Below are 288,358 nucleotides of genomic sequence, written 5' to 3'. Positions count from 1 at the left end.
TGCTTTTCAAGCAACAATTCAGATTTCAAATCGGGTCTACCAATCTGTAACTAGAGCTATTTTTGTAAACCTTCGCCTGTTTTTCTGGCTTCGGTAAAAAATGTCAGAAGTTAGCAGATTCATTAAATTCAAAACAACTTTCACAAACAACTGCCGTTTTGACCTCTTTCCCAACATTTTACAGAAAACAATGTTTTCAATATAAAATCTACCCCTACTCTTCTGCTTTTCAAGCAACAAGTCGGATTTCAAATCGGGTCTACCAATCTGTAACTAGAGCTATTTTTGTAACCCTTCGCCTGTTTTTCTGGCTTCGGTAAAAAATGTCAGAAGTTAGCAGATTCATTAAATTCAAAACAACTATCATTTTGACCACTAAACCAAAGAGTTTGACAAAAATATATTGGATTAAAACTTCACTCTACTTCTCTGCTTTTCAAATGCGGAGAAGGTTTATTCAGTATGGAACTTACGTTACAGCAGTTTTACTAAATGCACTACCATGTGTTTTTTAAACTTTCACAAACAACTGCCGTTTTGACCCCTTTCCCAACATTTTACAGAAAACAATGTTTTCTATATAAAATCTACCCCTACTCTTCTGCTTTTCAAGCAACAAGTCAGATTTCAAATCGGGTCTACCAATCTGTAACTAGAGCTATTTTTGTAAACCTTCGCCTGTTTTTCTGGCTTCGGTAAAAAATGTCAGAAGTTAGCAGATTCATTAAATTCAAAACAACTTTCACAAACAACTGCCGTTTTGACCTCTTTCCCAACATTTTACAGAAAACAATGTTTTCAATATAAAATCTACCCCTACTCTTCTGCTTTCAAGCAACAAGTCGGATTTCAAATCGGGTCTACCAATCTGTAACTAGAGCTATTTTTGTAACCCTTCGCCTGTTTTTCTGGCTTTGGTAAGAAAATGTCAGAAGTTAGCAGATTCATTAAATTCAAAACAACTATCATTTTGACCACAAAAACAAAGAGTTTGACAAAAATATATTGGATTAAAACTTCCCTCTACTTCTCTGCTTTTCAAATGCGGGAAGGTTTATTCAGTATGGAACTCACGTTACAGCAGTTTTACTAAATGCACTACCATGTGTTTTTTAAACTTTCACAAACAACTGCCGTTTTGACCCCTTTCCCAACATTTTACAGAAAACAATGTTTTCTATATAAAATCTACCCCTACTCTTCTGCTTTTCAAGCAACAATTCAGATTTCAAATCGGGTCTACCAATCTGTAACTAGAGCTATTTTTGTAAACCTTCGCCTGTTTTTCTGGCTTCGGTAAAAAATGTCAGAAGTTAGCAGATTCATTAAATTCAAAACAACTTTCACAAACAACTGCCGTTTTGACCTCTTTCCCAACATTTTACAGAAAACAATGTTTTCAATATAAAATCTACCCCTACTCTTCTGCTTTTCAAGCAACAAGTCGGATTTCAAATCGGGTCTACCAATCTGTAACTAGAGCTATTTTTGTAACCCTTCGCCTGTTTTTCTGGCTTCGGTAAAAAAAAATCAGAAGTTAGCAGATTCATTAAATTCAAAACAACTTTCACAAACAACTGCCGTTTTGACACCTTTCCCAACATTTTACAGAAAACAATGTTTTCTATATAAAATCTACCCCTACTCTTCTGCTTTTCAAGCAACATGTCAGATTTCAAATCGGGGCTACCAATCTGTAACTAGAGCTATTTTTGTAACCCTTCGCCTGTTTTTCTGGCTTCGGTAAAAAATGTCAGAAGTTAGCAGATTCATTAAATTCAAAACAACTATAATTTTGACCACTAAACCAAAGAGTTTGACAAAAATATATTGGATTAAAACTTCCCTCTACTTCTCTGCTTGTCAAATGCGGAGAAGGTTTATTCAGTATGGAACTTACGTTACAGCAGTTTTACTAAATGCACTACCATGTGTTTTTTAAACTTTCACAAACAACTGCTGTTTTGACCCCTTTCCCAACATTTTACAGAAAACAATGTTGTCTATATAAAATCTACCCCTACTCTTCTGCTTTTCAAGCAACAATTCAGATTTCAAATCGGGTCTACCAATCTGTAACTAGAGCTATTTTTGTAAACCTTCGCCTGTTTTTCTGGCTTCGGTAAAAAATGTCAGAAGTTAGCAGATTCATTAAATTCAAAACAACTTTCACAAACAACTGCCGTTTTGACCTCTTTCCCAACATTTTACAGAAAACAATGTTTTCTATATAAAATCTACCCCTACTCTTCTGCTTTTCAAGCAACAAGTCGGATTTCAAATCGGGTCTACCAATCTGTAACTAGAGCTATTTTTGTAACCCTTCGCCTGTTTTTCTGGCTTCGGTAAAAAAAAATCAGAAGTTAGCAGATTCATTAAATTCAAAACAACTTTCACAAACAACTGCCGTTTTGACACCTTTCCCAACATTTTACAGAAAACAATGTTTTCTATATAAAATCTACCCCTACTCTTCTACTTTTCAAGCAACAAGTCAGATTTCAAATCGGGTCTACCAATCTGTAACTAGAGCTATTTTTGTAAACCTTCGCCTGTTTTTCTGGCTTCGGTAAAAAATGTCAGAAGTTAGCAGATTCATTAAATTCAAAACAACTTTCACAAACAACTGCCGTTTTGACCCCTTTCCCAACATTTTACAGAAAACAATGTTTTCTATATAAAATCTACCCCTACTCTGCTGCTTTTCAAGCAACAAGTCGGATTTCAAATCGGGTCTACCAATCTGTAACTAGAGCTATTTTTGTAACCCTTCGCCTGTTTTTCTGGCTTCGGTAAAAATAATTCAGAAGTTAGCAGATTCATTAAATTCAAAACAACTTTCACAAACAACTGCCGTTTTGACACCTTTCCCAACATTTTACAGAAAACAATGTTTTCTATATAAAATCTACCCCTACTCTTCTGCTTTTCAAGCAACAAGTCGGATTTCAAATCGGGTCTACCAATCTGTAACTAGAGCTATTTTTGTAACCCTTCGCCTGTTTTTCTGGCTTCGGTAAAAAATGTCAGAAGTTAGCAGATTCATTAAATTCAAAACAACTATCATTTTGACCACTAAACCAAAGAGTTTGACAAAAATATATTGGATTAAAACTTCACTCTACTTCTCTGCTTTTCAAATGCGGAGAAGGTTTATTCAGTATGGAACTTACGTTACAGCAGTTTTACTAAATGCACTACCATGTGTTTTTTAAACTTTCACAAACAACTGCCGTTTTGACCCCTTTCCCAACATTTTACAGAAAACAATGTTTTCTATATAAAATCTACCCCTACTCTTCTGCTTTTCAAGCAACAAGTCAGATTTCAAATCGGGTCTACCAATCTGTAACTAGAGCTATTTTTGTAAACCTTCGCCTGTTTTTCTGGCTTCGGTAAAAAATGTCAGAAGTTAGCAGATTCATTAAATTCAAAACAACTTTCACAAACAACTGCCGTTTTGACCTCTTTCCCAACATTTTACAGAAAACAATGTTTTCAATATAAAATCTACCCCTACTCTTCTGCTTTCAAGCAACAAGTCGGATTTCAAATCGGGTCTACCAATCTGTAACTAGAGCTATTTTTGTAACCCTTCGCCTGTTTTTCTGGCTTTGGTAAGAAAATGTCAGAAGTTAGCAGATTCATTAAATTCAAAACAACTATCATTTTGACCACAAAAACAAAGAGTTTGACAAAAATATATTGGATTAAAACTTCCCTCTACTTCTCTGCTTTTCAAATGCGGGAAGGTTTATTCAGTATGGAACTCACGTTACAGCAGTTTTACTAAATGCACTACCATGTGTTTTTTAAACTTTCACAAACAACTGCCGTTTTGACCCCTTTCCCAACATTTTACAGAAAACAATGTTTTCTATATAAAATCTACCCCTACTCTTCTGCTTTTCAAGCAACAATTCAGATTTCAAATCGGGTCTACCAATCTGTAACTAGAGCTATTTTTGTAACCCTTCGCCTGTTTTTCTGGCTTCGGTAAAAAATGTCAGAAGTTAGCAGATTCATTAAATTCAAAACAACTATCATTTTGACCACTAAACCAAAGAGTTTGACAAAAATATATTGGATTAAAACTTCACTCTACTTCTCTGCTTTTCAAATGCGGAGAAGGTTTATTCAGTATGGAACTTACGTTACAGCAGTTTTACTAAATGCACTACCATGTGTTTTTTAAACTTTCACAAACAACTGCCGTTTTGACCCCTTTCCCAACATTTTACAGAAAACAATGTTTTCTATATAAAATCTACCCCTACTCTTCTGCTTTTCAAGCAACAAGTCGGATTTCAAATCGGGTCTACCAATCTGTAACTAGAGCTATTTTTGTAACCCTTCGCCTGTTTTTCTGGCTTTGGTAAAAAATGTCAGAAGTTAGCAGATTCATTAAATTCAAAACAACTATCATTTTGACCACAAAAACAAAGAGTTTGACAAAAATATATTGGATTAAAACTTCCCTCTACTTCTCTGCTTTTCAAATGCGGGAAGGTTTATTCAGTATGGAACTCACGTTACAGCAGTTTTACTAAATGCACTACCATGTGTTTTTTAAACTTTCACAAACAACTGCCGTTTTGACCCCTTTCCCAACATTTTACAGAAAACAATGTTGTCTATATAAAATCTACCCCTACTCTTCTGCTTTTCAAGCAACAATTCAGATTTCAAATCGGGTCTACCAATCTGTAACTAGAGCTATTTTTGTAACCCTTCGCCTGTTTTTCTGGCTTCGGTAAAAAAAAATCAGAAGTTAGCAGATTCATTAAATTCAAAACAACTTTCACAAACAACTGCCGTTTTGACACCTTTCCCAACATTTTACAGAAAACAATGTTTTCTATATAAAATCTACCCCTACTCTTCTGCTTTTCAAGCAACAAGTCGGATTTCAAATCGGGTCTACCAATCTGTAACTAGAGCTATTTTTGTAAACCTTCGCCTGTTTTTCTGGCTTCGGTAAAAAATGTCAGAAGTTAGCAGATTCATTAAATTCAAAACAACTTTCACAAACAACTGCCGTTTTGACCTCTTTCCCAACATTTTACAGAAAACAATGTTTTCTATATAAAATCTACCCCTACTCTTCTGCTTTTCAAGCAACAAGTCGGATTTCAAATCGGGTCTACCAATCTGTAACTAGAGCTATTTTTGTAACCCTTCGCCTGTTTTTCTGGCTTTGGTAAGAAAATGTCAGAAGTTAGCAGATTCATTAAATTCAAAACAACTTTCACAAACAACTGCCGTTTTGACCCCTTTCCCAACATTTTACAGAAAACAATGTTTTCTATATAAAATCTACCCCTACTCTTCTGCTTTTCAAGCAACAATTCAGATTTCAAATCGGGTCTACCAATCTGTAACTAGAGCTATTTTTGTAAACCTTCGCCTGTTTTTCTGGCTTCGGTAAAAAATGTCAGAAGTTAGCAGATTCATTAAATTCAAAACAACTTTCACAAACAACTGCCGTTTTGACCTCTTTCCCAACATTTTACAGAAAACAATGTTTTCAATATAAAATCTACCCCTACTCTTCTGCTTTTCAAGCAACAAGTCGGATTTCAAATCGGGTCTACCAATCTGTAACTAGATCTATTTTTGTAACCCTTCGCCTGTTTTTCTGGCTTCGGTAAAAAAAAATCAGAAGTTAGCAGATTCATTAAATTCAAAACAACTTTCACAAACAACTGCCGTTTTGACACCTTTCCCAACATTTTACAGAAAACAATGTTTTCTATATAAAATCTACCCCTACTCTTCTGCTTTTCAAGCAACATGTCAGATTTCAAATCGGGGCTACCAATCTGTAACTAGAGCTATTTTTGTAACCCTTCGCCTGTTTTTCTGGCTTCGGTAAAAAATGTCAGAAGTTAGCAGATTCATTAAATTCAAAACAACTATCATTTTGACCACTAAACCAAAGAGTTTGACAAAAATATATTGGATTAAAACTTCCCTCTACTTCTCTGCTTTTCAAATGCGGAGAAGGTTTATTCAGTATGGAACTCACGTTACAGCAGTTTTACTAAATGCACTACCATGTGTTTTTTAAACTTTCACAAACAACTGCCGTTTTGACACCTTTCCCAACATTTTACAGAAAACAATGTTTTCTATATAAAATCTACCCCTACTCTTCTGCTTTTCAAGCAACAAGTCGGATTTCAAATCGGGTCTACCAATCTGTAACTAGAGCTATTTTTGTAACCCTTCGCCTGTTTTTCTGGCTTCGGTAAAAAAAAATCAGAAGTTAGCAGATTCATTAAATTCAAAACAACTTTCACAAACAACTGCCGTTTTGACACCTTTCCCAACATTTTACAGAAAACAATGTTTTCTATATAAAATCTACCCCTACTCTTCTGCTTTTCAAGCAACAAGTCAGATTTCAAATCGGGTCTACCAATCTGTAACTAGAGCTATTTTTGTAACCCTTCGCCTGTTTTTCTGGCTTCGGTAAAAAATGTCAGAAGTTAGCAGATTCATTAAATTCAAAACAACTATCATTTTGACCACTAAACCAAAGAGTTTGACAAAAATATATTGGATTAAAACTTCCCTCTACTTCTCTGCTTTTCAAATGCGGGAAGGTTTATTCAGTATGGAACTCACGTTACAGCAGTTTTACTAAATGCACTACCATGTGTTTTTTAAACTTTCACAAACAACTGCCGTTTTGACCCCTTTCCCAACATTTTACAGAAAACAATGTTGTCTATATAAAATCTACCCCTACTCTTCTGCTTTTCAAGCAACAATTCAGATTTCAAATCGGGTCTACCAATCTGTAACTAGAGCTATTTTTGTAACCCTTCGCCTGTTTTTCTGGCTTCGGTAAAAAAAAATCAGAAGTTAGCAGATTCATTAAATTCAAAACAACTTTCACAAACAACTGCCGTTTTGACACCTTTCCCAACATTTTACAGAAAACAATGTTTTCTATATAAAATCTACCCCTACTCTTCTGCTTTTCAAGCAACAAGTCGGATTTCAAATCGGGTCTACCAATCTGTAACTAGAGCTATTTTTGTAAACCTTCGCCTGTTTTTCTGGCTTCGGTAAAAAATGTCAGAAGTTAGCAGATTCATTAAATTCAAAACAACTTTCACAAACAACTGCCGTTTTGACCTCTTTCCCAACATTTTACAGAAAACAATGTTTTCTATATAAAATCTACCCCTACTCTTCTGCTTTTCAAGCAACAAGTCGGATTTCAAATCGGGTCTACCAATCTGTAACTAGAGCTATTTTTGTAACCCTTCGCCTGTTTTTCTGGCTTTGGTAAGAAAATGTCAGAAGTTAGCAGATTCATTAAATTCAAAACAACTTTCACAAACAACTGCCGTTTTGACCCCTTTCCCAACATTTTACAGAAAACAATGTTTTCTATATAAAATCTACCCCTACTCTTCTGCTTTTCAAGCAACAATTCAGATTTCAAATCGGGTCTACCAATCTGTAACTAGAGCTATTTTTGTAAACCTTCGCCTGTTTTTCTGGCTTCGGTAAAAAATGTCAGAAGTTAGCAGATTCATTAAATTCAAAACAACTTTCACAAACAACTGCCGTTTTGACCTCTTTCCCAACATTTTACAGAAAACAATGTTTTCAATATAAAATCTACCCCTACTCTTCTGCTTTTCAAGCAACAAGTCGGATTTCAAATCGGGTCTACCAATCTGTAACTAGATCTATTTTTGTAACCCTTCGCCTGTTTTTCTGGCTTCGGTAAAAAAAAATCAGAAGTTAGCAGATTCATTAAATTCAAAACAACTTTCACAAACAACTGCCGTTTTGACACCTTTCCCAACATTTTACAGAAAACAATGTTTTCTATATAAAATCTACCCCTACTCTTCTGCTTTTCAAGCAACATGTCAGATTTCAAATCGGGGCTACCAATCTGTAACTAGAGCTATTTTTGTAACCCTTCGCCTGTTTTTCTGGCTTCGGTAAAAAATGTCAGAAGTTAGCAGATTCATTAAATTCAAAACAACTATCATTTTGACCACTAAACCAAAGAGTTTGACAAAAATATATTGGATTAAAACTTCCCTCTACTTCTCTGCTTTTCAAATGCGGAGAAGGTTTATTCAGTATGGAACTCACGTTACAGCAGTTTTACTAAATGCACTACCATGTGTTTTTTAAACTTTCACAAACAACTGCCGTTTTGACACCTTTCCCAACATTTTACAGAAAAGAATGTTTTCAATATAAAATCTACCCCTACTCTTCTGCTTTTCAAGCAACAAGTCGGATTTCAAATCGGGTCTACCAATCTGTAACTAGATCTATTTTTGTAACCCTTCGCCTGTTTTTCTGGCTTCGGTAAAAAAAAATCAGAAGTTAGCAGATTCATTAAATTCAAAACAACTTTCACAAACAACTGCCGTTTTGACACCTTTCCCAACATTTTACAGAAAACAATGTTTTCTATATAAAATCTACCCCTACTCTTCTGCTTTTCAAGCAACATGTCAGATTTCAAATCGGGGCTACCAATCTGTAACTAGAGCTATTTTTGTAACCCTTCGCCTGTTTTTCTGGCTTCGGTAAAAAATGTCAGAAGTTAGCAGATTCATTAAATTCAAAACAACTATCATTTTGACCACTAAACCAAAGAGTTTGACAAAAATATATTGGATTAAAACTTCCCTCTACTTCTCTGCTTTTCAAATGCGGAGAAGGTTTATTCAGTATGGAACTCACGTTACAGCAGTTTTACTAAATGCACTACCATGTGTTTTTTAAACTTTCACAAACAACTGCCGTTTTGACACCTTTCCCAACATTTTACAGAAAACAATGTTTTCTATATAAAATCTACCCCTACTCTTCTGCTTTTCAAGCAACAAGTCGGATTTCAAATCGGGTCTACCAATCTGTAACTAGAGCTATTTTTGTAACCCTTCGCCTGTTTTTCTGGCTTCGGTAAAAAATGTCAGAAGTTAGCAGATTCATTAAATTCAAAACAACTATCATTTTGACCACTAAACCAAAGAGTTTGACAAAAATATATTGGATTAAAACTTCACTCTACTTCTCTGCTTTTCAAATGCGGAGAAGGTTTATTCAGTATGGAACTTACGTTACAGCAGTTTTACTAAATGCACTACCATGTGTTTTTTAAACTTTCACAAACAACTGCCGTTTTGACCCCTTTCCCAACATTTTACAGAAAACAATGTTTTCTATATAAAATCTACCCCTACTCTTCTGCTTTTCAAGCAACAAGTCGGATTTCAAATCGGGTCTACCAATCTGTAACTAGAGCTATTTTTGTAACCCTTCGCCTGTTTTTCTGGCTTTGGTAAAAAATGTCAGAAGTTAGCAGATTCATTAAATTCAAAACAACTATCATTTTGACCACAAAAACAAAGAGTTTGACAAAAATATATTGGATTAAAACTTCCCTCTACTTCTCTGCTTTTCAAATGCGGGAAGGTTTATTCAGTATGGAACTCACGTTACAGCAGTTTTACTAAATGCACTACCATGTGTTTTTTAAACTTTCACAAACAACTGCCGTTTTGACCCCTTTCCCAACATTTTACAGAAAACAATGTTGTCTATATAAAATCTACCCCTACTCTTCTGCTTTTCAAGCAACAATTCAGATTTCAAATCGGGTCTACCAATCTGTAACTAGAGCTATTTTTGTAACCCTTCGCCTGTTTTTCTGGCTTCGGTAAAAAAAAATCAGAAGTTAGCAGATTCATTAAATTCAAAACAACTTTCACAAACAACTGCCGTTTTGACACCTTTCCCAACATTTTACAGAAAACAACGTTTTCTATATAAAATCTACCCCTACTCTTCTGCTTTTCAAGCAACAAGTCGGATTTCAAATCGGGTCTACCAATCTGTAACTAGAGCTATTTTTGTAACCCTTCGCCTGTTTTTCTGGCTTCGGTAAAAAATGTCAGAAGTTAGCAGATTCATTAAATTCAAAACAACTATCATTTTGACCACTAAACCAAAGAGTTTGACAAAAATATATTGGATTAAAACTTCACTCTACTTCTCTGCTTTTCAAATGCGGAGAAGGTTTATTCAGTATGGAACTTACGTTACAGCAGTTTTACTAAATGCAATACCATGTGTTTTTTAAACTTTCACAAACAACTGCCGTTTTGACCCCTTTCCCAACATTTTACAGAAAACAATGTTTTCTATATAAAATCTACCCCTACTCTTCTGCTTTTCAAGCAACAAGTCAGATTTCAAATCGGGTCTACCAATCTGTAACTAGAGCTATTTTTGTAAACCTTCGCCTGTTTTTCTGGCTTCGGTAAAAAATGTCAGAAGTTAGCAGATTCATTAAATTCAAAACAACTTTCACAAACAACTGCCGTTTTGACCTCTTTCCCAACATTTTACAGAAAACAATGTTTTCTATATAAAATCTACCCCTACTCTTCTGCTTTTCAAGCAACAAGTCGGATTTCAAATCGGGTCTACCAATCTGTAACTAGAGCTATTTTTGTAACCCTTCGCCTGTTTTTCTGGCTTTGGTAAGAAAATGTCAGAAGTTAGCAGATTCATTAAATTCAAAACAACTTTCACAAACAACTGCCGTTTTGACCCCTTTCCCAACATTTTACAGAAAACAATGTTTTCTATATAAAATCTACCCCTACTCTTCTGCTTTTCAAGCAACAATTCAGATTTCAAATCGGGTCTACCAATCTGTAACTAGAGCTATTTTTGTAAACCTTCGCCTGTTTTTCTGGCTTCGGTAAAAAATGTCAGAAGTTAGCAGATTCATTAAATTCAAAACAACTTTCACAAACAACTGCCGTTTTGACCTCTTTCCCAACATTTTACAGAAAACAATGTTTTCAATATAAAATCTACCCCTACTCTTCTGCTTTTCAAGCAACAAGTCGGATTTCAAATCGGGTCTACCAATCTGTAACTAGATCTATTTTTGTAACCCTTCGCCTGTTTTTCTGGCTTCGGTAAAAAAAAATCAGAAGTTAGCAGATTCATTAAATTCAAAACAACTTTCACAAACAACTGCCGTTTTGACACCTTTCCCAACATTTTACAGAAAACAATGTTTTCTATATAAAATCTACCCCTACTCTTCTGCTTTTCAAGCAACATGTCAGATTTCAAATCGGGGCTACCAATCTGTAACTAGAGCTATTTTTGTAACCCTTCGCCTGTTTTTCTGGCTTCGGTAAAAAATGTCAGAAGTTAGCAGATTCATTAAATTCAAAACAACTATCATTTTGACCACTAAACCAAAGAGTTTGACAAAAATATATTGGATTAAAACTTCACTCTACTTCTCTGCTTTTCAAATGCGGAGAAGGTTTATTCAGTATGGAACTTACGTTACAGCAGTTTTACTAAATGCACTACCATGTGTTTTTTAAACTTTCACAAACAACTGCCGTTTTGACCCCTTTCCCAACATTTTACAGAAAACAATGTTTTCTATATAAAATCTACCCCTACTCTTCTGCTTTTCAAGCAACAAGTCGGATTTCAAATCGGGTCTACCAATCTGTAACTAGAGCTATTTTTGTAACCCTTCGCCTGTTTTTCTGGCTTTGGTAAAAAATGTCAGAAGTTAGCAGATTCATTAAATTCAAAACAACTATCATTTTGACCACAAAAACAAAGAGTTTGACAAAAATATATTGGATTAAAACTTCCCTCTACTTCTCTGCTTTTCAAATGCGGGAAGGTTTATTCAGTATGGAACTCACGTTACAGCAGTTTTACTAAATGCACTACCATGTGTTTTTTAAACTTTCACAAACAACTGCCGTTTTGACCCCTTTCCCAACATTTTACAGAAAACAATGTTGTCTATATAAAATCTACCCCTACTCTTCTGCTTTTCAAGCAACAATTCAGATTTCAAATCGGGTCTACCAATCTGTAACTAGAGCTATTTTTGTAACCCTTCGCCTGTTTTTCTGGCTTCGGTAAAAAAAAATCAGAAGTTAGCAGATTCATTAAATTCAAAACAACTTTCACAAACAACTGCCGTTTTGACACCTTTCCCAACATTTTACAGAAAACAACGTTTTCTATATAAAATCTACCCCTACTCTTCTGCTTTTCAAGCAACAAGTCGGATTTCAAATCGGGTCTACCAATCTGTAACTAGAGCTATTTTTGTAACCCTTCGCCTGTTTTTCTGGCTTCGGTAAAAAATGTCAGAAGTTAGCAGATTCATTAAATTCAAAACAACTATCATTTTGACCACTAAACCAAAGAGTTTGACAAAAATATATTGGATTAAAACTTCACTCTACTTCTCTGCTTTTCAAATGCGGAGAAGGTTTATTCAGTATGGAACTTACGTTACAGCAGTTTTACTAAATGCAATACCATGTGTTTTTTAAACTTTCACAAACAACTGCCGTTTTGACCCCTTTCCCAACATTTTACAGAAAACAATGTTTTCTATATAAAATCTACCCCTACTCTTCTGCTTTTCAAGCAACAAGTCAGATTTCAAATCGGGTCTACCAATCTGTAACTAGAGCTATTTTTGTAAACCTTCGCCTGTTTTTCTGGCTTCGGTAAAAAATGTCAGAAGTTAGCAGATTCATTAAATTCAAAACAACTTTCACAAACAACTGCCGTTTTGACCTCTTTCCCAACATTTTACAGAAAACAATGTTTTCTATATAAAATCTACCCCTACTCTTCTGCTTTTCAAGCAACAAGTCGGATTTCAAATCGGGTCTACCAATCTGTAACTAGAGCTATTTTTGTAACCCTTCGCCTGTTTTTCTGGCTTTGGTAAGAAAATGTCAGAAGTTAGCAGATTCATTAAATTCAAAACAACTTTCACAAACAACTGCCGTTTTGACCCCTTTCCCAACATTTTACAGAAAACAATGTTTTCTATATAAAATCTACCCCTACTCTTCTGCTTTTCAAGCAACAATTCAGATTTCAAATCGGGTCTACCAATCTGTAACTAGAGCTATTTTTGTAAACCTTCGCCTGTTTTTCTGGCTTCGGTAAAAAATGTCAGAAGTTAGCAGATTCATTAAATTCAAAACAACTTTCACAAACAACTGCCGTTTTGACCTCTTTCCCAACATTTTACAGAAAACAATGTTTTCAATATAAAATCTACCCCTACTCTTCTGCTTTTCAAGCAACAAGTCGGATTTCAAATCGGGTCTACCAATCTGTAACTAGATCTATTTTTGTAACCCTTCGCCTGTTTTTCTGGCTTCGGTAAAAAAAAATCAGAAGTTAGCAGATTCATTAAATTCAAAACAACTTTCACAAACAACTGCCGTTTTGACACCTTTCCCAACATTTTACAGAAAACAATGTTTTCTATATAAAATCTACCCCTACTCTTCTGCTTTTCAAGCAACATGTCAGATTTCAAATCGGGGCTACCAATCTGTAACTAGAGCTATTTTTGTAACCCTTCGCCTGTTTTTCTGGCTTCGGTAAAAAATGTCAGAAGTTAGCAGATTCATTAAATTCAAAACAACTATCATTTTGACCACTAAACCAAAGAGTTTGACAAAAATATATTGGATTAAAACTTCACTCTACTTCTCTGCTTTTCAAATGCGGAGAAGGTTTATTCAGTATGGAACTTACGTTACAGCAGTTTTACTAAATGCACTACCATGTGTTTTTTAAACTTTCACAAACAACTGCCGTTTTGACCCCTTTCCCAACATTTTACAGAAAACAATGTTTTCTATATAAAATCTACCCCTACTCTTCTGCTTTTCAAGCAACAAGTCGGATTTCAAATCGGGTCTACCAATCTGTAACTAGAGCTATTTTTGTAACCCTTCGCCTGTTTTTCTGGCTTTGGTAAAAAATGTCAGAAGTTAGCAGATTCATTAAATTCAAAACAACTATCATTTTGACCACAAAAACAAAGAGTTTGACAAAAATATATTGGATTAAAACTTCCCTCTACTTCTCTGCTTTTCAAATGCGGGAAGGTTTATTCAGTATGGAACTCACGTTACAGCAGTTTTACTAAATGCACTACCATGTGTTTTTTAAACTTTCACAAACAACTGCCGTTTTGACCCCTTTCCCAACATTTTACAGAAAACAATGTTGTCTATATAAAATCTACCCCTACTCTTCTGCTTTTCAAGCAACAATTCAGATTTCAAATCGGGTCTACCAATCTGTAACTAGAGCTATTTTTGTAACCCTTCGCCTGTTTTTCTGGCTTCGGTAAAAAAAAATCAGAAGTTAGCAGATTCATTAAATTCAAAACAACTTTCACAAACAACTGCCGTTTTGACACCTTTCCCAACATTTTACAGAAAACAACGTTTTCTATATAAAATCTACCCCTACTCTTCTGCTTTTCAAGCAACAAGTCGGATTTCAAATCGGGTCTACCAATCTGTAACTAGAGCTATTTTTGTAACCCTTCGCCTGTTTTTCTGGCTTCGGTAAAAAATGTCAGAAGTTAGCAGATTCATTAAATTCAAAACAACTATCATTTTGACCACTAAACCAAAGAGTTTGACAAAAATATATTGGATTAAAACTTCACTCTACTTCTCTGCTTTTCAAATGCGGAGAAGGTTTATTCAGTATGGAACTTACGTTACAGCAGTTTTACTAAATGCAATACCATGTGTTTTTTAAACTTTCACAAACAACTGCCGTTTTGACCCCTTTCCCAACATTTTACAGAAAACAATGTTTTCTATATAAAATCTACCCCTACTCTTCTGCTTTTCAAGCAACAAGTCAGATTTCAAATCGGGTCTACCAATCTGTAACTAGAGCTATTTTTGTAAACCTTCGCCTGTTTTTCTGGCTTCGGTAAAAAATGTCAGAAGTTAGCAGATTCATTAAATTCAAAACAACTTTCACAAACAACTGCCGTTTTGACCTCTTTCCCAACATTTTACAGAAAACAATGTTTTCTATATAAAATCTACCCCTACTCTTCTGCTTTTCAAGCAACAAGTCGGATTTCAAATCGGGTCTACCAATCTGTAACTAGAGCTATTTTTGTAACCCTTCGCCTGTTTTTCTGGCTTTGGTAAGAAAATGTCAGAAGTTAGCAGATTCATTAAATTCAAAACAACTTTCACAAACAACTGCCGTTTTGACCCCTTTCCCAACATTTTACAGAAAACAATGTTTTCTATATAAAATCTACCCCTACTCTTCTGCTTTTCAAGCAACAATTCAGATTTCAAATCGGGTCTACCAATCTGTAACTAGAGCTATTTTTGTAAACCTTCGCCTGTTTTTCTGGCTTCGGTAAAAAATGTCAGAAGTTAGCAGATTCATTAAATTCAAAACAACTTTCACAAACAACTGCCGTTTTGACCTCTTTCCCAACATTTTACAGAAAACAATGTTTTCAATATAAAATCTACCCCTACTCTTCTGCTTTTCAAGCAACAAGTCGGATTTCAAATCGGGTCTACCAATCTGTAACTAGATCTATTTTTGTAACCCTTCGCCTGTTTTTCTGGCTTCGGTAAAAAAAAATCAGAAGTTAGCAGATTCATTAAATTCAAAACAACTTTCACAAACAACTGCCGTTTTGACACCTTTCCCAACATTTTACAGAAAACAATGTTTTCTATATAAAATCTACCCCTACTCTTCTGCTTTTCAAGCAACATGTCAGATTTCAAATCGGGGCTACCAATCTGTAACTAGAGCTATTTTTGTAACCCTTCGCCTGTTTTTCTGGCTTCGGTAAAAAATGTCAGAAGTTAGCAGATTCATTAAATTCAAAACAACTATCATTTTGACCACTAAACCAAAGAGTTTGACAAAAATATATTGGATTAAAACTTCCCTCTACTTCTCTGCTTTTCAAATGCGGAGAAGGTTTATTCAGTATGGAACTCACGTTACAGCAGTTTTACTAAATGCACTACCATGTGTTTTTTAAACTTTCACAAACAACTGCCGTTTTGACACCTTTCCCAACATTTTACAGAAAACAATGTTTTCTATATAAAATCTACCCCTACTCTTCTGCTTTTCAAGCAACAAGTCAGATTTCAAATCGGGTCTACCAATCTGTAACTAGAGCTATTTTTGTAACCCTTCGCCTGTTTTTCTGGCTTCGGTAAAAAAAAATCAGAAGTTAGCAGATTCATTAAATTCAAAACAACTTTCACAAACAACTGCCGTTTTGACACCTTTCCCAACATTTTACAGAAAACAATGTTTTCTATATAAAATCTACCCCTACTCTTCTGCTTTTCAAGCAACATGTCAGATTTCAAATCGGGGCTACCAATCTGTAACTAGAGCTATTTTTGTAACCCTTCGCCTGTTTTTCTGGCTTCGGTAAAAAATGTCAGAAGTTAGCAGATTCATTAAATTCAAAACAACTATCATTTTGACCACTAAACCAAAGAGTTTGACAAAAATATATTGGATTAAAACTTCCCTCTACTTCTCTGCTTTTCAAATGCGGAGAAGGTTTATTCAGTATGGAACTCACGTTACAGCAGTTTTACTAAATGCACTACCATGTGTTTTTTAAACTTTCACAAACAACTGCCGTTTTGACACCTTTCCCAACATTTTACAGAAAACAATGTTTTCTATATAAAATCTACCCCTACTCTTCTGCTTTTCAAGCAACAAGTCGGATTTCAAATCGGGTCTACCAATCTGTAACTAGAGCTATTTTTGTAACCCTTCGCCTGTTTTTCTGGCTTCGGTAAAAAATGTCAGAAGTTAGCAGATTCATTAAATTCAAAACAACTATCATTTTGACCACTAAACCAAAGAGTTTGACAAAAATATATTGGATTAAAACTTCACTCTACTTCTCTGCTTTTCAAATGCGGAGAAGGTTTATTCAGTATGGAACTTACGTTACAGCAGTTTTACTAAATGCACTACCATGTGTTTTTTAAACTTTCACAAACAACTGCCGTTTTGACCCCTTTCCCAACATTTTACAGAAAACAATGTTTTCTATATAAAATCTACCCCTACTCTTCTGCTTTTCAAGCAACAAGTCGGATTTCAAATCGGGTCTACCAATCTGTAACTAGAGCTATTTTTGTAACCCTTCGCCTGTTTTTCTGGCTTTGGTAAAAAATGTCAGAAGTTAGCAGATTCATTAAATTCAAAACAACTTTCACAAACAACTGCCGTTTTGACCTCTTTCCCAACATTTTACAGAAAACAATGTTTTCTATATAAAATCTACCCCTACTCTTCTGCTTTTCAAGCAACAAGTCGGATTTCAAATCGGGTCTACCAATCTGTAACTAGAGCTATTTTTGTAACCCTTCGCCTGTTTTTCTGGCTTCGGTAAAAAATGTCAGAAGTTAGCAGATTCATTAAATTCAAAACAACTATCATTTTGACCACTAAACCAAAGAGTTTGACAAAAATATATTGGATTAAAACTTCACTCTACTTCTCTGCTTTTCAAATGCGGAGAAGGTTTATTCAGTATGGAACTTACGTTACAGCAGTTTTACTAAATGCACTACCATGTGTTTTTTAAACTTTCACAAACAACTGCCGTTTTGACCCCTTTCCCAACATTTTACAGAAAACAATGTTTTCTATATAAAATCTACCCCTACTCTTCTGATTTTCAAGCAACAAGTCAGATTTCAAATCGGGTCTACCAATCTGTAACTAGAGCTATTTTTGTAAACCTTCGCCTGTTTTTCTGGCTTCGGTAAAAAATGTCAGAAGTTAGCAGATTCATTAAATTCAAAACAACTTTCACAAACAACTGCCGTTTTGACCTCTTTCCCAACATTTTACAGAAAACAATGTTTTCAATATAAAATCTACCCCTACTCTTCTGCTTTTCAAGCAACAAGTCGGATTTCAAATCGGGTCTACCAATCTGTAACTAGAGCTATTTTTGTAACCCTTCGCCTGTTTTTCTGGCTTCGGTAAAAAAAAATCAGAAGTTAGCAGATTCATTAAATTCAAAACAACTTTCACAAACAACTGCCGTTTTGACACCTTTCCCAACATTTTACAGAAAACAATGTTTTCTATATAAAATCTACCCCTACTCTTCTGCTTTTCAAGCAACAAGTCGGATTTCAAATCGGGTCTACCAATCTGTAACTAGAGCTATTTTTGTAACCCTTCGCCTGTTTTTCTGGCTTCGGTAAAAAATGTCAGAAGTTAGCAGATTCATTAAATTCAAAACAACTATCATTTTGACCACTAAACCAAAGAGTTTGACAAAAATATATTGGATTAAAACTTCACTCTACTTCTCTGCTTTTCAAATGCGGAGAAGGTTTATTCAGTATGGAACTTACGTTACAGCAGTTTTACTAAATGCACTACCATGTGTTTTTTAAACTTTCACAAACAACTGCCGTTTTGACCCCTTTCCCAACATTTTACAGAAAACAATGTTTTCTATATAAAATCTACCCCTACTCTTCTGCTTTTCAAGCAACAAGTCAGATTTCAAATCGGGTCTACCAATCTGTAACTAGAGCTATTTTTGTAAACCTTCGCCTGTTTTTCTGGCTTCGGTAAAAAATGTCAGAAGTTAGCAGATTCATTAAATTCAAAACAACTTTCACAAACAACTGCCGTTTTGACCTCTTTCCCAACATTTTACAGAAAACAATGTTTTCTATATAAAATCTACCCCTACTCTTCTGCTTTTCAAGCAACAAGTCGGATTTCAAATCGGGTCTACCAATCTGTAACTAGAGCTATTTTTGTAACCCTTCGCCTGTTTTTCTGGCTTTGGTAAGAAAATGTCAGAAGTTAGCAGATTCATTAAATTCAAAACAACTTTCACAAACAACTGCCGTTTTGACCCCTTTCCCAACATTTTACAGAAAACAATGTTTTCTATATAAAATCTACCCCTACTCTTCTGCTTTTCAAGCAACAATTCAGATTTCAAATCGGGTCTACCAATCTGTAACTAGAGCTATTTTTGTAAACCTTCGCCTGTTTTTCTGGCTTCGGTAAAAAATGTCAGAAGTTAGCAGATTCATTAAATTCAAAACAACTTTCACAAACAACTGCCGTTTTGACCTCTTTCCCAACATTTTACAGAAAACAATGTTTTCAATATAAAATCTACCCCTACTCTTCTGCTTTTCAAGCAACAAGTCGGATTTCAAATCGGGTCTACCAATCTGTAACTAGATCTATTTTTGTAACCCTTCGCCTGTTTTTCTGGCTTCGGTAAGAAAAAATCAGAAGTTAGCAGATTCATTAAATTCAAAACAACTTTCACAAACAACTGCCGTTTTGACACCTTTCCCAACATTTTACAGAAAACAATGTTTTCTATATAAAATCTACCCCTACTCTTCTGCTTTTCAAGCAACATGTCAGATTTCAAATCGGGGCTACCAATCTGTAACTAGAGCTATTTTTGTAACCCTTCGCCTGTTTTTCTGGCTTCGGTAAAAAATGTCAGAAGTTAGCAGATTCATTAAATTCAAAACAACTATCATTTTGACCACTAAACCAAAGAGTTTGACAAAAATATATTGGATTAAAACTTCACTCTACTTCTCTGCTTTTCAAATGCGGAGAAGGTTTATTCAGTATGGAACTTACGTTACAGCAGTTTTACTAAATGCACTACCATGTGTTTTTTAAACTTTCACAAACAACTGCCGTTTTGACCCCTTTCCCAACATTTTACAGAAAACAATGTTTTCTATATAAAATCTACCCCTACTCTTCTGCTTTTCAAGCAACAAGTCGGATTTCAAATCGGGTCTACCAATCTGTAACTAGAGCTATTTTTGTAACCCTTCGCCTGTTTTTCTGGCTTTGGTAAAAAATGTCAGAAGTTAGCAGATTCATTAAATTCAAAACAACTATCATTTTGACCACAAAAACAAAGAGTTTGACAAAAATATATTGGATTAAAACTTCCCTCTACTTCTCTGCTTTTCAAATGCGGGAAGGTTTATTCAGTATGGAACTCACGTTACAGCAGTTTTACTAAATGCACTACCATGTGTTTTTTAAACTTTCACAAACAACTGCCGTTTTGACCCCTTTCCCAACATTTTACAGAAAACAATGTTGTCTATATAAAATCTACCCCTACTCTTCTGCTTTTCAAGCAACAATTCAGATTTCAAATCGGGTCTACCAATCTGTAACTAGAGCTATTTTTGTAAACCTTCGCCTGTTTTTCTGGCTTCGGTAAAAAATGTCAGAAGTTAGCAGATTCATTAAATTCAAAACAACTTTCACAAACAACTGCCGTTTTGACCTCTTTCCCAACATTTTACAGAAAACAATGTTTTCAATATAAAATCTACCCCTACTCTTCTGCTTTTCAAGCAACAAGTCGGATTTCAAATCGGGTCTACCAATCTGTAACTAGAGCTATTTTTGTAACCCTTCGCCTGTTTTTCTGGCTTCGGTAAAAAAAAATCAGAAGTTAGCAGATTCATTAAATTCAAAACAACTTTCACAAACAACTGCCGTTTTGACACCTTTCCCAACATTTTACAGAAAACAATGTTTTCTATATAAAATCTACCCCTACTCTTCTGCTTTTCAAGCAACAAGTCGGATTTCAAATCGGGTCTACCAATCTGTAACTAGAGCTATTTTTGTAACCCTTCGCCTGTTTTTCTGGCTTCGGTAAAAAATGTCAGAAGTTAGCAGATTCATTAAATTCAAAACAACTATCATTTTGACCACTAAACCAAAGAGTTTGACAAAAATATATTGGATTAAAACTTCACTCTACTTCTCTGCTTTTCAAATGCGGAGAAGGTTTATTCAGTATGGAACTTACGTTACAGCAGTTTTACTAAATGCACTACCATGTGTTTTTTAAACTTTCACAAACAACTGCCGTTTTGACCCCTTTCCCAACATTTTACAGAAAACAATGTTTTCTATATAAAATCTACCCCTACTCTTCTGATTTTCAAGCAACAAGTCAGATTTCAAATCGGGTCTACCAATCTGTAACTAGAGCTATTTTTGTAAACCTTCGCCTGTTTTTCTGGCTTCGGTAAAAAATGTCAGAAGTTAGCAGATTCATTAAATTCAAAACAACTTTCACAAACAACTGCCGTTTTGACCTCTTTCCCAACATTTTACAGAAAACAATGTTTTCAATATAAAATCTACCCCTACTCTTCTGCTTTTCAAGCAACAAGTCGGATTTCAAATCGGGTCTACCAATCTGTAACTAGAGCTATTTTTGTAACCCTTCGCCTGTTTTTCTGGCTTCGGTAAAAAAAAATCAGAAGTTAGCAGATTCATTAAATTCAAAACAACTTTCACAAACAACTGCCGTTTTGACACCTTTCCCAACATTTTACAGAAAACAATGTTTTCTATATAAAATCTACCCCTACTCTTCTGCTTTTCAAGCAACAAGTCGGATTTCAAATCGGGTCTACCAATCTGTAACTAGAGCTATTTTTGTAACCCTTCGCCTGTTTTTCTGGCTTCGGTAAAAAATGTCAGAAGTTAGCAGATTCATTAAATTCAAAACAACTATCATTTTGACCACTAAACCAAAGAGTTTGACAAAAATATATTGGATTAAAACTTCACTCTACTTCTCTGCTTTTCAAATGCGGAGAAGGTTTATTCAGTATGGAACTTACGTTACAGCAGTTTTACTAAATGCACTACCATGTGTTTTTTAAACTTTCACAAACAACTGCCGTTTTGACCCCTTTCCCAACATTTTACAGAAAACAATGTTTTCTATATAAAATCTACCCCTACTCTTCTGCTTTTCAAGCAACAAGTCAGATTTCAAATCGGGTCTACCAATCTGTAACTAGAGCTATTTTTGTAAACCTTCGCCTGTTTTTCTGGCTTCGGTAAAAAATGTCAGAAGTTAGCAGATTCATTAAATTCAAAACAACTTTCACAAACAACTGCCGTTTTGACCTCTTTCCCAACATTTTACAGAAAACAATGTTTTCTATATAAAATCTACCCCTACTCTTCTGCTTTTCAAGCAACAAGTCGGATTTCAAATCGGGTCTACCAATCTGTAACTAGAGCTATTTTTGTAACCCTTCGCCTGTTTTTCTGGCTTTGGTAAGAAAATGTCAGAAGTTAGCAGATTCATTAAATTCAAAACAACTTTCACAAACAACTGCCGTTTTGACCCCTTTCCCAACATTTTACAGAAAACAATGTTTTCTATATAAAATCTACCCCTACTCTTCTGCTTTTCAAGCAACAATTCAGATTTCAAATCGGGTCTACCAATCTGTAACTAGAGCTATTTTTGTAAACCTTCGCCTGTTTTTCTGGCTTCGGTAAAAAATGTCAGAAGTTAGCAGATTCATTAAATTCAAAACAACTTTCACAAACAACTGCCGTTTTGACCTCTTTCCCAACATTTTACAGAAAACAATGTTTTCAATATAAAATCTACCCCTACTCTTCTGCTTTTCAAGCAACAAGTCGGATTTCAAATCGGGTCTACCAATCTGTAACTAGATCTATTTTTGTAACCCTTCGCCTGTTTTTCTGGCTTCGGTAAAAAAAAATCAGAAGTTAGCAGATTCATTAAATTCAAAACAACTTTCACAAACAACTGCCGTTTTGACACCTTTCCCAACATTTTACAGAAAACAATGTTTTCTATATAAAATCTACCCCTACTCTTCTGCTTTTCAAGCAACATGTCAGATTTCAAATCGGGGCTACCAATCTGTAACTAGAGCTATTTTTGTAACCCTTCGCCTGTTTTTCTGGCTTCGGTAAAAAATGTCAGAAGTTAGCAGATTCATTAAATTCAAAACAACTATCATTTTGACCACTAAACCAAAGAGTTTGACAAAAATATATTGGATTAAAACTTCACTCTACTTCTCTGCTTTTCAAATGCGGAGAAGGTTTATTCAGTATGGAACTTACGTTACAGCAGTTTTACTAAATGCACTACCATGTGTTTTTTAAACTTTCACAAACAACTGCCGTTTTGACCCCTTTCCCAACATTTTACAGAAAACAATGTTTTCTATATAAAATCTACCCCTACTCTTCTGCTTTTCAAGCAACAAGTCAGATTTCAAATCGGGTCTACCAATCTGTAACTAGAGCTATTTTTGAAAACCTTCGCCTGTTTTTCTGGCTTCGGTAAAAAATGTCAGAAGTTAGCAGATTCATTAAATTCAAAACAACTTTCACAAACAACTGCCGTTTTGACCTCTTTCCCAACATTTTACAGAAAACAATGTTTTCTATATAAAATCTACCCCTACTCTTCTGCTTTTCAAGCAACAAGTCGGATTTCAAATCGGGTCTACCAATCTGTAACTAGAGCTATTTTTGTAACCCTTCGCCTGTTTTTCTGGCTTCGGTAAAAAAAAATCAGAAGTTAGCAGATTCATTAAATTCAAAACAACTTTCACAAACAACTGCCGTTTTGACCCCTTTCCCAACATTTTACAGAAAACAATGTTTTCTATATAAAATCTACCCCTACTCTTCTGATTTTCAAGCAACAAGTCAGATTTCAAATCGGGTCTACCAATCTGTAACTAGAGCTATTTTTGTAAACCTTCGCCTGTTTTTCTGGCTTCGGTAAAAAATGTCAGAAGTTAGCAGATTCATTAAATTCAAAACAACTTTCACAAACAACTGCCGTTTTGACCTCTTTCCCAACATTTTACAGAAAACAATGTTTTCAATATAAAATCTAACCCTACTCTTCTGCTTTTCAAGCAACAAGTCGGATTTCAAATCGGGTCTACCAATCTGTAACTAGAGCTATTTTTGTAACCCTTCGCCTGTTTTTCTGGCTTCGGTAAAAAATGTCAGAAGTTAGCAGATTCATTAAATTCAAAACAACTATCATTTTGACCACTAAACCAAAGAGTTTGACAAAAATATATTGGATTAAAACTTCCCTCTACTTCTCTGCTTGTCAAATGCGGAGAAGGTTTATTCAGTATGGAACTTACGTTACAGCAGTTTTACTAAATGCACTACCATGTGTTTTTTAAACTTTCACAAACAACTGCCGTTTTGACCCCTTTCCCAACATTTTACAGAAAACAATGTTTTCTATATAAAATCTACCCCTACTCTTCTGCTTTTCAAGCAACAAGTCAGATTTCAAATCGGGTCTACCAATCTGTAACTAGAGCTATTTTTGTAAACCTTCGCCTGTTTTTCTGGCTTCGGTAAAAAATGTCAGAAGTTAGCAGATTCATTAAATTCAAAACAACTTTCACAAACAACTGCCGTTTTGACCTCTTTCCCAACATTTTACAGAAAACAATGTTTTCTATATAAAATCTACCCCTACTCTTCTGCTTTTCAAGCAACAAGTCGGATTTCAAATCGGGTCTACCAATCTGTAACTAGAGCTATTTTTGTAACCCTTCGCCTGTTTTTCTGGCTTTGGTAAGAAAATGTCAGAAGTTAGCAGATTCATTAAATTCAAAACAACTTTCACAAACAACTGCCGTTTTGACCCCTTTCCCAACATTTTACAGAAAACAATGTTTTCTATATAAAATCTACCCCTACTCTTCTGCTTTTCAAGCAACAATTCAGATTTCAAATCGGGTCTACCAATCTGTAACTAGAGCTATTTTTGTAAACCTTCGCCTGTTTTTCTGGCTTCGGTAAAAAATGTCAGAAGTTAGCAGATTCATTAAATTCAAAACAACTTTCACAAACAACTGCCGTTTTGACCTCTTTCCCAACATTTTACAGAAAACAATGTTTTCAATATAAAATCTACCCCTACTCTTCTGCTTTTCAAGCAACAAGTCGGATTTCAAATCGGGTCTACCAATCTGTAACTAGATCTATTTTTGTAACCCTTCGCCTGTTTTTCTGGCTTCGGTAAAAAAAAATCAGAAGTTAGCAGATTCATTAAATTCAAAACAACTTTCACAAACAACTGCCGTTTTGACACCTTTCCCAACATTTTACAGAAAACAATGTTTTCTATATAAAATCTACCCCTACTCTTCTGCTTTTCAAGCAACATGTCAGATTTCAAATCGGGGCTACCAATCTGTAACTAGAGCTATTTTTGTAACCCTTCGCCTGTTTTTCTGGCTTCGGTAAAAAATGTCAGAAGTTAGCAGATTCATTAAATTCAAAACAACTATCATTTTGACCACTAAACCAAAGAGTTTGACAAAAATATATTGGATTAAAACTTCACTCTACTTCTCTGCTTTTCAAATGCGGAGAAGGTTTATTCAGTATGGAACTTACGTTACAGCAGTTTTACTAAATGCACTACCATGTGTTTTTTAAACTTTCACAAACAACTGCCGTTTTGACCCCTTTCCCAACATTTTACAGAAAACAATGTTTTCTATATAAAATCTACCCCTACTCTTCTGCTTTTCAAGCAACAAGTCAGATTTCAAATCGGGTCTACCAATCTGTAACTAGAGCTATTTTTGAAAACCTTCGCCTGTTTTTCTGGCTTCGGTAAAAAATGTCAGAAGTTAGCAGATTCATTAAATTCAAAACAACTTTCACAAACAACTGCCGTTTTGACCTCTTTCCCAACATTTTACAGAAAACAATGTTTTCTATATAAAATCTACCCCTACTCTTCTGCTTTTCAAGCAACAAGTCGGATTTCAAATCGGGTCTACCAATCTGTAACTAGAGCTATTTTTGTAACCCTTCGCCTGTTTTTCTGGCTTCGGTAAAAAAAAATCATAAGTTAGCAGATTCATTAAATTCAAAACAACTTTCACAAACAACTGCCGTTTTGACCCCTTTCCCAACATTTTACAGAAAACAATGTTTTCTATATAAAATCTACCCCTACTCTTCTGATTTTCAAGCAACAAGTCAGATTTCAAATCGGGTCTACCAATCTGTAACTAGAGCTATTTTTGTAAACCTTCGCCTGTTTTTCTGGCTTCGGTAAAAAATGTCAGAAGTTAGCAGATTCATTAAATTCAAAACAACTTTCACAAACAACTGCCGTTTTGACCTCTTTCCCAACATTTTACAGAAAACAATGTTTTCAATATAAAATCTAACCCTACTCTTCTGCTTTTCAAGCAACAAGTCGGATTTCAAATCGGGTCTACCAATCTGTAACTAGAGCTATTTTTGTAACCCTTCGCCTGTTTTTCTGGCTTCGGTAAAAAATGTCAGAAGTTAGCAGATTCATTAAATTCAAAACAACTATCATTTTGACCACTAAACCAAAGAGTTTGACAAAAATATATTGGATTAAAACTTCCCTCTACTTCTCTGCTTGTCAAATGCGGAGAAGGTTTATTCAGTATGGAACTTACGTTACAGCAGTTTTACTAAATGCACTACCATGTGTTTTTTAAACTTTCACAAACAACTGCCGTTTTGACCCCTTTCCCAACATTTTACAGAAAACAATGTTTTCTATATAAAATCTACCCCTACTCTTCTGCTTTTCAAGCAACAAGTCAGATTTCAAATCGGGTCTACCAATCTGTAACTAGAGCTATTTTTGTAAACCTTCGCCTGTTTTTCTGGCTTCGGTAAAAAATGTCAGAAGTTAGCAGATTCATTAAATTCAAAACAACTTTCACAAACAACTGCCGTTTTGACCTCTTTCCCAACATTTTACAGAAAACAATGTTTTCAATATAAAATCTACCCCTACTCTTCTGCTTTTCAAGCAACAAGTCGGATTTCAAATCGGGTCTACCAATCTGTAACTAGAGCTATTTTTGTAACCCTTCGCCTGTTTTTCTGGCTTTGGTAAGAAAATGTCAGAAGTTAGCAGATTCATTAAATTCAAAACAACTATCATTTTGACCACTAAACCAAAGAGTTTGACAAAAATATATTGGATTAAAACTTCACTCTACTTCTCTGCTTTTCAAATGCGGAGAAGGTTTATTCAGTATGGAACTTACGTTACAGCAGTTTTACTAAATGCACTACCATGTGTTTTTTAAACTTTCACAAACAACTGCCGTTTTGACCCCTTTCCCAACATTTTACAGAAAACAATGTTTTCTATATAAAATCTACCCCTACTCTTCTGCTTTTCAAGCAACAAGTCAGATTTCAAATCGGGTCTACCAATCTGTAACTAGAGCTATTTTTGAAAACCTTCGCCTGTTTTTCTGGCTTCGGTAAAAAATGTCAGAAGTTAGCAGATTCATTAAATTCAAAACAACTTTCACAAACAACTGCCGTTTTGACCTCTTTCCCAACATTTTACAGAAAACAATGTTTTCTATATAAAATCTACCCCTACTCTTCTGCTTTTCAAGCAACAAGTCGGATTTCAAATCGGGTCTACCAATCTGTAACTAGAGCTATTTTTGTAACCCTTCGCCTGTTTTTCTGGCTTCGGTAAAAAAAAATCAGAAGTTAGCAGATTCATTAAATTCAAAACAACTTTCACAAACAACTGCCGTTTTGACCCCTTTCCCAACATTTTACAGAAAACAATGTTTTCTATATAAAATCTACCCCTACTCTTCTGCTTTTCAAGCAACAAGTCAGATTTCAAATCGGGTCTACCAATCTGTAACTAGAGCTATTTTTGTAAACCTTCGCCTGTTTTTCTGGCTTCGGTAAAAAATGTCAGAAGTTAGCAGATTCATTAAATTCAAAACAACTTTCACAAACAACTGCCGTTTTGACCTCTTTCCCAACATTTTACAGAAAACAATGTTTTCAATATAAAATCTAACCCTACTCTTCTGCTTTTCAAGCAACAAGTCGGATTTCAAATCGGGTCTACCAATCTGTAACTAGAGCTATTTTTGTAACCCTTCGCCTGTTTTTCTGGCTTCGGTAAAAAATGTCAGAAGTTAGCAGATTCATTAAATTCAAAACAACTATCATTTTGACCACTAAACCAAAGAGTTTGACAAAAATATATTGGATTAAAACTTCCCTCTACTTCTCTGCTTGTCAAATGCGGAGAAGGTTTATTCAGTATGGAACTTACGTTACAGCAGTTTTACTAAATGCACTACCATGTGTTTTTTAAACTTTCACAAACAACTGCCGTTTTGACCCCTTTCCCAACATTTTACAGAAAACAATGTTTTCTATATAAAATCTACCCCTACTCTTCTGCTTTTCAAGCAACAAGTCAGATTTCAAATCGGGTCTACCAATCTGTAACTAGAGCTATTTTTGTAAACCTTCGCCTGTTTTTCTGGCTTCGGTAAAAAATGTCAGAAGTTAGCAGATTCATTAAATTCAAAACAACTTTCACAAACAACTGCCGTTTTGACCTCTTTCCCAACATTTTACAGAAAACAATGTTTTCAATATAAAATCTACCCCTACTCTTCTGCTTTTCAAGCAACAAGTCGGATTTCAAATCGGGTCTACCAATCTGTAACTAGAGCTATTTTTGTAACCCTTCGCCTGTTTTTCTGGCTTTGGTAAGAAAATGTCAGAAGTTAGCAGATTCATTAAATTCAAAACAACTATCATTTTGACCACTAAACCAAAGAGTTTGACAAAAATATATTGGATTAAAACTTCCCTCTACTTCTCTGCTTTTCAAATGCGGGAAGGTTTATTCAGTATGGAACTCACGTTACAGCAGTTTTACTAAATGCACTACCATGTGTTTTTTAAACTTTCACAAACAACTGCCGTTTTGACCCCTTTCCCAACATTTTACAGAAAACAATGTTTTCTATATAAAATCTACCCCTACTCTTCTGCTTTTCAAGCAACAAGTCAGATTTCAAATCAGGTCTACCAATCTGTAACTAGAGCTATTTTTGTAACCCTTCGCCTGTTTTTCTGGCTTCGGTAAAAAAAATTCAGAAGTTAGCAGATTCATTAAATTCAAAACAACTTTCACAAACAACTGCCGTTTTGAAATCCTTTCCCAAAATTTTACAGAAAACAATGTTTTCTATATAAAATCTACCCCTACTCTTCTGCTTTTCAAGCAACAAGTCGGATTTCAAATCGGGTCTACCAATCTGTAACTAGAGCTATTTTTGTAACCCTTCGCCTGTTTTTCTGGCTTCGGTAAAAAATGTCAGAAGTTAGCAGATTCATTAAATTCAAAACAACTATCATTTTGACCACTAAACCAAAGAGTTTGACAAAAATATATTGGATTAAAACTTCACTCTACTTCTCTGCTTTTCAAATGCGGAGAAGGTTTATTCAGTATGGAACTTACGTTACAGCAGTTTTACTAAATGCACTACCATGTGTTTTTTAAACTTTCACAAACAACTGCCGTTTTGACCCCTTTCCCAACATTTTACAGAAAACAATGTTTTCTATATAAAATCTACCCCTACTCTTCTGCTTTTCAAGCAACAAGTCAGATTTCAAATCGGGTCTACCAATCTGTAACTAGAGCTATTTTTGTAAACCTTCGCCTGTTTTTCTGGCTTCGGTAAAAAATGTCAGAAGTTAGCAGATTCATTAAATTCAAAACAACTTTCACAAACAACTGCCGTTTTGACCTCTTTCCCAACATTTTACAGAAAACAATGTTTTCAATATAAAATCTACCCCTACTCTTCTGCTTTTCAAGCAACAAGTCGGATTTCAAATCGGGTCGACCAATCTGTAACTAGAGCTATTTTTGTAACCCTTCGCCTGTTTTTCTGGCTTTGGTAAGAAAATGTCAGAAGATAGCAGATTCATTAAATTCAAAACAACTATCATTTTGACCACTAAACCAAAGAGTTTGACAAAAATATATTGGATGAAAACTTCCCTCTACTTCTCTGCTTTTCAAATGCGGGAAGGTTTATTCAGTATGGAACTCACGTTACAGCAGTTTTACTAAATGCACTACCATGTGTTTTTTAAACTTTCACAAACAACTGCCGTTTTGACCCCTTTCCCAACATTTTACAGAAAACAATGTTTTCTATATAAAATCTACCCCTACTCTTCTGCTTTTCAAGCAACAATTCAGATTTCAAATCGGGTCTACCAATCTGTAACTACAGCTATTTTTGTAAACCTTCGCCTGTTTTTCTGGCTTCGGTAAAAAATGTCAGAAGTTAGCAGATTCATTAAATTCAAAACAACTTTCACAAACAACTGCCGTTTTGACCTCTTTCCCAACATTTTACAGAAAACAATGTTTTCTATATAAAATCTACCCCTACTCTTCTGCTTTTCAAGCAACAAGTCGGATTTCAAATCGGGTCTACCAATCTGTAACTAGAGCTATTTTTGTAACCCTTCGCCTGTTTTTCTGGCTTCGGTAAAAAATGTCAGAAGTTAGCAGATTCATTAAATTCAAAACAACTATCATTTTGACCACTAAACCAAAGAGTTTGACAAAAATATATTGGATTAAAACTTCACTCTACTTCTCTGCTTTTCAAATGCGGAGAAGGTTTATTCAGTATGGAACTTACGTTACAGCAGTTTTACTAAATGCACTACCATGTGTTTTTTAAACTTTCACAAACAACTGCCGTTTTGACCCCTTTCCCAACATTTTACAGAAAACAATGTTTTCTATATAAAATCTACCCCTACTCTTCTGCTTTTCAAGCAACAAGTCAGATTTCAAATCGGGTCTACCAATCTGTAACTAGAGCTATTTTTGTAAACCTTCGCCTGTTTTTCTGGCTTCGGTAAAAAATGTCAGAAGTTAGCAGATTCATTAAATTCAAAACAACTTTCACAAACAACTGCCGTTTTGACCTCTTTCCCAACATTTTACAGAAAACAATGTTTTCAATATAAAATCTACCCCTACTCTTCTGCTTTTCAAGCAACAAGTCGGATTTCAAATCGGGTCGACCAATCTGTAACTAGAGCTATTTTTGTAACCCTTCGCCTGTTTTTCTGGCTTTGGTAAGAAAATGTCAGAAGATAGCAGATTCATTAAATTCAAAACAACTATCATTTTGACCACTAAACCAAAGAGTTTGACAAAAATAAATTGGATGAAAACTTCCCTCTACTTCTCTGCTTTTCAAATGCGGGAAGGTTTATTCAGTATGGAACTCACGTTACAGCAGTTTTACTAAATGCACTACCATGTGTTTTTTAAACTTTCACAAACAACTGCCGTTTTGACCCCTTTCCCAACATTTTACAGAAAACAATGTTTTCTATATAAAATCTACCCCTACTCTTCTGCTTTTCAAGCAACAATTCAGATTTCAAATCGGGTCTACCAATCTGTAACTAGAGCTATTTTTGTAAACCTTCGCCTGTTTTTCTGGCTTCGGTAAAAAATGTCAGAAGTTAGCAGATTCATTAAATTCAAAACAACTTTCACAAACAACTGCCGTTTTGACACCTTTCCCAAAATTTTACAGAAAACAATGTTTTCTATATAAAATCTACCCCTACTCTTCTGCTTTTCAAGCAACAAGTCGGATTTCAAATCGGGTCTACCAATCTGTAACTAGAGCTATTTTTGTAACCCTTCGCCTGTTTTTCTGGCTTCGGTAAAAAATGTCAGAAGTTAGCAGATTCATTAAATTCAAAACAACTATCATTTTGACCACTAAACCAAAGAGTTTGACAAAAATATATTGGATTAAAACTTCACTCTACTTCTCTGCTTTTCAAATGCGGAGAAGGTTTATTCAGTATGGAACTTACGTTACAGCAGTTTTACTAAATGCACTACCATGTGTTTTTTAAACTTTCACAAACAACTGCCGTTTTGACCCCTTTCCCAACATTTTACAGAAAACAATGTTTTCTATATAAAATCTACCCCTACTCTTCTGCTTTTCAAGCAACAATTCAGATTTCAAATCGGGTCTACCAATCTGTAACTAGAGCTATTTTTGTAAACCTTCGCCTGTTTTTCTGGCTTCGGTAAAAAATGTCAGAAGTTAGCAGATTCATTAAATTCAAAACAACTTTCACAAACAACTGCCGTTTTGACCTCTTTCCCAACATTTTACAGAAAACAATGTTTTCAATATAAAATCTACCCCTACTCTTCTGCTTTTCAAGCAACAAGTCGGATTTCAAATCGGGTCTACCAATCTGTAACTAGAGCTATTTTTGTAAACCTTCGCCTGTTTTTCTGGCTTCGGTAAAAAATGTCAGAAGTTAGCAGATTCATTAAATTCAAAACAACTTTCACAAACAACTGCCGTTTTGACCTCTTTCCCAACATTTTACAGAAAACAATGTTTTCAATATAAAATCTACCCCTACTCTTCTGCTTTTCAAGCAACAAGTCGGATTTCAAATCGGGTCTACCAATCTGTAACTAGAGCTATTTTTGTAACCCTTCGCCTGTTTTTCTGGCTTCGGTAAAAAAAAATCAGAAGTTAGCAGATTCATTAAATTCAAAACAACTTTCACAAACAACTGTCGTTTTGACACCTTTCCCAACATTTTACAGAAAACAATGTTTTCTATATAAAATCTACCCCTACTCTTCTGCTTTTCAAGCAACATGTCAGATTTCAAATCGGGGCTACCAATCTGTAACTAGAGCTATTTTTGTAACCCTTCGCCTGTTTTTCTGGCTTCGGTAAAAAATGTCAGAAGTTAGCAGATTCATTAAATTCAAAACAACTTTCACAAACAACTGCCGTTTTGACCCCTTTCCCAACATTTTACAGAAAACAATGTTTTCTATATAAAATCTACCCCTACTCTTCTGCTTTTCAAGCAACAAGTCGTATTTCAAATCGGGTCTACCAATCTGTAACTAGAGCTATTTTTGTAACCCTTCGCCTGTTTTTCTGGCTTTTGTAAAAAAATGTCAGAAGTTAGCAGATTCATTAAATTCAAAACAACTATCATTTTGACCACTAAACCAAAGAGTTTGACAAAAATAAATTGGATGAAAACTTCCCTCTACTTCTCTGCTTTTCAAATGCGGGAAGGTTTATTCAGTATGGAACTCACGTTACAGCAGTTTTACTAAATGCACTACCATGTGTTTTTTAAACTTTCACAAACAACTGCCTTTTCGACCCCTTTCCCAACATTTTACAGAAAACAATGTTTTCTATATAAAATCTACCCCTACTCTTCTGCTTTTCAAGCAACAATTCAGATTTCAAATCGGGTCTACCAATCTGTAACTACAGCTATTTTTGTAAACCTTCGCCTGTTTTTCTGGCTTCGGTAAAAAATGTCAGAAGTTAGCAGATTCATTAAATTCAAAACAACTTTCACAAACAACTGCCGTTTTGACACCTTTCCCAAAATTTTACAGAAAACAATGTTTTCTATATAAAATCTACCCCTACTCTTCTGCTTTTCAAGCAACAATTCAGATTTCAAATCGGGTCTACCAATCTGTAACTAGAGCTATTTTTGTAAACCTTCGCCTGTTTTTCTGGCTTCGGTAAAAAATGTCAGAAGTTAGCAGATTCATTAAATTCAAAACAACTTTCACAAACAACTGCCGTTTTGACACCTTTCCCAAAATTTTACAGAAAACAATGTTTTCTATATAAAATCTACCCCTACTCTTCTGCTTTTCAAGCAACAAGTCGGATTTCAAATCGGGTCTACCAATCTGTAACTAGAGCTATTTTTGTAACCCTTCGCCTGTTTTTCTGGCTTCGGTAAAAAATGTCAGAAGTTAGCAGATTCATTAAATTCAAAACAACTTTCACAAACAACTGCCGTTTTGACCCCTTTCCCAACATTTTACAGAAAACAATGTTTTCTATATAAAATCTACCCCTACTCTTCTGCTTTTCAAGCAACAAGTCGTATTTCAAATCGGGTCTACCAATCTGTAACTAGAGCTATTTTTGTAACCCTTCGCCTGTTTTTCTGGCTTTTGTAAAAAAATGTCAGAAGTTAGCAGATTCATTAAATTCAAAACAACTATCATTTTGACCACTAAACCAAAGAGTTTGACAAAAATAAATTGGATGAAAACTTCCCTCTACTTCTCTGCTTTTCAAATGCGGGAAGGTTTATTCAGTATGGAACTCACGTTACAGCAGTTTTACTAAATGCACTACCATGTGTTTTTTAAACTTTCACAAACAACTGCCGTTTTGACCCCTTTCCCAACATTTTACAGAAAACAATGTTTTCTATATAAAATCTACCCCTACTCTTCTGCTTTTCAAGCAACAATTCAGATTTCAAATCGGGTCTACCAATCTGTAACTACAGCTATTTTTGTAAACCTTCGCCTGTTTTTCTGGCTTCGGTAAAAAATGTCAGAAGTTAGCAGATTCATTAAATTCAAAACAACTTTCACAAACAACTGCCGTTTTGACACCTTTCCCAAAATTTTACAGAAAACAATGTTTTCTATATAAAATCTACCCCTACTCTTCTGCTTTTCAAGCAACAATTCAGATTTCAAATCGGGTCTACCAATCTGTAACTAGAGCTATTTTTGTAAACCTTCGCCTGTTTTTCTGGCTTCGGTAAAAAATGTCAGAAGTTAGCAGATTCATTAAATTCAAAACAACTTTCACAAACAACTGCCGTTTTGACACCTTTCCCAAAATTTTACAGAAAACAATGTTTTCTATATAAAATCTACCCCTACTCTTCTGCTTTTCAAGCAACAAGTCGGATTTCAAATCGGGTCTACCAATCTGTAACTAGAGCTATTTTTGTAACCCTTCGCCTGTTTTTCTGGCTTCGGTAAAAAATGTCAGAAGTTAGCAGATTCATTAAATTCAAAACAACTATCATTTTGACCACTAAACCAAAGAGTTTGACAAAAATATATTGGATTAAAACTTCACTCTACTTCTCTGCTTTTCAAATGCGGAGAAGGTTTATTCAGTATGGAACTTACGTTACAGCAGTTTTACTAAATGCACTACCATGTGTTTTTTAAACTTTCACAAACAACTGCCGTTTTGACCCCTTTCCCAACATTTTACAGAAAACAATGTTTTCTATATAAAATCTACCCCTACTCTTCTGCTTTTCAAGCAACAAGTCAGATTTCAAATCGGGTCTACCAATCTGTAACTAGAGCTATTTTTGTAAACCTTCGCCTGTTTTTCTGGCTTCGGTAAAAAATGTCAGAAGTTAGCAGATTCATTAAATTCAAAACAACTTTCACAAACAACTGCCGTTTTGACCTCTTTCCCAACATTTTACAGAAAACAATGTTTTCTATATAAAATCTACCCCTACTCTTCTGCTTTCAAGCAACAAGTCGGATTTCAAATCGGGTCTACCAATCTGTAACTAGAGCTATTTTTGTAACCCTTCGCCTGTTTTTCTGGCTTTGGTAAGAAAATGTCAGAAGTTAGCAGATTCATTAAATTCAAAACAACTATCATTTTGACCACAAAAACAAAGAGTTTGACAAAAATATATTGGATTAAAACTTCCCTCTACTTCTCTGCTTTTCAAATGCGGGAAGGTTTATTCAGTATGGAACTCACGTTACAGCAGTTTTACTAAATGCACTACCATGTGTTTTTTAAACTTTCACAAACAACTGCCGTTTTGACCCCTTTCCCAACATTTTACAGAAAACAATGTTTTCTATATAAAATCTACCCCTACTCTTCTGCTTTTCAAGCAACAATTCAGATTTCAAATCGGGTCTACCAATCTGTAACTAGAGCTATTTTTGTAAACCTTCGCCTGTTTTTCTGGCTTCGGTAAAAAATGTCAGAAGTTAGCAGATTCATTAAATTCAAAACAACTTTCACAAACAACTGCCGTTTTGACCTCTTTCCCAACATTTTACAGAAAACAATGTTTTCAATATAAAATCTACCCCTACTCTTCTGCTTTTCAAGCAACAAGTCGGATTTCAAATCGGGTCTACCAATCTGTAACTAGAGCTATTTTTGTAACCCTTCGCCTGTTTTTCTGGCTTCGGTAAAAAAAAATCAGAAGTTAGCAGATTCATTAAATTCAAAACAACTTTCACAAACAACTGTCGTTTTGACACCTTTCCCAACATTTTACAGAAAACAATGTTTTCTATATAAAATCTACCCCTACTCTTCTGCTTTTCAAGCAACATGTCAGATTTCAAATCGGGGCTACCAATCTGTAACTAGAGCTATTTTTGTAACCCTTCGCCTGTTTTTCTGGCTTCGGTAAAAAATGTCAGAAGTTAGCAGATTCATTAAATTCAAAACAACTTTCACAAACAACTGCCGTTTTGACCCCTTTCCCAACATTTTACAGAAAACAATGTTTTCTATATAAAATCTACCCCTACTCTTCTGCTTTTCAAGCAACAAGTCGTATTTCAAATCGGGTCTACCAATCTGTAACTAGAGCTATTTTTGTAACCCTTCGCCTGTTTTTCTGGCTTTTGTAAAAAAATGTCAGAAGTTAGCAGATTCATTAAATTCAAAACAACTATCATTTTGACCACTAAACCAAAGAGTTTGACAAAAATATATTGGATTAAAACTTCCCTCTACTTCTCTGCTTTTCAAATGCGGAGAAGGTTTATTCAGTATGGAACTCACGTTACAGCAGTTTTACTAAATGCACTACCATGTGTTTTTTAAACTTTCACAAACAACTGCCGTTTTCACACCTTTCCCAACATTTTACAGAAAACAATGTTTTCTATATAAAATCTACCCCTACTCTTCTGCTTTTCAAGCAACAAGTCGGATTTCAAATCGGGTCTACCAATCTGTAACTAGAGCTATTTTTGTAACCCTTCGCCTGTTTTTCTGGCTTCGGTAAAAAATGTCAGAAGTTAGCAGATTCATTAAATTCAAAACAACTATCATTTTGACCACTAAACCAAAGAGTTTGACAAAAATATATTGGATTAAAACTTCCCTCTACTTCTCTGCTTTTCAAATGCGGGAAGGTTTATTCAGTATGGAACTTACGTTACAGCAGTTTTACTAAATGCACTACCATGTGTTTTTTAAACTTTCACAAACAACTGCCGTTTTGACCCCTTTCCCAACATTTTACAGAAAACAATGTTGTCTATATAAAATCTACCCCTACTCTTCTGCTTTTCAAGCAACAATTCAGATTTCAAATCGGGTCTACCAATCTGTAACTAGAGCTATTTTTGTAAACCTTCGCCTGTTTTTCTGGCTTCGGTAAAAAATGTCAGAAGTTAGCAGATTCATTAAATTCAAAACAACTTTCACAAACAACTGCCGTTTTGACCTCTTTCCCAACATTTTACAGAAAACAATGTTTTCAATATAAAATCTACCCCTACTCTTCTGCTTTTCAAGCAACAAGTCGGATTTCAAATCGGGTCTACCAATCTGTAACTAGAGCTATTTTTGTAACCCTTCGCCTGTTTTTCTGGCTTCGGTAAAAAATGTCAGAAGTTAGCAGATTCATTAAATTCAAAACAACTATCATTTTGACCACTAAACCAAAGAGTTTGACAAAAATATATTGGATTAAAACTTCACTCTACTTCTCTGCTTTTCAAATGCGGAGAAGGTTTATTCAGTATGGAACTTACGTTACAGCAGTTTTACTAAATGCACTACCATGTGTTTTTTAAACTTTCACAAACAACTGCCGTTTTGACCCCTTTCCCAACATTTTACAGAAAACAATGTTTTCTATATAAAATCTACCCCTACTCTTCTGCTTTTCAAGCAACAAGTCAGATTTCAAATCGGGTCTACCAATCTGTAACTAGAGCTATTTTTGTAAACCTTCGCCTGTTTTTCTGGCTTCGGTAAAAAATGTCAGAAGTTAGCAGATTCATTAAATTCAAAACAACTTTCACAAACAACTGCCGTTTTGACCTCTTTCCCAACATTTTACAGAAAACAATGTTTTCTATATAAAATCTACCCCTACTCTTCTGCTTTTCAAGCAACAAGTCGGATTTCAAATCGGGTCTACCAATCTGTAACTAGAGCTATTTTTGTAACCCTTCGCCTGTTTTTCTGGCTTTGGTAAGAAAATGTCAGAAGTTAGCAGATTCATTAAATTCAAAACAACTTTCACAAACAACTGCCGTTTTGACCCCTTTCCCAACATTTTACAGAAAACAATGTTTTCTATATAAAATCTACCCCTACTCTTCTGCTTTTCAAGCAACAATTCAGATTTCAAATCGGGTCTACCAATCTGTAACTAGAGCTATTTTTGTAACCCTTCGCCTGTTTTTCTGGCTTCGGTAAAAAAAAATCAGAAGTTAGCAGATTCATTAAATTCAAAACAACTTTCACAAACAACTGTCGTTTTGACACCTTTCCCAACATTTTACAGAAAACAATGTTTTCTATATAAAATCTACCCCTACTCTTCTGCTTTTCAAGCAACATGTCAGATTTCAAATCGGGGCTACCAATCTGTAACTAGAGCTATTTTTGTAACCCTTCGCCTGTTTTTCTGGCTTCGGTAAAAAATGTCAGAAGTTAGCAGATTCATTAAATTCAAAACAACTTTCACAAACAACTGCCGTTTTGACCCCTTTCCCAACATTTTACAGAAAACAATGTTTTCTATATAAAATCTACCCCTACTCTTCTGCTTTTCAAGCAACAAGTCGTATTTCAAATCGGGTCTACCAATCTGTAACTAGAGCTATTTTTGTAACCCTTCGCCTGTTTTTCTGGCTTTTGTAAAAAAATGTCAGAAGTTAGCAGATTCATTAAATTCAAAACAACTATCATTTTGACCACTAAACCAAAGAGTTTGACAAAAATATATTGGATTAAAACTTCCCTCTACTTCTCTGCTTTTCAAATGCGGAGAAGGTTTATTCAGTATGGAACTCACGTTACAGCAGTTTTACTAAATGCACTACCATGTGTTTTTTAAACTTTCACAAACAACTGCCGTTTTCACACCTTTCCCAACATTTTACAGAAAACAATGTTTTCTATATAAAATCTACCCCTACTCTTCTGCTTTTCAAGCAACAAGTCGGATTTCAAATCGGGTCTACCAATCTGTAACTAGAGCTATTTTTGTAACCCTTCGCCTGTTTTTCTGGCTTCGGTAAAAAATGTCAGAAGTTAGCAGATTCATTAAATTCAAAACAACTATCATTTTGACCACTAAACCAAAGAGTTTGACAAAAATATATTGGATTAAAACTTCCCTCTACTTCTCTGCTTTTCAAATGCGGGAAGGTTTATTCAGTATGGAACTTACGTTACAGCAGTTTTACTAAATGCACTACCATGTGTTTTTTAAACTTTCACAAACAACTGCCGTTTTGACCCCTTTCCCAACATTTTACAGAAAACAATGTTGTCTATATAAAATCTACCCCTACTCTTCTGCTTTTCAAGCAACAATTCAGATTTCAAATCGGGTCTACCAATCTGTAACTAGAGCTATTTTTGTAAACCTTCGCCTGTTTTTCTGGCTTCGGTAAAAAATGTCAGAAGTTAGCAGATTCATTAAATTCAAAACAACTTTCACAAACAACTGCCGTTTTGACCTCTTTCCCAACATTTTACAGAAAACAATGTTTTCAATATAAAATCTACCCCTACTCTTCTGCTTTTCAAGCAACAAGTCGGATTTCAAATCGGGTCTACCAATCTGTAACTAGAGCTATTTTTGTAACCCTTCGCCTGTTTTTCTGGCTTCGGTAAAAAATGTCAGAAGTTAGCAGATTCATTAAATTCAAAACAACTATCATTTTGACCACTAAACCAAAGAGTTTGACAAAAATATATTGGATTAAAACTTCACTCTACTTCTCTGCTTTTCAAATGCGGAGAAGGTTTATTCAGTATGGAACTTACGTTACAGCAGTTTTACTAAATGCACTACCATGTGTTTTTTAAACTTTCACAAACAACTGCCGTTTTGACCCCTTTCCCAACATTTTACAGAAAACAATGTTTTCTATATAAAATCTACCCCTACTCTTCTGCTTTTCAAGCAACAAGTCAGATTTCAAATCGGGTCTACCAATCTGTAACTAGAGCTATTTTTGTAAACCTTCGCCTGTTTTTCTGGCTTCGGTAAAAAATGTCAGAAGTTAGCAGATTCATTAAATTCAAAACAACTTTCACAAACAACTGCCGTTTTGACCTCTTTCCCAACATTTTACAGAAAACAATGTTTTCTATATAAAATCTACCCCTACTCTTCTGCTTTTCAAGCAACAAGTCGGATTTCAAATCGGGTCTACCAATCTGTAACTAGAGCTATTTTTGTAACCCTTCGCCTGTTTTTCTGGCTTTGGTAAGAAAATGTCAGAAGTTAGCAGATTCATTAAATTCAAAACAACTTTCACAAACAACTGCCGTTTTGACCCCTTACCCAACGAGTTTGACAGAAAACAATGTTTGCGATATAAAATCTACCCCTACTCTCTCTGCTTTTCAAATGCGGAGAAGGTTTATTCAGTATGGAACTCACGTTACAGCAGTTTTACTAAATGCACTACCATGTGTTTTTTAAACTTTCACAAACAACTGCCGTTTTGACCCCTTTCCCAACATTTTACAGAAAACAATGTTTTCTATATAAAATCTACCCCTACTCTTCTGCTTTTCAAGCAACAAGTCGGATTTCAAATCGGGTCTACCAATCTGTAACTAGAGCTATTTTTGTAACCCTTCGCCTGTTTTTCTGGCTTCGGTAAAAAAAAATCAGAAGTTAGCAGATTCATTAAATTCAAAACAACTTTCACAAACAACTGCCGTTTTGACACCTTTCCCAACATTTTACAGAAAACAATGTTTTCTATATAAAATCTACCCCTACTCTTCTGCTTTTCAAGCAACATGTCAGATTTCAAATCGGGGCTACCAATCTGTAACTAGAGCTATTTTTGTAACCCTTCGCCTGTTTATCTGGCTTCGGTAAAAAATGTCAGAAGTTAGCAGATTCATTAAATTCAAAACAACTATCATTTTGACCACTAAACCAAAGAGTTTGACAAAAATATATTGGATTAAAACTTCCCTCTACTTCTCTGCTTGTCAAATGCGGAGAAGGTTTATTCAGTATGGAACTTACGTTACAGCAGTTTTACTAAATGCACTACCATGTGTTTTTTAAACTTTCACAAACAACTGCTGTTTTGACCCCTTTCCCAACATTTTACAGAAAACAATGTTTTCTATATAAAATCTACCCCTACTCTTCTGCTTTTCAAGCAACAAGTCGGATTTCAAATCGGGTCTACCAATCTGTAACTAGAGCTATTTTTGTAACACTTCGCCTGTTTTTCTGGCTTCGGTAAAAAATGTCAGAAGTTAGCAGATTCATTAAATTCAAAACAACTTTCACAAACAACTGCCGTTTTGACCCCTTTCCCAACATTTTACAGAAAACAATGTTTTCTATATAAAATCTACCCCTACTCTTCTGCTTTTCAAGCAACAAGTCGTATTTCAAATCGGGTCTACCAATCTGTAACTAGAGCTATTTTTGTAACCCTTCGCCTGTTTTTCTGGCTTTTGTAAAAAAATGTCAGAAGTTAGCAGATTCATTAAATTCAAAACAACTATCATTTTGACCACTAAACCAAAGAGTTTGAAAAAAATATATTGGATTAAAACTTCCCTCTACTTCTCTGCTTTTCAAATGCGGAGAAGGTTTATTCAGTATGGAACTCACGTTACAGCAGTTTTACTAAATGCACTACCATGTGTTTTTTAAACTTTCACAAACAACTGCCGTTTTGACACCTTTCCCAACATTTTACAGAAAACAATGTTTTCTATATAAAATCTACCCCTACTCTTCTGCTTTTCAAGCAACAAGTCAGATTTCAAATCGGGTCTACCAATCTGTAACTAGAGCTATTTTTGTAAACCTTCGCCTGTTTTTCTGGCTTCGGTAAAAAATGTCAGAAGTTAGCAGATTCATTAAATTCAAAACAACTATCATTTTGACCACTAAACCAAAGAGTTTGACAAAAATATATTGGATTAAAACTTCCCTCTACTTCTCTGCTTGTCAAATGCGGAGAAGGTTTATTCAGTATGGAACTTACGTTACAGCAGTTTTACTAAATGCACTACCATGTGTTTTTTAAACTTTCACAAACAACTGCCGTTTTGACCCCTTTCCCAACATTTTACAGAAAACAATGTTTTCTATATAAAATCTACCCCTACTCTTCTGCTTTTCAAGCAACAAGTCGGATTTCAAATCGGGTCTACCAATCTGTAACTAGAGCTATTTTTGTAACACCTTCGCCTGTTTTTCTGGCTTCGGTAAAAAATGTCAGAAGTTAGCAGATTCATTAAATTCAAAACAACTTTCACAAACAACTGCCGTTTTGACCCCTTTCCCAACATTTTACAGAAAACAATGTTTTCTATATAAAATCTACCCCTACTCTTCTGCTTTTCAAGCAACAAGTCGTATTTCAAATCGGGTCTACCAATCTGTAACTAGAGCTATTTTTGTAACCCTTCGCCTGTTTTTCTGGCTTTTGTAAAAAAATGTCAGAAGTTAGCAGATTCATTAAATTCAAAACAACTATCATTTTGACCACTAAACCAAAGAGTTTGAAAAAAATATATTGGATTAAAACTTCCCTCTACTTCTCTGCTTTTCAAATGCGGAGAAGGTTTATTCAGTATGGAACTCACGTTACAGCAGTTTTACTAAATGCACTACCATGTGTTTTTTAAACTTTCACAAACAACTGCCGTTTTGACACCTTTCCCAACATTTTACAGAAAACAATGTTTTCTATATAAAATCTACCCCTACTCTTCTGCTTTTCAAGCAACAAGTCAGATTTCAAATCGGGTCTACCAATCTGTAACTAGAGCTATTTTTGTAAACCTTCGCCTGTTTTTCTGGCTTCGGTAAAAAATGTCAGAAGTTAGCAGATTCATTAAATTCAAAACAACTTTCACAAACAACTGCCGTTTTGACCTCTTTCCCAACATTTTACAGAAAACAATGTTTTCAATATAAAATCTACCCCTACTCTTCTGCTTTTCAAGCAACAAGTCGGATTTCAAATCGGGTCTACCAATCTGTAACTAGAGCTATTTTTGTAACCCTTCGCCTGTTTTTCTGGCTTCGGTAAAAAATGTCAGAAGTTAGCAGATTCATTAAATTCAAAACAACTATCATTTTGACCACTAAACCAAAGAGTTTGACAAAAATATATTGGATTAAAACTTCCCTCTACTTCTCTGCTTTTCAAATGCGGAGAAGGTTTATTCAGTATGGAACTCACGTTACAGCAGTTTTACTAAATGCACTACCATGTGTTTTTTAAACTTTCACAAACAACTGCCGTTTTGACCCCTTTCCCAACATTTTACAGAAAACAATGTTTTCTATATAAAATCTACCCCTACTCTTCTGCTTTTCAAGCAACAAGTCGGATTTCAAATCGGGTCTACCAATCTGTAACTAGAGCTATTTTTGTAACCCTTCGCCTGTTTTTCTGGCTTCGGTAAAAAAAAATCAGAAGTTAGCAGATTCATTAAATTCAAAACAACTTTCACAAACAACTGCCGTTTTGACACCTTTCCCAACATTTTACAGAAAACAATGTTTTCTATATAAAATCTACCCCTACTCTTCTGCTTTTCAAGCAACATGTCAGATTTCAAATCGGGGCTACCAATCTGTAACTAGAGCTATTTTTGTAACCCTTCGCCTGTTTTTCTGGCTTCGGTAAAAAATGTCAGAAGTTAGCAGATTCATTAAATTCAAAACAACTTTCACAAACAACTGCCGTTTTGACCCCTTTCCCAACATTTTACAGAAAACAATGTTTTCTATATAAAATCTACCCCTACTCTTCTGCTTTTCAAGCAACAAGTCGTATTTCAAATCGGGTCTACCAATCTGTAACTAGAGCTATTTTTGTAACCCTTCGCCTGTTTTTCTGGCTTTTGTAAAAAAATGTCAGAAGTTAGCAGATTCATTAAATTCAAAACAACTATCATTTTGACCACTAAACCAAAGAGTTTGAAAAAAATATATTGGATTAAAACTTCCCTCTACTTCTCTGCTTTTCAAATGCGGAGAAGGTTTATTCAGTATGGAACTCACGTTACAGCAGTTTTACTAAATGCACTACCATGTGTTTTTTAAACTTTCACAAACAACTGCCGTTTTGACACCTTTCCCAACATTTTACAGAAAACAATGTTTTCTATATAAAATCTACCCCTACTCTTCTGCTTTTCAAGCAACAAGTCAGATTTCAAATCGGGTCTACCAATCTGTAACTAGAGCTATTTTTGTAAACCTTCGCCTGTTTTTCTGGCTTCGGTAAAAAATGTCAGAAGTTAGCAGATTCATTAAATTCAAAACAACTTTCACAAACAACTGCCGTTTTGACCCCTTTCCCAACATTTTACAGAAAACAATGTTTTCAATATAAAATCTACCCCTACTCTTCTGCTTTTCAAGCAACAAGTCGGATTTCAAATCGGGTCTACCAATCTGTAACTAGAGCTATTTTTGTAACCCTTCGCCTGTTTTTCTGGCTTCGGTAAAAAATGTCAGAAGTTAGCAGATTCATTAAATTCAAAACAACTATCATTTTGACCACTAAACCAAAGAGTTTGACAAAAATATATTGGATTAAAACTTCCCTCTACTTCTCTGCTTTTCAAATGCGGAGAAGGTTTATTCAGTATGGAACTTACGTTACAGCAGTTTTACTAAATGCACTACCATGTGTTTTTTAAACTTTCACAAACAACTGCCGTTTTGACCCCTTTCCCAACATTTTACAGAAAACAATGTTTTCTATATAAAATCTACCCCTACTCTTCTGCTTTTCAAGCAACAAGTCAGATTTCAAATCGGGTCTACCAATCTGTAACTAGAGCTATTTTTGTAAACCTTCGCCTGTTTTTCTGGCTTCGGTAAAAAATGTCAGAAGTTAGCAGATTCATTAAATTCAAAACAACTTTCACAAACAACTGCCGTTTTGACCTCTTTCCCAACATTTTACAGAAAACAATGTTTTCAATATAAAATCTACCCCTACTCTTCTGCTTTTCAAGCAACAAGTCGGATTTCAAATCGGGTCTACCAATCTGTAACTAGAGCTATTTTTGTAACCCTTCGCCTGTTTTTCTGGCTTTGGTAAGAAAATGTCAGAAGTTAGCAGATTCATTAAATTCAAAACAACTATCATTTTGACCACTAAACCAAAGAGTTTGACAAAAATATATTGGATTAAAACTTCCCTCTACTTCTCTGCTTTTCAAATGCGGAGAAGGTTTATTCAGTATGGAACTCACGTTACAGCAGTTTTACTAAATGCACTACCATGTGTTTTTTAAACTTTCACAAACAACTGCCGTTTTGACCCCTTTCCCAACATTTTACAGAAAACAATGTTTTCTATATAAAATCTACCCCTACTCTTCTGCTTTTCAAGCAACAAGTCGGATTTCAAATCGGGTCTACCAATCTGTAACTAGAGCTATTTTTGTAACCCTTCGCCTGTTTTTCTGGCTTCGGTAAAAAAAAATCAGAAGTTAGCAGATTCATTAAATTCAAAACAACTTTCACAAACAACTGCCGTTTTGACACCTTTCCCAACATTTTACAGAAAACAATGTTTTCTATATAAAATCTACCCCTACTCTTCTGCTTTTCAAGCAACATGTCAGATTTCAAATCGGGGCTACCAATCTGTAACTAGAGCTATTTTTGTAACCCTTCGCCTGTTTATCTGGCTTCGGTAAAAAATGTCAGAAGTTAGCAGATTCATTAAATTCAAAACAACTATCATTTTGACCACTAAACCAAAGAGTTTGACAAAAATATATTGGATTAAAACTTCCCTCTACTTCTCTGCTTGTCAAATGCGGAGAAGGTTTATTCAGTATGGAACTTACGTTACAGCAGTTTTACTAAATGCACTACCATGTGTTTTTTAAACTTTCACAAACAACTGCTGTTTTGACCCCTTTCCCAACATTTTACAGAAAACAATGTTTTCTATATAAAATCTACCCCTACTCTTCTGCTTTTCAAGCAACAAGTCGGATTTCAAATCGGGTCTACCAATCTGTAACTAGAGCTATTTTTGTAACACTTCGCCTGTTTTTCTGGCTTCGGTAAAAAATGTCAGAAGTTAGCAGATTCATTAAATTCAAAACAACTTTCACAAACAACTGCCGTTTTGACCCCTTTCCCAACATTTTACAGAAAACAATGTTTTCTATATAAAATCTACCCCTACTCTTCTGCTTTTCAAGCAACAAGTCGTATTTCAAATCGGGTCTACCAATCTGTAACTAGAGCTATTTTTGTAACCCTTCGCCTGTTTTTCTGGCTTTTGTAAAAAAATGTCAGAAGTTAGCAGATTCATTAAATTCAAAACAACTATCATTTTGACCACTAAACCAAAGAGTTTGAAAAAAATATATTGGATTAAAACTTCCCTCTACTTCTCTGCTTTTCAAATGCGGAGAAGGTTTATTCAGTATGGAACTCACGTTACAGCAGTTTTACTAAATGCACTACCATGTGTTTTTTAAACTTTCACAAACAACTGCCGTTTTGACACCTTTCCCAACATTTTACAGAAAACAATGTTTTCTATATAAAATCTACCCCTACTCTTCTGCTTTTCAAGCAACAAGTCAGATTTCAAATCGGGTCTACCAATCTGTAACTAGAGCTATTTTTGTAAACCTTCGCCTGTTTTTCTGGCTTCGGTAAAAAATGTCAGAAGTTAGCAGATTCATTAAATTCAAAACAACTATCATTTTGACCACTAAACCAAAGAGTTTGACAAAAATATATTGGATTAAAACTTCCCTCTACTTCTCTGCTTGTCAAATGCGGAGAAGGTTTATTCAGTATGGAACTTACGTTACAGCAGTTTTACTAAATGCACTACCATGTGTTTTTTAAACTTTCACAAACAACTGCTGTTTTGACCCCTTTCCCAACATTTTACAGAAAACAATGTTTTCTATATAAAATCTACCCCTACTCTTCTGCTTTTCAAGCAACAAGTCGGATTTCAAATCGGGTCTACCAATCTGTAACTAGAGCTATTTTTGTAACACTTCGCCTGTTTTTCTGGCTTCGGTAAAAAATGTCAGAAGTTAGCAGATTCATTAAATTCAAAACAACTTTCACAAACAACTGCCGTTTTGACCCCTTTCCCAACATTTTACAGAAAACAATGTTTTCTATATAAAATCTACCCCTACTCTTCTGCTTTTCAAGCAACAAGTCGTATTTCAAATCGGGTCTACCAATCTGTAACTAGAGCTATTTTTGTAACCCTTCGCCTGTTTTTCTGGCTTTTGTAAAAAAATGTCAGAAGTTAGCAGATTCATTAAATTCAAAACAACTATCATTTTGACCACTAAACCAAAGAGTTTGAAAAAAATATATTGGATTAAAACTTCCCTCTACTTCTCTGCTTTTCAAATGCGGAGAAGGTTTATTCAGTATGGAACTCACGTTACAGCAGTTTTACTAAATGCACTACCATGTGTTTTTTAAACTTTCACAAACAACTGCCGTTTTGACACCTTTCCCAACATTTTACAGAAAACAATGTTTTCTATATAAAATCTACCCCTACTCTTCTGCTTTTCAAGCAACAAGTCAGATTTCAAATCGGGTCTACCAATCTGTAACTAGAGCTATTTTTGTAAACCTTCGCCTGTTTTTCTGGCTTCGGTAAAAAATGTCAGAAGTTAGCAGATTCATTAAATTCAAAACAACTTTCACAAACAACTGCCGTTTTGACCTCTTTCCCAACATTTTACAGAAAACAATGTTTTCAATATAAAATCTACCCCTACTCTTCTGCTTTTCAAGCAACAAGTCGGATTTCAAATCGGGTCTACCAATCTGTAACTAGAGCTATTTTTGTAACCCTTCGCCTGTTTTTCTGGCTTCGGTAAAAAATGTCAGAAGTTAGCAGATTCATTAAATTCAAAACAACTATCATTTTGACCACTAAACCAAAGAGTTTGACAAAAATATATTGGATTAAAACTTCCCTCTACTTCTCTGCTTTTCAAATGCGGAGAAGGTTTATTCAGTATGGAACTCACGTTACAGCAGTTTTACTAAATGCACTACCATGTGTTTTTTAAACTTTCACAAACAACTGCCGTTTTGACCCCTTTCCCAACATTTTACAGAAAACAATGTTTTCTATATAAAATCTACCCCTACTCTTCTGCTTTTCAAGCAACAAGTCGGATTTCAAATCGGGTCTACCAATCTGTAACTAGAGCTATTTTTGTAACCCTTCGCCTGTTTTTCTGGCTTCGGTAAAAAAAAATCAGAAGTTAGCAGATTCATTAAATTCAAAACAACTTTCACAAACAACTGCCGTTTTGACACCTTTCCCAACATTTTACAGAAAACAATGTTTTCTATATAAAATCTACCCCTACTCTTCTGCTTTTCAAGCAACATGTCAGATTTCAAATCGGGGCTACCAATCTGTAACTAGAGCTATTTTTGTAACCCTTCGCCTGTTTTTCTGGCTTCGGTAAAAAATGTCAGAAGTTAGCAGATTCATTAAATTCAAAACAACTTTCACAAACAACTGCCGTTTTGACCCCTTTCCCAACATTTTACAGAAAACAATGTTTTCTATATAAAATCTACCCCTACTCTTCTGCTTTTCAAGCAACAAGTCGTATTTCAAATCGGGTCTACCAATCTGTAACTAGAGCTATTTTTGTAACCCTTCGCCTGTTTTTCTGGCTTTTGTAAAAAAATGTCAGAAGTTAGCAGATTCATTAAATTCAAAACAACTATCATTTTGACCACTAAACCAAAGAGTTTGAAAAAAATATATTGGATTAAAACTTCCCTCTACTTCTCTGCTTTTCAAATGCGGAGAAGGTTTATTCAGTATGGAACTCACGTTACAGCAGTTTTACTAAATGCACTACCATGTGTTTTTTAAACTTTCACAAACAACTGCCGTTTTGACACCTTTCCCAACATTTTACAGAAAACAATGTTTTCTATATAAAATCTACCCCTACTCTTCTGCTTTTCAAGCAACAAGTCAGATTTCAAATCGGGTCTACCAATCTGTAACTAGAGCTATTTTTGTAAACCTTCGCCTGTTTTTCTGGCTTCGGTAAAAAATGTCAGAAGTTAGCAGATTCATTAAATTCAAAACAACTATCATTTTGACCACTAAACCAAAGAGTTTGACAAAAATATATTGGATTAAAACTTCCCTCTACTTCTCTGCTTGTCAAATGCGGAGAAGGTTTATTCAGTATGGAACTTACGTTACAGCAGTTTTACTAAATGCACTACCATGTGTTTTTTAAACTTTCACAAACAACTGCTGTTTTGACCCCTTTCCCAACATTTTACAGAAAACAATGTTTTCTATATAAAATCTACCCCTACTCTTCTGCTTTTCAAGCAACAAGTCGGATTTCAAATCGGGTCTACCAATCTGTAACTAGAGCTATTTTTGTAACACTTCGCCTGTTTTTCTGGCTTCGGTAAAAAATGTCAGAAGTTAGCAGATTCATTAAATTCAAAACAACTTTCACAAACAACTGCCGTTTTGACCCCTTTCCCAACATTTTACAGAAAACAATGTTTTCTATATAAAATCTACCCCTACTCTTCTGCTTTTCAAGCAACAAGTCGTATTTCAAATCGGGTCTACCAATCTGTAACTAGAGCTATTTTTGTAACCCTTCGCCTGTTTTTCTGGCTTTTGTAAAAAAATGTCAGAAGTTAGCAGATTCATTAAATTCAAAACAACTATCATTTTGACCACTAAACCAAAGAGTTTGAAAAAAATATATTGGATTAAAACTTCCCTCTACTTCTCTGCTTTTCAAATGCGGAGAAGGTTTATTCAGTATGGAACTCACGTTACAGCAGTTTTACTAAATGCACTACCATGTGTTTTTTAAACTTTCACAAACAACTGCCGTTTTGACACCTTTCCCAACATTTTACAGAAAACAATGTTTTCTATATAAAATCTACCCCTACTCTTCTGCTTTTCAAGCAACAAGTCAGATTTCAAATCGGGTCTACCAATCTGTAACTAGAGCTATTTTTGTAAACCTTCGCCTGTTTTTCTGGCTTCGGTAAAAAATGTCAGAAGTTAGCAGATTCATTAAATTCAAAACAACTTTCACAAACAACTGCCGTTTTGACCTCTTTCCCAACATTTTACAGAAAACAATGTTTTCAATATAAAATCTACCCCTACTCTTCTGCTTTTCAAGCAACAAGTCGGATTTCAAATCGGGTCTACCAATCTGTAACTAGAGCTATTTTTGTAACCCTTCGCCTGTTTTTCTGGCTTCGGTAAAAAATGTCAGAAGTTAGCAGATTCATTAAATTCAAAACAACTATCATTTTGACCACTAAACCAAAGAGTTTGACAAAAATATATTGGATTAAAACTTCCCTCTACTTCTCTGCTTTTCAAATGCGGAGAAGGTTTATTCAGTATGGAACTCACGTTACAGCAGTTTTACTAAATGCACTACCATGTGTTTTTTAAACTTTCACAAACAACTGCCGTTTTGACCCCTTTCCCAACATTTTACAGAAAACAATGTTTTCTATATAAAATCTACCCCTACTCTTCTGCTTTTCAAGCAACAAGTCGGATTTCAAATCGGGTCTACCAATCTGTAACTAGAGCTATTTTTGTAACCCTTCGCCTGTTTTTCTGGCTTCGGTAAAAAATGTCAGAAGTTAGCAGATTCATTAAATTCAAAACAACTTTCACAAACAACTGCCGTTTTGACACCTTTCCCAACATTTTACAGAAAACAATGTTTTCTATATAAAATCTACCCCTACTCTTCTGCTTTTCAAGCAACAAGTCAGATTTCAAATCGGGTCTACCAATCTGTAACTAGAGCTATTTTTGTAACCCTTCGCCTGTTTATCTGGCTTCGGTAAAAAATGTCAGAAGTTAGCAGATTCATTAAATTCAAAACAACTATCATTTTGACCACTAAACCAAAGAGTTTGACAAAAATATATTGGATTAAAACTTCCCTCTACTTCTCTGCTTGTCAAATGCGGAGAAGGTTTATTCAGTATGGAACTTACGTTACAGCAGTTTTACTAAATGCACTACCATGTGTTTTTTAAACTTTCACAAACAACTGCTGTTTTGACCCCTTTCCCAACATTTTACAGAAAACAATGTTTTCTATATAAAATCTACCCCTACTCTTCTGCTTTTCAAGCAACAAGTCGGATTTCAAATCGGGTCTACCAATCTGTAACTAGAGCTATTTTTGTAACCCTTCGCCTGTTTTTCTGGCTTCGGTAAAAAATGTCAGAAGTTAGCAGATTCATTAAATTCAAAACAACTTTCACAAACAACTGCCGTTTTGACCCCTTTCCCAACATTTTACAGAAAACAATGTTTTCTATATAAAATCTACCCCTACTCTTCTGCTTTTCAAGCAACAAGTCGTATTTCAAATCGGGTCTACCAATCTGTAACTAGAGCTATTTTTGTAACCCTTCGCCTGTTTTTCTGGCTTTTGTAAAAAAATGTCAGAAGTTAGCAGATTCATTAAATTCAAAACAACTATCATTTTGACCACTAAACCAAAGAGTTTGAAAAAAATATATTGGATTAAAACTTCCCTCTACTTCTCTGCTTTTCAAATGCGGAGAAGGTTTATTCAGTATGGAACTCACGTTACAGCAGTTTTACTAAATGCACTACCATGTGTTTTTTAAACTTTCACAAACAACTGCCGTTTTGACACCTTTCCCAACATTTTACAGAAAACAATGTTTTCTATATAAAATCTACCCCTACTCTTCTGCTTTTCAAGCAACAAGTCAGATTTCAAATCGGGTCTACCAATCTGTAACTAGAGCTATTTTTGTAAACCTTCGCCTGTTTTTCTGGCTTCGGTAAAAAATGTCAGAAGTTAGCAGATTCATTAAATTCAAAACAACTATCATTTTGACCACTAAACCAAAGAGTTTGACAAAAATATATTGGATTAAAACTTCCCTCTACTTCTCTGCTTGTCAAATGCGGAGAAGGTTTATTCAGTATGGAACTTACGTTACAGCAGTTTTACTAAATGCACTACCATGTGTTTTTTAAACTTTCACAAACAACTGCTGTTTTGACCCCTTTCCCAACATTTTACAGAAAACAATGTTTTCTATATAAAATCTACCCCTACTCTTCTGCTTTTCAAGCAACAAGTCGGATTTCAAATCGGGTCTACCAATCTGTAACTAGAGCTATTTTTGTAACACTTCGCCTGTTTTTCTGGCTTCGGTAAAAAATGTCAGAAGTTAGCAGATTCATTAAATTCAAAACAACTTTCACAAACAACTGCCGTTTTGACCCCTTTCCCAACATTTTACAGAAAACAATGTTTTCTATATAAAATCTACCCCTACTCTTCTGCTTTTCAAGCAACAAGTCGTATTTCAAATCGGGTCTACCAATCTGTAACTAGAGCTATTTTTGTAACCCTTCGCCTGTTTTTCTGGCTTTTGTAAAAAAATGTCAGAAGTTAGCAGATTCATTAAATTCAAAACAACTATCATTTTGACCACTAAACCAAAGAGTTTGAAAAAAATATATTGGATTAAAACTTCCCTCTACTTCTCTGCTTTTCAAATGCGGAGAAGGTTTATTCAGTATGGAACTCACGTTACAGCAGTTTTACTAAATGCACTACCATGTGTTTTTTAAACTTTCACAAACAACTGCCGTTTTGACACCTTTCCCAACATTTTACAGAAAACAATGTTTTCTATATAAAATCTACCCCTACTCTTCTGCTTTTCAAGCAACAAGTCAGATTTCAAATCGGGTCTACCAATCTGTAACTAGAGCTATTTTTGTAAACCTTCGCCTGTTTTTCTGGCTTCGGTAAAAAATGTCAGAAGTTAGCAGATTCATTAAATTCAAAACAACTTTCACAAACAACTGCCGTTTTGACCTCTTTCCCAACATTTTACAGAAAACAATGTTTTCAATATAAAATCTACCCCTACTCTTCTGCTTTTCAAGCAACAAGTCGGATTTCAAATCGGGTCTACCAATCTGTAACTAGAGCTATTTTTGTAACCCTTCGCCTGTTTTTCTGGCTTCGGTAAAAAATGTCAGAAGTTAGCAGATTCATTAAATTCAAAACAACTATCATTTTGACCACTAAACCAAAGAGTTTGACAAAAATATATTGGATTAAAACTTCCCTCTACTTCTCTGCTTTTCAAATGCGGAGAAGGTTTATTCAGTATGGAACTCACGTTACAGCAGTTTTACTAAATGCACTACCATGTGTTTTTTAAACTTTCACAAACAACTGCCGTTTTGACCCCTTTCCCAACATTTTACAGAAAACAATGTTTTCTATATAAAATCTACCCCTACTCTTCTGCTTTTCAAGCAACAAGTCGGATTTCAAATCGGGTCTACCAATCTGTAACTAGAGCTATTTTTGTAACCCTTCGCCTGTTTTTCTGGCTTCGGTAAAAAAAAATCAGAAGTTAGCAGATTCATTAAATTCAAAACAACTTTCACAAACAACTGCCGTTTTGACACCTTTCCCAACATTTTACAGAAAACAATGTTTTCTATATAAAATCTACCCCTACTCTTCTGCTTTTCAAGCAACATGTCAGATTTCAAATCGGGGCTACCAATCTGTAACTAGAGCTATTTTTGTAACCCTTCGCCTGTTTTTCTGGCTTCGGTAAAAAATGTCAGAAGTTAGCAGATTCATTAAATTCAAAACAACTTTCACAAACAACTGCCGTTTTGACCCCTTTCCCAACATTTTACAGAAAACAATGTTTTCTATATAAAATCTACCCCTACTCTTCTGCTTTTCAAGCAACAAGTCGTATTTCAAATCGGGTCTACCAATCTGTAACTAGAGCTATTTTTGTAACCCTTCGCCTGTTTTTCTGGCTTTTGTAAAAAAATGTCAGAAGTTAGCAGATTCATTAAATTCAAAACAACTATCATTTTGACCACTAAACCAAAGAGTTTGAAAAAAATATATTGGATTAAAACTTCCCTCTACTTCTCTGCTTTTCAAATGCGGAGAAGGTTTATTCAGTATGGAACTCACGTTACAGCAGTTTTACTAAATGCACTACCATGTGTTTTTTAAACTTTCACAAACAACTGCCGTTTTGACACCTTTCCCAACATTTTACAGAAAACAATGTTTTCTATATAAAATCTACCCCTACTCTTCTGCTTTTCAAGCAACAAGTCAGATTTCAAATCGGGTCTACCAATCTGTAACTAGAGCTATTTTTGTAAACCTTCGCCTGTTTTTCTGGCTTCGGTAAAAAATGTCAGAAGTTAGCAGATTCATTAAATTCAAAACAACTATCATTTTGACCACTAAACCAAAGAGTTTGACAAAAATATATTGGATTAAAACTTCCCTCTACTTCTCTGCTTGTCAAATGCGGAGAAGGTTTATTCAGTATGGAACTTACGTTACAGCAGTTTTACTAAATGCACTACCATGTGTTTTTTAAACTTTCACAAACAACTGCTGTTTTGACCCCTTTCCCAACATTTTACAGAAAACAATGTTTTCTATATAAAATCTACCCCTACTCTTCTGCTTTTCAAGCAACAAGTCGGATTTCAAATCGGGTCTACCAATCTGTAACTAGAGCTATTTTTGTAACACTTCGCCTGTTTTTCTGGCTTCGGTAAAAAATGTCAGAAGTTAGCAGATTCATTAAATTCAAAACAACTTTCACAAACAACTGCCGTTTTGACCCCTTTCCCAACATTTTACAGAAAACAATGTTTTCTATATAAAATCTACCCCTACTCTTCTGCTTTTCAAGCAACAAGTCGGATTTCAAATCGGGTCTACCAATCTGTAACTAGAGCTATTTTTGTAACCCTTCGCCTGTTTTTCTGGCTTTGGTAAAAAAATGTCAGAAGTTAGCAGATTCATTAAATTCAAAACAACTATCATTTTGACCACTAAACCAAAGAGTTTGAAAAAAATATATTGGATTAAAACTTCCCTCTACTTCTCTGCTTTTCAAATGCGGAGAAGGTTTATTCAGTATGGAACTCACGTTACAGCAGTTTTACTAAATGCACTACCATGTGTTTTTTAAACTTTCACAAACAACTGCCGTTTTGACACCTTTCCCAACATTTTACAGAAAACAATGTTTTCTATATAAAATCTACCCCTACTCTTCTGCTTTTCAAGCAACAAGTCAGATTTCAAATCGGGTCTACCAATCTGTAACTAGAGCTATTTTTGTAAACCTTCGCCTGTTTTTCTGGCTTCGGTAAAAAATGTCAGAAGTTAGCAGATTCATTAAATTCAAAACAACTTTCACAAACAACTGCCGTTTTGACCTCTTTCCCAACATTTTACAGAAAACAATGTTTTCAATATAAAATCTACCCCTACTCTTCTGCTTTTCAAGCAACAAGTCGGATTTCAAATCGGGTCTACCAATCTGTAACTAGAGCTATTTTTGTAACCCTTCGCCTGTTTTTCTGGCTTCGGTAAAAAATGTCAGAAGTTAGCAGATTCATTAAATTCAAAACAACTATCATTTTGACCACTAAACCAAAGAGTTTGACAAAAATATATTGGATTAAAACTTCCCTCTACTTCTCTGCTTGTCAAATGCGGAGAAGGTTTATTCAGTATGGAACTTACGTTACAGCAGTTTTACTAAATGCACTACCATGTGTTTTTTAAACTTTCACAAACAACTGCCGTTTTGACCCCTTTCCCAACATTTTACAGAAAACAATGTTTTCTATATAAAATCTACCCCTACTCTTCTGCTTTTCAAGCAACAAGTCAGATTTCAAATCGGGTCTACCAATCTGTAACTAGAGCTATTTTTGTAACCCTTCGCCTGTTTTTCTGGCTTCGGTAAAAAATGTCAGAAGTTAGCAGATTCATTAAATTCAAAACAACTTTCACAAACAACTGCCGTTTTGACCTCTTTCCCAACATTTTACAGAAAACAATGTTTTCAATATAAAATCTACCCCTACTCTTCTGCTTTTCAAGCAACAAGTCGGATTTCAAATCGGGTCTACCAATCTGTAACTAGAGCTATTTTTGTAACCCTTCGCCTGTTTTTCTGGCTTTGGTAAGAAAATGTCAGAAGTTAGCAGATTCATTAAATTCAAAACAACTATCATTTTGACCACTAAACCAAAGAGTTTGACAAAAATATATTGGATTAAAACTTCCCTCTACTTCTCTGCTTTTCAAATGCGGAGAAGGTTTATTCAGTATGGAACTCACGTTACAGCAGTTTTACTAAATGCACTACCATGTGTTTTTTAAACTTTCACAAACAACTGCCGTTTTGACCCCTTTCCCAACATTTTACAGAAAACAATGTTTTCTATATAAAATCTACCCCTACTCTTCTGCTTTTCAAGCAACAAGTCAGATTTCAAATCGGGTCTACCAATCTGTAACTAGAGCTATTTTTGTAACCCTTCGCCTGTTTTTCTGGCTTCGGTAAAAAAATGTCAGAAGTTAGCAGATTCATTAAATTCAAAACAACTTTCACAAACAACTGCCGTTTTGACCCTTTCCCAACATTTTACAGAAAACAATGTTTTCTATATAAAATCTACCCCTACTCTTCTGCTTTTCAAGCAACAAGTCGGATTTCAAATCGGGTCTACCAATCTGTAACTAGAGCTATTTTTGTAACCCTTCGCCTGTTTTTCTGGCTTCGGTAAAAAATGTCAGAAGTTAGCAGATTCATTAAATTCAAAACAACTATCATTTTGACCACTAAACCAAAGAGTTTGACAAAAATATATTGGATTAAAACTTCCCTCTACTTCTCTGCTTTTCAAATGCGGAGAAGGTTTATTCAGTATGGAACTCACGTTACAGCAGTTTTACTAAATGCACTACCATGTGTTTTTTAAACTTTCACAAACAACTGCCGTTTTGACCCCTTTCCCAACATTTTACAGAAAACAATGTTTTCTATATAAAATCTACCCCTACTCTTCTGCTTTTCAAGCAACAAGTCAGATTTCAAATCGGGTCTACCAATCTGTAACTAGAGCTATTTTTGTAAACCTTCGCCTGTTTTTCTGGCTTCGGTAAAAAATGTCAGAAGTTAGCAGATTCATTAAATTCAAAACAACTTTCACAAACAACTGCCGTTTTGACCTCTTTCCCAACATTTTACAGAAAACAATGTTTTCAATATAAAATCTACCCCTACTCTTCTGCTTTTCAAGCAACAAGTCGGATTTCAAATCGGGTCTACCAATCTGTAACTAGAGCTATTTTTGTAACCCTTCGCCTGTTTTTCTGGCTTTGGTAAGAAAATGTCAGAAGTTAGCAGATTCATTAAATTCAAAACAACTATCATTTTGACCACTAAACCAAAGAGTTTGACAAAAATATATTGGATTAAAACTTCCCTCTACTTCTCTGCTTTTCAAATGCGGAGAAGGTTTATTCAGTATGGAACTCACGTTACAGCAGTTTTACTAAATGCACTACCATGTGTTTTTTAAACTTTCACAAACAACTGCCGTTTTGACCCCTTTCCCAACATTTTACAGAAAACAATGTTTTCTATATAAAATCTACCCCTACTCTTCTGCTTTTCAAGCAACAAGTCAGATTTCAAATCGGGTCTACCAATCTGTAACTAGAGCTATTTTTGTAACCCTTCGCCTGTTTTTCTGGCTTCGGTAAAAAAAATTCAGAAGTTAGCAGATTCATTAAATTCAAAACAACTTTCACAAACAACTGCCGTTTTGACACCTTTCCCAACATTTTACAGAAAACAATGTTTTCTATATAAAATCTACCCCTACTCTTCTGCTTTTCAAGCAACAAGTCGGATTTCAAATCGGGTCTACCAATCTGTAACTAGAGCTATTTTTGTAACCCTTCGCCTGTTTTTCTGGCTTCGGTAAAAAATGTCAGAAGTTAGCAGATTCATTAAATTCAAAACAACTATCATTTTGACCACTAAACCAAAGAGTTTGACAAAAATATATTGGATTAAAACTTCCCTCTACTTCTCTGCTTTTCAAATGCGGAGAAGGTTTATTCAGTATGGAACTTACGTTACAGCAGTTTTACTAAATGCACTACCATGTGTTTTTTAAACTTTCACAAACAACTGCCGTTTTGACCCCTTTCCCAACATTTTACAGAAAACAATGTTTTCTATATAAAATCTACCCCTACTCTTCTGCTTTTCAAGCAACAAGTCAGATTTCAAATCGGGTCTACCAATCTGTAACTAGAGCTATTTTTGTAAACCTTCGCCTGTTTTTCTGGCTTCGGTAAAAAATGTCAGAAGTTAGCAGATTCATTAAATTCAAAACAACTTTCACAAACAACTGCCGTTTTGACCTCTTTCCCAACATTTTACAGAAAACAATGTTTTCAATATAAAATCTACCCCTACTCTTCTGCTTTTCAAGCAACAAGTCGGATTTCAAATCGGGTCTACCAATCTGTAACTAGAGCTATTTTTGTAACCCTTCGCCTGTTTTTCTGGCTTTTGTAAAAAAATGTCAGAAGTTAGCAGATTCATTAAATTCAAAACAACTATCATTTTGACCACTAAACCAAAGAGTTTGAAAAAAATATATTGGATTAAAACTTCCCTCTACTTCTCTGCTTTTCAAATGCGGAGAAGGTTTATTCAGTATGGAACTCACGTTACAGCAGTTTTACTAAATGCACTACCATGTGTTTTTTAAACTTTCACAAACAACTGCCGTTTTGACACCTTTCCCAACATTTTACAGAAAACAATGTTTTCTATATAAAATCTACCCCTACTCTTCTGCTTTTCAAGCAACAAGTCAGATTTCAAATCGGGTCTACCAATCTGTAACTAGAGCTATTTTTGTAAACCTTCGCCTGTTTTTCTGGCTTCGGTAAAAAATGTCAGAAGTTAGCAGATTCATTAAATTCAAAACAACTTTCACAAACAACTGCCGTTTTGACCTCTTTCCCAACATTTTACAGAAAACAATGTTTTCAATATAAAATCTACCCCTACTCTTCTGCTTTTCAAGCAACAAGTCGGATTTCAAATCGGGTCTACCAATCTGTAACTAGAGCTATTTTTGTAACCCTTCGCCTGTTTTTCTGGCTTTGGTAAGAAAATGTCAGAAGTTAGCAGATTCATTAAATTCAAAACAACTATCATTTTGACCACTAAACCAAAGAGTTTGACAAAAATATATTGGATTAAAACTTCCCTCTACTTCTCTGCTTTTCAAATGCGGAGAAGGTTTATTCAGTATGGAACTCACGTTACAGCAGTTTTACTAAATGCACTACCATGTGTTTTTTAAACTTTCACAAACAACTGCCGTTTTGACCCCTTTCCCAACATTTTACAGAAAACAATGTTTTCTATATAAAATCTACCCCTACTCTTCTGCTTTTCAAGCAACAAGTCAGATTTCAAATCGGGTCTACCAATCTGTAACTAGAGCTATTTTTGTAACCCTTCGCCTGTTTTTCTGGCTTCGGTAAAAAAAAATCAGAAGTTAGCAGATTCATTAAATTCAAAACAACTTTCACAAACAACTGCCGTTTTGACACCTTTCCCAACATTTTACAGAAAACAATGTTTTCTATATAAAATCTACCCCTACTCTTCTGCTTTTCAAGCAACATGTCAGATTTCAAATCGGGGCTACCAATCTGTAACTAGAGCTATTTTTGTAACCCTTCGCCTGATTTCTGGCTTCGGTAAAAAATGTCAGAAGTTAGCAGATTCATTAAATTCAAAACAACTTTCACAAACAACTGCCGTTTTGACCTCTTTCCCAACATTTTACAGAAAACAATGTTTTCAATATAAAATCTACCCCTACTCTTCTGCTTTTCAAGCAACAAGTCGGATTTCAAATCGGGTCTACCAATCTGTAACTAGAGCTATTTTTGTAACCCTTCGCCTGTTTTTCTGGCTTTGGTAAGAAAATGTCAGAAGTTAGCAGATTCATTAAATTCAAAACAACTATCATTTTGACCACTAAACCAAAGAGTTTGACAAAAATATATTGGATTAAAACTTCCCTCTACTTCTCTGCTTTTCAAATGCGGAGAAGGTTTATTCAGTATGGAACTCACGTTACAGCAGTTTTACTAAATGCACTACCATGTGTTTTTTAAACTTTCACAAACAACTGCCGTTTTGACCCCTTTCCCAACATTTTACAGAAAACAATGTTTTCTATATAAAATCTACCCCTACTCTTCTGCTTTTCAAGCAACAAGTCAGATTTCAAATCGGGTCTACCAATCTGTAACTAGAGCTATTTTTGTAACCCTTCGCCTGTTTTTCTGGCTTCGGTAAAAAAAAATCAGAAGTTAGCAGATTCATTAAATTCAAAACAACTTTCACAAACAACTGCCGTTTTGACACCTTTCCCAACATTTTACAGAAAACAATGTTTTCTATATAAAATCTACCCCTACTCTTCTGCTTTTCAAGCAACAAGTCGGATTTCAAATCGGGTCTACCAATCTGTAACTAGAGCTATTTTTGTAACCCTTCGCCTGTTTTTCTGGCTTCGGTAAAAAATGTCAGAAGTTAGCAGATTCATTAAATTCAAAACAACTATCATTTTGACCACTAAACCAAAGAGTTTGACAAAAATATATTGGATTAAAACTTCCCTCTACTTCTCTGCTTTTCAAATGCGGAGAAGGTTTATTCAGTATGGAACTCACGTTACAGCAGTTTTACTAAATGCACTACCATGTGTTTTTTAAACTTTCACAAACAACTGCCGTTTTGACCCCTTTCCCAACATTTTACAGAAAACAATGTTTTCTATATAAAATCTACCCCTACTCTTCTGCTTTTCAAGCAACAAGTCAGATTTCAAATCGGGTCTACCAATCTGTAACTAGAGCTATTTTTGTAAACCTTCGCCTGTTTTTCTGGCTTCGGTAAAAAATGTCAGAAGTTAGCAGATTCATTAAATTCAAAACAACTTTCACAAACAACTGCCGTTTTGACCTCTTTCCCAACATTTTACAGAAAACAATGTTTTCAATATAAAATCTACCCCTACTCTTCTGCTTTTCAAGCAACAAGTCGGATTTCAAATCGGGTCTACCAATCTGTAACTAGAGCTATTTTTGTAACCCTTCGCCTGTTTTTCTGGCTTTGGTAAGAAAATGTCAGAAGTTAGCAGATTCATTAAATTCAAAACAACTATCATTTTGACCACTAAACCAAAGAGTTTGACAAAAATATATTGGATTAAAACTTCCCTCTACTTCTCTGCTTTTCAAATGCGGGAAGGTTTATTCAGTATGGAACTCACGTTACAGCAGTTTTACTAAATGCACTACCATGTGTTTTTTAAACTTTCACAAACAACTGCCGTTTTGACACCTTTCCCAACATTTTACAGAAAACAATGTTTTCTATATAAAATCTACCCCTACTCTTCTGCTTTTCAAGCAACATGTCAGATTTCAAATCGGGGCTACCAATCTGTAACTAGAGCTATTTTTGTAACCCTTCGCCTGTTTTTCTGGCTTCGGTAAAAAATGTCAGAAGTTAGCAGATTCATTAAATTCAAAACAACTATCATTTTGACCACTAAACCAAAGAGTTTGACAAAAATATATTGGATTAAAACTTCCCTCTACTTCTCTGCTTGTCAAATGCGGAGAAGGTTTATTCAGTATGGAACTCACGTTACAGCAGTTTTACTAAATGCACTACCATGTGTTTTTTAAACTTTCACAAACAACTGCCGTTTTGACCCCTTTCCCAACATTTTACAGAAAACAATGTTTTCTATATAAAATCTACCCCTACTCTTCTGCTTTTCAAGCAACAAGTCAGATTTCAAATCGGGTCTACCAATCTGTAACTAGAGCTATTTTTGTAACCCTTCGCCTGTTTTTCTGGCTTCGGTAAAAAAAATTCAGAAGTTAGCAGATTCATTAAATTCAAAACAACTTTCACAAACAACTGCCGTTTTGACACCTTTCCCAACATTTTACAGAAAACAATGTTTTCTATATAAAATCTACCCCTACTCTTCTGCTTTTCAAGCAACAAGTCAGATTTCAAATCGGGTCTACCAATCTGTAACTAGAGCTATTTTTGTAACCCTTCGCCTGTTTTTCTGGCTTCGGTAAAAAATGTCAGAAGTTAGCAGATTCATTAAATTCAAAACAACTATCATTTTGACCACTAAACCAAAGAGTTTGACAAAAATATATTGGATTAAAACTTCCCTCTACTTCTCTGCTTGTCAAATGCGGAGAAGGTTTATTCAGTATGGAACTTACGTTACAGCAGTTTTACTAAATGCACTACCATGTGTTTTTTAAACTTTCACAAACAACTGCCGTTTTGACCCCTTTCCCAACATTTTACAGAAAACAATGTTTTCTATATAAAATCTACCCCTACTCTTCTGCTTTTCAAGCAACAAGTCAGATTTCAAATCGGGTCTACCAATCTGTAACTAGAGCTATTTTTGTAAACCTTCGCCTGTTTTTCTGGCTTCGGTAAAAAATGTCAGAAGTTAGCAGATTCATTAAATTCAAAACAACTTTCACAAACAACTGCCGTTTTGACCTCTTTCCCAACATTTTACAGAAAACAATGTTTTCAATATAAAATCTACCCCTACTCTTCTGCTTTTCAAGCAACAAGTCGGATTTCAAATCGGGTCTACCAATCTGTAACTAGAGCTATTTTTGTAACCCTTCGCCTGTTTTTCTGGCTTTTGTAAAAAAATGTCAGAAGTTAGCAGATTCATTAAATTCAAAACAACTATCATTTTGACCACTAAACCAAAGAGTTTGAAAAAAATATATTGGATTAAAACTTCCCTCTACTTCTCTGCTTTTCAAATGCGGAGAAGGTTTATTCAGTATGGAACTCACGTTACAGCAGTTTTACTAAATGCACTACCATGTGTTTTTTAAACTTTCACAAACAACTGCCGTTTTGACACCTTTCCCAACATTTTACAGAAAACAATGTTTTCTATATAAAATCTACCCCTACTCTTCTGCTTTTCAAGCAACAAGTCAGATTTCAAATCGGGTCTACCAATCTGTAACTAGAGCTATTTTTGTAAACCTTCGCCTGTTTTTCTGGCTTCGGTAAAAAATGTCAGAAGTTAGCAGATTCATTAAATTCAAAACAACTTTCACAAACAACTGCCGTTTTGACCTCTTTCCCAACATTTTACAGAAAACAATGTTTTCAATATAAAATCTACCCCTACTCTTCTGCTTTTCAAGCAACAAGTCGGATTTCAAATCGGGTCTACCAATCTGTAACTAGAGCTATTTTTGTAACCCTTCGCCTGTTTTTCTGGCTTTGGTAAGAAAATGTCAGAAGTTAGCAGATTCATTAAATTCAAAACAACTATCATTTTGACCACTAAACCAAAGAGTTTGACAAAAATATATTGGATTAAAACTTCCCTCTACTTCTCTGCTTTTCAAATGCGGAGAAGGTTTATTCAGTATGGAACTCACGTTACAGCAGTTTTACTAAATGCACTACCATGTGTTTTTTAAACTTTCACAAACAACTGCCGTTTTGACCCCTTTCCCAACATTTTACAGAAAACAATGTTTTCTATATAAAATCTACCCCTACTCTTCTGCTTTTCAAGCAACAAGTCGGATTTCAAATCGGGTCTACCAATCTGTAACTAGAGCTATTTTTGTAACCCTTCGCCTGTTTTTCTGGCTTCGGTAAAAAAAAATCAGAAGTTAGCAGATTCATTAAATTCAAAACAACTTTCACAAACAACTGCCGTTTTGACACCTTTCCCAACATTTTACAGAAAACAATGTTTTCTATATAAAATCTACCCCTACTCTTCTGCTTTTCAAGCAACATGTCAGATTTCAAATCGGGGCTACCAATCTGTAACTAGAGCTATTTTTGTAACCCTTCGCCTGATTTCTGGCTTCGGTAAAAAATGTCAGAAGTTAGCAGATTCATTAAATTCAAAACAACTTTCACAAACAACTGCCGTTTTGACCTCTTTCCCAACATTTTACAGAAAACAATGTTTTCAATATAAAATCTACCCCTACTCTTCTGCTTTTCAAGCAACAAGTCGGATTTCAAATCGGGTCTACCAATCTGTAACTAGAGCTATTTTTGTAACCCTTCGCCTGTTTTTCTGGCTTCGGTAAAAAATGTCAGAAGTTAGCAGATTCATTAAATTCAAAACAACTATCATTTTGACCACTAAACCAAAGAGTTTGACAAAAATATATTGGATTAAAACTTCCCTCTACTTCTCTGCTTTTCAAATGCGGAGAAGGTTTATTCAGTATGGAACTCACGTTACAGCAGTTTTACTAAATGCACTACCATGTGTTTTTTAAACTTTCACAAACAACTGCCGTTTTGACCCCTTTCCCAACATTTTACAGAAAACAATGTTTTCTATATAAAATCTACCCCTACTCTTCTGCTTTTCAAGCAACAAGTCAGATTTCAAATCGGGTCTACCAATCTGTAACTAGAGCTATTTTTGTAAACCTTCGCCTGTTTTTCTGGCTTCGGTAAAAAATGTCAGAAGTTAGCAGATTCATTAAATTCAAAACAACTTTCACAAACAACTGCCGTTTTGACCTCTTTCCCAACATTTTACAGAAAACAATGTTTTCAATATAAAATCTACCCCTACTCTTCTGCTTTTCAAGCAACAAGTCGGATTTCAAATCGGGTCTACCAATCTGTAACTAGAGCTATTTTTGTAACCCTTCGCCTGTTTTTCTGGCTTTGGTAAGAAAATGTCAGAAGTTAGCAGATTCATTAAATTCAAAACAACTATCATTTTGACCACTAAACCAAAGAGTTTGACAAAAATATATTGGATTAAAACTTCCCTCTACTTCTCTGCTTTTCAAATGCGGGAAGGTTTATTCAGTATGGAACTCACGTTACAGCAGTTTTACTAAATGCACTACCATGTGTTTTTTAAACTTTCACAAACAACTGCCGTTTTGACACCTTTCCCAACATTTTACAGAAAACAATGTTTTCTATATAAAATCTACCCCTACTCTTCTGCTTTTCAAGCAACAAGTCAGATTTCAAATCGGGGCTACCAATCTGTAACTAGAGCTATTTTTGTAACCCTTCGCCTGTTTTTCTGGCTTCGGTAAAAAATGTCAGAAGTTAGCAGATTCATTAAATTCAAAACAACTATCATTTTGACCACTAAACCAAAGAGTTTGACAAAAATATATTGGATTAAAACTTCCCTCTACTTCTCTGCTTGTCAAATGCGGAGAAGGTTTATTCAGTATGGAACTCACGTTACAGCAGTTTTACTAAATGCACTACCATGTGTTTTTTAAACTTTCACAAACAACTGCCGTTTTGACCCCTTTCCCAACATTTTACAGAAAACAATGTTTTCTATATAAAATCTACCCCTACTCTTCTGCTTTTCAAGCAACAAGTCGGATTTCAAATCGGGTCTACCAATCTGTAACTAGAGCTATTTTTGTAACCCTTCGCCTGTTTTTCTGGCTTCGGTAAAAAATGTCAGAAGTTAGCAGATTCATTAAATTCAAAACAACTATCATTTTGACCACTAAACCAAAGAGTTTGACAAAAATATATTGGATTAAAACTTCCCTCTACTTCTCTGCTTGTCAAATGCGGAGAAGGTTTATTCAGTATGGAACTTACGTTACAGCAGTTTTACTAAATGCACTACCATGTGTTTTTTAAACTTTCACAAACAACTGCCGTTTTGACCCCTTTCCCAACATTTTACAGAAAACAATGTTTTCTATATAAAATCTACCCCTACTCTTCTGCTTTTCAAGCAACAAGTCAGATTTCAAATCGGGTCTACCAATCTGTAACTAGAGCTATTTTTGTAAACCTTCGCCTGTTTTTCTGGCTTCGGTAAAAAATGTCAGAAGTTAGCAGATTCATTAAATTCAAAACAACTTTCACAAACAACTGCCGTTTTGACCTCTTTCCCAACATTTTACAGAAAACAATGTTTTCAATATAAAATCTACCCCTACTCTTCTGCTTTTCAAGCAACAAGTCGGATTTCAAATCGGGTCTACCAATCTGTAACTAGAGCTATTTTTGTAACCCTTCGCCTGTTTTTCTGGCTTTGGTAAGAAAATGTCAGAAGTTAGCAGATTCATTAAATTCAAAACAACTATCATTTTGACCACTAAACCAAAGAGTTTGACAAAAATATATTGGATTAAAACTTCCCTCTACTTCTCTGCTTTTCAAATGCGGAGAAGGTTTATTCAGTATGGAACTCACGTTACAGCAGTTTTACTAAATGCACTACCATGTGTTTTTTAAACTTTCACAAACAACTGCCGTTTTGACCCCTTTCCCAACATTTTACAGAAAACAATGTTTTCTATATAAAATCTACCCCTACTCTTCTGCTTTTCAAGCAACAAGTCAGATTTCAAATCGGGTCTACCAATCTGTAACTAGAGCTATTTTTGTAAACCTTCGCCTGTTTTTCTGGCTTCGGTAAAAAATGTCAGAAGTTAGCAGATTCATTAAATTCAAAACAACTTTCACAAACAACTGCCGTTTTGACCTCTTTCCCAACATTTTACAGAAAACAATGTTTTCAATATAAAATCTACCCCTACTCTTCTGCTTTTCAAGCAACAAGTCGGATTTCAAATCGGGTCTACCAATCTGTAACTAGAGCTATTTTTGTAACCCTTCGCCTGTTTTTCTGGCTTTGGTAAGAAAATGTCAGAAGTTAGCAGATTCATTAAATTCAAAACAACTATCATTTTGACCACTAAACCAAAGAGTTTGACAAAAATATATTGGATTAAAACTTCCCTCTACTTCTCTGCTTTTCAAATGCGGAGAAGGTTTATTCAGTATGGAACTCACGTTACAGCAGTTTTACTAAATGCACTACCATGTGTTTTTTAAACTTTCACAAACAACTGCCGTTTTGACCCCTTTCCCAACATTTTACAGAAAACAATGTTTTCTATATAAAATCTACCCCTACTCTTCTGCTTTTCAAGCAACAAGTCAGATTTCAAATCGGGTCTACCAATCTGTAACTAGAGCTATTTTTGTAACCCTTCGCCTGTTTTTCTGGCTTCGGTAAAAAAAAATCAGAAGTTAGCAGATTCATTAAATTCAAAACAACTTTCACAAACAACTGCCGTTTTGACCCCTTTCCCAACATTTTACAGAAAACAATGTTTTCTATATAAAATCTACCCCTACTCTTCTGCTTTTCAAGCAACAAGTCGGATTTCAAATCGGGTCTACCAATCTGTAACTAGAGCTATTTTTGTAACCCTTCGCCTGTTTTTCTGGCTTCGGTAAAAAATGTCAGAAGTTAGCAGATTCATTAAATTCAAAACAACTATCATTTTGACCACTAAACCAAAGAGTTTGACAAAAATATATTGGATTAAAACTTCCCTCTACTTCTCTGCTTTTCAAATGCGGAGAAGGTTTATTCAGTATGGAACTTACGTTACAGCAGTTTTACTAAATGCACTACCATGTGTTTTTTAAACTTTCACAAACAACTGCCGTTTTGACCCCTTTCCCAACATTTTACAGAAAACAATGTTTTCTATATAAAATCTACCCCTACTCTTCTGCTTTTCAAGCAACAAGTCAGATTTCAAATCGGGTCTACCAATCTGTAACTAGAGCTATTTTTGTAAACCTTCGCCTGTTTTTCTGGCTTCGGTAAAAAATGTCAGAAGTTAGCAGATTCATTAAATTCAAAACAACTTTCACAAACAACTGCCGTTTTGACCTCTTTCCCAACATTTTACAGAAAACAATGTTTTCAATATAAAATCTACCCCTACTCTTCTGCTTTTCAAGCAACAAGTCGGATTTCAAATCGGGTCTACCAATCTGTAACTAGAGCTATTTTTGTAACCCTTCGCCTGTTTTTCTGGCTTTGGTAAGAAAATGTCAGAAGTTAGCAGATTCATTAAATTCAAAACAACTATCATTTTGACCACTAAACCAAAGAGTTTGACAAAAATATATTGGATTAAAACTTCCCTCTACTTCTCTGCTTTTCAAATGCGGAGAAGGTTTATTCAGTATGGAACTCACGTTACAGCAGTTTTACTAAATGCACTACCATGTGTTTTTTAAACTTTCACAAACAACTGCCGTTTTGACCCCTTTCCCAACATTTTACAGAAAACAATGTTTTCTATATAAAATCTACCCCTACTCTTCTGCTTTTCAAGCAACAAGTCAGATTTCAAATCGGGTCTACCAATCTGTAACTAGAGCTATTTTTGTAAACCTTCGCCTGTTTTTCTGGCTTCGGTAAAAAATGTCAGAAGTTAGCAGATTCATTAAATTCAAAACAACTTTCACAAACAACTGCCGTTTTGACCTCTTTCCCAACATTTTACAGAAAACAATGTTTTCTATATAAAATCTACCCCTACTCTTCTGCTTTTCAAGCAACAAGTCGGATTTCAAATCGGGTCTACCAATCTGTAACTAGAGCTATTTTTGTAACCCTTCGCCTGTTTTTCTGGCTTCGGTAAGAAAATGTCAGAAGTTAGCAGATTCATTAAATTCAAAACAACTATCATTTTGACCACTAAACCAAAGAGTTTGACAAAAATATATTGGATTAAAACTTCCCTCTACTTCTCTGCTTTTCAAATGCGGAGAAGGTTTATTCAGTATGGAACTCACGTTACAGCAGTTTTACTAAATGCACTACCATGTGTTTTTTAAACTTTCACAAACAACTGCCGTTTTGACCCCTTTCCCAACATTTTACAGAAAACAATGTTTTCTATATAAAATCTACCCCTACTCTTCTGCTTTTCAAGCAACAAGTCAGATTTCAAATCGGGTCTACCAATCTGTAACTAGAGCTATTTTTGTAAACCTTCGCCTGTTTTTCTGGCTTCGGTAAAAAATGTCAGAAGTTAGCAGATTCATTAAATTCAAAACAACTTTCACAAACAACTGCCGTTTTGACCTCTTTCCCAACATTTTACAGAAAACAATGTTTTCAATATAAAATCTACCCCTACTCTTCTGCTTTTCAAGCAACAAGTCGGATTTCAAATCGGGTCTACCAATCTGTAACTAGAGCTATTTTTGTAACCCTTCGCCTGTTTTTCTGGCTTTGGTAAGAAAATGTCAGAAGTTAGCAGATTCATTAAATTCAAAACAACTATCATTTTGACCACTAAACCAAAGAGTTTGACAAAAATATATTGGATTAAAACTTCCCTCTACTTCTCTGCTTTTCAAATGCGGAGAAGGTTTATTCAGTATGGAACTCACGTTACAGCAGTTTTACTAAATGCACTACCATGTGTTTTTTAAACTTTCACAAACAACTGCCGTTTTGACCCCTTTCCCAACATTTTACAGAAAACAATGTTTTCTATATAAAATCTACCCCTACTCTTCTGCTTTTCAAGCAACAAGTCAGATTTCAAATCGGGTCTACCAATCTGTAACTAGAGCTATTTTTGTAACCCTTCGCCTGTTTTTCTGGCTTCGGTAAAAAAAAATCAGAAGTTAGCAGATTCATTAAATTCAAAACAACTTTCACAAACAACTGCCGTTTTGACACCTTTCCCAACATTTTACAGAAAACAATGTTTTCTATATAAAATCTACCCCTACTCTTCTGCTTTTCAAGCAACAAGTCAGATTTCAAATCGGGTCTACCAATCTGTAACTAGAGCTATTTTTGTAAACCTTCGCCTGTTTTTCTGGCTTCGGTAAAAAATGTCAGAAGTTAGCAGATTCATTAAATTCAAAACAACTTTCACAAACAACTGCCGTTTTGACCTCTTTCCCAACATTTTACAGAAAACAATGTTTTCAATATAAAATCTACCCCTACTCTTCTGCTTTTCAAGCAACAAGTCGGATTTCAAATCGGGTCTACCAATCTGTAACTAGAGCTATTTTTGTAACCCTTCGCCTGTTTTTCTGGCTTTGGTAAGAAAATGTCAGAAGTTAGCAGATTCATTAAATTCAAAACAACTATCATTTTGACCACTAAACCAAAGAGTTTGACAAAAATATATTGGATTAAAACTTCCCTCTACTTCTCTGCTTTTCAAATGCGGAGAAGGTTTATTCAGTATGGAACTCACGTTACAGCAGTTTTACTAAATGCACTACCATGTGTTTTTTAAACTTTCACAAACAACTGCCGTTTTGACCCCTTTCCCAACATTTTACAGAAAACAATGTTTTCTATATAAAATCTACCCCTACTCTTCTGCTTTTCAAGCAACAAGTCAGATTTCAAATCGGGTCTACCAATCTGTAACTAGAGCTATTTTTGTAACCCTTCGCCTGTTTTTCTGGCTTCGGTAAAAAATGTCAGAAGTTAGCAGATTCATTAAATTCAAAACAACTATCATTTTGACCACTAAACCAAAGAGTTTGACAAAAATATATTGGATTAAAACTTCACTCTACTTCTCTGCTTTTCAAATGCGGAGAAGGTTTATTCAGTATGGAACTTACGTTACAGCAGTTTTACTAAATGCACTACCATGTGTTTTTTAAACTTTCACAAACAACTGCCGTTTTGACCCCTTTCCCAACATTTTACAGAAAACAATGTTTTCTATATAAAATCTACCCCTACTCTTCTGCTTTTCAAGCAACAAGTCAGATTTCAAATCGGGTCTACCAATCTGTAACTAGAGCTATTTTTGTAAACCTTCGCCTGTTTTTCTGGCTTCGGTAAAAAATGTCAGAAGTTAGCAGATTCATTAAATTCAAAACAACTTTCACAAACAACTGCCGTTTTGACCTCTTTCCCAACATTTTACAGAAAACAATGTTTTCAATATAAAATCTACCCCTACTCTTCTGCTTTTCAAGCAACAAGTCGGATTTCAAATCGGGTCTACCAATCTGTAACTAGAGCTATTTTTGTAACCCTTCGCCTGTTTTTCTGGCTTTGGTAAGAAAATGTCAGAAGTTAGCAGATTCATTAAATTCAAAACAACTATCATTTTGACCACTAAACCAAAGAGTTTGACAAAAATATATTGGATTAAAACTTCCCTCTACTTCTCTGCTTTTCAAATGCGGAGAAGGTTTATTCAGTATGGAACTCACGTTACAGCAGTTTTACTAAATGCACTACCATGTGTTTTTTAAACTTTCACAAACAACTGCCGTTTTGACCCCTTTCCCAACATTTTACAGAAAACAATGTTTTCTATATAAAATCTACCCCTACTCTTCTGCTTTTCAAGCAACAAGTCAGATTTCAAATCGGGTCTACCAATCTGTAACTAGAGCTATTTTTGTAACCCTTCGCCTGTTTTTCTGGCTTCGGTAAAAAATGTCAGAAGTTAGCAGATTCATTAAATTCAAAACAACTATCATTTTGACCACTAAACCAAAGAGTTTGACAAAAATATATTGGATTAAAACTTCCCTCTACTTCTCTGCTTTTCAAATGCGGAGAAGGTTTATTCAGTATGGAACTCACGTTACAGCAGTTTTACTAAATGCACTACCATGTGTTTTTTAAACTTTCACAAACAACTGCCGTTTTGACCCCTTTCCCAACATTTTACAGAAAACAATGTTTTCTATATAAAATCTACCCCTACTCTTCTGCTTTTCAAGCAACAAGTCGGATTTCAAATCGGGTCTACCAATCTGTAACTAGAGCTATTTTTGTAACCCTTCGCCTGTTTTTCTGGCTTCGGTAAAAAAAATTCAGAAGTTAGCAGATTCATTAAATTCAAAACAACTTTCACAAACAACTGCCGTTTTGACCCCTTTCCCAACATTTTACAGAAAACAATGTTTTCTATATAAAATCTACCCCTACTCTTCTGCTTTTCAAGCAACAAGTCAGATTTCAAATCGGGTCTACCAATCTGTAACTAGAGCTATTTTTGTAAACCTTCGCCTGTTTTTCTGGCTTCGGTAAAAAATGTCAGAAGTTAGCAGATTCATTAAATTCAAAACAACTTTCACAAACAACTGCCGTTTTGACCTCTTTCCCAACATTTTACAGAAAACAATGTTTTCAATATAAAATCTACCCCTACTCTTCTGCTTTTCAAGCAACAAGTCGGATTTCAAATCGGGTCTACCAATCTGTAACTAGAGCTATTTTTGTAACCCTTCGCCTGTTTTTCTGGCTTTGGTAAGAAAATGTCAGAAGTTAGCAGATTCATTAAATTCAAAACAACTATCATTTTGACCACTAAACCAAAGAGTTTGACAAAAATATATTGGATTAAAACTTCCCTCTACTTCTCTGCTTTTCAAATGCGGGAAGGTTTATTCAGTATGGAACTCACGTTACAGCAGTTTTACTAAATGCACTACCATGTGTTTTTTAAACTTTCACAAACAACTGCCGTTTTGACCCCTTTCCCAACATTTTACAGAAAACAATGTTTTCTATATAAAATCTACCCCTACTCTTCTGCTTTTCAAGCAACAAGTCAGATTTCAAATCGGGTCTACCAATCTGTAACTAGAGCTATTTTTGTAAACCTTCGCCTGTTTTTCTGGCTTCGGTAAAAAATGTCAGAAGTTAGCAGATTCATTAAATTCAAAACAACTTTCACAAACAACTGCCGTTTTGACCTCTTTCCCAACATTTTACAGAAAACAATGTTTTCAATATAAAATCTACCCCTACTCTTCTGCTTTTCAAGCAACAAGTCGGATTTCAAATCGGGTCTACCAATCTGTAACTAGAGCTATTTTTGTAACCCTTCGCCTGTTTTTCTGGCTTTGGTAAGAAAATGTCAGAAGTTAGCAGATTCATTAAATTCAAAACAACTATCATTTTGACCACTAAACCAAAGAGTTTGACAAAAATATATTGGATTAAAACTTCCCTCTACTTCTCTGCTTTTCAAATGCGGGAAGGTTTATTCAGTATGGAACTCACGTTACAGCAGTTTTACTAAATGCACTACCATGTGTTTTTTAAACTTTCACAAACAACTGCCGTTTTGACCCCTTTCCCAACATTTTACAGAAAACAATGTTTTCTATATAAAATCTACCCCTACTCTTCTGCTTTTCAAGCAACAAGTCAGATTTCAAATCGGGTCTACCAATCTGTAACTAGAGCTATTTTTGTAACCCTTCGCCTGTTTTTCTGGCTTCGGTAAAAAATGTCAGAAGTTAGCAGATTCATTAAATTCAAAACAACTATCATTTTGACCACTAAACCAAAGAGTTTGACAAAAATATATTGGATTAAAACTTCCCTCTACTTCTCTGCTTTTCAAATGCGGAGAAGGTTTATTCAGTATGGAACTTACGTTACAGCAGTTTTACTAAATGCACTACCATGTGTTTTTTAAACTTTCACAAACAACTGCCGTTTTGACCCCTTTCCCAACATTTTACAGAAAACAATGTTTTCTATATAAAATCTACCCCTACTCTTCTGCTTTTCAAGCAACAAGTCAGATTTCAAATCGGGTCTACCAATCTGTAACTAGAGCTATTTTTGTAAACCTTCGCCTGTTTTTCTGGCTTCGGTAAAAAATGTCAGAAGTTAGCAGATTCATTAAATTCAAAACAACTTTCACAAACAACTGCCGTTTTGACCTCTTTCCCAACATTTTACAGAAAACAATGTTTTCAATATAAAATCTACCCCTACTCTTCTGCTTTTCAAGCAACAAGTCGGATTTCAAATCGGGTCTACCAATCTGTAACTAGAGCTATTTTTGTAACCCTTCGCCTGTTTTTCTGGCTTTGGTAAGAAAATGTCAGAAGTTAGCAGATTCATTAAATTCAAAACAACTATCATTTTGACCACTAAACCAAAGAGTTTGACAAAAATATATTGGATTAAAACTTCCCTCTACTTCTCTGCTTTTCAAATGCGGAGAAGGTTTATTCAGTATGGAACTCACGTTACAGCAGTTTTACTAAATGCACTACCATGTGTTTTTTAAACTTTCACAAACAACTGCCGTTTTGACCCCTTTCCCAACATTTTACAGAAAACAATGTTTTCTATATAAAATCTACCCCTACTCTTCTGCTTTTCAAGCAACAAGTCAGATTTCAAATCGGGTCTACCAATCTGTAACTAGAGCTATTTTTGTAACCCTTCGCCTGTTTTTCTGGCTTTGGTAAGAAAATGTCAGAAGTTAGCAGATTCATTAAATTCAAAACAACTATCATTTTGACCACTAAACCAAAGAGTTTGACAAAAATATATTGGATTAAAACTTCCCTCTACTTCTCTGCTTTTCAAATGCGGAGAAGGTTTATTCAGTATGGAACTCACGTTACAGCAGTTTTACTAAATGCACTACCATGTGTTTTTTAAACTTTCACAAACAACTGCCGTTTTGACCCCTTTCCCAACATTTTACAGAAAACAATGTTTTCTATATAAAATCTACCCCTACTCTTCTGCTTTTCAAGCAACAAGTCAGATTTCAAATCGGGTCTACCAATCTGTAACTAGAGCTATTTTTGTAACCCTTCGCCTGTTTTTCTGGCTTCGGTAAAAAAAATTCAGAAGTTAGCAGATTCATTAAATTCAAAACAACTTTCACAAACAACTGCCGTTTTGACACCTTTCCCAACATTTTACAGAAAACAATGTTTTCTATATAAAATCTACCCCTACTCTTCTGCTTTTCAAGCAACAAGTCAGATTTCAAATCGGGTCTACCAATCTGTAACTAGAGCTATTTTTGTAAACCTTCGCCTGTTTTTCTGGCTTCGGTAAAAAATGTCAGAAGTTAGCAGATTCATTAAATTCAAAACAACTTTCACAAACAACTGCCGTTTTGACCTCTTTCCCAACATTTTACAGAAAACAATGTTTTCAATATAAAATCTACCCCTACTCTTCTGCTTTTCAAGCAACAAGTCGGATTTCAAATCGGGTCTACCAATCTGTAACTAGAGCTATTTTTGTAACCCTTCGCCTGTTTTTCTGGCTTTGGTAAGAAAATGTCAGAAGTTAGCAGATTCATTAAATTCAAAACAACTATCATTTTGACCACTAAACCAAAGAGTTTGACAAAAATATATTGGATTAAAACTTCCCTCTACTTCTCTGCTTTTCAAATGCGGAGAAGGTTTATTCAGTATGGAACTTACGTTACAGCAGTTTTACTAAATGCACTACCATGTGTTTTTTAAACTTTCACAAACAACTGCCGTTTTGACCCCTTTCCCAACATTTTACAGAAAACAATGTTTTCTATATAAAATCTACCCCTACTCTTCTGCTTTTCAAGCAACAAGTCAGATTTCAAATCGGGTCTACCAATCTGTAACTAGAGCTATTTTTGTAAACCTTCGCCTGTTTTTCTGGCTTCGGTAAAAAATGTCAGAAGTTAGCAGATTCATTAAATTCAAAACAACTTTCACAAACAACTGCCGTTTTGACCTCTTTCCCAACATTTTACAGAAAACAATGTTTTCAATATAAAATCTACCCCTACTCTTCTGCTTTTCAAGCAACAAGTCGGATTTCAAATCGGGTCTACCAATCTGTAACTAGAGCTATTTTTGTAACCCTTCGCCTGTTTTTCTGGCTTTGGTAAGAAAATGTCAGAAGTTAGCAGATTCATTAAATTCAAAACAACTATCATTTTGACCACTAAACCAAAGAGTTTGACAAAAATATATTGGATTAAAACTTCCCTCTACTTCTCTGCTTTTCAAATGCGGGAAGGTTTATTCAGTATGGAACTCACGTTACAGCAGTTTTACTAAATGCACTACCATGTGTTTTTTAAACTTTCACAAACAACTGCCGTTTTGACCCCTTTCCCAACATTTTACAGAAAACAATGTTTTCTATATAAAATCTACCCCTACTCTTCTGCTTTTCAAGCAACAAGTCAGATTTCAAATCGGGTCTACCAATCTGTAACTAGAGCTATTTTTGTAACCCTTCGCCTGTTTTTCTGGCTTCGGTAAAAAATGTCAGAAGTTAGCAGATTCATTAAATTCAAAACAACTTTCACAAACAACTGCCGTTTTGACCCCTTTCCCAACATTTTACAGAAAACAATGTTTTCTATATAAAATCTACCCCTACTCTTCTGCTTTTCAAGCAACAAGTCGGATTTCAAATCGGGTCTACCAATCTGTAACTAGAGCTATTTTTGTAACCCTTCGCCTGTTTTTCTGGCTTCGGTAAAAAATGTCAGAAGTTAGCAGATTCATTAAATTCAAAACAACTATCATTTTGACCACTAAACCAAAGAGTTTGACAAAAATATATTGGATTAAAACTTCCCTCTACTTCTCTGCTTTTCAAATGCGGAGAAGGTTTATTCAGTATGGAACTTACGTTACAGCAGTTTTACTAAATGCACTACCATGTGTTTTTTAAACTTTCACAAACAACTGCCGTTTTGACCCCTTTCCCAACATTTTACAGAAAACAATGTTTTCTATATAAAATCTACCCCTACTCTTCTGCTTTTCAAGCAACAAGTCAGATTTCAAATCGGGTCTACCAATCTGTAACTAGAGCTATTTTTGTAAACCTTCGCCTGTTTTTCTGGCTTCGGTAAAAAATGTCAGAAGTTAGCAGATTCATTAAATTCAAAACAACTTTCACAAACAACTGCCGTTTTGACCTCTTTCCCAACATTTTACAGAAAACAATGTTTTCAATATAAAATCTACCCCTACTCTTCTGCTTTTCAAGCAACAAGTCGGATTTCAAATCGGGTCTACCAATCTGTAACTAGAGCTATTTTTGTAACCCTTCGCCTGTTTTTCTGGCTTTGGTAAGAAAATGTCAGAAGTTAGCAGATTCATTAAATTCAAAACAACTATCATTTTGACCACTAAACCAAAGAGTTTGACAAAAATATATTGGATTAAAACTTCCCTCTACTTCTCTGCTTTTCAAATGCGGAGAAGGTTTATTCAGTATGGAACTCACGTTACAGCAGTTTTACTAAATGCACTACCATGTGTTTTTTAAACTTTCACAAACAACTGCCGTTTTGACCCCTTTCCCAACATTTTACAGAAAACAATGTTTTCTATATAAAATCTACCCCTACTCTTCTGCTTTTCAAGCAACAAGTCAGATTTCAAATCGGGTCTACCAATCTGTAACTAGAGCTATTTTTGTAAACCTTCGCCTGTTTTTCTGGCTTCGGTAAAAAATGTCAGAAGTTAGCAGATTCATTAAATTCAAAACAACTTTCACAAACAACTGCCGTTTTGACCTCTTTCCCAACATTTTACAGAAAACAATGTTTTCTATATAAAATCTACCCCTACTCTTCTGCTTTTCAAGCAACAAGTCGGATTTCAAATCGGGTCTACCAATCTGTAACTAGAGCTATTTTTGTAACCCTTCGCCTGTTTTTCTGGCTTTGGTAAGAAAATGTCAGAAGTTAGCAGATTCATTAAATTCAAAACAACTATCATTTTGACCACTAAACCAAAGAGTTTGACAAAAATATATTGGATTAAAACTTCCCTCTACTTCTCTGCTTTTCAAATGCGGAGAAGGTTTATTCAGTATGGAACTCACGTTACAGCAGTTTTACTAAATGCACTACCATGTGTTTTTTAAACTTTCACAAACAACTGCCGTTTTGACCCCTTTCCCAACATTTTACAGAAAACAATGTTTTCTATATAAAATCTACCCCTACTCTTCTGCTTTTCAAGCAACAAGTCAGATTTCAAATCGGGTCTACCAATCTGTAACTAGAGCTATTTTTGTAACCCTTCGCCTGTTTTTCTGGCTTCGGTAAAAAATGTCAGAAGTTAGCAGATTCATTAAATTCAAAACAACTATCATTTTGACCACTAAACCAAAGAGTTTGACAAAAATATATTGGATTAAAACTTCACTCTACTTCTCTGCTTTTCAAATGCGGAGAAGGTTTATTCAGTATGGAACTTACGTTACAGCAGTTTTACTAAATGCACTACCATGTGTTTTTTAAACTTTCACAAACAACTGCCGTTTTGACCCCTTTCCCAACATTTTACAGAAAACAATGTTTTCTATATAAAATCTACCCCTACTCTTCTGCTTTTCAAGCAACAAGTCAGATTTCAAATCGGGTCTACCAATCTGTAACTAGAGCTATTTTTGTAAACCTTCGCCTGTTTTTCTGGCTTCGGTAAAAAATGTCAGAAGTTAGCAGATTCATTAAATTCAAAACAACTTTCACAAACAACTGCCGTTTTGACCTCTTTCCCAACATTTTACAGAAAACAATGTTTTCAATATAAAATCTACCCCTACTCTTCTGCTTTTCAAGCAACAAGTCGGATTTCAAATCGGGTCTACCAATCTGTAACTAGAGCTATTTTTGTAACCCTTCGCCTGTTTTTCTGGCTTTGGTAAGAAAATGTCAGAAGTTAGCAGATTCATTAAATTCAAAACAACTATCATTTTGACCACTAAACCAAAGAGTTTGACAAAAATATATTGGATTAAAACTTCCCTCTACTTCTCTGCTTTTCAAATGCGGAGAAGGTTTATTCAGTATGGAACTCACGTTACAGCAGTTTTACTAAATGCACTACCATGTGTTTTTTAAACTTTCACAAACAACTGCCGTTTTGACCCCTTTCCCAACATTTTACAGAAAACAATGTTTTCTATATAAAATCTACCCCTACTCTTCTGCTTTTCAAGCAACAAGTCAGATTTCAAATCGGGTCTACCAATCTGTAACTAGAGCTATTTTTGTAACCCTTCGCCTGTTTTTCTGGCTTCGGTAAAAAAAATTCAGAAGTTAGCAGATTCATTAAATTCAAAACAACTTTCACAAACAACTGCCGTTTTGACACCTTTCCCAACATTTTACAGAAAACAATGTTTTCTATATAAAATCTACCCCTACTCTTCTGCTTTTCAAGCAACAAGTCAGATTTCAAATCGGGTCTACCAATCTGTAACTAGAGCTATTTTTGTAACCCTTCGCCTGTTTTTCTGGCTTCGGTAAAAAATGTCAGAAGTTAGCAGATTCATTAAATTCAAAACAACTTTCACAAACAACTGCCGTTTTGACCTCTTTCCCAACATTTTACAGAAAACAATGTTTTCAATATAAAATCTACCCCTACTCTTCTGCTTTTCAAGCAACAAGTCGGATTTCAAATCGGGTCTACCAATCTGTAACTAGAGCTATTTTTGTAACCCTTCGCCTGTTTTTCTGGCTTTGGTAAGAAAATGTCAGAAGTTAGCAGATTCATTAAATTCAAAACAACTATCATTTTGACCACTAAACCAAAGAGTTTGACAAAAATATATTGGATTAAAACTTCCCTCTACTTCTCTGCTTTTCAAATGCGGGAAGGTTTATTCAGTATGGAACTCACGTTACAGCAGTTTTACTAAATGCACTACCATGTGTTTTTTAAACTTTCACAAACAACTGCCGTTTTGACCCCTTTCCCAACATTTTACAGAAAACAATGTTTTCTATATAAAATCTACCCCTACTCTTCTGCTTTTCAAGCAACAAGTCAGATTTCAAATCGGGTCTACCAATCTGTAACTAGAGCTATTTTTGTAACCCTTCGCCTGTTTTTCTGGCTTCGGTAAAAAAATGTCAGAAGTTAGCAGATTCATTAAATTCAAAACAACTTTCACAAACAACTGCCGTTTTGACCCCTTTCCCAACATTTTACAGAAAACAATGTTTTCTATATAAAATCTACCCCTACTCTTCTGCTTTTCAAGCAACAAGTCAGATTTCAAATCGGGTCTACCAATCTGTAACTAGAGCTATTTTTGTAAACCTTCGCCTGTTTTTCTGGCTTCGGTAAAAAATGTCAGAAGTTAGCAGATTCATTAAATTCAAAACAACTTTCACAAACAACTGCCGTTTTGACCTCTTTCCCAACATTTTACAGAAAACAATGTTTTCTATATAAAATCTACCCCTACTCTTCTGCTTTTCAAGCAACAAGTCGGATTTCAAATCGGGTCTACCAATCTGTAACTAGAGCTATTTTTGTAACCCTTCGCCTGTTTTTCTGGCTTTGGTAAGAAAATGTCAGAAGTTAGCAGATTCATTAAATTCAAAACAACTATCATTTTGACCACTAAACCAAAGAGTTTGACAAAAATATATTGGATTAAAACTTCCCTCTACTTCTCTGCTTTTCAAATGCGGAGAAGGTTTATTCAGTATGGAACTCACGTTACAGCAGTTTTACTAAATGCACTACCATGTGTTTTTTAAACTTTCACAAACAACTGCCGTTTTGACCCCTTTCCCAACATTTTACAGAAAACAATGTTTTCTATATAAAATCTACCCCTACTCTTCTGCTTTTCAAGCAACAAGTCAGATTTCAAATCGGGTCTACCAATCTGTAACTAGAGCTATTTTTGTAACCCTTCGCCTGTTTTTCTGGCTTCGGTAAAAAATGTCAGAAGTTAGCAGATTCATTAAATTCAAAACAACTTTCACAAACAACTGCCGTTTTGACCCCTTTCCCAACATTTTACAGAAAACAATGTTTTCTATATAAAATCTACCCCTACTCTTCTGCTTTTCAAGCAACAAGTCAGATTTCAAATCGGGTCTACCAATCTGTAACTAGAGCTATTTTTGTAACCCTTCGCCTGTTTTTCTGGCTTCGGTAAAAAATGTCAGAAGTTAGCAGATTCATTAAATTCAAAACAACTATCATTTTGACCACTAAACCAAAGAGTTTGACAAAAATATATTGGATTAAAACTTCCCTCTACTTCTCTGCTTGTCAAATGCGGAGAAGGTTTATTCAGTATGGAACTTACGTTACAGCAGTTTTACTAAATGCACTACCATGTGTTTTTTAAACTTTCACAAACAACTGCCGTTTTGACCCCTTTCCCAACATTTTACAGAAAACAATGTTTTCTATATAAAATCTACCCCTACTCTTCTGCTTTTCAAGCAACAAGTCAGATTTCAAATCGGGTCTACCAATCTGTAACTAGAGCTATTTTTGTAAACCTTCGCCTGTTTTTCTGGCTTCGGTAAAAAATGTCAGAAGTTAGCAGATTCATTAAATTCAAAACAACTTTCACAAACAACTGCCGTTTTGACCTCTTTCCCAACATTTTACAGAAAACAATGTTTTCAATATAAAATCTACCCCTACTCTTCTGCTTTTCAAGCAACAAGTCGGATTTCAAATCGGGTCTACCAATCTGTAACTAGAGCTATTTTTGTAACCCTTCGCCTGTTTTTCTGGCTTTGGTAAGAAAATGTCAGAAGTTAGCAGATTCATTAAATTCAAAACAACTATCATTTTGACCACTAAACCAAAGAGTTTGACAAAAATATATTGGATTAAAACTTCCCTCTACTTCTCTGCTTTTCAAATGCGGAGAAGGTTTATTCAGTATGGAACTCACGTTACAGCAGTTTTACTAAATGCACTACCATGTGTTTTTTAAACTTTCACAAACAACTGCCGTTTTGACCCCTTTCCCAACATTTTACAGAAAACAATGTTTTCTATATAAAATCTACCCCTACTCTTCTGCTTTTCAAGCAACAAGTCAGATTTCAAATCGGGTCTACCAATCTGTAACTAGAGCTATTTTTGTAACCCTTCGCCTGTTTTTCTGGCTTCGGTAAAAAAAATCAGAAGTTAGCAGATTCATTAAATTCAAAACAACTTTCACAAACAACTGCCGTTTTGACCCCTTTCCCAACATTTTACAGAAAACAATGTTTTCTATATAAAATCTACCCCTACTCTTCTGCTTTTCAAGCAACAAGTCAGATTTCAAATCGGGTCTACCAATCTGTAACTAGAGCTATTTTTGTAAACCTTCGCCTGTTTTTCTGGCTTCGGTAAAAAATGTCAGAAGTTAGCAGATTCATTAAATTCAAAACAACTTTCACAAACAACTGCCGTTTTGACCTCTTTCCCAACATTTTACAGAAAACAATGTTTTCAATATAAAATCTACCCCTACTCTTCTGCTTTTCAAGCAACAAGTCGGATTTCAAATCGGGTCTACCAATCTGTAACTAGAGCTATTTTTGTAACCCTTCGCCTGTTTTTCTGGCTTTGGTAAGAAAATGTCAGAAGTTAGCAGATTCATTAAATTCAAAACAACTATCATTTTGACCACTAAACCAAAGAGTTTGACAAAAATATATTGGATTAAAACTTCCCTCTACTTCTCTGCTTTTCAAATGCGGAGAAGGTTTATTCAGTATGGAACTCACGTTACAGCAGTTTTACTAAATGCACTACCATGTGTTTTTTAAACTTTCACAAACAACTGCCGTTTTGACCCCTTTCCCAACATTTTACAGAAAACAATGTTTTCTATATAAAATCTACCCCTACTCTTCTGCTTTTCAAGCAACAAGTCAGATTTCAAATCGGGTCTACCAATCTGTAACTAGAGCTATTTTTGTAACCCTTCGCCTGTTTTTCTGGCTTCGGTAAAAAAATGTCAGAAGTTAGCAGATTCATTAAATTCAAAACAACTTTCACAAACAACTGCCGTTTTGACACCTTTCCCAACATTTTACAGAAAACAATGTTTTCTATATAAAATCTACCCCTACTCTTCTGCTTTTCAAGCAACAAGTCGGATTTCAAATCGGGTCTACCAATCTGTAACTAGAGCTATTTTTGTAACCCTTCGCCTGTTTTTCTGGCTTCGGTAAAAAATGTCAGAAGTTAGCAGATTCATTAAATTCAAAACAACTATCATTTTGACCACTAAACCAAAGAGTTTGACAAAAATATATTGGATTAAAACTTCCCTCTACTTCTCTGCTTTTCAAATGCGGAGAAGGTTTATTCAGTATGGAACTTACGTTACAGCAGTTTTACTAAATGCACTACCATGTGTTTTTTAAACTTTCACAAACAACTGCCGTTTTGACCCCTTTCCCAACATTTTACAGAAAACAATGTTTTCTATATAAAATCTACCCCTACTCTTCTGCTTTTCAAGCAACAAGTCAGATTTCAAATCGGGTCTACCAATCTGTAACTAGAGCTATTTTTGTAACCCTTCGCCTGTTTTTCTGGCTTCGGTAAAAAATGTCAGAAGTTAGCAGATTCATTAAATTCAAAACAACTATCATTTTGACCACTAAACCAAAGAGTTTGACAAAAATATATTGGATTAAAACTTCCCTCTACTTCTCTGCTTTTCAAATGCGGAGAAGGTTTATTCAGTATGGAACTTACGTTACAGCAGTTTTACTAAATGCACTACCATGTGTTTTTTAAACTTTCACAAACAACTGCCGTTTTGACCCCTTTCCCAACATTTTACAGAAAACAATGTTTTCTATATAAAATCTACCCCTACTCTTCTGCTTTTCAAGCAACAAGTCAGATTTCAAATCGGGTCTACCAATCTGTAACTAGAGCTATTTTTGTAACCCTTCGCCTGTTTTTCTGGCTTCGGTAAGAAAATGTCAGAAGTTAGCAGATTCATTAAATTCAAAACAACTATCATTTTGACCACTAAACCAAAGAGTTTGACAAAAATATATTGGATTAAAACTTCCCTCTACTTCTCTGCTTTTCAAATGCGGAGAAGGTTTATTCAGTATGGAACTCACGTTACAGCAGTTTTACTAAATGCACTACCATGTGTTTTTTAAACTTTCACAAACAACTGCCGTTTTGACCCCTTTCCCAACATTTTACAGAAAACAATGTTTTCTATATAAAATCTACCCCTACTCTTCTGCTTTTCAAGCAACAAGTCAGATTTCAAATCGGGTCTACCAATCTGTAACTAGAGCTATTTTTGTAACCCTTCGCCTGTTTTTCTGGCTTCGGTAAAAAAAATTCAGAAGTTAGCAGATTCATTAAATTCAAAACAACTTTCACAAACAACTGCCGTTTTGACCCCTTTCCCAACATTTTACAGAAAACAATGTTTTCTATATAAAATCTACCCCTACTCTTCTGCTTTTCAAGCAACAAGTCAGATTTCAAATCGGGTCTACCAATCTGTAACTAGAGCTATTTTTGTAACCCTTCGCCTGTTTTTCTGGCTTCGGTAAAAAATGTCAGAAGTTAGCAGATTCATTAAATTCAAAACAACTATCATTTTGACCACTAAACCAAAGAGTTTGACAAAAATATATTGGATTAAAACTTCCCTCTACTTCTCTGCTTTTCAAATGCGGAGAAGGTTTATTCAGTATGGAACTTACGTTACAGCAGTTTTACTAAATGCACTACCATGTGTTTTTTAAACTTTCACAAACAACTGCCGTTTTGACCCCTTTCCCAACATTTTACAGAAAACAATGTTTTCTATATAAAATCTACCCCTACTCTTCTGCTTTTCAAGCAACAAGTCAGATTTCAAATCGGGTCTACCAATCTGTAACTAGAGCTATTTTTGTAAACCTTCGCCTGTTTTTCTGGCTTCGGTAAAAAATGTCAGAAGTTAGCAGATTCATTAAATTCAAAACAACTTTCACAAACAACTGCCGTTTTGACCTCTTTCCCAACATTTTACAGAAAACAATGTTTTCAATATAAAATCTACCCCTACTCTTCTGCTTTTCAAGCAACAAGTCGGATTTCAAATCGGGTCTACCAATCTGTAACTAGAGCTATTTTTGTAACCCTTCGCCTGTTTTTCTGGCTTTGGTAAGAAAATGTCAGAAGTTAGCAGATTCATTAAATTCAAAACAACTATCATTTTGACCACTAAACCAAAGAGTTTGACAAAAATATATTGGATTAAAACTTCCCTCTACTTCTCTGCTTTTCAAATGCGGAGAAGGTTTATTCAGTATGGAACTCACGTTACAGCAGTTTTACTAAATGCACTACCATGTGTTTTTTAAACTTTCACAAACAACTGCCGTTTTGACCCCTTTCCCAACATTTTACAGAAAACAATGTTTTCTATATAAAATCTACCCCTACTCTTCTGCTTTTCAAGCAACAAGTCAGATTTCAAATCGGGTCTACCAATCTGTAACTAGAGCTATTTTTGTAACCCTTCGCCTGTTTTTCTGGCTTCGGTAAAAAAATATCAGAAGTTAGCAGATTCATTAAATTCAAAACAACTTTCACAAACAACTGCCGTTTTGACACCTTTCCCAACATTTTACAGAAAACAATGTTTTCTATATAAAATCTACCCCTACTCTTCTGCTTTTCAAGCAACAAGTCGGATTTCAAATCGGGTCTACCAATCTGTAACTAGAGCTATTTTTGTAACCCTTCGCCTGTTTTTCTGGCTTCGGTAAAAAATGTCAGAAGTTAGCAGATTCATTAAATTCAAAACAACTATCATTTTGACCACTAAACCAAAGAGTTTGACAAAAATATATTGGATTAAAACTTCCCTCTACTTCTCTGCTTTTCAAATGCGGAGAAGGTTTATTCAGTACGGAACTTACGTTACAGCAGTTTTACTAAATGCACTACCATGTGTTTTTTAAACTTTCACAAACAACTGCCGTTTTGACCCCTTTCCCAACATTTTACAGAAAACAATGTTTTCTATATAAAATCTACCCCTACTCTTCTGCTTTTCAAGCAACAAGTCAGATTTCAAATCGGGTCTACCAATCTGTAACTAGAGCTATTTTTGTAACCCTTCGCCTGTTTTTCTGGCTTCGGTAAAAAAAGTCAGAAGTTAGCAGATTCATTAAATTCAAAACAACTTTCACAAACAACTGCCGTTTTGACCCCTTTCCCAACATTTTACAGAAAACAATGTTTTCTATATAAAATCTACCCCTACTCTTCTGCTTTTCAAGCAACAAGTCAGATTTCAAATCGGGTCTACCAATCTGTAACTAGAGCTATTTTTGTAACCCTTCGCCTGTTTTTCTGGCTTCGGTAAAAAAAATTCAGAAGTTAGCAGATTCATTAAATTCAAAACAACTTTCACAAACAACTGCCGTTTTGACACCTTTCCCAACATTTTACAGAAAACAATGTTTTCTATATAAAATCTACCCCTACTCTTCTGCATTTCAAGCAACAAGTCAGATTTCAAATCATGTCTACCAATCTGAAACCAGAGCTATTTTTGTAACCCTTCGCCTGTTTTTCTGGCTTCGGTAAAAAAATATCAGAAGTTAGCAGATTCATTAAATTCAAAACAACTTTCACAAACAACTGCCGTTTTGACACCTTTCCCAACATTTTACAGAAAACAATGTTTTCTATATAAAATCTACCCCTACTCTTCTGCTTTTCAAGCAACAAGTCGGATTTCAAATCGGGTCTACCAATCTGTAACTAGAGCTATTTTTGTAACCCTTCGCCTGTTTTTCTGGCTTCGGTAAAAAAAAAATCAGAAGTTAGCAGATTCATTAAATTCAAAACAACTTTCACAAACAACTGCCGTTTTGACCCCTTTCCCAACATTTTACAGAAAACAATGTTTTCTATATAAAATCTACCCCTACTCTTCTGCTTTTCAAGCAACAAGTCAGATTTTAAATCGGGTCTACCAATCTGTAACTAGAGCTATTTTTGTAACCCTTCGCCTGTTTTTCTGGCTTCGGTAAAAAAATGTCAGAAGTTAGCAGATTCATTAAATTCAAAACAACTTTCACAAACAACTGCCGTTTTGACACCTTTCCCAACATTTTACAGAAAACAATGTTTTCTATATAAAATCTACCCCTACTCTTCTGCTTTTCAAGCAACAAGTCGGATTTCAAATCGGGTCTACCAATCTGTAACTAGAGCTATTTTTGTAACCCTTCGCCTGTTTTTCTGGCTTCGGTAAAAAATGTCAGAAGTTAGCAGATTCATTAAATTCAAAACAACTTTCACAAACAACTGCCGTTTTGACCCCTTTCCCAACATTTTACAGAAAACAATGTTTTCTATATAAAATCTACCCCTACTCTTCTGCTTTTCAAGCAACAAGTCGGATTTCAAATCGGGTCTACCAATCTGTAACTAGAGCTATTTTTGTAACCCTTCGCCTGTTTTTCTGGCTTCGGTAAAAAATGTCAGAAGTTAGCAGATTCATTAAATTCAAAACAACTATCATTTTGACCACTAAACCAAAGAGTTTGACAAAAATATATTGGATTAAAACTTCCCTCTACTTCTCTGCTTTTCAAATGCGGAGAAGGTTTATTCAGTACGGAACTTACGTTACAGCAGTTTTACTAAATGCACTACCATGTGTTTTTTAAACTTTCACAAACAACTGCCGTTTTGACCCCTTTCCCAACATTTTACAGAAAACAATGTTTTCTATATAAAATCTACCCCTACTCTTCTGCTTTTCAAGCAACAAGTCAGATTTTAAATCGGGTCTACCAATCTGTAACTAGAGCTATTTTTGTAACCCTTCGCCTGTTTTTCTGGCTTCGGTAAAAAAATGTCAGAAGTTAGCAGATTCATTAAATTCAAAACAACTTTCACAAACAACTGCCGTTTTGACCCCTTTCCCAACATTTTACAGAAAACAATGTTTTCTATATAAAATCTACCCCTACTCTTCTGCTTTTCAAGCAACAAGTCGGATTTCAAATCGGGTCTACCAATCTGTAACTAGAGCTATTTTTGTAACCCTTCGCCTGTTTTTCTGGCTTCGGTAAAAAATGTCAGAAGTTAGCAGATTCATTAAATTCAAAACAACTATCATTTTGACCACTAAACCAAAGAGTTTGACAAAAATATATTGGATTAAAACTTCACTCTACTTCTCTGCTTTTCAAATGCGGAGAAGGTTTATTCAGTATGGAACTTACGTTACAGCAGTTTTACTAAATGCACTACCATGTGTTTTTTAAACTTTCACAAACAACTGCCGTTTTGACCCCTTTCCCAACATTTTACAGAAAACAATGTTTTCTATATAAAATCTACCCCTACTCTTCTGCTTTTCAAGCAACAAGTCAGATTTCAAATCGGGTCTACCAATCTGTAACTAGAGCTATTTTTGTAACCCTTCGCCTGTTTTTCTGGCTTCGGTAAAAAAAATTCAGAAGTTAGCAGATTCATTAAATTCAAAACAACTTTCACAAACAACTGCCTTTTTGACCCCTTTCCCAACATTTTACAGAAAACAATGTTTTCTATATAAAATCTACCCCTACTCTTCTGCTTTTCAAGCAACAAGTCAGATTTCAAATCGGGTCTACCAATCTGTAACTAGAGCTATTTTTGTGAACCTTCGCCTGTTTTTCTGGCTTCGGTAAAAAATGTCAGAAGTTAGCAGATTCATTAAATTCAAAACAACTTTCACAAACAACTGCCGTTTTGACACCTTTCCCAAAATTTTACAGAAAACAATGTTTTCTATATAAAATCTACCCCTACTCTTCTGCTTTTCAAGCAACAAGTCGGATTTCAAATCGGGTCTACCAATCTGTAACTAGAGCTATTTTTGTAACCCTTCGCCTGTTTTTCTGGCTTCGGTAAAAAATGTCAGAAGTTAGCAGATTCATTAAATTCAAAACAACTATCATTTTGACCACTAAACCAAAGAGTTTGACAAAAATATATTGGATTAAAACTTCACTCTACTTCTCTGCTTTTCAAATGCGGAGAAGGTTTATTCAGTATGGAACTTACGTTACAGCAGTTTTACTAAATGCACTACCATGTGTTTTTTAAACTTTCACAAACAACTGCAGTTTTGACCCCTTTCCCAACATTTTACAGAAAACAATGTTTTCTATATAAAATCTACCCCTACTCTTCTGCTTTTCAAGCAACAAGTCAGATTTCAAATCGGGTCTACCAATCTGTAACTAGAGCTATTTTTGTAAACCTTCGCCTGTTTTTCTGGCTTCGGTAAAAAATGTCAGAAGTTAGCAGATTCATTAAATTCAAAACAACTTTCACAAACAACTGCCGTTTTGACCTCTTTCCCAACATTTTACAGAAAACAATGTTTTCAATATAAAATCTACCCCTACTCTTCTGCTTTTCAAGCAACAAGTCGTATTTCAAATCGGGTCTACCAATCTGTAACTAGAGCTATTTTTGTAACCCTTCGCCTGTTTTTCTGGCTTTGGTAAGAAAATGTCAGAAGTTAGCAGATTCATTAAATTCAAAACAACTATCATTTTGACCACTAAACCAAAGAGTTTGACAAAAATATATTGGATTAAAACTTCCCTCTACTTCTCTGCTTTTCAAATGCGGAGAAGGTTTATTCAGTATGGAACTCACGTTACAGCAGTTTTACTAAATGCACTACCATGTGTTTTTTAAACTTTCACAAACAACTGCCGTTTTGACCCCTTTCCCAACATTTTACAGAAAACAATGTTTTCTATATAAAATCTACCCCTACTCTTCTGCTTTTCAAGCAACAAGTCAGATTTCAAATCGGGTCTACCAATCTGTAACTAGAGCTATTTTTGTAACCCTTCGCCTGTTTTTCTGGCTTCGGTAAAAAAAATTCAGAAGTTAGCAGATTCATTAAATTCAAAACAACTTTCACAAACAACTGCCGTTTTGACACCTTTCCCAACATTTTACAGAAAACAATGTTTTCTATATAAAATCTACCCCTACTCTTCTGCATTTCAAGCAACAAGTCAGATTTCAAATCATGTCTACCAATCTGAAACTAGAGCTATTTTTGTAACCCTTCGCCTGTTTTTCTGGCTTCGGTAAAAAAATATCAGAAGTTAGCAGATTCATTAAATTCAAAACAACTTTCACAAACAACTGCCGTTTTGACACCTTTCCCAACATTTTACAGAAAACAATGTTTTCTATATAAAATCTACCCCTACTCTTCTGCTTTTCAAGCAACAAGTCGGATTTCAAATCGGGTCTACCAATCTGTAACTAGAGCTATTTTTGTAACCCTTCGCCTGTTTTTCTGGCTTCGGTAAAAAATGTCAGAAGTTAGCAGATTCATTAAATTCAAAACAACTATCATTTTGACCACTAAACCAAAGAGTTTGACAAAAATATATTGGATTAAAACTTCCCTCTACTTCTCTGCTTTTCAAATGCGGAGAAGGTTTATTCAGTACGGAACTTACGTTACAGCAGTTTTACTAAATGCACTACCATGTGTTTTTTAAACTTTCACAAACAACTGCCGTTTTGACCCCTTTCCCAACATTTTACAGAAAACAATGTTTTCTATATAAAATCTACCCCTACTCTTCTGCTTTTCAAGCAACAAGTCAGATTTCAAATCGGGTCTACCAATCTGTAACTAGAGCTATTTTTGTAACCCTTCGCCTGTTTTTCTGGCTTCGGTAAAAAAAATTCAGAAGTTAGCAGATTCATTAAATTCAAAACAACTTTCACAAACAACTGCCGTTTTGACACCTTTCCCAACATTTTACAGAAAACAATGTTTTCTATATAAAATCTACCCCTACTCTTCTGCATTTCAAGCAACAAGTCAGATTTCAAATCATGTCTACCAATCTGAAACTAGAGCTATTTTTGTAACCCTTCGCCTGTTTTTCTGGCTTCGGTAAAAAAATATCAGAAGTTAGCAGATTCATTAAATTCAAAACAACTTTCACAAACAACTGCCGTTTTGACCCCTTTCCCAACATTTTACAGAAAACAATGTTTTCTATATAAAATCTACCCCTACTCTTCTGCTTTTCAAGCAACAAGTCAGATTTCAAATCGGGTCTACCAATCTGTAACTAGAGCTATTTTTGTAACCCTTCGCCTGTTTTTCTGGCTTCGGTAAAAAAAATTCAGAAGTTAGCAGATTCATTAAATTCAAAACAACTTTCACAAACAACTGCCGTTTTGACACCTTTCCCAACATTTTACAGAAAACAATGTTTTCTATATAAAATCTACCCCTACTCTTCTGCATTTCAAGCAACAAGTCAGATTTCAAATCATGTCTACCAATCTGAAACCAGAGCTATTTTTGTAACCCTTCGCCTGTTTTTCTGGCTTCGGTAAAAAAATATCAGAAGTTAGCAGATTCATTAAATTCAAAACAACTTTCACAAACAACTGCCGTTTTGACACCTTTCCCAACATTTTACAGAAAACAATGTTTTCTATATAAAATCTACCCCTACTCTTCTGCTTTTCAAGCAACAAGTCGGATTTCAAATCGGGTCTACCAATCTGTAACTAGAGCTATTTTTGTAACCCTTCGCCTGTTTTTCTGGCTTCGGTAAAAAAAAAATCAGAAGTTAGCAGATTCATTAAATTCAAAACAACTTTCACAAACAACTGCCGTTTTGACCCCTTTCCCAACATTTTACAGAAAACAATGTTTTCTATATAAAATCTACCCCTACTCTTCTGCTTTTCAAGCAACAAGTCAGATTTTAAATCGGGTCTACCAATCTGTAACTAGAGCTATTTTTGTAACCCTTCGCCTGTTTTTCTGGCTTCGGTAAAAAAATGTCAGAAGTTAGCAGATTCATTAAATTCAAAACAACTTTCACAAACAACTGCCGTTTTGACACCTTTCCCAACATTTTACAGAAAACAATGTTTTCTATATAAAATCTACCCCTACTCTTCTGCTTTTCAAGCAACAAGTCGGATTTCAAATCGGGTCTACCAATCTGTAACTAGAGCTATTTTTGTAACCCTTCGCCTGTTTTTCTGGCTTCGGTAAAAAATGTCAGAAGTTAGCAGATTCATTAAATTCAAAACAACTTTCACAAACAACTGCCGTTTTGACCCCTTTCCCAACATTTTACAGAAAACAATGTTTTCTATATAAAATCTACCCCTACTCTTCTGCTTTTCAAGCAACAAGTCGGATTTCAAATCGGGTCTACCAATCTGTAACTAGAGCTATTTTTGTAACCCTTCGCCTGTTTTTCTGGCTTCGGTAAAAAATGTCAGAAGTTAGCAGATTCATTAAATTCAAAACAACTATCATTTTGACCACTAAACCAAAGAGTTTGACAAAAATATATTGGATTAAAACTTCCCTCTACTTCTCTGCTTTTCAAATGCGGAGAAGGTTTATTCAGTACGGAACTTACGTTACAGCAGTTTTACTAAATGCACTACCATGTGTTTTTTAAACTTTCACAAACAACTGCCGTTTTGACCCCTTTCCCAACATTTTACAGAAAACAATGTTTTCTATATAAAATCTACCCCTACTCTTCTGCTTTTCAAGCAACAAGTCAGATTTTAAATCGGGTCTACCAATCTGTAACTAGAGCTATTTTTGTAACCCTTCGCCTGTTTTTCTGGCTTCGGTAAAAAAATGTCAGAAGTTAGCAGATTCATTAAATTCAAAACAACTTTCACAAACAACTGCCGTTTTGACACCTTTCCCAACATTTTACAGAAAACAATGCAGTATGTTTAGTTGATTTTACAGCTAACCAGCTACTTTACATGCTGATATTGTCTTTGGTATTATTGTGTGTAGCTACATTTGCATTGTTGATTTTGTAGTCGACTTGAGCTGCAACATATTTTCACAGTGATTTTCTATGTTACTACCACCCTTATTATAACGCCAAAATGCCATATACAGTTGAAGTCAGAAGTTTACATACACCGTAGCCAAATACATTTAAACTCAGCTTTTCACAATTCCTGACATTTAATCCGAGTAAAAATTAGGATGACTTTATTTTAAGAATGTGAAATGTCAGAATAATAGTAGAGAGAATGATTTATTTCATCACATTCCCAATGGGTCAGAAGTGCACTCAATTAGTATTTGGTAGCATTGCCTTTAAATTGTTTAACTTGGGTCAAACGTTTTGGGTAGCCTTCCACAAGCTTCCCACAATACGTTGGGTGAATTTTGGCCCATTCCTCCTGACAGAGCTGGTGCAACTGAGTCAGGTTTGTAGGCCTCCTTGCTCACACACATTTTTTTCAGTTCTGCCCCAAATTTTCTATAGGATTGAGGTCGGGGCTTTGTGATGGCCACTCCAATACCTTAACTTTGTTGTCCTTAACTTCTACCGATTCAGAAACCCGGATCCGGGAGCACCCCCCACCCCCCCACCAGTAAAAAAGCTGAATAGCATAGCTAGCATAGCGTCACAAGTAAATACTAGCATCTAAATATCATTCAATCACAAGTCCAAGATACCAGATGAAAGATCCACTTCTTGTGAATCCAGAAATCATTTCTGATTTGTAAAATGTTTTACAGGGAAGACACAATATGTAAATCTATTAGCTAACCACGTTAGCAAAAGACACCATTTTTCTTTGTCCACCATTTTTTCTCTCCACCAGTAGCTATCACCAATTCGGCCAAATAAAGATATTGATAGCCACTAACCAAGAAAAAACCTAATCAGATGACAGTCTGATAACATATTTATGGTATAGGATAGGTTTTGTTAGAAAAATGTGCATATTTCAGGTAGAAATCATAGTTTACAATTGCACCCACCATCACAACTCGACTAGAATAAATACAGAGAGCAACGTGTATTACCTAATTACTAATTTCTTAAAGATACACAGCTCACAGCAATGGAAAGACACAGATCTTGTGAATTCAGACAATATTTCAGATTTTCTAAGTGTTTTACAGCGAAAACACAATAAATCGTTATATTAGCATACCACATGTGCAAACGTTACCCGAGTATTGATTCAAGGCAAAAGAGCGATAGCATTATCACCACCAAAATGTATTAATTTTTTCACTAACCTTCTCAGAATTCTTCCGATGACACTCCTGTAACATCATATTACAACATACATATAGAGTTTGTTCGAAAATGTGCATATTTAGCCACAAAAAAACGTGGTTATACAATGAGAATAGTAGCAAAACTGGCCTGAAAATGTCGGGCGCCATATTGGACAGTGATCTAGTCTAATGAATAAATATTCATAAACTTGACTAAAAAATACAGGGAGGACAGCTATTGAAAGACAAATTAGTTCTTAATGCAATCGCTGAATTACATTTTTTAAATTACCCTTACTGTGCAATACCGGGTGCGCCAAAGCGAAGCTACCCCAAAGAAAATGGCGGAATATGCGTTTAACATTTTTCTACAGAACAACGATTTATCATCATAAATAGTTCTTACTATGAGCTGATCTTCCATCAGAATCTTGGGCAATGTATCCTTTCTCCGGTCTAATCGTCTTTTGGTCGAAAGATGTCCTCTTGTCCCGTTGAAATGGCCACTAACGTTCTGCATGTACTAGAAAAGTGCCCAGCTCTTGGAAGTGCGTCACAAAGAAATGCCAGAAAATCGCACTAAACGGATATAAATTGCTATAAAACGGTTTAAATTAACTACCTTATGATGTTTTTAACACCTATAACGAGTAAAAACATGACCGGCGATATATTACTGGCTAAACCAAAGCTTGGAAAGAGACCAGTCCGACGTCCATCGTGCGTCGAGCGCATTGAAGAACAGAAAGCTCCTTCCGCCTTTCTGTCTTTTATAAAGTCCCTGATTGCGCAATCGACTCCATTCAAATTGTCACCACTTACTGACATCTAGAGGAAGGCGTAGGCAGTGTTTGTAGCCCCATAGGATTCACAGGGACTTAAAAACTGAATTGGGAACAGGGACCAAGATTTCTGAAATCTCACTCCCTGGCAGGAAAAGTGCTGTAGAATGAGTTCTGTTCCACTCAGAGACATAATTCCAACGGTTATAGAAACTAGAGAGTGTTTTCTATCCAATAATAATAATAATATGCATATTGTACGAGCAAGAATTGAGTACTAGGCAGTTTAATCTGGAGACGAATTTATGCTAAGTCGAAACAGCACCCCCTATATTCGCAAGAAGTTAAGCCATTTTACCACAACTTTGGAAGTATGCTTGGGGTCATTGTCCATTTGGAAGACCCATTTGTGACAAAGCTTTAACTTCCTGACTGATGTCTTGAGATGTTGCTTCAATATATCCACAATTTTCCTCCCTCATGATGCAATCTATTTTGTGAAGTGCACCAGTCCCTCCTGCAGCAAAGCACCCCCACAACATGATGCTGCCACTCACGTGCTTCACGGTTGGGATGGTGTTCTTCGGCTTGCAAGCATCCCCCTTTTTCCTCCAAACATAATGACGGTCATTATGGCCAAACAGGTCTATTTTTGTTTCATCAGACCAGAGGACATTTCTCCAAAAATTACAATCTTTGTCCTCGTGTGCAGTTGCAAACCGTACTCTGGCTTTTATATGGCTGTTTTGGAGCAGTGGCTTCTTCCTTGCTGAGCGGCCTTTCAGGTTATGTCGATATAGGACTCGTTTTACTGTGGATATAGATACTTTTGTACCCGTTTCCTCCAGCATCTTCACAAGGTCCTTGCTGTTGTTCTGGGATTGATTTGCACTTTTCGCACCAAAGTACGTTCATCTCTAGGAGACAGAACACGTCTCCCTCCTGAGCAGTATGACAGCTGCTTGGTCCCATGGTGTTTATATTTGCGTACTATTGTTTGTACAACGTGGTACCTTCAGGCGTTTGGAAATTGCTCCCAAGGATAAACCAGACCAGACTACAATTTTTTGTCTGAGGTCTTGGCTGATTTCTTTAGATTTCCCCATGATGTCAAGCAAAGAGGCACTGAGTTTGAAGGTAGGCCTTGAAATACATCCACAGGTACACCTCCAATTGACTTAAATGATGTCAATTAGCCTATCAGAAGCTTCTAAAGACATTACATAATTTTCTGGAATTTTCCAAGCTGTTTAAAGGCACAGTCAACTTAGTGTATGTAAACTTCTGACCCACTGGAATTGTGATACAGTGAGTTATAAGTGAAATAATCTGTCTGTAAACAATTGTTGGAACAATTACTTGTGTCATGCACAAAGTAGATGTCCTAACTGACTTCCCAAAACTATAGTTTGTTAACAAGACATCTGTGGAGTGGTTGAAAAACTAGTGTTAATGACTCCAACCGAAGTGTATGTAAACTTCAACTGTATTTTCAAGCCGATTTAAGTCAAAACTGTAACTAGATCACTCTAGTAAGCAACTTGCATGTGCTTAGCTCTGATCCATTTTTTTTTATCCTAAAAAAAATAAGCTAAGGTGTATGTAAACTTCTGACTTCAACTGTATATGGCAAGACTTGAAAATGACTGTCTAGTAATGTTCAACAACCAACTTGACAGAGCTTGACATTTAAAAAAAAGAATAATTGGAAAATATTGTACAATCCAGGTGTGCAAAGTTCTTAGACTTACCCAGAAAGACTCACAGCTTTAGTTGCTGCCAAAGGTGATTCTAACATGTATTGAATCAGAGAGCTGAATACTTGTGCAACAACTATATTTCAGTTATTTAATTTGTATTAATATTTAAAAAAATATTGAATAGTTATCTAATCAAGATATAATAGTATTTTATTTTCCATAATAAAAATAAATGTTAAAATTCTTCTTCCACTTTGACATTAGAGTATTTTGTGTAGACTTTGACAAAAAAATGACAATTACATCCACTTGAATCCCACTTCGTAAGACAACAAAATTTGGAAAAAGTCAAAGGGTACGACCACTTTCTGAAGGCACTGTATGACAGAAGATAAGCTGCATGTAGCTAATTATAGACAAGTTGACGAACAAATAACCCATCTGCAACTGCCCTACTATATGTGATAAAGTAAAAATCTGAGGCCCACACCGCACCCTAACCCACAAACACAGAAAATGCACTGTAGAGATGCTGGAAAAATGTTTTGACGGGGTGCAGGATATTTTTTTTACCGCCACTAGGCTTTGTTTCTTATAATTTCCAACATTTTGATAGGCTATTAGGAATTGTGGGCTGTTGCGGGTTAACAAAAATATGACCCGCACATCACAATAAGGTGCTCTGTACTGAAGTTATAGACTAGGGCATTTGAACTTTGAATGTGTATTTACAGTTACATTGATTGCACAGAGCCGACAGAGTAGACTTAAAGTACTCATTAGATTACAGCAAGGTTCAACATTTTCAAGCAGACGCGCTCCACTTTTCCAAAACCATAGATAGCACACAAACTCTAATGTTTAATCGCATTTTAATGACATCGCACATATTTGAGGGAGAGAGAGAGAAAAAGTCTACAGGTGCAGTTCCATACATCAGAAATCCGGGTCAATGTTCTATATATGCCCAAAGACCCAGGCATTGCAAAGCATTTCATTCCTATTACATAATTTATGATTGTACAGTAAGATGTTATTTTTCTCAATACAATAGATAAAGTGACAAAGAAATGCACACTATGTATCTAATAGCAGGATAACATAGCAAAAATTATAATGTGCATTGTTAGAGCCAACAAGCAAGCAACCTTTTTTTGCAGTAAATGCTGAATTTTCACATTCCCATTTAACATCAATGCTTTAAAGTGTTTGTTATACATACTCATTTTATAACCTGTAGCCAACTATTATTATTTGGAAACATATATTATGATGCAACTCAAGAGGGACAAAAGTAAACAAACAAAGGAAAAAAAAATACTGGTCCATGATGTATATAAAACATTACTCCATGAGGGAATAATTTAAAGATATTCATCTTGTTTCAATTACAGGTGTATTATTAGGCTTATCTTGACCTAAAAATAAATGCGCTTATTGATAATATTGGCTAGCTATGCCCTTTTGGAGCCTGATATTTTCTCGATGTTGTTTGATTTCAATTTAAACTCAAGTAGGAATCATAGTAAATTATGTTGAAAAGTTTCATAAAATTCTTTATTCAATATGTGTATGTCCAGTCACAAAAATGATTTATTTTGAAGTAATGTTGTCTCCCTTTTCAACAGAAAAAGGCTGCCTCTTGAAGACACCCTCACAAAATTGAGGAAATGTTTAAATACTCAGACCCATTTTAACAAAACACAATGACAAGGAAAAAGCACAAAAACACATTTTTACAAGTAAATAATTAAGGTTAAAAAATAAAATGGTCCTCATGATATTTGATATTACCAAATCTATTTCATGATGGAACCTGCCAGATACACCTTGACACTAACAAAGTTCAAATGTTTCATTTACATTTGTATTTCAAGTCTCAATCGTTTTACCCAATTCAAGGAACATTAAAACACAGCATGTGGTGTAGTTGAGCAGGAATATCATTGTGGCTGGACAGACAAAATTAAAAAGAAGTAAAGAAAAAAACAATACTGCACTAATAAAAAACAGAATGTCTTCATTGCTGAGAAACTTTATAGTTTTTTCTTGCCAAAGAGGCTGAATCGCTTCTCCTTGTCCTTTTCCTTGTCTTTCTCCCGCTTGCCCGGGCTGGATTCGGTGGTGAGGGTGACGGTGGCGGGCAGGGTCTGGGCTCGGCTCGACGCCGGAGTGCTCTGGTTGCTGGGCGTAATCGATACCTTGTCAGGTGTCCCCGCATTCAGAATGGCCTGGATCCATGTGCTCATCTCCTCCTGTAAGGGGTCATTGAAAGGTCAGTTTCCTAAGCACTTTTTAGCTAATGTTGTGCTTTCTGTCTCAAAAAGAGAATGGCAATTGTAAAGATCTATGTTTCTAAGTGAAAGAAATTTGCCAAAGAAGTACTTTTCTTTTCTACAAGTGGACTGAGTCTGGCGTCATGAGATTTAAAGTGCCACATTAGCTAGGGAATTTTGGGGAAACTCACCCTAGAAGAATAGGTGAATGCAAGGTGGTGGAGGCCAGTTTAACAACTAGCCCAAGAATTAGGTTGGGTAGTCAAGACCAGGGCCTCTATACAAAAGTTGTTGTTCATTTGTTTTACAGTATACCCACTGTTTTGTTTTGGCCTACTGAAACAATCTTTAACACGATTACACAAAATGTTAAACAAAGGAAGCCGACTTACTTCTTCTTTGGCTTGGAAGAGATACTCATTTCCATCAGCAACTCTGAAAGAAAAATGAAAAAAAAATTGGTAACTTTATAAACATATATATTTCAGATTCAAAAGAGATTCGGATAGCAACATTTGCACACAAAAAAACTTTCTGAAGTGGCAGTCATTAAGCTGAACTGGTTTGAACAAAATGAACTAGAACATGAAGAAATCCGATTTAGACTGAAGCAGATAGCGTAATGAAGTGCAACTGAGAGGATCCACTTCTGGGGTGATTCCGTGAGAAGAACCATGAACACAACTCAAATTTTTATAATTTTTAACCTGAGTTTGAAGACATGCTTCTTTTTTTTGTAGTCCATGGCCACATCACACACAGCCCCCATTAGACTGATCGGAATCGCATTATGGTAGGGGATGCCTTGACCAGCACCCTTGTTGTCTTTGTAGAAGCCCATTTCCTGATTTTTGATAACGCAGTACACGTTATGCCAGGATCTGAAAAAGAGAGCCGAATGAGTCATTGTGAGCCTGGGATGTATTGTACAACACAAGTTAACTTCCTTAAAATAATATATTTTACATAAAAATAAACTGTATAATTAAATGACTTCTTCCAAACAATGCTATTTGGATTCTCTCTTTTGATCCAGTTCACCATACCTGCTTGAGGCCTTCTTGTTGTGTCCCTCCCATTCATGCTTGCGATGCAGGAAGCCCTCCATCTGAGCCGCAGGCGAATAGTGGTTTTGGGTCAGCAACGTGGAGGACAGGCTGCCCTTGCCCTGCCGGCTGGCTGTGGGTGAGGGAATGGGGCTCGGGTCCTTTGAGTTCTGCTCCGCCACTCCATTCATGATCTCAACTCTATCCAAGCCATTCTATGTGTGTGAGAGAGAGAGAGCCCAATCATTTCCCCAATCATGCCTTAAAACTAGAGTATGCAACGCTAATAGCTCATTTTGGTTTCTGAATTGTATTTGGACAAAGAATGTTGTGACTGAGTAGGCCTCTTGTTGCCTCGGGCTGTGATTGAGCCCTAGACCTGTTGGAGTGTTGGAACAGGCTGAGCCAGGAGCTTCTGTCTACATCCAAGGAGCCCGTGTGCATGGACTACTCATCGGCTGTGAACGGAGAAGCGTAAAAAGCCATGTAAGTCATTAGAGCAGCCTTGAATGATGCTGACATCTAAACTATAATTTCCCCTTCCAGAAATGATCCCAATATAACATATTGGTCCATATTATTAGCAATAGGCATTATCACCTGATGTAGCTCACCTGATCAGTGGTGTAAAGTACTTAATTAAGTAAAAATACTTTAAAGTACTAAACTCTGCAAAAAATAAATGTCCTCTCACTGTGAACTGCGTTTATTTTCAGCACACTTAACATGTAAATATTTGTATGACCATAACATGTGACTAACAGAAATGGAATAATGTGTCCCTGAACAAAGGGGGGGGGGGGGTCAAAATCAAAAGTAACAGTCAGTATCTGGTGTGGCCACCAGCTGCATTAAGTACTGCATTGCATCTCCTCCTCATGGACTGCACCCGATTTGACAGTTCTTGCTGTGAGATGTTACCCCACTCTTCCACCAAGGCACCTGCAAGTTCCCGGACATTTCTGGGGGGAATGGCCCTAGCCCTCACCCTCCGATCCAACACGTCCCAGATGTGCTCAATGGTATTGAGATCCGGGCTCTTCGCTGGCCATTGCAGAACACTGACATTCCTGTCTTGTAGGAAATCACGCACAGAACGAGCAGTACAGCTGGTGGCATTGTCATGCTGGAGGGTCATGTCAGGATGAGCCTGTAGAGGAAGGGTAGTCTGACCACACTCATTGGGTTGCCGGCCAGCCTGTCCTCTCACAGCCCTTTGTCTCCTGTTTCTAGGCCCACCCCTCTTATCGATGGCCAACCGGCGTACACGGGGAGGCGCCTCCTGAAGGTTCAACAGCGGGGCAGGGGATTCCAGTACCTGGTTGACTGGGAGGGTTATGGCCCGGAGTAGAGGTGCTGGGTCCCCGCTAGGGACATCCTGGACTGTCACACAGTACAGTCCAGGATGTACTGTCACACCGTGGTCTGTTTCACATGTCTCTGTGCTTGTTTCCACCCCCCCTCCAGGTGTCGGCCATCTTCCCCAGTGTACTTATACCTGTGTTCTGTCTGTTGCCAGTTTGTTTTCTTTGTCAAGCCTACCAGTGTTTTTCCTCTTGCTCCTGTCTTTTTCTAGTTCCTGGTTTCTAGTTTCCCCAGTTTTGACCATTCTGCCTACCTTGACCCTGTCTGCCATTCTGTAACTTGTCACACCCTCCGGGATTATTGACCTCTGCATACCCTGACCTTGAGACTGCCTGCCGTTCTGTACTTGATGGACTCTGATCTGGATTACTGACCTCTGCCTGCCATTGACCTGTCGTTTTGCCTGCCCCCTGTTCTAGTAATATACTTTTGTTACTTCGACACTGTCTGCATCTGGGTCTTCTCCTGAAATGTAATAAAATGCCTGGGTTACATGCATGGAAGTGTATTTGAGTTTTGAAATACATTCCAATTGTATTTTCTAATACATTCCAATAATGAACTACTTGTCTTAAAAATAAAAAATAATAAATATTTACTTTGGAATGTCTTTGAAAGTAATTAAATTACCCTAAATAGTATTTGAACCCTAGGCTGCACTGTAGCACCATACCAATGCTGTCTATTTGTATTTGTATTTATTATGGATCCCCATTATCTCTTCCTGGGGTCCAGCAAAACGAAGGCAGTTATACAATTTGAAAAACATTACAATACATTCACAGATTTCACAACACACTGTGTGCCCTCAGGCCCCTACTCCACCACTACCACATATCTACAATACAACATTGATGTGTATGTGTGTGTATAGTGTGTATGTTATCATGTGTATGCATGTGTCTCTGTATATGTTTGTGTTGCTTCACAGTCCCCACTGTTCCATAAGGTGTATTTTTATCTGTTTTTTAAATCAAATTTTACTGCTTGCATCAGTTACTTGATGTGGAATAGAGTTCCATGTAGTCATGGCTCTATTTAGTACTGTGCACCTCCCATAGTCTGTTTTGGACTTGGGGACTGTCAAGAGACCTCTTGTGGCATGTCTTGTGGGGTATGCATGGGTGTCCGAGCTGTGCGCCAGTAGTTCAAACAGACAGCTTGGTGCATTCAAAATGTCAATACCTCTTATAAATACAAGTAATGATGAAGTCAATCTCTCCTCCGCTTTGAGCCAGGAGAGATTGACAAGCATATTATTGATGTGAGCTCTCTGTGTACATCCAAGGGCCAGCCGTGCTTCCCTGTTTTGAGCCAATTGCAATTTTTTTAAGTCCCTTTGTGGCACCTGACCACACGACTGAACAGTAGTCCAGGTACGACAAAACTAGGGCCAGTAGGACCTGCCTTGTTGATAGCGCTGTTAAGAAGGTAGAGCAGTAGCGCTTTATTATGGACAGACTCCTCCCCATCTTAGCTACTGTTGTATCAATATGTTTTGACAATGACAGTTTACAATCCAAGGTTACTCCAAGCAGTTTAGTCACCTCAACTTGCTAAATTTCCACATTATTTATTACAAGATTTAGTTGAGGTTTAGGGTTTAGTGAATGATTTGTCTCAAATACAATGCTTTTAGTTTTAGAAATATGTGACAGGCATGCACAAGCAGGAATTGCTGCTTCATTGTTCTACATATACTTGGGTCTTAGTTTGTCGTTAGTAGTTATTGAAGAAGTACTGTAATGACAGGGTAGCGCAGGACAAAATGCAGATTAACCTACATAAGAGGTGGCCTTGACACCAGTGGGGTCATGCACCAACATTAATTATTATTATAATTTGAAGGGGCATGGATGGGCCTTCACACCAAAATAATTGAATTTATATTTCATACATAAAATATTTCAATATATTCATATTTCATTCTTCAGCTTTAATGCAATTATGTTTTCTGGGAAACACCTCAGATGCAAACAAGGCACCTTAGGTGAGATTTAACAATGTAATGCTCTGAGAAGTAAGGCCCTAGTCAGTCTATTGACCCTAAAAGATGGCATATTTTTGGTGGTAAACTTTGGAGCAGTAACTTACCTGTGGAGAATCTTGGTCTGAGGGCAGTCCGTTCTGCAATCCGTTCTCTACCCCACTGTGGAGAATATAAAGTAGAAAGGGATAATCAGGAAGCAAGTCAACGAAGATAAGTAAGTGTCCATGAGCTACCTAACAACTTGTCTGTGGTGATTTTCATAGCTAACTTGATTTACTTGAAAGAGTCACAATTGTTTGATGAGTGCACATGTTGGTTCTTTGCCCTAGCACTACACAGATTATTCAAATAATCTAAGCTTAATGATGAGTTGACTATTTCAATCAACTGTGTGGTGCTAGGACAAAAACCAAAATGTGCACCCCTTGGGGTCCCCATGACAGAGTTTGGGAAACACTGAAATACGTAAAAGGAAGCACTTTGTTATTCTACGATTGGAATGAGTCTGGGAGTGGAATGAGTCTGGGTCTTTCCGATAAGTAACAAACTACATTAGCTATGATGACTTTGGGAAACACACCCTTGTCTGTTTCTTTACCAACACCGCTACTAGGGCGGTGACAGTTACAACATTTCGTCAGCCAGTGATTGTCAAGGAAATAACTGGTCTCACGGTAATTGACCATTCATATCCTGGCTTTCTCACATAGCCTACAAGCTACCAATGCAGACCTTCAGAACATCTACATTTTAAAAAGTATAATAAATCCATGTAATATAGCCTACACCTTCACAATAAATCCCTTATTTATTTTAAACAGGTCAAAAAATCATGATATGAAGAAAATGTAGTCTATTTCAGAAGAACAGAATAGCATACTCTGATATGTCCTTGTGTCACGTTCATTATAAGGATGAGACCAAGGCGCAGCGTGAGTAGAGTTCCACATATTTTAATAAACTGAAACTCGCCAAAACAATACAATACAATACAATAAAGAACAACCGAAACGTGACGCTACTGGTATGCACTCAGGCAACTCAATGTAGACAAGATCCCAGAAACACAAAAGGAAAATGGCTGCCTAAATATGATCCCCAATCAGAGACAACGATAAACAGCTGCCTCTGATTGGGAACCATATCAGGCCACCATAGACATACAAATTCACCTAGATAACCCACCCAAGTCACCATCACGCCCCAACCAACACAGAGAAAAAACAGCTTACTATGTTCAGGGCGTGACATTATGTTAGGTCCTGATCTGGCTATGCCAAATGGCTGTGGGCTACACTTGTTCATTTAACAGACAAGATTTGTTTAGAATTCTGTGACATTATTTTATATTATTTTATAGTATGAAGAACACAATTGAACAAAGCTGAAAAAATCGAAATATTTTTTCCAAACGATTTGAGGGAGTGCGCACATTCGGCTATTCTGTATTGAGCGATTAGCAAAGAAATAGGTACTCCTATATGCTTCATTTAGAGTTATTAATGTAACTTTAGTTGTTCTAGAAACGTTGTGCTATATGTTTTGATGTTTAATACATTGTAAGGCTGCATGATGTGACTCTAATGATGATTTGAAAACAGTAGCATGAGCTCTGACTTGTTTTTTGCACAGGCTGTAAACACTTCACTTGTCTTTCATTCACAATTTGACACTTGATAATGCCTCGATTTCACTGTGGCATCCCCTTTGTGGCCGTAATGCACTCTAAAAAAAATCCATGCCTTTTGCGGCCAGTGGCCGGAGTGCTGCGTTGTGCCCTTCTCCCTGAGTGCTGCGTTGTGCCCTTCTCCCTGAGTGCTGCGTTGTGCCCTTCTCCCTGAGTGCTGCGTTGTGCCCTTCTCCCTGAGTGCTGCGTTGTGCCCTTCTCCCTGAGTGCTGCGTTGTGCCCTTCTCCCTGAGTGCTGCGTTGTGCCCTTCTCCCTGAGTGCTGCGTTGTGCCCTTCTCCCTGAGTGCTGCGTTGTGCCCTTCTCCCTGAGTGCTGCGTTGTGCCCTTCTCCCTGAGTGCTGCGTTGTGCCCTTCTCCCTGAGTGCTGCGTTGTGCCCTTCTCCCTGAGTGCTGCGTTGTGCCCTTCTCCCTGAGTGCTGCGTTGTGCCCTTCTCCCTGAGTGCTGCGTTGTGCCCTTCTCCCTGAGTGCTGCGTTGTGCCCTTCTCCCTGAGTGCTGCGTTGTGCCCTTCTCCCTGAGTGCTGCGTTGTGCCCTTCTCCCTGAGTGCTGCGTTGTGCCCTTCTCCCTGAGTGCTGCGTTGTGCCCTTCTCCCTGAGTGCTGCGTTGTGTAGTTCTCCCTGAGTGCTGCGTTGTGCCCTTCTCCCTGAGTGCTGCGTTGTGTAGTTCTCCCTGAGTGCTGCGTTGTGTAGTTCTCCCTGAGTGCTGCGTTGTGCCTTTCTCCCTGAGTGCTGCGTTGTGTAGTTCTCCCTGAGTGCTGCGTTGTGCCCTTCTCCCTGAGTGCTGCGTTGTGTAGTTCTCCCTGAGTGCTGCGTTGTGCCCTTCTCCCTGAGTGCTGCGTTGTGTAGTTCTCCCTGAGTGCTGCGTTGTGCCCTTCTCCCTGAGTGCTGCGTTGTGCCCTTCTCCCTGAGTGCTGCGTTGTGCCCTTCTCCCTGAGTGCTGCGTTGTGCCCTTCTCCCTGAGTGCTGCGTTGTGTAGTTCTCCCTGAGTGCTGCGTTGTGTAGTTCTCCCTGAGTGCTGCGTTGTGTAGTTCTCCCTGAGTGCTGCGTTGTGTAGTTCTCCCTGAGTGCTGCGTTGTGCCCTTCTCCCTGGGTGCTGCGTTGTGCCCTTCTCCCTGAGTGCTGCGTTGTGCCCTTCTCCCTGAGTGCTGCGTTGTGTAGTTCTCCCTGAGTGCTGCGTTGTGTAGTTCTCCCTGAGTGCTGCGTTGTGTAGTTCTCCCTGAGTGCTGCGTTGTGCCCTTCTCCCTGGGTGCTGCGTTGTGCCCTTCTCCCTGAGTGCTGCGTTGTGCCCTTCTCCCTGAGTGCTGCGTTGTGCCCTTCTCCCTGGGTGCTGCGTTGTGCCCTTCTCCCTGAGTGCTGCGTTGTGCCCTTCTCCCTGAGTGCTGCGTTGTGCCCTTCTCCCTGAGTGCTGCGTTGTGCCCTTCTCCCTGAGTGCTGCGTTGTGTAGTTCTCCCTGAGTGCTGCGTTGTGTAGTTCTCCCTGAGTGCTGCGTTGTGCCCTTCTCCCTGGGTGCTGCGTTGTGCCCTTCTCCCTGAGTGCTGCGTTGTGCCCTTCTCCCTGAGTGCTGCGTTGTGTAGTTCTCCCTGAGTGCTGCGTTGTGTAGTTCTCCCTGAGTGCTGCGTTGTGTAGTTCTCCCTGAGTGCTGCGTTGTGCCCTTCTCCCTGGGTGCTGCGTTGTGCCCTTCTCCCTGAGTGCTGCGTTGTGCCCTTCTCCCTGAGTGCTGCGTTGTGCCCTTCTCCCTGAGTGCTGCGTTGTGCCCTTCTCCCTGAGTGCTGCGTTGTGCCCTTCTCCCTGAGTGCTGCGTTGTGCCCTTCTCCCTGAGTGCTGCGTTGTGCCCTTCTCCCTGAGTGCTGCGCGCTCCTAAACACCTATCACTCACATGGCTCTCCATCACATGATCAGGTCTTTCTCACAGGCTACAAGTGAAGACAGACACATCGGGGACGCAACTGCACGCATCCTTATCCAATTCTGAGGTGCATAATTGAAGATATTGGAAGAACTGTCCACATTTACTTTTCATTAGCCAACAAGATTAGTAGGCCTAACGAGCAGTAAAAGCACTAGCCTATGTCAATCTACTATCCCCATAGTACAAAAATCGACATTCTATTCTGTGCAAGAAATAAATATTCCAAACATAGTCTGGGACAGTTGTGGGATGCAATAGATTGCAAATTAATACAACCACTAGCATCAAAACATTATTTTACGCAATGTGGCTGACGCAACAGATCAGAACATTTAGCTTAAAATGTTAATAAACTATTAGGCTATTTCTTCACATTATAAGCACAGCAATGTGCACATGGCAGTAGGCTATAAGCGCGAATGTTCCATTAGCGGGAAAACACCATTATCAAAAAAAACTTCTTAAAAAGGTGCATATTTATGGTGAAATTATCTACCCGAAACTTGAAACTCACAGCTGTTTATGCATGCCAGTTAGGCTCTAAACGCCTTGTAAAGCAGATTAACGTGCTTAATTTTAAGAAGTTATTTGGCCACTTTAATTGTGATATAAACCTTATCAAAACATATAGGCATACATACATAAGGTGTGTGACTATGATTAGAAAAAAAATGCAGTTTCTTATGCTGGGCATCAGTCACAAGTGATAATATATCATTCACAAGTGACAGGCTAATATTGTCACCCATCAGACTATTCTTAATTGAATCTTATCTTTACATATACAGTTGAAGTCGGAAGTTTACATACACTTAGGTTGGAGTCATTAAAACTTGTTTTTCAATCACTCCACACATTTCGTGTTAACAAACTATAGTTTTGGAAAGTCGGTTAGGACATCTACTTTGTGCATGACAAGTCATTTTTCCAACAATTGTTTACAGACAGATTATTTAACTTATAATTCACTGTATCACAATTCCAGTGGGTCAGAAGTTTACATACACTAAGTTGACTGTGCCTTCAAACAACTTGGAAAATTCCAGAAAATTATGTCATGGCTTTAGAAGCTTCTGTTAAGCTAATTGACATAATTTGAGTCAATTGTCAATTCAATTCTCGGGCAGACTCTCTTCTCTGTATACATCAATGATGTCGCTCTTGCTGCTGGCGATTCTCTAATCCACCTCTACGCAGCTGACACCATTCTGTATACTTCTGGCCCTTCTTTGGACACTGTGCTAACTAACTAACCTCCAGGCGAGCTTCAATGCCATACAACTCTCCTTCCGTGGCCTCCAACTGCTCTTAAATGCAAGTAAAACTAAATGCATACTCTTCAACCGATCGCTGCCAGCACCTGCCCGCCCATCCAGCATCACTACTCTGGACGGTTCTGACCTAGAATATGTGGACAACTACAAATACCTAGGTGTCTGGTTAGACTGTAAACTCTCTTTCCAGACCCATTTTAAGCATCTCCAATCCCAAATTAAATCTAGAATCGGCTTCCTATTTTGCAACAAAACATCCTTCACTCATGCTGCCAAACATACCCTCGTAAAACTGACTATCCTACCGATCCTCGACTTCGGTGATGTAATTTACAAAATAGCCTCCAACACTCTACTCAACAAATTGGATGTAGTCTATCACAGTGCCATCCGTTTTGTCACCAAAGCCCCATATACTACCCACCACTGCGACCTGTATGCTCTCGTTGGCTGGCCCTCGCTTCATACTCGTCGCCAAACCCACTGACTCCAGGTCATCTACAAGTCTTTGCTAGGTAAAGCCCCGCCTTATCTCAATTCACTGGTCACCTTAGCAGCACCCACCAGCAAGCACGAGCTCCAGCAGGTATATTTCACTGGTCACCGCCAAAGCCAATTCAACCTTTGGCCGCCTTTCCTTCCAGTTCTCTGCTGCCAATGACTGGAACGAACTGCAAAAATCGCTGAAGCTGGAGACTCATATCTTCTTCACTAACTTCAAGCACCAGCTGTCAGAGCAGCTCACAGATCATTGCACCTGTACATAGCCCTTCTGTATTTAGCCCATCCAACTACCTCATCTCCATACTGTATTTATTTATTTATTTTGCTCCTTTGCACCCCAGTATCTCTACTTGCACATTCATCTTCTGCACATCTACCACTCCAGTGTTTATTTGCTATATTGTAATTACCTTGCCACTATGGCCTATTTTATTGCCTTACCTCCCTTATCTTACCTCATTTGCACACACTGTATATATACTTATTTTTTTTCCTACTGGATTATTGAATGTATGTTTGTTTATTCCATGTGTAACTCTATGTTGTTGTATATGTCGAACTGCTTTGCTTTATCTTGGCCAGGTCACAGTTGTAAATGAGAAGTTGTTCTCAACTAGCCTACCTGGTTAAATAAAGGTTAAATAAAAAAATAAAAAATTGGAGGTTTACCTGTGGATGTATTTCAAGGCCTACCTTCAAACTCAGTGCCTCTTTGCTTGACATCATTGGAAAATAAAAAGAAATCAGCCAAGACCTCAGACAAGAAATTGTACTCCACAAGTCTGGTTCATCCTTGGGAGCAATTTCCAAATGCCCGAAGGTACCACGTTCATCTGTACAAACAATAGTATGCAAGTATAAACACCATGGGACCACGCAGCCGTCATACCGTTCAGGAGGAGACGCGTTCTGCCTCCTAGAGATGAACGTACTTTGGTGCGAAAAGTACAAATCAACAGCAAAGGACCTTGTCAAGATGCTGGAGGAAACAGGTACAAAAGTATCTATATCCACAGTAAAACAAGTCCTATATCGACATAACCTGAAAGGCCGCTCAGCAAGGAAGAAGCCACTGCTCCAAAACCACCATAAAAAAGCCAGATTACGGTTTGCAACTGCACATGGGGACAAAGATTGTACTTTTTGGAGAAATGTCCTCTGGTCTGATGAAACAAAAATAGAACTGTTTGGCCATAATGACCATCGTTATGTTTGGAGGGAAAAGGGGGCGGCTTGCAAGCCGAAGAACACCATCCTAACCGTGAAGAACGGGGGTGGCAGCATCATGTTGTGGGGGTGCTTTGCTGCAGGAGGGACTGGTGCACTTCTCAAAACAGATGGCTTCATGAGGAAGGATAATTATGTGGATATATTGAAGCAACATCAGTCAGGAAATTAAAGCTTGGTCGCAAATGTGTCTTCCAAATGGACAATGACCCCAAGCATCCTTCCAGAGTTGTGGTAAAACAGGGCTGTCCCGCAAGCGGGACACCTGTCGACAACTTCCGGTGAAATTGGAGGGCGCGCAATTCAATTAAATAATCATAAAAATTATGGATATTAAACATTTAGGTACATACAAGTGTCTTATATCGGTTAAAAGCTTAAATTCTTGTAATCTAACTGTACTGTTTTACAATAGGCTTTACAGCGAAAGCATGCCATGCGATTGTTTTATGTAGCACAGGCTACATAAAATCACAAATAGCGATGAAATATTCACTTACTTTTTGAAAATCTTCCTCTTATTTGCGATCCAAAGGGTCCCAGCTACAACATGTAGTGTCGTTTTGTTAGATAAAATCCTTCTTTATATCCCAAAAAGTCTGTTTAGTTGGCGCCATCGATTTGAGTAATCCACTCGTTCAACATGCAGAGAAAGGAATCCAAAAAGCTGTCGCTAAACTTTGTTAAAACAAGTCAAAATACATTTCTATATAATCCTCAGGTACCCTAAAATGTAATTAAACTATAATATTTCATACGGAAAGCAGTATGTTCAATAGGAAAACGATATTAGCAGATGCGCGTCCTCTTCGTCGCGAGTGCACAGACTGATTTCCAACTCTGAGTTCCAGTACTAAAACTTGTACTTCTTCCTCGTTTGGGAAGAAACAAGCCTGAAACCTTGAACAAAGACTGTTGATATCTAGTGGAAGCCATAGGAATTGCAATATGGGAGCTGAATTTGGATATGCCCCTATACTTTCCATTGTAAGAGCATAGGCTCTCAAAAAAAAAAAGAATCTGGTTGGTTTTTCTTTGGATTTTCTACTCCCATATCTATTGTGTTATAGTCTCATACATTATTTTAACATTTCTACAAAATTCAAAGTGTTTTATATCCAATGGTACCAATGATATGCATATCCTGGCTTCTGGGCCTGAGTAACAGGCAGTTTACTTTGTGCACGTCAGTCAGACAGGAAGTGGAGAAAAATAGACCCTAGCCTGAAAAAGTGTTAATGACAACAATATCAAGGTATTGGAGTGGCCATCACAAAGCCCTGACCTCAGTCCTATAGAGAATTTGTGGGCAGAACTGAAAAAGCGTGTGAGAGCAAGGAGGTCTTAAAACCTGACTCAGTAACACCAGCCCTGTCAGGAGGAATGGGCCAAAATTCACCCCTTATTGTGGGAAGCTTGTGGAAGGCTACCCAAAACGTTTGACCCAAATTAAACAATTTAAAGGCAATGCTACCAAATACAAATTGAGTGTATGTAAACTTATGACCCACTGGGAATGTGATAAAATAAATAAAAGCTGAAATAATTCATTCTCTCTACTATTATTCTGACATTTCACATTCTTAAAATAAAGTGGTGATCGTAATTGACCTAAGACAGGGAATTTTTACTAGGATTACATTTCAGGAATTGTGAAAAACTGAGTTTAAATGTATTTGGCTAAGGTGTATGTAAACTTCCGACTTCAACTGTACTAAATAATATATGTGTGATTTTTTTTAAAATATAGAATGGACCATTATCATGCACCTGTCTCGAAACAGGGGCAGCGGGAAAAAATACAAGTCATCTATGCACTTAAATAACAAATGGAGGACGGTTTTCCCTTGGTTCATTTTCATGCCAGCCAGGTAGGCTATACTCCCGTTGTAAAGATAAACAATGTGGTTAATATTAGGAATGTTGAGAATTAAATATAGTAGGCCTAGCCTATGTAAAGCTGATGGGATCCTCCTCTTTTTAGTAGAGGCCATCACTCTGTTTTTTGGCAAAATTGCAAAGGCTATAGAAATGTTGCTCAACATGAGCTCATGGGCTCTCATGAAGTGTTTGATTAGATTTTCGAAGACATTTGCATTGATGTCAGCGTGATTACAGGGACAATAGAGTGCTGAGTAAAAGGCAGTTAGCAAGTTTGGTAGGCTACTAATGATCATAAGCAGCATCAGAGCTTACCGTGACAAAATGGTCACGTGGAATTTGCTGCATTCATGACTCGTGACCACCGGTGTGGAGGGAATTTGGTCACCGCAACAGCCCTAACCGTTACACTTACCTCTGCAGTGGTGAGTCCTGCACCGGTAAAGGCTCCGGCAAAGGGGGTTTTCTCCTTCTCTCTTCTTCCTCTTGCTGTCTTCTCACTTCCAATAACTCCAACTGGAAGAACAAGACAACGGAACCTCAGTCTCATTTTACCACCTTTATCTGAGTAAATTTGGCAATGCCACCTTCAAAGAGTGATGGGTCACACATCAATTTTAAAGTTTGCTATTTACTTGGGACTTAAGACGTGAAAAATGGTAGCTAATTTAATTACATTGTAGTTTCTTTGGGATTCATTGGAACATGCAAAACGTTGTACCAATTATGTTGAATTCTTTGAACTTTGTATTATATTATTACTACCAAATTTTTCATGAAATATTGGGTAAATACTGTAATGACATGCAGTTAACACTAGGTGTCAATGTTAGTATGTGAACTTAAATAATTGACTAGCACAAGATAGCTGTTCACTAAACAATGTTTTATGAACATTACAAATACCCACTGGAATAGAACTGAAAAAGTAACTGTATATGAGTAAGACTAATGTCTAAGAATCATTTTATCATAAACATTCGTGACACGTGACAGAAAAATTGCAACCCGCCAAAACACTCACCGTAGTCAACCTCTCCAGCGCTGAGAAGCGCTCCTCCCAAGTAGCGGCTGACTTCTCGAATGCCTCGTGCCTCTTGATCAGTTTCTCCACTTCGTCCACGCTCTGCCCCAACTCCCGGCCGAATAGGTATGGTTCCTGTCCCAGCAGCCACGCCTCTGCCACCCCTGCATCCCTCCCAAACTGGTGAACTTCCAAAACTAGACCATGCAGAGCAAAGAGAAGAAAGTCAGCAGGGAAAACTGGTGGAGAGAAGGCCCAACTGAAATTGTTTCTTTACAATGTTGTAGCTAACTTATGGCCTCTGGCATGGGGGAACAGGTAACCTGAGCACTCATGACTAATATCCACCCTCCCAAAACAGAAACACTCACTGTCCACTTTAGCCCACAAGCATTAGTTATCAGCAGAGCAAACATGGTCTCAGAGCATTTCGTATTATTCTGTACGTAAATCCGAGACAATCCATTTAGTATAATATTTCATGTGGTATGTATTAATTTGTTGATTTGCATCATCAATTTCATATGATATGTTACAAATGACAATTTCTATGATATGTTATGAATTGCAATTTGTAGAATATATTACAAATTTTCAAACATATTATGTTACGAATTTGCAAAACGTACAATATGTTATGAATTGCAATTCATACAGTATGTTATGAATTTGCAAAACATACAATATGCTACGAATTTGTTAAACATTACAATGCATTCGGAAAGTTTTCAGACCCCTTGAATACTTTTTGTTACGTTACAGCCTTATTCAAAAAATCGGTTGCTGAGACTCAAAAATTAGCTCAGGTGCATCCTGTTTCCATTGATCATGTTTCTACAACTTGATTGGAGTCCAACTGTGGTAAATTAAATATTCCAGTCTGTGCAAGCAAAACAGTCCTGTAATTTAGCATCTGCTTCATCTGACCACTTTTTTTATAGACCTAGTCACTAGTGCTTCCTGCTTTAATTTTTGCTTGTAAGCAGGAATCAGGAGGACAGCATTATGGTCAGATTTGCCAAATGAAGGGCGAGGGAGAGCTTTGTAAGCGTCTCTGTGTGTGGAGTAAAGGTGATCTAGAATTGTTTTCCCTCTGGTTGCACATTTAACATGCTGATAGAAATGAGGTAAAACTGATTTAAGTTTCCCTGCATTAAAGTCCCCGGCCACTAGGTATTTTATACATAGATTCCAAATCAAATCAAATTATATTTGTCACATACACATGGTTAGCAGATGTTAATGTGAGTGTAGCGAAATGCTTGTGCTTCTAGTTCCGACAATGCAGTAATAACCAACGAGTAATCTAACCTAACAATTTCACAACAACTACCTTATACACACACAAGTGTAAAGGGATGAAGAATATGTACATAGAAATATATGAATGAGTGATGGTACAGAACGGCATAGGCAAGATGCAGTAGATGGTATTGAGTACAGTATATACATATGAGATGAGTAATGTAGGGTATGTAAACATATAAAAGTGGCTAGTGATACATGTATTACATAAAGATGGCAAGATGCAGTAGATGGTATAGAGTACAGTATATATATATGATATGAGTAATGTAGGGCATGTAAACATTATATTAAGTGGCATTGTTTAAAGTGGCTACTGATACATTTTTTACATCAATTTTTCCATTATTAAAGTGGCTGGAGTTGAGTCAGTATGTTGGCAGCAGCCACTCAATGTTAGTGGTTGCTGTTTAACAGTCTGATGGCCTTGAGATAGAAGCTGCTTTTCAGTCTCTCGGTCCCTGCTTTGATGCACCTGTACTGACCTCGCCTTCTGGATGATAGCGGGGTGAACAGGCAGTGGCTCGGGTGGTTGTTGTCCTTGATGATCTTTATAGCCTTCCTGTGACATTGGGTGGTATAGGTGTTCTGGAGGGCAGATAGGTCTGCACAACGCATCACCGGGGGCAAACTCACTACCCTCTGGAGAGCCTTACGGTTGTGGGCGGAGCAGTTGCCGTACCAGGCGGTGATACAGCCCGTCAGGATGCTCTCGATTGTGCATCTGTAAAAGTGTGTGTGCTTTTGGTGACAAGCCGAATTTCTTCAGCCTCCTGAGGTTGAAGAGGCGCTGCTGCACCTTCTTCACCACGCAGTCTGTGTCGGTGTACCAATTCAGTTTGTCCGTGGTGTGTACGCCGAGGAACTTACTACTCTCTCCACTACTGTCCCGTCGATGAGGATAGGGGGGTGCTCCCTCTGCTGTTTCCTGAAGTCCACGATCATCTCCTTTGTTTTGTTGATGTTGAGTGTAAGGTTATTTTCCTGACACCACACTCCAAGGGCCATCACCTCCCTGTAGGCCGTCTAGTCGTTGTTGGTAATCAAGCCTACCACTGTAGTGTCGTCTGCAAGCTTGATGATTGAGTTGGAGGCGTGCATGGCCACATAGTCATGGGTGAACAGGGAGTACAGGAGAGGGCTCAGAACGCAACCTTGTGGGGCCCGAGTGTTGACGATCAGCGGGGTGGAGATGTTGTCACCTACCCTCACCCTCACCACATGCAATGATGTGTATAAACCCTGGATTGGTTTTGCTATGTAATGGCCAATGTGAGGCTTTGAAGCCATCAACCTCCATAGGAATGAATGGAAGTCTACAGTATTTCAATAAAACATTTCTAGGACAAAAAACATGTATTTAAGTATGTCTTTGTTATGGGGACAGTAACATTAGTACTCTACCCCCAAAATGTTTTTAAGTAATATATTTATATATATTTTTTTATTTTCTCTTTCATGTTCAGTTCAGAAAATATATTTTTTAAGTAAGCATTAAGGTGTCTGTAATATAATAGACTTGTCAAAAATGAATATAGACATACAAAATGTGATTTATATAGCTTCCAAAATATTTTTTGAAATGGTGGGAGGAGGTACCAAAATGGCTGCTCGGTGGCTTCAAAACAGTGCCCTGTCAGTCATCTAGGGTTACTACATATAATTAATTGCATGTCATAATACATTGACAAATTATGTTGAAACAATGTTGATTGAATCAGTTTGGTGCACAGTAGGACGGGATATGCCCAACTAGTGACAAGATTCCATCCAATAGCATGTGGGAAAGTATGAACAAAAATCTTTACTTAGTCTTAACCACTCCCGTCGGTCCTCCCACTTGTCAATCATGTCTTTCCTCTTGTCCATCAGCTGTAGTAATTTATCTTTGATCTAAACAGAGGACAGAGCAGCAAGTTATTATCTTTTAACATTGGGTATCATCACATACAAACAATGCAATACACTAAAACCTGAAGAGGCTACGATGCAGTATGGTCAATCCACAAAATGAGTGCCTTTGATATTTTAAGAAGAAATGGTGCCCTTTAATAAATCCGATTTTTATATCAATAAAGACGTGCTAAAGTGCGAAGATTCAGAACTTTGACGTCCCTCATTGCACCCTCTGTGACTTCCAGGAACCCACTTCACCCCAACATTTCTCCAGGTTTTCACCATCATTGTAAAGCCCTAGTTATTTGTTTTTTTTGACAAAGCCATTTCTGAAGATGATTATTTATTTAATATGATTAGTGATTCCTTTTAAGGTAAAAAAACAACCTGTCCCTCATTTGAAGGTCAACCCTGTTATGTGAACTGAACTCTCGTTTTAATATGGCGAAACTGTTCCTTAAAAAAAATACAAATCAAAAGAAACATTGAACATCTGAACAGTCAAATCATACTGTAAAAGCAGGTGAGATGGATCTCCTCTTTTAGGGCATTTTCTGAGGTGTTTTGTGGTGGGAATCTGAGTGGGTCGAGCATAACATTTCAATCATGTTAAATATTTTTTATGAAACCTGCATTCAATTGCACCTCCCTGTTGCATATAACAAGCTTCAATTTCCCCTGTCATTTAATCCCAATTTCCCCTGGGATTTATAGTCAACCATGTTCTGGTCAACACTGTTACTTTATTTGGCAGTTAATAGGCACTTACTATTGTAGTTTTTTTCATTTAACCTCTTGAGATGTAAAAATATGTTTTTTATTAAGTTGAACATGTACTCTTTATGACAGAATGTTAAAATTAGGTGAAATCAAAAGTTTATTTTCACCAATTTACACATCTCAAAAGGCACCAAATTGGTGGAACCACCCAATACATCGGCCTGTCAAATTAATTCACCCAAATGGACCATTTCTTTGAGAAAGAGCAGTGGTCCTCAAATGGCTCATGAGCTGCCCTGCAGTAGCATAGCATTGGTTCGGCAGTGGAACGTACCTCCTCTGATGCATAGTGCTTTCTGGCTAGCAGAGACTTGCCCAGTTCAATGCAGGCGGTGAAGCTGTCATTGCGGGCGTCGATCTCAGCCTTGATACCCTGGTGGTTGTTCATCAACAACTCCACGGAGGACACGTCCCTGTGCAGAGAAAAAAAATACACACACACACACAGGCACACACACACAGGCACACACACACACACACACAGGCACACACACAGGCACACACACACACACACACACACACAGGCACACACACACACACACACACACACACACACACACACACACACACACACACACACACACACACACACACACACACACACACACACACACACACACACACACACACACACACACACACAGATCAGGATATCAGTATACAAACCTAAGATTGGAATAGGAATTTCAGTTTACCTCCTGAATTGACTGAATTGAAATTGAACTGACCCCCACCTAGCTAAGTACAATAATAATTTACCTTGGATTCTCCTGGGCTTCGATGAGACGGATGACGTCCTCCATCCACAGCATGAGGTCGCGCACCATGCTGAAGAAGCGGAATTTGTCGCCCGTGTCCAGGAGGTGGACTCTGCGGACATCGCAGGCCTCCAGCAGTGTATTCCAGGCCTCCAGCACCTCGCTCTCCCTCCGCTGGATGTCGTCTGCCTTGTCGCCGGCGTAGGCCGACTGGAGGCGGACGGCATCCTCCTGCAGCTGCCTCACCTGAAGGTCCAAGCACAAGTTGCTTTAATGCATTTTATTCTACAATTACACTACCTTTTGCTGCCTGGTATTTACATGAAATTACAGGCTATGTGTATTTAACAGGTTAATAATTACTAGTGATGTGCATCGATATGGAAAATCTATATTGATATTGGTAAAAAAATAAAATAACCGATACCGATATCATAGCGGTTTTATGAATAACATTGTGTGATTGTTTCATTTTCTGTTCATTTCCATGGCTTTGTGAAGCTCAGACAACTGCTTTCTTATTGCCTATTGGGATTGCCTATTTGGATTGCCATCTGGGGGCCAGTTTGAATACAATGGGAAGCCAGTTGTTGATCCATCAGCAGGCAGTTAAGTACAGCGCATTCTGAAAGTATTCAGACCCTTTGACTTTTTCCACATTTCGTTACATTACAGCCTTATTCTAAAATGGATTCAATACATTTACCTCAATCTACACACAATACCTGATAATGACAAAGCAAAAACAGGTTTCTAGAAATGTTTGCAAATTTATTAAAAACAAAAAACAGAAACACTTTATTTACATAAGTATTCAGACCCTTTGCTATGAGACTCAAAATTGAGCTCAGGTGCACCCTGTTTCCATTGATCATCCTTGAAATGTTTCTATAACTTGATTGGAATCCACCTGTGGTAAATTCAATTGATGGGACATGATTTGGAAAGGCACACAACTGTCTTTATAAGGTCCCACAGTTGACAGTGCATGTCAGAGCAAAAACCAAGCCATGAGATCAAACAAATTGTTCTTAGAGCTCCAAGACAGGATTGTGTCGAGGCACAGATCTGGGGAAGGGTACCAAAAAATGTCTGTTGATTTGAACACAGTGGCCTCCATCATTCTTAAATGGAAGAAGTTTATAACCACCAAGACTCTTCCTAGAGCTGGCCGCCCGGCCAAACTGAGCAATCGGGGGAGAAGAGCCTTGGTCCGGGAGGTGACCAAGAACTCGATGGTCACTCTGACAGAGCTCCAGAGTTCCTCTATGGAGATGGAAGAAGCTTTCAGAAGGACAACCATCTCTGCAGCACTCCACCAATCAAGCCTTTATGGTAGAGTGGCCAGACGGAAGTCACTCCTCAGTAAAAGGAACATGACAGCCCGCTTGGAGTTTGCCAAAAGGCACCTAAAGACTCTCAGACCATGAGAAACAATATTCTCTGATCTGATGAAAATAAGATTGAACTCTTTGGCCTGAATGCCAAGTGTCACGTCTGGAGGAAACCTGGCACCATCCCTACAGTGAAGCATGGTGGTGGCAGCATCATGCTGTGGGGATGTTTTTCAGTGGCAGGGACTGGGAGACTAGTCAGGATCAAGGGAACGCTGAACGGAGCAAAGTACAGAGAGATCCTTGATGAAAACCTGTTCCAGAGCGCTCAGGACCTCAGACTGGGCGAAGGTTCACCTTCCAACAGGACAATGACCCTAAGCACACATCTACGACAGCACAGGAGTGGCTTCGGGACGAGTCTCTGAATGTCCTTTTGAGTGGTCCAGCCAGAGCCCGGACTTGAACCCGATCGAACATCTCTGGAGAGACCTGAAAATAGCTGTGCAGCAATGCTCCCCATCCAACCTGACAGAGCTTGAGAGGATTTGCAGAGCAGAATAGGAGAAACCCCCTAAATACAGGTGTGCCTAGCCTGCAGCGTCATACCCAAGAAGACACAAGGCTGTAATCGCTGCCAAAGGTGCTTCAACAAAGGACTGAGTCAAGGGTCTGAATACTTATATAAAATGTAATATTTCTATTTTCTAAAAACCTGTTTTTGCTTTGTCATTATGGGGCATTGTGTGTAGATTGATGAGTGAAAAAAAATATTTAATCCATTTTAGAATAAGACTGTAACGTAACAAAATGTGGAAAAAGTCAAGGGGTCCGAATACTTTCCGAATGCACTGTATGCTAAGTTGAGAGCCTGTGAGAGGGTTTTGTGTCTGCAAGAACAGTCATGTTTCCTCTTTTACATAATAGTGTAGGTTATCAATATCAATATTACATTGAATGATCGATATTGGTGCCCACTACTAATAATAACATGAGATTTCATTTTCCGCAGTGCAGTGATCTGGTGAAGTGAGCTACAGGGAGATATTAGCTATATCTACCTGTGTTCCCAGGGCCTGGATGTCATGCTCGAAGGTGGTGTGCATCCGCTGCAATGTCTCCACTGTGTTCTGGTCACGTCCCAACTCCTCGGGAAGCTTCTTGTGTTTGTCCAGGATGCGGCCCAGGATCTCCTTGGCGTCGTGGTAGAATTTGTGTAGCTCGTAGGAGGCAGCCAGGATCTGCGTGCGCGTGTCGATGAGCTCCAGCAGGTCAGCCCAGGCCTCGTTGAGGCCGTCCTTCCACTCAGCCACCGTGGCGGCATCTGCGTGGCCCGCATTAATCAGCTTGTCGGACAGGCGGTTGACGGCATCTACACGCTCCTGGCCGATGTTGCCTGTGTCGCGGGCAAACTCCCGGAAGCGCTCCTGGAGCATCTGTGGATGGATAGATGGATGGAGAGGAGGAGAATGAGGACCTTTAACACAAATATACATTGTACTGCCCTGTCTTACCTACTAAAAGGTAATGGTGGTATCAAATGGGCAGTACTTAAATCAGTCTACGGCCGTGTTACAGACTGTTTGCAAAGCAGTCACACACCAAAGCACACAACACCTGGATAAGTGTTAAACATGTCAACCATATCAATATGATATTGAGATATGATACCCAACTGCAATGCAGCATTCAATTATTGGTACATTTGTGCAATGTGCTGCTTTTGAGATGGTCTGGACTGCAGACAGTTTTTCCTCACTGACAGCACCAGGAGTGAAAGGGTAGGGTTTGAAGTCAGGTGACGTAGCCTACAGTGACATGCTCGTAGTCCTGTCCCAGCTCGTGAGATCCGGCCACCACCTCCCGCTCGGCAATCCACTGCTCCAAGTCGTCAACCTCGCGGTTGAGCTGGAACAGGCGGAACCTCTCATCCAGTTTGCCCCGCCTCTCCTCAGACAGGTCCTTCATGCCGGCATAGAGCTTGTCCACCTGAGACTGACGCATGCCTATCCTCTCACTGCCCACACAAACAGAAATCAAGTTTTCAATGATCAGTGGATGGGTTTATCAAGAGTAATCTTTTTTGTTTTTTTGCAAAAAAACATATTCTTGTTCCAGCCCAATACTAACACACCTGATCAAACGAATAAACTAGTCATGGTCTGCAATCAAGGCTTTCGTTAGTGAAATCAGGTCTGTTAGGGTTAAGATGAAACAAAAATATGCATACACACCACACTCTGGTCTACTGAATGCTCCACTCATAGAAATACTTTTTCTAGATCGGACATTCATATTCAGGTCAACGTTCCTTGACGGGTGGCAATAAGTGACATTCTACTTCAATGGCTTCACTCTGGGCTCTCTCACTGACCTCTCTGGATGTCCTGCAGCTGTCAAGCCTCTGCTGGTCTTGGAGAGCTGATGGACTGTCTCAGCGTAGTCCTCCACCGACTGTTCCACAATCTGGTGCTTCTTCAGCATGGCTACAGAGCTCTGCTCATCCTAAGAGGAAAAGACACTTGTTTTTAGCACTTTTGGGAATTCTATGTTAGAAGCAACATTATCAATACAGACACACACAGTCAATATTCCTCACAATAGGGCACACCCATGGCAAAAATATTATTTGTACAGCACCAAAACACTGTCAATAACACCCAGGCATTCCATGCTTTCCTTAACTCCTGTTCTGAACATTTGAGATTTACTATGCAATCTGATACACGTCAAATCAGTTTTCTTGATCTTCTGATCTTGTGTGAAAATAATGTTCTATACACTGATCTTTACAGGAAACCTACTGATCATAACAGTTTGTTGAGGGCTGATAGTTGTCACCCACTTCCCTTGAAAAATAGTTTGCCCTACAGCCAATTCTGTCGAATCAAAAGAATTTGCAAAAAACAATCAGATTTCGACAGAAATATGGCTGAGACGCAAGGAAAGTTCAAGAAGAGGGGGTACAAAAATTATCAGATTAATATTGCCACTGAGAAAATTCAAAACAAAACGAGACATGACCTTTTTCAAGGGAAGTCTCGCAAAAAGACGCATTCTTGCATTCTAACTACCCGCTATTCAAAGCGCTCTGAACAAATTAAGGGAATCATTCACAAACATTGGCACATTCTAAAATCCGATGATAGTCTCGGTAATGTGTTTTCGGACCTTCCCTTGGTCTTATTCTCGCGGGGCAGAAATCTCAGAGGCCAAATGGTACACCCTGATTTACCACCCCAAGATATTCCTGAACAACGTCTATGTGCGCCCCTACTGGATGGAAATTACAAGTGTAATGGCTGTGCTCAATGCAATGGCACTTATAAATGCAGATCCTTCAAACACCCACAAACAGGGAAATCGATCCCAATCAAATTTGTTATTACGTGCTCCACTAAGGCAGTTATTTATCTTATAACTTGTCCTTCTGGTAAAAATTATGTGGGTAAAACAAAGCGCAAATTAAAAGTACGTATCTCAGAGCATCGTAGCACCATTAGGTGCAAAAACTTGACTTACCCAGTTGCGGCCCACTTTTTGGAGGCAGGCCACTCGATTTCGTCTCTGCGTTATATTGGCATCGAACATGTCACCCTCCCTAGGAGAGGGGGTGACCTTGATGATTTATTGTTAAAACGAGAGGCTGCCTGGATCTTTAACTTAAAGACCCTTGCTACCTTCGGTCTCAACGTAGACTTTGATCTGAAGCCATTCTTGTGATTATTGTGACTTTTCCATTGTAATTGTTTGTAAGCTTGTGTAGTCTAAAATGAATCTATAATCGTATGCTATCCATTTGTTTTTTGTATGCTGTTTTTTGTATGCTGTTCTTTGTATGCCATTTTAATATTTGAGAATTAACCAATGATATTAGGCCACTTTTGGCCATGATTACAGACACCTGTGTGTCTTTTGACACTATATAAACGAGTCATCCCGCAGTGTTTGTGATTATACCCTGATGAAGACAGCTTCGCTGTCGAAACGTTGGATATTACATTTTTGCATCTGAGCTCCTAGAGTGTGCGGCTCTCCTTTATTTTCAAATAACACCCTAGTACCTTGGCCTTCTCCTCAGCCATCATGTACAACTCTTGCTCGCTCATCCAGGCCTCAGCCTCGGCGGCATCAAAGTAGTACTTTTGGGCGTTGTGGGACTGCTCCAGTCGGGCGTGACGCTTCTCTGTCTCCTCAATCATCAGACCCCACAGCTGTTGCAGGTCGGCCAGGTGCTGGCGAATGGCCTCCACGGCAAGGCTGTCCTCCATCAGCAGGCTCTCGCTCCGCTCGAAAATGTCATCGAAGCGGGGCTGGTGTCCCTGAATCTCCTTCTGCAAAGTCTGAGAAGGGGATACAATACTTTTATTGCACATTTCCATGGAAATTAATTTTGTAATGTTAGCAATACATTAAAATACTAGATACACAAAACCAAGAGCACAATACAGTAGATACACTTCAAGTAAGTAAGTAAGCCTTGCCTTAACGGCTCAAAGGGCAGGAGCCCTATTTCTGTACTGTACACCCCCTGGAGAGGACACCAATCTGTCGTAGCCTATATCTCAATTAAAACTCAATAAGACAGTGATACTCTTTGCTATGTATGATATCATTCAATATATTTGTTTAAATAACTTGGTAGGAATAGGATAACAGATATAGGCAGGCACTATCCAGCCACCTTATCACCAAAATGATCAGCCTCATTGCTTTTAAAAGTTTTGTTGATGCGAGTGGTTGTATTAGGTTGGGATCTATCGCATCCCACAACTATGTTTGGAATATTTATTTATTGCACAGAAGGACAAGTTGACCAATAGAATAGGTCAACTTTTGTACTATGGGGGATAGTAGATTGACATAGGCTATAGTAGATTGACATAGGCTAGTGCTTTTGCTGTTCGTTAGGCCTACTCATCTTGTTGGCTGACAAAAAGCAGGCTAAATGTGGACATATTCAATATGCGCCTCGGAATTCACAGTTGTGTCACCGATGTGTCTGTCATCATTCACTTGTAGCCTACGTCTTGCCTGAGAAGGACCCAATCACGTGATGGGCATTGGCTACATCTGAGAGACCCATGTGAGTGAGAGGTGCTACAGCGCTCGGCAGCCGGGAGAAGGGAATTATAAATCGCCTATTATATTCAGCCCAGGGGCACAACTGCCACTTTTTTCCTCATACTGTAAAATAATGTCACGGAATTGTAAGTAAATCTTGTCTGCTAAATTAACTAGTGTAGCCCACAGCCATAGCCATATCAGGGCCTAACATAAGGACAATTGAGAGTATGCTATTCTGTTCTTCTGAAATAAACTACATTTTCTTTATATCATGTTTCTTTAACGGTGTCTAAAATACATAATGGATTTATTGTGATGGTGTAGGCTATATTAAATGGATGGATGGATTATTAGACTTTATAAAATGTAGATGTTCCAAAAGGTCTGCATCAGTGGCTTGTAGGCTATGCCTGGAAGCCAAGAGATGCTAAACGTGTTTATGCTAATTACCAGGCAATTACCAGTGAGACCAGCAGTTATTTGCTTGACAATCACTGGCTGACAAAATTTTATGAACAACACAGCCCTAAACACTGACACTAGCAATTATAATTTTGCTTATAAAATCAGTGCATAAACGTATTCACAACAATAGAATGGTGCTTATTTTGGGCCTAAGTGTGACTTCCTTGTAAAGTGACATTGTCACGATCGTCGTAATAACATTCGGACCAAAGCACAGCGTGATATGGGTTCCACATGTTTATTGAATGAAACGCACAAAAACAATAAAGAACAAACGAAACGTGACGTAAATGAAGTGCTTACAGGTAACTACACATAAACAAGATCCCACAAAACACAGTGGGGAATGGCTGCCTAAATATGATACCCAATCAGAGACAACAATAAACAGCTGCCTCTGATTGGGAACCATACCAGGCCAACATAGAAATAAACAACCTAGATTACCCACTCTAGTCACACCCCGACCTAACCAAAATAGAGAATAAAAAAGCTCTCTATGGTCAGGGCGTGACAGTCATGTTCAGTACATGAGAAAAATACACATACCTGATTTTTCTTGATAAGCAGTTGAACGGTCTGTAGGTTGTGACCATGCTCTGTGGAGGTTGCAATTGGCATCCTCTCTTCGACCCAAAGCTAAAATGGACAAGCCAAATAGATTATTAAGTGCATTGAATGAAAATACCAGAACAAATAAAGCCTCAGTAGAACATGTGCATGCATGCCCACACACAAACGTTTGTTTTACTATCCTTGTGGAGACCAAACAATTAATTCCCATTCAAAATCCTATTTTCCCTAACCTAACCTTAACCTAAAATAAATGCCTGAAACTAGATGTCCTACATACTGGTCTTGACGAGAATAAAGACATTTGTTGAGGGAGATTCCCTTCTGTACCGTTCAACCAATCCAGTAAATGTGGGGGAGTTAAGATGGAGTGTCGTCTTGTTAATGTCCCAAAGTTGCGTCACAGGCTCTCTTTACATTTCCCCTGAAAACCAAAATGTCTCTACTTGTCTGAATTTTCCTTGTTTTACTATCGGAAAACCAAAAACACACAAACAAACAAACAAACACACACAGTATGCCCCCAGGAGGAAGCTCAATCAACTATCAACTCACTATCTCGTCCTCCACGTCGCGGTTGAACTGGTGGATCTCGCGGGAGGCCACCAGGAAGTTCTTTCTCTTCCTCAGCGGGTCGAGCAGCTCTTTGAATTTGTGCTCCACCATCTGTCTCTGGCAATCCACCTCCTCTGTGACATTCCCTTCCTGGCTGAGGACCAGTGCCTGGCTCTGCAGCTGCACCACCTCCCTCTGACGGACCTCCACCTGGTTCTCCAATATCTAGGGGCCACCAGGGAGAGGGAGGAGAACATTTTGAACACTATGTTTCCCCTAGATGATGTTCCTGGCGGGGCCCAGGCCACTAAGTCCACATCCATGGTTTCGTATCCAAGATTTTCAGATCAGACCAATTGATGCCATACATTTTGTATTGTTTAAAACCAATTAAAGGCAACTTATTTCGATTATTATTAGTATTAATATTTGGCATTATTATTTTATTATTGCCAACATGATTGATCAATTTGATTACAACGACGCATGCTCCACCATGTACAGTACCTGCTGCTTCTTGAGCAGGATGTTGACGCTGGTCAGGTCTTTGCCATAGTCATCCGATTGAATCTGGCCCTCCAGGCCACCCAGCCACTTGTCCAAGTCGGCACAGCTCTGTGTGAACAGCTCGGCCTTGTTGGCGTCAAACAGGCACTGGGCTTTGGTCTGGGTGGTGGACTCCAACACTTCCCACATCTTCTGGAGGGCTGAGAGCTTCTCCTTGACCACCGACTCTGTCTCAGGCTTCTCCAACACCAGCTGCATCCCATCCTGGAGAGGAGAGAATTAGAATCACCTTTATTCGCCAAGTACATTTTACAAGTACCAGGAATTTGACCTAGTGAAGTGGTGCTGCCATGCCTTACAGTAACAAAATATGCAGTATAAAATAGAAAAGGTAAAGTTTATGGATAATCTTTGTGTTTCTGCAGTTGTTGAAACACATTTTATGGTAGTGAAACACATTTAGTGCGGTGGGCAGGTACAGTCGGTTAGTTATGGTGGGGTAACCCCATGAGTTTTGGAGTGGGTATAATAGGGCAGTTAGTGAGTATAAGGTAGTCATAACCAGTTGGGGAGTTATTGTGGCTACATACACTCAATAGACAGTTTATTAGGTACACCCATCTAGTACCGAGTTGGACCCCCCTGTGCCTCCTGAACAGCCTGAATTCTTCAGGGCATTCTATAAGGTGTCGGAAACATTCCACATGGATGTTGGTCCTTGCTGACGCGGTGGCATCACGCAGTTGCTGCAGATTGGACGGCGGTACATTCATGCTGCGAACAGCCCATTCCGTCTCATCCCAAAGATGCTCTATTGGGTTGGGGTCTGGGGACTGCGCAGGCCACTCAAGTAAACTGAACTCGCTGTCATGTTCCAAGCGATGTTCTTCCACTCCTCAATTGTACAGTGTTGGTCATCTCGTGCCCACTGGAGCCATTTCTTCTTGTTTTTAGCTGATAGGAGTGGAACCCGGTGTGTTCGTCTGCTGCAATAGCCCATCCGCTACAAGGATCAACGAGTTGTGCGTTCCGAGATGCCGTTCTGCATACCACTGTTGTATTGTGCCGTTATTTGTCTGCTTGTGCCCCAACTGTTAGCTTGCACGATTCTGGCCATTCTCCTTCGACCTCTCTCATTAACAAGCTATTTTCGCTATCCATTTTCGTGAACGGGGTGGTGTACCTAATAAGAAGTGAGTTGAATATTTTACATAAAGTAATGCTAAAGGAAATTGTGACAGTTTACCGTTATGTGCTCTGCCTGTACTTAAAAAAAATGTGGTTCTTAAATGGCTCTTCCTTAGCTCTTAAAGTTCCTTGGAGAATTCTTGCCCGATAAAAAACTTTAAGTGTGGGGTTCTTGATGTGGCATCTACGGTTCTTCAGAATTCTAAAAGGTTCTTGAAACGTAACAAAGCCTGCAGATGTGTCCCTTTCATAGCACACGCAAAATTGGCCAGTGTTGATTTTTCAGTGTAACATTTTTAGTGTTGCCACTGTAAAGAGTTAAATTAACACTCAGTGGTGTAAAAGAACCCCACTGTTGGTGTTAATAACCAGAGTTTAAAAAAAAACACAGTTATCATTATCATATTTCCCAGCATGCTCTACTGCAGGTCGATTTTTGAAATTGTTTGTTTCAATATATATTTTTTTGCATGTAAATTGATTAATTCATCGTATGCTACTCAGAAATAAACAACATACATTTTCTAAACTATTCAAATCTGTTACTTGGACTTATTGTACCCATTACTGAAATTGTTGTTCAATTCTAGATGTTTAAGGTAGTCTCATATCTTAGTCTTCCCAACCCTGGAAGTCATTCTGAATGCAGGTTGCGGGTGAATAAAAATTCTAAATATTGGATATCTCCACTCCAATAGGAGTTACACATCACTTTGCAAGCCAGCATAATGTGGCTTGCAGGTCTGATGTGGCCTGTAAACTATGCATTTAAGGCCACTGTATAAGGATAAAACTAGGCCCTCAAAAGAAGGACTTATGAAATATGTATTTTATTCTTAAAATAATTAAATTTTAATGACAACATACACTTAAGAATACTTAAGTCTAGACAACTGATCACGCTAATTTCAAGTAATCGGAGGCGCTTATTAACTAAGCTTATTAATTCATCTAATCCCAATGCAAAATCATCAAGACAGAGTGAATCTTATTTTGGTTTGCTAACCTTCTCAATTTTGTCCAGCCACTCCTTGTTGGACTGCAGCTCGGCCATGAAGGCCTGATGCTTGAGCCATTTGCTGTGGAGGTTCCTGGCCTCGTCGTACGACATGTCCTGGGCCGTGAGCATCTTCTCATTGATCCACAGGGACAGCTGCGCACACACACAGAGGTAGGTAGGTCATTGTATTTGACTGCCTTAGACTGTGAAAGCAGTCTGTCACTATGCATACATTGCCACACAACGTATTAAATATAAAACAGTGCATGTAAGTATTCATAGTATCGGGACTGATACCAATGTTAGACTGTTATGAACGATTTCTCACATCCTGATTAAGCATGTTCCTGGAATAATAAGCACTTTCAATGCATAATCTCTATTTTAAAGGAGTATCCTTAATCTGGGTCCAGGAACGACATGTTGGGCAGCAGACCTCCTGGCAATCCTGTAGGAACTTTTGAAGGTCCCGGTTATCCTTCAGCCTCATCAGTAGCTCCAGAGCAGCTTCGCGGTTCTTCTTATGCCTGTGCAAAAGTTGGGTAAACAGATTTGATCATGGATAATAGATCCCATGTTAATTGTGACTACCACAAGCAAGCTACCAGTTGTGTGTACCATATATAGAGTTGTAAGTTTACATACACCTTATACATTTAAACTCAGTTTCACAATACCTGAAATTTAATCTGAGTAAAAATTCCCTGTTTTAGTTCAGTTAGGATCACCACTTTATTTTAAGAATGTAAATGTCAGAATAATAGTAGAGAGAATTATTTACTTAAGCTGTTATTTATTTCATCACATTCCCAGTGGGTCAGAAGTTTACATACACTCAATTAGTATTTGGTAGCATTGCCGTTAAATTGTTTAACTTGGGTCAAACATTTTGGGTAGCCTTCCACAAGCTTCCCACAATAAGTTGGGTGAATTTTGGCCCATTCCTCCTGACAGAGCTGGTGCAACTGAGTCAGGTATGTAGGCCTCCTTGCTCGCACACGCTTTTTCAGTTCTGCCCACAAATTCTCTATAGGATTGAGGTCAGGGCTTTGTGATGGCCACTCCAATACCTTGACTTTGTTGTCCTTAAGCCATTTTGCCACAACTTTGGAAGTATGCTTGGGGTCATATTTGCGACAAAGCTTTAACTTCCTGTCTGATGTCTTGAGATGTTGCTTCAATATATCCAGATAATGTTCCTTCCTCATGATGCCATCTATTTTGTGAAGTGCACCAGTCCCTCCTGCAGCAAAGCACCCACACAACCTATCCCTCAACTTAACCAAGAATAAGGACATGATTGTGGACTACAGGAAAAGCAGGACCGACCATGCCTCCATTCTCATCGATGGGGCTGTAGTGGAGCAGGTTGAGAGCTTCAAGTTCCTTGGTGTCCACATCATCAACAAACTAGAATGGTCCAAACACACCAAGACAGTCATGAAGAGGGCACGACAAAGCCTATTCCCCCTCAGGAAACTAAAAAGATTTGGCATGGGTCCTGAGATCCTCAAAATGTTCTACAGTTGCAACATCGAGAGCATCCTGACTGGTTGCATCACTGCCTAGTACGGCAATTGCTCGGCCTCTGACCTCAAGGCACTACAGAGGGTATTGTGTACGGCCCAGTACATCACTGGGGCTAAACTGCCTGCCATCCAGGACATCTACACCAGGCGGTGTCAGAGGAAGGCCCTAAAAATTGTCAAAGACCCCAGCCACCCCAGTCATAGTCTGTTCTCTCTACTACCGCAAGGCAAGCGGTACCGGAGTGCCAAGTCTAGGACAAAAAGGCTTCTCAACAGTTTTTACCCCCAAGCCATAAGACTCCTGAACAGGTAATCAAATGGCTACCCGGACTATTTGCATTGTGTGCCCCCCCAACCCCTCTTTTTACACTGCTGCTACACTCTGTTTATCATATATGCATAGTCACTTTAACTATACATTCATGTACATACTACCTAAATTGGGCCTACCAACCAGTGCTCCCGCACATTGGCTAACCGCGCTATCTGCATTGTGTCCCCATCCACCACCCGCCAACCCCTCTTTTACGCTACTGCTACTCTCTGTTCATCATATATGCATAGTCACTTTAACCATATCTACATGTACATACTACCTCAATCAGCCTGACTAACCGGTGTCTGTATGTAGCCTTACTACTTTTATAGCCTCGCTACTGTATATAGCCTGTCTTTTTACTGTTGTTTAATTTCTTTACCTACCCATTGTTCACCTAATACCTTTTTTGCACTATTGGTTAGAGCCTGTAAGTAAGCATTTCACTGTAAGGTCTACTACACCTGTTGTATTCGGCGCACGTGACAAATAAACTTTGATTTGATGCTGCCACCCACGTGCTTCACGGTTGGGATGGTGTTCTTCGGCTTGCAAGCCTCCCCCTTTTTCCTCCAAACATAATGACGGTCATTATGGCCAAATAGTTATATTTTTGTTTCTTCAGACCAGAGGATATTTCTCCAAAAATTACGATCTTTGTCCCCATGTGCAGTTGCAAACCATAGTCTGGCTTTTTTTATGGTGGTTTTGGAGCAGTGGCTTCTTCCTTGCTGAGCGGCCTTTCAGGTTATTTCGATATAGGACTCGTTTTACTGTGGATATAGATACTTTTGTACCTGTTTCCTCTAGCATCTTCACAAGGTCCTTTGCTGTTGTTCTGCGATTGATTTGCACTTTTCGCACCTAAGTACGTTAATCTCTAAGAGACAGAACACGTCTCCTTCCTGAGCGGTATGACGGCTGTGTGGTCCCATGGTATTTATACTTGCGTACTATTGTTTGTACAGAGCAACGTGGTACCTTCAGGCGTTTGGAAATTGCTCACGAGGATGAACCAGACTACAATTTTTTGTCTAAGGTCTTGGCTGATTTAAAAAAAAAATTGATTTATTTTTTTCCCGATGATGTCAAGCAAAGAGACACTGAGTTTGAAGGTAGGCCTTGAAATTGACTCAAATTATGCCAATTAGCCTATCAGAAGCTTCTAAAGCCATGACATAATTTTCTGGAATTTTCCAAGCTGTTTAAAGGCACAGTCAACTTAGTGTATGTAAACTTCTGACCCACTGGAATTATGATACAGTGAATTATAAGTGAAATAATCTGTCTGTAAACAATTGTTGGAAAAATGACTTGCCATGCACAAAGTAGATGTCCTAACCAACTTTCCAAAACTATAGTTTGTTAACACGAAAATTGTGAAGTTATTGAAAAATGAGTTTTAATGACTCCAACCGAAGTGTATGTAAACTGTAGTACATTTCTGTAGATTTTTCTACATTAATTTTTACATCATGATACACAATACCAAGTAAATGCAAAGATCAATATCAAGTGTTGTACTGGCATTTGTGGTAGCTGTAAACCTAATAACTGGGTGGTCATATATCTAACCATTGGTTGTATTCTGGGTAGTCTTTTTCGCAGTAAAGCTGTGCAGGTAGCCTTTTGGGCCAGTAACTGAAAGGTTGCTGGTTTGAATCCCCAAGGTGGAAAAATCTGCTGCTCTGCCCTTGAGCAAGACAATTAACCCGGGCGCTGATGATGTCGATTAAGGCAGCCTCCCCGCACCTCTCTGATTCAGAGTGGTTGGGTTAAATACGGAAAACACATTTTAGTTGAATGCATTCAGTTGTGCAACTGACTAGGTATCCCATTTCCAGGAGATTGCTTTATCATATTAATGTGGTTCCTGGGGCATTAAATACTCCAACAACAGGTGTGGGATCTAATCTGCGCAGCAGAGTAACCGCAAAAATTACGACCTGTCCACCAGTGTCATTTGTAACTATACAGCAGAAGAGGCTTTTAACCTGTTGGGGATGGGGGCGCTGTTTAGACTATTTATGCTAATTTGGCTAATTTTTTAAACGGCTTCCCACAAAATCCTTGATCGTACAATATGCATATTATTATTATTATTGGATAGAAAACAGTCTATAGTTTCTATAGGAGTTGAAATTTTGTCTCTAAGTGGAACAGAGCCCATTCTACAGCAATTTCCCTGACATGGAGTCAGATTTGAGAAATGTTGGCCACTCTTCTGAAGTCATTTAAAAGGGCACTGTCGTTGCTATGACTATACGGACACTTCTTACGTCTTCCCCTGGATGCCTTTACGTGATGACGATTCCAACGGGGTCGATTGCGCGTTCACAGGCCCTACAAATGAAAAAACCCTGAAGCTAGTCATTCTTTGGGAGCTGCGTCATGAGCCTAGAGGACACCGGCGCGCACCTGTTCCAAGCGTTAGTTTAGCCTGTTATATTTCTCCGGTCATCTTTTCACTCGTTTTAGGAGTTAAAAACATCATAAGGTAGTTAATTTAAAGCGTTTTATAGCAATTTATATCCGTTTAGTGCGATTTTGGGACATTTATTTTTGCAACGATGTGAAAAGTTGGGCACGCTTTTCAGTTCATCCCGAACGCAGTTGACATTTCCACATGGCAAGAGGACAGCTTTCCACCAAAAGACGATTTCTCCCAAGAAAGGATCCTTTGCCCAAGATACTGATGGAAGAACAGCTCAAGGTAGGACATTTTTATTATGATAAATCGTGTTTCTGTCGAAACATTTTAGTGGCTTAGGACGCCATGTTTTTTGACGTAGCTTCGCTTGGCGCAAACTGTATTGAAAAGTAAGGATAAATTAAAAAATGTAATAACGCAATTGTATTAAGAATTAAATTGTCTATCAATCCCTGTCCACCCTATATTTTTTAGTCACGTTTATGAGTATTTATGTATAAGAGTAGATCACTGTCTAAGTGGCGCAAGGACTTTTTCTTTACCAGCTTGTCTACATTTCACATTGTCTAACCATGATTTTGGTGGCTAAATATAAACATTTTCGATCAAACTGTATATGCATGTTGTAATGTGATGTTACAGGAGTGTCATCGGAAGAATTCTGAGAAGGTTAGTGAAAAAATTAATATCTTTTGGCGATGTTGACTTTTATCGCTCACTTTGGCTAGAATCAATGCTGGGCTGCTAATTGCTATGTGCTAAGCTAATATAACGATTTATTGTGTTTTCGCTGTAAGACACTTAGAAAATCTGAAATATTGTCTGTATTCACAGGATCTGTGTCTTTCGATTCGTGTATGCTGTGCATTTTTACGAAATGTTTGATGATTAGTAGTTAGGTAAACACGTTGCTCATTGTAATTATTCTAGTCCATTTGTGATGGTGGGTGCAATTGTAAACTATGCCATCTACCTGAAATATGCACTTTTTTCTAACAAAACCTATCCCATACCATAAATATGTTATCAGACTGTCATCTAATGAGTTTTTTTGTTGGTTAGGGGCTATAAATATCTTAGTTTAGCCGAATTGGTGATGGCTACTGGTGTTGGTGGACAAATAAAAGATGGTGGATTATGCTAATGTGTTTTTAGGTAATAGATGTACATCTTTACATATTGTGTCTTCCCTGTAAAACATTTTAAAAATCGGAAATGTTGACTGGATTCACAAGATCTGTGTCTTTCATTAGCTGTATTGGACTTTAATGTGTGAAAGTTAAATATTTTAAAAAAATATTTTTTTTGAATTTCGCGGCACTGGTTTTTCAGTGGGGGGGGGGGGGGGGGGTGTGCCGCTAGCGCCACGCTGATCCTAGACAGGCTAACCTGTCGTCAACAGACGTCACTCTCTCCTGGATGCGGTCGGCGTTGATGTTGCCATCACTCGCCAGTCGCCTGCCAGCCTCCACCACACCGTTTATCTTCTCTTCGTTGGCGTCCATGGTGGTCATGAAGTCCTCCTGCTGCTTGATGGCTCCTTCGGCCCCCTCAAGCGTAGTGGCCATCTCTGTATGGACCAGCATGTACTCCTAAGATTAGGGTTATTAAAAAGAGAGAGTAAGTGGGATTATTAGAAAATCCTGTGACTGAGACTGGATATCCAGGTTGGGGTCAATTCCATTTCAAATCAGTTAGGGAGTAAACTGAAATTCTTGAATTGACAGAACTGAAACAGAATATAGAACCCAACCATGCTGGAATTCAATCTAAAGCACATTGAACACTTTCTGAAATTTACTTTTTTGATTGGCAAAGCAGCATGTCCTAGTTGCGCACGAAAAATGACACATTTTTACCACATCCCTGCCTAGTAAAATTAGGTAATAACAGCTAAAAGAGGACTTTAACTTCTTGCAACTATAGGGGGTGCTGTTTCGCATTAGCATAATTTGCTCTACACATTAAACGGCTTCCTACTCAATTCTTGCTCGTACAATATGCATATTATTATAATTATTGGATAGAAAACACTCTCTAGTTTCTATAGCCGTTGAAATTTTGTCTCTGAGTGAAACAGAACTCAATCTACAGCACTTTTCATGATAGGGAGTCAGATTTCAAACATTTTGGCCACTGATCTGGAGTCAGTTTAAAGGTCACTGTAAATGCTATGGAGAAACAGACACTGCTTACGTCTTCCCCTGGGTGTCAGTGCGTGATGACGCTTTGAATGGAGTCGATTGCGCAATCAGGGGCTGAATAAAACACTAAATACCGGAAGTAACTTCCTTTGGCTGCCTGCGCGTGGCGCGCTAAGGACATCCGACTCGCCTCCTTCCAAGCTTTAGTTTAGCCAGTAATATTTCTCCGGTCATATTTTTACTCATTATAGGTGTTAACAGCATCATAAGGTAGTTAATTTGAACCGTTTTATATCAATTTATTTCCGTTTAGTGCGATTTTGACGCATTGCTTTGTTGTGCACTTTGAAGTGCTGGGCACGTTTCGGGGTCCCGGTCGAACGTTAGTGGGCATTTCGACAGACAAGAGGACATCTTTCGACCAAAAGAAGATTAGACCCAAGAAAGGATTCTTTGCCCAAGATTCTGATGGAAGATCGCCTCATAGTAAGAAATATTTAAGATGATAAATCGTTGTTCTGTAGAAAAATGTTAAACGCACGTTCCGCCATTTTGTTAGGTATAGCTTTGCTTGGCGCAACCTGTATTGAAAAGTAAGGGTAATTTTAAAAATGTAATTCCGCGATTGTATTAAGAATTAAATTGTCTATCAATCGCTGTCCACCCTATATTTTTTAGTCAAGTTTATGAGTATTTATGTATAAGACTAGATCACTGTCTAATAAGGTGCACGACATTTTCTGACCAGCTGGGCTACTTTTGTCATTGTCTAACCATGATTTTGGTGGCTAAATATGCACATTTTCGAACAAACTCTATATGTATGTTGTAATATGATGTTACAGGAGTGTCATCTGAAGAATTCTGAGAAGGTTAGTGAAAAAATTAATATATTTTGGCGATGATACGATATCGCTCTCTTTGGCTAGAATCAGTGCTCGGGTAACGTTTGCATATGTGGTATGCTAATATAACGATTTATTCTGTTTTCGCCGTAAAACACTTAGAAAATCTGAAATGTTGTCTGAATTCACAAGATCTGTGTCTTTCCATTGCTATGTGCTGTGTATTTTTAAGAAATGTTTTATGATGAGTAAATTGGTAATACAAGTTGCTCTCTGTAGTAATTCTAGTCGCTTTGGTGAGATTTGTGATGGTGGCTGCAATGGCAAACTATGATTTATACCTGAAATATGCACATTTTTCTAACAAAACCTATCCTATACCATAAATATGTTATCAGACTGTCATCTGATGAGGTTTTTTCTTGGTTAGTGGCTATCAATATCTTAGTTTAGCCGAATTGGTGATAGCTACTGGTGGAGAGAGAAAATGGTGGACAAAGAAAAATGGTGTCTTTTGCTAACGTGGTTAGCTAATAGATTTACATATTTTGTCTTCCCTGTAAAACATTTTAAAAATCTGAAATGGTGGCTTTATTTACAAGATCTGTATCTTTCATTAGGTGTCTTGGACTTGTGATTTAATGATATTTAGATGCTACTATTTAATTGTGACGCTATGCTAGCGATGCTAATCAGTGTGTGTGGGGGGGGGGGTGCTCCCGGACCCGGGGTAGAGGCTCGTGAAAAGTTAAAATAAACTGTTACCAAAAATCTAATTTTGAATGAGTGGAATCAGTGAAATGAAATAATAGTGAAACGGAACCATTCACTTTGGATTCCTAGGCTAAGATTTTTCCACTCTTGGAATAGAATTTAAACTCAAATGAATCGACCAATCAACGTACCTGGTTGTTGAGGAAGGCCTCGGCCTGCGTGGTGTCCCTGAGAAACAGCTGGTAGGCGTGGGACTGGAACAGCAGGTTCTGCCGGTTCTCCCACATCTTGTGCAGCTCATTCCAGCCCGTGTCCAGGGCCTGTAGCCGCTGCCTCAGGAACATGTACTGGGCATCGGTCTGGCCCTGGGTCACCATCTCGCCCATGTCGCGCATCTTCTGGTAGTCCTCCTCGTAGTTGCGGATCTCGTTCTTGATGCCCTCGTGCTGCGCTAGCAGCTTCTCTGCCTCGGCCAGCGTGTTGGGCGTCTCCTCCGAGGCGACGGCGGTCTGTGTGCGCGACAGCCACGACTGGAAGTCATCCAGCTCGCGCAGGAACTGCTGCAGCTTGCTGGCCTCACCAAGGGACTCCTCGCGATTACGCAGTGTGGCCTTCATCTCCTCCCACACGGCGGTGATCTTGGCCAGGCGGTCCTTGATGGCCTTGGCCTGGTCCGGGTGTTCGCAGGCCAGCCGCTCTGCCTCGCCGCGCAGGTCGCCCAGCTTGTCCTCGATGGCAGCCAGGTCACGCTCCATGCCAGTGAGTTTGCGCTGCAGCGCCATGACACCCGTCAGGTCGTTGCCCAGCTCCTGGGTGGACTCGATGACCTTTGTCTTCTCGCGGATCCATGACTTGGTTTCGTTGCAGTCCAGGTGGTAGTTCTGCACACCCAGCGCCGAGATTAGAGACTCCTTCTTCTGGTCCGCCAGATCCCGGAACTGGCTCCATCTGAGGAACAAATTAATAAATAGAAATATGGTAATTTAGCAGACACTGTTATCCAGTTGACAGACAGTGGCACATATTTCAATATTTGTGGCCCGTACGGGAATCAAACCAACCATAACCCTGTTGTTGCCAGACCAAGGCTCAAATTGACTGAACTAGCCAATTAATTTGATGACAACCAATATTATTGTCGGGCTCAATTCAAAGGATACAGTGATATCCAACACACAATAACACAATTTTGAGTCAATAGGTATTATTAACTCACCATGAGAAAAGTAAAGGTCAGGCATATTTAAAATCACATAACTGCTTAACTACATTATAATAACCTAATCATCTTTTGGTTTCTTCATTTGGCATCAGGTACAGTGCCTTGTAAAAGTTTTTTTCCTATTTTGTAGCATTACAACCTGTAATTTAAATGTATTTTTACCTAGATTTAATGCAATGGACACAAATAAAATAGTCCAAATCAGTGAAGTGATTTTTTTTTTTTTTATTGTTTCAAAAAATTCTAAAAAATAAAGAAGTGGTGCATGCATTTGTATTCACCCCCTTTGCCATGAAGCCCCTCAATAAGATCTGGTGCAACCAATTACCTTCAGAAGTCACATAATTAGATAAGTCCACCTGTGTGCAATCTAAGTGTCACATGATCTGTCACATGATCTCAGTATATATACACCTGTTCTGAAAGGCCCCAGAGTCTGCAACACCACTAAGCAAGGGGCGCCACCAAGCAAGCGGCACCATGAAGACCAAGGCGCTCTCCAAACAGGTCAGGGACGGTCACGATCGTTGGAAGCATACTCGGACCAACGTGCAGCGTCATCTGGGATCCAGATCTTTTATTAGAAATAAGTGAACCACACAACAAAACAATAAAAACTAAACGTGACGACAATAGAGTGCTAACATGCAACTACACACAAGCAATATCCCACAAAACGCAGGTGGAAAAAGCTATCTAAATATGATCCCCAATTAGAGACAATGATTACCAGCTGCCTCTAATTGGGAATCATACAAAATCACCAACATAGAAAAACAAAACTAGAACCTCTCATAGAAATAATAAACTAGACTAACCCCCAGTCACGCCCTGACCTACTCTTCCATAGAAAATAACGGCTCTCTATGGTCAGGATGTGACAGTACCCCCCCAAAGGTGCGGACCCCGGCCGCAAAATCGTGCGTGGCTCTGGTGCGGGACAAAGAACCCGCTCAGCTTGCGGATCCACCATCTTTGGCGGCGGCTCTGGTGCGGGCCGAAGAACCCGCTCATCCCGCGGATCCAGCCATGGACCCAGGCTGAACACTGTGCCTGGACTGGACCTAGATGCCGAGGAAGGCTCCTGCCATGGAGCGGGACTGGACGCCGTGTTTGGACTGGACATCGGCGCAGAGGAAGGCTCCTGCCTTGGAGCTGGACTGGACGCTGTTCTCGGACTGGGCATCGGCGCAGAGGAAGGCTCCGGACCGTGGACCGTCTCAGGAGGTTCCGGACAGTGGACCGTCTCAGGAGGTTCCGGACTGGGCACCGTCGCCGGAAGCTCTGGACTGGGGAGGCGCACTGGAGGCCTGATGCGTGGGGCTGGCACAGGTGGCACCGGGCTGGTGACACGCACCTCAGGGTGAGTGCGAGTAGCAGGCACAGGACGCACCGGACTGGGAAGGCGCACTGGAGGCCTAGTGCGTGGAGCTGGCACAGGTGGCACCAGACTGGTGACACGCACTTCAGGGCGAATCCGGGGAATAGGCACAGGACGTACCTGACTTGGAAGGCGCACTTGAGGGAGAGTGCAAGGAGCAGGCACAGGACGCACCGGACTGGGAAGGCGCACTGGAGGCCTAGTGCGTGGAGCTAGCACAGGTGGCACCAGACTGGTGACACGCACTTCAGGGCGAATCCGGGGAATAGGCACAGGATGTACCTGACTTGGAAGGCGCACTTGAGGGAGAGTGCAAGGAGCAGGCACAGGACGCACCGGACTGGGGACACGCACTTCAGGGAGAGTGCGAGGAGCAGGCACAGGACGTACCGGGCTGTGGAGGAGTACTGGAGACCTGGTGCGTATAGTCTGCATCAATGGTACCAATGGTACCGGTTCGATGACACACCTCGCACAAAAAGCCATTGCTTAAAGAAAAAAATAAGCAAACACATGCCTTTGGTGTTCGCCAAAAGGCATGTGGGAGACTCCCTAAACATATGAAAGAAGGAACTCTGGCAGATGAGACAAAAATTTAGGTTTTTGGCTATCAAGGAAAACACTATGTCTGGCGCAAATCCAACACCTCTCATCCTGAGAACACCATCCGAGAACTCATCCCGAGAACACCATCCGGTGTTTTTCATCGGCAGGGACTGGGAAACTGGTCAGAATTGAAGGAATGATGGATGGTTCCAAATACAGGGAAATTCTTGAGGGATACCTGTTTCAGTCTTCCAGAGATTTGAGACTGGGACGGAGGTTCACCTTCCAGCAGGACAATGGCCCTAAGCATACTGCTAAAGCAACACTCGAGTGGTTTAAGGGGAAAAATGGAAATGTCTTGGAATGGCCTAGTCAAAGCCCAGACCTCAATCCAATTGAGAATCCGTGGTATGACTTAAAATTGCTGTACATCAGCGGAACCCATCCAACTTGAAGGAGCCGGAGCAGTTTTGCCTTGAAGAATGGGCAAAAATCCCAGTGGCTAGATGTGCCAAGCTTATAGAGACATACCCCAAGAGACTTGCAGCTGTAACTGAGTGGTAGGCAAAGTGGTAGGCATGTTGTGTAAATCAAATGATACAAACCCCCCAAAAAATCTATTTTAATTCCAGGTTATAAGGCAACAAAATAGGAAAAATACCAAGGGGTGTGAATACTTTCGCAAGGCACTGTAGTTGCCAATCATATTGAATGGCATTAAATCAGAACCTGAAAGTGCTAACTTCAACCATAAATGTTGTGAATACAAGGGACATTAGTGATGCGCGGGTTGACTCCTAACCTGTGGTAACATCCGTTGAGCGGGAGGATTTAGGGTCATGAAATATTGTGTGGATGAAGGGCAGATGGGTGGCAGCGAGTGGTGAACTTCATCAACAACTACGCAGAGGATAATGCAATACTATTACCAGGACGCCACCCAGGACACAAACACTTTGGTGGAAAGCTGCTGACATCCCATGTCTCTACAAGGAATCGATGACAAAACCCGGTATGTAAATCATAAACACGTTTTGATTATTTAATTGACCTCCAACATGATTGGCACTACTTTTATTGATGTCACATTATTTCTGTCGCTGGGGGCCCCTACTGAACCAGCAAACAGTCTGGACCTTCACATCCTGATCACAAGTTTGCCCCCGACTGGTGCTTCGGCCTCATCAAGCAGCGCTTCAGAAAGACCAGAGTGATCACTTTGTCTGAGATTGCTGGTATTGTGAAGGATAGCACTGTGACAGGGGTCAACATCCCACAGCTGGTTGGACTGGAAGATGATACGGTGCTGGTGGAAAGCAATGGATGGCAACAACACATGACTCCGCACTTCAGGCCGCTGCCACAGATCAAGCAGTACCAGCACTTCAGGTGAAAATCATTTTCATTGCATTGTATGAGGTTATTCTTCTTATCTAAACTTGGGGAGGTGAATTGATGTTGTGCATGGTTGTAATGTCTTCTGTTTTTTATTTTTTATTCCCTGTTTTACAGCTTCGATGCTCTGGAGCCTGGTCTTGTCGTCGCCAAGGTGCGTTCGGACTGTCAGGGCCAGGTTTCAGCTGCTGCGCAACACTGACATTCTTCCTCCCATAGATGGTATGCCTGTACAAGCACCACCTGGACTGGACACAGCTAGACAAACTTATCTTTTTGAGAAGATCAGGGAGTTTTGTGACATAGAGGCTATGGACATCACATGCACTGGACCAAAGTCAAGGGCAGGACAGAAACAGGCTCTCCGAATATAGATTCCCTTGTTAATGTGTGGTTCGGACGGACCAGTCATCAGCACTATCTGCAGTGCCTCTATTCAAATGACTCTCTCCTAATACGTTGCTGCTACAATTTTTTTTAAACTTTTTCCACCACTGGATGTGGCTGGGGATTATAGCATTTCTTTCACATGACCCATCAATTTAGATTTTTTAAAAGATTTTGTCTGGGTAAGCGTCATCTAATCTTTATAACATAGTTTTATCTGGACACTCTGTTAACCTTTAGAATTGTTCCTTATTGTAGTCTACTACCACGTTTAGATGTAATCTTTACTGCACTACTCATTGTTTAGCACATGACCTCACATGTTAATCCTTAAAGAGATGGGTGGGGCTGGCTTAAGAGGGTTTGAACAATGCTGAATGAGTGTAGACAAGGAGAGCTCTCCAGTAGGTACCAAAACATTCAAAGACCCTTTTCTGAAAAGTGTATCAACTTTCAAAGCAGAAGTACTTTCCCATTGTTCCTCAAAAATAGTGTATAATAACCATTTTGTAGCTCTGATTCTCTACTTTTATCCAATGTAAAAAAACAAAAACAAGACTGATTTGAGCCAGTCAGACACAAATATGCACCCAAGCCAAATTGAAATGTTATCAGAAAGATGTTGGGTTGTTTTCATATATTTATATTTCCTTACAACCGGTCAAACTGACGTCATTTGAACATTTTGCACATAAAATATTTTACGTTATTTTATAGTTATTGTATTTTCTCCCCGGTCCCTAAACGTCTTTGTACCGTGAAAGAAGCAGAGATCACTCAGAAAACTTCACTGAAGTTTTCACAACTACATTGAAGCATTCATTCCATTGATTTATGACATTATTCTGGTGAGCAAGGGTTTATTTAGTCTTCTAGGGCAACACATAATGACAGAAGAGAAGCTGCATGTATCTAATTCTAGACAAGTTGACAAACAAATATAATTTCCAACATTTTGGTAGGCTAAGTAGAAACATATCTAAATGTTCTATATTAGTGGGTTAGGGTCAACAGTGGGACTCAGAGTTTCACTTTATCACATATAGTCGGGCAACTGCGTGGGTGGGTTATTAGCAATTGCGGCAGGGTGAGGGTGAACAAACAGCTGATCCGCGTTCCACTGAGGGACATATCAGCTACAGATGTAGGATATTAATTTGAGCCAGTTTGCTACTGCAGGAAAATAATCCTACAGCAACAGGAAATGTGAATTATAATTACTGGACATTTTTTGTAGGGGTTGATACATTTTTAATTAGGGCAAATCAAGTCTGAACATTTTAAGTGGAAGTTAAACTTTAGAAGCCGTGATTTTTGATTATACATTTTTTACCCCCTTTGTTGTGATATCCAATTGGTAGTTACGATCTTGTCTCATCACTGCAACTCCCAACAGACTCGGGAGAGGTGAAGGTCGAGAGCCATGCGTCTTCCAAGCCGCACTGCTTCTTGACACACTGCCCACTTAACCCGGAAGCCAGCCGCCAATGTGTCAGAGGAAACACTTTCCAACTGACGACCGAAGCTAGAGCGCGATGAGCCAAGGAAATCCCACCTGCCAAGTCCCCTAACCCGGACGACGTTGGGCCAATTGGCGCCGGCCCATTGGGCTCCCGTTCACGGCCGGCTGTAACACAGCCTGGGATCGAACCTGAGGCTGTAGTAGCGCAGTGCCTTAGACCGCTGCACCACTCAGGAGTCCCCCTTGAAGACATGTTAAACCTCGAATACACTACAAGTTTGCATTTCGCAACAGGATGATCAAATTAAGCTACGGCATCTGTATGACAGGACGTCTGTCTGTGTGACGTCTGTCTGTGAATGGCTCAACTTGCCTGTTGTTGAGCTTATCTTGCTGGGATTTGATGTTCTTCTCACTGGGGTGTCCATTGTGCATCAGCTGCCTGGCGATCTGGTTCACAACAGCGACGCGTGACGCCTGGTTGTTCATCTCAGGCTCCAGGCTCTCGAACCTGGGAAAGAGAGAGCATGCCATGTCATGACCAATCAGTTCCACTTCAAAACAAACCATTTTCTCTTCAAAACTAATTTTAAGATAGCATACGGACATTGATCAGGCCACGTTCAGGCCAATGTTGTGGAACGCTGCAGATAGAACTGTCATGAATAGAGCTGACATGATTCCTTCTACTACCTAATAGCACCCAATGTCACAGGAAGGCCAAAAAGATCATCAAGGACAACAACCACCCGAGCCACTGCCTGTTCACCCCACTACCATCCAGAAGGCGAGGTCAGTACAGTTGCATCAAAACTGGAACTTAGAAACTGAAAAACAGCTTCTATCTCAAGACCATCAGACTGTTAAATAGCCATCACTAGCACAGAGAGGCTGCTGCCTACATACACAGACTTGAAATCATTGGCCACTTTAATAAATGGAACACGAGTCACTTTTAATAATGTCACTTTAATAATGTTTACATATCTTGCATTACTCATCTCATATGTATATACTGTATTCTATACTATCTACTGTATCTTAGTCTATGCTGCTCTGACATTGCTCGTCCATATATTTATATATTCTTAATTCCATTCCTTTACTTATATTTATGTGTATTAGGTATTTGTTGTGACATTTTTAGATACTAATTGTTAGATATTGCTGCACTGTCGGAACTAGAAGCACAAGCATTTCGCTACACCTGCAAAAACATCTGCTAAACACGTGTATGTGACCAATAAAATTAGATTTGATTAGATACATGTCAGAGGCATGTTTGTTCCACATACCTTATTTTTATCTGAACGTTCCACAACGTTGTACCCTGATGAATGCACCTCAGACGTATTCCCCTGTTTGGGGATTAACCAAATTTTCTCCTTGTATTATCTGTCTTCTTCTGTCTGTTTCAAAAATCTATTTCATAATTTTCTTTTTAACTTCTTATGGCTGGGGGCAGTATTGAGTAGCTTGGATGAATAAGGTGCCCAGAGTAAACTGCCTGCTACTCAGGCCCAGAAGCTAAGATATGCATATTATTAGTAGATTTGGATAGAAAACACTCTGACGTTTCTAAAACTGTTTGAATGATGTCTGCGAGTATAACAGAACTCATATGGCAGGCAAAAACCTGAGAAAAAATCCAACCAGGAAGTGGGAAATCTGAGGTTTGTATGTTTTCAAGTCTTTGCCTATCCAATATACAGTGTCTATGGGGTCATATTTTACTTCCTAAGGCTTCCACTAGATGCCAACAGTCTTTAGAACCTTGTTTCAGGCTTCTACTGTGAAGGAGGAGAGAATAAGAGCTGATTGAGTAAGAGGTCAGGCAGAATGCCATGAGCCCAGTCAGGCGCGCGCCCGTGAGAGGTAGCTGCGTTCCTTTTCCTTTCTAAAGACAAAGGAATTCTCCGGTTGAAACATTATTGAAGATTTGTTAAAAACATCCTAAAGATTGATTTTATACATCGTTTGACATGTTTCTACGAACTGTAATGAAACCTTTTGACTTTTCATCTGACCTGCGCCTCGTGAATTTGGATTTGTGAACTAAACGTGCGAACAAAAATTAGGTATTTGGACATAAATTATGGACTTTATCGAACAAAACAAACATTTACTGTGGAACTGGGATTCCTGGGAGTGCATTCTGATGATCATCAAAGGTAAGTGAATATTTATAATGCTATTTCTGACTTCTGTTGACTCCACAACATGGCGGGTATCTCTATGGCTTTTTTGGGGCTCTGAGCGCTGTACTCAGATTATTGCATGGTGTGCTTTTTCCGAAAAGCTTTTTTGAAATCGGACACAGCGGTTGCATTAAGGAGTTTATCTAAAGTTCCCTGCATAACACTTGTATCTTTTATCAATGTTCATTATGAGTATTTAGTTCAGAAGTTCCAAAACATCCTTTGATTTTGCTGAGAGCCACATCAATTTACAGGAATACTCATAATAAACATTGCTAAAAGATACAACTGTTACACATGGAATTTTAGATGCACTTCTCCTTAATGCAACCGCTGTGTCAGATTTCAAAAAAGCTTTACGGAAAAAGCAAACCATGAAATAATCTGAGTCGGCGCTCAGAGCCCAATCAAGACACAAATATATCTGCCATATTAGTCAACAAAAGTCATAAATAGCATTATAAATCTTCACTTACCTTAGCTGATCTTCGGCGGAATGCACTCCCAGGACTCCCACAAGAAATGTTTGTTTTGTTCGGTAATGTCCATCATTTATGTCCAAGTAGTTACATTTGTTAGCGCGTTTTGTAAACAAATCCAAAGTCACGGACGCGAAAATACTGCCCCCTAGCCCAAAGAAGTTAAAATGGTGTATAATACTTGTATGTTTGAGGAATTTTTATTATGAGATTTCTGTTGTTTGAATTTGGCGCCCTGCACTTTCACTGGCGGTTGTCATATCGATCCCGTTAACGGGATTTCAGCCGTAAGAAGTTTTAAGGTGAATTTCAGTTTCTAGAAAGGAACCTAACAAATAGGGCACCTAACGCCCAGTAGGAGGAGCTGTTGCATTATAACTCATTTGTATATTTACAGTTTTTCTCAATCATGTAAAACAGTTTTTTGTAACTGTGGTCAAACGTACCTATAGCAGAACATCAGTGATCAAATGCTCAAATACATTTGCAGATCTTCTGATCATTTTCTTTTCTTTCTACTTGGATTGCATCTCTTAGACACCCTTTTGCTAAACCTGAAATATAACTGCCATCAATGAATACAAAATTCACAGTGAAGTGTTTTATTCACATAAGAGAATTTTGCAAATCTGTCCATTGTTTCCAGAAATCAGTAAATACTAGTGCACAAAATTGTAAAATGGCTCTATCAGTGTAAATTCATGTGAAATATAGCAGAGGTTGGGGGGGGGGGGCCTCAGGGCACGTGCCCTGCATACCCATTCGGTAATCCGGCACTGATTGTAATCTTCCATTACATTGTGACCCTTTGGTGTAAATGGAAGCCTATCCATTCGTATCAGCAGTTCCTCCATTGTATTCACCTTTCCTTTTTTCTCTTTGGGATTGTTTTTCTGCTTGGTGATGGAAAGTCTACAAACCTATCGGTAGACCAGCCTATGTATAGAATACATGGAATTGGACTGTGGTGACACAGATGAATGAATCCTGCATACAATGTGAAATTGTTCGGTGAAATATACATAAAAGTAGAGTAATTTTCCATAACTTTGCACCTTTTGATAGTTTGTTTTCCAATTTGGATCGTCATGATTTAGTGACTGCACATTTTTTAAACAGACTAACTTTCTTTTGTGTCAGCTTGACTCAAGAGGCATCTATGATTGTGAAAATCTTTTTTCAGGCAGTCTTTCGATTACTGTATTTGCAGTTTTGATGGTATATTATAGTTTTGATGAATCCAAATGATTTTATGAGAAGTAAACTACATTTTGGACACGATTCCGACTTAGGAAATTACGTCTTTCCTCAGCACTTCTCAGTAGTTGGTATTCAGACTTACCTTGTAAAGGTGCGTAACAGGCTTTGCAGGCGCGGTTCCCTTGCCTGCGCTTAATAAATTGAAATCAACCTCTGAAAACCCTCCCACTTTCTCGTGGATTTTTCATTCAATAGGGTTTTCAGTACATTTATCTTAAGCAATCCCTTTATATACGGCGTACCTTTGATTTTTTATTTTGTTGACAGACTCAATAGAATACATTGAATGTACAAAACATTAGGAATGCCTTCCTAATATTGAGTTGCACCCCCTTTTGTCCTCAGAACAGCCTCAATTCGTCAGGGCATGGACTCTACAAGGTTTTGAAAGCTTTCCATGTTGACTCCAATGCTTCCCAGAGTTGTGTCAAGTTGGATGGATGTCCTATGGGTGGTGGACCATTCTTGATACACATGGGAAACTGTTGAGTGTGAAAAACCTAGCAGCATTGAAGTTCATGACACACTCAAACCGGTGCTCCTGTCACCTACTACCATACACCGTTCAAAGGCACTTAAATATTTTGTCTTGCCCATTCACCCTCTGAATGGCACACATACACAATCCATATCTCAATTGTCTCAAGGCTTAAAAATCCTTCTTTAACCTGTCTCCTTCCCTTCATCTACATTGACTGAAGTGGATTTAACAAGTGACATCAACAAGGGATCAAAGCCTTCACCTGGATTCACCTGGTCAGTCAATGTCATGGAAAGAGTTTTGTAAATCGCGAAAATGGGTTCAGAATATTAGGGATCAATGAAGGGATCTCCATTTCAGCACCAATTGATAGATTAAAAACTACTCTGATTTTGTAGATTGTTTAGGGTTAGAATATAAAAAAATGGTGTTGAGTCATTCTGAAAATTGCCACATTCAGTTCTTTAACCCATGGTAATGTTGTAAGATTAGTGAACATAGAATTGTAATATGGAGAATAGTGTACAATAGTAGGCTATACCCTCGTCTATTGCCTGCACTAACCATGGAACTGTGTGATGACACAGCCAAGTATTGTGCCATGCGTCGAATTCAAACTGTTACGGCTTGGTTTGTGTTCTGCTCCATAATGATTTAATTAGTCTGTCTTTTTTAATATTATCAACTATTACTAATATTTAACATGGTAGAAATATGAAACAGAGAAAGTCAGGGTATGCCTACAATTAAGAGATTCCAAAGTGCCCATCACTGCAAGTTAAAATGCTGTACAATTTAAATTCTGTGTAATGGCACAGCATTTCATAAACTTTACTGTGGGAAAGTTGATATGTGGATATACATCAGTTTGCTTCCATATGACTGGTTTCACATTTGTCTCAAGCGATTATAAGGTCAAATATTTATGTATTTTATTTCACCTTTATTTAACCAGGTAGGCTAGTTGAGAACAAGTTCTCATTTACAACTGTGACCTGGCCAAGATAAAGCAAAGCAGTTTGACACATACAACAACACAGAGTTACACATGGAATAAACAAACGTACAGTCAATAATACAGTAGAAAAAGTCTATATACAGTGTGTGCAAATGAGGTAGAATAAGGGAGGTAAGGCAAAAAAATAGGCCATGGTGGCGAAGTAATTACAATATAGCAATTAAACACTGTAATGGTAGATGTGCAGAAGATGAATGAGCAAGTAGAGATACCAGGGTGCAAAGAAAATAAATAAATAATAATAATACAGTATGGGGATGAGGTAGTTGGATGGGCTAATTGAAGATGGGCTATGTACAGGTGCAGTGATCTGTGAGCTGATCTGACAGCTGGTGCTTAAAGCTAGTGAGGGAGATATGAGTCTCCAGCTTCAGTGATTTTTGCAGTTCGTTCCAGTCATTGGCAGCAGAGAACTGGAAGGAAAGGCGGCCAAAGGAAGAATTGGCTTTGGGGGTGACCAGTGAAATATAACTGCTGGAGTGCGAGCTACAGGTGGGTGCTGCTATGGTGACCAGCGAGCTGAGATAAGGCGGTGCTTTATCTAGCAAAGACTTGTAGATGATCCAGTGGGTTTGGCGACGAGTATGAAGTGAGGGCCAGCCAACGAGAGCATACAGGTCGCAGTAGCGGGTAGGATATGGGGCTTTGGTGACAAAACGGATGGCACTGTGATAGACTGCATCCAATTTATTGAGTAGGGTGTTGGAGGCTATTTTGTAAATGACATCGCCGAAGTCAAGGATCGGTAGGATGGTCATTTTTACGAGTGGATGTTTGGCAGCATGAGTGAAGGATGCTTTGTTTGCGAAATAGAAAGACGATTCTAGATTTAATTTGGGATTGGAGATGCTTAAAATGGGTCTGGAAAGAGAGTTTACAGTCTAACCAGACACCTAGGTATTTGTAGTTGTCCACATATTCTAGGTCAGAACCGTCCAGAGTAGTGATGCTAGTCGGGCGGGAGGGTGCGGGTAGCAATCGTTTGAAGAGCATGCACTTAGTTTTACTAGCATTTAAAAGCAGTTGGAGGCCACGGAAGGAGAGTTGTATGGCATTGAAGCTCGTCTGGAGGTTAGTTAACACAGTGTCCAAAGAAGGGCCAGAGGTATACAGAATGGTGTCGCCTGCGTAGAGGCGGATCAGAGAATCACCCGCAGCAAGAGCGACATCATTGATGTATACAGAGAAGAGAGTTAGACCGAGAATTGAACCCTGTGGCACCCCCATAGAGACTGCCAGAGATCCGGACAACAGGCCCTCCGATTTGACACACTGAACTCTATCAGAGAAGTAGTTGGTGAACCAAGCGAGGCAATCATTTGAGAAACCAAGGCTGTTGAGTCTGCCAATAAGAATGTGGTGATTGACAGAGTCAAAAGCCTTGGCCAGGTCGATGAATACGGCTGCACAGTAATGTCTCTTATTGATGGCGGTTATGATATCGTTTATGACCTTGAACGTGGCTGAGGTGCACCCATGACCAGCTCTGAAACCAGATTTTATAGCGGAGAAGGTATGGTGGGGATTCGAAATGGTCGGTAATCTGTTTGTTAACTTAGCTTTCGAAGACCTTAGAAAGGCAGGGTAGAATAGATATATTGTCTGTAGCAGTTTGGGTCTAGTGTCTCCCCCAGCATTCCAATCTTTGGGAATCTCAGACGATACGAAAGAGAGGTTGAACAGGCTAGTAATAGGGGTGGCACACATCTAAAATAAGTGTTATTTATATTTACAATTACCTTCTTCAAATGGATGACTCATTTACTTAGCTGTTATCAATAGCTCTTATCAAGTTGTAAATTACATTGCATGGGGAATGGTGTTATTTTTATAGGAAAAAAATTCAGTAGATGATTTTTCCACTTGGAACTAACAGGTTCGCTAGACCTTATTAATTGCTTCCTCGTGTGTAAAGGTGTTGGAATGATTAGGAAATTAAGTCAAGGTCAGAATACGGCGTATGTGTAGACACACCTCTGCCACACTTCAACTTATTCGCCAAAATAAATAGCAGGTGAATAGCACGCTATTCTCATTCTTAAATTCAAGGTCAGAATACACATTTAGAGAAAAGTGCATAAAAAAGGAATTACGTTCCATTTTCACACACTTAACTCGGGTCGGAATCGGGCCTTTAATGTTTTGCAAATGGCCAGAGTTACGTGTCTTCTGTACAGTGTTTTGAAAATCGACAACATTGTTCCAAAAACTGCTTGCATGTGTGTTATTTCACATCTTCACTATTATTCTACAATGTAGAAAATAGTAAAAATAAAGAAAACCCCTGGAATGAGTAGGTGTGTCCAAACTTTTGACTGGATCTGTATGTCAAGTATTTGAGTGGCACACTAAGCTAAATCAGGCCTAAAGGTGTAGGCGCTAGGGGTCGACTATGACTTCAGCATGCATTTATATATATATATATATGGGTTCTCTCACCTGTGCTGAATGACCTCTAGGTCTTCCAGCTTCTCTGGGATCTCCATACTGTTGAGCCACTGCTCCTTCTCATCGATCCACACCTCGCAGGCATCCGCCTCGCTGAACATCTTGTAGAGGGCCAGGGCGTCCTGCAGTGCCTGCTTTCTCAACCGGGTCAGCTCGGCCACCTCCTTGTAGCGCTCCTCTATGCCTGCCAGGCGGCCCTTGACCTCTTCCGACTGGACCTGCTCCTCAGGCAAGGCGCCCGCCTGCTCATGGAGTGCATCGATCACCGGCCGATAGCTGGCCACCTCGGCGGTGGCGTCCTTGTGTTTGCGCACCAGGGCCTGTGTGGAGAACTCGTCATGGCCCACCTCGCCGCTGGACACGATGCGCAGGGCATCCAGGGTCCAGGCGTCGGCGTCATCTGCGTCCGCCTGGAACTGGTGCAGGGCACACGCTTCCTCCAGATGGGCCTTCCTCACGGCTGCCAGCTCCTCCAACGCTGCCCACTGTGCCCGCAGGTTGGTGATGCATTCACGGATCTTGGCAGCGCCGAAGTGGCCGCCGTCGGCCATGGCCTGGCCCTCAGTGATGGTGTGCTGCAGGTGACCTGCACGGCCACTCATCTCGTCCTCCAGGGCGCGGTGCTGGCTCAGCAGGCGCACAGTGCCCGTCAGGTCCTTGCCGCTCTCGTCCGACGACAGGATCTGCTCCTTCTCACGGATCCAGCCCTCCTCCTCGGCCATCTCCCATAAGAACTTCCAGAGGCGGTGGGACTCCTCCAGGCGGGCCCGTCGCTCGGCAGCCAGCTGGGTCAGTTCCTGATAGCAGAACTCCATGTGTGCCACGCGGTCGCGTATTACCTGAGGGTCACAGGGCTTGTAAACTGTAGAGGAGACAGAACAGAGGCCCAGTTAGCATCTTGCAGCACCCACAGATTTACATCGTACTGTATTGACTTACATGTTATGATATCATTCCGTTGATTATACCTTTCATGTTTATTTTTCCATTTGCTTGTGTATATCTTGCAAAATGCTATGCTATACAACTGAACTGTAAAATTGTGTGTTGACATATATTATCATCATCAGTTAATAATACAACACAAGTGATAACAATATGATTCACAATTAGAATAATAGCAGTCGGAATGTTTAGGTCATTCTTACCATCGCCGTCGATGGCAAACTTCTGAGCATTGTTGTTGACAGCTTTGACTCGGTCGGCCTGGATGCCGATGTCAGCCTCCACCAGGGCATGTTTCTGCAAGAGATCCTCCACTCCGAGCAGATGCTTCCCATAGTCCTGGGACAGTAGCATCATCTGTGTGGCAGAGACATAAAGGCATGACATACCGGCATGTGTGTTAGCAACATACAGGCACCTTCAATTACACTGGCCTTAGTTCGTCAGTTGCCAATATGAATCGTTTACTTGTTGTGCACTTTACATTTACATTTACATTTAAGTCATTTAGCAGACGCTCTTATCCAGAGCGACTTACAAGTACATACATTCATACTTTTTTTGCACTCCTCATTGAGGTCTGCCAGGACAGAGGAACAGGACACTCGGGTTACATCCCAAAGCACCCCATTTCCTATCCAGTGCACAGCTTCTGATCAGGGCCGATAGGGCTCAGTCACAGACACAGTCCAGGCCAAACACACCATATTAACATCACACACACGATCATGTCACTGAGTATGTGGAGTGATCTATGGAATGAACATTTTCTGGAACGAGATATTGATAACAATGACTGTGGGCCTAATTTCAGTCAATCCCTGTAACTGGGCTTCAAGGATAAGTTTACAAAAAAACTAGGGCAGCACTTTCTTTTAAAGTATATACATTACCATGTATTTCCATGAAAATGACATGGTAAATGGTCATTACAGAATGAGATACTAGTAAAAAAAAATGATCCAACTTTGAAACGCAATATGAGTATTTATTTCAAGGTGAGGAGAGCAAACTTTGAAACTTTTATAATTTAGATGAAGTGTCAAAATCAATCCAAATCAACCACTACTGTAAGGTTCTGTATTTATTTTCTTAGTCAACCTTGTGTTCTGTTTCGTTGGGTTCTTGAACGTAGCCCTGTTTCTTTGTGTTCTTGAACATAGCCCTGTCTTTCATTTTTGTTCATTGATTTCACCTGGTCTCATCAGCTCCTTATTTAGTTCAGTTCATTTTGTTTGTGCCTTTGTGAGGTATTGTTTGTTTTGACTCTACTAAGCCTTTTCCTAGCTCGTTTGTGAAAACCAGTTATAGCCTTCAGTCCTAGCTTTGATTCACCTGCCTGTTTGCCTACCTGTGTATGACCATTGCCTCCCTGTGTATGACCATTGCCTGCCTGTGTATGACCATTGCCTGCCTGTGACCACTGCTTTCTGTGAAGGTGAAAACCACCTGCCGCGCTCTGCGTGTGAATCTATACCTTTTTCTCCCTGAGTATTCATTACAACTACCATCAACTCCCTTGTGACTCCTGTAAACCTAAGAGGATTCGATAGGTGGAAGCGATATGCGAGAATTCCACCCAGCCAATCAGAAAGGCAAGATGATACTTACAGTGCCAACCCAATCCTCTTGTCTACAAGAGGGCCTAGGATGAGGTTCAGGTGTGCCGATTTGGAATTATTCAGCATTGGACTGACATACGCCAGTTAGTTTCACCATTGATACTTGGTTAAAATTATTATTTAGAAGAGGGATGGGACATTAGGGAAATTTTCTCTGACAAGGTAACATGATATGAGACCCCCTACCGGAAATGTCACATTTTAAATGTGTTCATGTGTTAGTGAATTTTTATTTATTTAACCTTTATTTAACTAGGCAAGTCAGTTAAGAACAAATTCTTATTTACAATGATGGCCTACCAAAAGACCTCCTGCGGGGGCAGGGTCTAGGATACATTTTATTTTTTTAACATATAAATATAGGATAAAACACACATCACGACAAGAGACAACACGACACTACATAAAGAGAGGCCTAAGACAATAACATAGCAAGGCGGCAACACATGACAACACAGCATGGTAGCGACATGACAACAACATGGTAGCAGCACAAAACATGATTTCAAAGATTATTGGGCACAGACAACAGCACAAAGGGCAAGAAGGTAGAGACAACAATACATCACGCAAACATGCTACAACTGTCAGCAGTGTCCATGATTAAGTCTTTGAATGAAGAGATTGAAGAGTAACAGTGAAAGCAGGGTAGATGAGGTAGAATGCATTTTGAACAATTCAATTTCTGTTAAAATAAAAAATAAATGTGCAATTATAAATGATGCCTTGCCAACACAGTTTTAACAGATACATTTTCGGAAGGGTCCTCTCTCCCTCTCTTACCTTCATCTCGTCCATCCAGTCCATGATGTAAAGCATCTCTTGGAAGACCCTCTGCAGACCCAAGTTCATCTCCAGGCGCTGGCGCCTCGCCTTCAGAAGCTCCAGCAGGTACTCCCACAGCCGGATCACATTGTCCTTGCGTGCTGCGATTCGTTTGATGTCGTGGTATTTCTCTGCCTCCAGCTCCTTAGCGACGGACACCACGGCCTGCACACGCTCCTCGTAAGCCGTAATGTCCGTCTCGATGGCCTCATGCTTCTTGGTGGCCGCGTCCACCGCTGGAAGGTCGAAGCCAAAGTTGTCCTGCGAGATAGAAGTGATGGGAATGGAATAGATTAAAATACAGTATATCCTAACAGTATTATATTGTATGGTTGGCAACATACTGGCATACAAGGAAGAAATACTCTCTATTTCTGTAAAGTCTTTACAATTTGACAATGACATATAAAATACATTACATTTACATTTAAGTCATTTAGCAGACGCTCTTATCCAGAGCGACTTACAAATTGGTGCATTCACCTTATGACATCCAGTGGAACAGCCACTTTACAATAGTGCATCTAAATCCTTTAAGGGATTGCTTTATCCTATCCTAGGTATTCCTTAAAGAGGTGGGGTTTCAGGTGTAAAAAAATACTATGCTTCCTTTAAAGGGGCAATCCGCAGCTGCTATTTTTGGATTTATACATTGATGTACCCATTAATTCTTGAAGAATATAACTTCTTATGGCTGTAGGGGGCGTATTGAAAAACTGGAAAATATATGCACATTTTCAAACGGCCTCTTAATCAATTTTTGCTCTTACAATATGCATATATTTACTACTATTGGATAGAAAACAGTCTCTAGTTTCTAAAAACGTTTGAATTATTTCTCTAAGTGGAACAGAACTATTTTTACAGCCCATTTCCTATCCGGAATTGAGATTTCCAAATGCGATGTCTCTCTTTAAGAGCTTGTCTATAAAAGGTCATGTCACTTAGGACTGTAGAAACACGTCATACGCCTTCCTCTGGGTGTAATGCGGAAGTGAGAGCAGAAAGCACTTGAATATCTCGTCCAGGGACTGAACACAACATCTTGGAGTGAGACCTGCGCACTTTATATTTTTTTCTGGGCACGAAATAGAACAATGACTCGGCTCCTGGACAACGCTCGTTAAAGGTGAATATGAGCTCTGGCTTCGATATTATTTGATACATGTCACAAAATCATCCTAAAGTATGTTTTTTCAATATAGTTTAATTATATTATTGACATTTATTCTGGACTTTAGACGTGATGCGACGCAAGAATTGTTTGAAGAAAGAGAGGTTAGCGCCGCACGGCCAGTGTGCTTGCTAATTCAAGAGGGAAATAGTTTGTTCTGGATCCCAAACAAAGACTGTACTGGACAATGGACCCCTTTACAACATTCTGATGGAATATCAACAAAGATAAGGACCCAATTTGGGATGCTTTTTCATATATCTGTCGAACCGTTTGAATAGAATCAATGCTGCCGTATGCTAGCTAATGTAGTAAGCTAATATAACGATATATTGTGTTTTCGCTGTAAAACACTTCAAAAATCGGAAATATTGGCTCTATTCACACGATCTTTGTCTTTCATTAGCTATCCACCATATATTTTTCTGAAATGTTTTATGAGGTGTAATTAGTAGTTGACGTTGGTGTCTGTATTTTATCTGGCTACTCCCTTGCGATTTCAGACTGTAGCTATGATGGGAGCAGTAATGTAAAACTGATTTATAGCTAAAATATGCAAATTTTTTGAAGAAAACATAGATTTATTGTGTAACATGTTATAGGACTGTCATCTGAGGTAGTTTTTTCTAGGTTATTTAGGTTGGTTCTAGGTTAGTTAGGTTGGCTTGTGCATGCTACTTGAATCCTACTTGTGCTGTGAAAAATGTCTGTCCTCTTTTATATTTGGTGGTGAGCTAACATAAATATATGTGGTGTTTTCTCTGTTAAAACATTTAAAAAAATCGGACATGTTGGCTGGATTGACAAGATGTTTATCTTTAAAATGCTGTATTGGACTTGTTAATGTGTGAAAGTTAAATATTTTTAAAAAATAGATTTTGAATTTCGCGCCCTGCACCTGAGCTGGATGTTGTCATAAGTGTACCGGTGACGGGCTGCAGCCATAACAGGATAACTTAGAAATGCCTCATGAGGGGCCTCTCGAGTGGTGCAGTGGTCTGCGTCACTACAGATCTGGGTTCGATACCGGGCTGTGTCGCAGCCGGCCGCGACCGGGATACTCACGAGGTGGCGCACAATTGGTTTAGGGGAGGGTTTGGCCATCTGGGATTTCCTTGTCTTATCACGCTCTAACGACTCCTGTGGCGGATGCACAATGTTTCCTCCGACACATTGGTGGAGCTGGCTTCCGGGTTAAGCAAGCATTGTGTCAAGAAGCAGTGCGGCTTGGCGGGGTCGTGTTTCGGAGAACACACAGCTCTCAACCTTCACCTCTACCAATTGGATATCACAAAAATGGGGAGAAAAGGGAGAGAAAAAAAAACTATAAACAAAAAAAATGTTATGCCTCGTGACATCATTTCAACTGTCACACCACATCAGAACCCAAAATATAAGCTTGGTTTGCTCCAATGTTTGTAAACATTGTAAATGTAAACAAACACTGTATAGCCTCAAAACATGGTTAAGGATCCACCCATTTTTTCAATTTTCGCCTAAAATGACAGACCCAAATCTAACTGCCTGTAGCGCAGGCCCTGAAGCAAGGATATGCATATTCTTGGTACCAGTTGAAGAATGTGAAAGGAATGTAGGATAATATAACACAATAGATCTGGTAAAAGATAATACAAAGGAAAAAACCAACCGTTCTTTTGTATTTTTTTGTACCATCATCTTTGAAATGCAAGAGAAAGGCCATAATGTATTGTTCCAGCGCAGGTGCAATTTAGATTTTGGCCACTATTTTGGCAGCAGTGTATGTGCAAAGTTTGACTGATCCAATGAACCATTGCATTTCTGTTCAAAATGTTGTATCAAGACTGCCCAAATGTGCCTAATTTATTTCTTAATAACGTTTCATGTTCAAAATTGTGCACTCTCCTCAAACAACAGTATGGTATTATTTCACTGGAATAGCTACTGTAAATTGGACAGTGCAGTTAGATTAACAAGAATGTAAGCTTTCTGCCAATATCAGATATGTCTATGTCCTGGGAAATGTTCTTGTTACTTACAACCTCATGCTAATCGCATTAGCCTACGTTAGCTCAACCGTCCCGTGGAAGGGACACCACCAATCCCGAAGAAGATTTATTAACGATAATTTGTGATATCATGGATGGTCAAGCCTTGCATCCATAGCTCTGTCTATGAATTTGAGAGTGGTTACATTTTCCCGGCCCATCCCTCAGGATATTGCCAAAACAGAGGCGGGGTGTCCGCTTTGTTATTGTTTCAACTTCAGATTGGCCCTGATTTCAGTTTGACAAAATTAGGAAAGCAAATGAGATGTACCGTTTACATCTGCAGCACTTCATCTTAATGTGCACAGAGATGCTGCCATACCAGTGTATTACACTGAATCTGTGTGTCCACCAAGTGGTGCAAAACTGTGAGTAAACAATAGCTGAGATATTTGTATTAACAATGATGTGGTAGGGCCTCCCGGGTGGCGCAGTGGTCTAGGGCACTGCATCGCAGTGCTAACTGCGCCACCAGAGTCTCTGGGTTCCTGCCCAGGCTCTGTCGCAGCCGGCCGCGACCGGGAGGTCCGTGGGGCGACGCACAATTGTTGTGTTAAGAAGCAGTACGGCTGGTTGGGTTGTGCTTCGGAGGACGCATGGCTTTCGACCTTCGTCTCTCCCGAGCCCGTACGGGAGGTGTAGCGATGAGACAAGGTAGTAATTACTAGCGATTGGATACCACGAAAATTGGGGAGAAAATGGGATAAAATTTTTAAAAAATAAATAAATAAAATAAAAACAATGATGTGGTAAAGTACGGTATTTTGTGTAAATAGGAGGTAAAGTGTCACAATTGCTTTTTATAATTATTCTTTGTGTGAGTGTGTGTGTGTGTCTATGGCTGTGCGACAAGCCGTTGGATTTCATTTAGCCAGTTGTCCCTCATGGCAACTTTTAGTGTTTGTGAGTATGTGCATACATATGCATGTACGTTCTTCTATTTGTGCGCAAGCGTTTGTTTTTACCTGTGAGACGAGGCGCTGGTTCTCACTCAGCCAGGTCTCCCTCATGGCAGCCTTGCGGTCAAAGCGGCGAGCCAGCTGCTCCAGTTTCTCCTGTCGAATCAGCTCTGTCCTCAGAGCCAGCTCCCGCTCATGCTCTGCCTTCTCCAGTCTCTCCCAGGTCTACCATAGACAAAGTTAAACACACAATATTAACTCAGGTATATCATATGGACAAGACAGAGCAACATGAACATCGGACGTTATTTTTCTGTTAATTTCTAGACTATTCTACATGTTGAATTGCCACCATTTTCCACCAGTCTGTCTTCTACTTTACACACTATGCCAATGGTGGATTCAACTCTCTCATAATCTCACAGTTTTATGTCCGGATGCAAAATGTATGAGTTGCCTGTAATAATTATACCATAGGAAAACGCCTACTTACTAATAATAATACTACCACACACCAAAGAAAGACTACCAAACACCCTGACACAGACAAACAGGAGAGAGAGATAGTGAACAACTTGATGTTTCATGAAGACAAAACATTGGTCAAGGAGTAGGGTAACTTTGTCCCTAGACCCTGATCTTGAGTCAGTTTGGCATTTTCTCCGCTAATGGTAAAGGTTAGGATTGGGGGAAGGGAAACGGATCCTTAATCTGTACCTAGGGAAATGTCACCCTAAAGCATTCGTCAGAGACTACAGGCATCACCTTGTTAATGTCAGAGATGAGTTTGCCCTCCCTGGGCATGTAGACTTTCTGATTGTTGGCCCTCATCTTGCTCTGGATGGTAAACAGAAGCACCTCCAGGTTGCCCTTCTCAGTAAACCTGATCGATAAAAAGATAAATGGTTTTGGGGGAGTGAAATTTTGACAGCGTATAAAAAGGCTAATGTCTGAACACATCATATTACTTCAAGTTTGCAGGGTTGCACTTATTTCAAAGCGTTTTTGGAATGCAACAGTCATGTCTTATTTCTGCATCGTTACATACTAAACATGCATACTTTATCACTTCAATTCATGGACATAGCAGAACAAACATTTTGAAGAAAATTCCACTACAAGCAGGAGAGAAGCTGTGCACCCAGAATGTTGTGCCATTCATTTAACATTAGGACTTGACATTTGTACTTTAGGTAGTGACATGAATTTTTCATAAAAATATTGGTTCAGAAGTTTGGAACAAAGAATTTGGGATGTTCAGGGAATGTCACAGGAACAGTAACCAAAAAAGGGTTCAAGGAATGGCAAGGTAACTGGACAATGTTATACCTTGAGTAAATATTATTAGACATTTACACATATTCTTAAGAGGGTCTTAAAGCTGAAGATTGCCCATCTTGTCAGATTTCCATAAGTGCATAGGGGTTGCATTGGGGTATAGGGGCTGATTTGGGATTGGGTGCTGGCGGGGGTAACTCACTTAGGGGGTTTCTCGACCGTGCGATATGTGTTGAAGGCTTGAAGCTGCTGCTGCACCCCGTTTAAAGAGTTGGCAAACTTGCGATTGTTGAGGATGATGATGGTCTGCTCGATCCACTCCAGCAGGTCTGAGGCCAGAGACTCGTACTTCTCAATCATCTTCTCTGTCTCAATGGCATTGTCTAGTACCTGACGGAAAAAAGAGTATTTGTTTTCTTTCTTTTAGTTTGGCCTTCCTGAAGTGCCAGATTGACAGTTTGCACTTTTGGTACTATTCCATTGGTTTCATTATGCCCTAAAAGCTCAATCAAGTACAGCTTGAAAGTTTTTATACTATTTGAAGCCAAATCTGAAAAGCTCTTACTCTGCCCCGAACTACTGAGGCAACTTGTTGACAACAACCCAACAAACAAACATGGAATTTGAGATAATAAATTGAGAAAAAACGCTGAGTCACCTTCCCAATACGTTTCCCCTCCACTTTCAGGGCCTTCATTTTGGAGAAGTAGTGGTAGTATGTCACCACGTATGTGATGACAGACTTCTCATCAGGGTGGTCCACACTGATATCTGTGAAGCAAAAATTACATTTCTGATTGGTTAATACAATTTGTAAGTCATAGTGACAATGATTTGGAACATTACAAAAATATTAAAAGATCTCCTTTTGTATTTCATTATTTTGTATGACAGGGCAGTGGGAAGGTAAAGCAGGTAGAAAGTGGAAAGTAGCAGACATGGCTCAAATCCCCATCGCCAGGGGGTATATGTATTCTGGAGTCTGCAGCGCTATCACGAGACCAGACTCTGGCCCCTACAGTATTTTATACATTAGAGTTAAGAATTATTACTTTTTTATTACTTTTATTTGGATAACAAAAACATAAGTAACAGTACAGTTGTAGCCAAAAGTTCTGAGAATGACACAAATATTAATTTCCACAAAGTTTGCTGCTTCAGTGTCTTTAGATATTTTTGTCAGATGTTACTATGGAATACTGAAGTATAATTACAAGCATTTCATAAGTGTCAAAGGCTTGTATTGACAATTACATGAAGTTGATGCAAAGAGTCAATATTTGCAGTGTTGACCATTTTTTTTTCAAGACCTCTGCAATCCGCCCTGGCATGCTGTCAATTAACTTCTGGGCCACATCCTGACTGATGGCAGCCCATTCTTGCATAATCAATGCTTGGAGTTTGTCAGAATTTGTGGGTTTTTGTTTGTCCACCCGCCTCTTGAGAATTGACCACAAGTTCTCAATGGGATTAAGGTCTGGGGAGTTTCCTGGCCTTGGATCCAAAATATCGATGTTTTGTTCCCCGAGCCAACAGCAACAATGCTGGAAAAGGCATTGTTCGTCACCAAACTGTTCCTGGATGGTTGGGAGAAGTTGCTCTCGGAGGATGTGTTGGTACCATTCTTTATTCATGGCTGTGTTCTTAGGAAAAATTGTGAGTGGGCCCACTCCCTTGGATGAGAAGCAACCTCACACATGTATGGTCTCAGGATGCTTTACTGTTGGCATGACACAGGTCTGATGGTAACGCTCACCTTGTCTTCTCCGGACAAGCTTTTTTCCGGATGCCCCAAACAATCGGAAAGGGGATTCATCAGAGAAAATGACTTTACCCCAGTCCTCAGCAGTACAATCCCTGTACCTTTTGCAGAATATCAGTCTGTCCCTGATGTTTTTCTTGGAGAGAAGTGGCTTCTTTGCTGCCCTTCTTGACACCAGGCCATCCTCCAAAAGTCTTTGCCTCACTGTGCGTGCAGATGCACTCACACCTGCCTGCTGCCATTCCTGAGCAAGCTCTGTACTGGTGGTGCCCCGACCCCTTAGCTGAATCAACTTTAGGAGACGGTCCTGGCGCTTGCTGGACTTTCTTGGGCGCCCTGAAACCTTCTTTACAACAATTGAACCGCTCCCCTTAAAGTTCTTGATGATCCGATAAGTGGTTGATTTAGGTGCAATATTACTGGCAGCAATATCCTTGCCTGTGAAGCCCTTTTTGTGCAAAGCAATGATGACGGCATGTGTTTCCTTGAAGTTAAGCATGGTTCATAGAGGAAGAACAATGATTCCAAGCATCACCCTCCTTTTGAAGCTTCCAGTCTGTTATTCGAACTCAATCAGCATGACAGAGTGATCTCCAGCCTTGTCCTCGTCAACACTCACACCTGTGTTAACGAGAGAATCACTGACATGTTGTCAGCTGGTCCTTTTGTGGCATGGCTGAAATGCAGTGGAAATGTTTTTTGGGGGATTCAGTTCATTTGCATGGCAAAGAGGGACTTTGCAATTAATTGCAATTCATCTGATCACTCTTCATAACATTCTGGAGTATATGCAAATTGCCATCATACAAACTGAGACAGCAGACTGTGAAAATTTATATTTGTGTCATTCTCAAAACTTTTGGCCACGACTGTACACTGAGAAATGATGCGTTGCACCAGATTTAGCTATTTTTCATATGCACTCCTCTACCACATAGAAGAGCATAGTCCAAAACTCACCCTCTGGGTCCAGGAGCTTGGTAAGCCCCAGATGCTGCTCAGCCAAATTGAAGGCATTCTGCAGGTTGTGGTGGGCATTGGACTTTTTCAGCTTGTCAAAGTCAATCAGGTCTGGCCTTTACACGAGACAAAGCATCATACAACAGCACCAGTCACACAGTATACCACCAAAGAATCACAAGGTAAATACCCAGATGTCATTTACCTGTTGAAATGTTAGTTATGTTCCAATATCTCAAAGATTCAACACAATTATACCACATGACATACAGTAATGCATCAATAAATCCCAAAGACACCAAAAAGTAGTTATTTTAACATTACTCTATTGTAAATAAGAAAATAAATTGTCATAAATGCGGGGGGTTGGAGGTGGGATAAAAAATATATATATTGGGTCATTACATGTGACCATATAAAGTAAATAGCAGACTGTGACATAAATCACAAAGGATAATTGGTCTGAATTACATGAGAAAAATGATCTGAAATATGTTAGGAACGTTGTAAAACGTGACCCACAAGGGCATGAAGGATAGTTGATCAAACAGACTCTTGTTACCTGTGCTTATGGATGAGGGCATTGAATGCCATGCCGTCTCGCCAACTGGTGCTGAAGTTGCGAATGTTCACGTTCGGATAGCTATAAAGAACAAAACAGAGAACAACAGATATTACGATGTGTTCAATGTTCAAATTCATTCCCAAAGCAATTTCTATATAATTCAAGATGTGGATCTTCTTCTGGAAGTTTCTGAAAGTAAATGAAAATGTCACAATGGTGTTGCTGTCTAAATAAATCTATATCTTCAGGAGGATTGTTTAAGTCAAGTGGTGGAACTGAGAGCTGTAATATAGATGAGCCAAGTCTAACTATTTCAAATCTCTAAGAAACGTGTCTGAAAGCAAGGTGACAGTCAATCCCTCACCCAGCAGTCTTCATCTGGCACCAGAGGAGCAGGGCGTCCTTGGCTGATCTCTTCTCCTTGTTGTCGCCATCAGTCTCAACACTAATGTCCTGGATCTGTCACACAGACAATGATACAACAGCACCCGTGAACAGTCTCAAATCAAAAATCAAATTTTATTTGGCACATTTGCCGAATATAACAGTTGTAGACTTTACTGTAAAATCCCTATTTACGAGCCCTTTCCCAACAATGCCGAGTTAAAAAGTAAGAAAATGTGATAAAAAAATAAATAATAGTAATACATTAAAATAACAATTACACGGCTATGTACAAGGAGTACTGGTACCGAGTCAATGTGCTGGGGGTACAAGGTAGTTGAGGGGATTGAGGTAATATGTAAATGTGGGTAGGGGTAAAAGTGAGTAGGCGATCAGGATAGATAATAAACAGAGCAGTGGCAGCGTGTGGGAAGAGTGTGAAACAGCGTGAATGTGTGTGAGTGTATGTAGTGTGTGTATGTGTATGTTGAGAGTGTCAGTGTAGTATGTGTGAGTGTGTGGGTAGAGTCCAGTGAATGTGCATAGAGCCAAAGCAAGAGAGTCAGTGCAACAACAAAAAAAGGGAGTCAATGCAAATAGTCCGGGTAGCCATTTGATTAACTGATCACCAGTCTGATGGCTTGGGGATAGAAGCTGTTCAGGAGCCTTTTGGTCCTAGACTTGGCACTCCGTTACCACTTTCCGGAGAGAACAGTCTATGACTTGGGTGACTGGAGTCTTTTGCTTCCTCTGACACCGCCTGGTATAGTGGTCCTGGGCTTTACGCACTACCCGCTGTAGCGCCTTGCGGTCTGATGCCAAGCAGTTGCCATACCAAGTGGTGTGCTCTCATACATTGCCTTACAGATCTTATTCATGTTATAACATAATCCTTATGTAAATAATTGACTGTGTAATATGTGTGCTGATAAGTACAAGTTAGTATTAGATCACTGTTATAAAGGATGAGGCCCTACAGTAAATACGCTTTTGACGCTCTGTTGGATTGAAATCAGCATACTGGCCAACTCTCCTCACGAAGAGCAACTGGGTTTGTTGCTCACATACCAATAACAACATACCGGATTCAGATAATCGAGACCCTGCTGTACACAATAGGTCTCCAGGATAATAATAGAACACTGGCTAAGTGAGCGTTCAAACTAGACAAATGGATGCACAGGAAACACAGCAATTCAATGGTTTTCAACGGGAGCAGTGCTTTGGGGGAGGCCCTCGGGTTGTGTTGCGCTGTCCGTTATATATGTTGCAAAGACTTATCCATCACCCAAAACCTAGAAAAGCATGTCTAGCAAATCATTTCTCCCCACCACATCTCTGCATCAGACATACGTTTCATGCGTTTTGGTTTGAAGACTCTCTTACCTGGAACCTGAGAATGATGGTCCAGATGAGGCCCAGGGTGAGGCGGTGGTTGCCGTCGACGATGTCATGTGAGCCCATGTTTTCCAGGTGGACCCTCTGCTCCTTGAGGAACTGCAGGGCCTTGTCCACATTCTCCAGGCAGTGGATACGCATCCGTCCCCTGGTGGGCTTGGGCTGGGGAGACAGGACAGGACACTGAACACGTCAGCTACAAGAGTTTCACACGTTTCTATTTACATTTTAGTCATTTAGCAGACACTCTTATCCAGAACAACTTACAATCAGTTGAGAGTGGCCGTAGGTTAAAAAAATAAGTTGGTGACACTTTATTTCTTGTTATAAGCATGTACAGTATGAGCCCTTACACTGTCTAATTATAAGGCTTCCCCCAAAAATTATAGGATCATACATGCTGTCACGTTCCTGACCTGTTTTCTGTTGTTTTGTATGTGTTTAATTGGTCAGGGCGTGAGTTGGGGTGGGTAGTCTATGTTATGTGTTTTCTATGTTGGGTTAATGGTTTGCCTGGTATGGTTCTCAATTAGAGGCAGGTGTGTGTCGTTTCCTCTGATTGAGAGCCATGTTAATTAAGGTAGGTTGTTCTCACTGTTTGTTTGTGGGTGATTGTTCCTGTGTCAGTGTATACCACATGGGACTGTTTCGTTTGTTCGTTCGTTTTAGGTAGTCTGTTCCTGTTCGTGCGTTCTTCGTCTATATGTAAGTTCGTTGGTTTCAGGTCTGTTGCCTTCGTTTATTGTTTTGTAGTTTGTTCTAGTGTTTTGTCAGTGTTTTCGTCTTTCATTCAATAAATCAATATGTATTCCTCCCTTGCTGCGCCTTGGTCCGTTCATGCACTACAAGACGAACGTTACACATGCTCATGGCATCATAATGCATTATACTTGTTGGCCTAAAGTTAAAAGGGATAGTTCACCCATATTACAGAAAATTACACATTGCTTTCCAGTCTATGGACAAGGTATGACAGCCAGCCATGCTTTGGTTTAGTTTTCCTGTCACTGTTTTAACATTGTGGCATAAATCCCATACAAGTCATGGTAGCGATATTAGCAAGTCCAAATCATCCAAAAATATCTGAAATTTATTGTGAGGATAATATCGGTCCCATGACTTGAATGGGAATTGTGCCACAAATGCTAACACATTAGCATGTGGAAACAGTGCCAGTGAACTAAACCAAAGCATAGATTGCTGTCATACACTTTTTTACATTTTACAGACGCTCTTATCCAGAGCGACTTCATACTTTTAAATATTTTTTTTCATACTGGTCCCTCATAGGAATCTAGCCCACAACCCTGGCGCTGCAAGCACCATGCTCTATCAACCAGCTCTACCAACATAGTTACACAGGACTTGTCCATACCTTTTCCATAGACTGCTTACAGGGTAAGGAAACCAATATGTAATTTGGGTGAACTATCCTTTTAAGTTTTAAATTATATTATTCCCATGCCATTAAAAAGCATGTTCATACTGATATGTAGTTCTGTTTTTGTTTGTACATTACATGACCAAAAGTATGTGGACACCTGCTCATCAAACATCGCATTCCAAAATCATTGGCCTTAATATGGAGTTGGTCCCCACTTTGCTGCTATAACAGCCTCCACTCTTTTGGGAAGGCTTTCCACTAGATGTTGGAACATTGCTCTGGGGACTTGCTTCCATTCAGCAACAAGAGTATTAGTGAGGTCGGGCACCGATGTTGGGCGATTAGGCCTGGCTCGCAGTCGGCTATTCAATTCATCCCAAAGATGTTCAATAGGGTTGAGGTCAGGACTCTGTGCAGACCAGTCAAGTTCTTCCACACCGATCTCAACAAACCATTTCTGTATGGACCTCGCTTTGTGCATGGGGGCATTGTCATACTGAAACAGGAAAGGGCCTTCCCCAAACTATTGCCATAAAGTTGGAAGCACAGAATCGTCTAGAATGTCATTGTATGCTGTAGCGTTAGGATTTCCCTTCAGTGGAACTAAGGGGCCTAGCCTGAATCATGAAAAACAGCCCCTGACCACTCCTCCACAAAACTTTACATTTGGCACAACCCAGATTAGTCCGTCGGACTGCCAGATGGTGAAGTGTGATTCATCACTCCAAAGAAAGCGTTTCCACTGCTCCAGAGTCCAATGTCGGTGAGCTTTACACCACTTCAGCCGACGCTTGGCATTGCGCATGGTGATCTTAGGCTTGTGTGGCTGCTCGGCCATGGAAACCCATTTCATTAAGCTTCCGACCAACAGTTCTTGTGCTGACATTGCTTTCAGAGGCAGTTTGGTACTCGTTAGTGAGTTTTGCAATGGAAGACAGACGATTTTTACACCCTATGCGCGTCAGCACTCGCCAATCCCGTTCTATGAGCTTCTGTGGCCTATCACTTCTCGGCTGAGCCGTTGTTGCTCCTAGACATTTCCACTTCACAATAACAGCACTTACAGTTGACCGGGGCAGCTGTAACAGGGCAGAAATTTGATAAACTGACTTGTTGGAAAGGTGGCATCCTATGACGGTGCCACGTTGAAAGTCACTGAGCTCTTCAGTAAGGCCATTCTACTGCCAATGTTGTCTATGGAGACTGCATGGCTGTGTGATTCATTTTATATACCTGTCAGCAACTGGTGTGGCTGAAATAGCCGAATCCCCTCATTTGAAGGGGTGTCCACATATGTTTTTATATACTGTATAGTGTATACACTTTTACAATTGCCTGGTAGTCTACATGAAATCAAAAGTGCAGTCATGGTTGCAAATTCAACCTGACAAAAAAAAGTCCTAAAAGTGCAAACTTAAATCTAATTCAAGATCACTTCAAATACATTCAAGTTTAAGTATATGACATGTATTTGATGGGTTTTATATACACAACATGCCACTTCTTCACTCTCCTAAAAGCAGAAGATGCAGCTGACTATTTAATCTGATGAAAGTGAATGAGTAACCCGGCAATAAAGCAGCCCTCTGCCCTCTGATGTGCGTGGAGACTTTACTCTGAGGTGTGGTTTTGGAGGAGCAGAAGAGGGGGGACTAGGCCTTTGTGCAGGCAGGGGGAAGTCAACCCTATTCAATCAAAACTGCAAAAAATTGGAAGCGGGCACGTTTGGATTGAAGTACTCAGCAAAACTGTTTTTCACTGTGTTGAAAGAAGAAAATGTATCCCCGAAAACAGATGATGGTTTGGATTGAAGAATTCAAAAATGTACTTACTGTATCTTAACACCATTGCATTGACACCCAAGTGAGAGTGAAAGCAAAATCCCTATTCAACTCCTATTGCTGAGTCAGTCAGCACAATACACTGCTGACCTCTAAGGCATGTGTGTTTGTCTCTATCTCTGTGTGTGTACATGTATGCCTGAGTGTGTGTCTCTGTGGAGACACACTGGCATGCTGTGTGGTGGCACAGCTCTTTGAGATGCAGATTTATACTCTGTAGGAGCACCAGCTGAGTAGCAATGACATAAGCACTTTTCTACCAGACCATGAGATCATGTACAGGAAGCATCATTCCTACAGAATCTACAGGTTCACTTTACTTAATCATTGAAAGATGAGGTACAAAATGTGGGGAGACCATGGCTTGCATTTTATATGCAGTGTATGTACCCACACACACAGCTGGGTATTCCACATTTTAGCAGACGTTCTTATCCAGAGCAACTAGGGATAAGTGCCATGCTCAAGGGCACATCAGATTTTTCACCTAGTTGGCTCAGGGATTCGAACCAGTGACCTTTCGGTTACAGGTCCAATGCTCTTAACCGCTGGTAAGCACATTCTGTATGTATAGTATCTTGAATTATGTCATAAAAAAAGTGCTAGGTAGTGACAAAAAGATATTCAGTGCTTATGAGCAGTGATGTACTGGTAAAAACATAGGTGGGTAAACTCTTATAGCTGTAAATAAAGTAGTAGTCCCTATATTTTCAATACATTTTCCTGCAGTAAGTGGGTAAATGCTCGCACAAAATAAAAAAGGTCTGTAAATGACATTTAGGTGTATTTACCCTCCACTACACCACTACTTCTCAGTGCTTATTAATACATGACTTGTGTATGATCTATTTACTGGTTTCCATATCGTGATACCTGAAGACACACATAACAGGGTCAGAAGAACATTGGTATGGGGCCTATGCAAGTCGAATCATCCTCCTATGTGTTGCACAATATCCTGGTAACCTAATATGGTACCAGACCTGGGTTCAAATAGTATTTACAATCTTTCAAATACCTGGAGTTTTTGCTTGAGCCTGCCTGCAGTGCCAGATGGGCGGGGTTTGCAGTTTTGGGACTATTCCATTGTTAACATTGCGCCAAGAAAGCTCAGTCAAGCGCAGCTTAAGTATTTGAACAATTCCAAATACTATTTGGTCCCATGCCTCTACCTGGCAAATAGCTGTTACCTGCTGTGCCTAAACTCAAATCGAGTTACACATTGACCAGGAAAGTGACAAATTAAACCCGGCACAAGGCGTACCCAGAGGAAGTAATTCATGTCTTGTAGTCCTTTTTCACAATAGGAAAAGCAAAAATAAGAGTTGAGGATTACAACAGCCAAGTACCTTAATACAATACAATACAAAAGGGAAAGCCCTTTGAGTTTTGAACATCAACTGCTGTTTGTAATTGCACACATGGATTAACCCAATAGCCACATGGCATAAAGCCCACAAAGTCAACTCTGGACCTCAAAGTCAGTTCCACTGTCACACCCTGATCTGTTTCACCTGTCCTTGTTATTGTCTCCACCCCCTCCATTGTTATAGCCCATGTCTTGTATGTTCCAAGTCAACCAGCCTTTTTCCCGTACTCCTGCCTTTGCTATTCTCCTTTTTCTAGTCCTCCCGGTTTTGACCCTTGCCTGTTCTGGACTCTGTACCCGCCTGCCTGACCATTATGCCTGCCTTGACCTTGAGCCTGTCTGCCACTCTGTACCTCCTGGACTCTGAACTGGTTTTGACCTTTTGCCTGTCCACGACCATTCTCTTGCCTACTCCTTTTTGGATTATTAAACATCGTAAACTCCAACCATCTGCATCTGGGTCTCACCTTGTGTCATGATATCCACATATCCACATTTTTTCATTGTTCCCCTCTAATCAGGGACTGATTTAGACCAGGGACACCAGGTGTGTACAATACATTCAGGTAGAACAGAAAACCAGGCTCGGAACCTCATAGGGTAAGAGTTGCGTACCCCTGCAATAGAGTATCCTTGGTAGATTACATTATGGGATGTGCCTTGTTGGGTATTTTCTAATAGAGTGAGATATCTTATCGGGCGCCTTGTACATGATAACAAGCCTGGACAGCGGAACCTTTGATGATATATGGCTTTGACCGTGTGAATATCTTTTCCCGACATCAGCAACAACAAAAAAATCCCAGACAGCCCACCTGCTTCAATAACTGCACTTTAGTAATATACACTGAATGTACAAAACAGACTGACCAGGTGAATTCAGATGAAAGCTATGATCCCTTATTGATGTCACTTGTTAAATCCACTTAAATCAGTGTAGATGAAGGGGAGGAGACAGGTCAAATAAAGATTTTTAAGTATTGAGACATGAATTGCGTATGTGTGCCATTCAGATTTTGAATGGGAAAGACAAAATATTTAAGTGCCTTTGAACGGTCTATGGTAGTAGGTGCCAGGCGCATCAGTTTGAGTGTGATAAGAACTGCAACACTGCTGTTTTTTTCACAATCAACTGTTTCGTGTGTATCAAGAATTGTCCACCACCCATAGGAGTGGTAATTGAATGCGAACTTCACACAAAAAAATGGAATTGTTAAAACCTTTCTAGCCTGTCTATCTATGGGAAACAGAGTTGACGTGTTATGCTCAACCCGCTCAGTTTTCCACCACAAAACACCAGAAAATTGCAAAAGAGTAGAACGAAATGACAAGCTTTTACACTGATTTGACTATTAGACGTTCAATCTTTCTTTATGAAAAAATATTCAAAAATAAAGTTTCACCTCCTCAAAATGAGTGTTCAGTTCACGTAACAGGGCTGACCTTAAAATGGGGGACAGATGTAAATGAATCAGTAATCACAAGAAATAAATTATCTTCAGAAATGACAAACTAAGGCTTTACAATGATGGTGAAACTTGGAGAAATGTTGTCGTTAAGTGGATTCAAATCTTCCTAGAATTACACAGGGTTGACGGAGGGACATGTCAAAATGCTGAATTTTGGCACTTTAGTATGTCTTTATTCATATTAATTGAAGTATTCAGTTACTGTGTATAAATACTGTGTATTAAAGGGCACTTCATTTAACATAACACGCTTTTAAAATGCAATATAGGTGCAAAACTGCTACTTAAAATATCAAAATGGACGCAAAAGGCACTCTTTTCGTGGAACTACCCTCAAGTATCTCAGAATAGAAGTTCTGATCTAGGATCAGGTCCTCCCTGTCCATGTAATCTTATTCATTGTGATCTAAAAGGCTAAACTGATCCATATAAGCCCGGGTAGCACGGTACTCACCAGTTTCTCCCCAGATAGCACCTCCAGCAGTTTGATGAGCATGCGTCCATCACTCAGGTCCCTGTACAGGTCCGTGATGCGGCAGGACACCCGGGAGAGGTGAGAGTTCACCCATTTGGTGAAGGTCTTCTTCTGCACCGCTTCGCGCTCATCTGGAGAGAAAAGAAGACAGGGAATAAAATGAAGAAGGAAGAAATAAAGAGAAGCTATGTCAAAGTGATATGTCATTCAATTAATTGGGATATGAAACAAGTGAATTCCTGATGACGGATAAGCAGAGTTGGGGTAAAAAAACAAAACATTTTAGCAGACATGCTGATCAAGAGAGACTTACAGGAGCAGTTAGGGTTAAGTGCGTTGCTCAAGGGTACATCGGCAGATTTTTTACATAGTGCGCTCAGGGTTTTGAACCAGTGACCTTTTGGTTACTGGCCCAACACTCTTAAATGCTAGGCTACCATGCTGACCTATGTTTGCCAAATTAGCAGTGTTGGGGAGCAGTGTACTACATGTAGTTCAACTAGTAATTAAACTACATTTTGCAGTAGCTTGGTGGTAGATTAACTAAATTAAAATCTTGGTAGTGTTTGCAATCGTTAATTGCTTTTTGACCATGTAGCCGTGTAGCTAACTACTGGAACTACACACTACTTTTTTGGCAAAAAGAGAAGAAAATATGGGTGGAATACTCAGTATTATATAATTTTTGGGGCATCAGACATTCCTAAATCTCACTTGAAATATCGTTTTTGTGTTTAAGAGAAGGATCTGTTCTTGCAATTTGTAATCTATGACTTTTAAGATATAGATATTATAATTTTTCCCAATATAAGCTTTGATGTAGTGAACTACTTTGTCAAAGTAGCTTTAGTTAAGGCTATGGAAGATAATAATGCTGGAACAAGACATTGAAGTATAGTCAACAGCTCACACTGTCCCTATACAGCCTGGTCTTTTAATTTCAAGTCTGAAATACTATAGAGTAGTGATCTAACTAATCAACTGCTGTAATCATCCCCTGATTAACTGAATAAGGTGTTTTAGTGCTGGGCTAAAGCATATTTAAAATGTGTACTCCCTGGGTCCCCAAGGTTAGATTGAAAATGTCAATAAGCTTGTAAGACTGCCCTTCAGATGTAACACTTTTTACGTAAACAAAATAAATACTGTGTAGCTAAGTATTGTGGCAAATGATGGAACCCATGTGTTGTTATATACATTAACAGTAATGATACTCATTGTATAATTGTGTCATATGAGAGTTTTTGGTCATTGTGGGTGATTGGCCCGCTTTGTCACATGCAACTCATCATCCTTTCATGATCCAGATATTAAAACAACTAGACTGGATTGGGACTGGTGGCCTTGCCTCTTCAGACCAATTGCTGAATTTCTTACGGCTTCCTCTCCTGGTCTCTGGTCATCTCCACTGAGATGAAGGAAATGGACAGGTGAACGCAAATGCTTGATAGGGGGTCGACCATATTGTTTGCCATCTGTTCTGGGTTCCCAGGACAGTGTGCATGAAAGTGAGGAGACAAGGGGAGAAAGCCACTGCAGACTAATGAGATACAGCCATAGCTTTAAAATGAAGGTGGGAATCCTGTTTATGTTCTGGGCCCTTGACAGGGACAATGCCCCACCCTCTGGCTCAGAGTTCATATCCATGAACACAAGGCGGGTTTATTTATAATCCTCCCCAATTTTCCTGTTATTGCATTCCTTATCCCTGCAAAGACGTAAGCATGTGATTTGATTGTTCATTTGCCACATGGCGGAATGAGAGAGATGACCTTGCCGCATGCAGGGCTGGCTGCACCTTGCGATGAACTCCAAGGCCCTCTTGACTTTTTTGTTATGAGTGATTTATTTGACACGTTTGACGGTCTTGCCGAAAGAATAACAATTGGAGAAGGTCGAACCTATTCCTCACATCCCCCCCATTCCTGCAACATGAAACGTTATATCAACATATGAAATAAAAAGGTATCCTTTGACTATAAACACTATTGATTTGGAATCGACCGCTCAGTTAATACTGAACCCTGACCACAATGGTACTGTGTATGACTTCACTAACTAGACTCAGAGCCAACCTCCTGCCTGCTGCCCTACCCCTCGGGGGTACAACCAGCTATCATCACAGACGCTGCTGAGGAGAGGACGGCTCATAATAATGGCTGGAAAGGAGCGAATGGAATGGCATAAACACATGGAAACCATGTGTTTGATCTATTTCATAAAATTCCACTTATTCTGCTCCAGCCATTACCACAAGCCCATCCTCCCCAATTAAGGTGCCACCAACCTCCTATGCATCCAAACCCATTTCTGTGGCATTATTGCAACATGGTAACATCACCACAAGCGTTACATAGAGGTACATGCTAGTGGGGATTTTTTAAGGAGTCTTCTGTGAGACAGGAGGACAAGACAGAGCTGGACAGAACAACAGTGTTCCTCTCCTCCATCACTGCCCTAGCTCAACTCCGGGGAGGGCTAGCTAGAGGAATGTTGCACTAGCATCTGGTCTTGTCATTAGGTAAACACACAGCTCCCGTACTATTAACACAGCTTGAAGAGTAAGTTGTAGCTGTTTAACTTCTTATGGCTGCAAGGGGCAGTATTGAGTAGCCAGTTAAATCGTGCCCATTTCAAACGGCCTCGTACTCAATTCTTGCTCGTACAATATGCATATTATTATTACTATTGGATAGAAAACACTCTCTAGTTTCTAAAACCGTTTGAATTATTTCTCTGAGTGAAACAGAAGTCATTCTGCAGCACACTTCCTGACCAGGAAGTGGAATGTTAGAAATCGATGCTCTGTTCAACTTCCTGCCTATATATGGGCATGATACGTAAGAGTCTACATACACTTCATACACCTTACCCTGGTTGTCAAGAGGCGGTGAGAGAAAAAAAATTGTGTTTATCTTGGTCTGAGGTGGAATTAAAGCTCTTTGTTTGACGTGACCGTCCACTTCCTGTTTCTGGAGCGCGCGAAAGAGGACATGGATTTGCCTTCTGTTTTGCTCTCGTTATGGACGACTAACATCTCCGTCTTAGATTTTATTTGATACATGTGACCATATCATCGTAAAGTATGTTTTTTCAATATAGTTTAATCAGATTATTGAAATTTTTTCGGGAGTTTTGCCGTGTTCCGTTCTCTGACTTTGTTTACGTTGGAGAGATCCGTGCCACTTGGCAAGTGCCCATGCTAAATCAAGAGGGAAATTTGCCATTCCAGATCCAAACAACGACTGTTCTGGACAAAGGACACCTTGTCCAACATTTTGACGGAAGATCACCAAAAGTAAGAAACATTTTTTGATGCTATTTCTAATATCTGTCGTGCATGTGAACTGGTCGTGGGCGCCCAAGTGTTTCTGGCTATTGTGGCCATGCTAATATAACGCTACATTTTGTTTTCGCTGTAAAACATTTAATAAATCGGAAATATTGTCTGGAATCACAAGATGCCTGTCTTTCAATTGCTGTACACTATGTATTTTTCAGAAATGTTTTATGATGAGTAATTAGGTATTTGACGTTGGTGTCTGTAAATATTATGGCTGCTTTCGGTGCAATTTCTGATTGTAGCTGAAATGTAAACTATGATTTATACCTGAAATATGCAAATTTTTCGAACAAAACATATGCTATACAATAAATATGTTATCAGACTGTCATCTGATGAAGTTGTTTCTTGGTTAGTGGCTATTTATATCTTTATTTGGTCGAATTTGTGATAGCTACTGATGGAGTAAGAAAAGTGGTGTCTTTTGCTAACGTGGTTAGCTAATAGATTTACATATTTTGTCTTCCCTGTAAAACATTTTAAAAATCGGACATGTTGGCTTGATTCACAAGATGTGTACCTTTCATATGCTGTATTGGACTTGTTAATGTGTGAAAGTTAAATATTAAAAAAAAATATCTTTTGAATTTCGCGCCCTGCACTTTGAGCTGGCTGTTGTCATAAGTGTACCGACGTCGGGCTTGCACGCCAAACAGGTTAACAACAAAAAACTGATGCCAATGAAGACGATTTCAGGTCGTTCATTAAAACAAGGCTACGTCAGGTCGTTTGTCATTTTTCAAAGACCTCGGGCTGATGGGAAAATGATAACCATATCCCCCTACTTGGCCCTTCGAGATACTGCTAAGACAAATACATAATTTATTATGTGAAATGACAACCATATTTTTAAAATGATTCCAATGTCATCTCAATGCCATTTTTAGCAGATGATCGCTTTAGGACCTTTATGCAATAGAGGAAGTTCAATTCAATCAATACTACTAATATTTTTTGGGGGGTTGAGTACCGCCAATTGAGATTCTTAGTTTGTGCTATAAAATGGCTCTGTTGGTATAAAGAGGTTTTAGTATCAATCGTTATAGTAAGTAGCTAGGTTTCCATCCAATTGGTGACAGATTTGAATGTGAATATTCAAAAATATGCATAAAGAAAATATGCAAATTTTCCCACCAGTGTGTGTTTCCGGAAAACAGACTTTTTTCGGATAAAAATCAGTGAGTGATGATCTAAAGTTCAATGTGATTCCAACTCTACAAATAGTTTTGTCACAAAATAGCAGTGATGTAAAGTACTTAAGTAAACATACTTTAAAGTACTATTTAAGTCGTTTTTTGGGGTATCTGTACTTTATTTTACTATTTATATTTTTGACAACTTTTACTTTTACTTCACTACATTCCTAAAGAAAATTATGTATTTTTTACTCCATACATTTTCCCTGACAACCAAAAGTACTCGTTACATTTAGAATGGCTAGCAGAACAGGAAATTGGTTAAATTCAGGCACTTACTGTATCAAGAGAACATCCCTGGTCATCCCTATTGCCTCTGATCTGGCGGACTCACTAAACACAAATGCTTCGTTTATGTCTGAGTGTTGGAGTGTGCCCCTGGCTATCCGTAAATAAAAAAAGAAAATGGTGCCGTCTGGTTTGCTTAATATAAGTAATTTTAAATTATTTATACTTTTACTTTCAATACTTAAGTATATTTTAGCAATTACATTTACTTTTGATACTTACGTATATTTAAAACCAAATACTTTTAGACTTTTACTCAAGTAGTATTTTACTGGATGACTTTCACTTTAGTAATTTTTTATTAAGGTATCTTTACTTTTACTCAAGTATGACAATTGGATACTTTTTCCACCACTGCAAAACAGCATATGTGCCTACTCTGGTCTTAGCACGTGCGCTCTAGCCAACAGCTCGTAAATACAGTGTGGGTAGGCTAGTCTAGATGAAGAGATTATTATAGATAAGGGTAAAAATATTTATATTTGTCAAACAGCAGTCAAGCGTCGATCATCGTGTCACCAGAATAAGACCCTCGATATTTATTGGAAAGGAGAATCAAGATCACTGTGCACATTCACCGCCCTGTGAAGTTCATAAGTTATTTCATATTTAGCCTAATAAACTGCATGGTTTCCCAAGTTGTAGTTTTATTTATTTAATTTTTTTATATACGTTTTACTGACACAAAAATATCCCACCCTGTCTAGCGTATTTCGTTTTGTCGACATTTGGAGAGTTTAGCGACAAATTTGATGTTTCCATCAGGCCTGTCGTGACATGTACTTTACTAGCATAAAAAGGTTGGATACAGGCCTGTCGTGACATGTACTTTACTAGCATAAAAAGGTTGGATGGCAATTGCATTGGAACGTACATTCATTGGAGGGTACATTCATTGTACTTTGTACATCGTACTTACCCCTATTTGACGCTGTTCTAATCCAAATTTCATCTATATGAGCGCATGGAATACACTTTGTTTCACTTTGCATCGGTGCTGTGTCAGTTTCTGTGTCTTAAGTAGAAATTGTCCACAAATATTGAATTGTAAAAGTCAGTTATATTAATTGAAGTGCCCTTTAATATGGACCACATGGAAAATTCAATAAATCAGATTTTTATATGAGTAAAGACTTGCTATTAGTGATTAATTTTATGCAGAAAAAAACCTGTCCCTCTTTTAAGGTCAACTGAGGGAAATGTTTATCATTTTATACAGGAGTAATAAAGGCCTAGTGCACTAATTTGGTGGGAATGTATTTTTATTCATTTTTTAAATATTTTTTAAATATTCATTATCTCTTTATTGTGATTTATCAGGGGGTGCCAGCACCCTCAGCACCCCTACTTCCCGCGGCTATGCAAATGGAACCAAATTTGTGGAATAACCCATACATTCAAGTATATCCACTTATTTATCGGAGGCTATTCATGAATGTCTTACTATTGCACTGATTAATAGTGTCCTTTAGTCCTAATCGTGTTGGATATCACTCTCTTCCAGAGAAAATCATCCCAAGTTGTGACCTTGACTTGACCCACAGCTCTATTGTCTTTGGAGTTCAGGAACAAAGAAGCAAATCTAACCAGCTGGGATATGAGCAGTCTGGTCATCATGACTGACACAGAATAGAAACTATTGATTTATTGACGCATCTTGTATCTCTATCCTGGGGGCTAACTCTCCGGTTCCCAAAAGCGAATCTCTCATCTTATCTCAACAGGGATACACATTCATTCAAATTCCAGTTTGGTTTTTTTTCTCTCTGTTTTTTCCTCTTTCCAGGTTTCGGCAGGAAAAGGAGATCTTGATTAGGGCACTACTCAGGAATTGCAGAGTTCACTTTGGATCACTACCTCACCCTTAGCTGGTAGGAAATACTTAACGTGGTGAAAGATTCCATTCTGCACCTCTAAAGCACTGTTCGTGTTCAAAGCTAATTACCTATTGACAAGATTTACTCCTCTCATATTCTGCAGTCTGTATTTCAACCACTCTTGTGGGGGAAGTCGAATGATTGGCAGAGACTGAAAACAATCATTCAGAGGGACAACAATAACAACAGCCATTTTGTTTAGGCCTAGATATACATATTATATGATATAGCATTCATTGGCAAACTAACAAATGAACAGACTAGAAATCAGTATCCAAGGTTGAAAAACAAAGGTGGAAGACTGGACATCTTAGTGAAGCAGTTCAAAGGTTGCTTCCTTCTTCCCTCACTGTTGAATCAACATCCTGTGGTGTGGCGGGCCAGAAGATTGAAATTCTTCCTGTGTGTAAGGGCTGGATTAATGGATGAGGTCACACTGCCATGTTTAGGGGTGACTAACCTCAGGACAAATGCGTTGTCAAATCAACATCCAACTTTGGTTGATATTTGATTGAGTTGTCAGACAGGAAGTCAACTTCATGTAAAACCTGAAATGCTATTGTTGATTGAAAACTAGATCGAAATTATACAAAAACTGTGTGTGTTAATGATGTTTTGCCAACAAACCAGCAATGTTGATGTAATAACATTATGCTGACAAAACACATGGGAAAACAAGGAAAACATAAATACCAGCTACCGTACTTGACAAGATGTCTCCATTTCATAAAGTGGATAAAGTCCCTCCATTGATAGAAGGGTAAAACAGATCATCAATCAGATAAGTCATGGTGTTATGGCAGATGGACTGTTTGTTCTTTAATAAGGCCTCAGATTATCACAGGCAACTACCAACAGCTATATATTTCAAATCAATGACTCAACATCAACATTTCCCCGGCAGTCAATGCCTGGTAAAAGGGAAAACAAAGCACTAAACAGAACATGGCTTTGTGTCCATTTACACACAGTTAAAACATTCACTACATTTCGGTATCACTCACTCTTATTTATGTCTTTGTTTTATCTGACATGTTTTATCATTACTTAAAGTAAAGATGTGTTTGAAAACCTCAAGATCATTCTTACTATTTTCAAAAGTCATGATAGCACTATATTTTACAGTACAGTTTCCACTGGTATTTACCTGGTATTAACTAGGACGATGGCCGGAATTCAATCCAATCACGCTTTGTCGACATTGCGCCTTTAAAGGTAATTTCCGATTTAGCCGACATATGCAGCGTTTACTGTGAATGCGTCGCAAAAGCCCGGGAACATTGCCTTTAAAAGCTGCATTATTGACCAAGCAGTCAGATTTAATCCCAGCCTATGCACATATTATTCTCTGGTACAGAATTCAACAACTGAGGGCATAACAAAGGTTAACCTTCAATGATATATTTCGGAGTATCCTGCAAATGGGGAGTCAAGGTCAAATAGTCAGTCAGCGTAGCTAAATCGAGTAAATCAAACTTGTTAAGGCCAGAACTGCACTCTTTTTCAACACGCTCTCTCAAGTTTGCCCCCCTTCCCCAACCAACCCATTCAAAGACTTCTTCAGTTCCATGACTTTGTTGCCTTTTTTTTTGTCTCTCCATAAAATATTTTCTTGCCAGCAGAACAGACATTCATTTAGAGACTGACTGTGGTGGAAACCGGGGTGGCAGGGGCCTGTTTGCCGACAAAAGTAGTACTTCAGCACTTAAGTCTGTGTGGTGGTAGTCCAGGTCATTGGTGTGGAGAAGTAGCTACAGTCTGGTACAAAAGCGACTGGAGTGCATCTAATAACTCCTTTTTCACTATTGTGCCGACCCAAACAATACAATGTTAGATCGGATATTGTCTTTTCACACTGTCCTTTCCAGCACGGCTTTAGCAACTATGGTGGATATGTAACCGAGCCAGCGCAAGCTTGTCAAAGCAAATTATTGACCTAAAACCCCCACTTCAAGGACCCAGATTAAGCCTACTCCTGGATAAAACGGAGCAATGGAAAACCTCCATTAAAAGTGCTTTTAAGTACAGGAGTACAACCAGCCTTAAATGTATTAGATAAAACTGAAAAATACATGAGACCTGACAATGCACTTTCAATTTCCTTTCGGTTGATACAGCCACGGGACAGCTGTACAAAATTATTGTCTAAATGTTTTTCACAGTTCATGTCTGTTTGTAAAAGGTCACTGGCACAATGACACCACGGGGTTATGCTGAAAATATAACGCTTTTATGAACTATGAACCAGAGAGCTCTGCCTAATATCAGGTCATGCGATAGACTAGATTCCTGTCCAGGGGGTGCATTTGTACATCAAGCTGTCTCACGCTACAGAAACAGGAGATAGGCTCCTGTTCCATGACCAGTTCTGGGTCAAACAAGGCTACTACTTACTCTGGCTACAATCAAGGGTCACGGGGATACAACCAATGGTAATCCTACTTCCCTTACACTATGTCAGAAATCTTCAGTTGAACGTTACTGTTCCTAGATCAACATTTGTTATTTATTGAACCTTTATTTAACTACGCAAGTGAGTTAAAGAACAAATTCTTATTTACAATGACAACCTACCCCAGCCAAACTCTCCCCTAACCCGGACGACGCTGGGCCAATTGTGTGCCGCCCTATGGGACACCCGATTGTGATACAGCCCAGGATTGAACCAGGGTCTGTAGTGACGCCTCTAGCACTGCGATGCAGTGCCTTACACCGCTGCGCCACTCGGGAGCCAGTTACAGTAGTAGTGTTGCTCCACAATTTCAATTATCAGCACACCAGGTCAATCCATAAATGTAGTCATATCTTCACTCAATTTAAGAAATAAATATGACGAAGCATAACTATTTCAAGCTAGCAGTACATGACACAAGAACAGTAATCAATAACGTTGACTCTGATGTTTTATCAATTCAGTCATCCCATGACTTTGTAAAAGCCAATAGACCAGAGGGTGAAAGTTCAAGTCTATATCTCTCAGTCTTCCTTTTCATTCTGGCTGCTTTACAACATTGGATGGGAGGTTTCAGCAGTCCGTCAAATCTACACAAAGCTACATATTAACAAACGGCACACATTCATCCAGTCGTATCCACGTAGTTGTTGTGGCCAAGTTTCTACCATTCAAGTGAGCCAAACTGGACACATTCTGACCATTGCTGTAAATTTAATGAGCTATTAAATGAAAAGGGGACTTACATATAAAATGTACAGAAGAGACACATTCAACAACACAAATAGTGCATTCAGACACAATTATTCATAGAGAGACTGAGTTAATGGCTGATATTATCATGTGGCAAAGACCACATTCTCTTTGGGATGAGAGAAACCCCAACAAAGATGTCGACAAAAGACATCCACATGTCATCAAGGACAGCAGGACTATAAAAAAAAATGTTACTATGATAATGGTTACCTTAGCATGTTCATTTCTGATTTTTTCTGTTGCAGTCTAGCCTGGGGTTCATCATAATGAAAATATGAAAATGAATGTCAAAAATGTATTTAGAAAATAAGTAATTTTATAGTAAATATACTAAACAAGAGTAAACAATATCACACAATATAACACAATGACATACTGTATAACTAATAGTAAGATATGCCTTTTTATGTAAAAGGCCCTTATACTGTGTAAAAACATGTTGTTAAGCGCTATCATTTCCTAGAATTTGGCTCCTTGAAAGTGTATTTCCACGGGATGGCTGGACAAAACAACCACTCCCACCTTCCCTGTCCCCTCTCATGCTATCGTTGTCCTGACTACCCACTAGGAACTAGCATGCATGCCGTTTAGATAGCATTGTGGATTGTGTGTTTGTAGACAGAGGGCCTTTTTCGAAAACAGCTATTTAGTATTTTATTGTCAACATTAAATGAATGTCCCCCCAAAAAAGACAGCCTTATAATCCAGTCTGAAAGTCATCCTTTTGCCAGATCATAGTGCTGCCATACTAAACGTGTCATATCCACCACTAACAGTTACCGTTCCCTTTAGGATTATCTAAGAAGTAAAAGAACAACAATGAAATATAATGCTCTTCATCCACATAACATTACCCTGATAAAAAAAACTGCCAAATTCAACACAGACAATCTAGAATTCTCTCTCTAGACTCCACCGTCTATATGCTGACAGAGCATATAGCATAGCAACACCTACAAACAAAAGGCGCCTGCAGCCTCCAGCATTCACTTACCTTGAAGCTGTTTAAAGCGTCCTTCTAACATGTTGTAGTTGAAAGCCACCTGAGCAGGGTAACCAGAGTCCGGCTCGGTGAATTGTACATCTTTCCCACCCAACTCCCAGTCCATTTCCATAGTTCCAAACTAAAACTGGGACCCGCTGCAAGAAAATTTCCCCTCAGAGAAAAACACAAGCACAGCAAGGCGAAAAACGTAGGGAAGTTGAGAAGGGATCCAATGGGCTCTTTTAGCCTCCTACCACCACCACCCTTGCTACACCACAAGCCCCAAAAAAGAATCCAGTAAAAGTAACAAAAGGAAGTAATATTCTCAAGGACGCCACTCTTCCCAGAACAGCCACTGAATGAACAGGAGTGGAGAAGCTGGATCTGTGTCAGATCGGGGGCACAACATGCTTCTTCTTCTCTCTTGATTGTTCTGTCTTCCCTCTCAACCCATTCAAAAGCAGCCTCCACCCCACCCCCTCTCACGCCCCTCTCCCTCTAGGTTGTGAGCTGCTCACCCATTCAGGAGTGCACACTTTTGAGTGGTATTGTGGTATTTCCCCCCCAAAAAAATCACTGCACCTCATCCTCAACTGGCAGACAGTTAAGGAAGGTATCCAATAAAAAAGAGAATCAAAGGGTTTTCCTCACACACAGCACACCTTTCATAAGTCTGCAGGGAAAAGTGGAGGAGGGGATGGGTTTAGAGAGGGAAGAGGCGTTTGTAATTTCGTCACTGGCTAGCCACGGCCTGGGAGCTCAGTGATGATGTCACCGCCTCATTTCCATGCAGTGGGGAGAAAGAGGGAGGACGTTGGGTCGTACCAAGCCTGAAGAGAGGAGGGGGTAGAGGGAAGCTAGCCAGGATACAACCCTGCCAATTCCCAGCATTGTTGTTCAGTCAGTGACAGAGGAAAAATCTGTCCATTCCAGAAATGTATAAATGCTGGTTTTAAATAATGTGAGCGACCAATGTCCTGTCAAAAAGTGACCCTACAAACATCCTGTTTCAGAGGTGAACTGAACGCCTCCCCCTCTTTCTTCCAAATGGATGAATAGTCCGCATATTGGCCCGTGAATGGTTGCTTCCCAAACAAAGGAGGAGCACAATCAACCAGTTTCCACTAGGCAGAACATCACAAAACGAAAAGGATTCTGATTACAAATCAAACAAATAGCCAAGGTACCTCAGCGAACACTGCCAGGGAAAGGACAGACATAGATTTCTCTCAAAGCAGAGACACTTTCTATAACAGTTAGTGTTTCATATTCTGAGCTAGTCATTAAAAAAGTGTGGTCACACAAACAAAGTAATTGTAAAGTCCAGATAATCCTAGTAAATACAACCAAAAATAATCCATACCATACAAGACTCTGACAAAATGTTTTCCATAATGATTCCCCCTTGGATTTAGCCACTGACTCAACCATGTTACCTTATATTCATGGCAGGCTCAGGAGTTCTCTGCTGCAGTGTATTTTTGCTACATACAGTAGCAGCACCATCAACAATATCCCATTTGTCCTCCTCCTGTTCACGAGAAAGCCTTGTGGCGAAGGAGGAGGCCACAGATATGCTACCTTATATCTACTCCTCATGATGTTATGAATTCACGCTCATCTCAATACCACGATGTCTTGCCGTCATTTGTTTTCCAGCAACTGTGTGAAAAGACAAATCAAAATCAATACAACAATGGACACAGGGAATGAGAAAAGGCCAGAAAGGCCTCCCGGGTTGCGCAGTGGTCTAGGGCACTGCATCGCAGCGTTAGCTGTGCCACCAGAGACTCTGGGTTCGCGCCCAGGCCCTGTCGCAGCCGGCCGCGACCGGGAGGTCCGTGGGGCGACGCACATTTGACCTAGCGTCGTCCGGGTTAGGGAGGGTTTGGCTGGTAGGGATATCCTTGTCTCATCACGCTCCAGCGACTCCTGTGGCGGGCCGGGCGCAGTGCGCGCTAACCAAGATAGCCAGGTGCACGGTGTTTCCTCCGACACATTGGTGCGGCTGGCTTCCGGGTTGGAGGCGCGCTGTGTTAAGAAGCAGTGCGGCTTGGTTGGGTTGTGTTTCGGAGGACGCATTGGTTTCGACCTTCGTCTCTCCTGAGCCCGTACGGGAGTTGTAGCGATGAGACAAGATAGTAATTACTAACAATTGGATACCACGAAATTGGGGAGAAAAGGGAGTAAAAAAAAGAAAAAAAAGAAAGGACACCGTCTTTCTGCTGTCTGCCTGTCTGACTGTCTGTCTGTCCAACCTTAGATGCAGATCCCTAGATGACGGTAGCGTCCCACCTGGCCGACATCCGGTGAAATTGCAGAGCGCCAAATTCAAAATACAGAAATAGTCAAATTAAACATTTATAAAAATTCAAGTGTTATACATCGGCTTAAAGATTAACTGGATTAACTTGTTAATCCAGCCGCTGTGTCAGATTTCAAAAAGGCTTTACGGCGAAAGCATACCATGCGATTATCTGAGGACAGCGCTCCGCTTACAAAAGCATATAAACATTTTCAAGCCAAGTAGAGGAGTCACGAAAGTCAGAAATAGCACTGTAAATGGCACAAACACACAACAAATTAAAGTCTTCCTTGGTTTGGTCACAAGGTATCCACAAGGCCGTCGCCTGCCGAAGGGCTATTTTTCCACAGCCTCCCTACCAGAGGTGGGACCAAGTTATTGTTTTAAAAGTCACAAGTACGTCTCAAGTCTTAACACTCAAGTCCCAAGTCAAAACAGGTAAGTCTGAGTCAAGTCTCAAATCAAGATTGACAAGTCTCAAGTCAAGTCTCAAGTCCTAAACAAGTCATAATGTTCTCTTCACCAAATGTAATATCATTTCATATTTTTAGCAAGAGTAAGAGTTAGTATATTACATTTACGCAAATCATGAATGCTTTTAAAAATATATTTATTACTTTCCAAATCAACTTTATATTTCCATGGAAATACATGGGTAGCCATGAGGAAGACCCCCCCCTAGCAATCGACTATCGAGGATCGCTATGGGGCGCAATCGGGCGATGTAGGCTTGTACACAATCGCCCAACTTTAACACACACCCTCTCTCTGTGTGGTTACAGTAGGCTAATGTATGTCAATGGTTTTAGGAACAGCAGTAACATCAGGCAGGATTTAGGCTACCAACTGCCTAGCAAGTTGTAGCTCAATCTTGGGTGCAATGATCCCGTTCCCGCACTGACTGACTGTGTGGAGGCTCATTGATTTAACATTATGTTAGCCTACATGCTACACTAGCAAAGTTATAAACTATATAGCTGTCGGCTATATTAGCCACGACTTACCGTTCTTTGTGCAACTTCAAATGTCGAACAAAGTTGGAAGTTGTTGTGCCTCCGTCTGTAATTTTCTTCCCGCATGTTTTGCAAGTTGCAATCCGTTTTATATCCGAAAATAATAATTTTGGGTATCATCTTTCCAAGGGCTCCGTCTGAATTTACCCGCCGACGTCCCTCTGCACTGGCACAATTTGATTGGCTGCTGTCTGATTCAAACTGTAATCTGTTAAATGAAGAGTTGATGCACTGCACACTTTTTTTAATAGCATCATTTTTTATATTTGGGCTTGGGGAGAGTAGCAAGTCAGTTTGAGTTAAAAGGCTCAAGTCCAAGTTAAGTCACGAGTCATTGGTGTAAAAGTCAAAGTCGAGTTGCAAATCACCTCTGCTCCCTACTTTTCCATAACCTCTTTATTACAAGCCTCTTCATCTAGTGCTTGGTTTTAAGTTAGATTCTTAGACAAGACAAATACACACATCCTTCCACATGACTCACCTCATAGGAATTACTATGAAACAGAGAAAGGAAATAGGGTGGTGACATAGGGGTGTGGGATTCTGGGTGGGTTTGTGTGATGGTCAACCTCTGTGATAATCAGACAAATTGAAAATACCAAAAAATTGAGAGTGAAATCTCTTTAAAATGTCTAATTGAGTTGTTCATAACAATTACACAGTCTTCCATTCCATTTCCTTGTGGCAAGGTTAATGTAGATATGCTTTTATTTGAGTTGGATGTGAAACAATAGTCTTTGCTGAGCTTATGACGTAGCCTCTTCTCAAACGTTTCACATGATGCTACGAAGAATGAGGTCAGAACAATTCATGGAGAATGGCCAAGCCCACAGATTTGCAGTAAGTGGAAAACGTATGCACCAAAATAAACCTTGCTTTTCTGACTTACCTTGAAATAGGACACCTGCATACAGATCTGCAATCTTAATTTGATCACTCCATTGTCGCAGAGAAGCAGGAACAAATTAAGATAGTGTTTGTGTGTGTGAAGAGTACAGTCGTGGCCAAAAGTTGAGAATAACACAAACATAAATTCACAAAGTTTGCTTCTTCAGTGTCTTTAGATATTTTTGTCAGGTGTTACTATGGAATAATGAAGTATAATTACAAGCATTTCATAAGTGCCAAAGGCTTTTAATGACAATTACATGAAGATGATGCAAAGAGTCAATATTTGCAGTGTTGACCCATCTTTTTCAAAAACTCTGCAATCCGCCCTGGCATGCTGTCAATTAACTTCTGGGCCACATCCTGACTGATGGCAGCCCATTCTTGCATAATCAATGCTTGGAGTTTGTCAGAATTTGTGGGTTTTTGTTTGTCCACCCGCCTCTTGAGGATTGACCACAAGTTCTCAATGGGATTAAGGTCTGGGGAGTTTCCTGGCCATGGACCCAAAATATTGATGTTTTGTTCCCCCGAGCCACTTAGTTATCACTTTTGCCTTATGGCAAGGTGCTCCATCATGCTGGAAAAGGCATTGTCCATCACCAAACTGTTCCTGGATATTTGGGGGAAGTTGCTCTCAGAGGTTGTGTTGGTACCATTCTTTATTCATGGCTGTGTTCTTAGGCAAAATTGTGAGTGAGCCCCCTCCCTTGGCTGAGAAGCAACCTCACACATGAATGGTCTCAGGATGCTTTACTGTTGGCATGACACAGGACTGATGGTAGCGCTCACCTTGTCTTCTCCGGACAAGCTTTTTTCCGGATGCCCCAAACAATCGCAAATGATATTCATCAGAGAAAATGACTTTACCCCAGTCCTCAGCAGTCCAATCCCTGTACCCTTTGCAGAATATCAGTCTGTCCCTGATGTTTTTCCCGGAGAGAAGTGGCTTCTTTGCTGCCCTTCTTGACACCAGGCCATCCTCCAAAAGTCTTTGCCTCACTGTGCATGCAGATGCACTCACACCTGCCTGCTGCCATTCCTGAGCAAGCTCTGTACTGGTGGTGCCCCGATCCCGCAGCTGAATCAACTTTAGGAGACGGTCCTGGTGCTTGCTGGACTTTCTTGGGCGCTCTGAAGCCTTCTTCACAACAATTGAACTGCTCTCCTTGAAGTTCTTGATGATCCAATAAATGGTTGATTTAGGTGCAATCTTACTGGCAGCAATATCCTTGCCTGTGAAGCCCTTTTTGTGCAAAGCAATGATGATGGCACGTGTTTCCTTGCAGGTAACCATGGTTGACCGAGGAAGAACAATGATTCCAAGCACCACCCTCCTTTTGAAGCTTCCAGTCTGTTATTCGAACTCAATCAGCATGACAGAGTGATCTCCAGCCTTGTTCTTGTCAATACTCACACCTGTGTTAACGAGAGAATCACTGACATGATGTCAGCTGGTCCTTTTGTGGCAGGGCTGAAATGCAGTGGAAATGTTTTTGGGGGATTCAGTTCATTTGCATGGTAAAGACGGACTTTGCAATTAATTGCAATTCATCTGATCACTCTTCATAACATTCTGGAGTATATGCAATCTGCCATCATACAAACTGAGGCAGCAGACTTTGTGAAAATTAATATTTGTGCCATTCTCAAAACTTTTGGCCACGACTGTAGTGTGGGACCCCAATCCAGTTTGGGACCAGATTATATAATTTGTGTGTAATTTGTGACAATGTATACTTATCACCTAATCAAAGTATTGATAACAAACCAACGTTATCAGCCATCTGTTTCTGGCCCTAGCCTTAGACCTCTCTCTGGAATATGGCTATCACCTCCTTTGGCCAATAATACAACCCAGAGGAAGGAGATGGTGATGCTCCCTCCCTGGTCTCTTCCCACTCTACTATCTGAGCCCACTGGCTCTCTACTCTTATAGGCATGGTAAATTTTGTTTCATTCCAGTGGAAATGTTTTTGGGGGATTCAGTTCATTTGCATGGCAAAGCGGGACTTTGCAATTGATTGCAATTCATCTGATAACTCTTCATAACATTCTGGAGTATATGAAAATTGCCATCATACAAACTGAGGCAGCAGACGTTGTCAAAATTAATATTTGTGTCATTCTCAAAACTTTTGGTCACGACTGTCGATGCTGCTTTCGCTAAACAGCTAATGGGGATCTTACAGTTTTTTCTGAATGTTTAGACACTAACAGTGATTCTTGAAGTACTATCTCTGAAACCATTAACACTTGTAGCCAATGCATTTACCAAGGGTGCCAAACTGAATGCACGTTCTCTGCTTTACACTCAGTTTGTAATTTAATAAACAACTTCTAGCAAAACTGTAAACATTGGTGTCTACATTGCTACACTATTTTGCCAATTGCCTTTCCACATTGACATGTGGAAACACTTTCAGATAATGAGTTCACTTACAAATCAGAGCTTGAGCACTATAAATAGACCACAGGTAAACATTTGGTTTGGACAACAATGGAGTCCAATATTGGACAAAGACTAAGAGGGGTGAGAACTAGAGGAGGACGAAGAGGTGAAGAAGTAAGAGGAGGAGGAGAAGGAAGAGTTGAAATAGGATGGGGAAGAGGAAGAGGAGTCAGGAACATAATAACTGATGAAATCAGAGCGACTGTAGTTGACCATGTTGTCAACCATGGGATGGGTATGAGGGATGCCATGGGATGAGCATGAGGGAGAATGGGCAATGAGTTCAACCAAATCTGAGCCGCTATACTGTTGTTGTTGGATATTTCAAAATGACAACCGGTAAGTAACTGTAAGTGCTGTTGTCTTACTGGTACAGTAATATGTACTGTACTTGCCAAATGAGAAGGATCTATCACTAAAAACATTCAAATGTTTTTACAGAACTGCAAGAAAACCAGTATCTGGTTGAAGAGGTTGACTATTCACCCGAGAGCAGGGGCCCCACATTGTAAACATGATCATTGAAAATAACTGCATCAGACGCAGAGAACTGCAGGACCACATAATGGCAGATAACACCATATTCCAAAACGTCAGCGTGAGTCTCTTTACACTATCTTATCATTGGTACTGGATCTGGAAGTGTATGGTGCTACATCATATTGACTGATCCCTGCCTCTTCCTACTGTGCTACATTGTGTTGTCTTCTTTCTTTCAGAGAGTCATGGAGCTAGAAGCAGATGCAGTGCATCATGAGCTAATATATGTGGACGAGGCAGGTTTCAACCTTGCAAAAACAAGGGGCCGTGGCAGAAATATCATCATACACCGTGCCATCATCAACGTCTTGGGACAACGTGGTGGCAACATAACAATGTGTGCCACGGTTATTCAATTACAATAAATGATTTATATGAACAGTGTGACGTGAAATGGAACTGTTAAATGGCATGCAATGCCTAAACGTGTTTTCTGTGCGGCCTTCTCGGCATGATCAATCATCAACGTTCAGTGTGTGTGTGTGTATGTGTGTTTGTGTGTGTGCTGTCGTAGCGTACCGTAGGCCTATTTACTTACACAAAGTCGCCATAAATTCGCTGCGTGCGACGCGTTCTCCAACCACTCCATTGCAAACAGCAAGTAGGTCTACAGGCTATATAGATCAGCGTTAAAAAAGATGGCCATAGTCTATCCTCCCCAAGAACGTATGACAACTGAAGAGAGGATATGCCGAGAAAGAATGGTAAATTAGCCGAAATGCAAAAATACAAAATATGCAGGTGCGACATAACCAACTCTCTGGATCCATTCGTACATTAGACCAGTCATCACAACACTAGCACCCAACCATATTTAGGCCTACTCAAGTCCCCAATAGAAAACATCTCTTAAGCTACATGGCTTCTATAAATTGAATTGCCTACTATATGTGCAGCCTACAAGCGACCTCTCGACGTAGACAACGTCCAATCTCAATCTCCCTCTCACATTTAAATCTCCACTAATGTGTGGCACTGGCAGAGGCTCAAATATGAACTGTTGCTAATCACAAAACGGCTGATACACTATGACCACAAAAGCACTTGAGAAAATAAACATTTGCAAAAAAAAAAATCACAACGTTACGTTAACAAAAGCGGGCGCACGGTTGGCTACTGGTCAGATTCGCAGACAAGTGACCCACTGCGCTATTCATTGTGCTGAATCTCCACTAGCCTAGGCCTGTTTGTTTAGCGGAGAATCTGATGTTGCCTGTGACAGTCACCACAATAAGTGTCTTATCATGAAGTATAAACAGCCACAACCTTCCCAAATTCCCCCGATAGCAGGTGCAAGGGGAGAGAAAAGAGTCAACAAGCTGTCTGACATCTTTCAGTCAAAGGTAGGCTAAAACGAATGTAATTTTCACTAAACCTCATAATATTTTACCAGTCGGCCAGTGCTTCATAGGCCTAGGCTACCTTAAAACTAAGCTACAACAAAATAGTGTTGTGACTTTGACATGATTTTAAATGGATTAAATTGCAACAAATACAAAAAGAACACTTTAGATTCATGTGTATATTTCTCCATTTACAGTGCCAGATTTTCCTATGCTTTTAAATAGCACTTCCGGTTGGAACAGAAATTTCTTGCAATTTTCTCAGGATGGAAAATTGGTAGAATCTCTGGAAAATATTAAACCTTACTTACAACTACATCTTTGTAAGATGAGCATTGTACTGTATCTCTCTCATGGCCATGCGGCTGGGTTGTCAAGAAATAAAAAAATGCCACCCCACGTCAGTACGTGAAGGAAAAGGTGATGTCTTTGCAATTCAGCTACACCTGTAAGAGGTCATAGCCAGCATTCTTTAATCTGGTGATCCACCTGAAGGAATTAAAATAATACAACTCAATCTGGCAACCCTGAAACGAATGAGACGACCTGCCATTCATTGTCAGGGGGCCTGATCCTGAACCAGATGGTACACATTAAAGTGGCAATATGTAACATTTTTGGCCACCTGACCAAATTGACATAGAAATGTGAGTTATTGATTGATCATTCTACTTGAAAACAAGTCTAAGAAGCGGTAGATCTGTTCTATGTGCACTATTTCTATGCTTTCTGTTCTTAAGTTTTGTTTTTGCATCTTTTACTTTCGGTTTTGTACACCAGCTTCAAACAGCTGAAACAACAATATTTTTGGTTATGGGAAATATAATTTACAGTGGTTTAGAAGGCACAATGACTCTACACTATACTAGCTTATTTTGTCACATAAACTGAAATCAGGTGAACTATTAGTTTTAGCAACCAGGAAATGTCGGCGCGATTTCTGCATATCGCAACTTTAACAGAGTATGTTGGCTGCTCGTGTGGGGGGGTTACAGAGTTACCAAGCCACTGGGAATGTAATGATGTCACTTCCTGTTTGAGTCATATGGTGTGAGATGATTCTCAGATGCAATAGTAACACCATTGCTGTAAACATCAAGCGGGCCCTCTTCAATCAAATGTTTTGAATTCCTTTTCCCGTTGACTTCATTCTCATTTTACAAAGTTTTATTGCAGAACAAAGTTTAATAGCAGAAAGACCAGTCTAGTAGGTAGGTGTTCATGTAGCCATTGAAGACACTCTTGACTGTAGCAAGTGGAGGTGGGGGAGAGGCGTATGCTCTGCTGGGCAGGAATGCAGGAAAACACAATCATGTGAGAAGCAGGATGCTCATCGGAATGCAGAGGGCTTTTATTTTTCGAGTTCTGTAAACAGCTTGTGGTCTCCGGGCCAGAAAGAAGAGAAACCAAGGAACACTTTCTCATTTCTATTTTTGATCATTTTTTCTCTCTTGTCAAAACACTTTGCTTAATTGCAGGGCTGGTTCTGTGCAGGCATTTACCTATTGAAACTCTCTCTGTTCCAGTAAGCATAGGTGACTTTGCCATGGGGATTTTGTACATAATCTCTCATTTAAAACAGCTCAATGATAGAAAGTCACAACCATTCTACTATTACCGCCAACAATAATTGCTTACAAATGTGCACCAAATGATCACTTCTTATTTTCTAAGTTTAATTTCTCAACACACATTGATCTATATACAAATTAATGATGTGGTTTCCGAGCAGTTTCAAAGAGGTTTCTTCCATATCTTCCTGTATCCGTCTGCAAACATCTACTTTGAGCGTTTGCTTTGCCTGCCTGGAGTGCCAGGTGGGTGGGGTTTGCACTTTTGGGATAATTTTTATTGGTTTCATTGCATCAGGCAAGCACAGCTACAGTATTTTGAATAGTATTTGAACCGAAGTCCAGGTGTACATCATCATACGACCATTGCTATTCTATGAGGTTAAGTGAATGCAATGCAAACAACAGGGGTTATCCTGACACACTCTCTCCTCTCTGCCTCACTCACCTGCCAGGGCCTTGATGCGCGAGCGCTCGAACAGGCGAGCCGAGCTGTTCTCATTATCCCACTCGTCATCCCAGCGGTTGTTGGCCGTGTCGCCGCTACTGTACTGCTGCGTGATCTCCATGTGTTCATATTCCGCGGCTACTGTCGTCATCCTGACCTTTCACCTTGGACCTTTTCACCGATTACACTTCCTCATCAGTGGCTTCTGATGAAGCCCTGCAATCACAGAGACAGAGAGAGACATGTTCACATACACGCCACATTCAGTTAGCAGAACAGGGCTGTATTAGGTGTAGAATGAAGTTGCCCCGAGATGCTGATCTTTGGTCAGTTTAGCATATTCCCCTCTAATGGTTTGTGGTTAGGGTTGTGGGAGGGGAAGCTGATTCTAGTTCTGTACCTGGGGTGAACTTCTCCCAGCAGTGGAATTACATATTGTAGATGGCGTTCCAAGTCGTCAATATGCTGTCATGCTGTGCATCTCAAAATATTGCTGTATCATATTAATGTGGTTGTGAGATCTGATCGTCTGTGCAGCATGACTGCAGAAAAGATGACCATTGTATAAGGGCAGAACTATGGGGATATTTTGAGTAAGATCTCAGCCTGATTTATCACGCTGTACTCTCGGTTAGTTGCCTAAACATGGTTCATAGGTAAACAAATGGAGCAATAGGACACAATGTCTATCTCTTGGTTTAATCACATTTTCCAAATATGTCAAGGATTTAACACAATTAGATTTGTGAAAAGTGAGAAAAATTGTGAAAAGTGAGAAATTGAATGACAGACACATTTTTTCATAATAGAAATGACATTAGAGTGAAATGGACACAACAGTGTTACCCCACTCAAAGTGAATTAGCCAACAATGTGTTGCTGATGCCTAAGGACAAAACTAATCAAGACACACAGTGCCATCTTCTGGTAAAACCCAAGACTCACTTCTACCAGAATGTTTTCTATCAAATATACCACAATCCATCAGGCTAGCCCTTTCCTGCAGTCAATGAGCAAAAGCACACTCTTTGGCGTCATGGGTGGAAAGTTATTCATATTTTTCACAATTTCATCATTAATAAAGAGAATAAAAATGAAACAACGAAAATTCTGTGTTTCTATGTCAAACAGTTTTGTTATATTTCAGTCTTCTGTGATATATATAAAGTTGATGGCAGCATTAGATTCAAAATATTATATTTCCATTTTTAAAAATAGCTACCCTGAAAGTCCTGAGCTCTTTTTTTAAAATAAATGTATTGACACCAGATGGTATCATGTTAGTCATCATTAATCATTAGTTTACAATTGGCTCATTCATCCCCCTCCTCTCCCCTGTAACTATTCCCCAGGTCGTTGCTGCAAATGAGAACGTGTTCTCAGTCAACTTACCTGGTAAAATAACGGTAAAATAAAAATAAAATAAAATAAAATGAATAGTGACAAGGAGAGGAACTGCTGTTTGACAAAGCAAGATATTGGTATATCAAACTCCCCAAAAACCTTACTCTTCCACAGGTATTTTCCCTCTCCGAGCTTTGCAGTCCTCTATTGTTGAGTGTGCTTCCCTTGGAATTCTCTCAACCAGCTTCACCTGGAATGCTTTTCCAACAGTCTTGAAGGAGTTCCCACATATTCTGAGCACTTGTTGGCTGCTTTTTCTTCACTCAGCAGTCTAACTCATCCCAAACCATCTCAATTGGGTTGAGGTCGGGTGATTGTGGAGGCCAGGTCATCTGATGCAGCACCCCATCACTCTCCTTCTTGGTCAAATAGCCCTTACTCAGCCTGGAGGTTTGTTGGGTCATTCTCCTGTTGAAAAACAAATGATAGTCCCACTAAGCGCAAACCAGATGGGATGGAGTATCACTGCAGAATGTAGTGGTAGCCATGCTGTGCCTTGAATTCTAAAAAAAATCACTGACAGTGTCACCAGAAAAGCACCCCCACACCATCACACCTCCTCCAACATGCTTCACGGTGGGAACTACACATGTGGAGATCATCCGTTTACCTACTCTGCGTCTCACGAAGGCACGGCGGTTGGAACCAAAAATCTCACATTTGGACTCATTAGACCAAAGGACAGATTTCCACCGTTCAAATGTTCATTGCTCGTGTTTCTTGGCCCAAGCAAGTCTCTTCTTTTTATTGGTGTGCTTTAGTAGTGGCTTTATTTGGAACAATTCGACCATGAAGGCCTGATTCACGCAGTCTCCTCTGAACTGTTGATGTTGAGATGTGTCTGTTATTTGATCTCTGTGAAGCATTTATTTGGGCTACAATCTGAGGTGCAGTTAACTCAAATGAACTTATCCTCTGCAGCAGAGGTAACTCTGGGTCTTCCTTTCCTGTGACGGTCCTCATGGGAACCAGTTTCATCATAGCGCTTGATGGTTTCTGCGACTGCACTTGAAGAAACTTTAAAAGTTCTTGATATTTTCCGGATTGACTGACCTTCATGTTTTAAAGTAATGATGGACTGTCGTTTCTCTTTGCTTATTTGAGCTGCTCTTGCCTTAATATGGACTTGGTCTTTTACCAAATAGGGCTATCTTCTGTATACCACCCCTACCTTGTCACAACACAACTGATTGGCTCAAACGCATTAAGGAAATAAATTCCACAAATTAACTTTTAACAAGGCACACCTGTTAATTGAAATGCGTTCCAGGTGACTACCTCATGAAGCTGGTTGAGAGAATACCAAGAGCGTGCAAAGCTGTCATCAAGGCAAGGATGGCTACTTTGAAGAATATAAAATATATTTTGATTTGTTTAACACTTTTTGGGTTACTACATGATTCCATTTGTGTTATTTCATGGTTGTGATGTCTTCACTATTATTCTACAATGTAGAAAATAGTAAAAATAAAGAAACTCTCGAATGAGTATGTGTATCCAAACTTTTGACTGCTACTGTATATAATAAATAAACAAATAATACTCCCATCCGATGCTTTTGAAAATAGGCCTCACCCTAGAATAAAGAATAATAAAGAACAAAAGAAAGAGAGACGGAGAGCATCATTATTATCATCAACACCATCATCATCATCACAGCTCCTACAGTTGATTTGATTTGATGGAAGCAGCCGTACTTTGTTTCCCTAACCAGAGGCCTCCACAGTGACTACAGCTGCCTTTTACCCACTTCGCCACAGACAGGGCTAAGTGCTTATCATCAGCAAAAACTGCAACCAAAGGGCTCTCCTCTTCCTGTAAACATTAATAGTTGTCTATAGATTGCCTCAGCCGTTTCCTCCTCGTCTGATACGTTGTGTATTCCCCTCTATCCCTCCCCTGACTAGGGATGAGTCCCAAATGGTACCCTTTTGCATATTACATATTAAGTGCCCTATGGGCCCTGGTCAAAAGTAATGCACTATAAAGGGAATAGAGTGAAGTTTGTGACGCACCTAGGACGCAGGTTGACGTTTATTGTCTGTCATGAGTCTTGTCTTGGAGGCAGAACTGAGCGATTTCCGCTAGATAGGCCAGCTGCAAAGTTAAAATTGGCAATATTGTAACTATTCATGAAAACTAAAAGGAGCTTTTTGGTCTTCATTTAAGGTTAAGGTTAGGCATTAGCAGTGTGGTTACGGTTAGGGTTAGGTTTAAAATCAGATTTTATGACTTTGTGGATGTTCCAGCTAGTGATGACTCTGCAGAGCTGCCTACAGAACAAGATTCATGACGAAAAATGATAACCTACGCCTAGGACTGCCAAAGAGTATTCAACTCAGCCAATTTCATTAGCTGGTTAACAACACAGCCCATGTCTATATTTGACCAGTTATCTAAACATTACAATTCTCAAGTTCTCAATCTTTGTTTTGTAAAAAAAAATGCAAATAATTTTAAAAGATGTAGTCCGGGATCTTAAGCGCTTACAAATTCGTAGCATATTATACGAATTGGAATTCGCAACATATCATACACATTGTTTTTAATGCAGGACATAACATATATGAGGTAGATGAGGTACTGTAGATGACATAGATGAGGTAGAACACAATTGTGGACAATCTTCAGGGACCCGTTTTGGCACATTGATCACTACATTCAAAACTACTGGCTAAAATTATGCAAATTACTTGCATAATATTGCTTTAAGGCAATCATTGATAATACTTCTGCTCAACTGCACTGTATTGATCTTTTAGGTCTTCTTTAATAAAACATTTCCATCCATATTCTTTAATTGTTTTTGTGCTTTTATCCCTTTTTCCTCCAATTGGTAGTTACAGTCTTGTCCCGTCGCTGCAACTACTGTACGAACTCCGGAGAAGCGAAGGTCGAGAGCCATGCGTCCTCCGAAACATGACCCTGCCAAGCCGTACTGCTTCTTGACACATTGCTCGCTTAACCCGGTAGCCAGCCACACCAATGTGTCAGAGGAAACACCGTGCAGCTGGCGACTGAAGTCAGCTTGCAGGCGCCCGGCCTGCCACAAGGACTCACTAGAGCGCGATGAGACAAGGACATCCTGTGCCAATTGTGCGCCGCCTCATGGGTTTCCCAGTCATGGCCGGCTGTAACACAGCCTGGGATCGATCCCGGGTCTGTAGTGCGCCCCTCGGGTGGCCCCCATCCATATTCTTAATACAAAATAAATGTTCTGTTTTAATGGAATGATTCAAGGTGAGATACATTTTGTTCATCATAAGAAGTCCTAGGATTCAGCGAAAGGTTGATTAGCAATTATGTATTAGTGGTCTTAACATTTACTGTATGTAAGAGGAGATATCAGCCCTCGAGGAAATGGAGGAGGAGATATGGGTTGGTATGGAGCTCTACAAATGGCATTTGTTTATTGTCCTGAAAGGAAAGAAGAGCTAATACTGGTTCTCTAATGGAACTTGTAACATGAGCCCTCAAAACACTCCCTAACCCTGTGTAAAAATTAAGATATAAAAACAAACTTCCGTCAAACCGAAAGTATGGCAAATATCAAATGCAGAACTGATGCATTGTTCATTTTACGATACAGGTATACTTTTTGCTGGGTGAGTTTAGGTCAAAGGTCATTCTTCAGGTCAGGTCAGACTGTATGGGGTCAGCTAGTAGATTAATCTGTTCTTTCCTTGTAAGAAATCCCTTAAGAATTTGAATTATGTGGTTAAAATGTTATTATTTGCAGTGTGTTCTTATGCCAAATACTGAATGGGTTTCTTAAATTCCTTGGTGTGTGTACTGATCTTTCCTGCAAGTCAACATGTACTCCCTGCCCTCAATATTGCGTAAAATTCGCTATAAACCTTTCCATCTGCTAATTTCAGAGAGGAATAACATGAAACTACCCACTTGGCAAAAACTGGTTGAACCAACGTTTCCACGTCATTTAAAAAATATCAAAGTGATGCCGTTGAATCAACGTGGAAAACTGATTGGATTTGCAAAAAGTCATCAACGTAAGGGAATTTCGGGGGGGGTTTTCACCCAACTTTAAATCCAATGACATGGTGACATGTTTTGTTGATTTCACGTTAAATTCACATTAGTTGACAACTCAACCAAATGTAAATCAAAAAGAGGCGTTGAAATGACGTCTGTGCCCAGTGGGTAGCCATCCTTTCTCTCATCCCACTAAATCTAGGGTTTGTTCAGGATAGGTGAATAATGTCATCTCTACACATCGCATTTCTATGAGCAACAGCGTGAACATTTCACCTCATTGAGCGTTTAAGTTCAGCGGTTAAGAACTTAGGTCCGGTAAACGAAAGGTCGCTGGTTTGTAATCCCCAAGCCAACTAAGTGAAAAATCTGTCAAATGTAACATTTAGTCAGGAACTAAACCATAATTGCTCCTGTAAGTCGCTCTGGATAAGAGCATCTGCTAAATGACTAAACTATAAATATAATGATATTTCACTCACAGCCATAATTTCACCAACTATGGAACTGAGATCCACATTGATCAGAGATGGTGCAATCATGGAATATCAACCCAAAAATGTTTTCTTCTATTTATTCTTTACAGATAGTGAGGCTTACGTTCGTTCATTTTCATCATGTTTACTTCACAGAATGAGAGCAGGCTACAAAAGATACATGCCAGTTACATTGCACCTCCATTGATGGGATACATCCTATTTACATACATTCCAAATACTGCGGATATGGGGTATATTCAGAATCTGAATGTCCCACCTTCCTCCTCCCCTAAGAAAAAGTATCATGATATTCACACCCTATTCAGATGGTATGTAAATCCAGTAAATACAAATCCGGGATACTCCAATGATATGTTACGTTTCATATGGTATGTATTAATTTGTGGATGTCCATCATCCATTCCGTATGATATGTTATGAATAACAATTCGTATGATATGTTATGAATGGCAATTCGTACAATATGTTATGAATGGCAATTCGTACAATATGTTACTAATTGCAATTTGTACAATATATGTTACGAATTTGCTAAAGTTATGATATGTAAATGAATTCCAATTTGTTGCGGCTAACGTTAGCTAGGCGGCTAACGTTATCTAGGCTAGGAGTTAGGGATTAAGGTTAAGGTTAATCCTATCCTTTTTTGCTCACGCAAAAAAACAGATATCTCTACTTTAAACAGAAGGATTTTGGTGGGGAATTTTTAAATTATGCTAATTAGATTTTTGAAGGGGCACGGACATCGACTGTAGGGGATTAAATGGTTTTAAGGTTAGGGTTAGGGTAAGCTAACATGCTAAGTAGTTGCAAAGTAGCTAAAAAAGTAGCTAGAAAAGTTGCTAATTAGCTAACATGCTAAAGTTGTCCTTGATTAGATTTGAACATGCAACATTTGGGTTGGTTCACGTTATATACACCCACTCATCCATCTCGACCAACCACCCTACTTTTGGTTTTGCCTTAAGTAACCTTCTGTCTTTTGTAACCATTCCAAACTATTTGAGTGTCCCGGATTTACATTTACTGTGTTACGTCTAGTCTATGAAACTAGACTGCTTCCACCCCCTCACTCTGAGCAATAGCAGAAATTGCAACAGCTTGGATACTAGCTTGGCAAATCACCATGGAGTGCTATACACCCAGCAACCTTTGTGCTATCTAACAGTTTGCGGTTGTGTGGACCCGTTCAGTCTGAAGCTATCGTTTACCATCTACTCTTCACAATGTCCGTCATGTAAAGCTGTCTGGACAAGAGGGGAATGATGGCCATACTTTCCTGATATAGCAACCGTCTGGCATCACTCACCATGACATTGCTGCGTGTTTCTAAACTAGTGCTAAGCTGAGGGTATGCATGAGTAATGATGGGGCGGTGAGTCGGAAGCAGGTGAAACGTTTTAATAAAACAACGACACTAACATAAGGCAGTACACCGATACACAAGAACAATACCAGCTGGTGAGTGAACATGGGAGAGTGACATATAAAGGGGAGGATATGATGAAGAGATGGAGTCCAGGTGTGAAATGATGAAGGTAATGGAGTCCAGGTGTGAATCATAATGATCATAATTATGATAATGATTCACAGGTGCACGTAACGATGAGTGCCAGGTGTGCGTAATGATGAATCCCAGGACCGGTGGTTAGTACTCTGGCGACATCGTATGCCGGAGGGGAGGAGCAGGAGCAGATGTGACAGCATGTTTAAAATCCACATGGCAATCACAAAACACATGAGTTACTTTGCAAGCAGGACATTCTACAAGAGCATACAATATGTACACGTTCCCCCTTTTGCAATGTATAAAGGTACCAGACAATCCTTGTTACGTCACACCTCCCCTTCCCAAACACACACACAACAAATCTGATTTTGTGTCTCCACACACCCACACAGACGCTGCTCTACACCTCGCATCGCATATTGGTGCTATGGATACGGATTGCATCTATTGTTAAGCCCCCCTTCACTACCTCTGTTTAATGCGACAGCAGAGACATCATGCCACTCAGTCTTTGTGCATTCAAACATGTATGCTATCCAAGGCATGTAGTTTGCAGCTGACCATATTACTGTATGACTTGTTTTTTGTAATGCATCACTAGCATACCAGGCAATTATATTTTGTGAGGGTCTCCTACTAACTGGACACACATGCATGGAATGTGTGTTAGCGCAAGTGCTTGCTTCAGCAGTGCTACAGCTTTTTAGCATGACACACATAGAACAAGGCCCTACAGAAGGCACTCATTTATATTCTACTGCATATGTGCCGTAAGAGATAAAATTGCTCAGAGTAGGATTTGAAACTCGATTGTTTATAAATTGTGTAGATTTGTGCCAAAACGAGGCACAGTTAAAAAAGAATTTCAATCAAATTGATTGAAGTCTATGAAAACTAACCAATTCATGTGGAGAGTGAGACTAGTAGCCACAGTATTACTATTGTCATTCTTTGTGCATCATATGCCCATCATTACAATCATATATCCTACTGTAGGCCTAGATCAAGGCAACAACACTTAACTAACGGAAAGACGGTATACTTTTAAAAGTCTCTTACACCAAGACAATGTGAGACTACAGTATATACATTAAAACTGGGACTGAAACATCATGATGACGTACAGTAACAGCAATGTCTGCATCGCCCTCCATGTACTGTATCTCTGCCACTGGAGGGCGATGCTAGAGGAAGGCTTTATGGACCTTGCAGGGTGTAGCTGAAGTGACCTTCTAAAAGATCAAGGCTGACACTGGACTTTTGGAAGCCCTCTCTGTTGGCAGCAGCCACTCGATGTTAGTGGTGGCTGTTTAACAGTCTGATGGCCTTGAGTTAGAAGCTGCTTTTCAGTCTCTCGGTCCCTGCTTTGGTGCACCTGTACTGACCTCGCCTTCTGGATGATAGCGTGGTGAACAGGCAGTGGCTCGGGTGGTTGTTGTCCTTTATGATCTTTATGGCCTTCCTGTGACATCGGGTGGTGTAGGTGTCCTGGAGGGCAGGTAGTTTGCCCCCAGTGATGCGTTGTGCAGACCTCACTACCCTCTGGAGAGCCTTACGGTTGTGGGCGGAGCAGTTGCCGTACCAGGCGGTGATACAGCCCGACAGGATGCTCTCGTTTGTGCATCTGTAGAAGTTTGCGAGTGCTTTTCTTCAGCCTCCTGAGGTTGAAGAGGCGCTGCTGCGCCTTCTTCACAACGCTGTCGGTGTGGGTGGACCAATTCAGTTTGTCCGTGATGTACGCTGAGGAACTTAACTTACTATCCTCTCCACTACTGTCCCGTCGATGTGGACAGGGGGGTGCTCCCTCTGCTGTTTCCTGAAGTCCACAATCATCTCCTTTGTTTTGTTGACGTTGAGTGTGAGGTTATTTTCCTGACACCACACTCCGAGGGCCCTCACCTCCTCCCTGTAGGCCGTCTCGTCGTTGTTGGTAATCAAGCCTACCACTGTAGTGTCGTCCGCAAACTTTGAGTCAAGTCTCATGTCCTAATATGTCCTCATGAGTCAAGTCTCATGTCCTAATATGTCCTCATAAGTCAAGTCTCATGTCCTAAACTTTGAGTTTCGAGTCCTAAACAAGTCATAATGTTCTCTTCACCAAATGTAATACCATTTCATATTTTTAGCAAGAGTAAGAGTTAGTATATTACATTTACGCAAATCATGAATGCTTTTAAAAATATATTTATTACTTTCCAAATCAACTTTATATTTCCATGGAAATACATGGGTAGCCATGAGGAAGGGCCACATCGGTAAAGGGTAAAAAAATTTGCGGGACAGAAAAAGGGCAGTTATTTGAAAATATATAGGTCCATTATAATTTCTACATAATTTCTAACTAGTTTTAGAAGTTCAAATGTGGCCTGGAGTCCCAAAATAATACACTGCTCAAAAAAATAAAGGGAACACTTAAACAACACAATGTAACTCCAAGTCAATCACACTTCTGTGATATCAAACTGTCCACTTAGGAAGCAACACTGGTTGACAATAAATTTCACATGCTGTTGTGCAAATGGAATAGACAAAAGGTGGAAATTATAGGCAATTAGTAATTTTGCACATTTGTGGCCTGCTGGAGGTCATTTTGCAGGGCTCTGGCAGTGCACCTCCTTGCACAAAGGCGGAGGTAGCGGTCCTGCTGCTGGGTTGTTGCCCTCCTACGGCCTCCTCCACGTCTCCTGATGTACTGGCCTGTCTCCTGGTAGCGCCTCCATGCTCTGGACACTACGCTGACAGACACAGCAAACCTTTTTGCCACAGCTCGCATTGATGTGCCATCCTGGATGAACTGCACTACCTGAGCCACTTGTGTGGGTTGTAGACTCCGTCTCATGCTACCACTAGAGTGAAAGCACCGCCAGCATTCAAAAGTGACCAAAACATCAGCCAGGAAGCATAGGAACTGAGAAGTGGTCTGTGGTCACCACCTGCAGAACCATTCCTTTTTTGGGGGTGTCTTACTAATTGCCTATAATTTCCACCTTTTGTCTATTCCATTTCCACAACAGCATGTGAAATTTATTGTCAATCAGTGTTGCTTCCTAAGTGGACAGTTTGATTTCACAGAAGTGTGATTGACTTGGAGTTACATTGTGTTGTTTAAGTGTTCCCTTTATTTTTTTGAGCAGTGTAATTCCCCCACCTCCAAAAATCCTCACTCAAATCTCCCATGGGCCAGACTGAATGGGTTTGCAGGCCTGTGGGCCATATTTGCTACAACTTGATTAGAGTCCACCTGTGGTAAATTCAATTGATTGGACATGATTTAGAAAGACACACAATTGTCTATATAAAGTCCCACCGTTGACAGTGCATGTCAGAGCAAATATCAAGCCATGAGGTCGAAGGAATTGTCCATAAAGCTCCGAGACAGGATTGTGTCGAGTCATAGATCTGGGGAAGGGTACCAAAACATTTCTGCAGCATTGAAGGTCCCCAAGAACACAGTGGCCTCCATCATCCTTAAATGGAAAAAGTTTGGAATCACAAAGACTCTTCCTAGAGCTGGCCACCTGGCCAAACTGAGCAACTGGGGGACAAGGGACTTGCTCAGGGAGGTTACCAAGAACCCGATGGTCACTCGGACAGAGCTCCAGAGTGCCTTTGTGGAGATGGCAGAACCTGCACCAATCAGGCCATTATGGTAGAGTGGCCAGACAAAAGCCACTCCTCAGTAAAAGGCACATAACAGCCTGCTTGGAGTTCATCAGTCCCGTGTGGCTCAGTTGGTAGAGCATGGCGCTTGCAACGCCAGGGTTGTGGGTTCAATTCCCACGGGGGACCAGGGTTCAATTCCCATGGGGGGACCAGGATGAATATGTATGAACTTTCCAATTTGTAAGTCGCACTGGATAAGAGCGTCTGCTAAATGACTTGAATGTAATTGTAAATGTAAAAGGCACCTAAAGGACTCTCAGACCATGAGAAACAAGATTCTCTGGTCTGATGAAACCAAGATTGAACTCTTTGGCCTGAATGCCAAGCATCACATCTGGAGGAAACCAGGCACCGCTCATCCCCTGGCCAATACCATCCCTACGGTGAAGCATGGTGGTTTTTCAGCGGCAGGGACTAGGAGACAAGTCAGGATCAAGGGGAAAGATGAACGGATTAAAGTACAAAGATATCCTTGATGAAAACCTGCTCCAGAGTGCTCAGGACCTCAGACTGGGGCAAAGGTTCACCTTTCAACAGGACAACGACCCTAAGCACACAGCCAAGACAATGCAGGAGTGGCTTCGGGACAAGTTTCTGAATGTCCTTGAGTGGCTCAGCCAGAGTCCGGACTTGAACTTGATCAAACATCTCTGGAGAGACCTGAAAACAGCTGTGCAGTAATGCTCCACATCCAACCTGACAGAGCTTTAGAGGATCTGCAGAGAAGAATGTGAGAAACTCCCCAAATACAGGTGTAGAGTCATACCCAAGAAGACTTGAAGCTGTAATCGCTGCCAAAGGTGCTTCAAGGCTGTAACTTAACAAAATGTGGAAAAAGTGAAGGTGTCTGAATACTTTTTGAATGCACTGCATCTCACTAACGAAAAAATGTAATGGGTTGTGCTTTATTTATTGATGACTTGTTATTAATATTTACATACAAATTAACTGTTAAAATGGTAATTATCTAATAATGGCCAAATTATTACTTTTCAGTTCATGTGATGTAAATACTAGCTGAAATACAACTGCCAAATAAAGTATTAACCACATAAGTAAATTTCCCATTAAATTAAAAGAAAAAAAAAGATCAAATATTTACTTCAAAAAGAAAACACTCCTGGGTGTAACCAATGATATCCTTATCAGCCACTGGAATTAAACAAGATTTACCATGCCTCTAAGAGTAGAGAGCCAGTGGGATCAGATAGTGGTGTGGGAAGAGACCAGGGAGGGAGCATCACCACCTCCTTCCTCTGGGTTGTATTATTGGCCAGAGGAGGTGATAGCCACATTCCAGAGAGAGGTCTAAGGCTAGGGCCAGAAACAGATGGCTGATAACGTTGGTTTGTTATCAATACTTTGATTAGGTGATAAGTATACATTGTCACAAATTACACACAAATGATATAATCTGGTCCCAAACTGGATTGGGGTCCCAAACTACAGTCATGGCCAAAAGTTTTAAGAATGGCACAAATATACATTTTCACAAAGTCTGCTGCCTCAGTTTGTATGATGGCAAATTGCATATACTCCAGAATGTTATGAAGAGTGATCAGATGAATTGCAATTAATTGCAAAGTCCGTCTTTACCATGCAAATGAACTGAATCCCCAAAAAACATTTCCACTGCATTTCAGCCCTGCCACAAAAGGACCAGCTGACATCATGTCAGTGATTCTCTCGTTAACACAGGTGTGAGTATTGACAAGAACAAGGCTGGAGATCACTCTGTCATGCTGATTGAGTTCGAATAACAGACTGGAAGCTTCAAAAGGAGGGTGGTGCTTGGAATCATTGTTCTTCCTCTGTCAACCATGGTTACCTGCAAGGAAACACGTGCCATCATCATTGCTTTGCACAAAAAGGGCTTCACAGGCAAGGATATTGCTGCCAGTAAGATTGCACCTAAATCAACCATCTATTGGATCATCAAGAACTTCAAGGAGATTGGTTCAATTGTTGTGAAGAAAGCTTCAAGGCGCCCAATAAAGTCCAGCAAGCGCCAGGACCATCTCCTAAATTTGATTCAGCTGCGGGATCGGGGCACCACCAGTACAGAGCTTGCTCAGGAGGCAGGTGTGAGTGCATCTGCACGCACAGTGAGGCAAAGACTTTTGGAGGATGGCCTGGTGTCAAGATGGGCAGCAAAGAAGCCACTTCTCTCCAAGAAAAACATCAGGGACAGACTGATCTTCTGCAAAAGGTACAGGGGTTGGACTGCTGAGGACTGGGGTAAAGTCATTTTCTCTGATGAATCCCCTTTCCGATTGTTTGGGGCATCCGGAAAAAAGCTTGCCCAGAGAAGACAAGGTGAGCACTACCATCAGTCCTGTGTCATGCCAACAGTAAAGCATCCTGAGACCATTCATGTGTGGGGTTGCTTCTCAGCCAAGGGTGTGGGCTCACTCATAATTTTGCCTTAGAACATCCATGAATAAAGAATCACATCCTCATCAACACATCCTCTGAGAGCAACTTCTCCCAACCATCCAGGAACAGTTTGGTGACAAACAATGCCTTTTCCAGCATGATGGAGCACCTTGCCATAAGGCAAAAGTGATAACTAAGTGGCTCGGGAAACAAAACATCGATATTTTGGGTCCATGGCCAGAAATCTTCCCAGACCTTTATTCCATTGAGAACTTGTGGTCAATCCTCAAGATGTGGGTGGACAAACAAAAACCCACAAATTCTGACAAACTCCAAGCATTGATTATGCAAGAATGGGCTGCCATCAGTCAGGATGTGGCCCAGAAGATAATTGACAGCATGAAAAAGATGGGTCAACGTTGCAAACATTGACTCTTTGCATCAACTTCATGTAATTGTCAATAAAAGCCTTTGACACTTATGAAATGCTTGTAATTATACTTCAGTTATTCAGTATTCCATAGTAACATCTGACAAAAATATCTAAAGACACTGAAGCAGCAAACTTTGTGGAAATTAATATTTGTGTCATTCTCAAAACTTTTGGCCATGACTAGATTTGACCAACTCTAATCTAATCTAATTTCATGCAATAGCCCTCAAGTAGAAACAAATAGAGCACGCGGAGAAAGCAGCGGTAGAGAGGTAACGTGTGGAATGCAAAGGAGTGACAAACGGTACACCAAATTGCGTGGGTTAAAATTGATTTTGGGTCAAGAGAAACGCCGGGAAAAGGAAAACTATACCAAAAAAAAGTATATGATTACCAACTCTAGTTAGAGGAGCAGCGTTTCCTAAACTCGGTCCTCGGGACCCAAAGGGGTGCACGTTTTTTTGGTTTTGCCCTAACACTACACAGCTGATACAAATGAACAAAGCTTGATGATTAATTGAATCATCTGTGTAGTGCTAGGGGGAAGAAAAGAAAAAAGGGCACCCCTGGGGGTCCTGAGAACTGAATTTGGGAAACCTTGGGTTAGATTGTCCGCATCAAGATTGTTTGGGGGTTCAATCCCTGGTCGAGTCATACCAAAGACTAAACATGGGACCTAATGCCTTTCTGCTCGGCACTCAGCATTAGAGGGGTAGTTTGTGATTTTGGCAATGAGGTGTACGTATCTGCGTGCAGTTTGATGGAAGTTGCTAACTAACATTTGCTCAATTGCTAACTAGCATTAGTACAATGACTGGGAAAGTCTACAGGAACAACTAGCAAACTCTCTCTAACTTCTTTCATACTGGACGCAGATACATAAAAACGGTATCCACAAGTTCATCTGACTCCTGGGGATGAAGATAAAATCTTATGTGTGTGAACTATCCCTTTAAGGAGATGGATTGGGGCTAAGGCCCTGCGACAGACTAGCATCCTGTCCAGCAGGTGTATTTGTACATCAAGCTGCATCATGCTGCAGAAACAGTAGGTAGGCTCCTGCGCCTATGGGCTGTTCTGGCTCAGACAAGGCTTACTTACTTAATAAGCTGGAAAGTGAGGATACAATGCATTTCATTTAACCTTTGTGTGTTTTCCTCCAACTATTCTTGTTTGCATGTCTTCATGAAAATTTGCCAACGAATATCTAAGGGACTTGAACAAATACATGAAAAATGAATTAAGCATCTATCTATAAGTTAGAACAACCTCATTTAAAGTTCTGACCTACATTTAAAAAAATCTAACTAGCCGGCAGTCGTTTCCGTTGTCCGTCAACCCCCATAGAAAAACAATATGGTAAATATGTATTTGGAGGGTAGACCATTTCAATCTGAACGCGACCCATGACAACTTTATGCAACAGGTGGAATGAAGCATCTAAGTTCTATAAGTGACTACCTGTTTGTCTTAGTCAAAATTGTAGGGCTATATATGTTTATGTAACCAGCCCCAGATCCTCACAACCATGCCTGTGTGTCTGACGTCTTCCCAAGAAAAACAGATTAATAACTTGCGATCCAAACATTCACGCTAACAAGGCTGTGTATAAGTATCATGTGTTTATACAACTGAAAAGCGGTTTGACCTGGGGCAGGTACCTCACTACGGGGTTAGAAGACATGCTTGAGTCAAGCCTGAAAAAAAGACAAACTGGCAATCCCCAATCCCACAGGTTTCTCCCGTAGACATAAATACATACACTACCGTTCAAAAGTTTGGGGTCACTTAGAAATGTCCTTGTTTTTGAAAGAAATGCACATTTTTTGTCCATTAAAATAACACCAAATTGATCAGAAATACAGTGTAGACATTGTTAATGTTGTAAATGACTATTTTAGCTGGAAACAGCTGATTTTTTAATGGAATATCTACATAGGCGTACAGAGGCCCATTATCAGTAACCTTCACTCCTGTGTTCCAATGGCACATTGTGTTAGCTAATCCAAGTTTATCATTTTAAAAGTGCTAATTGATCATTAAAAAACCCTTTTGCAATTATGTTAGCACAGCTGAAAACTGTTGTCTGCGTCAAGAAGCAATAAACCTGGCCTTCTTTAGACTAGTTGAGTATCTGGAGCGTCAGCATTTGCGGATTCGATTACAGGCTCAAAATGGCCAGAAACAAAGACCTTTCTTCTGAAACTCATCAGTCTCTTGTTGGTCAGAGAAATTAAGGCTATTTCATGCAAGAAATTGCCAAGAAACTGAAAATCTCATACAACGCTGTGTACTACTCCCTTCACAGGACAGTGCAAACTGGCACTCACCAGAATAGAAAGAGGAGTGTGAGGCCCCGGTGCACAACTGAGCAAGAGGACAAGTACATTAGAGTGTCTAGTTTGAGAAACAGACGCCTCACAAATCCTCAACTGGCAGCTTTATTAAATAATACCCGCAAAACACCAGTCTCAACATCAACAGTGAAGAGGCGACTCCGGGATGCTGGCCTTCTAGGCAGTTTCCCTGTCCAGTGTCTGTGTTCTTTTGTCCATCTTAATCTTTTATTTTTATTGGCCAGTCTGAGATATGTATTTCTCTTTGCAACTCTGCCTAGAAGGTCAATTAACCTTTTAAAATTATAAACTTGGATTAGCTAACACAACGTGCCATTGAAACACAGGAGTGATGGTTGCTGATAATGGGCCTCTGTACGCCTATGTAGATATTCCATTTTTAAAAAAATCGATCAACTGTTTCCAGCTACAATAGTCATTTACAACATTAACAATGTCTACACTGTATTTCTGATCAATTTGATGTTATTTTAATTGTGACGACTTCCGGCCGAAGTCGGTTCCTCTCCTTGTTCGGGTGCCGTTCGGCGGTTGACGTCACCAGTCTTCTAGCCATCGCCGATCCACCTTTCATTTTACATTTTGTTTTCCCACACACCTGGTTTTTCATTTCCCTCATTAGTTGTCGTGTATTTAACCCTCTGTTCCCCCCATGTCTGTATGTGTAATTGTTTATTGTCAGGTTGGCACGCTTCCGCCGGGTTCTGTTTTATTACCCGTGTTTTGTGGCAGCCGGTACTTTGTACATGGTTGTGGTACTTTGTGCTGCCTCACTTGTTCTTTGGGCATTTGTTTATGTGACGCGGTTGCGTTCTGTTATAATGATTGCCTCAGTAAAGTGCTTTGTCCACTCATCTCTGCTCTCCTGCGCCTGACTTCTATGCACCAGCTACACCCACCGTTGACATTGATGGACAAAGAATTAGCTTTTCATTCAAAAACCAGGACATTTCTAAGTGACCCCAAACTTTTGAACGGTAGTGTACATCGATTCACTTTCTAAAAACCTGTTTTCGCTTTGTCATTATGAGGTATTGTGTGTAGATAACAAAATGTGGGAAAAGTAATGTGGTCTGAATACTTTGAGTGCACTGTATCTCCTCTGAATTTCACTAGCATACTTTCAAAACACGGGAGTCTGCTCTGAAGGTCTGGTTGTCATTATACTCTCTCTCTCTCTCTCACTCTTATCAGATACTTACGAATCTAGGCCTCATACCCCATTTCTGCCATTTCTGACTACTACTTACCCATTGCTCTTGCTGTCCCTCTTTTGCCATAGTACAAGTGTGTGTGTGTGTGTGAGGCACTTCAAGGAATCAGGGATTATCTATTCAGCACATTAATCATATGATAAATGGGGCACACCATTTCAAGAAGTAGATATATGAATATCTGCAGTGGCTGGTACTGAAATTGTTTGAGAGAGTAAAGGGAGCCAAGGTGGATGCTGTCCTTCAGCTGTGTAAGCAGCTACAAGCCACATGACATGGAAACTGCACCAGTGGAACTCCAGGTCACGATTTCCTGCTTTCATGGCACCAAGAGACATGGGAAATGGGGGAACACAAGTGATATGAGGTTCATGACACAGGAAATGCATCCTCTTAGAATAACCTCCTCTTTTCCAGAGACTCTTCAACAACTTTCCCCTCCAGGCAAGAATGATAGACCATGGATAGCGCTGGTCCAGGGCTTTAGTGCTTGTAGGATGCGCACTAACGCCGTTAGACAAGAGCTAGACCACAGACAACAAACAAAAGACGGCATAATGTCATTACAGCTGTAGCACAAATGAAAGCACAAAAAGACACCATTTCCAAGAGACTAGCCCAGCTGCAAAACTAAATTTTGAATGACATGACAAGCCATTGCAAATGAGCTAAAGTTGAACGAGAGTCAGACACATCATTAACTATTTGGTTCTGTACGAGCACTGCTACCAAATGAGATTGATTGATTATATTATATCATTATGTATATTAATCATACAGCCAACATTCAAGACAACTTCTTACTGCAGGGTCAGTCAGAGGAGTGAAATATCGGGTGCAGCCCAGCTGTGCACCCTTGGGCAGGACACTCCATCTGAATTCCTTCAGTTCTCTTGGTTCTAAGCCAGCTGTGCAAATGGCTAATGTGTCAAAACAGTAAGTGATCTGAATAAAATACAACTGGGAGCCTGTATCAGCAATGCAAGAAAACCGTGTCGCCGTGTAACTCATCCTCACCAAAAACAATACGTAGTACTAATGCTTTTAAGGTGCTATAGGCCCCAACCGAGGTTAGGAAGGACAAAACATCAACCCAACACAGTCTTTGCTGTGCTTCTACCTCACAGGACAGATATTGAATTAGGGCACTTAGGGAGAAATCATGGAAACAAATGTGTGTCAAGTATCCAGGGGAGGAGAATTGGGAAAGAGTAAAACTATTATGGGCTACTGCTGCTGCGCATGGTTCTCGCCCACTCCCAAGGGGTCTTTGACATTTCCGCTTGTTCTGTTTGGGCTTAGATAACAGAGAGTACAGTATGCTATCAGCTATTTGGCTTCAGTTATGCTAAACATACACCAGTCCAAACATTGGCATATGTTATGTTCTATTTTCCTTGATCTACTGTTGTTTCCTAAATACTCATAGTATCACTAAATGGATGAAAAGATGGAACTGAATAACACAATGAAAATGACTAAACTATTACTACCAATTTCAAAGGGGGTGACACTCTAGACCCAAACTGTCCTACACCTATATCCATCCTGCCCTGCCTTTCTAAAGTCTTCGAAAGCCAAGTTAATAAACAGATCACTGACCATTTCGAATCCCACCGTACCTTCTCCGCTGTGCAATCCAGTTTCCGAGCTGGTCACAGGTGCACCTCAGCCACGCTCAAGGTACTAAACGATGTCATAACAGCCATCGATAAAAGACAGAACTGTGCAGCCGCCTTCATCGACCTGGCCAAGGCTTTCGACTCTGTCAATCACCACATTCTTATCGGCAGACTCAACAGCCTTGGTTTCTCAAATGACTGCCTCACCTGGTTCAACAACTACTTCTCAGACAGAGTTCAGTGTGTCAAATCGGAGGGCCTGTTGTCCGAATCTCTGCCAGTCTCTATGGGGGTGCCACAGGGTTCAATTCTCGGGCCGACAATTTTCTCTGTATATATCAATGATGTTGCTCTTGCTGCGGGTGATTCCCTAATCCACCTCTACGCAGACGACCCCATTCTGTATACATCTGGCCCTTCTTTGGACACTGTGTTAACTAACCTCCAAACGAGCTTCAATGCCATACAACACTCCTTCTGTGGCCTCCAACTGCTCTTAAACGCTAGTAAAACCAAATGCATTCTTTTCAACCGTTCGCTGCCCGCACCCTCCCGCATGACTAGCATCACTACTCTGGACGGTTCTGACTTAGAATATGTGGACAACTACCAAATACCTAGGTGTCTGGTTAGACTGTAAACTCTGCTTCCAGACTCACATTAAACATCTCCAATCCCAAATTAAATCTAGAATCGGCTTCCTATTTCGCAACAAAGCATCCTTCACTCATGCTGCCAAACATACCCTCGTAAAACTGACCATCCTACAAATCCTCAACTTCGGCGATGTCATTTACAAAATAGCCTCCAACACTCTACTCAACAAACTGGATGCAGTCTATCACAGTGCCATCCGTTTTATCACCAAAGCCCCTTATACCACCCACCACTGCGACCTGTATGCACTAGTCGGCTGGCCCTCGCTACATATTCGTCGCCAGACCCACTGGCTCCAGGTCATCTATAAGTCTATGCGAGGTAAAGCTCCGCCTTATCTCAGCTCACTGGTCACCATAACAACACCCACCCATAGCACACGTTCCAGCAGGTATATCTCACTGGTCATCCCCAAAGCCAACACCTTCTTTGGCCGCCTTTCCTTCCAGTTCTCTGCTGCAAATAACTGGAACTAATAGCAAAAATCGCTGAAGCTGGAGACTAATATTTCCCTCACTAACTTTAAATATCAGCTATCTGAGCAGCTAACCGATCGCTGCAGCTGTACATAGCCCATCTGTAAATAGCCCACCCAATCTACCTACCTCATCCCCATATTGTTTTCATTTACTTTTCTGCTCTTTTGCACCCCAGTATTTCTACTTGCACATCATCATCTGCTCATCTATCACTCCTTTGCTAATTTGCCAAACTGTAGTTACTTCGCTACTATGGCCTATTTATTGCCTTACCTCCTCACGCCATTTGCACACACTGTATATAGACTTTCTTTTTTTCTATTGTGTTATTGACTGTACGCTTGTTTATTCCATGTGTAACTCTGTGTTGTTGTTTGTGTCGCACTGCTTTGCTTTATCTTGGCCAGGTCGCAGTTGTAAATGAGAACTTGTTCTCAACTAGCTTACCTGGTTAAATAAAGGTGAAATAAAAATAAATAAAATAACAAATAAATGACATCAGCTTAAATGGCCTAGTCTTTGTCTTGCACATTTGTCTTGCACTGGGGAGGCTGCAAGACAAATGGCTCCGTCTCTAAGCATTCTCAGACTTTGGTCCCTAAAACAAGAGTGTCAATTCCTTTTAGCCTAAAAGACACAGCTGTGGAAACTTGCTTGCAATGGCTGCGATGTTTGATGGTCCTACTGAAGGGGAGATGGCCCAAGCATGTCCAAGTTGGCTGACCACTCCCAAAACAATGTACATACCATCGACCAAACCATTTTTTTTTTTGCACATTTACATTTTAGTCAACACTCATATCCAGAGCGACTTACAGGAGCAATTATACTCAAGGGCACTTCAGCCGATTTTTCACCTAGTCGGCTCAGAGATTCAAACCAGTGAGATTCAAACCAGTGATCTTTCGGTTACTGGCCCAATGCTCTTAAACCGCTAGGCTACCAGCCACATGCGCACACACGCGTGATAACATGCACACACACAGCGAGGCCGTGTGGTCCTCACCTGTAACCCCAGTGGTGGCAGCTGTTCCACACCCTTCCACCCCCCTCCTCTTTTACTGACCATTGCCTGCCCTGATAGAGAACAGGATGCCACCCTCTCCACCACCTGTTTCACTAGAACACATGCTGTTGTGTCCATTTCAAATACCAGCCCCAAACACACCAGGCATCAGTTTAGGTGATGACATTCATTATCTTTTGAATAATTTATTCTTAAGACGCCTCTCAGACCGGACTTATAAAATATGAGATATCTATCTCAAACAAATAGAAGATTTTAAAAGCAGTTTGGAGTTAAAAGGGCCAGTGGATAAAATGGCTGGTTGCGTACAGTATCTGTGCAGTTTGAGCATGACCGTTTTATCAGTCATTTGACTGGATGAGCAGATAATGTAAGAAGAGTTTAGGGAAAATGGAGCCTGAAGGTCAGAGAAATTCAATTCAAGGCAGAATTCTGAAAATAGTCTCTCCTTAACACAACTGATTTATTTATTGTGAAACCATCAGGGCACATATAAATAACTGTTCCACTGCTCCCTGAACAGATGATACTCATTGAAAGGGCTACCTTGGTTTTATGCACCTGCTACACAGTGAACTCAATTGACATGAGAAGCTAATGCAGTCATGCGCTCAAAGGCTGTTAATGAAACAAGGTTGGTGTAACTGCACAGAGACTGAGAGGGGAAGGCAGACACTAGGTCTGCATACAGAAAATAGTCTTAAGAAAAGAGCCTGATCCATCAAGCAAAACCTAACAGGAAAATGCACCAGAGTGCCAAACTTAAATGCCACTATGCCATAGAAAGCCTGATCAAACACACTTCCGGAGAACCATTAAAACCCCAACTAACTTGAACCAAACATATCACTCAAGCCTTGTTGTTTAGAAAAAGTATTGATTCAGCAATATCAAGTCCCATAGAATACCCACAGTGTAACTAAATTGCAGGTCTTAGAGTTATTAAAAATCCTTTAAATCCTATGCCACCTTTAACCGTGCATGTGTTCCTTTGATTTTCACAATGGATATTTCACAACTTCAGTTCCCACTGTGGCTGACATAACTTTTGTTAGGTAGGATAGATAGGCCTACCAGGTAAGCTAACATGCCACCACTGGAACTAGGAAGTTATTGACTTCATTCATTGGACTGGTTGCTTGAATTTGGCTCAGCAGAATCCCTTTGTTTAACTTACTCATCTCCCTCATTGCTCGCATTTTAAATGTTGTTTGAGTCCTTCTGTGACTACGACATTGAGGACTCGACTCTACCAGGTCGCATTAGTGCTGCAACGCTGGACTGGTTGTATGCTGAAGAGTCCTCTGCATCACGACAAGAAGGCCGCATGTAGCATCAACCGCAAAGATGTACAGTCCACCAAATAAAAACTATATTGGAGACACAAACAACATGTTGATGAGATACATGTAAAGTATTTGGTCATTAGCACATACTAAAGAAAACCTTGTAGGTGATGCTTCATGTCTTTGAAGTTATGTTTTGAGGAGGAGCCGAACACTTGCGTATTGCTAGTTACTGTATCATCATCGCGTCAAGCAATGACAGATTTTAGCTGCCAATGTAACATTAGCCAACAGCGGCCATTTCAACTACCGATACACTTCACCTAAAAGGAGTAATGTTGTCTATATCAATAACCTAAAATCATCTATCATTACCAACTACGCACCACGTAAAACAAGGACCATAAAATAGTGGATTTGTTGTTATTGTGCACGACCTAACACTCACATCCTGTTAATGCCACAGCTAGCCTGTCTTTTGAACTGTACAGAATAAACAAACCAGCTAATCATTGCCCTAGCAGCATCACCACGGGCTCCCTTCCGCGCAGCGCCACAGATCCGCACGACCACGCCTGTTTGCGTCCATTCTACTGTACCGTTATTCCACCCATAATAGAAGTCACAGAACAACATGGAAATTGATATCAGACACTATACAAATGAAATATTATCCAAATTGCGCATAATGTATAAGATAGGCCTTTAAATAAAGCTATTTCTGATATGAGCAGTAGGCCTACAACATCAACATGTCTAATGATTTTAATAGCATAGGGCTATAAAAAAACAAAGACCGACAAAAACATAATTTCAATCGTATGTCTATATACGTGATTCACGATTTGATATTTTCTTAATTTCACAATTTCCCATCACCTCACAGTAAATGTAGGTAACCTATTTGCTTTGTAGCCAACCCGTGGAACGGAGTGTCTAACCTCGGCCCTAATTACATTATAACTGGCAATGTGATGAGATAAACTCGTCTGTTTGAAACAACACATTTATTTGACTTACCAATCAAATAATAAGGAACGAACTTCACCGCCTGGAGAGTCCGCAACCGGCAAACGAGAGGCTGGGCAATAAGAGCTGGGAATCCGCACTGCCGCCCACAGTCCACCAAAAACTGTAACGCTGCACTGAATTTCGAAGGGGCGGGGATTATAGAGACTGAAGTAAGCCTATCAGAGGCTACACTAAATACAACAATTGGAATATTTGTTATAGATTATATTAAAAACATAAATTAAATGTGACATAGTCTAGCCTACATCAACATACAGTCGAAGTTGGAAGTTTACATACACTTAGGTTGCAGTCATTTAAAACTTGTTTTTCAACCACTCCACAAATGTGTTGTTAACAAACTATAGTTTTGGCAAATCGGTTAGGACATCTACTTTGTGCATGACATAGGTAATTTTTCAAACAATTGTTTACAGACAGATTATTTCACTTATAATTCACTGTATCATAATTCCAGTGGGTCAGAATTTTAACTACACTAAATTAACTGTGCCTTTAAACAGCTTGGAAAATTCCAGAAAATGATGTCATGGATTTAGAAGCTTCATAGGCTAATTGACATAATTTGAGTCAATCGGAGATGTAGCTATGGATGTATTTCAAGGTCTACCTTCAAACTCACTGCCTCTTTGCTTGATATCATGGGGAAATCAAAAGAAATCAGCCAAGACCTCAGACAAAACATTTGTAGACCTCCAAGTTTGGTTCATCCTTGGGAGCAATTTCCAAATGCCTGAAGGTACCACGTTCATCTATACAAACAATAGTTTGCAAGTATAAACACCATGGGACCACGCAGCTGTCATACCTCTCAGGAAGGAGACACGTTCTGTCTCCTAGAGATGAACGTACTTTGGTGCGAAAATTGCAAATCGATCCCAGAACAACAGCAAAGGACCTTGTGAAGATGCTGGAGGAAACAGGTACTAAAGTATCTATATTCACAGTAAAACGAGTCCTATATCGACATAACCTGAAAGGCTGCTCTGCAAGGAAGAAGCCACTGCTCCAAAACCGCCATAAAAAAGACAGACTACGGTTTGCAACTGCACATGGGGACAAAGATTGTGCTTTTTGGAGAAATGTCCTCTGGTCTGATGAAACAAAAATAGAACTGTTTGGCCATAATGACCATCGTTATGTTTGGAGGAAAAAGGGGGAGGCTTGCAAGCTGAAGAACAGCATCCCAACTGTGAAGCACAGGGGTGGCAGCATCATGTTGAGGGGGTGCTTTGCTGCAGGAGGGACTGGTGCACTTCACAAAATAGATGGCATCATGAGGAAAGAAAATTATGTGGATATAATGAAGCAACATCTCAAGACATCAGTCAGGAAGTTAAAGCTTGGTCGCAAATGGGTCTTCCAAATGGACAATGACCCCAAGCATACTTTCAAAGTTGTGGTGAAATGGCTTAATTAAGGACAACAAAGTCAAGGTATTGGAGTGGCGATCACAAAGACGTGAACTCAATCTCAATTTTCTACACTACAATTGTACATGTGAAAAGTTTACCTGAAATATTCTAATTTCAGTCATTGCTTGTAGATGGACAGGGTATGTCATGATTCTGACAGGCCCTCATTTTGTTCATCCATTGTGAATACTTATCAATAGTGCGTTGCAGCCATATACAGGAGGTCATAATAGATCTTCAGAAGGAACTCTGATCTACAGTCCCTTCAGAAAGTATTCATACCCCTTAACTTATGTTTTTGTGTTACAGCCTGAAATCAAAATTGATTAAATCCGATTTTTTTTCTCTCACCCATCTATACACAATATCCCATATTCACAAAGTGAAAACATGTTTTTGGACATTTTAGTACATTTCTTGAAAATGAAATACAGAAATATCTCATATACATACAGTAGGTATTCACACCCCCGAGTCAATAGTTTGTAGAATCACCTTCGGTGGCGATTACAGCTGAGCTTTGCACACCTAGATTGTGCAATATTTGCCCATTGTTCTATTGAAAATTCTTCAAGCTCTGTCAAGTTTATTGTTGTTCATTTTTAGACAGCCATTTTCAAGTCGATTTAAGACAAAACTATAACTAGGTCACTCAGGAACATTCAATGTCAATTGGTAAGCAACTCCAGTGTAGATTTGGACCTGTGTTTTAGGTTATTGTCCTGCTGAAAGATGATTTCACCTGCTAGTGTCTGTTGGAAAGCAGACTGAGCCAGGTTTTCCTCTAGGATTTTGCCTGTGTTTATAGCTGTATTCAGTCTCTTTTTATCCTAAAAAACTCTCTAGTCCTTGCCAATGACCAGCATACCCGTAACATGAAGCAGCTACCACCATGCATGAAAATATGAAGAATCACCATTGGCCTTATGGTGAAATCCCTGAGCAGTTTCTTTCCTCTCCGGCAACTGAGTTAGGATGGACGCCTGTACACCATCCAAAGTATAATTCATAACTTGCTCAAAGGGATATTCAGCATCTGCTTTTTCTATTATTACACATTTTGTGTCTTTCTTTGTGAGGCATTGAAAATTGAGGGACCTTACAATTATCTGTATGTGTGGGGTACAGAGATGGGGTAGTCATTGAACATGGAATGAGTCCATGCAACTTATTATGCAATGTGTTAAGCACATTTTTACTACTGAACTTATTTAGGCTTGCCATAACAAAGGGGTTGAATACTTATTGACTCAAGACATTTCAAGTATTCATTTTTTTAAATTAATTTCTAAAATATATAAATTCCATTTTGACATTATGGAGTATTGTGTGTAGATCAGTGACACAAAATCTAAAATTAAAACATTTTAAATTCAGGCTGTAACACAACAAAATGTGGAAAACGTAAAGGGGTGTGATTACTTTCTGAAGGCACTGTACTTTAGGGTGAAGATGGGCATCAATAGAAAATGGGAACTGGGAACTGAACCAGCAGCTGGAGGGCTGCTGATCTCTTAATCCCAGGTACAAACCACCAACTTTGTGCCCTTGAGCAAGGCACTTCACACCAAAATTGCTCTCCATCCAGGGGCGCTGACCCTGGGCCTCTCAACATGTGTGTGTCTGGGGGTATTGGGGAAAAGGTATACATTAATCTTCTAACCAAATGTACAATAAAATACTTATTCCTCTAATCTATTATTCTACACAAGTGTACTGAAACCTGATATAGATCCATCACCTGATGCAGATCCATCATTCTATCTAAATGCAGAAAACTGGTGTGGGCTTCATCATGAGGACTATGAAAAGCGATTAGATAGCTCACAAAAGCTGACCATTTCTTTCTCTAGTTTCAACGTGCTCTTTTTTTCATAAATTGGGTTCTGGCAAAGTATATTCAATTTGCTAAATGTTGTAAATATAGTCTGTTAATTTTAACACTCCAGTACATCAGTCACAATCTATAGCCCCAAAAGCCACAGTAGTCACATTTTAATTAGTTTTTCAGACAAACATTCTAAAGTCAAACAACCTTAAACTTTGGATAGTGCCGGCATAAGCGACATCAAATCACATCAATTTATATAGCCCTTCTTACATCAGCTGATATCTCAAAGTGCTGTACAGAAACCCAGCCTAAAACCCCAAACAGCAAGCAATGCAGGTGTAGAAGCACGGTGGCTGGGAAAAACTCCCTAGAAAGTCCAAAACCTAGGAAGAAACCTAGAGATGAACCAGGCTGTGCCGGGTGGAGAACAGAACATGGCCAAGATGTTCAAATGTTCATAAATGACCAGCATGGTCAAATAATAATAATCACAGTAGTTGTCGAGGGTGCAACAGGTCAGCACCTCAGGAGTAAATGTCAGTTGGCTTTTCATAGCCGATCATTGAAAGTATCTCTACCGCTCCTGCTGTCTCTAGAGAGTTGAAAACAGCAGGTCTGGGACAGGTAGCACGTCCGGTGAACAGGTCAGGGTTCCATAGCCGCAGGCAGAACAGTTGAAACTGGAGCAGCAGCACGGCCAGGTGGACTGGGGACACCAAGGCGTCATCGTGCCAGGTGGTCCTAGGGCTCAGGTCCCCCGAGATAGAGAAAGAAAGAGAGAATTAGAGAGAGCATACTTAAATTCACACAGGACACTGGAGAAATACTCCAGATATAACAGATTGACCCTAGCCCCCCGACACAAACTACTGCAGCATAAATACTGGAGGCTGAGACAGGAGGGGTCAGGAGACACTGTGGCCGCATCCAATGATAACCCCGGACAGGGCCAAACAGGCAGGATATAACCCCACCCACCTTGCCAAAGCACAGCCCCCACACCACTAGAGGGATATCTTCAACCACCAACTTACCATCCTGAGACAAGGCCGAGTATACCCCACAAAGATCTTCGCCACGGCACAACCCAAGGGGGAGCGCCAACCCAGACAGGAAGATCACTCAAGTGACTCAACCCACTCAAGTGACGCACCCCTCCTAGGGACGGCATGGAAGAGCACCAGTAAGCCAGTGACTCGGCCCCTGTAATAGTGTTAGAGGCAGAGAATCCCAGTGGAGAGAGGGGAACCAGCTAGGCAGAGACAGTAAGGGCGGTTCGTTGCTCCAGTGCCTTTCCGTTCACCTTCACACTCCTGGGCCAGACTACACTCAATCATATGACCTACTGAAGAGATGAGTCTTCAATAAAGACTTCAAGGTTGAGACCGAGTCTCTGTCTCTCACATGGGTAGGGAGACCATTCCATAAAAATGGCGCTCTATAGGAGAAAGCCCTGCCTCCAGCTGTTTGCTTAGAAATTCTAGGGACAATTAGGAGGCCTGTGTCGTGACCGTAGCATAAGTGTAGGTATGTATGGCAGGACCAAATCGGAAAGATAGGTAGGAGCAAGCCCATTTAATGCTTTGTAGGTTAGCAGTAAAAACCTTGAAATCAGCCCTTGCCTTAACAGGAAGCCAGAAGACATCAGCAGTCGCTTAGGGCCCCCGGCCACTAGTTGGCCCTCAACCCAACATTTCTGAGCTCCTATTTTTTTTTTTAACTCAGTCGGGGTCTCAATTTACTATTGAGCGTAAGAATAGTAGAATACACCAGGTGCAATTTTGAAATTTGGTTGTGTAACATTTGGAAGCTTTTCTGGGCACGTGCCCAGGGCCCTGATCTCCAGTGTGGTCCCATTGATTGTGTTAGTCATTCTCACTTAAATGTCATACTAACAGGGCAAAAGTCATGGCAAAATTTGTAAAATTGCAGAAAACTTGCTTTAAAATTACAACATTTTCTCTATGCCCCATGGCAAAATGTGTATAATTGCAGGAAATTTGCTTTAAAAAAATGTTTCTCTCCGCCATCAAGAGGGGAGCCACTAAAATGTTTTGCTGCTAGGTAGGGAGGGGGGGGGGGACCAACCAAATCTTGCTTAGCGCACCCAAAAAGCTAGCACCGTCCCTGATTTGGGGTTAGAATTGGGTATGACAGTTGTACATAACTTATACTGTAATTTTTGTTGTTGTTGAAAATACCATTTAAACAGCAGTTACTTTTGCAGGTTGAACCTTTTATTATTTGAATCTTTATCTTCAGATGACTTCTGACCAAAAATGGAACACAATTGCAACCGATGTCTACTCAGATCTTTACTAAATGCAGCCCCTAAAGGGTTAAAATGCCATCAGTGCCATCAGTTGTTAGGCTCGCTATTTGGGCTGGAACTTGAACCTCCACCTGTTGACTGTTGGATCCCTGCCTTTGCAACAGTCCCCTCGCTGTCCGCATGCATAGCTCTCCGACCCTCCGCAGCCCTGTCAGGGACTGAAGAGATCCCCTCAACCCCTCTCTGGGGTATAACCTCCTCCCTACGTGTCACAGGAGTGTAGAAGCTGTAGAAGCTGTGAAACATCTGGCTGGAGGGATGGGTTGTCGAGTGGCGGGCTATGGCCTTGGGGCCTTTAGCTCTGGGGCCCACCTCTCCGGAGTGAACCCTGCCATCATTGAAAACCTGCTGCTGGGGAGAGGTTACCTCTTTCCCACCTCTTCCTCCCCGCACTGCTGGCGAACATGACCCCTCGGAGTTAAGGTACGTGCTCTCCCCGCCGGGAGACCACGGCACAGCCTCGCTCCACACTAAAGCTTCGTGTTGCTGGAGAAAGGGGAAACAGACATGAACATAACTGGAGGGAAGCAGAGGGTGGGGAGGGGGAAGGGAGGGAGGGAGGGAGGAAGAGATGGGGGAATGCAGCTGTGGCTGAGAGTTGAGTTCATCGCATGGTTCAAACCCTGTCCAAAGTTGACTCCCCGATCGATCAAAGAAAAATTCTGAAAACGTTTGAAGGCTAATATTAATTTGCTTTGAATCCCATTTCGTTGTATTTCTACATTCTGAGAATTCATTAAAATACCTTTACGGAATAACATTTGTGACATTGCAAAATTACATTTGATTTTGGAAAAATACTATACATTCCAGGCCATTACTAATACACATGATTTAACACTGAACCCATGGGCTGGTCTCCCAGACACAGATTAATCCTAGTCCTGGACAAAAAAAATGCTTTCAATAGAGACTAGGCTTAATCTGAGTCTGGGAAACCTGCCCTATGAGTTTCCAGGAACACGATTGAAGAAGATTTTATTAAATGTTAGCTGCAGAGGATAGAAAGCAGCAAAATTACTCTGCTGAGAAATTGTAGAAATCTTACCCTTCCTTGGTATGGTTGGCCCTGTAATTTCCTTGAATCATATTGGTGAATGAAAGACATGTGCTCCAGCAACACTTTTGGGCTCCCAATAGAGCTCAGTATGGGAACGGTGAACCATAAGCCATGAAGTAAAATGTCACTCACTGCAGTTAGTTACGTTTTATTGCACAGATCACTTTTTAGATGCAACTAAGCAATACAAATCTATTTGTTCTAATCCGTACACTCCTTCAACCACAAGTGCTGACCTGACATAATATCAGATGCCTTGATTTGAATCGAATGCAAGTGAATGTAAAGAATAGAGGCTTAATTGTATAACACAAACAATCATTAAAGTGCTTGCGCAAACACACACACAGACACACACAGCTCACCAGTTTCCTGAAGCAGGCACTCTGTTGTTGTTCCTCCCATGTCTGACCAGGGCGTGTGTTTGTTGAATGGCCTGGTAGTCTTGTCTCTGAGCGCTGTGCTTTCTGTAAGGTGCCTGGGTGCTCACATCGTGACACGATGTATTGGGCCACCAGTGACACTGTTATAATCATGGAATGAAATGTAACTAAACTGGCAGTTATTTTATTTGTCCGCGGCATGTAACTAAACTGGTCATTGCAGAATTGTTGCAATTATGAATAACATTTCATGGAACATACCTGCTCAGCCATTGTTCTCTCTGTCTCCATGTGAGTAATGGGTGCATTCATGAACCTGACAATGGTTCTTATGAACTTGGCATTGTATACATTTGTGGGGTATTGTGTATTTTCATTCATTGTTCATTGGGATCTCTCTTAGCATATGAATGGACTTTATCAGGGTCCAATCTGTCAGGTATCTTCTCATCAAATATCCTGTATGTATTTGAGCTAAGACAGAGGGAAAGAGGCAATATACTTAAAGTTTGCAACAACAAATACATGGCTGTTGTTGCAATAAGTCATAGCCTAACAAATAGAAACAATTCGCATGGAACTGTATGGCATTGGGTTGTAAATAATCGTCTGCCATAGAAACCTTTAAAAACAACAACACAAATTTAAAATCATTTAAATATTCATTAAAATACCTGGTGGAATACTTGCAAGCGTGCACACAATGATTGTGAAGAAAGTTTATTGAATCAATATCCACTCAATCATTAATCATAAGTCTCCTGAACATTGGTCTAGGCCTTTTACAATCGGAAATACTACCGAGGTAAAGACAGTTTCAAGTTGGATATTCGACGGATATTCACGCTTTCAAACCTCAATAGCTTTCAAACCACTTGAGCTACAGACTCCAAATAAGTGTCATTGTGTTGGAAAAATTGAGCACAACATTGCACAGGTCATATTTTCACGATTTGGACATTCATTCGCTTTCCAAAGCTAATAAACATGCGGAAATGTAAGCAGCTTTTTGTATTCCTAGTTGAATTAGTTAGGGAGTGTAAACAAAGTAAACTTTTTTTGCTTCAAAGACCCATTTTGCTTCAATATATCCACACGAATTTTCCTACCTCATGATGCCATCTATTTTGTGAAGTGCACCCGTCCCTCTGCAGCAAAGCACCCCCACAACATGATGCTGCCACCCCTGTGCTTCACAGTTGGGATTGTGTTCTTCGGCTTGCAAGCCTCCCGCTTTTTCCTCCAAACATAACGATGGTCATTATGGCCAAACAGTTCTATTTTTGTTTCATCAGACAAGAGGACATTTATCCAAAAAGTATAATATTGGTCCCCAAGTGCAGTTGCAAACCGTAGTCTGGCTTTTTTTATGGCGGTTTTGGAGCAGTGGCTTCTTCCTTGCTGAGCGGCCTTTCAGGTTATGTCGATATAGGACTCGTTTTACTGTGAGATATAGATACTTTAGTACCTGTTTCCTCTAGCATCTTCACAAGGTTCTTTGCTGTTGTTCTGGGATTGATTTGCACTTTTCTCACCAAAGTACATTAATCTCTAGGAGACAGAACGCATCTCCTTCCTGAGCGGTATGACGGCTGCGTGGTCCCATGGTGTTTATACTTGCGTACAATTGTTTGTACAGATGAACGTGGTACCTTCAGGCGTTTGAAAATTGCTCCCAAGGATGAACCAGACTTGTGGAGGTCTACAAATGTTTTTTCAGGTGAACTTTAGTAACTACAATGCTGTCATGAGTTTCTTGAATGTGAACCAGAACCACTGGAAGTTCATTGTGAGTAAAATCCTTTTTCCAAAATAAATTTTTGTGAAGGGGTATGAGGGTTGTGATATGGGTCATTTAATAGTAAAATCATTTAAGGGATGAATACATTTCTATATTGCTTCCCCAGTATCTGCATGAACCATCAGGCCCAGTGTTTTTAGTTGACCCTGCTGGACAGACAGAGAAGGAGGAAACACGCTGCATTCAAAATCAGGTCTTAGTTAATCCATATTAGCATTTTACATACATTCATAAGTGTAATAATTTTTTATGACATACTGTGAAAAACTAATTTGGCTGCTGGCTCTGTCACTGTCAGACATGCGCAGAGCAGACTGAACGGGGAAGGGTAGCTCTTGACTTGAACCACAGAAAGAGAGAGAATAATCCAAAAGGCACAGACACACCCCTTGACTTTCAATTGGCACCCTTGACCTGTGTATTCTCTCCCGATTGGCTCTGTGGTGCTTAGATAATGGGAACTCCGTTGCCGGCCCCGTCATAAAGTTTTTACACAGTCTGGCAGTCTGACTCAAGTGCCAGAAGTATTACATTTAACATTTAAGTCATTTAGCAGACGCTCTTATCCAGAGCGACTTACAAATTGGTGCATTCACCTTATGATATCCAGTGGAACAACCACTTTACAATAGTGCATCTAAATCTTTTGGGGGGGGGGGGGGGTTAGAAGGATTACTTTATCCTATCCTAGGTATTCCTTAAAGAGGTGGGGTTTCAGGTGTCTCCGGAAGGTGGTGATTGACTCCGCTGACCTGGCGTCGTGAGGGAGTTTGTTCCACCATTGGGGTGCCAGAGCAGCGAACAGTTTTGACTGGGCTGAGCGGGAACTGTACTTCCTCAGAGGTAGGGAGGCGAGCAGGCCAGAGGTGGATGAACGCAGTGCCCTTGTTTGGGTGTAGGGCCTGATCAGAGCCTGAAGGTACGGAGGTGCCGTTCCCCTCACAGCTCCGTAGGCAAGCACCATGGTCTTGTAGCGGATGCGAGCTTCAACTGGAAGCCAGTGGAGAGAGCGGAGGAGCGGGGTGACGTGAGAGAACTTGGGAAAGTTGAACACCAGACGGGCTGCGGCGTTCTGGATGAGTTGTAGGGGTTTAATGGCACAGGCAGGGAGCCCAGCCAACAGCGAGTTGCAGTAATCCAGACGGGAGATGACAAGTGCCTGGATTAGGACCTGCGCCGCTTCCTGCGTGAGGCAGGGTCGTACTCTGCGAATGTTGTAGAGCATGAACCTACAGGAACGGGTCACCGCCTTGATGTTAGTTGAGAACGACAGGGTGTTGTCCAGGATCACGCCAAGGTTCTTAGCACTCTGGGAGGAGGACACAATGGATTTGTCAACCGTGATGGCGAGATCATGGAACGGGAAGTCCTTCCCCGGGAGGAAGAGCAGCTCCGTCTTGCCGAGGTTCAGCTTGAGGTGGTGATCCGTCATCCACACTGATATGTCTGCCAGACATGCAGAGATGCGATTCACCACCTGGTTATCAGAGGGGGGAAAGGAGAAGATTAATTGTGTGTCGTCTGCATAGCAATGATAGGAGAGACCATGTGAGGATATGACAGAGCCAAGTGACTTGGTGTATAGCGAGAATAGGAGAGGGCCTAGAACAGAGCCCTGGGGGACACCAGTGGTGAGAGCACGTGGTGCGGAGACAGATTCTCGCCACGCCACCTGGTAGGAGCGACCTGTCAGGTAGGACGCAATCCAAGCGTGGGCCGCGCCGGAGATGCCCAGCTCGGAGAGGGTGGAGAGGAGGATCTGATGGTTCACAGTATCAAAGGCAGCCGATAGGTCTAGAAGGATGAGAGCAGAGGAGAGAGAGTTAGCTTTAGCAGTGCGGAGCGCCTCCGTGACACAGAGAAGAGCAGTCTCAGTTGAATGACTAGTCTTGAAACCTGACTGATTTGGATCAAGAAGGTAATTCTGAGAGAGATAGCAGGAGAGCTGGCCAAGGACGGCACGTTCAAGAGTTTTGGAGAGAAAAGAAAGAAGGGATACTGGTCTGTAGTTGTTGACATCGGAGGGATCGAGTATAGGTTTTTTCAGAAGGGGTGCAAGTATGAGGAGAGACATGCTCCTTTGCATTTATGGGAGCAAATATTTCCTAACACTTTGGATCCTATTCTTGGACAGTTAGAAGACACAATGCATCAATAATTACTGTCCATGAGTAACCTCAACCGTGTGGGTCTCTGGGTGTTTGGGCCAATAAAGTGCCAACTCAATTCTACCACTGACTAGTCTCTCATGCCCCTATGAACAGGGACACGGGGCAATAGTTTTTAATCTAAACCAGCCCTTTCTTACTGGAGTACACTAACCCCTAATTGGGGCTCTTTTCTTGACACACAGTAGCAGTTTACCAGATAAGTCAAGAAGATCAAAAACTAGATTGTTGTAAGGGTGCATTACATCCTGTGCTGGCCCCATTGTCATATCCATTCTGGATTCTGAGTGGTAAAATCATATCTGAAAAATGCCTCTATGTATGTGTACACTGTATGTGGGAATGTCTTATGTCCGTCCTACATGTAGTGTTGGTACATTGAATATTCCTCATCTGCATATATCATAAATTGTTATTGCAAGTATTATAGAAGTATTATGTTCAACAACTGACATTTTCAGATATTATTTTGACAAACACACTTAACACACTTTGGTGCTTACAATTCATTCTCTATTGTAATAGATTTGGTGGGCATTGTCATCTGTGATCTTAGTGATATGACTTTCTTTAAGCACGTACTGATGAAACTGTCACTTAATATTTTTTTCTTAAAGTCTACAAACGCTCTACATTTATTCACTCTGTGATAGGGTTGGATCCTATATGCTACTTTTATTATTGTCCTTTAAATGGTTCAGTGCCTATAATTTAGGCTGTGTGTAGAATGGGGCATAAAGGAAATGACCTCTACTAGATTATAGTGATAAGGAAAACAGCATACAATTTTGGCCTGTGTATTCATTTGCCTATAACTAATCAGAATTCCATTATGCTTACATAAAAAAGAGAATACTTCAAAATGAGAAGATCCTGCCATGGAAAAGACGACTGGGTGGACATAAAGTGGAAAGGAGGGGAAATAACTCACACCATGCATCAGGACACCTTCAGCTGCGGGGTCTTTGTAATGCAGGTTTGATAGTTATATTTTCAATAATGAATAGTTAGCTGTTATGTGACAATTAGGTCAAAAACTCTATTATATTTTTTGCTGTAGATGGCAAGGAAGTTGCACAGAACTTCCCCAACATCCCCTCCCAAATTGATATAGAACCTTCACAAAAACACATGGAGCAACTGCAAAAAGAAATGGCTGAGGATATACTAAAAATGTCTGGTACGTAATGACATTTAATTCAATGTAAATTGAATGGAAAAATTCATGTAAAATCATGTGAGATGAAAATGGACAAACTACAGGGTGTGCAATGTGTAGGCCCACTGAGTGGACATTCTGAACCTTGTTTGAAGTCATGACCAAGGAGCTATTGAAATTTTACATTTGGAAAAATTCATGTAAAAACGTGTGAGATGAACATTTACAAACAAAGGGTGTGCAATGTGTAGGCCCACTGAGTGTACATTCTGAACCTTGTTTGAAGTCACGAGGTCACATGACCAAGGAGCTATTGAAATTTAACATTTGGAAAAATGTATGTAAAATCATGTGAGATGAAAATGGACAAACTAAAGGGTGTGCAATGTGTAGGCCCACTGAAGGCCTAAAACTACTTCATCCTAATTTAAGCTAAATGCATCGGATCCAAAACAAATACTGGCATGAGCTAAAAGATTACAATATAATTAAATAAATGCATATCAAACAGGAATATATATTCAATGAAATTAATACAGCATTATTGATATTATTGATGCTTTTCTCTCTCTGTGCAGGGGATTAGACATATGAACTACAGTCACCAGCTGCCCAAGCCTCAAAACCAGAAACAGCTAATTACTAGACACTGGCTAAACGAAAAGACCTTACCTCTTCAGAGATACTGGTGTCCGTTTCCTGTGTTTGACACAGGAGCTCAGCCAAGATTTTTTTTAAAGACTGCACTGTTTTCCTACCTGCATCTCCATCCCGAATCTCCACATTGCCAGCAAATTTAGCCTACTTTTAGGCTATTGTTTATGTGTATTTCACAATATGTTGAGGTAAAAAATCAGAGTATAATGCTTGTATGGATGTCAACACCAATACATGTTCATATCACTGTCATCAATCAATTTTTCTAAATCGGAAAAGGGACAACTTCTGAATGTTATGCAGCGAAAACAGCCAAATATATCAAAATCTTATTTTAGTAACCCCATTGTGGGCCTTTTACAATCAATCATGGCGGATTTGACAAATATCTACCTTGTTAGATCAGATTTTCTGAATGTACACCAATCCAGCGTCTTTCTATCCCCGTTTTGTGTCTTTGAAATTCGTACGCAATGTATCATAAATGTGTATTTACTTTGTGAACTTGTTCTGATAGCCTTCGTCACAGTTCTCCATGTTTGTTGTCAAGGAAGTGAGTTTGTGTTTCTGGATGTAGCACCCCCACTTACCGTTAACCAATCAAACCAGTCAAGAAATTTGATAGGCGCATGGCATTGCTGTACTCGCAGTACAGAGCTCGATTTGGCCTCTAAAAACCTCAAAAGGCTCTGCAATTGCGTCACATCCTCCATATGGAGACTCTGGCCCCGCAATTTCGGATCAAGCATAAATCGCCTATTAGGGATTCAGAAATAAATGCCTATAACAACGTATCTAACTGTTGGGATACAAAAGCTACATTCCTTGCCAAATTACGACAGTTTTATCATAAATTAAAAATGAACTGCTTGACTGACGTAGGGAAATATGTGTTACAACAATGAGCTGCAGTTTTGAAATAATTGTGTCACGACTATTTTCTGCTTCGGCTACTTTACGGTTGTAGCTAGTTACCACAGCCACAAAGTCAAAATTGGCTATATTGTAAAAATGTATGAAAAGTAAAAATGTATGCTTTTGCATTAAACTTGTTGGTATTAATTTAATGTTAGGGTTAGGCATAAGGTTAGCAGTGTGGTTAAGGTTAGGGTTAAGGGTTGGGATTCAAGTGACGACCTAACTTTGCAAACTGCTTGTGCCATTTAGAATTGGTTAGCCTAGGCTATAACCCTCCCCAAAACAGACAGGTTCCACACTGAAAATATGCAAAAGCATTAGCTTGATAAAGAGAGAGTATTTTCATCAGAATCATTAAGCTTAGGCCTACTTACCAAACAGATGTTGTGACCGTAATTTTTCCTATTCAGTGTTCAATGTGGAATTGTTAATCCATTTAGAAAATTCCAAAGAACAGACAGAATAAACTAAATCGAATGTCTGTATATTGAAAAGATGACAGATTTTGATTTGTAAACAGGTTGGAACTGAAATTGTTTTCCAATCTCTTTGTTCTGAACAGAACTACTATTTTTTTCGTTCCATTCCACTGTGCCGACCTGTACCGTTTATATCGTTTCTTTCTGTTCCTTTTAACCTGTGAAATCAATATTTTTTTTTTTTTACAGTTGACTCATGAAATTACTTTACCAATCAGTGTGGATAGAGCAAGTAAGGTAGTTGTTTACCTGCGTGATGACAGACAAGTGTAGCCTATATGGCACAAGATGCAACTGAAATTTTGAGATGTGGAAAGAGCAAGAGAGGGTTGAGGAGGCTTGAAGCGCTAGGCATGTTGGTATGACATGCATTATCTGAATTAGTTCCACAGAATTACACCTAGGAGGAGCAGCTTCTATAGATGAACATTGAATGTCCTTTGAGCTAGCTAACAAGCTTGTGTGTGCAGAGGTGCACCAGAATTAAAAACACGTCTTCACTTTTTGTAGTTAATAAATCCAAAGTGAAACGTGATAACTAGGCCTATAGTATCCTTAACTAGCATCAAAAAAGTTAATCCATTATTTTCTAGCTAATTAACCAACTCTAGCTAAATCTATCCCAATCTTCTGAATCACACTCGTAACGTCAGTACATTAACTTATGCTAAGGAGGGAGGGTCAGGTTTTGTGGGACTAGAAAAAAATTGCTAAATGTAAAAGAAAGTTATTAACTGGTTCCCATGCTTTTAAAATAATGCTTCTGTTCCAGAACAGCATGGATCACTTTCATTCCGTTTCCGTTTCTGTTCGTTGAAAAGTGTAGTTATTTACCGGTTTTCGGTTACCTGAACCGGTTCCAACTTGTTTGTAACCTGAACAAAATTGTATTTTGTTATATTTGTTATATTTCCACCAAATCACCAAATTGAGCCCTGTTTCAAATGATCACTCATTCCTGACGCGAGATACGCATCACTTCGCACTGTTCTGTTATATTTTATTCTGTTATATTACATCAAGTTTTTTACTATAAAATAGGTGTGTCTTGACTGTGATATGGGCTCAGGACATAAGAGTGTCTTGTCTGCTAAATGAACAAAACAAGGCTGTACCATTGCACAGCCATAGGCTTGTACAAGGAAGGGCCACCTTTTTGAATATTGTGTTCCACAATATAATATAACCAGTTGATATTATTGTTTCAATAAATTAATCTTAAACAGCACTTGTTTTTTATTGACTGAATATAGAGTGTACAAAACATTAGGAACACCTTCCTAAAATTGAGGTAAATCCCCTTTTGCCCTCAGAACGGCCTCAATTCATCGGGGCATGGACTGTACAAGGTGTCGAAAGAGTTCCACAGGGATGCTGGCCCATGTTGACTCCAATGCTTCCCACAGTTGTGTCAAGTTGGCTGGATGTCCTTTGGGTGGTGGACCATTTTTGACACACACAGGAAACCCAGCAGCGTTACAGTTCTTGACACACTCGAACCGGTTTGCCTGGCACCTACTACCATACCCTCTTCACAGGCACCTAAATACTTGGTCTTGCCTATTCACCCTCTTAATGGCACACATACACAATCTATGTCTCCATTGTCTCAAGGCTTAAAAGCCCTTCTTTAACCTGTCTCCTCCGCTTTCAGCTACACTTATTCAAGTGGATTTAACAGGTGACATCAATAAGGGATCATAGGTTTCTCCTGGATTCACCTGGCCAGTTTATGTCACGGAAAGATTTCGCAATTAGGATTCGTTATCAGTAAAGGTTATGATAAATTAGGCATTGTTGCATACTGTTGGCATATAGATAAATGGACACATATTTGTTTCCAGTGCGGGCCTTGTGATCTAAAAATAGCTTTTTAAATAGACATCTGTGTCCAGTGGGCCTGGGATTTGTCCCCCGGAAAAATCTAACAGCGGATATAAGGAGAGACGAGGCAAAACTAGCCAGTTATAGAATATTATGTTGTAGAACAGCTGAGCTGATTCAAGACTGGACATTCAACTCACAGTTCATGGTGATGAAATGTTGAAACTAAGTTGCAAGATACTTTCGTAGCAAGGTGTTGTAGAACAAGTGTCTTAGGAAACACATTCCAGACACTGGCTCTTGCTATCTAGCTATAACTGATTTGACAGAGAAATATCAGCTAGATAGGCTAGCCAGCTGCAGCTATCACCAAGCTATGCTAGCTAGCTTCTGTCAGCTTGGCTAAACAGCGCAGGCTTTTGCATACACATAAAACTGAATTAGCTGACCATCTTGAGATGGCAAGTCAGTCAGGGGGGGGGGGGTTCTCAACTTCAAAATGTAGTTCTCTCCATAGCAAAGCTAGCTTTGTTAACAGTCCATCTCAATGCCCCATTATTGACTCTTGAATGTAACAAAACACATACCAGTCTACTGCACCCTTTTTTGTTGACATTTGAACATGGTTTATTGAATGGTTTACCCCATCCTCATGGTCAGTCTTCATGTCTTTCCAGGAGACTTGCAGAACAAACAAATCTTCTGCATGAGGTCAAAGCAGTGGTTGGTGAAGACCTTTATTTACCTAGGCGAGTCAATTAAGAACAAATTCTTATTTACAATGACAGCCTAGGAACAGTGGGTTAACTGCCTTGTTCAGGGGCAGAATGACAGATTTGTACCTTTTTACCGATCTCGCAACCTTTCGGTTGCCCAGCGCTCTTGCCACTAGGCTACCTGCCGCCAGAGTCACAGCCCCCCCAAACCTAACATCCCTGCCAACAGCGCCACAGAACCTCTCTGGGGGCTCCCATTTGGGGGCTCCCATTTGATGAGCAAAATAGAGGGAGCACAGGAGGAGGAAACCACGGCATTTGGATGGAGTCCTGTCATATTTGTCCGAGACGGACAAATCGGCATCGCTGACCTGGACAAGCTGCTGAATGGGCTGGGGTGCTGGCTCGCTGAGTCTACTCATGGTAAAAGATCCTCCGCTCGTTGGTGGTGACGCCCCTTGAGGAAGATCTAGACGTTGAAGAATGCAGAGGACCTCATCCATAGCCGTCCCCAGTTGCGCCAGCTGGACGTGGTGTTGGTGAAGTGCGTCTCCCTGTTCGTCGACCATCTGGGAGATGTCTCTGTTGGCTGCTGCTTCCATTCTGTGAGGCATTATTCTGTAGCGGAGACGCAGGGACCAAGTGCAGTCGGTGAGTTTAATAAGAACAAACATACAGGAACAAGAGTAGCGTCTGAACATAACAAAGAAATAATAATGCCTGATGGATGACAATAACTGAGTGCTAGATAAAGGGGGAGTAATCAGAGAAGTGATGAAGTCCAGGTGTGCTTAATGACGAGGTGCAGGTGTGTGGGTTGCCAGGACCAGTGGTTAGTAGACTGGCGATGCCGAGCGTTGGAGGGAGGAAGTAGATGTGATAGTAAATACTACAGTTCTAATAAAAATAATAAATACTACAGTTCTACAAAGGGAATATTTGCATATGGTGTGTTTGGGTGGTCCAGTGAGGCGTTCAGAGTCACTTTGATACAATGGGAGTTTGCCGTTATGGGACCTTTTACATCTTGTCTTGAGTCAACTTCTTTGTATCCCAGCAATATCTGTGAGAGAAAGAAGAAAACGCTATTACACATTCATGGGCAATCGTTGTGTACTGTCTGTATTCCTACTGTAGAAGCATGGTGGAGAATATGAGACATCTCACAGACACAGGTTAGCTACCTCATTCCTTGATTCTCCAGTGTCATCATCAAAACATTTCTCCAGTTTTGCTCATAATGAGAGGCACTGAGGCTAGTTAGCTAGCTACAACGTTAGACTACAGTACATTTGAGGTATAGCAAACAACACAGCTAGCTAGCTTAACTTGGCTAGCTTGAATTGTAGCGGTTCTAACAAGCCATGTTATGGCCAAACCGATCACCAAATTGTACTGAACAACACTGCCTCGGTTAAAAGAGATATTATATTGCTAGCTAGCTACCGACAACCAAACAACACAACTGTCAGTGTCCATGCTAGCTGGGCTAACAACAAATGTAGAATTACTGATGCTTGCATTGGATATGCTCATGGAAGCAGAAAAACTTTTGTCGTCGACAGGTGCAGGTGTAGTACTGCTGGCAGTAGCAGTACTACCAGTAGAGCTGGTATATCTCTCTATGGACGCAGGCCTTTTTTTTTACCATTTATCCATTTTCGAGCAAATGGAATGAGCAGCAGCTACGTTTGGCTACATATGGACCGTTAGAGGAATTCCCGCGAGGGAGTAACAGTTACTGTGATTGGATGTTAATCATTTGACTAGGCTACCTGTATTTGACATTGTGTTGTTATTTAGCTAAACACTAGATGGTTTTTAAAAAATTGGGCAGTGAAACAAGGCTACTCAGGCGAGAAAAAAACCTCACCCAAATGTATTGCTCCGACGGAAAATACTGTTTAAATGTGATGACATTATTTTTGTTTTTAAATGTGAATCACATTTTTATTTGGCGTACCCCCGACGGCATTTTACTGGACTAAACAAAAAAGGCCAGGCAATGTATTAAACATAATCTATTTGACCCAGGTCTGGAGTCAATGCACTGACAGACATAACAATAAATATAGCCAGCTACAGCCAAGATTTGGCTGTAACAGGCCACATGTTTTGAGTCCCCAGCATAACGCAAACACAACGAGATCAATTCATGTTGGTGGTAATCATTTCATGGCTGCAAGCGATGAGCTAACACCAGAGGACCTATATTCCCTTTCCTGTCAGTCTGTATGCTAAATCCCTCATGCTGTATTCTAGTAAATCAAGAGGTTACTAAATGCATTATGGTCCACTGAGGGCCCATCACTCCATTCTTATTGGATGAGTGCAAGCAGGAAGGCGCACCAGTTGGCAGTCGGAGGCTTTTTTTCAAGGTAAGTTCATGTTGAGACTGCCGGGAAAACATCTTGCTTTGGAGGCTAGGATGGAGGAAATTGACTAACAACAAAAAAGAGATGCATGTATCATTGCCATGGAAGAGATGTCTCATTCTCTTTTGCGAGGGTACATTGATATTTCCCTACTGTTTTCCCTTTCAATGAAATACAAGTAATTCTACTGGTACACTAAACTATGCATTATCAAATTGAGCACAGAGAGTGTCTGAGCTTTGGGAATACAGGATTTAAAAAAAACCTAGAAAATACAGACGACCCACTGATTCAAAAAACATTGCTGCCTAGTTAACTCTGACACTGTTACACCTCAGTGCTGTCAAATATGTTGATTATTGTGCATTGTCCCTGACAAACTATATAAATAACTAAAATGTAATCAATACTGCCATTGTAAATATGGGATACACACCAAGGTGTATAAAACAGAAAAAACTAAGTTACAAATCTACTAAATAAAAATATAAGCGCAACATGTAAAGTGTTGGTCCCATGTGTAGTGTCTTAGCTCTAATTACTTATTTATATAATAACAAACACACAGAATAAAAGAAATTGAACTGGAGCTTCACATTTACTAAAACGAGTTAGCACCAGAATAACATAGAACAACACTGCGCATGACCAAGGGTGCTCCATTCTTAAAGAGGACATCAGTAGTTAACAGAACAGAACACCATGTTTCATGAGCTGACATAAAAGATCCAAGAAAGGTTCCATACGCACAAAAAGTTTATTTCTCTCAAATTTTGTGCACAAGTTTGTTAGTAAGCATTTCTCCCTTGTCAAGATAATCCATCCACCTGATAGGTGTGGCATATCAAGAAGCTGATTAAACAGCATGATCGTTACACAGGTGCACCTTGTGCTGGGAAAGGGCACTGTAAAATGTGCAGTTTTGTCATACAACACACATTTTTTTTATTTAACCAGGAAAAGCCCATTGAGACCCAGTCTCTTTTTCAAGGGACTTCTGGCCAAGAAGGCAACAATCAATACATTACAGAATTAAAACATACAACAATACAATACAACATGATCCAGCCTAAAAAAAACATTTACACTCATCTGTAACAGAGTCTCCTATCAATATTTTAAATTAATTCAGTGGCACTAACATATCTAGATGAAACATGGATTGTAGACTAATTTATGCCTCTGGTGTACAAGATGAGAGGGCAGTAATAGTGTACATGTCCTGGGGGCTTTAAGTAGCTACCACCTAGCAGACTGGGTATGGTAGCTGCTTGTGGTGATTGAGACCAGACTACAGAGGGAGTTTACCCAAAAGGGCTTTCTAGACGAACACACACAAATGGAGCTTTCTGCGCATATAATGTCTCAACTTTTGAGGGAGCTTTCTGACACAGATGTCTCAACTTTTGAGGGAGCACGCAGTTGGCATGCTGACTGCATAAATATGCACCAGAGCTGTTGCCATAGAATTGAATTGTCATGCCCTGACCTTAGTATTCTTTGTTTTCTTTATTATTTTAGTTAGGTCAGGGTGTGACATGGGGAATGTTTGTGTTTTGTCGGTTTTGGGTGATTATATGGTAAAGGGGGTGTTGGGTGTATTGTATGGGTTTGTGTGTAGTGCATGTGTCTAGCGTTGTCTATGTAGAACGTTTGTAGCCTGTATGTGTATGTGCACAACGTTATTTAGCTTCACGGTCGTTTGTTAGTTTGTATAGAGTTTTGTGTCGTGTTCATCTTCGTGGTGTTAATAAAAGAAGATGGCTTACTTTCCAAAAGCTGCGTTTTGGTCCATCAATCATCCACACGATCGTGACAGAATTACCCACCATAGGACCAAGCGGCATGACCAGCGGCAACAGGAGCAATACAAGGATTTATGGACATGGGAGGAAATTTTAGACCGGGAGGTACCAGGAGAATATAACCGCCCCAAAGCTGAGCTGGAGGCAGCGAAAGCAGAGAGGCGGCGATATGAGGAGCTAGCTCGGAGGCAGGAAAAGGAACCTACAAAGGATCTGGGTTACACTACGTGGGAGGAGATCGACAGGTGGGCGATCAACCCAGGGAGAGTGCCGGAGCCCGCCTGGGATTCTCTGGCGCAGTGCGAGGAGGGATACCGGCGAATGGAGGCAGCACGACGAAGCGGTAGGAAGCCTGTGGGAAAACCCAAAAAAATTCTTTGGGGGGGGCTTAAAGGGAGAGTGGCGAAGTCAGGTAGGAAACCTGCGCCTACTCCCTGTAATTACCGTGGAGAGCGAGAGTACGGGCAGACACCGTGTTACGCAGTAGAGCGCACGGTGTCTCCTGTACGTGTGCATAGCCCGGTGCGGGTTATTCCACCTCCCCGCACTGGCAGGGCTAGATTGAGTATTGAGCCGGATGTCATGAAGCCGGCCCTACATATCTGGCCACCAGTGCGTCTCCTCGGGCCGGTTTACATGGCACCAGCCTTACGCATGGTGTCCCCGGTTCGCCTACATAGCCCGGTGCGGGTTATTCCACCTCCCCGCACTGGTCGGGCAACGGGGAGCATTCAACCAGGTAAGGTTGGTCAGGCTCAATGCTCAAGGGAGCCAATACGCCTGCACGGTCCGGTATTTCCGGCGCCACCTCCCCGCCCCAGTTCAGTGCCACCAGTGCCTACACCACGTAACAGGCTTCCAGTGTGTCTCCAGAGCCCTGTTCCTCCTCCACGCACTCGTCCTATGGTGCGTGTCTCCAGCCCGGTATCACCAATTCCGGCACCACGCACTAAGCCTTTTGTGCGTCTCCAGAGTCCTGTGCATCCTGTTGCTGCTCCCCGCATTAGCCCTGAGATGCGTGTCCCCAGTCCGGTACCACCAGTTCCGGCCCCACGCACTAGGCCTAATGTGCGTCCCCAGGGTCCAGTATGCCCTGTTCCTGCTCCCCGCACTAGCCCTGAGATGCGTGTCCCCAGCCCGGTGCCACCAGTCCCGGCACCACGCACCAGGCCTACAGTGAGCCTCAGCCGGCAGGAGTCTGCCGTCTGCACAGCGATGACTGAACTGCTCGTCTCCCCAGCGCCATCTGAGCCATCCGTCTCCCCAGCGCCATCTGAGCCATCCGTCTCCCCAGCGCCATCTGAGCCATCCGTCTGCAATGAGCCCGCAAAGCCGCCCGTCTGCCATGAGCCTGCAAAGCCGCCCGTCTGCCATGAGCCCACTGAGCCGTCCGCCAGACAGGAGCCGCTAGAGCCGCCAGCCAGACAGGAGCCGCTAGAGCCGTACGTCAGACAGGATCTGCCAGAGCCGCCAACCAGACAGGATCTGCCAGAGCCGCCAACCAGACAGGATCTGCCAGAGCCGCCAACCAGACAGGATCTGCCAGAGCCGCCAACCAGACAGGAGCAGCCAGATCCGTCAGCTAGCCTTGAGCAGCCAGATCCGTCAGCTAGCCATGAGCAGCCAGATCCGTCAGCTAGCCATGAGCAGCCAGATCCGTCAGCTAGCCATGAGCAGCCAGATCCGTCAGCTAGCCATGAGCAGCCAGATCCGTCAGCTAGCCATGAGCAGCCAGATCCGTCAGCCAGCCATGAGCAGCCAGATCCGTCAGCCAGCCATGAGCAGCCAGATCCGTCAGCCAGCCATGAGCAGCCAGATCCGTCAGACAGCCATGAGCAGCCAGATCCGTCAGCTAGCCATGAGCAGCCAGATCCGTCAGCCAGCCATGAGCAGCCAGATCCGTCAGCCAGCCATGAGCAGCCAGATCTGTCAGCCAGCCATGGGCCGTCCCTCAGTCCGGAGCTAAAGTCCCTCAGTCCGGAGCTGCCATTCCTCAGTCCGGAGCTGCCATTCCTCAGTCCGGAGCTGCCATTCCTCAGTCCGGAGCTGCCCCTTATCCTGGTGCTGCCCCTTATCCTGGTGCTGCCCCTTACCCTGGTGCTGCCCCTTACCCTGGTACTGCCCCTTACCCTGGTACTGCCCCTTACCCTGGTACTGCCCCTGACCCTGGTACTGCCCCTGACCCTGGTACTGCCCCTTACCCTGGTACTGCCCCTTAGTCAGGAGCTGCCCCTTAGTCCGGAACTGCCCCTTAATGCTATGGGGTTAATGTGGAGGGGGGTCATTTGGAGGAAGCTAAGGAGGCGGTTAGGGACTGTGGTGACGTGGGGACCACGACCAGAGCCGGAGCCGCCACCGTGGATGGAAGCCCACCCAGACGCTCCCCTAGACTGGTTAATGGTGCGCCCGGAGTTCGCACCTTAAGGGGGGGGTTATGTCATGCCCTGACCTTAGTATTCTTTGTTTTCTTTATTATTTTAGTTAGGTCAGGGTGTGACATGGGGAATGTTTGTGTTTTGTCGGTTTTGGGTGATTATATGGTAAAGGGGGTGTTGGGTGTATTGTATGGGTTTGTGTGTAGTGCATGTGTCTAGCGTTGTCTATGTAGAACGTTTGTAGCCTGTATGTGTATGTGCACAACGTTATTTAGCTTCACGGTCGTTTGTTGTTTTGTATAGTTTGTTAAAGTGTGTCGTGTTCGTTCATCTTCTTTAAATAAAAAGAGAAGATGTATCATTATTCCGCTGCATCTTGGTCCGTCTCTCCAGTACACGATCGTGACATGAATGTTCATTTTTCTACCTTAACCCTTGTGTTGTCTTCTACTTTAACCATTGTGTTGTCTTTTCTCTACTTCAATAGTAGAGAAAACCCCCTAAATTATATTTTTTCTACTTGAAATTGGATGACTTTTCCTAGAGTGACCCCAACATTAGAAAAAGTGAAAAGTGAAGATCACCATGGTTGGCACAGTTAGAAAGAACAAGCCTGAGCTCTCCCCTGCACTCCTAGCAACAAGAGGGAGAGAGGCCTTCTCATCATAGTTTGCCTTCCCCCCACCACCACTCTAGGTTCTTACCTCCCAAAAAGGAACAAGAATGTGGTCCTCCTGAGCACACTGCAAAAAATGGCTGAGATCAGTGATCGTGAGGACAAGAAGCCAGCCATTATCCTGGACTACAACCACAGCAAGGGACGCGTGGAGAACCTGGACAAGGTAATTGGAACTTACAGCTGCAGGAGGATGACTGCCCACTGGCCCCTGGTCATCATCCATAACATCATTGATGTGTCCTCATACAATGCCTTCTTGATATGGAACAAGATCAACCCTACCTGGATGCCTGATAAGTGGAACAAGAGGTTCCTGTTCCTGGAGCAGCTGGGAAAGGCACTTGTAACCCCACACATTCAAAAGGAGCGCCTCCCTCGCACAGCAGCCTCTGCAGCGCTTGTGAAAGCTGTTCAGGGGGCTGAATTTTGTCCTGATCCACCTGCGGCTGCAGCTGGGGCAGGCAAGAGGAGATGCCAATTCTGCCCTACAAAGGACTGTAAAACAAATACTATGTGCTGCACATGTGAGAAATACATCTTCAAAGTCCATGCACACACATTTGCGTACTGTGCTAGAGTTGATTGATTTATGTCCTTCATGTTTTTGTTTTGTATCTATTATCTTATTTATTGTTGTTGTTTATACACCTTGTGGGTGGGTGCAATGGTTCAAAAAATGGGAGAACACTAGTATTTTGTAGCTGAATTCCTCATTTACAGTATATAAGAATATATCACCATGTTGCCAAAAAGGTTCAAGACTGTTATTGTTTCCCTTCAATAAAATGCATTCAAAACTACTTTCTGCACATTTCTTCTACTTTTAGGCTATACAAGTGCTATCACCTTCTTCCAAGATGGCGTAGCAGTCAGACATTGTCACGATCATCGTAGTGAGGAGACCAAGGCGCAGCGTGAGAGAAATACATTCTTCTTTTTAATAACGAAGAACACTTAACAAACAATACAAAATAACAAAACGAACGTGACCGCTATAATACTGAGTGCAAACATGCAACATCACATAGACAATTACCCACAAAGCCTAATACCTATGGCTGCCTTAAATATGGCTCTCAATCAGAGACAACAATAAACAGCTGTCTCTGATTGAGAACCAAACCAGGCAACCATAGACTTTCCTAAACATCTATACTGAACACAACCCCATACACTCAACAAAACCCCCTATACAATACAACCACCCAAGACGAGACAAATATACACAAACATCCCCCCTGTCACACCCTGACCTAACTAAAATAATACAGAAAACAAAGATAACTAAGGCCAGGGCGTGACAGACATCTTTGTCTTTGTCTTGTCTTATGTATATATCTTTTTATATATTTTTCTTCGCAGTCTTTTTAATATTTTTCCTAAACCTCAACTTCAAAATACTCTAATGCAAACCGCCTCACCCAATGTGGTGTGGATCAGTTTTTTTTCTAAAGTATTTCTATTTTCCTCCGAACTGGAATACCTCAACTGAAGCTAGCTAGCTAACTAGCTACCAGCTCTCAGTCAGCTAACCACTGCTAGCGGTCATCAGCTAACCTTTAGCTCGGAAAGCTCTCGCCAGTTCGTACAACGCGTTTCAAACCAGAGCATACCGGACCTATTTTTCTCTCCATATCCCCGGATTCCTACCGCAAACTCTGAACCTTTTCATCTGCATCATCGCAGCTAGCTAACCGCAACCCGGGTTGACTACTCCTGGCTAACGTTTCCGTCCCGGAGCTAACACCAACTAGCCTGGAGCTAGCCCATGCTAGACCCATCTCCCGGCTAGGGCTCCTGTGCTACTCCTGAAGCCCACTCCTCGGCTACAATATCCGGACCCCTTCTACTGCTGGTGCGGAGGACGGAACCCCGCCGATCCTTCACGACTGGAATACTGACATAATCTGCCCGAGGATCCCAACAGGCCCCTCAGGCACGACACCCCCTGAAGGCCCATTCTGCTAACCGCGGCCTGCTAGCTATCTAGAGCATATTGGACTGATAGCTGATCCATCGGCCATTTTCTTGGACCACTATACCCATTTTGCCAACTGGATTTGGACCCCTCTGCTACTATGAACCCTACTAATTCCACGACTGGTCTATCGATGTCACCGCACGAGGAGGCAAAAACAGACTTTCCCCCATCGCGACGTCCCTCTAAGGCCCTTATGCTAGCTTGCTATCCCCGGCCTGCTAACTGCTAGCCCTGGGCTGCTAACTGTCTGAATCGCTGTGTCCCCAGCCAGCCTAACCACTCACTGGACCCATACGATCACTTGGCTATGCATGCCTCTCCCTAATATCAATATGCCTTGTCCATTACTGTCCTGGTAAGTGATTACTGTCTTATTTCACTGCAGAGCCTCTAGCCCTGCTCAATATGCCTTAACCAACCATGTTGTTCCACCTCCCACATATGCGATGACATCACCTGGTTTAAACGTCTCTAGAGACTATATCTCCTTCATCATTACTCAATGCCTGGGTTTACCTCCAATGTACTCTCTTCCTACCATACCTTTGTCTGTACATTATGCCTTGAATCTATAATATCGTGCCTAGAAACCTGCTCCCTTTACTCTTTGTTCTGAAGGTCACTACCGATGAATCCGCAATAATTGAGAATTTCAATAAGCATTTTTCTACGGCTGGCCATGCTTTCCACCTGGCTACCCCTACCCCGGTCAACAGCTCTGCGCTCCCCACAGCAAGTCGCCCAAACCTCCCCCACTTCTCCTTCACCCAAATCCAGATAGCTGATGTTCTGAAAGAGCTGCAAAATCTTTACCCCTACAAATAAGCCGGGCTAGACAATCTGGACCCTCTCTTTCTAAAATGATCAGCCGAAATTGTTGCAACTCCTTTTACTAGCCTGTTCAACCTCTCTTTCATATCGTCTGAGATTCCCATAGATTGGAAAGCTGCCGCAGTCATCCCCCTCTTTGAAGGGGGAGACACTCTAGACCCAAACTGCTACAGACCAATATCTATTCTACCCTGCCTTTCTAAGGTCTATGAAATCCAAGGTAACAAACAGATTACCGACCATTTTGAATCTTACCGTACCTTCTCCGCTATGCAATCTGATTTCAGAGCTGGTCATGGGTGCACCTCAGCCACACTCAAGGTCCTAAACGATATCATAACCACCATCGATAAGAGACATTATTGTGCAGCCGCCTTCATCGACCTGGCTAAGGCTTTCAACTCTGTCAATCACAACATTCTTATTGGCAGACTCAACATCCTTGGTTTCTCAAATGACTGCCTCGCTTGGTTCAACAACTACTTCTCCGATAGAGTTCAGTGTGTCAAATCAGAGGGACTGTTGTCCGGACCTCTGGCAGTCTCTATGGGGTTGCCACAGGGTTCAATTCTCGGGCCGACTCTCTTCTCTGTATACATCAATGATGTCGCTCTCACTGCTGGTGATACTTTTGATCCACCTCTACGCTGACGACACCATTCTGTATACCTCTGGCCCTTCGTTGGACACTGTGTTAATCAACCTCCAGATGAGCTTCAATGCCATACAACTCTCCTTCTGTGGCCTCCAACTGCTCTTAAATGCAAGTAAAACTAAATGCATGCTCTTCAACCGATCGCTGCCCGCACCTGCGTGCCCGTCCAGCATCACTACTCTGGACGGTTCTGACTTAGAATATGTGGACAACTACAAATACCTAGATGTCTGGTTAGACAAAATTAAACCTAGAATCGGCTTCCTATTTCGCAACAAAGCATCCTTCACTCATGCTGCCAAACATACCCTCGTAAAACTTATCATCCTACCGATCCTCGACTTCGGCGATGTCATTTACAAAATAGCCTCCAACACTCTACTCAATAAATTGGATGCAGTATATCACAGTGCCATCCGTTTTGTCACCAAAGCCCCATATCCTACCCACCACTGCGACCTGTATGCTCTCGTTGGCTGGCCCTCGCTTCATACTCGTCGCCAAACCCACTGGCTCCAGGTCATCTACAAGTCTCTGCTAGGTAAAGCCCCGCCTTATCTCAGTTCACTGGTCACCATAGCAGCACCCACCTGTAGCACGCGCTCCAGCAGGTATATCTCACTGGTCACCCCCAAAGCCAATTCTTCTTTTGGCCGCCTCTCCTTCCAGTTCTCTGCTGCCAATGACTGGAACGAACTGCAAAAATCTCTGAAGCTGGAGACTTACCTCCCTCACTAGCTTTAAGCACCAGCTGTCAGAGCAGCTCACAGATCACTGCACCTGTACATAGCTCATCTGTAAATAGCCCATCCAATCTACCTCATCCCCATACTGTATTTAATTTTCTTGCTCCTTTGCACCCCAGTATCTCAACTTGCACATTCATCCTCTGCACATCCTACCATTCCAGTGTTTAATTGCTATATTGCAATTACTTTGCCATGGCCTATTTATTGCCTTACCTTCTTATCCTACCTCATTTGCACCTGCTGTATATAGATTTTCCTACTGTGTTATTGATTGTATGTTGTTTATTCCATGTTTAACTCTGTGTTGTTGTTTGTGTCAAATTTTTTTGCTTTATCTTGGCCAGGTCGCAGTTGCAAATGAGAACTTGTTCTCAACTAGCCTACCTGGTTAAATAAAGGTGAAATAAAAAAATCACATTCAAAAGTACCTTTAGCAATAATAATAATAAACCTCTTCTTTAGTAAAGAAAACAATTATGACAGGTGTGTTGTAATAAAAACGAGTGGTGTCCACGGATTAAATGCTGTCTTTCTGCATTGTAAAGAGGGAAAACTCAGATATTCACAAAGTTTGTGATGAATGACAGGTTCTTTCCTCATGCAAAATAGATTTTAATTTAAATAAGCTGCTTTTTTTTAGGGGTTTAGTGAAGGCGGGTCATTTATTTACCCTTAGGAAAAGCGGAGTATACAGAATGTTAAGACTACACAAGGGTTAAGCTGCCTCCAAAGTCGTTTTAGAGACTTTGACAGTACTGTACGTCCAACCGGCCTCACAACCCCACACCTTGTGTAACCTCGCCAGCCCAGGACCTCCACACCCGGCTTCTTCACCTGCGGGATCATCTGAGACAAGCCACCTGGACAGCTGATGAAACTGAGGATTATTTCTGTCTGTAATAAAGCCCTTTTGTGGGGCAAAAATGATTCTGATTGACTGGACCTGGCTCCCCAGTAGGTGGACCTGGCTCCCAAGTGGATGGGCCTTTGCCCTCCCAGCCCACCCATGGCTGCGCCCCTGCCTAGTCATGTGAAATCCATAGATTTGGGACTAATTCATTTTTTCAATTGACTGACTATCTTATATGAACTGAGTAACTCAGTAAAATATTTTAAATTGTTGCGTTCACAGACCACACACATACACAGATAATTTTAAATAGGTACTACATTCGGACACAGGCCGTTATAGTATTATAAACAATGCATTAAGTGCATAGATCTACCCAGTTTTTCAGGAAACCAAACCCTAACAAAAGAAAACAGGGAAAATGGAAAATAATTCCACTTGCTGGCTGCCAAGGGAGGGAGGTATTTAGCCAAATTAATCCTTTAAGAACACCCACCCTTGCTTGTTTACAAATCCCTATCTCGCATCTCTGAGTAGTTGGCAGAGGAAGATCTTTATTGGATGTCTATGACCTCTCATTCCCCTTTTGCGTTTTCTATAGAGGTGAGAGTAAAAGCTTTGAAAACATACTCCATCTCTCTCACTCTACCACATCCGCTGGTCAATGACCCTTTCCCCTGAAGTGTGCACTCATCCACTCACTCTCAAGGTTTTAAAAGCATTGGATTGGAGCAAGCATGGGCAAAAGGGAGTTCCCTGAGATAAATGAATGAGAGGCTGGCACACGGAATATAGCTGCTCCCCAGTCCTTTATTTCTGCACCCAAATACACAATGAATTTGGGTGCAGCAATAATGCACTGGGGGAGCAGCCATATTCTGTATGAGGCCGTCTCATTCCTTTTTCTCAGTAATGTTCTTTAGTCCAGCACCGGTATTCGGAAGTTTCGGATTTGCACATCACCCTCCTTTTCTTCAAGGGGGAGTTTCTACCATACACCAGTCCATTCCTTTTAAATCCATGAGGGGGAGTTTGCGAGCGCACACTTTAGGGGATAGAGAATCAGGCCACAGCCTGTGACTAGGCATGGGGAGCTCTATTCTAGAGTATTCTATGGGGAAGGGATAATCAACTAGATTCAGACGCGTGGCAATTCCTTCTTGAGCGGATGGTCAGGGTGTCCGAACATAACAAACAATTATATTTCGACTGCAAATTGATCGCAAGAAGCACAAACAGATTTAACATTTGACTAAAACATAATCATTTCACACCTTTCTTACATTTGTATACACTTTATTTATTATTATTTTCATTTTTTTAAATTGCATTGATGGTTAGGGGCTCGTAAGTAAGTATTTCACTGTAAGGTCTACTACACCTGTTGTGTTCGGCGCATGTGACTAATTTGATTTGATTTGATCACATATCTCTATTATGTGTGGTAATATTTTCGAACAGATTTTCTAAATAATAATCACTTAGAGCTGATTTGCTGTTTTTTTTTTACAGTCTTTTATATCCAACAATAAAACATTATTTTTTTGCTCAAAAAAGCCACCATTTGGGGAACCCTGGCATTTGGTAATAGTCTGGTCATACGACGACACCTACTGGCAAAGTAGTGTATTGCATTTTCAATATACGAGTAAAGACAGAAAATAATGAATATGTATGTCCTCTTAAGCTCTCACAAGTGTCATGATATTACAGTAGCTGCATGGTGTCAGTGACACTTGCCTGGTTTCAACCAAAGTAACTGCTCTGAGGTACGACTACATTTTGTTACTATTTTTTGCACTGACTTTTGCAGAGGCTCGATGTACACTTACTGGACTTTAACCACACACTCACACATACTACACTGACACTCCAACACACACACACACACATATTGACGCCACACATACACACATTCACACTCTTCACATATGCTGCTGCTACTCTGTTTATTATCTATCGTCCCTTTACCCCTACCTAGTAACACACTACGCCGTCATGGATTAAAATCCTGCAGCTCACTCAAGGTCCCCCTGCTCAAGCCAGCGCATGTCCAGGCCCGTCTGAAGTTTGCCAATGACCATCTGGATGATCCAGAGGAGGAATGGGAGAAGATCATGTGGTCTGATGAGACAAACAGAGCTTTTTGGTCTAAACTCCACTCGCTGTGTTTGGAGGAAGAAGAAGGATGAGTACAACCCCAAGAACACCATCCCAACCGTGAAGCATGGAGGTGGAAACCTTATTCTTTGGGGATGCTTTTCTGCAAAGGGGACAGGACGACTGCACCATATTGAGGGGAGGATGGATGGGGCCATGTATCGCCAGATCTAGGCCAACAACCTCCTTCCCTCAGTAAGAGCATTGAAGATGGGTCGTGGCTGGGTCTTCCAGCATGACAACGACCCGAAACACACAGCCAGGGAAACTAAGGAGTGGCTCCGTAAGAAGCATCTCAAGGTCCTAGAGTGGCCTAGCCAGTCTCCAGACCTGAACCCAATAGAAAATCTTTGGAGGGAGCTGAAAGTCCGTATTGCCCAGCGACAGCCCCGAAACCTGAAGGATCTGGAGAAGGTCTGTATGGAGGAGTGGGCCAAAATCCCTGCTGCAGTGTGTGCAAACCTGGTCAAGAACTACAGGAAACGTATGATCTCTGTAATTGCAAACAAAGGTTTCTGTACCAAATATTAAGTTCTGCTTTTCTGATGTATCAAATACTTATGTGTAACGGCTTTCTTCCAGGGATGAAGGAGAGGACCAAAACACAGCGCGGCTAGTGTTCAACATGTTTAATAAAGAATAAGAACAAGAACACTACAAGCTACAAAACAATACATGTGAAAACTGAAAACAGTCCTATCTGGTGCAGAACACAAAGACAGAAAACAATCACCCACAAACCAACAGTGCAAACAGGCTACCTTAATATGGTTCCCAATCAGAGACAATGACAAACACCTGCCTCTGATTGAGAACCATATTAGGCCAAACAACAAACCCAACATAGAAGCACAAAACATAGAATGCCCACCCAGCTCACGCCCTGACCAACTAAACAAAGACTAAACAAAGGAAATAAGGTCAGGAACGTGACAGTACCCCCCCCCCCCCCCCCCCCAAGGTCCGGACTCCGGCCGCAAAACCTGAACCTATAGGGGAGGGTCTGGGTGGGCGTCTCCTCACGGTGGTGGCTCTGGCGCTGGACGTGGCCCCCACTCCACCATAGTTAATCCCCGCTTCCGTGGCCTCCTCCTAATGACGACCCACCAAAATAACCCCACTGTACTGATGGGCGCCTCTGGACTGAGGGGCAGCTCTGGACTGAGGAGCAATTCCGGCATCGCCGGCATGACAGGCGGCTCTGGCCGGTCCTGGCTGGCTGGCGACTCTGGCCGGTCCTGGCTGGCTGGCGACTCTGGCCGGTCCTGGCTGGCTGGCTGGCTGGCTGGCTGGCGACTCTGGCCGGGTCCTGGCTGGCTGGCGACTCTGGCCGGTCCTGGCTGGCTGGCGACTCTGGCCGGCTGGCTGGCTGGCGACTCTGGCCGGCCGGCTGGCTGGCTGGCGACTCTGGCCGGCTGGCTGGCTGGCTGGCGACTCTGGCCGGCTGGCTGTCTAGCTGGCGACTCTGGCCGGCTGGCTGGCTGGCTGGCGACTCTGGCCGGCTGGCTGGCTGGCGACTCTGGCCGGCTGGCTGGCTGGCTGGCGACTCTGGCCGGTCCTGGCTGGCGTCTCTGGCCGGTCCTGGCTGGCGACTCTGGCCGGTCCTGGCTGGCGACTCTGGCCGGTCCTGGCTGGCGACTCTGGCCGGTCCTGGCTGGCGACTCTGGCCGGTCCTGGCTGGCGACTCTGGCCGGTCCTGGCTGGCGACTCTGGCTGGCTGGCTGGCGACTCTGGCCGGTCCTGGCTGGCTGGCTGGCGACTCTGGCCGGTCCTGGCTGGCTGGCGACTCTGGCCGGTCCTGGCTGGCTGGCTGGCGACTCTGGCCGGTCCTGGCTGGCTGGCTGGCGGCTCTGGCCGGTCCTGGCTGGCTGGCTGGCGGCTCTGGCCGGTCCTGGCTGGCTGGCTGGCGGCTCTGGCGGCTCCTGGCTGGCTGGCGACTCTGGCGGCTCCTGGCTGGCTGGCGGCTCTGGCGGCTCAGGACAGACGGGCGGCTCAGATGGCGCTGGGCAGACGGGCGGCTCTGGCGACGCTGGGCAGACGGACAGCGCAGGCGACGCTGGGCAGACAGCAGACTCTGGCCTCTGGAGACGCACAGGAGGCTTGGTGCGTGGTGCCGGAAGACCTTGAAACTGAGATATCTTTTTTTCTCAAAACAAGGTCTGGACATACTACCAAATTGAAGATACTGATGATTCGTTAAATCAGTCACTTGCATGAGCACAGCAATTGGTTTATATAACAGCACATAAATTGAACACAGAAATTAGTTATAAGAAAAGCACAAACATTAGAATTCCAATTATAACCTGCACATGCAAACATGCTGGTTAGAAGGTCCTGTGTATATTGCATTTTCAACTATCAACTATCAGGAAATAACAGTGATCAAATTCTGTCACACTTTTACAGTGTTAGTTTCATCATCAGTTGTACAATAATGGAAAAAAGATTTTTACTGCAATGGCCTTTAAAATATTACTCAAACTGTGGAGCACCTAGCTCAAATCAACGCTCTTGAACAAGCAGGTTGTGAGGGGGTTGCAAAGGAATGGTATTGTGGTTCAGTTTGTTGGATTCCTGCCCCTGCGGGAGTAAAGGGAAATGATAGAGTAGATCTAATCGCGAAGGGTGTAGTGAAAAATAATAATAGTGGATTAGTTGGGTAGACGTGAGGTAAAAACTTTTCTTCAAAAAGACAGGGTTGGAATGCTGGCAGAGACAATGGGATTCGAGTAGTAAGGGGAGTCGTTTCTATAGTATTATTAACCAGCGTGATGCTGCATTCGAATAACTTTTTGCAATTATCAAACAAATACATTTGAATTGATAATATTACAAAAGTAGGAGTGTTGTGGCAGTAGTAGTTGTGTTAGGAGTAACATACAGTAAGCCGCATTATTGCAACTTTAAAGGGATACTGCGAGATAGCATACACAAGCAGCTAGCATACACCAGTGGTTTTCAACTGGTTTTGATTGGGGACCCAAAATTGACAATAACAATTGAGTAGTGACCCAATATTATGTTGTATTGCAGCTATATTTTGTAATGTTGTATTGCATCTGCCTTCTTGGGCAGGCCTCACTTGCAAAATAGACCATCTCAATGGGCTACTATTGTGGCATTAAAGAGTCGTTACACAGCCATATTAACTGAGAAACTATCAATTCAAGAGAATAAGCCATTTAATTAGGCGACCAGTTCAATAGTGGGTGTAATAAATGATCAGATTCAGAACATGACATCGAAACCAGTCCAGTAATGTTAATGAACAGTAACACATCGCAGTGTTTAAAATAGAGGAAAACAATCATGGGGATTTCATAATCAGCAATTACAACCTTGTTCAATAAAATGTAATATTAATGTCAGAATTAATTAACAATAATAATTAACATACTGAACAATAACTCATCAGTGGGAAAACTGGGGGTGTTTCTTCAGTTTGAGACATTTATTCACTGTAAAAAAAAAGTTTTGTGGATTAAGTCAAAATAACTTATTTCATCTATTCAAGTCAACTACATTTGCAAAATGTGTTGATTTGACAAATCATGTTAAGTTAAGTTGACTTCAACTCAATAAAAGCTATAAACATATAAAATCAAGTTCAGTTAGCAAAGAACAATTTTCTCAGTCAACTTTCAAATCAGAACCTACAAGTCAAATAAACTAAAACAAGATCCTAGTTGTGCTGACGAAACATGGCAAGTTATAATAACTACCAGTCATTACATTGTCTTTTAACTTATAAAATCAAGTTGAGTCAGCTATGAACTATGTGTTCCCTCAACTTTCAAATTAGATCCAATAAGTCAAATGAACTAAATAAAGACAACAGTTGCTTTGACTTTAAATGTCAAGTTAGGATAACTACAAATCTTTGTGATTGTGATTGATGAAAAATGCATAATCCATGCACCTTCTTTTTATACCCCAGTTAAAGGGAGCCATGGAAGGCCACCATACAGCTCCTTTTTTCATAAGTAAGAATCCCTATGGGGTGCCAACAATTGTCACAATTGTCATTTTGTGGATCGGTTTGTTTTAAATGGAATTTGATTGGTGCAACTTTGCTGGAGTGACTTCCACCATATTCCTTGTAGCCAATAAATGCATGTTTTGTCTGTAAGGGCAAAGGTCACATGTGTGTTGTTATGTGTTAATAACATTTAGACTACATTACCCAGCAGGCTATGCGGGAGGCAGATGGTTAAAGAATGCCTTGCATGGCTAAACATGGAGTTTTCTAGCTGAAGTATATGTTCATTAAAAGTAGTTAAACCTACGCCCCGGTTTGTCATTATATAAGGAACAAATATAACAACATGCAATATCTAATTTTCTAATTTCTGACACCAATGCCACAAATGTTAAAGAATATGTAGCCACAGCATGAATTGTGTCAATTATATGGGCTATGGTTTCATCTTGTGTTAGCTGAGGGTTACAGGTTTTTACTGCATGAAGGTCTACACATGTGTAACTAAGGCCAAGCTGCTTGCTAAGCAAGGAGGCCTATTGCTTATTCCTGTAAGACTAACTGTAGGTCTGCATTCGCGTAACAGGCGGGCTCCTCGTGAGGCAGGTGGTTAGAGCGTTGGACTAGTTAACCGTAAGGTTGCAAGATTGAATCCCTGAGGTGACAAGGTAAAAATCTGTCGTTCTGCCCCTGAACAAGTCAGTTAACCCACTGTTCCTAGGCCGTCATTGAAAATACGAATGGGTTCTTAACTGACTTGCCTAGTTAAACAGGGGGTAAAAGGGGTAAAAAAATCATTTTAAAAAATGCAAAATCGGCATCCAAAAATTACCGATTTCCGAATGTTATGAAATCTTGAAATCGGCCCTAATTAATCGGCCATTCCGAGTAATCGGTCGACCTCTATTAGACATTACAAATTGAAGCATGGACATTATGCAAGAACCTGTCCATGACCATTTATCAATCAAGACTACCTTTGAAACAGAAACAGCACTCAAGAAGCATTTGACTCAACACCAAAGACATGTTCATGAAACAGTTACTGCTTGTATAAAATGTGACCTCTGAAATTTTTCTGAGCCCTGTAATGGTAAGCAATACTTTTCTCATTGAGATGTCATTTCAACAACAAGGAGTATATGCAAGAAGAGATTTAGAAAATAAGTCCTGAATGGGTAACTGTTGACGCAACAATGATGACTACTTTCTCATTAAGAAGAAAGGAGATTGGGGAAGATGAGCCCCTTGTGATTGACATTAAATCTAGATGGCCAGCGCTGTTCACAGACAGACAAGTGCTTATTTAAAATCTGCAAAAGGTTCAATAAGATTTTCTGTGATTGTTGAAATGAATAATATACACAGTTTCTCATACTTCAAGAGCTTGTCTCCCTTCAGACCTTTGTGTCACGGGGAGCGAAGGGGGGGAACCCAAGAGCGGACTCAGAAGAGGAAGCCGGGATGAATGCACCAAAAATGTTTATTGAACACAGAAATATGAATTGCAGAACCGGGGTTGCTCAGATGAGTTGTAAAAACCAGGAGTGTAGAGTGAGGTTGGCTGAGCAGAACAGGGAAACAGGTCCTGAGGGGAATCCAAGGTAAAATGGTGGGGAGTGAAAGCCAGAGCAAGGTGGTTGGTGGTGAGATGTGGAACAGGAGACAGAGCGGTACTGCAAGGAGAGGACAAAAAAATGGTGTACGGCAGGGAAACAAGCAGAGCACAGCAGAGCAACGGGCTCTTGAGAAAAGACAAAAGGCTAGAATAATAACTGACTGAGCAGAGATTACGATCTGGCAGAGTGGAAGTGGCAGGAATGGGTATATGTAGAGGTCTTAATTTATGGATGAGTTGCAGCTGATAGGGATCTGCTCTGATTCCAGCACACCTGTCTCCAACCACACAATTAAACAGAGCGGGAGAGAGAGAGTACAGGGAAAGAACTGTAGGTCAAGGAGACACCGGACGACCACCAGAGGGCGTAGCAGGAGCAGATGTGACACTTTGTGCATTTTGAGATGGTGATTAGAGGACACAAGGAACTACATCAGTTATCAATGTAATACACTTTCCAAAAATGTATTCATTTTATCTGTAGTGGTCTTAGGCTGGGTGTAAAAATTCTCTGACTGTTTATAGGTCACACAAATGCAGGACTCTATACAGTGTAAACGTTTCACTCACATTTTCTGAAGTCAATTATGGCTATAAACCATTGTTCTCAAAGTATTTCTGTCATTTAGTTTCATAGCTTGACTCTGAATCCCTTAACTTTATTTAACAATGAGCGCAGTAGCAGTCACAGGCTGTCATAGATACATTTTAAATGATCCCAACTGAGACTTGGGATGAGGCTAGTTTCCATGTTTTCTAGCTATGTATATTTTAATCACATGCTTCCTGGTTTTTCAGTGTTGTTTTCAGTTTAAACTGCATAATCAAAATATATTTCCCCCAAATCAGTATAAGTACTGTAGCCCCATTAACATGGTAACCCTTTGGTCTGAAAGTGGCAGCGGATCATTTTAATCACTTTCCTACATTAACTGCTTATAGTGTTTTTGAACAAGTGTTTTCTTTTTGTTGTAGCAATGTAATTGGCTATTTTGCTTGATGGCCTTAGTGCCCTGGCTGATTGTTTTGGTGCACTGGCGGATTAGGCACCCCCTTAAGTCATAATGGCCTCGTCCCTAAAATTCCTTCCCTGGTATGTTGTGCTCTTCAAACAGGTTGCTCTGGAGTTCATGAGACCGGTGTCTGTGGACCTGAAGAAGACATTTTATGAAGGCCTGGACAGTCATCTTTCCAAGCTCCTTGAATTCTACCGAGCCAATAGTGGTGGAGGGATGGAGCTAAAACACCTTATGGACGGTCTTATGGACGGTCTTGACAAAGCTGTAGGTTAGATTCTATTGACATTAAAGTATTCTGTACAGTTATTACCTACGTTTTGGTGTATTGATAATTGCTACTTTTTTAAATACACATCAATATTGGGGATGAGACCTTATCATTGGCAACCACAATACAATGTCGTAAAAGATTAAATTGTGCTTTTGTTGTTAATAAGAGTTCCAATCAAAGGAAGAGAGAGGCTGTGCTCTGAGGCTTGCCATACTTCCTACCGAGAAGACCCAACCAATTTTTTGAAGACATGTGGGGTATACAACCCTACAACATAAACGAATGCTTTCTCCCAGGAGTGAAATTTCCTATGAATTATGATGCACTGTAACGTTCAATGGAGTCAAGTTGAATGTCTGTCGCCATCTGAAGTGATTATAACATACAGGCCAAATCAAATGTGAACCAACTACAGTATATAAGGACATCTCTTTTAGCAATATTTTATTTGTTCTACTTTTACTCAGCCTTTCTCCCTTGCCAGACATTCAGTTGGGAATAGTGATTTAGCATGCTTTTTGTCCAGAAGAAACGAAATCTTTATCTTGGACAACGTTATCTTGGACTGCAAAGCAACAATCTGGACCATACATTAAACACAATACTAGGTTTGGGCGATAATACCTAACTACCATGTAAACAACTATTGATAGCTGTTGTTGACGGTTGTGAAATGTAAGTATGCTCTAGTTTTAGCATATTTGAACGTATCACACATCCCTGGTGTATGGCAGCACACAATACTGCAATGCCCTTAGTGATATGTCAAATTCTCTATTGTTTGACAATTAACAGAATTAAAAGCTGTAAAAACTATATTTCTTGTCATTTAAAAAATATAAAAAACAATTTTGATAGGACAATTAATCCCTACACCATGCAGTGCTGATTTTGCCATTTGAACAGGAATTGCAATGAGTTTAGCTTCAACATTGTTCGTCAGTTGGCTCGCGCCAGTCCGTCTTCAATATAAACTTAGCATTTTAGGCTGTGCGTAACAACTGAATTGCTTATTGTAGGGAATCATTGTCCTATCTAAATAACTTTTTATATTTTTTTAATAAATGTAAGCTGATCATTTAAAAAGAAAGTAGAAGAGGCGGAATTGTACACAGTGCACGTTTAATATAATGAATGTTGTCGAAGGAGCTAATTGCTAAAACATAGATAGATGAGGCTTTACATGGGTTTCCCCCTCATTTTCAGTGATGGATGACCCATGTTTTTTGCAAATAGGAAAAGAACAGACCATGTTATACCTCAACTAAGAACGCATTCTAATTAGACCTGGGAGCAATCATGGTTGACTGACGTGCTTAAGGACCATGCTTGTTTAACGCTTCAATATGCAACAGTACATTTGCAGACAGTTTCAAAGAAAAATTCTATTGGAGGATGTTTTGTAGGGCAATGCCTCTAACATTTGCCTATTTTTGTTCTGTTTTTCAGAAGACAACTGATTCTGAGGAATTCCCCAGCGGAGTGAAAATCGGTATCCTTGTAGTTGTGGATGGAGCTGCAGCAGATGACCCAATGCCAGGTGACAATGTGGACATTGCCCTTGTGCTAGAAGAGCAGGTGATCATACATGAACTTCACAATGTCCCAAATGCCTTTGCCACTTTGATTGGACTTCTTTATTGTCTGAACATGGATTACCCAAAATGTTTGAGGTAGTCCAGAAAATATTCTTGAAGATTGGTGCAGAAAACTGTACAGCAAAAGTGCATGGGCTGAAGAACCGTCTTCTTCGTTAAGACAACTAATTGGTGTGTTTTTGTTTTACTCGCAGTAGTTGAGTTAATTTCTCGTACAACGATGCTGTTATTTGCCTAAATCTTACAAATCTCTGTTTTTGGGAAGATTTAAGTTACCCTATTTTTGCGTGTGACCCTCAGTCTACAAACTACAACCGTCTTTTTGTTAGAGACCATTGATTTGCTATCATCTCTTCCCATTATTAACTACAGTGCATTCTGAAAATGTTTACAGCATGTTAGAATGTTTCACACTCAACACCAACTAGAAACCATTCTGATGGTTGTCTTTGTTCATTGTTTGATTTTGTTTTTACCATGCCATAAAACCATTTTCAATGGTGTCATTTACAAATGTGTATGGGTTTATTGGACAGTGGAATATATGTATTTTTTGACAAAACATTTATCTTTAGAAAATAATGTTCTTAGCTGATATTGGTCAAAAGACCAATTAGTGGGAGCCCATGTAAATGCACCCAAATTCTTTAAAAAAATAAACTTTATATTTAACTAGGCAAGTCAGTTAAGAACAAATTCTTATTTACAATGACGACCTAAGAAAACTGCTTTGTTCAGGAGCAGAATGACAGATTTTTACCTTATCAGCTCGGGGATTTGATCTAGCAACCTTTTGGTTACAGGCCCAATGCTCTAACCACTAGGCTACCTGCCGAACCCCATCTACAAATATGCATTGTTAGATTTTTTTTTCTCATGACAATCAAAATGCATTCTAGGGAACAGTTGCAAATGTATTTGTTTGTTAATACATAGTGTAATACATGTTCTGAAATACACAATAGGACTATTTTGTTGCCATTACAAGCTAGATGGAATTAATTGATTTCAATGTAAGTTGTTGAATCGATCAATGTACTCTTGATAGTAAATCAATTATTGTAAATATAAAGGCATTTTAAAATGGAGATAAGCGTTACTAAATCTGAACTTTGTTCAACTGTACATACTGGGTTATATTAAGTTTACATGCTCTATTAGTCAAAGTCATGTTGTTGGGTTAGAATAGTGATTCTCAACTTGCAGCCTGTGGCAAGCTTGTCTGTTATGTCATTAATAGTATAGTTATTTATCTGTGTGTAGCTGGTGTAGAGGAGTCAGGCGCAGGACAGCAGATATGAGTAAATAAATGTACTTTACTCAACATATATAAATGCAATACAAAAAAAGAGAGCCCACATTAACGGACCTTACTACATACAAACAATTACTCAAACAGACATGGGGGGACAGAGGGTTAAATCATGAACAAGTAATTGGGGAATTGAAACCAGGTGTGTAAGACAAAGACAAAACAAATGGAAAATGAAAAGTGGATCGGCGATGGCTAGAAGGCCGGTGACGTCGACCGCCGAACGCCGCCCGAACAAGGACTTCGGCGGAAGTCGTGACAGTGTGGCCTGCCTGGTTAATGTGAAGTACTCTGAGCTTCAAAAAGGCCACGCAACTAGATCACTGGAAATAAGTTGAAACAACAAATCATGTTTTACTGTGTTGATGTCATGTAGCTAAGCATTTCATCACTGCAGACATGTTGCACGTGTAAAGTCAGCAACAATAAGCAGTGCAGCGCACGCACGCCTGTGTGTAGCAGTAACGTTGTGTAAAGTCAGCAACAATAAGTGGTGGAGCGGTATCCTTTCAAAATAAAAGTTTAGGTGTGGCGGTTACCATTCAAAATTATATATTTTTTAAATATATTCAATATAAGTCCCACTACCCCTTCAAATCCTTCAAGTGACCGTTGAGAATCACTGGCATACACTCTCGTACCTGTAGACTTCCAGTCATTGCGCTAACACTAGTTAGCATTGGCTTGCGAAACTACCACTAATTGCCGGAATCTCGCAATATCCCTTTAAATGTGTTTAAAGAGGTTCTCCAACTCTCCATAAAGGAAGAGTGCATTGTGTTGCAATGATGCTATTTGTTCTACTGACCCTGATATGTCTGTGTTACTGTACAGTTGGCAATGTTTTCGTGCAGGGCAATACTCCGTTACATGTAGGTAGATGTCTTTTTTTGTTGTAATTTTACTCACTTTTTCGTAATTTCCAATTGGTAGCTATGATCTTGTCTCATCACTGCAACTCCCCAACAAGCTCGGGATAGGCAAAGGTCAAGTCATGCGTCCTCCGAAACATCACCCGCCAAACCGCGCTGCTTCTTAACACCAGCTCGCTTAACCCGGAAGCCAGCCACACCAATGTGTCAGAGGAAACACCATTCAACTGACGACTGAAGTCAGCTTGCAGGTGCCCGGGCCCGCCACAAGGAGGCGCTAGAACGCAATGAGCCAAGGAAGACCCCCGGCCAAACCCTCCCCTTACCCAGACGACGCTGGGCCAATTGTGCGTCGCCCTATGGGACTCCCAGTCACAGCCACAGCCGGTAGTGACGCCTCAACACTGCGATGCAGTGCCTTAGACAGCTGCGCCATTCGGGAATCACACACATGTGCCCTCAAAACAGCCTCAATTGGTGTCGAAAGTGTTTCACAGGGATGCTGACCCATGTTGACTCCAATGCTTCCCACAGTTGTGTCAAGTTTGCTAGATGTCCTTTGGGTGGTGGACCATTCTTGAAACACACGTGAAAAACCCAGCAGCGTTGCAGTTCTTGACTCATTCAAACCGGTGCGCTTGGCATAGCCACGGGTAGGACCCTCTGATAAATTCCAATTATTTTTTTTTATAATAATAATGGGGGAGGGGAATCATCATTATTGCACTAGGTCTTTATTACTCCTGTATGAGCAGAGAAATTGTCGTCAGCAGAGTGGGGAGAAAATACCCCCCAAACATGTTCCCGAGACCTGGCGCCTGCACCTACTACCATAGCCCTACTGATACCTACTGTATATCTTTTTTCTTGCCCATTCACCCTCTGAATGGCACACATACACAAACCATGTCTCAATTGTCTCAAGGCTTAAAATCCTTCTTTAAACTGTCTGTCACGATCGTCGTATGGTGGAAGAGAGGAGGACCAAGGCGCAGTGTGAAGTGAATACATTCTACGTTTGATGACACGAAACAAAGAACACTTGACAAACTAACAAAACAACAAACGAACGAACGTGAAGCTATACTACGACAAGTGCAGACACAGGCAACTTACGTAATGACATAGACAATAACCCACGAACTACCCAATGAATATGGCTGCCTAAATATGGTTCCCAATCAGAGACAACGATAGACAGCTGTCTCTAATTGAGAACCAATCTAGGCAACCATAGACATACATACACCTAGACTAGACACTGCCCCATAAACATACAAAACCCCTAGACAATACAAACACATACATCCCCCATGTCACACCCTGACCTAACTAAAATAATAAAGAAAACAAAGATAACTAAGGCCAGGGCGTGACACTGTCTCTTCCCCTTCATCTACACTGATTGAAGTGGATTTAACAAGTGACATCAATAAGTGATCCTAGCTTTCAACTGGATTCACCTGGTCAGTCTACTTCATGGAAAGAGCATGTTTTGTACACTCTGTAAATTAAATGGTTAAAAAAATCTACGTTTCTCCATAATACCTGCTTCAGTCAATGCCCCCCTCATCTCGTGGGTGCTCATCGTGCCAGAGTTGTCAGAGTCGTGACTTTTGAAGATTTCCTACAGGACATCAAAATTATTGTCAGACTCAAATGCCAGTGATAAGTTTCAATGCAAATAAAGCTTCAGTATTGTACACTCAGCACTGCCTCTGCCTTTAATCAAATACTTCTGGATCTTAGTCCACAAAGTATGGAACTCAACCAGGCCCAACTTTGCAGTGCCATTGTGGTCAAGGCAGAACATATCATAATGTACGCCATTTAGCAGACACTTTTATCCAATGGGAACCGAGCCCACAACTTTGGAGTTGCAAGCTACTGTAGGAAAGGATACATCCAACAGACTGATGATGTGACGACAGGTCTCGAGGCTAAATCCATCAGTTTTGACGTGAGATCCTTGAAAACAGAGTAGTAAAAAGTCAAGTTTAAACTTTGTATTGTAAGTAATTATAGGTCATATTTCATAGAACTTTCATAGAATTTCATAGAAACCTGGAAACAATGGACAGTTACTATAGGTGATCTTGTGAGACATTGATTCAGCTTTGATCTAAACTTTATTAAACAAGCACCATTCTGAGAAGCGTAGCTTCGGTGCGCTCCGTCAGCAATAACGTTACACCACTGTAGCAGAAGCTTACGTGTTGGTCTGCAGTAGGGACTCCAAGATGCTTCTCATTAAATACACTACTGTTCAAAAGTTTGGGTTCACTTAGAAATGTCCTTGTTTTTTAAAGAAAGGCACATTTTTCGTCCATTATAATGACATCAAATTGATCAGAAATACAGTGTAGACATTGTTAATGTTATAAATGACTATTGTAGCTGGAAACGGCAGATTTTTAATGGAATATCTAAATAGGCGTACAGAGGACCATTATCAGCAACCCTCACTCCTGTGTTCCAATGGCACGTTTTGTTAGCTAATCCAAGTTTATCATTTTAAAAGGCTAATTGATCATTAGAAAAAATGTATAATCTTAATTTGGGTTTTGGCCACACTTTGCAACACACCATCACAATAAATGTAATTCTACATTTTTTATTTTTTTATTTCACCTTTATTTAACCAGGTAGGCAAGTTGAGAACAATTTCTTATTTACAATTGCGACCTGGCCAAGATAAAGCAAAGCAGTTCGACACATACAACAACACAGAGTTACACATGGAGTAAAACAAACATACAGTCAATAATACAGTAGAAAAATAAGTCTATATACAATGTGAGCAAGTGAGGTGAGATAAGGGAGGGGAAGGCAAAAAAAGGCCATGGTGGCGAAGTAAATACAATATAGCAAGTAAAACACTGGAATGGTAGATTTGCAGTGGAAGAATGTGCAAAGTAGAGATAGAAATAATGGGGTGCAAAGGAGCTAAATAAATAAATACAGTAGGGACAGAGGTAGTTGTTTGGGCTAAATTATAGATGGGCTATGTACAGGTGCAGTAATCTGTGAGCTGCTCTGACAGCTGGTGCTTAAAGCTAGTGAGGGAGATAAGTGTTTCCAGTTTCAGAGATTTTTGTAGTTCGTTCTAGTCATTGGCAGCAGAGAACTGGAAAGAGAGGCGGCCAAAGGAAGAATTGGTTTTCGGGGTGACCAGAGAGATATACCTGCTGGAGCGCGTGCTACAGGTGGGTGCTGCTATGGTCACCAGCAAGCTGAGATAAGGGGGGACTTTACCTAGCAGGGTCTCGTAGATGACCTGGAGCCAGTGGGTTTGGCGATGAGTATGAAGCGAGGGCCAGCCAACGAGAGCGTACAGGTCGCAGTGGTGGGTAGTATATGGGGCTTTGGTGACAAAACGGAGTGCACTGTGATAGACTGCATGCAATTTATTGAGTAGGGTTTTGGAGGCTATTTTGTAAATGATGTCATGACGTTGGCCTGGGGGTAGGTTTATGACAGTCATAAATACCTCTCCCCCCCTTTCCTCTCCCTACTCTACTGATGTGACAATAGAAAACCCTTTGGTTAACATAGAGATTCTGGGAACATCAGAAGTTGGGGGGAAATGAACTATATTCTGGTAATCCGACCATTTGAACATATGCGGTGGTACTTAAGGTATATTATGTCAGTTCGGTTGTCATCCGTCCACATTCTCATCAATGATAGAATGACATAAACTCTACTGTGGAAAGTCTGCTCATCAGAGGTATCAGATTCACATGGAATTGTTGTTTAATTCAAATGTTTGAATATTAAATTATTTGTGAAGAGATGAAATGTAATTTTAGCTTCCAAATGAGAGATTTGGGTTTTCATAAGTTTAGGGCTCTGCTCAACCAGTTGCCCGCCCCTGTGAAGAGACATGGGTTCTAAACTTTTCAGACACACCCCTCCCTCCACTATATAAGCCATTGACGAAAATGTAACCTTCTGTTCCGAGGATGTGAGGACGACTGTCACGTTCTGACCATAGTTCTTTTGTGTTTTCTTTGTTTTAGTGTTGGTCAGGACGTGAGCTGAGTGGGCATTCTATGTTGTGTGTCTAGTTTTCCTGTTTCTATGTTTGGCCTGATATGGTTCTCAATCCTCAATCAGAGGCAGGTGTTAGTCATTGTCTCTGATTGGGAGCCATATTTAGGTAGCCTGTTTTGTGTTGGGTTTTGTGGGTGGTTGTCTTCTGTCTTTGTGTTCGCTGCACCAGATAGGACTGTTTCGGTTTTTGCCACGTTTGTTATTTTGTATTTGTGTAGTGTTCACATTTATCGTCTTTTATTAAACATGTTGAACACGAACTACGCTGCGTCTTGGTCCGATCCCTGCTACACCATCAGACGAAGAGGAGGAAGGCTGCCGTTACAACGACGGTCCTATGTCAGAATGGTTCAGATAACATGTCAACTACAGAACTTAGCCAACCTCAGCACGAGCTTTGGTTGCGAATGGTATGAACTTTGAACTCTTATTCACTACAGAAGTGATACCTCCTAGCCGTTGAGTTAGCAACAGCTGCTGCAAACACAGGTTCGGAAGGACAGACAGAGTATCCAGTCTACCACTCAGCAGTAGCAGCAGAGACATTCTTTAAAGGACAAAGGACCCGGTTGGGCAACACGGCCTTCCATCTACCACCAACCTACCGAAGCACAGCTCAGAGTAAATATTTATTGCATTTTCCTTTTCCAAATGGGCGGTAATTTAGAATGCATAAGATATTGTATTTACAATAGCACAGCTTCGCCCTTTGTTCCTCAGTCTTCCCGCTCTTTCACTCAAACCCAGCCCCTTTTCTTTTGTGTAACAAGCTGTCATATCTGTTCCGCCCGCTAGGGACGTTTTCCTTTATGACGTAATTTGTAATCAAGGTATGATTTATTCTGTGTATACGTAATTGTGTGATTTAGTTAGGTATTTAGTAAATAAATAATTAAACCCAATTTTGTATTGCTGATTCAACTTGTTAGCCAGGGTTCGTGAAGATAATCAAGAATTTACAACTTTCAGATGAGACTGAAATAAGGTGACGATTAATATTGACTGCTATTGATGTAAAATATTACTAGGTCTTTAAGAGTTTATTCGGAAGATAACAGCTCTATAAATGTTATTTTGTGGTGCCCCTCCTCTCTAGTTAATTACATTTACATGATTAGCTCAATCAGGTAATATTAATTACGGAGAAAGTATTTTAAAGAATAGCATGTCATAACACTTAATCCGGCATAGCCAAAGACATGACAATGACATCGCCAAAGTCGAGGATCGGTAGGATGGTCAGTTTTACGAGGGTATGTTTGGCAGCATGAGTGAAGGATGCTTTGTTGCGAAATAGGAAGCCAATTCTAGATTTAACTTTGGATTGGAGATGTTTGATGTGAGTCTGGAAGGAGAGTTTACAGTCTAACCAGACACCTAGGTATTTGTAGTCGTCCACATATTCTAAGTCAGAACCGTCCAGAGTGGTGATGCTGGACGGGCGGGCAGGTACAGGCAGCGATTGGTTGAAGAGCATGCATTTAGTTTTACTTGTATTTAAGAGCAGTTGGAGGCCACGGACGGAGTGTTGTATGGCATTGAAGCTCGTCTGGAGGGTTGTTAACACAGTGTCCAAAGAAGGGCCAGAAGTATACAGAATGGTGTCGTCTGCGTAGAGGTGGATCAGAGACTCACCAGCAGCAAGAGCGACATCATTGATGTATACAGAGAAGAGAGTCGGCCCAAGAATTAAACCCTGTGGCACCCCCATAGACTGCCAGAGGCCCGGACAACAGGCCCTCCGATTTGACACACTGAACTCTATCAGAGAAGTAGTTGGTGAACCAGGCGAGGCAATCATTTGAGAAACCAAGGCTATCGAGTCTGCCGATGAGGATGTGGTGATTGACAGAGTCAAAAGCCTTGGCCAGGTCAATGAATACGGCTGCACAGTATTGTTTCTTATCGATGGCGGTTAAGATATCGTTTAGGACCTTGAGCGTGGCTGAGGTGCATAGCGGAGAAGGTGCGGTGGGATTCGAAATTGCCGGTAATCTGTTTGTTGACTTGGCTTTCATGATTAAAGGCTACTACTAACGTTACTGCTACTGATACCACTGCTACTAGGGAGTAATAATAATAACAATAGTAATAATTATATTGTTTATGCAGCAGTTCAAAGTGCTTTACAAGCTAAAAAGGAACTTGTAATAGATTTTAACCCAAATAATACATTATCCATAAAGGCGTGTGCGGCATGGCGACAACTTTAAAACCAGACCAGTTTTAAAAAACAATGATAAGAGACACATTATAATGTTTTGGCATACGATACATCTTTAATATTATAACTGTTGACATTACCTACAATGTGGCTTACCTCTTGTTTATTTTGTAAGTAAGAGGAAGTAGTAGTCGCTAGTGCACACTTTATTTTCAGTTGTCCTGCTTTTGGTCGTACTGCATATGCTCGTTTAACATTAGTGAGTGAATGTGGACCATTGAATAGGCTTTTTTTCAACAATCTGGGCAACCTGGGTTGTTGGGTTGTACAATCTGTATCGTTTGAATGGATGATTGTGCAACAATCTCTCACCATTGAATGGGTGACACAAGATAGAATTTATGGAAACTTCTGCCTTCTCTAAGGCTGACAGGTCACTGCGCAATAGCGAGCAGTAGTTTCCCCAAGGTCTAGCTAGCTAGCTGTAGGCTAGTTTACAGCGGCTGCAGTAGGTTTTATTGAAGAGGATGTTGTCCCTAATTTGTTAGCTTCGCCCAACTCAAGATTAACTTTCAAATTATTATGCGTGTGAAACATTGTTGCAGTTAAACTTTAGATCACCGGTTACTTTGTGTGATGAACGTGAAAAATATGTATGCAATGGGAAGTAATAATTGTACATTTTGATTGGGGAATGCTTAGCCTGATGTCCAAGAATGTCCAAGAATATCGGCCGTATATGTTATACAAAAAGTGTGCTCTCCTACAGTATACTACATTACATGGAGTGTGCTGAATATTAAGGTCGCCGTCCTTTCGGCATCATGAGCCTGTCACACACATTCTTTGATGTGTCACTGTTGTCGCTTTTGGTGATTGTGTGATAGTGATGGCATTAGGCATCCCGTCAGTTCAACGTCTAGTTTTGATTTATATTTGGTTGAGTTGTCAAAAAATGTGAATTCAACATGAAATCCCCCCAAAAATCACATAATTGGATTTAGGTTGAGTTGTGTAAAGAAAGAAAGAAAAGGAAATGCCCTTATGTTGAGGAATTTTGTAAATCCAATTAGTTTTCCGTGTTGATTCAACGTCATCACATATATTTTTTGTGGTTCAAATGTCGTGTAAACAATGTTGATTCAACTTCTTTTACCCCAATGGGGTGGCTCAGGCTTGTTCGATTCAGTTGGGTGCATTAAGTGATGCTATTTATTTATTTTTTTCTCGAATTTTTTTTTGTTGGTTCGGTACAATGTGTTGGAAGGTTATTTTCCCCACAGGTCCAATGGCCACGGTTTGCCACTGACCAATCCAGTGACAAGAGTGTGTAACCCTTTAATAACAAATCTAACCATTTATTTCTGAGTGCAAACAGAAACTTGTGGCAAACAGATCTTTAAATCTGGATGTCCAGATAATCATTATCTATACTTTTAAATTGATGCAGTGTGCCTCTCATCTGGACTACCTATAGGCCAAGCCTGCTTGTTGTCAAACCCTGGGTCCTTTTATTCCTCCATGTTGTGCCAACCACCACATCCTGGGCACCACCACTCAGCCCACCATCACAAAATGTCAGTGTGCTGCTCAGTGATATATATTACCCTCTTCCAGGAATGTGAATCATCCAGCGGGATGCTGTGACACACTAATGCCATTTTGGTGACTTATCCCGCCAGCTTTGCCCTTGGACCAAATTCTGAATATAATCATGTTGACACTTGTGTTCTGTTTGGGCACCAGAATTCAAATAAGAGCAAATGATAAAACCAGGGCCCTAGGGGGTCCTGATGCTAGATCAACACTAGGGTCGACTAGGATCGACTAGGGTCGGAGACCTGTTACCATTGGCGAGCGGTGACAGAAATCCTCCCGCAGGCAAGTCAAATGAGTTCGATGCAGCCAGGGTATAGTAACATTTAACATTGTTATTACCGGGAAATCCCACAGGGTTGCAGTTTGGGGGGAAAAATCCAACGGAAGCAGAAAGGGGTGAATATTGACCGTCTTAAACGTACATTTTATTGACACAAAAACAAACATCCATGTTATTATAATTTTTTCTTGAAATAACAATAGACTATTCTGATGCTACAATAGAATAAATAAATCCGCAGTGCCACCTACTAAGAGTTTTAGTCTGTATCGTCCTCACTCAAATGTTCTCAAACGACTCTCCTTAACTCCTTTCTGTGCTCAGGTCTATTGGGCTGCTGAGATTTCTGAACACACCCATCTCCGTTGTTATCTCAATGTATTAAGAATGTCTGTAGTTTCACACATTGCAACACTGACAAGTAAATACATAATACTGGATACATAAATAAAATGTAATGCATAACACATTATTTGCCATGTGTACTATGTATTATAATACTGGTGAATGCATTTAAACAACATTGCAAATCTCCAGTGTACGGGCAAAAGATGATGCTTTACTGTCAAATCATTTAGGATGCGTTGAGTTTGCAATACTCCCATGAAGATGCAACCATGTTTTTGTGATTATCACTCAGCTACACAGCTATTTCATGAAATGTACCACGAGGGCAAAATAACGATTTAAAACAAAAATTACATGACATGACATGACATATAATAATGGTCAAATATAATTTGGTCTGGCTTTGCCGTTTGTTCACTTTAGAAGATATTCCTTAGAGGGTCTGAAAAAAAGAACAGAAATGTTTGCATCATAATATAAAAACACAATAGCATGATGTGTGTATGTTGTCAGCCTGTCTCGCTGTGTCAGAAAAATCACAGAGAAATTGGGGACCATATCAACTGAGTATCATTATTATTAATAATTCATGAATATTTAAAGTACGTCAACTGAGGCTAATATACAGTATCTTAAAATACCAATAACTCACAATTGTTTTGTTAGAAATTAGCATAAAAATGTTGTAAAAACAGTTAAAAACGCATTAAACTAACATGCTAATATCCAAGCAGGACCTACTGTACCAATGAAAGACTATTGAGGAGTTCATGAATTGAGATGTCATCATTGGTTTGCTGTGAGGAAGGCTCGCTCCTAATGGATAATTCTGGAATAGTAGGTTCCTCCAAGCTAGAATTCAAAATGTAAAACCATCAGTATTCAATTTGTTTTGGAGAACAAATTAGTTTTAATAGACATTGGACCTACATTCAGGCTTTATACATTCAGGCTTTGGGGCAGCAGGGTAGCATAGTGGTTAGAGCATTGGGCTAGTAACCGAAAGGTTTCAAGTTCAAATCCCCCAAATCTGTCGTTCTGCCCCTGAACAAGGCAGTTAACCCGCTGTTCCTAGGTCGTCATTGAAAATAAGAAGTTGTTCTTAACTGACTTGCCTAGTTAAATAAATAAAAAATTCAAAAATACACTTTAAATTATATTGTCCAGTCTTTTATGTTACAAAACTAGGCCTGTCCTGGTTCCTACCTCCTCTTGTTTGACAGCGCTGATTTCAAGTATTTCTTGATGGCCATCTCTTTTCCATAGTGGCTGTAGTTGTCTGTAAACACAGCGTCTGACTGGTGTTTTACTGGCAACTGGTCCTCCATGAGGTCATTACTACAGATAAAAATATATTTAGTCAACAAAAAATTATTACAATGACATCTGCTCAAAGCAAGTTTTACTTGTTCACTGGTTTACATAATGTTGTACCATGATATACAAGACCTTATGAATTGTTGAAACATTTATACTATGGCATTATTGAATACTAGTTTCTGATTGACTTGAAGAGCATTATAGAGTGTGCATCATTTCTCAGTAATGCACGGCAATAACCAAACGGCTATGAAGTAGTTTCAGCAAACACACATTAGTCATTCTTTTGACCTGTTTGCTAAACAAAAACATTAGCTAAGAATTCTACTCATTTCTGATCGGCTTGAAGGACATTCTAGGGTATGGATTACTTCTTGGAGGGTGCACTAATAATTCAGATGGAACTGTTAACAGGCATTTGCTGCAGATTATGGTCTGTGCTGTAACTATAGCTGATAGAATGATGCCAAGTGGCGAAACCAACATTCTTACGTGTTCCATCTTTCAGCTGATCTTTCAAGCCAAATTGAAAACACTATTGGCATTGTTGAATTCCATTTTTATAAATAGTTAGCTAGCTAATATTAATAAGGAGGACAAGTGGTTTGGTTAGTCACCAAGTCTATTTGTTCTGTTACTACACTTTACCGTAGCTGTAGTAGTAAACTTCCTAGCAACTTCAGTGAATGTTGAACACATTTCTACCGGCAAATTTGCGTGTGTTGTGTGTTAAATTATAATCGCAGTATGGTCATGATAATCAACTCGGGGCTCTATGTGTTCTCTGAAAATATGCAACCATGCGTAAGTTTGGTGCCACTTCTGACCGGGCAGTACGGACCTGCACAGGGCATTGTTTCAGGGATCTCTGCCATATTCATGGAGATTCCAATCCACAAGGACTCAAAATGTTCAGTTTAAGGGGAACTACAACTTGGGCATTACCACAAGGACCAACCGATGGCCACTACACAGGAATAATTTTCCCCCGAAGGCCCTTCTGATTGACTACTGGGAGATTTGAGGCAGCACTAGATAATTTTTGGGGGAACCATGGCATGGTTGCTAAAAACACAAATAGGGAATCTTCAACATTAATATAACATTGAGTTACGACCCATTGTAACGTTCTTTAATCCAAATCATGTTGCGGTAATAAGAGAAATGTGGCAATATAAGTGAGACATAACGTGTCAAACATAGTACCTCACATACTACTAAGGCCTCATGAACACATTTGACGAGTCAGTCAAGCCAAATTGTGGTGGTATTACATCGGTAGAGTGATTCAATCGCCAGGATGAACTGGCAGGATCGCAAATGCGACATTGTTGTGATAAACTTCTATGAACTTCTCACCTGTAAAACTTCAATTCACACCATGGGTGTTGATTTCGGGTCAACCTACCTTAGCGCTGCCCCGGCGTCCCTACTTGAAATGTAACGTACTGATTGACTACATAGTGAATGTTAGAAATAAAGGTATAGACCATGATAAATTAGAGTCCCTCAGAGCACAATTTATGGTTACCATATGAAAGTTGTACCTGACTCGCTTTGCAATCAAGGATTCAAGGTAGTCCTTGGCCGAAAGCTGACCTAAAAGTTTGCTGTAGCCACTTGTGAAGAGACCATCTGCGTGTCTTTTTGGTCTAAAAAAAAGATTCATAAAATGCTTTCAGATTCAGATTCAGGACAAATTCTGTTAAGTGTCAATAGTCACATCAATTCACTTTTGATTGTTGCAGACTGGATGTCAAGAGCAGATTATTCAGCAAAATGTCATAGTCACAAAGTATTAATTGCTGGTGACGGGCACTTCAGGACGTTCGACATTTACTGCTAAGAACTCATCAGGGGGTATCCACTATTTAGTGTGCAAAAGTTAAACTGTGGGAACCTGAATATGTTGGTGGACCCTGATGTGAGGTCAATGTTGCCTTATTATTATCATTGGCTAACAACACAACACATTTTATTTTTTATTGTAATACAGACTTGGCCCATCAGAAAACAGATATCAACAGATACCTGTATGATAGACGTGCATTAAAATCCATCTGTGCTGAGAAACATAAGTGAGGGACTGAATTCATCAAAAAACATTTTGTAAATAAGTGAATGTGACCATTACCTTGCAATTATATCATAGAGAAGTTTAAGGGTTTCCATGTCATTTATTGACAGACTCTGCTCCCAGTCACCCTTTCCATCTGTCTCAACAGTCCCTGACCTATAGAATGGAAACAATAAGTGAGTCCATCGTCACATCAAATTCAATATACATAATTGACCAATTACATTATTATTTAAATTTCTCAATTGCTACATAGTCGAATTCACCAAATGTTTTATGTGAACGTTTTTCTTTTGAGTTTCTTCTTAATAGTTCCCTTCGGATGGCAGAGAAGAATCTAAACATACACTATATTTAATACGGACCAACAATTTCCAATCAGAATCATTTAGCAAGACCAGAATCATTTCAACATTGTTTTAGTACCGACAGTCAGATAGCTTGTTTATGATAACCATGTAACCATATAGTAAATGTGTCTGTATCTATCAGCGACTGTAACGAGATGCTTTTCAAGTCAGCTTTTCTTTAAATGATCAGTAAGAGCATCTCAGAACAGCAGTCAGAACAAAATCATAAAGTACCGTTACCTGACTGAGTATGCAGCGACAGCAGGTAGACTCGTGGTCCTGGTACACAGCATACTGCATAGTGCCATCAAAAAGAGTCGATGAAAGCTGTTCGTCTGTGCCATAACGCTCTGCACATGCAGAGACAGAATAATAGCATTGTATTTTTCTCCTTCTTGATCACCATTGAGACAATTACTTTATCATTGCTGTTAAGCTTAACATTTAAACTAAATTAAATTAAAATACGCTGTCTTGTATTTCTTTAAGTAAATCAGGTTGTATATATTGTACAATGCAATAGACTCACATGCATCAACAATCACCGCGGGTCGGCTGGGTTGCTGTCCACAGTGCTGAAAGAAAAGTTTCTGTATTATTCAAGCCGTGGTTTGGATCTGGTCAAATGAACCACCACCTTTCACTGACTCTGTATCTATTATTTCCTTGCTTTCTAAGTATGGAACGCAATCACAGTAGTGACGATGCGTCATCATAACAATTCCCAATGCGCTCGTCACAGGCTTATTAAGAATGGACAGTCCGGACTTCGTAGTTGGCCCTGACATCACTAGCCAAAAAGGTCAGATTATTACAGAAGGCAGGGCTAAATGTGATATGATGATGATGGCCCTTCTGGTATTAGTATTGTCAAAATTCATTCTGCTTAATTGTCTTCAACATTTTCCATAATGGAGCCCACTGGGCACATACTGATTGAATCAACGTTCTTTCCACGTAATTTTAATGAAATGATGTTGAACCAACGTGGATTAGATGTTGTCTGTGCCCATTGGGAGGTTTATTGTTGCACAGAGTGTACAAAACATTAGGAACACCTACTATTGCGTTACACCCCCTTTTGCCCTCAGAACAACCTCAATTTGTCGGTGCATGGACTCTACAAGGTGTCGAAAGCATTCCACAGGGATGCTGGCCCATGTTGACTGCAATGCTTCCAACAGTTGTGTCAAGTTGGCTGGATGTCGTTTGGGTGGTGGACCATTCTTGATAAACACGGGAAACTCAGACGGAGAGGGATACAGTTCAATCATTGTCCAAAAATGGATGGATTGTGTTTTTTTTTAAATCAGATAAAGCTGGCGCTAGAGTAGTGTGGAGTAAAGACAAATATGTGACAGAAGCCTACCATCAATTAGACAATGATGAATTCTACCAATCTCTTACCTTCAACCCTACAGAGGACCTAAAAACTGAATTGAAAGGGATCCTCACAGAAGCTAAGGAGAATGGCTACATTTCAGAGTTCAAATTTATTTTCAATGGCAGTCCGGCATATGGCTTCTTTTTACCTTCTTCCAAAAGTCCACAAGAATCTTGAAAATCCCCCAGCCAGACCAGTCATTAGTGGTAATGAAAGTCTGACAGAACCCATCTCTAAGTACATTGATTACTTCATTAAGCTTTTCCTGCCATCACTCCCAGCCTATCTTCAAGATACCACAGATGTTCTGAACAAAATTAAGGGATTGAGCAATATAGGTACAGCTTCCTTTTTAGTCACCATGGATGTGGAGTCTCTATACACCACCATTGAACATGATCAAGGATTGGCAGGCATGCACCATTTCTTGAGTACCCAGCCTGAGACTGAAATGCCTCCTACAGAATTCATTGTCTCACTGACTAAATGGACTCTTAAAAATAACATCTTTGTCTTACAGGACCGTATTTGTAAACAAGTCAAAGGATGTGCCATGGAAGCATTCCTACAGCCCTTCCTACGCTGGTTTGTACTTGTTTTTTTTTTGTTTCCATTGAACATGCCATACAAATAAAGGCATTTTAATTAATTATATGAAGAGTGCCTTGGTCCTCCTTTTTTTTTGATAACCAATTTCCCCCTTTTACCAAAGAGCACCCTCTGTCTACCAAAATCTACTATTGTGTCCCTTAGCAGCGCTTCCCTTCCTCCTCTTTTTTTCTACAAACACGGGAAACTGTTGAGCATGAAAAACCCAGCAGCGTTGCAGTTCTTGACACACTCAACCCGGTCCACCTGGCACCTACTACCATACCCCGTTCAAAGGCACTTAAATCTTTTGTCTTGCCCATTCATCCTCTGAATGGTACACATACATAATCCATGTCTCAGTTGTCTCAAGGCTTAAAAATCCTTCTTTAACCTGTCTCCTTCCCCTCATCTACACTGATTAAAGTGGATTTAACAAGTTACATCAATAAAGGATCATATCCTTCACCTGTATTCAACTGGTCAGTCTGTCATGGAAAGCAGGTGTTCCTAATGTTTTGTACACTCAGTGTATGTTCAGAAAGACAAAACAGCCTGTTTTTGGTCTTAGTCAGCACAGCTAATTAAATATGATTTATTCGCATTCACCGCAATGCTTTAGTACCACGATTGACATTTAAGTGGATCATAGCACAGTAATTATTTATGCTACAGAAAGACAGAATCCCAGAGCACACAAGTCATCAGGTCCAATCACATTACAGGACTCAAGACAGCAAATCCAATTCTATTTCACATTTCCCTTTTGTGGACAGAGTTCCCAGATGTACAAATGACTGTTTGAGTGCACATCTCCAGTTGCTGTATCTCTGGTTTAGGTGAACAGTTGTTTAGATTAGACTGGTGGTCAGACTTTCTTACCTTTTAAACATTAGCAAATGATTGACAGCCAGGAGAGAAGTGACAGGCTTTGGTTTACATGACAGTTTATCTCAGGTTCATGCTGCCCAACTGTTCCAAAGGGAATTATCAAAAAGTAAACAACATTTTTTTCAATAATTTCCTTTACAAAACAAATCACATTAAGTATGTGAGGGCTGTGTCAACCAGACCTGCTTTCAAACACTATATAAGTGAAATAATTTGAAACACTTAAGCTTGCCTAGTGCAGCATTGAATACCATGTCATACCTTGTCCATAGACCGCATACAGGGTAAGGAATTTAATATTGAATTTTGTCATTTGGATGAATTATCCCTTTAAATACATTTTTACTCATGAGCACCAGGCCCTTGCTTGTGAAAAGCCAAAAGGTTTGAAGATCACCCATCACATCCTATATACAGAATGTTTTGGATGGCGGGGCCAAGCTAAATTTGTCACAGTGTGATGGCAGAAGTTGATTCATAGTGACATCAGGAGTTGATTCATAGGGACATGGCAGTAGAAGCAGAATCACCCTGCAAAAGGCCATCTGTTATGTGCCCACCAGGAGATGGAGAAGGTTAAAAGCCCCTCACAACCTGCCAACACATTTATTTTCTGTCAGAATGACTGTAATTCCGGGCAACTATACTGTCACAATGCATATGATGTATGCATTTGTAGACCAACTTAGAACATATAGAATGGTTACATTATCCATAATGCTCATTGACTGGACATTCCAAAATACCATGGCAATTATTCATCACAATAGTAAACCGTAGCAATTTTGCATCACACTAGTAATTCTATTTATATTGCGTAGGGCAGACTAGTAAATTTTGCCATCATTTTCTAAGTTAAGCAATTCAAGACAGTTCAGGAGTCATAGATGGGATCATTAATCCACTGTGATTTTACTGACCCGGTCGCAGAGACTTTTATGGTCACACAAAGTGCCACCTGTAAATTCAAAATGAGTAGCTTAATTATTTTACTAAATTAAAGGGGAATTCCACTCTCACATATTTTCAAGCTTTTATTTAGACAGATTACACATTACATTACATTTACATTTTAGTCATTTAGTACAAAAAAAGTATGAATGTATGTACTTGTAAGTCGCTCTGGATAAGAGCGTCTGCTAAATGACTTAAATGTAATGTAAATGTAAATTTAGCAGACGCTCTTATCCAGAGCGACTTACAGTAGAGTGCATACATTTTATTACATTTTTACATACTGAGACAAGGATATCCCTACCGGCCAAACCCTCCCTAAACCGGACGACGCTATGCCAATTGTGCGTCGCCCCACGGACCTCCCGGTTGCGGCCGGCTGCGACAGAGCCTGGGCGCGAACCCAGCCCAGCCTGGGCGCGAACCCAGAGACACTGGTGGCGCAGCTAGCACTGCGATGCAGTGCCCTAGACCACTGCGCCACCCGGGAGATACAAGGGGATACAGCGGTTAAAGAGGAGAGAAAGTTGGATTGAACCTCGGTCTACGGTGAGAAAGTTGGAAGTGGTATATTTGCTGAGTTACCACTCAGCCACAGCTCAGCACGGCCAATAACATTTTCGGAACCAAATAGTTTTTCAATATTGCACACATAGGGTGACATTTTGCGTGCACAATTGGCAACGAGCACAATAATCATAACATTGTAAATCAACGGGATGTTGCGAATAGCTTTATAGCAGCAATAATTTGTGCTTTGAGTTTATGATTCTGTGATGGTTGCAGTCCCCAAAGATGAAATTGCATTGAATCGAATGAATCAGGTCCATTGATTTAGTGCCCATAGAGTGGGGTGAAGCTAGTGTATTTTAATAAATCATGAATGTAAACTCAACTGTAATTGAAGTACAGAACTTTTGATTGGTGGATTCATGGGCGTGGGGAGGTGGTTGTGGCATATTTTTATGCTGTGCCATCATGGCGCACATTGCTTCTCTAAGCATGCTCTGGCTCAGCCGTAATTATTCTCCTGAGACAAATCTCCACATTTCCTGGAACTGATGGTGAGGGTGCACCCAGGCTAGGGCAATGCAGAGAGGAGAGAAAACACAAAGGAAATGACAGTCAAATTACTCCCTTCTCTTTATGTCCCTGCTTCTGTCCTGTTTTTTCTTTGCACTGTTCTCACAGTCCATCATTGTCAACCACAGGGTTTTCATAATCAGATTCAAATTGCAACTTCAACTCTCAGGATCGATTATTTGATCATGTGCACCTCCATTTTATTTGGCATTAATATTATCCCCAAAACAAAGTATTTCTTGCAAGATATGATACATTCTGCATTCCATAGTATTTTGAGCTTTATGTAGCCATCATTCTACCCTGTCTGGGAAATCCTTGTGAAGAGGTAATCTCACAACTCAAGTGGATTCACTAGGCACATTTTATGATGCTGCTCTACGATTTGTAACCAACACTTACCCATCTCTGTACCTTATATCAGTAAGCAGAATGTCCATCCTTAAAGGGATTACATCCTGAATAAAACATTGATTAAATGTAGATTTTGTTTGTCACTGGCCTACACACAATACCCCATAATGTCAAAGTGGAATTATATTTTTTAGAAATGTTTGCAAATCAAGTAAAAAAGAAAAGCTGAAGTGTCATGAGTCAATAAGTATTCAAGCCCTTTGTTATGGTAGTTCAGGATTCAAAATGTGCTTAAGAAGTCACATAATACGTTGCATGGACTCACTCTGTGTGTGGAACAATAGTGTTTAACATCATTTTTGAATGACTACCTCATCTCTGTACCCCACACAGACGATTCATTATCTGTAAGTTCCCTCAGTCGAACAGTGAATTTCAAACACAGATTCAACCAAAGATCAGGGAGGTTTTCCAATGCATCGCAAAGAACGGCAGATGGGTAAAAAAAAAGAAGCAGACATTGAATATCCCTTTGAGCATACACTTTGGATGGTGTATCAATAAACCCAGTCACTACAAAGATACAGGTGTCCTTCCTAACTCACTTGCCGGAGAGGAAGGAAACCGCTCAGGGATTTCACCATGAGGCCAATAGTGACTTTAAAACAGTTACATAGTTTAATGGTTGTGAAGTTGTCTGCGGCGGTCATAGAGAGACTGATGAATATGTTTCTATGTTTAGCGAATATCTTCTGTGTATAAAGTGATATGGTAGGGAAAAACGCATCTAACCACGCGCTTAGCTGTTCTACGAGTGGTCTGAGGCAGTCGGTAAATAACAAGAGTTTAAGTGCAACTTTAGTAATGAGAGTTTTGGGACACAGCTTGGATATTTAACGATGCTTAACATGCAATTAGTTCTGAGCCTTGACAGTGTGCGCATGATGGGTTCGATTAAGGATTTGCGTGCTTACTATGATCCACATAACGCTAGTCTCACGCATTAGCTTTAACAGCCCTAAATTATTTTTATTTCATTAATTCATTTGAAGTGGTGGCTGCATGCATGCTATGCTGGGTCAGTTTGTAATTCAAGCCTATTTCGTAAAATTGCTACAGTATATTAATCCTAGTCCAAATCTCCCCATTTATTGATGAAATGTCTTCCTCCATCAAATCCCCTCATGTAGGCCTATACCCTAACCCACTTATATATTATAGAGAACAACAATCTTTGATGTCTGAATATAGCCTACTTGTTCATTGATTAGATATATTTATTTTAAGCAATTTGGCATCACAGCATATTTTAGTAGTTTTAGGATTTGCATGATTATTTAAAAACGTGTAGACGAGTGAAATGGGCAAATAGTTGATGTCAACTGTGGTCTCTCACTTGAGAATCCCGTTTGAGAACCCATTGACTTCTCCAAAGTGTTAAGCATTGTTGTGAGACGCAATGTGTATGGATCATTCAGTGATTTAATTTCACATTACTTTTACTTACATTGCCAACTCATCTCTTTGGATTACTCATCTTCTGCACAGCGCAGTAGAGGTGGCCACTTGGTTTATGATTTGCCGAATTGACACCTGTGGTTTTCCATGGCTCAATTAAGAATTCCTTCTCTGGTACAGCACCTGCATAATGGTGAGCGACTCCCTGCTCTGCGTCTCATTAACCTCTCCTTTTTTCCTGCTGTGTGCTCTTCTAAATTCCTCCCCAGAAAAGTCTAAATCATATGAATATGCTGACACTAATCCTGTCTCTCCATCTCCCTCTCATTTTATATGCTTTAAAGGCATGAATGACAAGGTCAATGTTGCCAAGTGATCAATTATGAACAGCGAAAACAACAATAAGAATAGTAGATATAGGGCTAATATATATTTATATACAGTTGAAGTCGGAAGTTTACATACACATAGGTTGGAGTCATTAAAACTCGTTTTTCAACCACTCCACAAATTTCTTGTTAACAAACTATAGTTTTGGCAAGTCGATTAGGACATCTACTTTGTGCATGACACAAATAATTTTTCCTACAAGTTTTTACAGACAGATTATTTCACCTATAATTCACTGTATCACAATTCCAGTGGGGCAGAAGTTTACGTACACTAAATTGACTGTACCTTTAAACAGCTTGAAAAATTCCAGAAAATGATGTCATGACTTTAGAAGCTTCTGATAGGCTAATTGACATCATTTGAGTCAATTGGAGGTGTACCTGTGGATGTATTTCAAGGCCTACCTTCAAACTCAGTGCCTCTATGCTTGACATCATGGAATAATCAAAAGAAATCAGCCAAGATCCCAGAAAAAAATTGTAGACCTCCACAAGTCTCGTTCATCATTGGGAGCAATTTCCAAACGCCTGAAGGTACCACATTCATCTGTACCAACAATAGTTCGCAAGTATAAACACCATGGAACCACGCAGCCGTCCTACCGCTCAGGAAGGAGACGCGTTCTGTCTCCTAGAGATGAACGTACGTTGGTGCGAAAAGTGCAAATCAATCCCAGAACAACAGCAAAAGACCTTGTGAAGATGCTGGAGGAAACAGGTACAAAAGTATCTATATCCACAGTAAAACGAGTCCTATATCGACATAACCTGAAAGGCCGCTCAGCAAGGAAGAAGCCACTACTCCAAAACCGCCATTAAAAAGCCAGACTACGGTTTGCAACTGCAAAAAGATCCAAAAAGATTGTACTTTTTGGAGAAATGTCCTCTGGTCTGATGAAACAAAAATAGAACTGTTTGGCCATAATGATCATTGTTGTGTTTGGAGGAAAAAGGGGGAGGCTTGCAAGCCGAAGAACACCATCCCAACCGTGAAGCACGGGGGTGGCAGCATCATGTTGTGTGGTACTTTGCTGCAGGAGGGACTGGTTCACTTCACAAAATAGATTGCATCATGAGGAAAGAAAATTATGTGGATATATTGAAGCAACATCTCAAGACATCAATCAGGAAGTTAAAGATTGGTCGCAAATGGGTCTTCCAAATGGACAATGACCCCAAGCATACCTGCAAAGTTGTGGCAAAATGGCTTAAGGACAACAAAGTCAAGGTATTGGAGTGACCATCACAAAGCCCTGACCTCAATCATATAGGAAATTTGTGGGCAGAACTGAAAAAGCGTGTGCGAGCAAGGAGGCTTACAAACCTGACTCAGTTATGGTGAGAACACATTTTTGGTGGTAGATGGTTGCTTTAACTCATTAGGAAATATCTCAAGGGCTGTATACATCTCATCTGCTTGGACCGGGAGAAGAATCCCGGCAGATGCGTGTAGTTCAGAAGGATCATTGCCGCTTATTTTCTTCCCAATGTAGTTATTGGAAGGGGATTTCACTACTGCTCCAGTGACAAGGCCCACACACTCACTCACTGTGTTCTACTGGGACTTGGGGCCTACACACATTCATATAGGCCTACTCCTATTCTTCTTACACTGGATTATTCATCGTCCTTTTATTCATGCCATTCCTCTTTTCATCCTCGGGTAGCATGTTGCATCATTAAGATTCAGTGAATAAATGGGACTCTATCCGTCTCCTACTTATTCAGGAAGTCACCTCAAACAACGGCCATTTCGGCCCTGTCTTCGCCCTTTGCCATTTCACATTACACTCACTTATTCCACTATGGACGGCCTTCAACTGGAATGGAGGCCAACCCTGTTTGTCATGTCGTTCAGAGAAACGTCTGTTGCTATCTTACATTCGGCAGACAAAGATAGCATGCAAAACCCCTACACTTGAAACGGATACAAAGTAGCCACTCTAAAACTCGGCCCACAGTGCCGGTCCACAATGGAACAGTCCTACAATGTACAGCCTACCTACATACACATTCATTCGGTCGCGATGGAATTGCTTTTTCACTGACAGGGTGGGTGGCTCTTAAAATAGCCTTTGGGTTAGTAGAGCAGTCCAAATGCGCTGCTTACTTGGAGCTGGTGTACTTGGTTATGGCCTTGCTGCCCTCAGACACTGCGTGCTTGGCCAGCTCACCAGGGAGCAGCAGACGCACGGCGGTCTGGATCTCCCTGGAGGTGATGGTAGAACGCTTGTTGTAGTGGGCCAGGCGTGAGGACTCTCTGGCGATACGCTCGAAGATGTCGTTCACGAACGAGTTCATGATTCCCCTGGCCTTGGAGGAGATGCCGGTGTCGGAGTGGACCTGCTTCAGGACTTTGTACACGTAAATGGCGTAGCTCTCCTTTCTGGACTTTCGGCGCTTCTTGCCGCCCTTCCCTGCAGTCTTGGTGATGGCTTTCTTGGAGTCCTTCTTAGGCGCAGACTTTGCTGGCTCGGGCATGATGTTGATGTCTCGTTGCTTCTCAGAAACGAACGAGGGGGTGGAGGGCGCTTACTCGTCTTATGAAGAGGAAGCTAACCAAATTCAGTGGCCGTGGACACACCCCTGCTTTCTCATAGGCCCAGTGGAGCTCTAGCACTCAAAAGAGCCTTCCACTCAGAGGCGGGCTTCCCGAACAAAGACAATTGCGTGCAATGCCTTCCTCTCCCCTCCCCTCCCCTCCACCTTCTCTATAGCCTACATTCTGTGACGGATGGGGAACTGTGTGTTTCAAAGAGTGTGTGTGGGGGGGGGGCACGATTGCTGCTCCAAATAACGCTGATCGTAGAATTGCCCACTTTGGCACTGTCACATATAGGCCTCACTCTGTGCGCAATGGCTAGACTGAACAGAGTCCTGTCATTAATACTTCCTGTCCACTCGGAGTGGCTCATGCTTTCCTACCAAATAGCATACCTAAACATTATTCCAATAACATACCAACCACTATATGGAATTGGCCCTTTTGAAGCGGATGTGGGTGGCTCTTAAAAGAGGCCTTTGGGTTGAAGTCGGGATGTCGAAGTTCCGAAAACAGTGCGTTTAACCGCCGAAACCGTACAGGGTGCGTTCCTGGCGTTTCAGCGGAAGACCACGTCCATGGCGGTAACGGTCTTCCTCTTGGCATGCTCGGTGTAGGTGACGGCGTCGCGGATCACGTTCTCCAGGAACACCTTCAGGACAGGGCGGGTCTCCTCGTAGATCAGACCGGAGATACGCTTCACACCGATAGCGGGCTTGGTGATTCCCTGGATGTTTTCACAGAGAACTTTGCGATGACGCTTGGCGCCTCCTTTTCCGAGTTCCTTGTAGCCTTTGCCTCTGCCTCTTTGACTCTTCCAGGCATAGATTCGTTGCTCTATTTTCCTTTCCCAACATGAATTTACTGTACTTAAAACCAAATGTATTACAATTACAGCTCATAGCAGTACGGGGGGAAAGGGAGGGGGGGTGAAGGAATGCCACCACATATATACACACATTTTTATTTGTATTATGCAAATTTATTTTGTATTTTTTGTATTTTATTGTATTTAAATTTTAGTTTTGCTCTTTTTATGTTGGAAAATAAACTATGTGTAATTAAAGTCAGTCTTGCATGATTATGCTTTAGATAGGGGGATATTTTAGGTCAGTTTCAGCATTATGTACATGGGTGTGTCTGTGGCCCATTTGGCCTGTCCCACAGCTTCCTTCAATGATGGATTATGAGTGGCTCTGTTGATGAACTTCTGGCCAATGATTGACTGTCTATTGTTGATTGATGTGAGTCCGGATATGCTGTGAATGTAGCGATTGCTGATGTATCTTGGTAGTCTGTAAGCCATTTTTATTGCCATGTTTCGGATGATCTGTAGCCAATTCATCTGCTGTGGTGAAGCTGTTATCCAGGCTGGTAGGGCGTATCCAAAGAGAGATCGGATGTAGTTGAGACTTTCAACACTGTCTGAGGTGAAGCTCCGTATTTTCTTCCGCACAGCGTTTTTAAGTGGTTTAGTATTTTTTCGTCCCTCTCTCTCTATGTTCGCTATATGGGTTGTCCAGTGCATGTTCTTCTGGAAGGTGAATCCAAAGAATTTTGCTTCTTTTTCTACTTTCATTGTTTCGCCGTAAAGTCTGAGATCTATGGGTTTCCTGTTTTTTTTGCTGGTGCTTCTTGTAAAGAGGACACATTGAGTCTTTTGTGGGTTCAGTTTTACTCGCCACATGTTAGACCATGTCTCAATCTTTTCAATAGACTGATGGAGTTTTTTTGCAGCAAGTTGAGGACATTTGGAGCTGGACCGGTAGCAAAGGTCATCGGCAAACTGTGAGACTTGGCCTATGGTGGGTAACAAATGTCTGATATGTATAGTAGAAAAAGTAGTGGGCTTAGGAATGCCCCCTGTGTCAGGGGTAAATGGTGGGGATATTGCTGTGGAGACCTTCACTTTAATTGTACGGTTGTGGAGAAAGCTAGTGATAATGTTTCTGATGGAGAGTGGTAGTTTGAGATTGGCGTCTGCAAGCCAGTAGCACAACAGAGAGATTAAAGTAGATGTCACACGTCAAAATTTGATGGATGACCCTATGTGAGCCTATGTGACCGCTATGTGAACCTAAGGGGCTGCCTGTCAGGACATTCTGATGGTTAGGTGGGGGTCTTTGGGTAAGGGTCCAGTTGTCAGGTCAACCGGTAATGATTTATGACCCAAGCCTGATTTATGACCCTATGTAATGATTTATGACCCTATGTCCTGTTGTAGCAGGCATGCCCATATTTGGGCTTCCGGTCAGGACATCCTGGCCGGGGTGGGGGTCTTTGGGGTAAGTGTCAAGCTGTCAATGTCGTAAATCAAAAAAAGATCATGATTTATGACCCTATGTAGTGATTGATGCCCCAATGGTTTGTAGAAATGGGGGCATGCCCATATTTGGGCTTCCGGTCAGGACATCCTGATCCTGGGGTTTTTGGGGTAAGTAAGTGACCAGGTGTCATGTCAAACTGTTCCAGGATGTCTAGTGTTGGGGGTTGTTAATGAACATTTCAAAGAGGCTGGCTTTGCAGAAGCCTTATAAAGCCCCAAAACAATGCATGTTTAAGATTGTACAAGATAAACCCCCTGAATATTAAACAAAAATGACACATATGTCAATTTATGGTATGTTATGCTCGGCTTGTCATGAACCCAGTGAACAAAGCATTGAGGAAGTTCTGTGTGAAGCTCCAGAATGTTTTAAAGGATTTTTGGGTACGAGTGAGGGCCATATGTCTTACATATTCCAGCCGGAGGATTCTACGGTAAAGATCTTCAACGCCAGTGGCCCCAAACCCGTTTATCCGGCAAAACCTGGGAGTTTTTCTCCTGCTCTGGGCATGAGAGAATGGCTAAACATCAGGCTGGCTCTTTGTAAAATTGAACAGGTCCTGAGTGGCACAGCTGTGCCAGGCTATGCGTTGGAAGAACAGGTCCTCGGCCGCAGTGATCTCAAGGCTCTAAGAATTGCTTCAATGGACTATAACCCTGACAACAAAGTGACAATTTTAGCCTGTGAAGTTTATGATGCGGGTAATGCTACAAAGTCTGTCAATTCTCCAGTAGCATCCAGAGCATGCAAAGATGTCAACTTTTTTATTCCTGTGTTTAGTTTTAAATGGGTGGATTATCCAATTTTCATAACATTTATGAATAAGCTGGACATTCTCTTCAAAAATCGCGAACAGTTAAGGCGCTGGCCGCGACTTTTCTTGAGACATAACCAGGACCAAAAGGCCCGACGTAGGATGTACCCCTGGAGTGAAAACTTACCAAGTGTTGATGAGCCTGGCAAGAGATCCCGGCATTTTGATGACCAACTGGACACTGACAATGGCGGGTGGTTGCATCAGATCCCTGGATATGTAAGAAAGGCTTCGTAAAATACCTTAAGAATGTAACGCTATAAAATGTATGTACTAAATATTTTGAATGAAATAAATGGTTTTAAAAGCAGAATCTCACCACGTTATGAACTCTCGCGTTTGTTCACTCTTAGCGCAGTCTGTCCCTGAGAAAAAAAACTTGCGCGTATGTGCGTGCGTATGATGTAGTGGCTGTGTGTGTGTGTGTGTGTGTGTGTGTGTGTTTCAAAAACAGAAAAAGGGGGCGAGGTGTTTGTTAAAAAAATACCCTTGCATCTGCGCTCAAGGCTCTCTATGCATGGGGGTCGTTTGAAACCAAGGTTTACACTATCTGGCAAAACAGATGCCTAAAAGTCATTCAGCCCAGCGCTGTCGAGACCTCCCCACCCCAGCATCTAGATGCTAGCCCCCGGAGATTTTAGAATATCAAAAAAGATACCTAATGTTTAGACACCCCCCAATACCCTATGTTTGAACCAAATGGCTGGTGTTTGAACCACATGCCTTAGGCTTCAAAGATAACTTTGAGGCGGTTTTAGCGCGAAAAAATACGACACCACTAGAGTCCGACGGCTACAAAAGCTAAGCAAAACAGGTCCCCTGTTAGCTTCGTTTTAGCGCATTTACCCTACAGCATTCCCCCAGGAATAGTTATCGGACGGACCCCGTTAAAAAAGATCATCTGGGAAAAACCTCCTCATGGATATTTCTCAAGGTTAGTTCTTGAAATAAATATTTACATATGCTATATATTAGATTTGTTTGTTCTTGGGAATTGTTTGAAAATGTTGTATGTTATAGAAATATTAAACAGGCCTTAGGGCCTGGATTCTTAACGTATAAAATGTCAATATTAGCTAAAATGATTAGAGCTTTAATATTATCTAATGTTTTTTTAGATTCTCAAACCTTCACTCAGATTCCCCGAGATATAACTGAACTCGAACCGGCCGTAGGGTCTCCGGAACAAATTGCTTACATCCCAACGCCGACCCTGAATTGTAGTAAGTAAGATCCAAGAATTCCGTAAGAATATTTATACCTTAAAAACAAAAAGTGTCGGCATCTTATATTAAAAGTTATTTTATGTGTTTACAGCGGAAATACATCCTAGAACGGGTGCCATAGGGAGTCTACACGGTTTCTGTGAAGGATATGCCTACGAGACAATTGTGCCCTACTCCCAGGATGTATTTACACACAAGCCGCAAACAGAGACTTTAAACGGCCTGTCAACTCCCCTGACCCAGGACCGTTGGACGCCCCCTATTAAACACCAACGGACAATCAGGGCCCAGATCCACAGGTCCGCTTCACCCGAACAATACTACTGGGAGGGTATTCACGAGACAGCGTTACAAGGACAAGGTATGAATCAATTATCATTTATATATATATTTTATTTTTATGCCTGAATATGTTTAAACATGGACTAATGCTGTTTTTTTTGTTGTTTTTTTTTACTTTCAGGCTCACAAGCTACAGACCAGGCAGATGCTATAATTAGGGTTGCCCAAAGACATGTTCCCGAGTTCTCAGAGCTTCTTCAGAACAGCCCTCTTCAAAAAAGCCGAGGTATTTAATTAATGTATTGTTAATATATAGGCTTATATCTGAAATGTATTTTACATTTTTATCAAACATATTTTAGGGTTAATAACCTATTTTTCTGTATGTATTATTTTTAATGCAGACTCCTCGCCGGCTTATAAAGACATCCAAGAAGCTACACATCTAGATCCCGAGGAGGCGCCAAAGACCCCAGTCACCAGAACAGCGAAGCCTGATGATTTCAAAGTTTTAAATGACATTTCTGAGGTAGACGATTTGATGTTCTGTGAAGTGGCCAACCTTATTGAAGCGGCCAATTCTGGTGGGGCAACAGCCTCTTGTGAAATAGACCAAGCCGTGCTTTTCAAGGCTTTTACACAGGGTTTAAAATCACGAAAGGCTTTACTTCAACGTCGTATGGGTATTCTATTCGAACATCAATACAATCAGGATGTGTCATTCTGGCGTAGAGAGCTTCCCCGCATGTTAAACAACAGTAGGGTTAAAACAAGCAAATACCTCCGTTAAAAAACACGTATGTAAAAAAAACACAAGCACACACATCCTTAAGTAGAGAAATGGCGCCCCCTATAGACCTAAGCGAGACAATTGAAACCCTCTTAGCGGAAATCCCTACAGAGCTCCAAGATATAATTGACCATATGAATGATTCTGGGCTAATTGACATAGGGGCTATAGATGAAAACCTATTATCCCAGATTCCCTCCGAACTCATTGAAATTATTACACGTATGAATGAGTCAGGGTCTGCCGATGAAAACAGGTTATCACAGATACCCGAATCAATCATATCTTTAATTACCCAGATGAACGAGAGCCCTAGGTTTAATTCTGCACCCCCTACACCTCTAAGCCATCCTTTAACACCCATGTTCGAACAGGAAACCCAATACGATGTTTTTGAACAGCTGAACAAATGTCTATCAAATCTGGAGCGGGAAGGTCTTGATCACAATGTACAGAACGAGAGCCCTAGGTTTAATTCTGCACCACCTACACCTCTAAGCCAGCCTTTAACACCCATGTCTGAAGAGTCTGAAACCCAATACGATGTTTTTGAACAGTTGGACAATTGTCTAGCAAATCAGGATGGGGATGGTCTTGATCGCAGTGAACATGTTTTGTATCGAAATAAATTCCACAATATTGAGGTTCGACAGTTTTTCAATTTCGCATGGGGGGGTCAGATTCGGGAATATGCTGTGTTTTACGTAATGCTTATGGACACTTTGAATGAACTGGTAGATAGAGTTAGAGCTTATAGCCAACCAAGGGATACCTTACAGTTGGAAATTTTTGGAGACAGTCTGCAGAGCCGTGTGTCGCTTATTTTAAATAGGGGTGAAGCAGATCTTGAACAATTTGTTAACCTGCTAGAACGCCTTGTTCAGTCAAATTTAAACGTGCTAGCAGATAGGACCCTCGAACTTGTAGTACAATTAGTCCGGCCACCACAAGGGGGCGGCGGGCAGAGACGTAAACTCGATAGCCTGATGCAGTCCGAAATCATAAGCAATAAAAAGGCCTACCTCATAATCGTTCACAATCATGGTAATAAGCTATGCTTTGCCATAGGTTTGGCCCACTTACTCAGCCCAGGATGTACAGAGCGCGAAGCGTTACAGAAAGCTCAAGAGCTACAAAAGGCTGTGGGTTTAGGTATACAGGAGGCTGTGGCTTTCACCGACATAGGCAAATTTGAAAACTTTCTGAATATCAAGATTGTGGTTTTGTACCACAGTAGAGCTAATGACGCTCTCTTGAAGTTCCAAAATATACAAGAGCCACACCCTAAGACTATGTACTTTTATGTGCAAAATGAGCATTACTATGCCGTAACTAACATCACAGCATTTTTAGGCGCCCCATATGTCTGTCCAGCCTGTCATACCGGCTACACCCGCAAGGGGGGGCACTCGTGCCGTTATAACTGTTCAGTATGTCTGGATAAACATTGCCCTATGCAACCGCTAAACTTGACACCCTGTGAGGATTGTCACCGCACATGTCGTTCGGCCTACTGTTACGAAAAACACAAAACTGAAACATGGCACCCCAAGGCCTGTAAATCTGTAAGCAGTTGTGACATTAACAAGAAATGTCCAAAATGTCATTGCAATTACAACTTTAAAATAGACAGCCCTAAACCCCATGTTTGTGGTATTCTACATTGCCCAATCTGTAAAGGGCCCTTGAAAAGCAGAGACGCAGAACTTGTTCAAGAAGTAACACATGAGTGTTACATTCAGCCCTTGGCTGAAGATGAACATACAGAGAAATATGTTTTTTATGATTTTGAGACAAATCAGCAATCAGGGGTTCACTTGCCTATTTTTGTATCTACCATGACTTTCACCGGTGAAAAGTGGTCGGCCGAGGGGCCCGATTGCGCCCGACTCTTTCTAAAACATTTTAGAAAGGCCCAGTACAGAAACTTCACGTTTATAGCTCACAATGCGCGAGCCTATGACTCCTATCTGCTTCTGAACCCTTTGATACAGCAAGGCGTGGCGCCCAGTGTCATTGCTCAAGGGAGTAAAATCTTATGTTTTGTTGACCACGCCTTCAAACAGAGATACATTGACAGCTTAAGCTTCTTACCCATGAGATTGGCTCAAATGCCAGAGGCCTTGGGTTTTGAAAACTCGGTCAAAGGCTATTTCCCCCACTTCTTCACATCTGAGGAGAATCTACATTATATAGGAGCTTATCCAGCCCCCGAAATGTACGGTTGTGATCAAATGTCTCCCAAAGAGCGTGAGAAATTCATGACGTGGTACGAGACAGTAAGACATGGAACTTTTGATTTTCATAAAGAGATGGAATCATACTGTGACAATGACGTGGTTATACTACGTGAAGGATGCCTCAGATTCAGAGAAGAGGTAATCAAAGATGCAGGCATTGACCCCTGGAGCTGTACAACTATTGCATCCGCGTGCATGAAAACCTATCGTACACACTATCTAACTCCAGCATCTATAGCTATCCCATCGCCAGACAACTACCGACGACAATTCAAGGCCTACTCTAGTGGCTCCATTCAATGGTTGGAGTACCTAGCCCAGGATAAAAATGTTTTTATCCAACATGCTTTGAATCGGGGGGAGAAGGCTTTTGGGCCTTACCATGTAGATGGATACACACAGATTGACGGTGTTGAGACAGTGTATGAGTACAACGGTTGTTTCTTCCACGGTTGTAAATTATGCTTTGTCCCCCAGGCCATGTGTGTCCTAACCCAAAAGACTTTTGGGGAAATGTACCAAGAGTTTCAAGACAAACTGAATTCTTTAAAGGCTACATACGGGTTAAAAGTTGTGGTTTTGTGGGAACACGAATGGACAGCCCTGAAAAAGGCGGATCCTCATGTTCAGGCCTTCCTTACCCAATATGACCCTCCAGAGCCCCTGGAACCGAGACAGGCCTTGTTTGGAGGCAGGACCAATGCTTTGACATTGCGTTATGTAGCTCAACCCGACGAGACAATAGGCTATGTAGATTTTACATCCCTATATCCTCATGTAATGAGTTCCTCATGCTATCCTATAGGGCATCCTGAAATTATTCACAGCGACTTTGACGAACCCCAAAATTATTTTGGTTTAATCAAAGCGACTGTCTACCCTCCTAGGGGGCTGTTTATACCGGTGTTGCCTTACAAGGGGTCTAAAGGAAAACTTTTCTTTCCCCTTTGTCGCACATGCTGTGAAAACAACAACCAGGAAAACCCATGTGATCACTCAGATCAACAAAGAGCCCTGACCGGTGTCTGGGTCACCGTTGAATTCTCTAAGGCTTTGGAGAAGGGGTATCGTGTGGCCAAAATCTTTGAAGTGTGGAACTTTTCCAGGAAATCAGACACACTTTTTAAAGAGTACATCAAGACCTTCTTGAGATGCAAGCAGATGGCTTCAGGCTATCCAGCATCGGTCACAGATCAAGAAAGTAAAGAGAAGTACATTCAAGACTACCATGACAGAGAAGGCATACTTCTTGACCCTGACAGAATACAGGTCAACAAAACCAAAAGAAATGTTTCGAAATTGTACTTGAACTCCCTTTGGGGGAAGTTAGCGCAGAGAAGCAATATGCTAACAACTTCGATCATTAACCTGTCTAGGATCAGCGTGGCGCTAGCGGCACCCCCCCCCCCCCCACTGAAAAACCAGTGCCGCGAAATTCAAAAAAAATATTTTTTAAAAATATTTAACTTTCACACATTAAAGTCCAATACAGCTAATGAAAGACACAGATCTTATGAATCCAGTCAACATTTCCGATTTTTAAAATGTTTTACAGGGAAGACACAATATGTAAAGATGTACATCTATTACCTAAAAACACATTAGCATAATCCACCATCTTTTATTTGTCCACCAACACCAGTAGCCATCACCAATTTGGCTAAACTAAGATATTTATAGCCCCTAACCAACAAAAAAACTCATTAGATGACAGTCTGATAACATATTTATGGTATGGGATAGGTTTTGTTAGAAAAAAGTGCATATTTCAGGTATATGGCATAGTTTACAATTGCACCCACCATCACAAATGGACTAGAATAATTACAATGAGCAACGTGTTTACCTAACTACTAATCATCAAACATTTCGTAAAAATACACAGCATACACGAATCGAAAGACACAGATCCTGTGAATACAGACAATATTTCAGATTTTCTAAGTGTCTTACAGCGAAAACACAATAAATCGTTATATTAGCTTAGCACATAGCAATTAGCAGCCCA

At 39.9% G+C, this 288,358-nt stretch overlaps 4 protein-coding genes and 1 pseudogene across 7 annotated transcripts; 1 reads left to right on the top strand and 4 right to left on the bottom strand.

Moving 5' to 3' along the window:
• Positions 1-96,557: 96,557 nt before the first annotated feature.
• On the bottom strand, positions 96,558-215,068 carry LOC129839348 (spectrin beta chain, non-erythrocytic 1). Of its 4 annotated transcripts, XM_055906725.1 has the most exons (37): positions 214,945-215,067; positions 191,404-191,619; positions 180,853-180,942; positions 169,926-170,077; positions 163,397-163,570; positions 161,991-162,085; positions 161,624-161,704; positions 161,062-161,177; positions 158,998-159,110; positions 158,542-158,729; positions 157,827-157,944; positions 157,128-157,286; positions 152,920-153,222; positions 150,718-150,871; positions 149,561-150,431; positions 142,059-142,196; positions 135,484-136,240; positions 132,979-133,181; positions 127,750-127,840; positions 127,320-127,466; positions 125,126-125,389; positions 124,619-124,843; positions 124,040-124,129; positions 122,023-122,301; positions 120,333-120,463; positions 119,771-119,975; positions 119,020-119,394; positions 116,626-116,870; positions 116,141-116,279; positions 114,999-115,083; positions 111,886-112,082; positions 111,277-111,377; positions 102,484-102,538; positions 99,025-99,239; positions 98,686-98,859; positions 98,371-98,413; positions 96,558-97,957 (listed from the first exon to the last, which is right to left on the bottom strand). In XM_055906725.1, the coding sequence occupies exons 2-37, from the start codon at positions 191,552-191,554 to the stop codon at positions 97,739-97,741; spliced, it is 7,143 nt and encodes a 2,380-aa protein (XP_055762700.1). In that variant the 5' UTR covers positions 191,555-191,619; positions 214,945-215,067; the 3' UTR covers positions 96,558-97,738. The 4 variants fall into 4 exon arrangements, with proteins under 4 accessions (XP_055762700.1, XP_055762697.1, XP_055762698.1 ...); XM_055906722.1 differs by lacking the exon at positions 180,853-180,942 and having other exon boundaries at positions 214,945-215,066; XM_055906723.1 differs by lacking the exons at positions 191,404-191,619; positions 214,945-215,067 and having other exon boundaries at positions 180,853-181,295.
• Positions 215,069-265,095: 50,027 nt separating this feature from the next.
• LOC129839593 (VIP peptides-like) lies at positions 265,096-269,699 on the bottom strand. The gene is made up of 7 exons (XM_055907134.1): positions 269,555-269,699; positions 269,266-269,375; positions 268,733-268,831; positions 268,146-268,250; positions 266,485-266,616; positions 266,025-266,130; positions 265,096-265,720 (listed from the first exon to the last, which is right to left on the bottom strand). The coding sequence occupies exons 1-7, from the start codon at positions 269,558-269,560 to the stop codon at positions 265,712-265,714; spliced, it is 567 nt and encodes a 188-aa protein (XP_055763109.1). The 5' UTR covers positions 269,561-269,699; the 3' UTR covers positions 265,096-265,711.
• An 8,536-nt stretch (positions 269,700-278,235) lies between these two features.
• On the bottom strand, positions 278,236-278,610 carry LOC129839698 (histone H2B-like). The gene has a single exon (XM_055907275.1). It carries the CDS (start codon positions 278,608-278,610, stop codon positions 278,236-278,238), a length of 375 nt encoding a protein of 124 aa, XP_055763250.1.
• Positions 278,611-279,192: 582 nt separating this feature from the next.
• LOC129839618 (histone H4 type VIII-like) lies at positions 279,193-279,977 on the bottom strand (annotated as a pseudogene).
• Positions 279,978-281,398: 1,421 nt separating this feature from the next.
• On the top strand, positions 281,399-285,279 carry LOC129839617 (uncharacterized). Its single transcript, XM_055907145.1, has 4 exons — positions 281,399-281,665; positions 283,111-283,399; positions 283,502-283,606; positions 283,725-285,279. Exons 1-4 carry the CDS (start codon positions 281,399-281,401, stop codon positions 284,108-284,110), a joined length of 1,047 nt encoding a protein of 348 aa, XP_055763120.1. The 3' UTR covers positions 284,111-285,279.
• The last annotated feature ends 3,079 nt before the right edge of the window (positions 285,280-288,358 follow it).

The sequence above is a fragment of the Salvelinus fontinalis genome, chromosome 40 (assembly GCF_029448725.1).
Source record: "Salvelinus fontinalis isolate EN_2023a chromosome 40, ASM2944872v1, whole genome shotgun sequence".
NCBI lineage: Eukaryota > Metazoa > Chordata > Actinopteri > Salmoniformes > Salmonidae > Salvelinus > Salvelinus fontinalis.
Note: the sequence above shows the minus strand (reverse complement) of the source record. Positions and strands in the feature narration are given on the sequence as shown.

What these genes read in the sequence shown, in the direction of transcription:
- LOC129839348 (XM_055906725.1), bottom strand. Translation starts at nt 191,554, where the DNA reads ATGACGACAGTAGCCGCGGAATATGAACACATGGAGATCACGCAGCAG. An exon ending in CTAGAGGTCATTCAGCACAG is followed by an intron (nt 142,197 to 149,560) that starts GTGAGAGAACCC and finishes TCTCTTTCCCAG; the next exon opens with GTTCGAGAGCCTGGAGCCTG. An exon ending in CGCTGGAGAGGTTGACTACG is followed by an intron (nt 111,378 to 111,885) that starts GTGAGTGTTTTG and finishes TTGTTCTTCCAG; the next exon opens with TTGGAGTTATTGGAAGTGAG.
- LOC129839593 (XM_055907134.1), bottom strand. An exon ending in CTCTATGATATAATTGCAAG is followed by an intron (nt 268,251 to 268,732) that starts GTAATGGTCACA and finishes TCTTTTTTTTAG; the next exon opens with ACCAAAAAGACACGCAGATG. An exon ending in GCGCTGTCAAACAAGAGGAG is followed by an intron (nt 266,131 to 266,484) that starts GTAGGAACCAGG and finishes TTTGAATTCTAG; the next exon opens with CTTGGAGGAACCTACTATTC.
- LOC129839698 (XM_055907275.1), bottom strand. Translation starts at nt 278,610, where the DNA reads ATGCCCGAGCCAGCAAAGTCTGCGCCTAAGAAGGACTCCAAGAAAGCC.
- LOC129839617 (XM_055907145.1), top strand. Translation starts at nt 281,399, where the DNA reads ATGTCTTACATATTCCAGCCGGAGGATTCTACGGTAAAGATCTTCAAC. An exon ending in GACAGCGTTACAAGGACAAG is followed by an intron (nt 283,400 to 283,501) that starts GTATGAATCAAT and finishes TTTTACTTTCAG; the next exon opens with GCTCACAAGCTACAGACCAG. An exon ending in CCCTCTTCAAAAAAGCCGAG is followed by an intron (nt 283,607 to 283,724) that starts GTATTTAATTAA and finishes TTTTTAATGCAG; the next exon opens with ACTCCTCGCCGGCTTATAAA.